At 41.7% G+C, this 208,161-nt stretch overlaps 7 protein-coding genes across 10 annotated transcripts; 5 read left to right on the forward strand and 2 right to left on the reverse strand.

Moving 5' to 3' along the window:
* The first annotated feature begins 34,452 nt into the window (after positions 1-34,452).
* On the forward strand, positions 34,453-41,114 carry LOC134347514 (cystatin-B-like). The gene is made up of 3 exons (XM_063049855.1): positions 34,453-34,979; positions 40,211-40,312; positions 40,623-41,114. Exons 1-3 carry the CDS (start codon positions 34,902-34,904, stop codon positions 40,749-40,751), a joined length of 309 nt encoding a protein of 102 aa, XP_062905925.1. The 5' UTR covers positions 34,453-34,901; the 3' UTR covers positions 40,752-41,114.
* Positions 41,115-46,680: 5,566 nt separating this feature from the next.
* On the forward strand, positions 46,681-55,759 carry LOC134347515 (cystatin-B-like). The gene is made up of 3 exons (XM_063049856.1): positions 46,681-46,749; positions 49,321-49,422; positions 55,276-55,759. The coding sequence occupies exons 1-3, from the start codon at positions 46,735-46,737 to the stop codon at positions 55,402-55,404; spliced, it is 246 nt and encodes an 81-aa protein (XP_062905926.1). The 5' UTR covers positions 46,681-46,734; the 3' UTR covers positions 55,405-55,759.
* Positions 55,760-59,816: 4,057 nt separating this feature from the next.
* On the forward strand, positions 59,817-71,872 carry LOC134347516 (cystatin-B-like). Its single transcript, XM_063049857.1, has 3 exons — positions 59,817-59,907; positions 70,030-70,131; positions 71,598-71,872. Exons 1-3 carry the CDS (start codon positions 59,827-59,829, stop codon positions 71,724-71,726), a joined length of 312 nt encoding a protein of 103 aa, XP_062905927.1. The 5' UTR covers positions 59,817-59,826; the 3' UTR covers positions 71,727-71,872.
* A 5,888-nt stretch (positions 71,873-77,760) lies between these two features.
* Positions 77,761-86,629, forward strand: LOC134347974 (cystatin-B-like). The gene is made up of 3 exons (XM_063050664.1): positions 77,761-77,915; positions 85,006-85,107; positions 86,151-86,629. Exons 1-3 carry the CDS (start codon positions 77,835-77,837, stop codon positions 86,277-86,279), a joined length of 312 nt encoding a protein of 103 aa, XP_062906734.1. The 5' UTR covers positions 77,761-77,834; the 3' UTR covers positions 86,280-86,629.
* Positions 86,630-87,675: 1,046 nt separating this feature from the next.
* mix23 (mitochondrial matrix import factor 23) lies at positions 87,676-115,418 on the reverse strand. Of its 3 annotated transcripts, none has more exons than XM_063050661.1 (5): positions 114,879-115,025; positions 100,984-101,109; positions 99,121-99,267; positions 97,000-97,059; positions 87,678-89,250 (listed from the first exon to the last, which is right to left on the reverse strand). In XM_063050661.1, exons 1-5 carry the CDS (start codon positions 114,921-114,923, stop codon positions 89,200-89,202), a joined length of 429 nt encoding a protein of 142 aa, XP_062906731.1. In that variant the 5' UTR covers positions 114,924-115,025; the 3' UTR covers positions 87,678-89,199. The 3 variants fall into 3 exon arrangements, with proteins under 3 accessions (XP_062906732.1, XP_062906731.1, XP_062906730.1); XM_063050660.1 differs by lacking the exon at positions 114,879-115,025 and adding an exon at positions 115,339-115,418 and having other exon boundaries at positions 87,682-89,250; XM_063050662.1 differs by lacking the exons at positions 97,000-97,059; positions 114,879-115,025 and adding an exon at positions 115,339-115,418 and having other exon boundaries at positions 87,676-89,250.
* Positions 115,419-115,788: 370 nt separating this feature from the next.
* Positions 115,789-135,906, forward strand: fam162a (family with sequence similarity 162 member A). The gene is made up of 4 exons (XM_063050665.1): positions 115,789-115,984; positions 126,350-126,458; positions 127,469-127,577; positions 134,873-135,906. Exons 1-4 carry the CDS (start codon positions 115,804-115,806, stop codon positions 134,969-134,971), a joined length of 498 nt encoding a protein of 165 aa, XP_062906735.1. The 5' UTR covers positions 115,789-115,803; the 3' UTR covers positions 134,972-135,906.
* A 978-nt stretch (positions 135,907-136,884) lies between these two features.
* Positions 136,885-197,637, reverse strand: LOC134347976 (importin subunit alpha-5). Of its 2 annotated transcripts, none has more exons than XM_063050667.1 (14): positions 197,495-197,637; positions 177,315-177,456; positions 175,052-175,159; positions 170,456-170,555; positions 170,029-170,123; positions 169,008-169,139; positions 165,916-166,004; positions 165,241-165,340; positions 150,069-150,232; positions 148,431-148,509; positions 147,677-147,802; positions 147,127-147,254; positions 146,394-146,572; positions 136,885-140,610 (listed from the first exon to the last, which is right to left on the reverse strand). In XM_063050667.1, the coding sequence occupies exons 2-14, from the start codon at positions 177,441-177,443 to the stop codon at positions 140,420-140,422; spliced, it is 1,620 nt and encodes a 539-aa protein (XP_062906737.1). In that variant the 5' UTR covers positions 177,444-177,456; positions 197,495-197,637; the 3' UTR covers positions 136,885-140,419. The 2 variants fall into 2 exon arrangements, with proteins under 2 accessions (XP_062906737.1, XP_062906736.1); XM_063050666.1 differs by lacking the exon at positions 197,495-197,637 and adding an exon at positions 193,510-194,111.
* Between the last annotated feature and the right edge of the window lie 10,524 nt (positions 197,638-208,161).

Below are 208,161 nucleotides of genomic sequence, written 5' to 3' on the forward strand. Positions count from 1 at the left end.
ACCGCAACAGACTCACAAGTGAAGTGTAGCCTCACTTGGAAGTAGTGTTTGGGGCCCTGAATAGTGGCAAGAGAGGAGGTGTAGGGACAGGTGTAGCACTTGCACTTACAGGGGTAAGTGCCAGGTGGGAGATCCGTGAGGAGGGACGAGTAGACCAAGGAGTCGCGGAGGGACCGATCCCTGTGGAAAGCAGAGAGGGGTGGAGAGGGAAAGATGTGCTTAGTGGTGGGGTCCTGTTGAAGGTGGCAGAAGTTGCGGAGGATAATGTGTTGGATCCGGAGGCCGGTGGGGTGGTAGGTAAGGACAAGGAGAACTCTGTCCCTGTTGTGGTGACCGGAGGATGGGGTGAGAGCCAAAGTGCGGGAAATGGAGGAGATGCAGGTGAGGGCATCATTGATGACGGCAGAAGGGAAACCACGATCCTTAAAGAAAGAGGACATTTGAGATGTCCTGGAACGGAAAGCCTCATCCCGGGAGCAGATGCAGCAGAGACGGAAGAACTGGGAATAGGGAATGGCACTTTTGCATGTGGCAGGGTGGGAAGAGGTATAGTCGAGTATTTCAGCTTATATATTATATACATTCTCTGATAATGAACCAGACCATTTGAGCAAGTAAAAGAAAAGGCACTGCACTAAAAATATCTCCACAATATATCATTAATTCAATCAACATTGAGAAAGTAAGGAGACATGGGATCCAAGGGGACATAGCTTTGTGGATCCAGAACTGGCTTGCCACAGAAGGCAAAGAGTGGTTGTAGACAGGTCATATTCTGCATGGAGTCGGTGACCAGTGGTGTGCCTCAGGGATCTGTTCTGGGACCCCTACTCTTTGTGTTTTTTATAAATGCCCTGGATGAGGAAGTGGAGGGATGGGTTAGTAAATTTGCTGATGACACAAAGGTTGGGGGTGTTGTGGATAGTGTGGAGGGCTGTCAGAGGTTACAGCGGGACATTGATAGAATGCAGAACTGGGCTGAGAGGTGGCAGATGGGGTTCAACCCAGATAAGTGTGAAGTGGTTCCTTTTGGTAGGTCAAATATGATGGCAGAATATGTTATTAATGGTAAGACTCTTGGCAGTGTGGAGGATAAGAGGGATCTTGGGGTCCGAGTCCACAGGACACTCAAAGCTGCTGCACAGGTTGACTGTGTGGTTGAGAAGGCATATGGTGCATTGGCCTTCATCAATTGTGGGATTAAAAGCCGAGAGGTAATGTTACAGCTATATAGAACCTTGGTCAGACCCCACTTGGAGTACTGTGCTCAATTCTGGTCGCCTCACTACAGGAAGGACGTGGAAGCCATAGAAAGGGTGCAGAGGAGATTTACAAGGATGTTGCCTGGATTGGGGAGCATGCCTTATGAGAATAGTTTGAGTGAACTTGGCCTTTTCTCCTTGGAGCGACGGAAGATGAGAGGTGAGCTGATAAAAGTGTACAAGATAATGAAAGGCATTGATCGTGTGGATAGTCAGAGGCTTTTTCCCAGGGCTGAAATGGTTAGCACGAGAGGGCATAGTTTTCGGGTGCTTAGAAGTAGGTACAGAGGAGATGTCGGGGTAAGTTTTTTACACAGGGAGTGGTAAGTGTGTGGAATGGGCTGCCAGCGGTGGTGGTGGAGGCAGAAACAATAGAGTCTTTCAAGAGACTCCTGGATGGGTTCATGGAGCTTAGAAAAATAGAGGGCTATGGGTAAAGCCTGGGTAGTTCTAAGGTAGGGACATGTTCGGCACAGCTTTGTAGGCCGAAGGGCCTGTATTGTGCTGTAGGTTTTCTATGTTTCTAACATATGATTTCAAGGCAGGGTATTGGTATCTAGGTTTTCAAGGGCATTTTCAACATAATGCATTTCCATACATTCAGACACATATTCATTGCGGCAACAAGTAATCCTGATCCTGTCCTGATAACGAGTAAATAATCCAGTCCTGATGAAGGGTCTTGGCCCAAACATCACATCCAGGAATTCTGGGGTTCCTTCAGCATTTTGTGCATGTTAGCCTGGATTTCTAGCATCACCTGTGTTTAATCATCTCCATTAAAGTAAAAATACAAATTCAAGTTCCATTTATATTTTCCTCCTGTTAATTGTCCTCAAAAAGACCTCGGGACTCTGTGCCATGTTATCATGGATGGAATTACCATCAGAACTGGACCAATTGTCTGTTGCAATTTCAGTGCACGGATCAGAAAAATTCAGCTGGCATGCATTTTGGGCTCGACCATTGACCAGCAAGTGAGTTTTAATTAAAATCAACCCCTTTGTTTTTCCTTCTGCCTGTAATCCACTTCTGTTTGTATTGTCTTTTGCTGCCAAACAGTGATGTCGAGCTTTGTGATGCTTGTGGCTTCCACTGTCCCTATCAATTTCCTTCCAGATGCCTATGCTAGTTTCAGGCACACAAGTTTCTAGTAAGTCTTGTACCATCCAGTAAATAAATTAGGGTGTCTGTATGTGTATTGTCCACACTTACTAGAGTAGGTGCAGGGAGACTGTAATATCTGCCCTTGTGCAATGCTAATTTTATAGAAGTATTGCTACATTAGATCACAGCAGGTCAGCAAACGTCATGTATTAGGTATGTATTTTCAACCCATTGGCCTCCGTCCTGTACCAAGGAAAGATTGGAAGATGATGACAAACATTTCGGCCATCTCTATCTCCACTTCCAACACAACCCAGGATGCACCCCCATCTGGACCAAGTGATTTGCCCAGATTTAGTATAGTCAACCTTTCTTCTTTTCCTTTTATTTAATGGTATTCTCAAAACTTGCAGATATGTTGGTATTGATTGGAGAAGAGATAGTTGTGAGTTTCATTGTTGGACACCATCGGAGTTTGAACATCACTTATATTCCTAATAATGTTATTCTTTTCCTGAATGGACCTCAACCTCATCTCCAATACTACTTGCTCCCTCAGAACTGGAATGCTAACTCAGCTAGTTGTGTAGGATGCTATACTGTAGTTACTACAAAAGTTCTGCTCTACACGAAAAGGTTCCTCCGAGAGATCTAGGCCACAGGAAAATAACTTAAGGTCCCTGACTGTTTGATAAGTTACTGCATGTCTTTAATTCTCTTCTTGTGTGCAGACTTTAGATAGAGATGAGGAGACTGGTGTTAAGCAAAAAGCCTCCTGATCCCAGGAGGCAATTTTTGGTCTGGTTCAATAGCTGAAAACCGTTAAACACAGCACAATTCTGCTTTATGATAAATATCAAGGGTAAATGGTTAGAATGTCTTGTTGGAGGTGGCATTGGCTGGTGCAAATATTACTTGTTATTTGTCACTTTCTGTTGAATGTTGCCACATCTGCATGCATATAAACATATAGATATAAGAACATGTACTGTAGAAGTAGGAACAGGCCACTTAGTTCCCAAACCTGTACCAGACTTCAATAAGATCCTGGCTGATCTGATGGTCACCTCATCTCCAATCTCTCACATTTTTCAGAATCAGAATCAAGTTTATTATCACCGGCATGTGTCATGAAATTTGGTAATTCTGGTAATCTTTCACTTTCATATTTTCAAGAATCTATTGTATTTAACTCTACCCTAAAAACATTTAAAGGCCCTCTAAAGGAGAGAACTCCACGATCTCTCACTCTTCTCAGAGAAATACAGTATTTTGTCTCAAGTCTGATTTTAAGTGGGTGACCTTTACTTATAAACATTGACCTTTAGTTCTGGATTGTTCCATGCTCCAGATCCATCTTGTCAAGATCTCCCCCTCCCCAGTGTTTCCTGGAAACTTAGCAACCATACCTTTTGCAGGGAATGTGGCATGCACATGGTAGATGGATTGCCAATCACGTTGTAGTTGTCTCAGCCACTCACGTCCTCGCAGTGCTAGTCCCCCTGATTCCATCACATACAAGCTTAATGTGGCTTGTTGGCTGTTGTGTTTCACTGTTACAAGTATCATTCCCACAGGAGTTATCTTTTCTCTAGTGTAAGTTCTTAATTGGATATCTGCAGGCTTCAGTTTAGTAACTTTAAAATGCCGTTCAAAATCATTTTGTAGACTGACTGAAACAGCTGAGCCAGTGTCCAATTCCATTTTAATTAATTTACCATTCACGCCTGGTGTAAAACAAGTAATTTGGCTTACACCAGCAATGAATGTCAAATTAATTAATTTGTCTCCTGCAACATACATCAAAGTTGCTGGTGAACGCAGCAGGCCAAGCAGCATCTATAGGAAGAGGCGCAGTCGACATTTCAGGCCGAGACCCTTCGTGAGGACTAACTGAAGGAAGAGTGAGTAAGGGATTTGAAAGCTGGAGGGGGAGGGGGAGATGCAAAATGATAGGAGAAGACAGGAGGGGGAGGGATAGAGCCGAGAGCTGGACAGGTGATAGGCAAAAGGGGATACGAGAGGATCATGGGACAGGAGGCCTAGGGAGAAAGACAGGGGGGGGTGACCCAGAGGATGGGCAAGAGGTATATTCAGAGGGACAGAGGGAGAAAAAGGAGAGTGAGAGAAAGAATGTGTGCATAAAAAGGAGTAACAGCTGGGGTACGAGGGGGAGGTGGGGCCTAGTGGAAGTTAGAGAAGTCAATGTTCATGCCATCAGGTTGGAGGCTACCCAGACGGAATATAAGGTGGTGTTCCTCCAACCTGAGTGTGGCTTCATCTTTACAGTAGAGGAGGCCGTGGATAGACATGTCAGAATGGGAATGGGATGTGGAATTAAAATGTGTGGCCACTGGGAGATCCTGCTTTCTCTGGCGGACAGAGCGTAGATGTTCAGCAAAGCGGTCTCCCAGTCTGCGTCGGGTCTCACCAATATATAAAAGGCCACATCGGGAGCACCGGACGCAGTATATCACCCCAGTCGACTCACAGGTGAAGTGATGCCTCACCTGGAAGGACTGTTTGGGGCCCTGAATGGTGGTAAGGGAGGAAGTGTAAGGGCATGTGTAGCACTTGTTCCGCTTACACGGATAAGTGCCAGGAGGGAGATCAGTGGGGAGGGATGGGGGGGACGAATGGACAAGGGAGTTGTGTAGGGAGCGATCCCTGCGGACTCCAGAGCCTGCCGGCCCCGACGCTAGCAGGCATGAACTTTCAATTGCGGCGCCTGCCATTGATCTCGGCGGCTCCAACACCTCAGGACATATTCAAAACCCGGACTCCAGCAACGACCATGGACACCTTCACAGCGATTACGCAACCACCAACTGCGACTCCAGCCTTGAACTCCAGGCCGGGTCTTTATGTGCTGCTGTTGTGACTCCCGTCTCCCCTTCCCCCACCACCACTCCGCAGCCCCGTCTTCCTCAGATCCCACCGTCAGCTCCTGGGCCCTCAGAGGCTCCATCTTCCTCTCACCCCAACCCTCCCCTCTCCATTGACACCCCCAGCCTCCCCCTCCCCCCTCTGATCCCAGCTCTCATCCGTGCCGGGTCTTTACCATCCCCTCCGACCTTCAACTGTCGGAGGCAGAACGCTCTGTTCTCAGTAAGGGCCTCACGTTTGTCCCCCTTCGCCCACACCTCAGCGAGTTCCGTGTTCGCCACGATGCGGAACTTTTCTTCCGCCGTCTCCGTCTCCGAGCCTACTTCTTCGGCAAAGACTCTTCCACCCCCACCGATGACCCCTTCTCCCGTCTTCAACCCTCCTCTTCTTCATGGACACCCCGCTCTGGTCTTCTGCCTGCTCTGGATCTCTTTATTGCCAACTGCCGACGGGACATCAACCGTCTCGACTTCACCGCACCTTGTCCCCATTCCAACCTCACTCCTTCGGAACGCTCTGCTCTCCACTCCCTCCGCACTAATCCTAACCTTATTATTAAACCCGCTGATAAGGGGGGTGCTGTTGTAGTCTGGCGTACTGACCTCTACCTTGCCGAGGCACAGCGACAACTCGCGGATACCTCCTCTTATTTACCCCTCCATCATGACCCCACCAAGGAGCACCAGGCCATTGTCTCCCACACTATCAACGACTTTATCCGCTCAGGGGATCTGCCATCCACTGCTACCAACCTTATAGTTCCCACACCCCGCACTTCCCGTTTCTACCTCCTACCCAAGATCCACAAACCTGCCTGTCCTGGCCGACCTATTGTCTCAGCTTGCTCCTGCCCCACCGAACTCGTTTCTGCATACCTCGACACTGTTTTATCACCCCTTGTTCAATCCCTTCCGACCTATGTTCGTGACACTTCTCACGCTCTTAAACTTTTCGATGATTTTAAGTTCCCTGGCCCCCACCGCTTTATTTTCACCATGGATGTCCAGTCCTTATATACTTCCATCCCCCATCAGGAAGGTCTCAAAGCTCTACGCTTCTTTTTGGATTCCAGACCTAATCAGTTCCCCTCTACCACCACTCTGCTCCATCTAGCGGAATTAGTCCTTACTCTTAATAATTTCTCCTTTTGCTCCTCCCATTTCCTCCAAACTAAAGGTGTAGCTATGGGCACCCGTATGGGTCCTAGCTATGCCTGCCTTTTTGTTGGGTTTGTGGAACAATCTATGTTCCGTGCCTATTCTGGTATCTGTCCCCCACTTTTCCTTCGCTATATCGACGACTGCATTGGCGCTGCTTCCTGCACGCATGCAGAACTCGTTGACTTTATTAACTTTGCCTCCAACTTTCACCCTGCCTTCAAGTTTACCTGGTCTATTTCCGACACCTCCCTCCCCTTTCTAGATCTTTCTGTCTCTGTCTCTGGAGACAGCTTATCCACTGATATCTACTATAAGCCTACTGACTCTCACAGCTATCTGGACTATTCCTCTTCTCACCCTGTCTCTTGCAAAAACGCCATCCCCTTCTCGCAATTCCTCTGTCTCCGCCGCATCTGCTCTCAGGATGAGGCTTTTCATTCTAGGACGAGGGAGATGTCTTCCTTTTTTAAAGAAAGGGGCTTCCCTTCCTCCACTATCAACTCTGCTCTTAAACGCATCTCCTCCATTTCACGTACATCTGCTCTCACTCCATCCTCCCACCACCCCACTAGGAATAGGGTTCCCCTGGTCCTCACCTACCACCCCACCAGCCTCCGGGTCCAACATATTATTCTCCGTAACTTCCGCCACCTCCAACGGGATCCCACCACTAAGCACATCTTTCCCTCCCCCCCTCTCTCTACATTCCGCAGGGATCGCTCCCTACACAAATCCCTTGTCCATTCGTCCCCCCCATCCCTCCCCACTGATCTCCCTCCTGGCACTTATCCGTGTAAGCGGAACAAGTGCTACACATGCCCTTACACTTCCTCCCTTACCACCATTCAGGGCCCCAAACAGTCCTTCCAGGTGAGGCATCACTTCACCTGTGAGTCGACTGGGGTGATATACTGCGTCCGGTGCTCCCGATGTGGCCTTTTATATATTGGTGAGACCCGACGCAGACTGGGAGACCGCTTTGCTGAACATCTACGCTCTGTCCGCCAGAGAAAGCAGGATCTCCCAGTGGCCACACATTTTAATTCCACATCCCATTCCCATTCTGACATGTCTATCCACGGCCTCCTCTACTGTAAAGATGAAGCCACACTCAGGTTGGAGGAACAACACCTTATATTCCGTCTGGGTAGCCTCCAACCTGATGGCATGAACATTGACTTCTCTAACTTCCGCTAGGCCCCACCTCCCCCTCGTACCCCAGCTGTTACTCCTTTTTATGCACACATTCTTTCTCTCACTCTCCTTTTTCTCCCTCTGTCCCTCTGAATATACCTCTTGCCCATCCTCTGGGTCACCCCCCCCCGTCTTTCTCCCTAGGCCTCCTGTCCCATGATCCTCTCGTATCTCCTTTTGCCTATCACCTGTCCAGCTCTCGGCTCTATCCCTCCCCCACCTGTCTTCTCCTATCATTTTGCATCTCCCCCTCCCCCTCCAGCTTTCAAATCCCTTACTCACTCTTCCTTCAGTTAGTCCTGACGAAGGGTCTCGGCCTGAAACGTCGACTGCGCCTCTTCCTATAGATGCTGCTTGGCCTGCTGCGTTCACCAGCAACTTTGATGTATGTTGCTTGAATTTCCAGCATCTGCAGAATTCCTGTTGTTTATGTTTAATTTGTCTCCTGTTAGTTTCCAAATTGTAAATCTCACGGGCACCCACTCCTGATTTACTTTCATCGTTAACAGATTTCTCATCAGTAGCATGCAGATTAGTACTCTTTTTGAAACTGCAACTTGACTTTTTAGTGTTTTCTCTTCCGTGTCTGCCCAACATACTCTTTGTATGTGTCCTATTTTGTGGTGTTTTCTGCAAGTTTCATCTTTAAATCTACATTTATTTGGTGTTGTGAGCCTCTGCCACAACAGTAACATGATTTGTTTGAGCAGGCTTGTTTCTGTTTAGATGCTGTAATTTTATTTCTGACTGCAACTCAACTGCAGCTCTGAGGTTTCCATTGAAATAGCAATTTCCATTGCTCATTTGAATGTGAGGTGTGCTTCAGTCAGGAACTATTTTTGAATCTTTTCTTTCAAGATTCCACAAACTAAGTGAAACCTCGTTGCATCATTAAGACCATTACCGAACTAACGATGCCCAGACATTACCGTCAATTCGGTCACGTATGCTGAAATGGACTCCCCTTCTTTATGATTCCGCTTATGAAACCTAAAACATTCTGGCTTCAGTTCTAAGTGTTCCTGCAACACTTTTACAATAGTAGCAAAGCTCATTTCTGCAGGTTTGGTTGGAGCAGTCAAAGTTCGAAGTGAACTGTATGCCTTTAAACCCAATGCACTTAGCAAAATTGGAACTCACTTCTCATTTACTATTCCATTTGCTTCAAAATACTGTTCCAATAGCTCAGTATACAAAAGCCAGTTACCTGTTGTGTAATCAAAACGCTCAATTGTTCTGATGTAGCCAGCCATTACTGACTTTTTAAAAAATTATTATTATCATCTGGTACTCACTCTATATGGCCCCTGAATTCTTCTGTTTACCGCCTTTTAAAATCTCTCATCTGAAGAACATGTGGTGGCTGCTTTTGTTTTAAACTCCACCATCTCTCCATGTGCCAGGCTGCCTTTTTTACTTGCCAATGCTCCCAGTGCATTTTATTTTATTTTAGAACATTTCGCTGCCTCAAGTTCGTTATAAAATACCTCCTTGCCAATGTGTTGCCCTGTAACTTCAAAACATTAAATTAATTCAAAATGATTGTCCGGGATTGCGGGTCTGGTTTCGCCTTTACCTTAAGTGAGGTGTGCATGATGACATATGCAATTTGTGTATTTTTACATTTAACCCGTAATGAATTATTTAAACCAAGCAAGAATGCTTAATCTATATATATATAAGATTATTCAAATATAATTGAAAGATTAAATACACAACATTATTTGAAAAAGTAGGTTAACACCCAGCAGGTCGGGCAGCATCTATGGAGGGGAATAAACAGTTGACATTTCGGGCCAAGACTCTTCATCAGGACTGGAAAGGAAGAAGGCAGAAGCCAGAAGAAAAAGGTGAGGGAGGGGAAGGCGTACAAGCGGGCAGGTGATAGGGAGGTTTATTTTGGTTTAAAAATACTCGATATCATGTGACAGCCAGGCAATTAATAGAGCTTAAACTTCTTATGTTCATAATAAATGAGTTGGAATTATTTACCATGCTCTGGCAAATTGCAGTGCAATTCTCTGAGAATGCCAGACATTGTTGTTAAGGTAGAGAAGGGCAGATGCACTGCTCTCACCATTAGAAGGCTACTGTATGTTTTTGTCTTTTGCTGCTCTTTATCATATCTGTGTTCAGTCTGTTAAACAGGATATTCAGCTGTGACAGTCTTCTCCAGCATCTGTTAAATAACTACCTTAGCTATTGAATTCCATGGGCCGTTGCTCTGGGGCAGCACCGTAGCATAGCGGCTAACGCGTCACTTCACAGCACCATCCATCACCAACTGGGGTTCGATTGCTGCCGTGGTCAGTGAGGAGTGTATACATTCCCTCCGTGATGGTGTGAGATTCCTCCTGGTGCTCTGGTTTCCTCCCACATTCCAAAGATGTACTGATTAGGTTAATGGATTGTTGGCAGCTACGTTGGTGCCAGAAGCATGGCGACACGAGCAGGTTGCCCTGCACAGTCCTCATTGATTTGATTTGATGTAAACGATGCATTTCACTGTATGTTTCGATGTACATTTGACAAGTAAAGCTAATCTTTAACCCTTGCCAGCTGGCCCAACTGCCCATATCTTTGGCAATGTGGGACTAAAGGGTCCCATAATGCTCACTCCTGCTGCCATAGTCCTGAGATGATCAAAGAGAAATGCTGGTTTATGGTGAGAAGACGAAAGGCTGCCGATGTTGGAATTCGGAGAAACAAACCATCTTTTGGAGGAACTCAGCAGGTCAAGCAGCTGAGGAAAGAATTCCTCGATCTTTTGGGTCAAAACCCTGCATTGGGGCTGAGAGTGGAGAGGCGAGAAAGCCAGAAAAAGTAGATTGCCAAGTAAAGATCCAGAGGATGAAGGAAAGATGTAAGATGACGGGCAGGTAGTGCCAGGTGGGGTAGGTGAGTTGAGGAGGACATTGTGTGCAGCCTCCAGTAGACAATGATTCAGGTATTGTCATCTCTTTTCATTTCCCTGCGATGCAAAAGAAGAGAAAAGTGTCGGCTTCCAGAACACAGAGTAAATGGTCAGATGATGAAGTGTCCCAGTCTGAAATGTCAACTGTTTATTCCTCTCCATGGATACTGCCCGGCCTGCTGAGTTCCTCCAGCATTTTGTGTGTGTTACTCTGGATTTCTAGCATTTGTAGAATCTCTTGTGTTTATGCTTCAAGAATATTTTCACTTTACATAGAATTACTAATGTCCCAGATATATTTTTTTCCATTTTCCTGAATTCATCTCAAAGTAAAATTATTCCTCTTGTGTTATTCAGTTTTGCCATAGGCTGTGGGTAGATTATATTGAACCAGCTCTACCTTTTGATTCTGTGTAAAACACAGGAAATGCTGGAGGAACTCAGCAGGCCAGGCAGCATCTATGGAAAAGAATAAACAGTCGACGTTTCAGGCTGAGACCCTACTTCAGGACTGGAAAGGAAGATGAGAAGTTAGAGTAAGGAGATGGGGAGAGGGGAGGAAGAAATACAAGGTAGGAGGTGACAGGTGAGACTGGAAGAGGGAAAGGGGTAAAGTAAAGAGCTGGGAAGTTGATTGGTGAAAGAGATGAAGGGCTGGAGAAGAGAGAATCTGATGGGAGAGGATAGAAGGCCATGGAAGTAAGGGAAAGGGGACGAGCACCATAGAGTGGTGATGGGCAATAAGGAGATAAGATGACTGAGGAAAATGGGAGTGGGGATTGGTGGGGGGCAATTACCAGAAGTTTGGTACATTGATGTCCATGCCATTAGGTTGGAGGCTACCTAGATGGAATATAAGGTGTTATTTTCCCACCTGAGTGTGGCCTCATTGCAACAGCAGAGGAGGCCATGGACTGACATATCAGAATGGGAATGGGAAGTGGAATTAAAATGCGTGGCCACAGGGAGATCCCGCTTTCTGCGGTGGATAGAACATAGGTGCTCAGCGAAGCGGTCTCCCATTGGATGTTGGGTCTCACTGATCTACAGGAGGCTACACTGGGAGCCCCAGATTCAGTAGATGAACCCAACAGACTCACAGGTGAAGTGTTGCCTCACCTGGAAGGACTGTTTTGGGCCCTGAATGGTAGTGAGGGAGGAGGTGTAGGGGCAGGTGTGGCACTTGTTCAGCATCCAAGGGTGAGTACCCAGAGGAAGATCAGTGGGGAAGGATGAATGGACAAGGGATTTGCATAGGGAGTGATCCCTGTGGAAAGCAAAAAGTGGGGGGGGGGAGGGGAGGGAAAGATGTGCTTGGTGATGGGTTCCCGTTGGAGATGCCAGAGATAAAGAGAATTATGTGCTGGATGCGGAAGCTGGTGGGGTAGTAGGTGAGGACAAGAGGAACCCTGTCCCTGGTGGTGTGGCGGTGGATGGGGTGAGAGTAGACATGTGTGAAATGGAAAAGATGCGGGTGAGGGCAGCATTGATGGTGGAGGAAGGGAACCCCCTTTCTTTAAAGAAGGAGGATACCTCTTTTGTTCTGGAATGAAAAGCCTCATCCTGAGAGCGGATGTGGTGGAAAGGGAATTGAGAGAAGGTGATGGCATTTTTACAAGTGACAGGGTGAGAAGAGGTACAGTCTCGGTAGCTGTGAGAGTCAGTAGGTCTATAAAAGATATCAGTAGGTAAACTGTTTCCTGAGATAAAGGCAGAGAGGTCAGGAAAGGGAAAGGAGGTGTCAGAAATGGACCAAGTTTGAGGGCATGGTGGAAGTTGGAGGCAAAGTTGATGAAGTCGATGAGCTCAGCATGGGTGCAGGTAGCAGCACCAATGCAGTCATAGCGTAGGAAAAGTTGGGGAGTGATACCCGTGTTCCCTCTCATTTGTAATGACCAGTGTGTGCAAAAATCTTGTGCTTTGCAGTTTCTGGCCCAGTGACAACAACATGTGCACACTGAATTTTGAAGTGAAATAAACCTGAGCTATTTTGTCTGGGAATTGAGCATACTTTTCCATATGTTCATTCATTTGTTGAACTGAATGTATATAGGTATTCATTTTAACAGCTAGCCAAACACTGTCAATGAAAACTTTGATCTCCTCTGGGTTTGATCATTTTTCCTTTCGGTCATCTGCACTGTCATAAAACATACATAGCAGGCCTGTAGTGGGTACTGAAGGATTTTCTCACCGGAACTTTTGCAGACCATCCAAGTGTGAGTTGCTTGCTAAATAACGCTTTAAAAAGTCAAGTTTCCAAATATCTCTCCAATTCTTCCCACCTGCAAATTCTCCAGCAACTTTTGCATCACGACAATCCACCAGTTTCTGCATTGTACATAAATATTTCTCATAGCTGCACATTTATAAGCTTTCGGTGTAGCAGTTTCTACTGTTTCATTAAGCCATTCCACTTTAAGTGAACTAGCAGTTCTTTTGCACTTCACGCCATTTGCTTATTTGGAATTTGACATGGTGATCAATAATTTCTCTAATAAAAACAGTTTAAATAAGGCAGTTCTAAAATCTGCAGACAAATCATCATGAACTCCACATTGTCAACACTGTCTGCATTAGAAACCAGAAAAGGAAATGTGATTGTGTTCAATTGTTAAATATACTTAACACACCAATGAGGTAGAGGGTGACAACCTTTTGTGTGCAGTTTAAATTCCTTTGTGCGCTTGTAGCAAAGGCACACACACCTTAGTGGGAACATTGAATGATTCCAGTGTAGGATTGGAACATGAACTATTCCACATAGCTGACAAAAAGACAAGAACAACAGGGGCCCATGTGAGTGTTTGAATGAAGTGGGAGGAGCCAAACAAGAAATTATTAAGAGTGAGAATCAGTTCTGCCAGATGGAAGAAGTGGGGGAGGATGGAAACTGTTTGGGTCTGGTGTCCAGAAACAAGCGGAGGACTTTGAGACCTTCCTGACAGGGGTTGGACGTGTATAGGGATTGGATATCCATAGTGAAAATGAGATGACCAGGTCCAGTCATTGAAAAGAGCAAGATGTGTGAAGTGTCACAGATGTAGGTAGGAAGGGACTGAACCAGGGGGGATAAGACAGAGTCAAAGCATGCAGCTATAGGTTAGGTGGGGCAGGAACAAATAGAAGCAGTGGGTCTAGCTGTACAGGCAGGTTTATGGATCTTCAGAAGGAGGTAGAAACAGGAGGTGTGGGGTAAGGGAACTATGAGGTTGGTGGCAGTGGATGGGAGATCCCCAGAGTTACTGAAGTTCAGTGATGGTGTGGGGGACAATGGCCTGGCACTCCTTAGTGAGGTCCTGTTGAAGGAATAAGAAAGAGGAGGTGTCTGAGAATTGTCGCCTGCCTTAGCAAGGTAGAGGTCAGTCCGCCAGATTACTCCAGCATTCCCCTTATTTTGATGGTTTGATGGTGAGGTTAGGAGTAGTGTGGAGAGAGTGGAGAAGAGCGTTCAGGAGGAGTAACGTTAGAATGGAGAGAGAAGCAGTAAAATTGAGACAGTTGATGTCTTGTTGGCAGTTAGCAATGGAACGATCCAGAGCAGGCAGAAGACCGGAGCAGGGTATCCAAGAAGAGGAGGAGGGTTGGAGATGGAAGAAAGAGGCATCGGTGCATGTTGGGGAGCCCTTGCCAAAGAAGTAGGCACGGAGACGGAGGTGGCGGAAGAAGAGCTCAGTATCATGGCAGGTGCAGAAATCACCGAAGTGTGGGTGCGGGGGGAGAAAGGTCCTTACTCTTCTGCCTCAGAGAGGGGAAGGTCGGAGGGGATGGTGAAGACTCAGCACGGATAAAAGCTGGGATTAGGCTGGAGAAAAAGGCTGGTAGTGTCTGAGGAGAGGGGAGGGTTGGGGTGTTCAGGGTGAGAGGAAGATGGAGTCTCTGAGGGCCCAAGAGCTGGTGGTGGGACCTGAGAGAGACGAGATTGCAGAGTGATGGTGGGCGAAGGGGCGACTGGGGAACTGTAAGGACCTGCCCTGGAGGTGCTGTCGGTCAAGGTCCAGGCTGGAGTCGGAGTTGGAGGTTGTGCAATAGACACTTTGAGGGTGTAGACAAAATGCTGGAGGAACTCAGCAGGCCAGGCAGCAAATATGGAATAGACTACAGTCGATGTTTTAGGCCAAGACCCTTTATCAGGACTGGAAAAAAATGATAAGAAGTCAAATAAATAAGGTGGAGGGAGGAGAGGAAGAATGACAAAGTAGTAGGTGGTAGGTGAAATCGGGGATGGGGAGGGGTGATGTAAAGTGCTGGGAAGTCGAAAGGTGAAAGAGGAAATGGGCTGGAGAAAGGGAAATCGGAAAGGAGAGGACAGAAGGCCATGGAAGAAAGGGAAGGGGGAGGAGCACCAGAGGGAGGTGAAGGGAGGTAAGGAGAAAAGGTGAAAGAGGGAAATGGGAATGGGGAATGGTGAAGGGGAAATTGTAGGGGGTGGAGAATTATCGGACGTTCAAGAAATCAATGCTTGTGCCATCAGGATTGAAGCTATCCAGACAGAATATGAGGTGTAACACACCTTATTCTGTGTCTCTTCATTATTTTCAGCCACATTCCTGAATGAGCAGGTTTCAATACATCTGCTGGCCTCTGCTGGTAGTTACTATAACAAAATTCACGTGTAGAAAGCAGCTTGAGTTATCAGGTAAACATCAAACAATGTTTCCGCCACCACTCAGCAGGATCCTATGTGTGTTATACCCGTGTGTGAATTCTCAGGTAAACTCATTTCATCCTTCAGGGTCTGTAAGTATGTTAATTGAAGACGACTCCTTTTCCCATCATTAAACTTATACGGTAATAATTACAAAAAATTCAATCCAGAATTAGATTAATGTTTTCAGGAATTTTCTCTGACACACAAGAACACAAAATAGAAACAGAAGTAGATAACCCTACACCCCAAACCTGCCCGACCCTGTTCAGTATGATCATGCCAATCTGTGCTGGTCTCCAGTCCTCTTCTTTGCCAGTTCTCTATAGCCATCAATTCGTTAGTCTATCAAATACCTATCCACCTCCCCTTTTAATGATCCACTACCTGCTGGGGCAGAAAATTCCTGAGATTCATCACCCTCTACAAGATTAAATTTCTATGTACCAATTTTAACTTACCGGCTTTTTTTTACAGTTAAATTCATTTGCTAAGGCTCTCACTAGTGAAAACAACCCAACATCTGTCTCCATCAATCCCCCTTACAATATTATATGTTTGAATGAGGTGTGTCATTAATGTTCTAAATGATTTAGCCTCTCTTGGTTGTCTCCTTTGCACTTCACTCATTTGCATATATCCTCTGTTTAGTATTTCATTTTTAAAATCTTTGTTATTAATTATTATTAAAGATCAACAAAAAAATACATTACAGTAATCAAGTCCACATGTCAATATGTACAATGAAGAATGAAATTACCAAATAACTGATTAACAAAGTTAAACAATATATCAGTAATAATAAGAAAAAGTAAAGTGTTAAGAATATTTTTAAGGAAAAAAAGAAGGAACTTCTTTTACTAACTAAAACAAAAAAAACCTGCTAACAAAAAATAAATGAAAAAAAAAACCATTGGGAGCACAACCCCAGAGCTATACACCATAGAAGCTTCCATAAAAGAAAAACATCAATCCACCAACTCAAATCCATTTAAACAAGATATTAATCTGCCCTTTATTTTCTCTTATTGAAACTCATAATCTCCTTCTTTTCCTTACTAAACCCCATTTGCCGGTTTTCCCCCACTTATTCTATCTATATCCCTTTGCAGTATCAATGCTTCAATAATTCAATATTTCCATTTAATATCAGAGAATGTATACAATATACAACCTGAAATTCTTACTCTCTGCAGACATCCTCGAAACAGAAGAAAAGCCCCAAAGAGTGAATGACAAGAAAAAAGCATAAAAAACCCCAAAACCCTCTACCCCCTCGCACAGACAAGCAGTCTCAACCCTCCCCCAACTGATTCTAGCATAAAGCATCAGCATTCCCACCACCCACCATGCCAGAAAAGCCCCCAAAGAGAGACCGTGGTCTACAATCCATCAAAAACTAACTGTTCACTCCAACATTTTGACATCCCACAGGCTCTCTCTCTCTAACAAGGGAGAAGCAGATATCGTTCTGTCCATTATCTATATCACAATCTTCTCCATGGATTTTCACCTTGTCACGTTGGAGAAGCTTGTGTGGTCCTGAGATCCCGGGAGCGATGCTGTCTGGAGCTATGCTCCTGGTAGGGTCACCCATGGCGGTAAGGTCAAAGGTGAGGTCCCTGACAAAGAACAATCCAACCAAGACCTCAACGGTGGACGAAGTTACTTCAAACTCAACAGCTGTGAAGGCAGGTGAAGGCTACAACAAATCCATCAGCTCCAATCATCGTGGTTTCCATGCCACTGGAATGAGTTGTTTGATTTGTGAAGTATCGTGTGCTTCTTGGAGTGCAACATCAAGTACACGTTAAACAAATACATGCACAGGCATATTTGCTCTGTGGATCAAGATTGGACACATAAGCCACTTGAGAGCCCATAAATAGATCGACGGAACGAAGACCATCACCCTCGACCTCGAGGGATAGCCATGACGATATCACAACGTGCCTTTCTGCATCATCAGCAAATTTTGGAAACTTCCTTTCAGCAGATCATTAATGTACTTTAATAATGAGCCATGAATTCCTCTGATATGCTGGACTTTCAGTTTATGCACTAGCCACTTATCTGGCACCTTACGTGACTTTTATTTTATAATTCATTTATGGTGTGTGGGCTTCGCAGATTTCAGAAGCATTTAGTTGCCCATCCCTCACTGTCCTGGAGACAGAGTCACAGAGCAGTACAGCACGGCTACCAGCCCTACGGCCCAAGTCCATCCTGACCATGGTGCCCGGCTAGCTGGTCCCTATTTCTGGTGTTTGGCCCATAATCTCTCTAAGCATACCTAGCCTGACCAACCTTTCCATGTAACTCGGATGGTGGAAGTGAACCGTTGTTTTGAACCGCTGCGATCCTTGAAGCACCCACAATGTTGTTAGTTCCAGGAGTCTGATCCAGTGACCGTGAAGGAACGTGATGTGTTTCCAAGTCAGGATGCTGTGTGGCTCTGGGTCAACTTCCAGGCATGGTGTTCCCGTCCTTTTGCTGCCCTGTGTGACACAATTTTAACTTGTGACTTAACAGCCCAAGTCTGGATATTGCCCAGGTCTTCCTTCATATGGACGGGAACTGCTTCATTATCTGAGCAGTTGCGAATGATGCTGAACATTGTGCAGTAATCTGCAAACATCCTTGCTACTGATTTTCAGATTGAAGGGAGGTCATCGATAAATCAGCTGAGGATGGATGGGCCCAGCAAGGTTTCCTGAGGAACTCCTGCAGAGGCGTCCTGAGATTGGGATAATTGACAACTATCCTCCATTGTGCTAGCTATGACTACCCTAGGGCTCCCTCCCCACCCCCAATTCTCATTGACTCAGATTCAGCCAGGACACCTTAATACTCGATAAAATGCCGCCTTAACGCTCTGACTTCATCTCTGGAGGTTAGCTTTTTTGACCAAGTTTGGACCAGGGCTATATCGAGGTCAGCAGATAAACTGACCTTCTGTGAGCAGGATTTTGCTAAGCATGTACTGCTTAAAAGCTCTGTTGATAATCCCTTCCCTCACTTTGCTAATAGTCAGGAATAGTCTAATAGGGTGCCAATTTGCCAGGATGGATATGTCCTGCTTCTTAAGGACAGGACCTTCCATATTGTTGGGTAGACACCCAGTGTTGTAGATGTACTGGAACAGCTTACCCAAGGGTATAGCAAGTTCTGCAGCACAAGTCTCAGTACTATGGCTGGAATGTTGCCAGGGCTCATAGCCTTTGCTGTATCCAATGATTTTAGCCATTTCTTGCCATCTTGTGGAGTCAATGGAATTAGCTAAAGGTTGGCATTAATGTTTCAGCTTTATAGAACTTTGGTCAGGCTACAGTTGGGAGTATTGCGCGCGGTTCTGGTTGGATGTGAAGCCTTTGGGTGCAGAAGAGGGTTACCAGGTTGCTGCTGATTTAGAAGGTAGAGGATAAAGATAGGACAGACAAAGTAGGGTTGTTTCTTCTGGAGCATTGGAGGATGAGGAGAGATTTGATAGAATCTTACAAGATCATGAGAGGCATTTAGAATCTTTCTCCATGCGTAGAAATCTCAAGTACTAGAGGCCATGCATTTAAGGTGATAGGGTGAAATTTTAAGGGATATGTATAGAGCATTTTTTTAAATATGGAGAGGGTGGTAAGTATCCAGAATAGGCTGTAGCAGTTCAAATAACTGCATTTAAGAGGCTGCCAGACATGTGAATGTGAATGGATGGACAATGTCAGATACAACGGAAGAGAAATAGTTTAATGCGACATTGTGTTCAGTGCAGACATTTTGGGCCACAGGGCCTGTTCCTGTGTTACTGGTCTAAGTTCTGTATTCTGTTCCGCCATGCTGGGAAACACTAGAGGAGCCTGTGAGGAATCACCCACTCAGCACCTCTGAAGCTTTTTGTAAATGCTTCAGCTTTCACTTTTGCATTGCTGTACATCATCGGGAAAGGAGATATTTGAGGAGCCTGCTCCTCGGTGATGATGCTGAGTGTACCTGTTCCAGAGCCCTAAATTTAAGCCAAGACAGGTATTGGTGTCTAATGGTACTCTCACCTCAGAAAGATTATACTAGAACAACCTACAGGTCAAAGACTATTTAACTGCCTTAGTCTCCTTCCTGAAGGGTTTTAGCTGTCAATAATCACTATTTTGAGCAATGACTGAGTGGTTCCTTTGCGGTTGTTATAGCCAGGTTTGTTAACGGGGTCAAGCTCCCACTACCTATTAAGTGCTCCCAATGGCATGCGCCTCAAATAGCCTCTGACAACCAAGTCCAGCTCCTGGCCTTCACGTGAGGCTTAGTACCAAGCCCAGCAGAACCATTTCTACTGACAGGAGAAGGAGCAAAGGCAGGTTATTGGCACCTTAAAACCAGTCACTTTGGGCAGATGGGGCTTGTTAGCCATGGTTGACAGCTCATCTAGGAGAAGGAAAACTCTGATCTCAAACCTCCACTGCCTTGCGGTTATACCCACTCATGGGGAAGGTTTCAGGAGTAAACCCCGAGGGAAAAATCTGGCGCTGGAGTCCGTAAAGCAGTCCTGCACTGAGTTCAATGTTGACTAGCAACTCCTGCGACGCTGCTGGTACTAAACTGTATCGGTCTTTCCTGTTTCTTTGGGTTCATCAGATATGTGGACAGGGGGAGCTTGCTACATGGGCAACAACTTACTCTCAATATCGTTCTCCCCAGGCTTGCATATCTAGACAGCTAGGACACAATATCCATGGTCAACTCTGACCGACAGATGCCCTCAGCTCACCTGAGTGGTGAGTTCCCTCTTTCAACCAAAGAGGAGATCATTCCAGCTAATGAGGCAGATTAAACACAGTTATTTATTTTAAATAAATTTATTCAAGCAAGCGAGCAAGTTCATTTGTATAGCACTTGTCAAACACAAGGCAGTTCAGGGTGCTTTACACAGAACAAGATATAAAAATCAAACATCAAATTTCAGACAATATGTAAGAGAATAAAATCACACAAAAATAGATATGATAAATAGAAGTTACTGTGCAGGAGATTCTAATTAAAAGCTAAAGTGAGAAGAAAAGTTTTAAGCCTCATTTAAAAGACCTTAAGTTTGGGGCGGAATTCAGATCCTCTGGAAGGTTATTCCAGATATGTGGAGCATAGTAACCAAAAACTGCTTCACCATGTTTAGTTTTGACCCTGGGGATGGTAAGCAGACCTGCCCCAGACAACCTGAGAGCTCGGGAAGATACATAATGCAGCAAGAGATCGGAGATGTATTTTCCCCTAGACTATTCAGTGCTTTATAAACCAGTAGTAATGTTTTAAAGTCAATTCTCTGATGGACAGGAAGCCGGTGTAGTGATCTGAGAAATGGGGTGATGTGTTCTACTTTCTTGGTCTCAGTGAGGACTCTGGCAGCGGCGTTCTGAATGAGCAGCAGCTGTCTGAGGGAATTTTTACAGAGACCTGTGAAAACGCCATTACAGTAGTCAAGCCTACTAAAGATAAATGCATGGATGAGTTTTTCTAGATCTTGTTGAGACATAAGCCCGTTAACTTTTGCCATGTTTTTAAGATGGTAGTAGACTGACTTGTAATTGTTTCTTGCGGCAGTTAAGTCAGAGTCCATCACAACACCAAGGTTTCTGATTTGGTTTGTGGACTGTAACGACAGGGATTCTAAGTTAGCACTGACTTTTAATTGTTCTTTTCTGGCACCAAATACAATTATTTCAGTTTTCTCTTTGTTTAACTGGAGGAAATTTTGGCTCATCCAATCAGTGCGTTGTTCAGTTTTTTAGTGATTGTACGGGACCATAGTCACTTGATGACACGGTTATATAAATCTGAGGGTCATCCGCATAATTAAGGTAAGATATTTTGTTGCCTTCAATCACAAACAAGAGAAAATCTGCAAACGCTGGAAATCTGAGCAACGCACACAAAATGCTGGAGGAACTCAGCAGGCCAGACAGCAACTATGGATAAGAGTACAGTTGACATTTTGGGATGAAACCCTTCGGCAGGACTCTGGGCTTTTGGCAAGCAGCCTAATAGAAGAGAAATGCTGACTATTCGCAGAATCTCTGGCGCCAAAAATTAAAAACATTTTTTTAAAAGGTAGTAGGTAAAATGTCAAAGGAACAGGAGAAGGATTTCAGGTGTAGCAAAATTTCATCTAAAGTTTTATAGTCATAAGAACATAAGAAATAGGAGCAGGAGTAGGCCATACGGCCCATCCAGCCTGCCCCGTCATTCAACAAGATCATGGCTGATCTGTCCGTAAACTCAGCTCCATCTACCTGCCTTTTCCCCATAACCCTTAATTCCCTTACTATGTAAAAACCTATCCAACTGTATCTTAAATATATTTAGTGAGGAAGCCTCAACTGCTTCCCTGGGCAAAGATTTCCACAGATTCACCACTCTGTGGGAAAAACAGTTTCTCCTCATCTCCATCCTAAATCTTCTCCCCTGAATCCTGAGGCAATGTCCCCTAGTTCTAGTCACACCTACCAATGGAAACAACTTTCCTACTCCTATATTATCTATTCCTTTGTATGTTTCTATAAGATCCCCTCTCATTATTCTGAATTCCAGAGACTATAGTCCCAGGTGACTCAATCTCTCCTCATAGGTTAACCCCTTCATCCCTGGAATCAACCTGGTGAACCTCCTCTGAACTGCCTCCAAAGCCAGTATATCCTTCCTCAAGTATGGAGACCAGAACTGCACACAGTACTCCAGCTGCGGCCTCACCAGTACCCTGTATAGTTGCAGCATGATCTCCCTGCTCTTGAACTCAATCCCTTTAGCAATGAAGGCCAACATTCCGTTTGCCTTCTTAATAACCTGCTGTACCTGCAAACCAACTTTTTGTGATTCATGAACAAGCACTCCCAAGTCCCTCTTCACAACAGCATGCTGCAATCTTTCACCATTTAAATAACAATCTGCTTTTCTATTATTCCTTGCAAAGTGGATAGTCAGTTAGTTTGAGTTGTGTCATCTGAAGTAAATTTAATTCTACGTGAGTAAAAGGATGACACTGACTTCTGACCCTGATGCAGAGACACTGACAGCATGTCTAATCTTCCGAATTTTTTCGGTAAAAAGGAACACAGTGACTTTGTAGACAGAAGTTCTGGTGCTGCTGATACCGGAGGATGTGTGATCCTATCAGCTGTAGCAACTAAGGCACGTGCATTATTGCTGTTTTTATTTATATCAGCGAAGGACTGCCTCGAATGTCTCAACTCTAAAATATAGATGCAAAGAGTTTCTTTATAAATGTTGCAATGGACCTGGAGTTTTGTTTTCCACCACCTGCATTGTTTTATTTTGAAGTTTAACCAGCAAGGTGTTTCTCCATGGTGCTTTTTTCTTCCGAGAAACTACTTTTACTTTTATGGGGGGCGATTGCATCTGTAATTTTAGAGTTGAGATGGTCTACAAGATCATTGACAGAGACCAGAGAGAGGGCAGGAGAGGAAGAAAAGGCCACGTGATTAATGCTTGGTGATTTCAGTGATGTACCGTTTGGTGATTACCCCGTTTGAGCACGAGTGAACAGAAACACGGTAATTTTAAGGAAAACACAGAAATAATCAGAAACAGCAGATTCAGCTACCACAATCTCAGAAGTGTTAATATCGTTAGAAATGACTAGGTCGAGAGTGTGGCCTTTGCTGAGTGAGGACCCTATCACATGCTGCGTCAGTCCATAGTTGTCTAGCATACAAAACAGCCCATTAGCAGTACTGTCCTTGGGGGGCTATCAACAAGAATATTAAAATCACCAACAATGACTACCCAGTCAAAGTCAATGCAAACAATTGAATTGACTTTATTTTTTACATCTTTCACTCACATGAGGAGTAAAAATCTTTAAATCACGTCTCTGTCTGAACATGTAAAGTGCAAATTATAGTAGTCTGTAATAAATAGTATGTACAGTAAGATATACAACAGAACAGTCGATATAGCTTAGAAATCCAATTGTGTCAATGTGAGTTAATTAGTCTGATGGCCTAGTGGAAGAAGCTGTCCTGGAGCCTGTTGGTTCTGGCTTTAGTGCTGTGGTACCGTTTTCCGGATGGTAACAGCTGGAACAGTTTATGGTTGGGGTGACTCGGGTCCACAATGATTCTTCAGGCCCTTTGTACACACCTGTCTCTGTAAGTGTCCTGAGTAGTGGGAAGTTCACATCGACAGATGTGCTGGGCTGTCCGCACCACTCTCCGCAGAGTATTACGATTAAGGGAGGTACAGTTCCCATACCAGGCAGTGATGCAGCCGGTCAGGATGCTCTCAATTGTGCCCCTGTAGAAAGTCCTTAGGATCTGGGAACTCATGCCAAACTTCTTCAACTGTCTGAGGTGAAAGAGGCGCTGTTGTGCCTTTTTCACCACACAGCGGGTATGTACAGAACACGTGAGATCCTCAGTGATGTGTATACTGAGGAACTTGAAGCTGTTCACCCTCTCAATAGGGATTAGGCTGTTTCCGTTCTTCCTGTACTCCACAACCAGCTCCTTTGTTTTTGCAACATTGTTTTCTTGACACCACTGTGTCAGGGTGATGACTTCTCTTTAGTCTGCTCGTTATTATTTGAGATTAGGCCACTCAATGTAGCATCATCTGCAAATTTAATTAGCAGATTGGAGCTGTGGGTGGCGACACCGACATGGGTAGACGGAAAGTGAAGGAGGGGCCTTTGGAGAGGTGAGGGAACCCACTCTTACCACTTGCAGTGATCTGACAAGAAGTCCAGGATCCAGCTGCACAAGGCAGGGTGAAGGCCGAGGTCTCGGAGCTTCTTGCCGAGCCTGGAGGGGATTATGGTGTTGAATGCTGAGACGTAGTCCAAGAATAGCATTCTCTCATCAGCATCCTTCCTCTCCAGATGCGTAAGGACGGTGTGTACAGCTGTGGCTATTGCATCATCTGTCGATCGGTAGTGTTGGTAGTTGAATTGTAGGGGGTCCAGTTTGGGTGGCAGCAAGATGCAGATGTAATCCTTGATCAGCCTCTCAAAGCATTTTCTTATGTGACAGGATGCCAGTCGTTCAGACATGTTACCTAGACAGTAGTTCAGCGAAGACATCAAAAGAGGTTGCAAAATATTTTGGTGGCCTGTATATAGTTAAAAATAAAGCACGACGGGAGGATTTCAGCAGGATATTCAAAAGATGCAAATGTTCCATATGATATCTGGTTACACTGATAAGAATGATTAAACCGAACGGCTATTCCTCCCTCTCATTTCTTTATTCTGGTCTCAGTTACAAAACTGAAATTAGAAGGAGCTGTATTCGATAAGAACTGCACAGCTGTTTTGGTCTAGACAAATCTCCATCAGAAGCATAACATCAAGGTTGTTTCTGATAATTAACTAATTATTTAAAAGTGATTTGCCAGCCAAAGACCAAACATTAAGGATATGTTTAACGTGTTAAAAACATCTTCTGAATTTGATTTTGGCTGACGTGCAACAGTTATCAAGCTTTGTAAGTTTGCCATGTGAGCTGAAGGCACTTCATTAATTCTTCTTCTTATCAAAACAGGAATGTTGGAGGTCACGGGAAAACCAGAAGAAACCGCGGATCCCGCTCCGCTCTCATAGTGTTCGGATTTCCACCAGAGACGGTGATTTTACAAAGGATTTCCACACCAATGTACAATTCTTACAAACATAATCATCGAAGGAAGAAGTCCTTCTCAGTTCAAAGCTGACCTATGCCGTAGAACATCACAGCATAGAAACAGGCTGTTCGGCCCATCTAGTCTGTGCCAAAATATTGTTCTGCCTAGTCTGATTGACCTGTACCGGGACCATAGCCCCCCAGTTCCTCCTCAACAGCATCCTTTTGGTTAAAAACCAAAAGCTGTTACTGTATTTCTTCCTCAACTAATACTTATTCTTTTTTTTGCCTGTCATCTAGTGATAACTCATCTGCACGTGATGTTCTCACAGTTGCCTTTATCAGATGGGTTGCACAAATTCAGTTTTGTTTCACAAGAGGATGGTTAAATAGTACTAGTCAAAGGTTCAACTTAAATATCTGGAACCTTAGGCAACACACACAAAATGCTGGAGGAACTCAGCAGGCCAGGCAGCATCTATGGAAAAAACGTACAGCTGACATTCTGGCCGAAACCCTTCGGCAGGACAACCTTAGACAGTTTCTTCCGCTGTGCTAAAAAACTGAGATTAGCAAAAGGCCTCCTGAGCACGGACAGAGACTTATTAAAAAGCTACATCTAGCAATTGACTTCTTGGGCCTGGAGAGTGACCATCCATCGCATCAGTGTGTTCACCAATTTCCCTTCACCAATCACAACTGAATGCGGCAGTCTGTAGAGCTTAGATCTGATCCATCAGTTACGGAATTTGTCAGCTCTTCTAGTGTGTGTTGCCTACGTTGTTTGGCACGTAGCCGTCTTGTAGCTATGCCAGGCTGAGGTGTGCTTGATGGTGCTCCTGGCATGCCCTCTGCACTCTTCACCAGCTCAGGGCCAATCACCCCATTTGATGCTGATGTTAGAATGGGCGATATTCCCAGACATGAGCTTGCAGAGTACAATTAAGCCGCTGGCGAGCCACAACTCCTCACGGATGCCTCAGTCCTCAGCCATTAGGTCGGTTCGCAGTCTGCCCCACGTGGGAGACTGTGGTTATTTTTTATTTATTAAGATGCTGGATGGAGTAGGCCCTTCTGCCCCTTCAGGCTTGGCTGCCCAGCAATCCCCCATTTAATCCTAGCCTAATCGTGGGACAATTTACAATCACCAATTAACTTACAAACCAGTGCGTCTTCCGACTGTGAAAAGAAATCGGAGCACCCGGAGGAAACCTATGCAGCGGTCTTCTATGATCATTTCTTAGTACCTCTTTAAAAAGTAATAAATACAGCTCCTTTGAGTTTTTATTATATATTTCCCAGAAATTGAAATGCATGTAAAATTATGTAACAAAAGAGATCATGAGCGCGGAAGGTATGAGGGAAAAGGGGTGTGTGATCTGGGAGGGGGCTAGGTGGGGAAATTATTGGGAGAGATTATGAAGATTGTTGGAGTGGATTGGCGGAGGGGTAGGAGATTGGCATGGATGGCAATGGAAGGACATCAGATACCAGGATCAAGGCCCTTGATTAATGCTGATGCCCGGAGAATAAGGCCTTTCGAAGCTGCACTGTTCATGGCTGACATGTGCACGGGGATATTTCATGCAAGTGGTGTCTAAAACAAGCGTAGTGTGTCACAGCAAGTACAACATGCACCTGGAGCAAAGTCTGCAAGATTCACCTCCTTACAGGCAGCCAAAAATCAATGAAACCCAATAGAATCCAAGAAAAAAAGACATCAAACACCTCCTGTGCAGCAAAAAAAAATCACGAATCGTGCAACCAATAAAAGTAAGCAAATAACACTCAGAGCTGAGGTTTACAGAAGTGAGACCTCAGCCACAAAGCCAGTCACAGCCGATCCAGGAACCCGTTAGTTACAGACCACAGCCTCAGTTCAGTCCAGCGATGAGTCACCCTCAACCAGCAATGAGCTGAACACTGGCCTGTGACTTGCCTCCACGCCCAATACCCTCATTCCTCGCTGTTGAATCCAGGCCATGATGCTTCACTATAATCTCAGGCCAAGGACCTTCTGCCTTATTCAGCCCATACTTGACTTTTTGAATCTGGCCTGGTGCTTAAATCAGTTTAATATCAGCTTGTTCCTCATTCTCGGCATTGGGCCCCATTGCCTTGACTTGGCCTCGCCACAGATCTTTTCTTTGCTGCCCACAAGTTGTTGTTTTGCTTCATCAGCGCCATCTTAAACCAGAACTCACCTTTGAATACATTCCTCCTCATCAAATTCCCACCTGACCGACCCTTTATTCCTAGATCCCCGATAAAGGCAAGGTAAACATTCTGGACTTTCAGTGAGTTCTCTTCTCACTTTCTAACGTGGTATGAGGCTCCAGAAATAGACACTTCCTACCAAACTTTGTCATCACCAGGTGAACAGAGAAAAAAGATTCAAGGATATGCTTAAAGCTTCCTTAAAGAAATGTTACGTTTCCACTGACCTCTCAGAACCTTTTAATTCAAAGTGGGGAAGCCACTTCCAGATGGTGTTGAGAACCTCAAGACCGTGCTTTAGAAACATCCAGAAGGCCTGCATAAGCAGTAGAGAGAACACACCATCTGACAGATTACCTACCTGCTCACACTGTCGGCCAATTCTTGTCCTGTCTGTGGAAGAATCTGTAGTTTCTATGGTGACAACTTGGCCACATCTGAACCCACAAGTCTGGAGTGGAAGGAAGTCATTCTCAGTCCTGAAGGATTGCCTAAGATAAGGAAAGTGTCACGTTCTTCCACACCACATTTATCTGCCATATCCTTAATCAGCCCTTCAGCTTGTTAGTATTCTCTTAAAATATATTTACATCCTAAACACAAGAGATTCTTCAGATGTTGGAAATCCAGAGCAACACACACTAAATTCTCGAGGAACTCACTGGGTCAGGCAACATCTATGAGAATTAATAAACTGTCAAGGTTTTGGACCAAGACCCTTAATCAGGACTGGAAAGGAAGGGGAAAATGACAGAATTAGAAAGGGTGAGGGGAGGGGAAGGAGCCAGTAGCATATCTAAGGTATGGCACGTGCCCTGGGCATCACTTGAAGGGGGGCGGCACTGAGCAGTTTCTATTAAGGTCAGACAAGTCATCCCTGGATAGTGAAAAAAGAATTTTCTTCAGATGTTTGATCTGTTTTTGATTATCATGGGTGAGAAGCACTAGGAAGGTCTTATTTCGGAGCATTGTGTAAGAAAACCATGAAACATTTCTTCACGAAGAAGAAGGAATGTGGAGCTGAAGGACAGAAGAGACGAAAGTTGGAGGTGGAGGAAGCCAAGAAGTTGAGCAAGTTCTTCATGCCTTTCTTTGAAAAGCCCAGGACAAGTAGTTCGACACATTTCATAGAGTCGCCTGCACCTGCTACAAGTTTGTTAGAATCTGAAGGTGGATCAAATACAAATGTGTCACAAACCGAGGAGGAAGTCAAGTCAGATAAATTCGAGTATGACGAGATTAAGAGTGAGGCTGCCACAGAGAACATGGACATGGCAGGAGGGGAAGACGATGGTGGTGGTGGTGATGTTGAGTTTATTGACGAGATTTTACCTGACAAGATTGAACCTGACGACACTGAACCTAGTGAACTGGATGGTGTCAAAGACCCTCGAACTGTCATACCAGAAGTGATTGAACAGCATGACATTGAACTTCTGAAGTTTGACAAGGATACTGGAAAAGCAATTCTGCCTGACGTGTTGAGAACAGAAATAACAATGCTGGGTTCGAAGTATTTCCAGAACAGTGAGGGGCCTTTCCTACCAACAAATAACCGCTCAATGAACAAAACTTGGTTCGAGAGGAAATTGGGAAATGGTCGTGGAGGAAGTGACTCGCTCATGGCTGGTCTAGTCCCCTTCTAAAAAGTCTGCATTTTGTATCTGTTGTCTTCTCTATTCCCAGTCAGACCATCAATCCTTATTGGAGCAGGAAAGTGGATAGCACCTGAAAGGATTAGTGTTCATGAAAATGCCAAGAATCATCAGGAATGCTTCACACAGTGGTAAGAAATGGAAAGAAATTTAGCTGGAAACAGAGGAGTTATTGACGTGGTATTTCAGTCACAGATTGAGAAGGAAAAGCAGAAGTGGTGTGATATCTTGATGAGAATCCTTCACTGCATAAAATTCCTTGCGACTCAGAACCTGGCTTTGCGAGGACACAGGGAGTCACTTCAACTAGATAATGACTCCAATGTGGGAAATTACCTTGGTTTACTGAAACTACTGGCCATCTTTGACCCTGTCATAAAAGGACACCTCGCTCATTTGGAAAGTCATCCTGGATCCACATCTTATCTTTCACCGGGTGTCCAGAATGGATTCATCCACATGATGGCATCCACTCTTCACTAGAGTTTACTGAGAAGCATTTGTAAAGCCAAGTACTATGGTCTCATGTTTGACTCGACTCCTGATCAGGCACACCGTGAGAAGATGTCAGAATTAGTGAGGTATGTGGAAGTTGATTTTGAGAGGAAAACAGTCTATGTTAGAGAGTCCTTCCTTGGTTTTATCCAGATAAGCCAGAAGGATGCTGAGAGCTTGGTTGAAGACAACTTGAAACAGCTAGAGAAGGATGAAATGGAACGACAAGATTGTTGGTCGCAGTGCTATGCCAACATTGCTGTGATGGCTGGATACAGAAGTGGTGTTCATCAATGAATAAGTGAGAAAAACAACCTGGCAGTGCTTGTGAATTGTGACAATCACTCACTCAACTTGGTGGGTATATATGCAGCCAAGCAGGATACAATGATGGTCATGTTTTTTGGAACCATCAAAGATCTCTACATATTTTTCTCTTGTTCAACACAGCACTGGGAAAAGCTCAAAAACGCCGTGCCTGTGGTTGTTAAGTCAGAGTCTGAAACCAGATGAAGTGCAAGGACAGAATCAGTGAAGCCCGTCAACAAGTACCTTGAGGAGATACTTCAAGTTCTCCAGGACGTGATAGACAATGAAAATGAGAACAGTGAAACAAGAAGTGACGCAGGGCATGTTGAGTTATGATTTCCTGATTTTGCTCGGATTTTGGAATAAAGTACTCATTCGCATTGACCGCATTCAAAAGAGGCTACAGGATCCTGGCATGAACTTCCATGATGCTGCCCTGGATTTGAAAGCCCCCCGAGATCATTTTTATGATGAAAGAGAAGTGTTGGTCAGTGAGTCACTTGAAGAAGGAGTCGGTCTCTGTCAAGAACGGAATATTGAAGTTGAAAGACGTCGGAGACGAAAGAAATGAATGGCTGATGAGAACTCGAGATACGCTGGGTTAACAGCTAAGGAGGAAATGGAAAGAGTCATGAAGGGAACTCGACCGCTTTCACAGAGAAATGGATGAAAGGTTCGCTCGTTTGCACGACACTGATGCTAAGTTTGGGTTCCTTCTCGATGTCGGGGGACTGTGCTACGGCGCCGACAGTAACGACCTAAAGAAGAAGTGCGAAAATTTGGGAGAATTGTTCAGCTCTGATGTTGATGGACAGCAGCAATACAAAGAAATTTTGGATTGCAGAATGTTGCTATCAAGTTAGGTCAACATGAAAATATCAAGACCTGAAGAGCTTCTTGAATTTATTGTTCAGTATGGAGATGAGAGCGTCTTCCCCAATCTTCGCACTGCTATTCAGAGAATGTTAACCATTGCAGTTTCCATCGCCAGCTGTGAGAGATCATTCAGCAAGTTAAAACTAATACTTTCATATTTGAGAGCCTCCATGGGTCAAGGCAGACTCTGTGATCTTGCTCTGCCGAGTGTAGAAAGAGAAGAAACTGAAAAAGCTGACTTTGATCACATCATAGACCAATTTGCATCAGTGAAAGCAAGGAAGGTGCAGTTATAATTTTCATGTAGTGCCATAATTTGTTAATTAAAATATTAATGAGATTGACTTGTATTTTTGAGCTGATATTATGGTAAAGTTATCTAACAGATGGGTGTCAGATGTTTGGACAGGGGCGCAATTTCAGTGCTTCGCCATAGGCGCTATTTTCCGTAGATACGCCCCCGGAAGGAGCACAAGCTATAAGGTGATTGATGAAGCCAGGTGGTGTGAAAGACCAAGGGTGGAGAAGGAGGAAATTGACAGGAGAAGAGAGGGGACCATGGGAGATTGGGCTGAAGGAGAAGTGCCGGGGGAAGTGACAGACAGCTGAGGAGAAGAAGCAAGAGGCCTGAATGGGGAATTGAAGAAGAGGAAAGTAAAGAGGAGGTGAACAGAAAAAAAGGGAAAAGACTACTGGAAGGAAAAATTAATGTTCATGAAATCATGTTGGAGGATACTTAGATGGAATATGAGGGTTACTCCTACACCCTGCTGTCTGTTCACCCCATCCCTCCTGGTTTAGCAACACCAGCAAACTTGGAAATCTGCTCTTGGTCCTCTCAGCTGAACAGTTGATGTCAATTGTGAATAGCAGGAGCCTGAAGCATTGTCCCCTTTGGTATCCGTCTAGTCACAGCCCACCACCTCCGAAGGACCTGCTTATTCACTTCCATTGCCTTCAGTCCAACATCCAATTCCAATCCATATCCGTATGTTATTTGGAATTCCACATGCTCTAACTTCATTAATGAACTCTCTGTGTGCGACTTCACTGAAACTCTGTCAGATATCCAAACACATCACGTCTATCTGATTCAACACATATGCTACTGGATTGCATACCTAATTCATAAACTACTGGAGGAACTCAGCAGGACAGGCAACATCCATTGAGAGAAATAAACAGTCAATATTTCAGGTCAAGACTGTTCATCATGAAGGGCTGCATTGTCAAATCTTTATTCCACTCATAGATGCTGCCCCACCTGTTGAGTTCCTCCAGCAATTTGTGTGTTGATCTGGATTTACACCATCTCCAAAATCTCTTGCATTTGTGTCTCTTAATTCAGTTTTTGGATTAATTGGGGCAAATAAAATGCAACATCTACATGGTTTGTACAAATAATAACCTTCCAGGAATTGGGTGGGGCAAAAAGGGAATGTAAGCTTCAGCAATATTTGCAGAACAGCACCTAAGAATTTTTGCCTCTCCCTGTGGCTTCAGAAGCATGTTGCTGTGTCAGTCATCCCGGCCTACACGTTCCACAGACCTAGGTGCTTGCAGTCCATGTATGTCTCTGGTGATTCCAAGCAATTTCACAGTGTGGACTACGAACAGGATAGAGAGAGGTTTTCAATAGATAGGAGAAGGATTAAGTTAACAGGTATGGATACAGAACATGGAATATTATGTGGAAAAGTGTGAGGGAGAAAGAGTTTTTTTTTAATTGGTGAAAACTGAAAGGTATCAATGTTTAAAAGGATCTGGGTGTCCATGTCCTAAAAGTGTAATATCTAAATTGTTTATACAAATCAAGTTCTTCAATTAATAACCTTCTAGGAGTTTGTAGGAAAAAGGGAATGGTTCAGCACCCTTCTCAGGTCTACAAAAGGAAAGGAGAATAATAGAGGCAGAGGTATTTAAAATTATGAGGGGGATAGATAGAGTTGACGTGGATAGACTTTTTCCATTGAGAATGGCGGAGATTCAAACAGGAGGACATGAGTTGAGAGTTAAAGGGCAAAAGTTTAGAGGTAACATGAGGGGGAACTTCTTTACTCAGAGAGTGGTAGCTGTGTGGAACGAGCTTCCAGCAGAAGTGGTTGAGGCAGGTTTGATGTTGTCGTTTAAAGTTAAATTGGCCAGCTATATGGACAGGAAAGGAATGGAGGGTTATGGGCTGGGTGCAGGTCGGTGGGACTAGGTGAGAGTAAGAGTTCGGCATAGACTAGAATCTCAATAAATAAATAGAAGGGCTGAGATGGCCTGTTTCTGTGTTGTAATTGTTATATGGTTAATAATAAGGGAGCTAACACAACTGCTGTAGGAGGGAGCATGGAATCCTCTGAATATGAACATGATGGTGAAGTGAGCAGTTTGGAAAGCAAATAATTAGCTGCATCTACTCCTTTCCGAATATATCCTTTTACTAAGAAGTTGAGACCCACGTAAAATATTTCAGAGGTCATCTTCTCACCTATTAAATTGGAGCAAGTCGAGAAGAGGACTTCTGAAATATTTTACATGGGTTTCAACACCTTAGTAAAAGGATTTATTTGGAAATAAAGCAGATACACCGAAGGGTCACCAGATTCATTTATGGAACATCAGGTCATTGTATGAGGAAAGATTAAGCTCCACTTTGTTGCAATTAGAAGAATGAGAAGTGGTTTCATTGCAATGCAAAAGAAGTGCAAACAAAACCTGGCAAGAATGAAAGAAGACGCTAGAGGCAAAATCAGACTACTGCTGATACTATTTCTTGTGGTCGTACGATTAAAAGTAAAGAGCAGAAATTTACTGTACTGGAAAAAGAAGTTTGAAGCATGCAATATGCAAAAGTAGTAACTGATATGATTAATGTTGGTTGTTTAAACATGATTGGGAATAGAAACTAGTTATTTAAACTTGTACTGTGGGAGTGTCAGGAGTGCTGTGCATCATTTAGTCTTGTCAGATCATACTTATAATAACTGGGCAAGTCACCCCATTGACAATAGGAGTACTGCAAGTTCCTGCAAGCCTTTTGATTTGGGGTGGGGGAAGAATGTGGGGCTTGAGGTAATGCCAGCTTCATAAAATCTGAAGAGGATTTTGGATCATGGTAGCTGTTCATGCCCATTAAATTGAAATGGTTGCTACCACAGCAAACTAGCCCACCCCTAACGTACTGAAATACACTGAAGCTTCTTTACCCAGATGATAGTAAATCTTTACAGTTGTCCACCTGGGAGGTCTATTTAGGCTCAGTCACTGAGAAACTTCAAGACAGAAATCCATAGATTTTTAGAAACAAAGGGATTCAAGAATCCAAAATGTATAAGTGCTATGCTTTGCACAAAAACATATCAGTACTTGCTATTTAAAATGAAGGACTTTAAGGATTTTAAACTTGCCGGCTTTTACAATAGCTCCTCTAATGTTATGTGTGGGCGGAATCTTTTGATCACAGACACCTGTTTGCTTCCAATATACTGTAGTTATTTTTTTAACTGGCTACTGTAACATACCTCTTAAGGCAATAAAGTAACAAAATCAAAATCAGAATGGTGTTAACAGATATGTGGAAAGAATAACGACCAGGGGAATGTTAAGTAGAGGAAAATGTAACATATGCGAATTCTCTGACTTGAGCAGCCTTAGACCCGAATGGCGTTTGCGTGGTAAGCCTGTCTGAAATGTGACTTCCGGGGAATTTTTCATGCTCCAACGGCTCTTCTGTGCTTGCAGTCACAAATGTTCACTAACGCCGAAAAAGAGCAAACAGTCACTCCCTCTTAGCAAAGTTTGCCTGATTTTAAAATATTACATCTAAAGTCTTGACATTCTCTATTCCAATGAATTAGTCTCATTTCCAAATTTCAAACAGACATCAATGAACAGTTTTAGCCTGGGATGGGTGGACATTGAACAGTATGCGCTGTTCTCTCTCACATTGAGAAAACTCGCCATTCGCAGTCAAGAAGATTGTCACCACTGTTAATGAGGTGCTCTTTGGTCTGTGTGCATTACTTCCTACGTGACAAGGAGCTCGTTTTGAACTGACGTGTTTGAGTTTTACTTCGGGTCCGCTTTGAGAGTTCCCGGGGGCTTTGGTAACCTGAACGACAATGTGACAACAGCTCTTTTCGCTGCGACTCGACTGTGAATGGATAGTTGTTCTAACCCACCTAGTTCCTTCGTTACAGAGCATTCAAAGCAAAAAGGCGGTTCAGAATCCATTAAGGAAAACATAATTCTCCGATTTTCTGCAGATGCCGCACCTCAGGGAGGACAACCGTTACACAATTCAAAGAAAAAGTTGTTCATCCAGGCAGCATGGGAGTAAAGAAAATAACAGAAAACAATATTAAACCGCAGTACATATGTTCCGATATATTGGCCTGAGGTTTTCTTCTTGAAATTGCAAACTTTTCGTTTGCCAACTTTGCAGTACTTCCTGTAGTTGCAATCAGCTGCGGCAGTTTGGTAATCGCCAGCGAGGTTGTGTCATGCGACGAGAGCCCATAAATTGCGGGACCGGGACCGGGTTCGCTTGTCACCAGGCGGAGTGTCGGCGAGGATAACCATGAGCACTCAGACCGCTTGTGGCGGGGTCGACGAGGAGAAGCCTGTCACCCAGGAGGTTCAACAGCTTGCCGATTCAGTGAGTGCACTTTATGTACAGCGTCATGACTCTGAATCTTCCTCTCGAAGCGTTACCGTATACACGTCCACCCCAATGCTTTGAGCATAAGGAAACTTTTCAAAGTGGGTCACGGAGATTGAACTCGGAAAAAATTCCAAATAGTGGACGGTAAAGCCCAGCGGGTGGGAGGTGAGGCCAAGGAGGAAGGTCGAATTCGTGGTGGAGCTTAAGGTGACTTGAGTGTGAAGAAAGAGGTTCAGAACTCTCTCACTGACTACCCGGTTTAACTGTTTTTTTCTGCACGGTTAGACAGTTGTGGTTTTGGAAATGGGTGTGCCTTGATTGCACAAAGGATGAAGTTGAATTTGGGAAAGCTGCTTGTGTAATAATGCTGAAGGTAGGTAGGGATAATGGCTGGCGAGGATAGCGGTGTTATAAGGATGAAGTCTTTCTGTCATTCAGATGATAGGTGTAGAGCTGGGAGAAGAGATTTTTAAAAGGAGGATCGTGAACTCAAGCTGAGAGATACAAGTTTCATTGGAATCGAGGTTGCAATCATTGCCGGCAGGTGGTAAGAGTGGGCTCCCTCACTTCTGCCCCTCTGAGAAATAATAATGAGGGACGAGGAGATGGCTGATGAACTAAATGAGTATTTTGCATCAGTCTTCACTGTGGAAGACGCTAGCAGTATGTCTGATGTAGTGTGTGAAGAAAGGGAAGTGGGTTCAGTTACTATTGAAAGAGAGAAGCTGCTCAAAAAGCTGAAAGACCTAAAGTTACATAAGTTGCTCTGACCAGAGGAACTGACCCCTAGGGTTCTGAAAGAGGCAGCGCTAGAGATTATGGTGGCATTAGAAATGATTTTTCAAAAATCATTGTGCCAGGAGACTGGAAAATTGGAAATGTCACACTACTCTTTAAGAAAGGAGGAAGGCAGCAGAAAAGAAATTGTAGACCAGTTAGCCTGACCTCAGTGGTTGGGAAGATGTTATTCAATCGTTAAGGATGAGGTGATGGAGTACTTGGTGACCCAGGACAAGAAAGTACAAAGTCAGCATGGTTTCCTTCAGGGAAAATCTTGCCTGACGGACCTGTTGGAATTCTTCGAGAAGATTACAAGTAGGATAGATAAAGGGGATGCAATGGATGTTGTAGATTTGGACTTTCAAAAGGCCTTTGACAAGGTGCCATACATGAGGCTGCTTACCAAGAGCCTATGGTATAATAGGAAAGTTACTAACATGCTTAGAGCATTGGTTGATTGGTAGGAGGCAGCGAGTGAGAATAAAAGGATCCTTTTGTGGTTGGCTGCCAGTGACTAGTGGTGTTCCGTGGGGGTCGATGTTGGGACCACTTCTTTTTATGCTGTGTGTAAATGATTTAGATGACAGAATAGATTACTTTGTTGCCAAGTGAAGATTGGTGAAGGGGCAGGTAGTGTTGAGGAAACAAGTAGGATGCAGAAGGACTTAGATTATGAGAATGGGAAAGAAAGTGGCAAATGAAAAGCATTGTTGGAAAGTGCATGGTAGTAGAAATAAATGTGCGGATTATTTTCTAAACAGAGAGAAAATCCAGGAATCTGAGATGCAGAGGGACTTGGGAGTCCTTGTGCAGAACACCCGGAAAGTTAACTTGCAGGTTGAGTCAGTGATGAGGAATTTCAAGAGGCCTAGAATACAAGAGCAAGGATCTGATGCTGAGGCTTTATAAGGCACTGGTGAGGTCCCACCTTGTGTACTGTAAACAGTTTTGGGCCCCTCATCTTAGAAAAGATGTGCTGGCATTGCAGAGGATCCAGAGAAGGTTCATAATGATGATTTCAGGATTAACATACGAGGAATGTTTGATGTCTCTGGGTCCGTACTCACTACAATTCAGAAGGGTGGGGGTGGGGTGATCTCACTGAAACCTTTCAAATGTTAAAAGGTCTAGCCAGAGTAGATGTTGAAAGGATGTTTCCCATGGTGGAAGAGTCTAGGACAAGAGGGCACAGCCTTGGGATAGAGGGGCGTCCTTTCAAAACAGATGCAGAGAAATTTCTTTGGACAGAAGGGTGGTGAATTTGTTGCCACATGCAGCTGTGGAGGGCAGGTCCTTGGGTGTAGTTAAGGCAGAGATTGATAGGTTCTTGATTGTACATGGTATCAAAGGTTACAGGGAGAAGGCTGGGAATTGGGGTTGAGGAGGAGAAGGAAAAATGATCAGCCATGTTTGAATGACAGAGCAGACCCGATGGGCCAGATGGCTAATCCTGCTCCTATATCTTATGGTCTATCTCAGTTAAGGCATGATAGGTGCACTGAGATATTCAGGGTGGTAATGTGTTTTAACATGTAAACCTAAGCAAGTTGTTTTGGGACCAATGTGAACCTATTTCTGACCCACTAAGAAAATCCACACGTTATTGCTGAGTTAGAAAGCAAATTAGAAAATAGATCGGCATTAGAAAAATTATTTAGGTCTAGTCACTTCCAAGCTATTAATGCAGTCATATCCTAGGAGTGAACTATGAAAAGGGAGCAGGAAAAAGTCATGCCCCATATTGAAATGGTTGTGATGTATAGGTAGAGTACAAGTAGAATTTCAGCTTCAAAGAATAAACTGTATTCACATCACCTCCAAATATGGTGAGAGAGGCTGGAAATTATTTGGAGGTAGAGTAGAAGGCATACTGTTGGAGTGACTTCTATTGGCTTTATAGATGACTCTCCTAATGATTTATATTGCTCTTCTCATCAACAGTAATATTGCTAACGTAAGCACCCCTAGTCTAAATGTTTGTTGTTTTTTTTTGGAAAATAGAGAATTAACACAAGTAAAGGGAAAGATTTGGGAAAGGGATAAAAAAAATGAAAAAATTAAGTAAATAAGTACATAGGGATTGGATAATTATGTCTGCGGGCAGGAACAAGCACGAACAAATTGGGATATAAACACCTACAATGGTTGGTATATAGGCTTGTATGTAACATTTTGGACCAGTGGAAATGGTCCAGAAGGGTTGTATGGAAACTATTATTACCATTTTTCTTAACAACTAATTTCATTACTTAGCCTAATAGGTTAGATTTACCACAGTACATAATTATCTATTTAAATGTTTATTTTGCTTTTATATCATCTCAATGTGTACTTAAGAATGTATAAATAATTGTAGTTTTATACATATAAAAAAATGGAAAAGGTTATATGTGTGAAAAAAGTACATGATAATTGTGAACTCCTTATCCAAATAAAAATAAAATTTAAAAAAAAAGAAAATTAAAAAAAAAAGAACTAAGTTTTGCAGAAATGTGTGGAGTGAAGAACAAAAAAAGTGGCAAAGACAAGAAGCCCAGAGTTCAAAAACTCTTTGTCCTAGTGCTCTGTACATGGATGGGAAGGACTGAGTGATATGGTCTGTGTGCTGGAGATGGGATTAGGCAGATCAAGTCAGCATGAGCTGGATGCTGGAAGAGCCAGACTTTGTGCTGTAGTACTCCATGACTTCATCTGGAAACCAGACTTAGTTGATATGAATTGGAAAAACCAGAACTACAGATACTGGAAATGGGTTGGAATGTTTGTTGATGGAAAATATGAGTGACCATAAAGTACATTGACATGAAACAGTTTAAGTTTCTCTTTCCACCATACTCCCTGCACTTGTCAGTATTCCCATAATTCCTAAATTATTTCTGCTTCAACTGACCTAACTTCACCGATCACCTGCCAGCTTGTACTCATTCCCCTCTCACTCCACCCCCATCACATTCTGGATTCTTCTTCCTCCTATCCAGTCCTGATGAAAACACAGACTATTTATTCCTGTCCATAGATGCTGTTTGACCCTCTGAGTTCCTCCAGCATTTTGTGTGTGCTGCTCTGGATTTTCAGCACCTGCAGAATCTCCTGAGTTTATGATTCTGAAGGTATGTCCAGTTTTATGGCCACAAGCGTAACAATTTGTCAGTAAGCAGATAGGGATTTGCTTTTTTTAAAAAAAAATACGTTTTAAGAGCAAGAACTTTAAATGTAAATTGAATGTCCGGATATCCTAGAATGTGGCCTCTGAAAGTGACAATTAAAGTTGCTAATGGAGTAAAATTACAGTGGCTGGTTCATGGGGCAGAGTTGTGTAATTCTAAAGTAAAAATACGAATTAAGTTTAATTTGAATTAAGTTCCTTCAGTCATTTGTCCTTCCTATAGTGCGAGGTTTCTGCTCTGTACAAAGTGCAAATGACATCCTATTTGATCATTACCCATCTATTCCTGCTTTAATCGGCAGAGTTGTACAACAGAGGCAGCTATGGTTTTCCTTCCTACACTTGGATGACTCTAACATGGACTCATGGAATCCATGTCCCAGCACTTGGCAGTAACATGCAAAACTGCTGGTTGTCAAGAACATTGATTGCATCTAGCTTTATCTAATCCCATTCTCACTGGTATGACTTCTATTATTCAGTTTCCGATCATCATTCAGATTGTCGTCTTTAATGTGCCCAACTTTGCCCTTGCTCTGGATTTAACTCGTGCACTAGGCAATGAGTATATTTAATTCAGCTCCCTCTTCAGTGATTGCATTTAAACTATTTTTCATGGTCTTAATCTCCTAATCACTATCTCCTTCAACCCAGAAAAAAACAGAACTTCTCCATCTCACTAAATTTAGACTCATCCCTTCACGTTTGGTAACATGGCTTTCACCGGTCAATCTTTAACTTGTACCTTTTCCAAGATGTTTCCTAAACCCTTCTAGAACATATAGAGTACCAAACAGGGAAAGGCCATTCAGCCCACAATGTTTTGCCGAACCAGCTAAAAGGCAAATCAAGAACACCCAAACCCTAATACCTACAGCATGTCCATATCCCTCCATCCTCATATCCACGTGCCTATCCAAACAGCTCTTAAGAGCCTCTAATGTATTTGCCTCTCTCACCATAGCAGCCAGTGTAGTCCAAGCATGCACTAGCCTGTGGCACAGGGAGTAATCCGGAGATTCCACCTTCAGTTTCCCCTTGGAAGCGCGGCAACGTTCAATAATGCTCTTGTTAAGGGTCGTAGAACATTTCCAACAGTGAAAATGCAAATATTTGTGTTGATTTTAAGGATATTTAGGGGAACTTGAATTTGTGATCACAGCATACGAGCTAAAATGCAATTTGCCCTTGTTTCCTGAATGCCTCAGGTTCTGGGATACTTCTCCTTATTAAAGATGTAGAAATGAAAGTAATTCAGAATCAAACCCTTGTTTCTCAGGTGAAGCCTCAGGTTGAAGAGAAAGCTGGAAAAACATTTGACACATTTGTTGTCACAGTCTACAAAACACAAGTTGTAGCTGGGATCAACCACTTTTTTAAAGTAAGTTTATCCTTCTAGGCCTTTAGTTATTTCAAAAAATCTTGGCTGTTTCTAATTCATTCACATTGTACGTTACTAAGCTCATGCAGGATAACTTTTGTAACTTAACTTTTTCTGCTTTCTACCATATCAGAGCTTCCATTTTGTCCTGTCATTTCACCCAATATTTCTGCATTTGTTTAGTTCTGATAAAATAGTGTTTTAAACCATAAGTGCAGTAGTTTGAGATTTTTTATTGTGCTAATAAGACTTCACTTATTAGAACATAGGTTGAGATGCTAGCTTGAACAATTTTATTTTGTTTTGTTAGATCCATGTTGGTGGCAGTGACTACATTCACGTCAAAGTATATGAAAAGCTTCCTTGTCATGGCAGTGAAAAGGAGGTACTGGGCATCCAGAACAACAAATCAAAGGATGAAGAACTAACTTTCTTTTGAATACAAAATATCTTACTGTCAGTGCTCTAGGCTTATGCAAAAGTAGTTTGTTTTATATTTTTAAGCATCTCTCTTTTGGCTTTATCAAAACTGGGGACATTCTTATTTTGCATCAACTTCCAGCCATATAAACCATATCATATGGTTGGGAGAAGAGTGCAGAGGTTCAAGAAGTTTGATTATGTATACCATCCTTGAACAAACATGAAAGATTTTTTATAATCAAAGGTTATTGTGGTGAATTCAATTTGTGTAAGGAAAAAATCGGGCATAATTTTTGAACTAAATTGTTTTTGTTGAGATTATGTATACTTTTTATTGTACTCTGCAGTTTATTTTAAGAAATAAATGCACTTGCTACTGCTTAAAGGGTTTTATTGCTTTAATACAGCATTACGGAAATAATGACTTTTCAATCTGGTGTTTAAAAGATATCTACCTAATTGATTAGAATTATTATTTAATCTTCCAGTCATTATATTGCCTCTTTTGTAGGACTTCTGACAATCATAAGTACTTCCAGATATCAATTAATTTTTACCAAGTTGATCGAAAATACTATCAAATAAAGATGTCATTCTTGCCACTGTTACAATTGGGAAACACTGAAAGTGCAGGAATCTTAAATCTGTTAATAATATTATTAGACCAATGGTCTTGAATAAGTACTGCAACCACTAAATCAATACATTAGGAAATCCTGCTTTACTTAGCAATTATCACTATTCATTTGAACAAAGGCTTGTCAGAACTTCGAGCAGAATAAGCAATTCTTCTGCACTCTGACCAATTGTTCCTGCTACTCTCATTAAAGAGATGGTGATAAGTATGTGTTTCCACAGTGCTGGACTTGAATTCACGATGAATATTTAGTAAATTGTAGCAGAAAGCTAGTAGTTCTCAAAATTAATCCTAAAATTCTGTTGTGTGAAAAAGGAAAAAGCTCCCAGGTTTTGGATTGGGTCTTGTAGATTAGGAAAATTCTTCCAAAATATGTGCAATCTTGTTCCCTGCCACTTAGAGACCTATATAGAGTTTATGCCAAGTTGGACCTTATCTCAACCCTTCGAAGGCTACAATTGATGTTATGGATAAATGTCAATGTATTACAATTAGATTTGAATAACTTTGGCAATACTAAAATTCTGGCACATTTAGTACAGTTCATTAAGGTAAAAAAAGACATGTACAGTCTAACTATACACAATCTGTTCTATTGCATGCTCAAACTTTGAAATGCCAGGTACAATTAAAATGAGAAAAATTTCAAAGACAGCGAAGAAAATGTCCTGCAATAGATTGCTCCTAAGAGTTCAAACTTTCACAGCAGGCTCTGACAGTATTAAAATGGAATTGTGAGTACTTGGACATTAAAATAATAAGTAAAAACAGAATTCTTTGTTGTTTTTATTGAGGGGAGGTCCAGCTCTTTGGAAGGAGTACATTTCACACTATCTGTACTTACACCAAGTTTAAAAGCACCAGTGGATATTAATACATATGACATACTTTATGATTTCTTCAAGAACATGAATTGTATGTTATACAAAATTGAATGTCAACCTTTCAACATATGAACAGACAGGCCTTTTAGATCTTAGTAAATTCCAAGTTTCATTAAGATAATGGAACTCATGACATTTATGATTCGGTAGAATCCTCTTGTATATCGTCACATACCCCGTGATGGGTTAAAGAACCAGCAGAAATGGAAAACACTTTGGAGTCCAGTATTGCTATTAACTAATGGTATTTATTAGTAACTATGCAATACAATAATATAACTGCAAATAAATCAAACAGGATAGCAATGAATATATGTAAGTAAGTGTGGAAATATATGAAAACCAAGTTCTTTCAAATCTAGGGGTAAATAGATAGTCTTACGATGATTAAAGTTCAGTTCAGTTTGTGGTATTGAATTGAGTAGTGATGGAGAGAGAGAGAGTGAGAGATTTGAGTCTTCAGGTGAGCTGACGCCGTCGATCTTTCCGTTGTCCTCCGAAATCCTTTAGAAGTCACCGACTGTGACCAAAACAAAGGGGACCATTCCTCTGTGGTAGAATTATGAACCCAGGCAAGGGTTGGACACAAAAAAATTCCCCACCGGTCACTCCCTTTTCACACTGTGAGAGCCACTGATCAATCCGCCCGATCAAACCTCCGAAACCCACTTTTTCCTGTGGGCACAACAAAGCTCATTCAGTGTCCAAAACCATGTGTCTGTCTGTTTATAATCTGACCTCCTATTTATCTCACTGTGCCAAATACTAGCTGTCACTCAAACAGCTCCTCCCTTCTCTCTCTGTAAGAATTCAGAAGCTGAAACCAGTGTCCTTGTAAAAATGTAAACATGCAGTGAGCAGTCTTCACCTTTCTCTCTCTCTCTCTCTCTCTCTTAAAACAAGATGTCGGTGTTAAATAACTCTCTCTCTCTTTTCAAAAGCACAGTTCATGGGGGTAATTCAGGACCCCGTCACAATATGAACACGAAATCAGGCAGTAGCAATGTCACCACCCATTTCAATGATTATTTTTCATGTATCATTGCCTGTATGTTTATTCCACAGCGTAATACTTGTTGGAAGCAGCTTCTGAGCAACTTGGTTACATGCAGGTGGAAAAAGGGAAGAATTACTTTATCCCCACCTCCAGATTGTTTTTATTTAATGGAGAGTGTACATTACATAGCACACAAAAGGTAAAAGCCAGGAATAACTGAAAGGCCAAATAAATACTTTGGTAACTAAAGAAATCTTTGCCACTTTGTCTACATCTCCCAAAAAACATGCAAGAAAACTGAATGATGGTAGAAACTAAGTCCTGTGGTAAAGGGTGTGAGGCCCTTTCACCCTTTTCCACCTTATAGGGAATAGGCAAGCAAATTACATTTTTAAAAATTTTAGAAAATGAATACAGAATGAATGCACAAGACAAATGTTTCAAAATGAAGATGAGCCTGAGGAAAGGATTCTAATTTAATAAACTGTATTGTTAATATGTAATTCACGACTGTTACTGGCCCTAATTCCTTGCCTGAACACCACAGGTGAAAACAGTCTGTCAAAATCTAATGTTTCAATTTAGTCTTCAGAATTTGTTACAATGTGCGTAGCTTAATCATCATGATTTTATTCTGTACACTTAGCTAACGAAATGCACTGTGTCGATTGGGAGATGAATCAATACTTGCATTTCAAGTTACCAAGTAAGTGATGGAACAGGAAATTCAAATAGTATCAATTACAATCAAAGTCAGAAAGGTAACACTTTAAATATACAATTTTTTTCAACTTAAAGCTCTGACTATTCATTCTAAGTGAGATAATCTTGAACAATAATGATATTGTCCAGTAATTATGCACAGGACAAATGGAAAAATAAGTGTAATAAAAACAGACATTTCCAGGTATATTCCCTGGCATAAACAGAACTGTTCCATTATGAAATTTTTAAAAAAATTATGAAAGATTTGTGATATTCAAAATGATTTTTTTTTTGAAAAGCTTGCAGCATAAGAAATTGGTGGAAACCAATTTTACAGGCTGGCTTAGGTAATTACCAGAACTACACTTTTCTCTCAATGATAAAAGGCCCATCCTAACAACTCTTGGCTTATACCCATAACCGGTCCCTGTGATGGTCCACTGTGCTTTCACCCGAATAACTTCAATGTAATTCATTATTTTCAAGCCATGGGTAGGTAGAGTCTGGCCTGTCTTTAATGATATAGGTTCACAGGTTGTTTGAAGGCTTGTAATGAATTCTGCAGCGTTCCTTGAAGACCTTTGTAAAGTTTAAAGGAAAAAAATTCAAATTCCTGATACTGTAATTTGCTTTAATCCTCAATTCCAATTGCAGGTCAAAGATTGCTTAATACACCACATTAAAAGCTTTGATCAGTGTGACTTTGTCTTGTACGGAGAAACACATTTTATGTCTGGTTCTTCACCAGTTTAAAACTAACTTGCTTGATTAAAACGATGGGGAAAAAATCTGCCTCCAGGCCCAAAATTTTGAGTGGAATATCTCAAAATCATACAGCGCAGAAACAGCTCATCTGTCTAACTGGCCCAATAAAGACCCTCATCTGGACTAGTCCCATATTCCTCAAAAGCTTTCCTTTCCAATTATCTTTTAAATCTTGTTAATGTTCCCTGCCTCAACAAATTCATCTAGCTATTCATTCCACATATGGACCAACCTCTGAGTAAAAAAGTGGCCACTCAGATCCTTCTAACCCTAACCCCTTTTTCTCCAGTTCCTGATTTGCCAACCTTGGGGAAAAAAGACTGTGCACATTCACCCTACCTATGCCCCTCATTCTCCTACACTCCAGTGAAGACCCTCGTAAATCTCCTCTGTGCTCTTTCCAACTCAGTCGTATTTTTCCCTATAGCAGCGTCAACACAATTTTCCAAATGTGGCCTCATCAATAACTACAACATAACATCCCAACGTCTATGCTCAGTGCCATGACTGATGAAGCCCAGCATGCCAAAAGCTGCTTTTGTGACCCTACTTTCAGGAAAGGATGTATTTGGACCCTCTATCCTACAGTGCACCCCAGGGTCCCGCCATTCAATGTGAAAGTCCTAAGCTCAGTTGTCCTCCCAAAATGCAACACCTTACAATCATCCACATTTTCCTTTCCTCAGCCCTTTTCCCTGTCTGATTACAATCCCTCTTCGTATCCTGACAACTGTCTTCACCATCTACAATAACTATTTTAGTATTTGCAAACTTACACTTCATCCAAGTCATTGATATAAGATGGATGACACATGGGAATGGGCCTAACACTGAGCCCTGGGGGAAAACTGCTAGTCACAGACCTGTAGACCCGAAAGCAAACTTCCACCCTCTGCTGCTCCCTACTATCAAGCAACTTGTGTATCCTATATAAAAGTGGATTCAATCTGGCTACAATGTGCACCATAATCAAGAAAGATACACCTTCTCAATGTTCAAGCTCTCGAGGAATTACAAAATTGGATGAACTGTTAAATGGAAGACTGGAGTCTAACCCACCTAGTTTCTTCGTTACAGAGCATTCAAAGCAAAAAGGCGGTTCAGAATCCATTAATGGAAAACATAATTCTCCGATTTTCTGCAGATGCCGCATCTCAGGGAGGACAACCGTTACACAATTAAAAGAAAAAGTTGTTCATCCAGGCAGCATGGGAGTAAAGAAAGTAACAGAAAATAATATTAAACTGCAGTACATATACGTTCCGATATATTAACCTGAGTTAGGTTTTCTTCTCGAAATTGCAAACATCTCGTTTGCTAACTTTGCAGTATTTCTTCCTGTTGCAATCAGCTGACCTCCCATTTCGTCATCTTGGTAATCGCGAGCGAGGTTGTGTCATGTGACAAGAGCCCATAAATTGCGGGATCGGGACGGGTTCGCTTGTCACCAACCTCCCCAGGGAAAGATCTGATATGCTCTGTGATGCTAAAAAATCTAGGAGAAGGAGCGCTCTTGAAGTTGCTGCATTTTTATAACAGAGTGTGGGAGGAGGGAAGATTACCAAGTGCATGGAAAGAAGCAGTAGTAATTCCAATAAGGAAGCCTGGCAAGGATCTATGAAAACCCACTAGCTACAGACCAATTGCATTAACATCAAGTATATGTAAGATAATGGAAAGGATGGTAACAGAAAGGTTATCATATGAGCTTGAGAAAAGGGGAATGCTGGCAAGTTATCAGAGTGGTTTTAGAAAGGGAAGGAATTCCATGGACTCAGTGATTATGTTGGAGACTGAAATAAGGAAGGCCCAGGCAAATAGAGGTCAGTAGTGGCAGTGTTCTTTGACATTGAAAAAGCCTATGATATGATGTGGAAGGAAGGATTATTAATTAAACTGCACAAGATGGGGGTTGGTGGGAGAGTTTTTAATTGGATTAAAGATTTTTTGTTTGGTAGAAAAATTCAAGTTCGGATTGGATCAGAATTATCAAAACAGTACATAGTGGAAAATGGCACACCTCAAGGTAGTGTGATTAGCCCGTTACTTTACATCATTATGATCAATGATGTCTTCACAAAGGTACCAGTGGATATAGGTAGGTCACTGTTTGCGGATGACGGGGCCTTGTGGAAAAGAGGCAGGAACATGGACCATATAATCAGGAAACTACAAGAAGCAATTGATGAAGCGGTGGAGTGGGGTTATGATTGGGGATGTAGGTTTTCAGTAGATAAAACTCAAACTGTATTTTTTACCAGGAAAAGGGTTGAGGTAGGGAAGAAGTTAAGGATGTAAAAAAGTAATAAATGTGATGAGATGTTTGACTGGTAGGGAATGGGGAACAAGTTGTTCAGCTTTGAAGAGAATGTATGTGGCTTTAGTAAGATCTGTATTGGATTATAGAAATATAGTATATGGATCAGCAGCTAGGTCTCTTATAAGGAAACTGGATGTGATTCAGGCTCAGGCCTTGAGAGTGTGCAGTGGGGCTTTTAAAACGTCACCAGTGTCAGCACTACCGGTAGAAATGGGAATAATGCCTTTGGAGCTAAGAAGGATGCAATTGATGGCAAACTACTGGGCTAACTTGCAGGGGCACAATGATTCTCACCCTACTAAAGGAGTGTTGCAGGAGTGCTGGGAAAATGGGAGGTTTCAGAGGGATACCTTTAGTCGGGTAGGAAATGATATTGCGAAAGAACGTGGAGTGTTTGATCTGAGGATAAGTCCTTCAGTAGTTTATCTGATTGTAGCTCCATGGAAGCTTGTATGGCCTGACATAGACCGGCATTTGTTAGAGGTAAAAAGGAAAGAAAGATATAAAACAGATTTGGTAAATGCATTTAACTGTCATGTGATGGAAAAGTATAGTGATTATACTCACATTTATACGGATGGTGCGAAGGAACCTGAAACAGGAGTGACAGGGTTTGGGGTGGTAATACCAGCAAAAGAAATTGGAATCAGCAGAAGAACATCTAATAAGTTAGGGGTGTTTACAGTGGAGATGCTGGCAGTGTTGGTTGCGTTGCAATGGGTGCAAAAAGCCAGACAAGCCAAAGCATTGATATGTTCAGATTCATCCTCAGTTTAGCCCGTTTAAGGTCTTTTCACACAAACAGTCGGCAAGATGTACTTTATGAAGTCCTTCAGTTAGTTACATGAATTGCAAATACGGGAGGTCAGGTAAAATTTCTATGGGTTCCAGCACATGTAGGGGTGAAGGGGAATGAGAGGGTGGATGAGTTGGCAAAGAGGGCGTTAAAGAAAGAAAATGTGGAAATGCACATTAGTATCAGTAAAGCAGAGGTTAAGTGTGTAATCTGGGAAAAAGTCAACCGAATGTGGCAAGAAAGATGGGACAGGGAGGGGAAAGGGAGGCATTTATATCAAATACAAAAGAGTGTTGCAGTTACTAGGGTAGGTAATGGAAACAGAAGAGAGGAAATTGTGTGGACTAGGTTAAGGCTGGGGCATTGTGCATTAAACAAAAGATTGAAAATGATAGGGAAACACCAGACAGGATTGTGTGAGGAATGTCAGGAAGAGGAGTCAGTAGAACATGTAGTTTTGTGTTGCAGGAAGTATGGGATACAGAGAGAGATGATGAGAAATAAATTAAGGGAGTTGGGGATGCAGGAATTCACATTAAAAGGGTTGCTGGGCATGGGTGAGAGAGCACAAGTCCGGGTATTGTTAGCGTTTTTAAGGGGTACAGGGGTTTTTTATAGAATATGACGAATAAACAGGAATAGGATACTAGGATGGTCAAAGATGGGAGGGTGAAGTGTAGGTTAGTGTGTGTGTGTGCGTGCGCACGCGCGATTGGGTGAAAGGATTTAGAATGTATGTCTAGTGTACATTCTGGAGCAGAGGGTGGCGGTAATGCACCATCAAGCTGGATGCCAACCACCGTAAAACAAGATACAGACAGATCCTCTTGCTGGCAGGGAGGTGAGTTCAGTATTCGAGGAACTTCTCCATCTCACTAAATTTAGACTCATCCCTTCACGTTTGGTAACATGGCTTTCACCGGTCAATCTTTAACTTGTGCCTTTTTCAAGATGTTTCCTAAACCCTTCTAGAACATATAATATAGAGTACCGAACAGGGAAAGGCCATTCAGCCCACAATGTTGTGCCAATTCAGCGAAAAGGCAAATCAAGAACACCCAAACCCTAATACCTACAGCATGTCCATATCCCTCCATCCTCATATCCACGTGCCTATCCAAACAGCTCTTAAGAGCCTCTAATGTATTTGCCTCTCTCACCATAGCAGCCAGTGTAGTCCAAGCATGCACTAGCCTGTGGCACAGGGAGTAATCCGGAGATTCCACCTTCAGTTTCCCCTTGGAAGCGCGGCAACGTTCAATAATGCTCTTGTTAAGGGTCATAGAACATTTCCAACAGTGAAAATGCAAATATTTGTGTTGATTTTAAAGGATATTTAGGGGAACTTGAATTTGTGATCACAGCATACGAGCTAAAATGCAATTTGCCCTTGTTTCCTGAATACCTCAGGTTCTGGGATACTTCTCCTTATTAAAGATGTAGAAATGAAAGTAATTCAGAATCAAACCCTTGTTTCTCAGGTGAAGCCTCAGGTTGAAGAGAAAGCTGGAAAAACATTTGACACATTTGTTGTCAAAGCCTACAAAACACAAGTTGTAGCTGGGACCAACCACTTTTTTAAAGTAAGTTTATCATCTAGGCCTTTAGATATTTCAAAAATTCTTGGCTGTTTCTAATTCATTCACATTGTATGTTACTAAGCTCATGCATGATAACATAAGTAGCTGCTTAAATTTGACAATGGCATTCATATTTATTTATTGGGAGTGCAGATTAGGCCCTTCTGGTCCTTCGAGCGATGCTCCCCAGCAATCCCCTGATGTAGTCCGAGCTTGATCATAGTCCACTTTACAACGACCAATTAACCTATCAACCGGCACATCCTGGGACTGTGGGAGGAAACAGCAGCACCTAGAGGAAACTCACGCAGTCACGGCAAGAACATAGAATAGTACAGCAAGGTACAGGCCCTTCGGCCCACAATGTTGTGCCGACCCTCAAACTCTGCCTCCCATATATCCCCCCCATCTTAAATTCCTCCATATACCTGTCTAGTGGTCTCTTAATCTTCACCAATGTATCTGCCTCCACCACTGACTCAGGCAGTGCATTCCACGCACCAACCACTCTGAGTAAAAAACATTCTTCTAATATCCCCCTTGAACTTCCCACCCCTTACCTTAAAGCCACATCCTCTTGTATTGAGCAGTGGTGCCCTGGAGAAGAGGCGCTAGCTCTCCATTCTATCTATTCCTCTTATTATCTTGTACACCTCTATCATGTCTCCTTCTCTCCAAAGAGTAAAGCCCTAGCTCCCTTAATCTCTGGTCATAATGCATTCTCTCTAAACCAGGCAGCATCCTGGTAAATCTCCTCTGCACCCTTTCCAATGCTTCCACATCCTTCCTATAGTGAGGCGACCAGTGTGGCCTAACTCGAGTTTTATAGAGCTGCATCATTACATTGCGACTCTTAAACTCTATCCCGCGACTTATGAAAGCTAACACCCCATAAGCTTTCTTAACTACACTATCCACCTGTGAGGGAACTTTCAGGGATCTGTGGACATGTACCCCCAGATCCCTCTGCTCCTCCACAATACCAGGTATCCTGCCATTTACTTTGTACTCTGCCTTGGAGTTTGTCCTTCCAAAGTGTACCACCTCACACTTCTCCGGGTTGAACTCCATCTGCCACTTCTCAGCCCACTTCTGCATCCTATCAATGTCTCTCTGCAATCTTTGACAATCCTCTACACTATCTACAACACCACCAACCTTTGTGTCGTCTGCAAACTTGCCAACCCACCCTTCTACCCCCACATCCAGGTCGTTAATAAAAATCACAAAAAGTAGAGGTCCCAGAACAGATCCTTGTGGGACACCACTAGTCACAATCCTCCAATCTGAATGTACTCCCTCCACGACGACCATCTGCCTTCTGCAGGCAAGCCAATTCTGAATCCGCCTGGCCAAACTTCCCTGGATCACATGCCTTCTGACTTTCTGAATAAGCCTACCGTGTGGAACCTTGTCAAATGCCTTACTAAAATCCATATGGATCACATCCACTGCGCTACCCTCATCTATATGCCTGGTCACCCCCTCAAAGAATTCTATCAGGCTTGTTAGACACGATCTGCCCTTCACAAAGCCATGCTGACTGTCCCTGATCAGACCATAATTCTCTAAATGCCCAGAGATCCTATCTCTAAGAATCTTTCCCAACAGCTTTCCCACCACAGACGCAAGGCTCACTGGTCTATAATTACCCAGACTATCCCTACTACCTTTTTTGAATAAGGGGACAACATTCGTCTCCCTCCAATCCTCCGGTACCATTCCCGTGGACAACAAGGACAAAGATCCTAGCCAGAGGCTCAGCAATCTCTTCCCTCGCCTCGTGGAGCAGCCTGGGGAATATTCCATCAGGTCCTGGGGACTTAACTGTCCTAATGTATTTTAAGAACTCCAACACCTCCTCTCCCTTAATATCAACATGCTCCAGAACATCAACCTCACTCATTGTCCTCACCATCATCAAGTTCCCTCTCATTGGCGAATACTGTACCAAAGAGAAGTATTCATTGAGGGCCTCGCTCACTTCCACAGCCTCCAGGCACATCTTCCCACCTTTATCTCTAATCAGTCCTACATTCACTCCTGTCATCCTTTTGTTCTTCACATAATTGAAGAATGCCTTGGGGTTTTCCTTTACCCTACTCACCAAGGCCTTCTCAACCCCCTTCTTGCTCTTCTCAGCCCCTTCTTAAGCTCCTTTCTTGCTTCCCTATATTCCTCAATAGACCCATCTGATCCTTGCTTCCTAAACCTCATGTATGCTGCCTTCTTCCACCTGACTAGATTTTCCACCTCACTTGTCACCCATGGTTCCTTCACCCTACCATTCTTTATCTTCCTCACTGGGACAAATTTATCCCTAGCATCCTGCAAGAGATCTCTAAACATCGACCACATGTCCATAGTACATTTCCCTGCAAAAACATCATCCCAATTCACACCTGCAAGTTCTAGCCTTATAGTCTCATAATTTGTCCTTCCCCAATTAAAAATTTTCCTGTCCTCTCTGATTCTATCCTTTTCCATGATAATGCTAAAGGCCAGGGAGCAGTGGTCACTGTCCCCCAGATGCTCACCCACTGAGTGATCTGTGACCTGACCCAGTTCGTTACCTAGTACTAGATCTAGTATGGCATTCTCCCTAGTCAGCCTGTCCACATACCGTGACAGGAATCCATCCTGGACACACTTAACAAACTCTGCCCCATCTAAACCCTTGGAACTAATCAGGTGCCAATCAATATTAGGGAAGTTAAAGTCACCCATGATAACAACCCTGTTATTTTTGCACCTTTCCAAAATCTACCTCCCAATCTGCTCCTCTGTATCTCTGCTGCTACCAGGGGGCCTATAGAATACTCTCAATAGAGTAACTGCTCCCTTCCTGTTCCTGACTTCCACCCATACTGACTCAAAAGAGAATCCTGCTACATTACTCACCCTTTCTGTAGCTGTACTAGTATCCCTGACCAGTAATGCCACCCCTCCTCCCCTTTCCCCCCCTCTCTAACCCTTTTAAAGCACTGAAATCCAGGAATATTGAGAATCCATTCCTGCCCTGGTGCCAACGAAGTCTCTGGAATGGCCACTACATCATAATTCCAGGTATGTATACAAGCTCTCAGTTCATCACCTTTGTTCCTGATGCTTCTTGCATTGAGGTACACACATTTCAGCCCTTCTACCTTACTACCTTTACACCCTTTATTCTGCTTCATTCCTCAAAGCCTCTTTATGTTAGATCTGGCTTTACTCCATGCACTTCTTTCACTGCTCTATCGCTCTGGGTCCCATCCCCTTTGCAAATTAGCTTAAACCCTCCCGAACCATGCTAGCAAACCTGCCTGCAAGGATATTTCTCCCCCTTGAGTTCAGGTGCAACCCATCCAATCTGTACAGGTCCCACCTTCCCCAGAAGAGATCCTAATGATCCAAAAATCTAAAACCCTGCTCCCTGCACCAACTCCTCAGCCACACATTCAACTGCCATCTCCTCCAATTCGTACCATCACTATCACGTAGCACTGGCAGCAATCCTGAGAACGCCACCCTTGAGGTCCTGTTCTTCAGCCTTCTGCCTAGTTCCCAAAACTCACACCTCAGGACCTCATCCCTTTTCCTGCCTATGTTGTTGGTCCCAACATGTATCACGACTTCTGGTTGCTTTCCCTCTCGTACCAGGATGTCGTGCATCCGGTCAGAGACATCCCAGACCCTGGCACCCAGGAGGCAACAAACCATGTGGGTGTCCTTCTCACGCCCACAAAATCTCCTCTCTGCTCTATAGAGTCTCCAATGATGACAGCTCTCCTCTTCTCCGTCCCACCCTTCTGCACCACCGGGTCAGACTCAGTGCCAGAGGCCCTGTCACCATGGCTCACACCTGGTCGGTCGTCCCCGCCAACAGTATCCAGGACGGTAAACTTTTTATTCAGGGAATGGCTACAGGGGTGCTCTGCACTACCTGTCTGCTCACCTTCGCTTTCCCCCCTTTGACTGTCACCCAACAACCTGCTTCCAACAGCCTAGGTGTGACTACCTCCCTGTAGCTCTCATCTATGACTGCCTCATTCTCCTTTGAGTCAAAGATCATCCAGCTGCTGATCCAGATTCCTGACATGGTCTTCCAGATCACCCAGCCATATGCACTTCTGGCAGATGTGACTCTGCAGGAGAGGGGCGTTCCCCCAAGACTGCCACATCCCACACGTGAGGCACATCACCGTCTCAGGAGACATTGTAAAGACTAACTGCAAGCAAGCTTGTCCTCCACCTCTTCTCGTCAAAGCCTCAGAGCTCCACTCCCTCACTGGCCCACTCACTGACTGGCCACTTTCCACAGGCCATTTTGCTTGAGCTACCCCTCTATTTATCTGTCTGAACTTTTCAAAATGGTTGGTCACCTGACCTCAATTGCCCAATCAGCTGCTTTCTGCTGAGTCTGAGCTATTCAAATCTTAATTGTCTAATCAATGGCTTTCTGCTGATCTATTCAAATCTTGATTGTCTAATCAACGGCTTTCTGCTGATCTATTCAAATCTTGATTGACTTGATTGCACAGACCAACTGCCAAAACTGCCAGAATCTCTCGAGTCAAAGCCTCAAAGCTCCACTCCTTCACTGGCCCACTCACGCACTGGCTGCTTTCCACAGGCCGCTTCACTTGAGCTATCCCTCTATTTATCTGTTTGAGCTTTTCAAAATGCTTGAATGTACAAAATTCAGAATGTACAAACTCCTTCCACATACTTCTACTTACGAAAGTAAAGCTATTGAAATGTTACTTTAGCAGTGAGGAAAGGCAAATTTCCAAGCTGACCCTTTTTACAACAACTCTTCGATGGATTTTCTGTGTAAGGAATAGAAGATGGAAGTGGGTCATGTGGCCCACTCTGCTACTCAAGTCAGGCATAGTTTACATTGGTGCCTTTTTCCTGCCATATCCCTAGACCCTCTATTATAGACTTTAGATCTGAATGCACTTTGCCTGCACAGTCCTCCAGGCCAGGAAGTTCCAAACCTTCACTAAGTGAAGAACAATCTTATTTCTGGTTTGGATCACCTACCCCTCGTGTAACTGATGCCCAGTCCTAGACTCCTCAGCTGAAGGTACATCTGTCTAGTTTTGGCCCTCAAGTATTGCATTGTTCGGGGAGATTGTCTCTTTCTTGAAACTGCAAAGTGAGACTCTGCCTTCTCAATATCCCGTCATATGATAGAGCTAGCCTGACTCTTTACTCCACAAAAATAAGAAAACCCGAATATGGTATTCCAGAAGTAGGCTCATCAAATGTCTATATAATAGCAGTGATGTATTTACATTTGTACCCAGATCCCCTAGTTTGACTACTCGCCTGCTGGCTGCAGTGTATGGTGCCCTTTAGTGACTTGTGTACAAGGATGCCCAGTCTTTTTAAACACTAGCATTTCCCAATATATTTTTCATTGGTCAAAAACAGCAGATACTTCAGTGTTTTTTTTTTACAAAGTGATTGTGAAATATGTACTGTATGCCAGAGTTTGAGAAAAGTAAAAATATTTTGTTTTATAGGAACTTGGTAATCTGCACTAGAAGACTGTACTACAATTTTTGCTTGCCATGTTGCAACTCGACTATCCCCTTGTTGTTCACTATTATTATTAACCCCTCTGTTGTCACGTGCCACTAACCTCTTTTGCAATTTAACTTTTTCTGCTTTCTACCATCTTTGAGCTTCCACTTTGTCCTGTCATTTCACCCAATATTTCTGCATTTATTTAGTGCTGACAAAATAGTGTTTTAAACCATTAACTCTCCATAAGTGCAGTAGTTTGAGATTTTTTATCGTACTGATAAGACTTATTAGTACATAGGTTGAGATGCTAGCCTGAACAATTTTATTTTATTTTGTTAGATCCATGTTGGTGGCAGTGACTACATTCACGTCAAAGTATATGAAATGCTTCCTTTTCAGGGAGGTAAAAAGGAGATAATGGGCATCCAGAGCAACAAATCAAAGGATGAAGAACTAACTTTCTTTTGAATACAAAATATCTTACTGTCAATGCTCTAGGCTTATGCAAAAGTAGTTTGTTTTATATTTTTAAGCTTCTCTCTTTTGGCTTTATCTAAACTGGGGATATTCTTATTTTGCATCAACTTCTAGCCATATAAACCATATCATGTGGTTGGGAGAAGAGCGCAGAGGTTCAAGAAGTTTGATTATGTATACCATCCTTGAACTAACATGAAAGATTTTTTATAATCAAAGGTTGTTGTGGTGAATTCAATTTGTGTAATGAAAAGAACTGGCATAATTTTTGAACTAAATTGTTTTTATTGAGATTATGTATACTTTTTATTGTACCCTGCAGTTTATTTTAAGAAATAAATGCACTTGCTACTGCTTGTCAAAGGATTTTATTGCTTTAATACAGCATTACAGAAATGATGACTTTTCAACCTGGTGTTTAAAAGACATCTTCCTAATTGATTAGAATTATTTCATCTTCCAGTCAGTATATTGCCTCTTTTGTAGAACTTCTGACAATTTTAAGTACTTCTAGACATCAATTAATTTTTACCAAGATGATTGAAAATACTATTAAATAAAGATGTCATTCTTACCACTATGTTGTTTTTAATGAGGGGAGGTCCAGCTCTTTCGAAGGAGTACATTTCACACTATCTGCACCTACACCAAGCTTAAAAGCACCAGTGGATGTTACTACATTTGACATACTCTAGATATAAAGTATTGTTTCATTCATTGTGATTTCTTCAAGAACATGAAATACATGTTATACAAAATTGAATGTCAACCTTTCAACACATGAACAGACAGACCTTTTAAATCTTAAAATGTATTCCAAGTTTCATGAAGATAATGGAACTTATGACATTTATGATTCAGTAGAATCCTCTTGTATATGAACACAAAATCAGGCAGTAGCAATGTCACCACCCATTTCAATGATTATTTTTCATGTATTATTGCCTGTATGTTTATTCCACAGGGTAATACTTGTTGGAAGCAGCTTCTGGGCAACTTGGTTACGTGCAGGTGGAAAAAAGGGAAGAATTACTTTATCCCCACCTCCAGATTGTTTTTATTTAATGGAGAGAGTACATTATATAGCACACAAAAGATAAAAGCCAGGAATAACTGAAAGGCCAAATAAATACTTTGGTAACTAGAGAAATCTTTGCCACTTTGTCTACATCTCCCATCAAACATGCAAGAAAACTGAATGATGGTAGAAATTAAGTCCTGTAGTAAAGGGTGTGAGGTCTGTGACAAAAAACCAAGTTATCAAAAGATTGATGCTGATGAGAGAGATAAGGGAGACAATGGAGAAACATTCAAAATGCTAATAAGAGAGAAGAGAGAGATTAACGAGAAAGAAACACATTTCAGATATTGACAGACCGATTGCTTTGAACCTGAACTGTTTGAAGTTTGATTGGCAGGCGATACCCCAGCAGGGGAATAAAAAGAACAGGTTCACTAAGGCACGACACACACCACAAGATCATGAGATAACAAGATCCTGGAAGAGCGGTGTACCCCCACAAGTTGGTGGAGTTGGAGGTTTGGATGCGGGAACTGACCATAGACGCACAGGGTGAAAAGGGTACAATCAGTGGGAACCTGGTGTGTGTGTCCGCCCTTGCCTGGGTGCCGGGTTCACCGCGAAAGAACGATCGTATCAGGGAGGGAGGGGTCACAGTCAATGACCACAGAAGACATTAAAAGGGTTCGCCCGAAAGCTAACTGCGAAGAACATCAAAGGTCTGTCTGAATCAGATTTGCATATCTATCTCTCTCTCTCTCCAATGGCACAACAGCGATTACTGCGAACTGTACTAAACTGAACTGAACTCTGCGTCACTTGAGACTGATCATTTTACCCCTAGACTGCGATAGAGCTTGGTTGATCCCTATTACCCTAGTTCTGTGTACATGTGTGTTTTATCATTGCTAACCTGTTGTATTTATATCCTTACGATTAGAGTGCTGTGTTGCTTATTTCTGTAATAAAACTTTATTAGTTTCTGTTAACCAGACTCCAAATAAGTGGTCCATTTCTGCTGGCTTGGCAACCCAGTTACGAGGTACGTAACAGGTCCTTTCATCCTTTTTCCACCTTGTATGGAATAGGCAAGCAAATTACATTTTTAAAAATGTTATAAAATGGATGCAGAATGAATGCACAAGACAAATGTTTCAAAATGAAGATGAGCCTGAGGAAAGGATTCTAATTTAATAAACTGTATTGTTAATATGTAATTTTCAACTGTTACTGGCCTTAATTCCTTGCCTTGAACACCACAGGTGACAATAGTCTGTCAAAATCTGATGTCTCAACTTAGTCTTCAGAATTTGTTACAATGTGTGTAGCTTAATCATCATGATTTTATTCTGTACACTTAGCTAACGAAATGCACTATGTCAATTGGGAGATGAATCAATACTTGCATTTCAAGTTACCAAGTACGTGATGGAACAGGAAATTCAAATAGTATCAATTACAATCAAAGTCAGAAAGGTAACACTTTAAATACACAATTTTTTTCAACTTAAAGCTCTGACTATTCATTCTAAGTGAGATAATCTTGAAAAATTGCAATATTGTCCAGTAATTATGCACAGGACAAATAGAAAAAAGTATAATAAAAACAAGACATTTCCAGGTATATTCCCCGGCATAAACAGAGCTGTACCATTATGAAATGTTTAAAAAATTATGAAAGATTTATGATATTCAAAATGATTTTTTTAAAAAAATAGCTTGCAGCATAAGAAATTGGTGGAAACCAATTTTACAGGCTGGCTTAGGTAATTACCAGAACTACACTTTTCTCTCAATGATAAAAGGCCCATCCTAACAACTCTTGGCTTATACCCATAACTGGTCCCTGTGATGGTCCACTGTGCTTTCACCCGAATAACTTCAATTTAATTCATTCTTTTCAAGCCATGGGTAGGCAGAGTCTGGCCAGTCTTCAATGATTCAGGTTCACAGGTTGTTTGGAGGCTTGTAATGAATTCTGCAGCGTTCCTTGAAGATCTTTGTAAAGTTTAAAGAAAAAGAATTCAAATTCCTGATACTGTAATTTGCTTTAATCCTCAATTCCAATTGCAGGTCAAAGATTGCTTAATGCACCAGATAAAAGCTTTGATCAGCGTGACTTCGTCATGTACGGAGAAACACATTTTATGTCCGGTTCTTCACCAGTTTAAAACTGACTTTCTTGATTAAAATGATGGAGAGAAAAAATCTGCCTCCAGGCCCGAAATTTTGAGTGGAATATCTGAAAATCATACAGCGTAGAAACAGCTCATCTGTCTAACTGGCCCAATAAAGACCCTCATCTGGACTAGTCCCATACTCCTCGAAAGCTTTCCTTTGTGTACTTGTGTATCCTATATAAAAGTGGATTCCATCTGGCTAGAACATGCACCATAATCAAGAAAGATACATCTACTCAGTGTACAAGCTCTTGAGGAATTACAAAATTGGATGAACTGTTAAACAGAAGACTGGAGTCTAACCCACCTAATTCCTTCGTTACAGAGCATTCAAAGCAAAAAGGCGGTTTAGAATCCATTAATGGAAAACAGAATTCTCCGATTTTCTGCAGATGCCGCATCTCAGGGAGGACAACCGTTACACAATTAAAAGAAAAAGTTGTTCATCCAGGCAGCATGGGAGTAAAGAAAGTAACAGAAAATAATATTAAACTACAGTAAATATACGTTCCGATATATTAACCTGAGTTAGGTTTCCTTCTCGAAATTGCAAACATCTCGTTTACTAACTTTGCAGTATTTCTTCCTGTTGCAATCAGCTGACCTCCCATTTCGTCATCTTGGTAAACGCGAGTGAGGTTGTGTCATGTGACAAGAGCCCATAAATTGCGGGACCGGGACCGGATTCGCTTGTCGCCTAGGTTAAGGCTGGGACACTGTGCATTAAACAAAACATTGAAAATGATAGGGAAACACCAGACAGGATTGTGTGAGGAATGTCAGGAAGAGGAGTCAGTAGAACATGTAGTTCTGAGTTGCAGGAAGTATGGGATACAGAGAGAGATGATGAGAAATGAATTAAGGGAGTTGGGGAGGCAGGAATTCACATTAAAAGGGTTGCTGGGCATGGGTGAGAGAGCACAAGTCCGGGTATTTTTTGCGTTTTTAAGGGGTACCGGGGTTTTTTAGAGAATATGACGAATAAACAGGAATAGGATACTAGGATGGTCAAAGATGGGAGGGTGAAGTGTAGGTTTGTGTGTGTGTGTGTGAGATTGGGTGAAGGGATTTAGAATGTATGTCTAGTGCACATTCTGGAGCAGAGGGTGGCGGTAATGCACCATTAAGCTGGATGCCAACCGCCGTAAAACAAGATACAGACAGACAGACAGGATTCGCTTGTCACCAGGTGGAGTGTCGGCGAGGATAACCATGAGCACTAAGGGCGTTTGCTGTGGCGGGATCAGCGAGGGGAAGGCTGTCACCCAGGAGGTTCAACAGCTTGCCGATTCAGTGAGTGCACTTTATGTACAGCGTCATGACTCTGAATCTTCCTCTCGAAGAGTTACTAGTATACACGTCCACCCCAATGCTTTGAGCATAAGGAAACTTTTCAAAGTAGGTCACGGAGATTGTTTGAACTTGGAAAAAATTTAAATAGTGGACAGTAAAGCCCAGCGGGTGGGAGGTGAGGACAAGGAGGAGGGTGGAATTCGTGGTAGAGCTTAAGGTGACTTGGGTGTGAAGGAAGAGATTCAGAATTCACTCACAAACCACCTGGCTCAATTGTGTTTTTTTTCCTGCACAGTTTCCGTTTCTGCTTGGTACTGCGCAAGCACTGCCGGACGGCTGTAATAACGCGCAGTTGGTGTGAACGGCGTGGGAGTTAAGTTGTAAAATAAGCCTTTTTGAGTAGATCCTCTAAATCGATTTGATTGAGTCTATCTTTAAAAATATTAATATCAGACATACTGAGAGTGACGTAGTTAATTCAGAAACAAAGGTTCTGAACTTAAAGAGGGGTAATTTTGAAGGTATGAGACATGAATTAGCTAAGATAGACTGGCAAATGACACTTCAAGGATTGACGGTGGATATGCAATGGCAGGCATTTAAAGGTTGCATGGATGAACTACAACAATTGTTCATCCCAGTTTGGCAAAAGAATAAATCAAGGAAGGTAGTGCACCCATGGCTGACAAGAGAAATTAGGGATAGTATCAATTCCAAAGAAGTAGCATACAAATTAGCCAGAGAAAGTGGCTCACCTGAGGACTGGGAGAAATTCAGAGTTCAGCAGAGGAGGACAAAGGGCTTAATTAGGAAGGGGAAAAAAGATTATGAGAGAAAACTGGCAGAGAACATAAAAACGGACTGTAAAAGCTTTTATAGATATGTAAAAAGGAAAAGACTGATAAAGACAAATGTAGGTCCCCTGCAAACAGAAACAGGTGAATTGATTATGGGGAGCAAGGACATGGCAGACCAATTGAATAATTACTTTGGTTCTGTCTTCACTAAGGAGGACATAAATAATCTTCCAGAAATAGTAAGGGACAGAGGGTCCAGTGAGATGGAGGAACTGAGCGATATACATGTTAGTAGGGAAGTGGTGTTAGGTAAAATGAAGGGATTGAAGGCAGATAAATCCCCAGGGCCAGATGGTCTGCATCCCAGAGTGCTTAAGGAAGTGGCCCAAGAAATAGTGGATGCATTAGTGATAATTTTTCAAAACTCGTTAGATTCTGGACTAGTTCCTGAGGATTGGAGGGTGGCTAATGTAACCCCACTTTTTAAAAAAGGAGGGAGAGAGAAACCGGGGAATTATAGGCCGGTTAGCCTAACGTCGGTGGTGGGGAAACTGCTGGAGTCAGTTATCAAGGATGTGATAACAGCACATTTGGAAAGCGGTGAAATGATCGGACAAAGTCAGCATGGATTTGTGAAAGGAAAATCATGTCTGACGAATCTCATAGAATTTTTTGAGGATGTAACTAGTAGAGTGGATAGGGGAGAACCAGTGGATGTGGTATATTTGGATTTTCAAAAGGCTTTTGACAAGGTCCCACATAGGAGATTAGTGTGCAAACTTAAAGCACACGGTATTGGGGGTAAGGTATTGGTGTGGGTGGAGAATTGGTTAGCAGACAGGAAGCAAAGAGTGGGAATAAACGGGACCTTTTCAGAATGGCAGGCGGTGACTAGTGGGGTACCGCAAGGCTCAGTGCTGGGACCCCAGTTGTTTACAATAGATGAGGGAATTAAATGCAGCATCTCCAAGTTTGCGGATGACACGAAGCTGGGTGGCAGTGTTAGCAGTGAGGAGGATGCTAAGAGGATGCAGGGTGACTTGGATAGGTTGGGTGAGTGGGCAAACTCATGGCAGATGCAATTTAATGTGGATAAATGTGAAGTTATCCACTTTGGTGGCAAAAATAGGAAAACAGATTATTATCTGAATGGTGGCCGATTAGGAAAAGGGGAGGTGCAACGAGACCTGGGTGTCATTATACACCAGTCATTGAAAGTGGGCATGCAGGTACAGCAGGCGGTGAAAAAGGCAAACGGTATGCTGGCATTTATAGCGAGAGGATTCGAGTACAGGAGCAGGGAGGTACTACTGCAGTTGTACAAGGCCTTGGTGAGACCACACCTGGAGTATTGTGTGCAGTTTTGGTCCCCTAATCTGAGGAAAGACATCTTTGCCATAGAGGGAGTACAAAGAAGGTTCACCAGATTGATTCCTGGGATGGCAGGTCTTTCATATGAAGAAAGACTGGATGAACTGGGCTTGTACTTGTTGGAATTTAGAAGATTGAGGGGGGATCTGATTGAAACGTATAAGATCCTAAAGGGATTGGACAGGCTAGATGCAGGAAGATTGTTCCCGATGTTGGGGAGGTCTAGAACGAGGGGTCACAGTTTGAGGATAGAGGGGAAGCCTTTTAGGACCGAGGTTAGGAAAAACTTCTTCACACAGAGAGTGGTGAATCTGTGGAATTCTCTGCCACAGCAAACTGTTGAGGCCAGTTCATTAGCTATGTTTAAAAGGAAGTTAGATATGGCCCTTGTGGCTACAGGGGTCAGGGGGTATGGAGGGAAGGCTGGGTTCTGAGTTGGATGATCAGCCATGATCATAATAAATGGCGGTGCAGGCTCGAAGGGCCGAATGGCCTACTCCTGCACCTATTTTCTATGTTTCTATGTTTCTATACTGCGCAGGTCTGGTGGCAGAAGATTCCACTCTCATGTTGATCTTGGGTAGAGGGAGTACTGGTAGCAAATCTTATTGAATGAATGAGTTTCCAATATGTGAGGTCCAGTTTGCTGTCGAGTTGAACTGACCCTGTGACGAATTTGGATGTTTGATGGAGTGATGTTGTGAATTACTTTGAAAAAGAAAATTAACTGTAGTTTAATACGTCGGTATTCAAGTGGTTCCCATTGAAGGTTAGAGAGCATGTTGGTGACACTGGATATCCTGCTGTAATCGTTTAACACAAAGCGAGCAGCACAGCGTTGGACTTTTTTCGATGGACTTCTGATTGTTAACTTAATGGAGATCCCATATGGCCGCGCAATACTCGAGCTTTGGATGGATGAGTGTCTTATATGCCATGTCCTTGACGGATTTACTACATGAGTGGAGATTTCTTCTCAGGATACCCAGCATTTTATTTGCTTTGGCTGTAATCTGGTTGATGTGGGATGCCCCGTTAAGATCCTTGCTAATTTCAACACCAAGATATGGATGGTGGGTGATTGTTTCTAGAAGCTGTCGATTCATGTTATGTCATGTTGATTGGTTTAACTTTGTGACTGGCATGCAGAGCATGTTAGACAGTTAGATGGTCAGACAGTTGTGGTTTTGGAAATGGGTGTTCCTTGATTGCACAAAGAATGAAGTTGAATTTGGGAAAACTGCTTGTGTAATACTGTAATGCTGAAGGTAGGGAGGGATAATGGGTGGCGAGGATAGTGGTGTTACAATGATGAAGACTTTCTGTCATTCAGATGATAGGGAGAAGAGATTTTTAAAAAGGATAGTTAACTCAAGCTTAGAGATGCAAGCCTCATTGGAATCGGGATTGCAATCACTGCCAGCAGGTGGTAAGAGTGGGCTTCCTCACCTCTGACCCCCTGACCTTTTTGACGGGATCCTGAATTATTCCTTATGAACTGTGCTTTTAAAAAGAGAGAGTGTGCAGCTGGTGGAGGCACTGCTGAGAGCTGTACAGCACAAACAACTTGTTATTGAGAGAGAGAGAGAGAGAGAGAGGTGAACACTGCTCACAGTTTGGAATTTCTGCAAGGACACGGCCAGCTTCTGAGTTCCTACAGAGAGAGAAGGGAGGAGCTACTTGATGGACAGCTGGTGTTCAGCACAACAGTATTTAAACCAGCGTAATTGCTTGTTTCATGGGACACGCAAATGCACTAAGCTGTGGTGAAGTTATCACTACTCAACTAAATATCACGAACTTAACTTCTTCAAGCCTAGGGGGTAAATGGATACAGTCTCACAGTAATGGGTAAATGGAATCAGTTCAATTTGTGGTATTAGTTAAGTAGTGTTGGAGAGAGAGGCGTCTAGTTCTTCAGGTGAGCTGATGCCGTCGATCTTCCCGTTGTCCTCCAAAACTTCCAAGTAAGTCAAACTTGACCGACTTAAGAGTGCCATCTTGAAGTGATAGTCTACCAACCCAGGCAAAGGTTAGACACACTGGTAGACTCCACAGGGTCACTCTTTCACGCACTAATAATCACAGACCGATTCCTCTCAATCGATCCTCAATCCCACACTCATGGGCACCTGAACAGAATAGTGATAACTTCACCACACCTTAGTGCGTCTGTGTGTCCTGTGAAACAAGCAATTACACTGGTTTAAATACTGTAGTGCTAAACACCAGCTGTCCGTCAAGTAGCTCCTCCTCCTCTCTCTCTGTAGGAACTCAGAAGCTGGCAGTTGCAGTGCAGAAATTCCAAACAAACGGAGCAGTCTTCACCTCTCTCTCTCTCCCAATAACGAGTCGTTTGTGCTGTACAGCTCTCAGCAGTGCCTCCACCAGCTGTACGCTCTTTCTCCTTTTAAAAGCACATTTCATAACGGATAATTCAGGATCCTGTCACACCCATAACATGGGTGCCCCTCAGGGCTGTGTCCTAAGCCCCCTCCTTACTCGCTACAGAGAGCAACTAAAACTCATTAGAGGGGAAAAGATGAAATATGGAAGCAAGCTAGCAAATAATATCAAAGTGGAATAGTAAAGGTTTTTTTAAGTATGTTTAAGAATAAAAGAGAAATGAGAATGGATATAGGACTGCTAGATAATGAGGCAGGAGAAATAATAACAAGGGACAAGGAGATGGCTGATGAACTAAATGAGTATTTTGCATCAGTCTTCACTGTGGAAGACACCAACAGTGTGTCTGATGTAGTGTGTGAAGGAAGAGAAGTGGGTGCAGTTACTGTTACAAGAGAGAAGGTGCTGAAAAAGCTGAAAGACCTAAAGTTACATAAGTCGCTCGGACCGGAGGAACTGACCCCTAGGGTTCTGAAAGAGTAGCGTTAGAAATTATGGTGGCATTAGAAATGATTTTTCAAAATTCATTGTGCCAGAAGACTGGAAATTTGGAAATGTCACACTACTCTTTAAGAAAGGGGGAAGGCAGCAGAAAGGAAATTGTAGACCAGTTAGCCTGACCTCAGTGGTTAGGAAGATGTTATTCAATCGTTAAGGATGAGGTGATGGAGTACTTGGTGACCCAGGACAAGAAAGTACAAAGTTGGCATGGTTTCCTTCAGGGAAAATCTTGCCTGACGAACCTGTTGGAATTCTTTGAGAAGATTACAAGTAGGATAGATAAAGGGGATACAGTGGATATTGTGTATTTGGACTTTCAGAAGGCCTTTGACAAGGTGCCACACATGAGGCTGCTTACCAAGTTAAGAACCTATGGTATTACAGGAAAGTTACTTGCATGTTTAGAGCATTGGCTGATTGGTAGGAGGCAGCAAGAGAGAATAAAAGGATCCTTTTGTGGCTGTCTGTCAGTGACTAGTGGTGTTCCGCAGGGGTCGGTGTTGGAACCACTTCTTTTTATGCTGTGTATAGATGATTTAGATGATGGAATAGATGACTTTGTTGCCAAGTGAAGATTGGTGAAGAGGCAAATAGTGTTGAGGAAACAATTAGGATGCAGAAGGACTTGGATTAGGAAAATGGGCAAGAAAGTGGCAAATGGAATGCCTTGTTGGAAAGTGCATGGTCATGCACTTTGGTAGCAGAAATAAATGTGCAGATTATTTTCTAAACAGAGAAAATCCAGGAATCTGAGATGCAGAGGGACTTGGGAGTCCTTGTGCAGAACACCCTGAAAGTTAACTTGCAGGTTGAGTCGGTGATGAGGAAGGCAAATGCCATGTTAGCGTTCATTTCAAGTGTTCTAGACTACAAGAGCAAGAGTGTTGCTGAGGCTTTATAAGGCACTGATGAGGCCTCACCTTGAGTATTGTGAACAGTGTTGGGCTCCTCATCTAAGAAAAGATGTGCTGGCATTAGAGAGGGTCCAGAGGAGGTTCACAAGGATGATTCCAGGAGTGGAAGGATTATCATACGAGGAACGTTTGACGGCTCTGGGTTTGTACTCGCTGGAATTCAGAAGGATTGGGGGTAGGGGGGAGCTCATTGTAACCTTTCCAATGTTGAAAGGTCTAGACAGAGTAGATGTTGAAAGGATATTTCCCATGGTGGGGTAGGACAAGAGGGCACAGCCTTGGGATAGAGGAGTGCCCTTTCAAAACAGATGTGGAGAAATTTCTCTAGACAAAAGGGTGGTGATTTGTTGCCATATGCAACTGTTGAGGGCAGGTTGTTGGGTGTATTTGAGGCAGAGATTGATGGGTTCTTGACTGTACATGGCATCAAAGGTTACGGGGAGAAGGCTGGGAATTGGGGTTGAGGAAGAGAAGAAAAAAGTATCAGTCATGATTGAATGACAGAGCTGACTCGATGGGCCAGATGGCCTAAATCTGCTCCTATATCTTGTGGTTTATTTCAGTTAAGGCATGATGGGTGCACTGAGCTGTTCATGTATACCTGAGCAAGTTGTTTTGGGACCAATGTGAACCCATTTCTGACCAACTAAGAAAATCCACATATTACTGCTGAGTTAGAAAGTAAATTAGAGAATAGATGGGCATTAGAAAAATTACTTAGCTCTAGTCACTTCCAAGCTATTAATGCAGGCATATCCTAGGAGTGAACTATGAAAAGAGATCAGGAAAAAGTCATGCCCAATATTGAAATGGTTGTGATGTACAGGTAGAGTACAAGTAGAGTGTCAGTTTCAAAGAGCAAACTGTATTCACATCACCTCCAAATATGGTGAGAGAGGCTGGAAATTATTTGGAGGTAGAGTAGAAGGCATACTGTTGGAGTGATTTCTATTGGCTTTAGAACAAAGTTTTGCAGAAATGTCTGGAGGGAAGAACAAAAAAAGTGGCAAAGGTAAGAAGCCCAGAGTTAATAAAACACTTTGTACTAGTACTCTGTACATGGATGGGAAGGACTGAGTGATATGGTCTGTGTGCTGGAGATGGGATTAGGCAGATCAAGTCAGCATGAGCTGGATGCTGGAAGAGCCAGACTTTATGCTGTAGTACTCCATGACTTCATCTGGAAACCAGACTTAATTGATATCAATTGGAAAAACAAGAACTATAGATACTGGAAATGGGTTGGAATGTTTGTTGATGGAGGAATGAGTGAACATGAAGTACATTGACCTGAAACAGTAAGTTTCTCTTTTCACCATACTCCCTGAACTTGTCAGCATTCCCCTAATTCCTCCTTCAACTGACCTAACTACCCCCTCATCTGGCTTCACCGATCACCTGCCAGCTTGCACTCATTCTCCTCCCCTACCCCATCATATTCTGGATTCTTCTTCCTCCTATCCAGTCCTGGTGAAGGGCCTTGGCCCAAAACACAGACTATTTGTTCCTGTCCATAGATGCTGTTTGACCTGCTGAGTTCCTCCAGCATTTTATGTGTGCTGCTCTGGATTTTCAGCACCAGCAGAATCTCCTGAGTTTATGATTCTAAAGGTAAGTCCAGTTTTATAATCACAAGCATAACAATTTGACAGCAAGCTGATAGGAATTTGCCTTTTTTTAAAAAAAAAGGTTTTAAGAACAAGAACTTTAAGTGTAAATTGAATGTCCAGATATCCTAGAATGTGGCATTGAAAATTGACAATTAAAATTGCTAATGGAGTAAAGTTACAGTGGCTGGTTCATGGGGCAGAGTTGTGTAATTCTAAAGTAAAAATACGAAGTCTCATTTGAATTAAGTCCCTTCAGTCATTTCTGTCCTTCCTATAGTGCGAGGTTTCTGCTCTGTACAAAGTGCAAATGACATCCTATTTGATCATTACCCATCTATTCCTGCTTTAATCGGCAGAGTTGTACAACAGAGGCAGCTATGGTTTTCCTTCCTACACTTGGATGACTCTAACATGGACTCATGGAATCCATGTCCCAGCACTTGGCAGTAACATGCAAAACTGCTGGTTGTCAAGAACATTGATTGCATCTAGCTTTATCTAATCCCATTCTCACTGGTATGACTTCTATTATTCAGTTTCCGATCATCATTCAGATTGTCGTCTTTAATGTGCCCAACTTTGCCCTTGCTCTGGATTTAACTCGTGCACTAGGCAATGAGTATATTTAATTCAGCTCCCTCTTCAGTGATTGCATTTAAACTATTTTTCATGGTCTTAATCTCCTAATCACTATCTCCTTCAACCCAGAAAAAAACAGAACTTCTCCATCTCACTAAATTTAGACTCATCCCTTCACGTTTGGTAACATGGCTTTCACCGGTCAATCTTTAACTTGTACCTTTTCCAAGATGTTTCCTAAACCCTTCTAGAACATATAGAGTACCAAACAGGGAAAGGCCATTCAGCCCACAATGTTTTGCCGAACCAGCTAAAAGGCAAATCAAGAACACCCAAACCCTAATACCTACAGCATGTCCATATCCCTCCATCCTCATATCCACGTGCCTATCCAAACAGCTCTTAAGAGCCTCTAATGTATTTGCCTCTCTCACCATAGCAGCCAGTGTAGTCCAAGCATGCACTAGCCTGTGGCACAGGGAGTAATCCGGAGATTCCACCTTCAATTTCCTCTTGGAATAGAATATCTTTATTGTCATTGTTGTGGAGCAATGAAACATAGTTTAGCAGCTCAACGTTTTGCAGCATGACAAAGAATATATACATAAAATAAACTCTAAGGAGTGCTGTCCAAAATTAATAATATATGGATGGGGGGTAGGACTATTGCGCACCTGCCATTCCTGGAAGTGTGATGCATTTAGTTGCCGCCGTCTTAGGAGGGGGGCAGGAGAAGGAAAGGGGGTGTTAGACATTTCACTGCTTGTGGGTAGAAGCTGTTAAGGAGTCTCTTTGTTTTCGTCCTTAATGCTCTGTATCTCTTCCCAGAAGGTAGAGGGGAAAACAGGTGATGTCCAGGATGAGTGGGATCCTTTGAAATACAAGTAGCCTTCTTTTGAAGTCTGCCAGTATAAATGTCTCTGAGGGAGGGTAATGTTGTGGCAATAACCTGCTCTGCTACCCTCACCACCCGCTGCAAGTCCTTCCTGTTCTGTTCTGTGCAGCTGGCAAACCACACTGCACAGCAATACGTCAGGAGGCTCTCTATAGTTGTCCGATAGAAGTTGATCAGCAGGTGATGAGGGAGGAGAGCGTGCTTTAGCTTCCTTAGGAAGTAGAGCCTCTGTTGGGCCTTCCCCACCTGATAAGAGATATGGGCAGTCCAGGTGAGGTCAGCCGAGATGTGGACGCTGAGGAACTTGAAACTCTCTACTCTCTCCACCTCTTTCCCATATATGTGCAGAGCAGAGTGCTCGACGCGTTTTGATTTCCTGAAGTCTACTATCAGCTCCTTGGTTTTTGTGATGTTCAAGTCCAGGTTATTATGACAACACCATTCTGTCAAATGCTGTACCTCCTCCCTATAGGCTGTCTCATCACAGTCTGATATGACACCTATTAGGGTGGTATCGTCAGCAAATTTGACAATGGTGTTGGTGGAGTGAATGGTAGAGCAGTCATGGGTGAAAAGAGAATAGAGGATGGGGCTGAGAACACACCCCTGTGGTGTACCGGTGTTCAAGATGAGAGTAGATGATGTGTGTTCTCCCATCCTGACAATGCAAGTGTCATTTTCTGTGTAAGGAATAGAAGATGGAAGTGGGTCATGTGGCCCACTCTGCTACTCAATTCAGGCATAGTTTACATTGGCACCTTTTTACTGCCATATTTGTAGACCCTCTATTATAGACTTTAGATCTGATTGAAAGTGTGGCAACGTTCAATAATGCTCCTGTTAAGGGTCATAGAACATTTCCAACAGTGAAAATGCAAATAATTGTGTTGATTTTAAAGGATATTTAGGGGAACTTGAGTTTGTGATCATAGCATATGAGCTAAAACTCAATTTGCCCTTGTTTCCTGAATGCCTCAGGTTCTGGGATACTTTTCCTAATTAAAGATGTAGAAATGAAAGTAATTCAGTATCAAACCCTTGTTTCTCAGGTGAAGCCCCAGGTTGAAGAGAAAGCTGGAAAAACATTTGATGCATTTGTTGTCAAAGCCTACAAAACGCAAGTTGTAGCTGGGACCAACCACTTTTTTAAAGTAAGTTTATCCTTCTAGGCCTTTAGTTATTTCAAAATATCTTGGCTGTTTCTAATTCATTTACATTATACGTTACTAAGCTCATGCATGATAACATAAGTAGCTGCTTAAATTTGACAATGGCATTCATATTTATTTATTGAGCGTGCAGAATAGGCCCTTCTGGCCCTTCGAACAATGCTCCCCAGCAATCCCCTGATGTAGTCCTAGCTTGATCAAAGTTCACTTTACAACGACCAATTAACCTATCAACTGGCACATCCTGGGACTGTGGGAGGAAACGGCAGCACCTGGAGGAAACTCACACAGTCACGGCGAGAATGTACAAACTCCTTCCACATACTTCTACTTACGAAAGTAAAGCTATTGAAATGTTACTTTGGCAGTGAGGAAAGGCAAATTTCCAAGTTGACCCTTTTTACAACAACTCTTCGATGGATTTTCTGTGTAAGGAATAGAAGATGGAAGTGGGTCATGTGGCCCACCCTGCTACTCAAGTCAGGCATAGTTTACATTGGTGCCTTTTTCCTGCCATATCCCTAGACCCTCTATTATAGACTTTAGATCTGAATGCACTTTGCCTGCACAGTCCTCCAGGCCAGGAAGTTCCAAACCTTCACTAAGTGAAGAACAATCTTATTTCTGGTCTGGATCACCTACCCCTTGTGTCACTGATGCCCAGTCCTAGACTCCTCAGCTGAAGGTACATCTGTCTAGTTTTGGCCCTCAAGTATTGCATTGTTCGGGGAGATTGCCTCTTTCTTGAAACTGCAAAGTGAGACTCTGCCTTCTCAATATCCCGTCATATGATAGAGCTAGCCTGACTCTTTACTCCACAAAAATAAGAAAACCCGAATATGGTATTCCAGAAGTAGGCTCATCAAATGTCTATATAATAGCAGTGATGTATTTACATTTGTACCCAGATCCCCTAGTTTGACTACTCGCCTGCTGGCTGCAGTGTATGGTGCCCTTTAGTGACTTGTGTACAAGGATGCCCAGTCTTTTTAAACACTAGCATTTCCCCAATATATTTTTTATTGGTCAAAAACAGCAGATACTTCAGTTTTTTTTTACAGAGTGGTTGTGAAATATGTACAGTATGCCAGAGTTTGAGAAAAGTAAAAATATTTTGTTTTATAGGAACTTGTAGAAGACTGTACTACAATTTTTGCTTGCCATGTTGCAACTAGACTATCCCTTTATTGTTCACTATTATTATTAACCCCTCTGTTGTCACGTGCCACTAACCTCTTTTGCAATTTAACTTTTTCTGCTTTCTACCATCTTTGAGCTTCCACTTTGTCCTGTCATTTCACCCAATATTTCTGCATTTATTTAGTGCTGATAAAATAGTGTTTAACTCTCCATAAGTGCAGTAGTTTGAGATTTTTTATTGTACTAATAAGACTTATTAGTACATAGGTTGAGATACTAGCCTGAACAATTTTATTTTATTTGGTTAGATCCATGTTGGTGGCAGTGACTACATTCATGTCAAAGTATATGAAATCCTTCCTTGTCATGGAGGTGAAAAGCAGATACTGGACATCCAGAGCAACAAATCAAAGGATGAAGAACTAACTTTCTTATGAATACAAAATATCTTGCTGTCAGTGCTCTAGGCTTATGCAAAAGTAGTTTGTTTTATATTTTTAAGCTTTTCTCTTTTGGCTTTATCAAAACTGGGGACATTCTTATTTTGCATCAACTTCTAGCCATATAAACCAGCGGTCCCCAACTACCGGGCCGCGGACTGGTACCGGGCTGCGAGGAAATGATATGAGTCAGCTGCACCTTTCCTCATTCCCTGCCACGCGCTGTTGAACTTGAACATAGGGTTGCCAATGGTTCCGTATTTGCCGGGACATCCCGTATATTGGGCTAAATTGGTTTCTCCCATATGGGACTGCCCCTGTCCCGTATTTCCCCCTGCTTAGGTAGAGCGTTCCTATGAAACCTTTCGTGCCAAAATGGTGTGAAGCGAAGAAGCAATTACCATTAATTAATATGGGAAAAATTTTTGAGTGTTCCCAGACCCAAAAAAAAACCTACCAAATCATGCCAAATAACACATAAAACCGAAAATAAGTAACACTAACATATAGTAAAAGCAGGAATGATAAGATTAATACACAGCCTATATTAAGTAGAAATGATGTTATGTATAGTTGGGAAGATGAAGGCAAAACCAATCGGGGGGGGGGGCGGCAGCACGTATGCGCATGTGCACACAGGTGCCCGTGCAAGACTTCATGGTCTTCATAGTCTTCCTGGGGTAAAGTGTCCCGGGATTTGACTGCTACTTTTGTCCCTTATTTGGGAGTGAGAAAGTTGGCAACCCTAGCTGTAAAAGACAAGTTGAGGTTGGGGACCCCTGATATAAACCATATCATGTGGTTGGGAGAAGAGCGCAGAGGTTCAAGAAGTTTGATTATGTATACCATCTTTGAACTAACAAAGATTTTTTATAATCAAAGCTTATTGTGGTGAATTCAATTTGTGTAATGAAAAGAACTGGCATAATTTTTGAACTAAATTGTTTTTATTGAGATTATGTATACTTTTTATTGTACCCTGCAGTTTATTTTAAGAAATAAATGCACTTGCTACTGCTTGTCAAAGGATTTTATTGCTTTAATACAGCATTACAGAAATGATGACTTTTCAACCTGGTGTTTAAAAGACATCTTCCTAATTGATTAGAATTATTTCATCTTTCAGTCAGTGTACTTCCTCTTTTGTAGAACTTCTGACAATTTTAAGTACTTCCAGATATCAATTAATTTTTACCAAGATGATTGAAAATACTATCAAATAAAGATGTCATTCTTACCACTATGTTACAGTTGGGAAATGCTGAAAGTGCAGGAAGCTTGAATCTGTTAATAATTTTATTAGATCAATGGTCTTGAAGAAGTACTGCAACCACTAAATCAATACATTAGGAAATCCTGCTCTATTTAGCAATTATCACTATTCATTTGAACAAAGACATGTCAGACCTTTGAGTGGAATAAACAATTCTTCTGCACTTTGAACAATTGTTCCTGCTACTCTCATTAAAGAGATGGTGATAAGTATGTGTTTCTGCAGTGTTGGACTTGAATTCACTATGAATATTTAGTAAATTGTAGCAGAAAGCTAGTAGTTCTCAAAATTAATCCTGAAATTCTGTGTGAAAAAGGAAAAGCTCCTAGATTTTGGGTTGGGTCTTGTAGATTAGGAAAATTATTCCAAACTTGTTCCCTGCTGCTTAGAGACCTATATAGAGTTTATGCCAAATTGGACCTTCACTCAACCCTTCAAGGGCTACATTTGATGTTATGGATAAATGTCAATGTATTACAATTAGATTTGAATAACTTTGGCAATACTAAAATTAAACTGGCACATTTAGTACAGTTCATTAAGGTAAAAAAGACATGTACAGTCTAACTATACACAAGCTGTTCTACAAACTTTGAAATGCCAGGTACAATTAAAATGAGAAAAAATTTCAAAGTGAGGAAAATGTGCTGCATAGATTGCTCCTAAGAGTTCAAACTTTCACAGCAGGCCCTGACAGTATTGAAATGGAATTGCAAGTACTTGGACATTAAAATAATCAATAAAAACAAATTCTTTGTTGTTTTCAATGAGGGGAGGTCCAGCTCTTTCAAAGGAGTACATTTCACACTATCTGCACCTACACCAAGCTTAAAAGCACCAGTGGATGTTAATACAGTTGAGTGTACAATTGAGTGTCAACCTTTCAACACATGAACAGACAGACCTTTTAAATCTTAAAATGTATTCCAAGTTTCATGAAGATAATGGAACTGATGACATTTATGATTCAGTGAATCCTCTTGTATATGAACACAGTAGCAATGTCACTTCACCCATTGCAATGATTATTTTTCATGTATCATTGCCTATATGTTTATTCCACAGGGTAATACTTGTTGGAAGCAGCTTCTGAGCAACTTGGTTATGTGCAGGTGGAAAAAAGGGAAGTATTACTTTATCCCCACCTCCAGATTGTTTTTATTTAATGGAGAGAGTACAAAAGGTAAAAGCCAGGGATAACTGAATAAATACTTTGGTAACTAAAGAAATCTTTGCCACTTTGTCTACATCTCCCATCAAACATGCAAGAAAACTGAATGATGGTAGAAACTAAGTCCTGTGGTAAAGGGTGTGAGGTCCTTTCACCCTTTTCCACCTTATAGGGAATAGGCAAGCAAATTACATTTTTAAAAATTTTAGAAAATGAATACAGAATGAATGCACAAGACAAATGTTTCAAAATGAAAATGAGTCTGAGGAAAGGATTCTAATTTAATAAACTGTATTGTTAATATGTAATTTTCAACTGTTACTGGCCTTAATTCCTTGCCTGAACACCACAGGTGAAAACAGTCTGTCAAAATCTAATGTCTCAATTTAGTCTTCAGAATTTGTTACAATGTGCGTAGCTTAATCATCATGATTTTATTCTGTACACTTAGCTAACGAAATGCACTGTGTCGATTGGGAGATGAATCAATACTTGCATTTCAAGTTACCAAGTAAGTGATGGAACAGGAAATTCAAATAGTATCAATTACAATCAAAGTCAGAAAGGTAACACCTTAAATATACAATTTTTTCAACTTAAAGCTCTGACTATTCATTCTAAGTGAGATAATCTTGAAAAATTGTGATATTGTCCAGTAATTATGCACAGGACAAATGGAAAAATAAGTGTAATAAAAACAGACATTTCCAGGTATACTTTATACTTTATTGTCGCGAAACAATTGATACTAGAACATACAATCATCACAGAGATATTTGATTCTGTGCTTCCCACTCCCTGGAGTACAAATTGATAGTAAATATTTTAAAAATTTAAATTATAAATCATAAATTTAAGTTAGTCCAAAAAAAACCGAGAGGCAGGTCCGGATATTTGGAGGGTACGGCCCAGATCTAGGTCAGGATCCGCTTAGCAGTCTTATCACAGTTGGAAAGAAGCTGTTCCCAAAACGGACCGTATGAGTCTTCAAGCTCCTGAGCCTTCTCCTGAAGGGAAGAGGGACCAAAAGTGTGTTGGCTGGGTGGGTCGTGTCCTTAATTATCCTGGCAGCACTGCTCCGACAGCGTGCGGTGTAAAGGGAGTCCAAGGACGGAAGATTGGTTTGTGTGATGGGCTGTGCCGTGTTCACGATCTTCTGCAGCTTCTGGTCTTGGACAGGACAACTTCCATGCCAGGTTGTGTTGCACCCCAGAAGAATGCTTTCTACAGTGCATCTATAAAAATTAGTGAGGGTTTTAGGGGACAGGCCAAACTACTTTAGTTTTCTCAGGAAGTAAAGGCACTGGTGGGCCTTCTTGGCAGTGGACTCTGCTTGTCTGGACCAAGTCAGGTCATTTGTGATATTGACCCCGAGGAACTTTTGACCTGTTCCACTTGCGCACCACTGATGTAAATTGGGTCGTATGGTCCACTACTCCTTCTGAACTCGACAACCAATTCCTTCGTTTTGCTGACATTGAGGGATAGGTTATTGTCTTCGCGCCACGCTGTCAGGTTCTTAATTTCCTCTCTGTACTCAAACTCATCATTACCCAAGATACGGCCTACAATTGTTGTGTCATCAGCAAACTTATATATTGAGTTCAATGGAAACTTGGCTACACAATCATGGCATAAACAGAACTGTTCCATATGAAATTTTTTAAAAATTACAGAAGATTTCTTATGTTATTCAAAATGATTTTTTTTTGAAAAGCTTGCAGCATAAGAAATTGGTGGAAACCAATTTTACAGGCTGGCTTAGGTAATTACCAGAACTACACTTTTCTCTCAATGATAAAAGGCCCATCCTAACAACTCTTGGCTTATACCCATAACCGGTCCCTGTGATGGTCCACTGTGCTTTCACCCGAATAACTTCAATGTAATTCATTCTTTTCAAGCCATGGGTAGGCAGAGTCTGGCCTGTCTTCAATGATTCAGGTTCACAGGTTGTTTGAAGGCTTGTAATGAATTCTGCAGCGTTCCTGGAAGACCTTTGTAAAGTTTAAAGAAAAAAAAATCAAATTCCTGATACTGTAATTTGCTTTAATCTTCAAATCCAACTGCAGGTCAAATATTGCTTAATACACCACATAAAAGCTTTGATCAGCGTGACTTTGTCTTGCACTGAGAAACACATTTTATGTCCTGTTCTTCACCAGTTTAAAACCAACATGCTTGATTAAAATGATGGGGGGTAAATTTGCCTCCAGCCCCAACATTTTGAATGGAATATGCCAAAATCATACAGCGCAGAAACAGGTTGATTGTCCAACTAGCCCAATAAAGACACTCATCTGGACTAGTCCCATATTCCTCAAAAGCTTTCCTTTCCAATTATCTTTTAAATCTTGTTAATGTTCCCTGCCTCAACAAATTCATCTATTCATTCCACGTATGGACCAACCTCTGAGTAAAAAAGTGGCCACTCAGATCCCTCTAACCCTAAACCCTTTTTCTTCAGTTCCTGATTTGCCAACCTTGGGGAAAAAAGACTGTGCATGTTCACCCTACCTATGCCCCTCATTCTCCTACACTCCAGTGAAGACCCTCGTAAATCTCCTCTGCACTCTTTCCAACTCAGTTGTATTTTTCCCTATAGCAGCGTCAACACAATATTCCAAATGTGGCCTCATCAATAACTACAACATAACATCCCATCATCCATGCTCAGTGCCACGACTGATGAAGCCCAGCATGCCAAAAGCTGCTTTTGTGACCCTACTTTCAGGAAAGGATGTATTTGTACTCTTAGATCCCTCTATCCTACAGTGCACCCCAGGGTCCTGCCATTCAATGTGAAAGTCCTAAGCTCAGTTGTCCTCCCAAAATGCAACACCTTACAATCATCCATATTTTCCTTTCCTCAGCCCTTTTCCCTGTCTGATTACAATCCCTCTTCGTATCCTGACAACTGTCATCACCATCTACAATAACTACTTTAGTATTTGCAAATTTACACTTCATCCAAGTTATTGATATAACCTGGATGACACATGGGAATGGGCCTAACACTGAGCCCTGGGGAAAACTGCTAGTCACAGGCCTCTAGTCCAAAAAGCAAACTTCCACCCTCTGCTGCTCCCTACTATCAAGCAACTTGTGTATCCTATATAAAAGTGGATTCAATCTGGCTAGAACATGCACCATACTCAAGAAAGATGCATCTACTCAATGTACAAGCTCTTGAGGAATTACAAAATTGGATGAACTGTTAAACGGAAGACTGGAGTCTAACCCACCTAGTTCCTTCGTTACAGAGTATTCAAAGCAAAAAGGCGGTTTAGAATCCATTAATGGAAAACAGAATTCTCCGATTTTCTGCAGATGCCGCATCTCAGGGAGGACAACCATTACACAATTAAAAGAAAAAGTTGTTCATCCAGGCAGCATGGGAGTAAAGAAAGTAACAGAAAATAATATTAAACTGCAGTAAACGTACGTTCCGATATAGTAACCTGAGTTAGGTTTTCTTCTCGAAATTGCAAACATCTGGTTTACTAACTTTGCAGTATTTCTTTCTGTTGCAATCAGCTGACCTCCCATTACGTCATCTTGGTAATCGCGAGCGAGGTTGTGTCATGTGACAAGAGCCCATAAATTGCGGGACCGGGACCCGATTCGCTTGTCACCAGGTGGAGTGTCGGCGAGGATAACCATGAGCACTAAGGGCGTTTGCTGTGGCGGGATCAGCGAGGGGAAGGCCGTCACCCAGGAGGTTCAACAGCTTGCCGATTCAGTGAGTGCACTTTATGTACAGCGTCATGACTCTGAATCTTCCTCTCGAAGTGTTACCGTATACACGTCCACCCCAATGCTTTGAGCATAAGGAAACTTTTCAAAGTGGGTCACGGAGATTGTTTGAACTCGGAAAAAATTCCCAATAGTGGACAGTAAAGCCCAGCGGGTGGGAGGTGAGGACAAGGAGGAGGATGGAATTCGTGGTGGAGCTTAAGGTGACTTGGGTGTGAAGGAAGAGATTCAGAATTCACTCACAAACCACCCGGCTCAATTGTGTTTTTTTTCCTGCACAGTTTCCGTTTCTGCTTGGTACTGCGCAAGCACTGCCGGACGGCTGTAATAACGCGCAGTCGGTGTGAACGGCGTGGGAGTTAAGTTGTAAAATAAGCTTTTTCACTAGATCCCCTAAATCGATTTGATTGAGTCTATCTTTAAAAATATTAATGTCAGACATACTGTGCAGGTCTGGTGGCAGAAGATTCCACTCTCTTGTTGATCTTGGGTAGAGGGAGTACTGGTAGCAAATCGTATTGAATGAAGGAGTTTCCAATATGTGAGGTCCAGTTTGCTGTCGAGTTGAACTGACCCTGTGACGAATTTGGATGTTTGATGGAGTGATGTTGTGAATTACTTTGAAAAAGAAAATTAACCGTAGTTTAATACCTCGGTTTTCAAGTGGTTCCCACAGAACATTACAGCACAGAAACAGGCCTTTTTGGGCCTTGGCTGTGCCGAACTATTTTTCTGCCTAGTCCCACTGACCTGCACCCGGACCATATCCCCTCTCACCCATGTACCTGTCCAAGTTTTTCTTAAATGTTAAAAGTGAGCCCGCATTTACCACTTCATCTGGCAGCTCATTCCACACTCCCACCACTCTCTGTGTGAAGAAGCCCCCCCCCAATATTCCCTTTAAACATTTGCCCCTTCACCCTTAACCCATGTCCTCTTTTTTTCTTCCCTAGCCTCAGTGGAAAAAGCCTGCTTGCATTCACTGTATCTATACCCATCATAATTTTATCTACCTCTATCAAATCTCCCCTCATTCTTCTGCGCTCCAGGAAATAAAGTCCTAACCTATTCAACCTGTCTCTGTAACTCAGTTTCCCAAGTCCCGGCTACATCCTTGTAAACCTTCTCTGCACTCTCTCAACCTTAGTAATATCCTTCCTGTAATTTGGTGACCAAAACTGAACACAGTACTCCAGATTCTGCCTCACCAATGCCTTATACAACCTCACCATAACATTACAACTCTTGTACTCAATACTATGATTAATAAAGGCCAATGTATCAAAAGCTCTCTTTACGACCCTATCTACCTGTGACGCCACTTTTAGGGAATTTTGTATCTGTATTCCCAGATCCCTCTGTTCTACTGGACTCCTCAGTGCCTTACCATTTACCTTGTATGTTCTACCTTGGTTTGTCCTTCCAAAGTGAAAACCTCACACTTGTCTGTATTAAACTCCATCTGCTATTTTTCAGCCCATTTTTCCAGCTGGTCCAAATCTCTCTGCAAGCTTTGAAAACCTTCCTCACTGTCCACTGCACCTCCAGTCTTTATATCATCAGCAAATTTGCTGATCCAGTTTACCACATTATCATCCAGATCATTGATATAGATGACAAATAACAATGGACCATCCCATTGAAGGTTAGAGAGCACGTTGCTGACACTGGATATCCTGCTGTAATCGTTAACTCAGAGAGCAGCACGGCATTAGATTTTTTCGATGGACTTCTGATTGTTAGCTTAATGGGGATCCCATATGGCCGCGCAATACTCGAGCTTTGGATGGATGAGTGTCTTGTATGCCATGTCCTTGACGGATTTACTACATGAGTGGTGATTTCTTCTCAGGATACCCAGCATTTTATTTGCTTTGGCTGTAATCTGATTGATGTGGGATGCCCAGTTAAGATCCTTGCTAATTTCAACACCAAGACATGGGTGGTGGGTGACTGTTTCAAGAATCTGTCCATTCATGTTATATGTCATGTTGATTGGTTTAACTTTGACTGACATGCATAGCATGTTATAGACGGTTGTGGTTTTGGAAATGGGTTTGCCTTGATCGAGGAAAGAATGAAGTTGAATTTGGGAAAGCTGCTTGTGTAATACTGTAATGCTGAAGGTAGGGAGGGATAATGCGTGACGAGGATAGCGGTGTTACAAGGATGAAGACTTTGTGTCATTCAGATGATAGGTGTAGAGCTGGGAGAAGAGATTTTTAAAAAGAGGATAGTGAACTCAAGCTCAGAGATACAAGCTTTATTGAAATCGAGGTTGCAATCATTGCTGGCAGGTAGTAAGAGTGGGCTCCCTCACTTCTGCCCCTCTGGCCCACAACGTAGGACACAGCCTGAGAGGCACCTAAGCCCCCTCCTTACTCTCTACAGAGAGCAACTAAAACTTAGAAGGGAAAAGATGAAATAAGAAAGCAAGCTAGCAAATAATACCAAAGTGGATAGTAAATGTTTTTTTAGGTATGTTTAAAAATAAAAGAGAATTGAGAGTGGATGTAGGACTGCTAGATAATGAGGCAGGAGAAATAGTAACAAGGGACGAGGAGATGGCTGATGAACTAAATGAGTATTTTGCATCAGTCTTCACTGTGGAAGACACCAACAGTGTGTCTGATGTTGTAGTGTGTGAAGAAAGGGAAGTGGGTTCAGTTACTATTGAAAGAGAGAAGGTGCTGAAAAAGCTGAAAGACCTAAAGTTACGTAAGTCTCTCGGACCGGAAGAACTGACCCCTAGGGTTCTGAAAGAGGTAGCGTTAGAGATTGTGGTGGCATTAGAAATGATTTTTCAAAAAATATTGTGCCAGGAGACTGGAAAATTGGAAATGTCACACTACTCTTTAAGAAAGGAGGAAGGCAGCAGAAAAGAAATTGTAGACCAGTTAGCCTGACCTCAGTGGTTGGGAAGATGTTATTCAATTGTTAAGGATGAGGTGATGGAGTACTTGGTGACCCAGGACAAGAAAGTACAAAGTCAGCATGGTTTCCTTCAGGGAAAATCTTGCCTGACGGACCTGTTGGAATTCTTTGAGAAGATTACAAGTAGGATAGATAAAGGGGACACAGTGGATATTGTATATTTGGACTTTCAGAAGGCCTTTGACAAGGTACCACACATGAGGCTGCTTACCAAGAGCCTATGGTATTACAGGAAAGTTACTAACATGCTTAGAGCATTGGCTGATTGGTAGGAGGCAGCGAGTGAGAATAAAAGGATCCTTTTGTGGTTGGCTGCCAGTGACTAGTGGTGTTCCGCAGGGGTCGGTGTTGGGACTACTTCTTTTTATGCTGTGTGTAAATGATTTAGATGATGGAATAGATAACATTGTTGCCAAGTGAAGACTGGTGAAGGGACAGGTAGTGCTGAGAAAACAAGTAGAATGCAGAAGGACTTAGATTAGGAGAATGGGCAAGAAAGTGGCGAATGAAATGCATTGTTGGGAAGTGCATGGTCATGCACTTTTGGTAGCAGAAATAAATGCGGATTATTTTCTAAACAGAGAAAATCCAGGAATCTGAGATGCAGAGAGACTTTTTTTAGATTATAAAGACAAGCAGTCCTCTTTTATTGTCATTTAGTGATGCATGCATTAAGAAATGATACAATATTTCCTCTGGTGTGATATCACAAAACACAGGACAGACCAAAACTGAAAAAACTAACAAAACCACATAATTATAACTTATAGTTACAACAGTGCAACAGTACCATAACTTGATGAAGAAGTCCATGAGCACAGTAAAAAGTTCAAAGTCTCTGAAATGTCCCACATCTCACGCAGATGGGAGAAAGAAGAAAAAACTCTCCCTGCCATGCCTGAACACAGTCCGAATCTGAGTCATCCAAAAACTTTGAGCCTCCGACTCCAAGTACTGAGCACCATCTCTGTCCAAACGATTCGACCTCAATCTCGGTCGCCAGCAGCAGGCAAAGCTGGGGATTTTGAGGCCTTCCCTCCGGAAGTTTCCCGACCGTGCAGTAACAAGAGCAGCGAACTGGTGTTTCAGAAATTTTGGGAGTCCTTGTGCAGAACACCCTGAAAGTTAACTTGCAGGTTGAGTCAGTGATGAGGAAGGTAAATGCTATGTTAGCATTCATTTCAAGAGGTCTACAATACAAGAGCAAGGATGTGATGCTGAGGCTTTATAAGGCACTGGTGAGGCTTCACCTTGAGTACTGTAAACAGTGTTGGGCCCCTCATCTTAGAAAAGATATGCTGGCATTGGAGAGGGTCCAGAGGAGGTTCAGGAGTGAAAAGACTATCATATGCGGAACGTTTGTTGGCTCTGGGTTTGTACTCACTGCAATTCAGAAGGATGGTAGGGGCGGGGGGGGTGGGCGGGGAAGGATGGTGTCGGGGGGAGGGAATCTCGTTGAAACCTTTTGAAAGTTGAAAGGTCTAGACAGAGTAGATGTTGAAAGGATGTTTCCCACGATGGGAGAGTCCAGGACAAGAGGGCACAGCTTTGGGATAGAGGAGTGCCCTTTCAAAACAGATGTGGAGAAATTTCTTTAGACAAAAGTGTGATGAATTTGTTGCCACATGCAGCTGTGGAGGGCAGGTCGTTGGGTGTAGTTAAGGCAGAGATTGATGGGTTCTTGATTGTACATGGTATCAAAGGTTACTAGGCGAAGGCTGGGAACTGGGGTTGAGGAGGAGAAAAAAATAATTGTTTATGATTGAATGACAGAGCAGACTCGATGGGCCAGATGGCTAACCCTGCTCCTATATCTTGTGGTCTATCTCAGTTAAGGCATGATGGGTGCACTGAGATATTCAGGGTGGTAATGTGTTTTAACATGTATACCTGAGCAAGTTGTTTTGGGACCAGTGTGAACCTATTTCTGACCCACTAAGAAAATCCACACGTTATTGCTGAGTTAGAAAGCAAATTAGAGAATAGATGGGAATTAGAAAAATTATTTAGGTCTTGTCACTTCCAGGCTATTAATGCAGGCATATCCTAGGAGTGAACTATGAAAAGAGATCAGGAAAAAGTCATGCCCAATATTGAAATGGTTGTGATGTACAGGTAGAGTACAAGTAGAGTGTCAGCTTCAAAGAACAAACTGTATTCACATCACCTCCAAATATGGTGAGAGAGGCTGGAAATTATTTGGAGGTAGAGTAGAAGGCATACTATTGGAGTGACTTCTATTGGCTTTAGAACTAAGTTTTGCAGAAATGTGTGGAGTGGAGAACAAAAAAAGTGGCAAAGACAAGAAGCCCAGAGTTCAAAAACTCTTTGTCCTAGTACTCTGTACATGGATGGGAAGGACTGAATGATATGGTCTGTGTGCTGGAGATGGGATTAGGCAGATCAAGTCAGCATGAGCTGGATGCTGGAAGAGCCAGACTTTGTGCTGTAGTACTCCATGACTTCATCTGGAAACCAGGCTTAATCGATATCAATTGGAAAAACAAGAACTACAGATACTGGAAATGGGTTGGAATGTTTGTTGATGGAGAAATGAGTGAACATGAAGTACATTGACCTGGAATAGTTTAAGTTTCTCTTTCCACCATACTCTCTAAACTTGTCAGTATTCCCATAATTCCTAAATTATTCCTGCTTCAACCGACCTAACTTCACTGATCACCTGCCAGCTTGTACTCATTCCCCTCTCACCACCCCCCCATCACATTCTGGATTCTTCTTCCTCCTATCCAGTCCTGATGAAGGGCCTTGGCCCAAAACACAGACTATTTATTCCTCTCCATAGATGCTGCTTGACCTGCTGAGTTCCTCCAGCATTTTGTGTGTGCTGTTCTGGATTTTCAGCACTTACAGAACCTAATGGTATGTCCAGTTTTATAGCCACAATCATAACAGTTTGTCAGCAAGCTGATAGGAATTTGCCCTTTTTATAAAAAAAAAAGGTTTTAAAAACAAGAACATGAGGAAATCTGCAGATGCTGGAATTTCAAGCAACACACATCAAAGTTGCTGGTGAACGCAGCAGGCCAGGCAGCATCTCTAGGAAGAGGTACAGTCGACGTTTCAGGCTGAGACTCTTCATCAGGACTAACTGAAAGAAGAGCTAGTAAGAGATTTGAAAGTGGGGGGGGGGGAGATGCAAAATGATAGGAGAAGACAGGAGGGGGAGGGATGGAGCCAAGAGCTGGACAGGTGATTGGCAAAAGGGATATGAGAGGATCATGGGACAGGAGGCCCAGGGAGAAAGAAAAGGGGGAGGGGGGGAACCCAGAGGATGAGCAAGAGGTATAGTGAGAAGGACAGAGGGAGAAAAAGGAGAGAGGAAAAAGAATGTGTGTGTGTATATAAATAATAAATAACCAATGGGGTACGAAGGGGAGGTTGGGCATTAGCGGAAGTGAGAGAAGTCAATGTTCATGCCATCAGGTTGAAGGCTACCCATACGGAATATAAGGTGTTGTTCCTCCAACCCGAGTGTGGCTTCATCTTTACAGTAGAGGCCGTGGATAGACATATCACAATGGGAATGGGATATGGAATTAAAATGTGTGGCCACTAGGAGATCCTACTTTCTCTGGCGGACAGAGCGTAGGTCTTCAGCAAAACGATCTCCCAGTCTGCGTCGGGTCTCGTCAATATATAGAAGGCCACATTGGGAGCACCGGACGCAGTATATCACCCCAGCCGACTCACAGGTGAAGTGTTGCCTCACCTGGAAGGACTGTCTGGGGCCCTGAATGGTAGTGAGGTATACTATCCAAACAGCTCTTAAGAGCCTCTAATGTATTTGCCTCTCCCACCATAGCAGCCAGTGTAGTCCAAGCATGCACTAGCCTGTGGCACAGGGAGTAATCCGGAGATTCCACCTTCAATTTCCTCTTGGAAATGTGGCAAAGTTCAATAATGCTCTTGTTAAGGGTCGTAGAACATTTCCAACAGTGAAAATGCAAATAAATGTGTTGATTTTAAAGGATATTTAGGGGAACTTGAGTTTGTGAACACAGCATATGAGCTAAAACTCAATTTGCCCTTGTTTCCTGAATACCTCAGGTTCTGGGATACTTTTCCTAATTAAAGATGTACAAATGAAAGTAATTCAGTATCAAACCCTTGTTTCTCAGGTGAAGCCTCAGGTTGAAGAGAAAGCTGGAAAAACATTTGATGCATTTGTTGTCAAAGCCTACAAAACACAAGTTGTAGCTGGGACCAACCATTATTTTAAAGTAAGTTTATCCTTCCAGGCCTTTGGTTATTTCAAAATATCTTGGCTGTTTCTAATTCATTTACATTATACGTTACCAAGCTCATGCATGATAACATAAGTACTGCTTAAATTTGACAATGGCATTCATATTTATTTATTGAGCGTGCAGAATAGGCCCTTCTGGCCCTTCGAGCAATGCTCCCCAGCAATCCCCTGATGTAGTCCTAGCTTGATCAAAGTTCACTTTACAACGACCAATTAACCTATCAACCGGCACATCCTGGGACAGTGGGAGGAAACGGCAGCACCTGGAGGAAACTCACGCAGTCACGGCGAGAATGTACAAACTCCTTCCACATACTTCTACTTACGAAAGTAAAGCTATTGAAATGTTACTTCGGCAGTGAGGAAAGGCAAATTTCCAAGCGGACCATTTTTACAACAACTCTTCGATGGATTTTCTGTGTAAGGAATAGAAGATGGAAGTGGGTCATGTGGCCCACCCTGCTACTCAAGCACAGGCATGGTTTACATTGGTACTTTTTTCCTGCCATATCCCTAGACCCTCTATACAGTAATAGACTTTATATCTGAATGCACTTTGCCTGCACAGTCCTCCAGGCCAGGAAGTTCCAAACCTTCACTAAGTGAAGAACAATCTTATTTCTGGTCTGGATCACCTACCCCTTGTGTCACTGATGCCCAGTCCTAGACTCCTCAGCTGAAGGTACATCTGTCTACAGTTTTAGCCCTCAAGTATTGCATTGTTCAGGGAGATTGCCTCTTTCTTGAAACTGCAAAGTGAGACTCTGCCTTCTCAATATCCTGTCATATGATAGAGCTAGCCTGACTCTTTACTCCACTCTACAAAAATAAGAAAACCCAAACATGGTATTCGAGAAGTAGGCTCATCAAATGTCTATATAATAGTAGTTTACATTTGTACCCAGGTCCTGTAGTTTTATTCTCACCTGCTGGCTGCAATCCATTAACTGTCCATAAATGCAGTAGTTGACAGTAGGTTGAGATGCTAGCTTGAACAATTTTATTTTATTTTGTTAGATCCATGTTGGTGGCATTGACTACATTCACGTCAAAGTATATGAAAAGCTTCCTTGTCATGGCAGTGAAAAGGAGATACTGGGCATCCAGAACAACAAATCAATGGATGAAGAACTAACTGCCTTTTGAATAGAAAATATCTTGCTGTTAGTACTCTAGTCTTATACAAAATTAGTTTGTTTTATAATTTTAAGCCTCTGCATTTTGGCTTTATCAAAACTGAAGACATTCTTATTTTGCATCAACTTCCAGCCATATAAACCATATCATGTGGTTGGGAGAAGAGTGCAGAGGTTCAAGAAGTTTGATTATGTATACCATCCTTGAACTAACATGAAAGACTTTTATAATCAAAGGTTATTGTGGTGAATTCAATTTGTGTAAGGAAAAAATCGGGCATAATTTTTGAACTAAATTGTTTTTGTTGAGATTATGTATACTTTTTATTGTACTCTGCAGTTTATTTTAAGAAATAAATGCACTTGCTACTGCTTAAAGGGTTTTATTGCTTTAATACAGCATTACGGAAATTACTTTTCAACCTGGTTTTTAAAAGACATCCTCCTAATTGATTAGAATTATTATTTCATCTTCCAGTCAGTATATTGCCTCTTTTGTAGAACTTCTGACAATCTTAAGTACTTCCAGATATCAATTAATTTTTACCAAGTTGATTGAAAATACTATCAAATAAAGATGTCATTCTTGCCACTGTTACAGTTGGGGAAACACAGAGTGCAGGAACCTCAAATCTGTTGATAATAATATTATTAGACCAATGGTCTTGAATAGGTACTGCAACCACTAAATCAATGCATTAGGAAATCCTACTTTACTTAGCAATTATCACTATTCATTTGAACAAAGGCTTGTCAGAACTTCGAGCAGAATAAGCAATTCTTCTGCACTCTGACCAATTGTTCCTGCTACTCTCATTAAAGAGATGGTGATAAGTATGTGTTTCCACAGTGCTGGACTTGAATTCACGATGAATATTTAGTAAATTGTAGCAGAAAGCTAGTAGTTCTCAAAATTAATCCTAAAATTCTGTTGTGTGAAAAAGGAAAAAGCTCCCAGGTTTTGGGTTGGGTCTTGTAGATTAGGAAAATTCTTCCAAAATATGTGCAATCTTGTTCCCTGCCACTTAGAGACCTATATAGAGTTTATGCCAAGTTGGACCTTATCTCAACCCTTCGAAGGCTACAATTGATGTTATGGATAAATGTCAATGTATTACAATTAGATTTGAATAACTTTGGCAATACTAAAATTCTGGCACATTTAGTACAGTTCATCAAGGTAAAAAAGACACGTACAGTCTAACTATACACAATCTGTTCTATTGCATGCTCAAACTTTGAAATGCCAGGTACAATTAAAATGAGAAAAATTTCAAAGACAGCTAGGAAAATGTGCTGCAAGAGATTGCTCCTGAGAGTTCAAACTTACACAGCAGGCTCTGACAGTATTGAAATGGAATTGTGAGTACTTGGACATTAAAATAATCAATAAAAACAGAATTCTTTATTGTTTTTAATGAGGGGAGGTCCAGCTCTTTCGAAGGAGTACATTTTACACTATCTGCACCTACACCAAGCTTAAAAGCACCAGTGGATATTACTACATATGACATACTCTAGATATAAAGTATTGTTTCATTCATTGTGATTTCTTCAAGAACATGAATTATGTTATACAAAATTGAATGTCAACCATTGAACACATGAACAGACAGACCTTTTAAATCTTAATGGATTCCAAGATAATGGAACTCATGACATTTATGATTCAGTGAATCCTTTTGTATATGAACACAACAGCAGACAGTAGCAATGTCACCACCCATTTCAATAATTATTTTTCATGTATCATTGCCTGTATGTTTATTCCACAGGGTAATACTTGTTGGAAGCAGCTTCTGGGCAACTTGGTTACATGCAGGTGGAAAAAAGGGAAGACCCTCCTCCAGATTGTTTTTATTTAATAGAGAGAGTACATTATATAGCACACAAAAGGTAAAAGCCAGGAATAACAAAGTCCAAATAAATACTTTGGTAACTAAAGAAATCTTTGCCACTTTGTCTATATCTCCCATCAAACATGCAAGAAAACTGAATGATGGTAGAAATTAAGTCCTGTGGTAAAGGGTGTGAGGTCCTTTCACCCTTTTTCCACCTTATAGGGAATAGGCAAGCAAATTACATTTTTAAAAATTTTAGAAAATGGATACAGAATGAATGCACAAGACAAATGTTTCAAAATGAAGATGAGCCTGAGGAAAGGATTCTAATTTAATAAATGGTATTTTTAATATGTAAATTACAACTGTTACTGGCCTTAATTCCTTGCCTGAACACCACAGATGAAAACAGTCTGTCAAAATCTAATGTCTCAATTTAGTCTTCAGAATTTGTTACAATGTGCGTAGCTTAATCATCATGATTTTATTCTGTACACTTAGCTAACAAAATGCACTGTGTCGATTGGGAGATGAATCAATACTTGCATTTCAAGTTACCAAGTAAGTGATGGAACAGGAAATTCAAATAGTATCAATTACAATCAAAGTCAGAAAGGTAACACTTTAAATATACAATTTTTTTCAACTTAAAGCTCTGACTATTCATTCTAAGTGAGATAATCTTGAAAAATTGTGATATTGTCCAGTAATTATGCACAGGACAAATGGAAAAATAAGTGTAATAAAAACAGACATTTCCAGGTATATTCCCTGGCATAAACAGAACTGTTCCATTATGAAATTTTTAAAAAAATTATGAAAGATTTATGATATTCAAAATGATTTTTTTTTTTGAAAAGCTTGCAGCATAAGAAATTGGTGGAAACCAATTTTACAGGCTGGCTTAGGTAATTACCAGAACTACACTTTTCTCTCAATGATAAAAGGCCCATCCTAACAACTCTTGGCTTATACCCATAACCGGTCCCTGTGATGGTCCACTGTGCTTTCACCCGAATAACTTCAATGTAATTCATTCTTTTCAAGCCATGGGTAGGCAGAGTCTGGCCTGTCTTCAATGATTCAGGTTCACAGGTTGTTTGAAGGCTTGTAATGAATTCTGCAGCGTTCCTTGAAGACCTTTGTAAAGTTTTAAAAAAAAATCAAATGCCTGATACTGTAATTTGCTTTAATCCTCAATTCCAATTGCAGGTCAAAGATTGCTTAATACACCACATAAAAGTTTTGATCAGCGTGACCTTGTACTGAGAAACACATTTTATGTCCTGTTCTTCACCAGCTTAAAACCAGCTTGCATGATTAATATGGGGAATAAATCTGCCTCCAGTCCCAAAATTTTGAGTAGAATATGCCAAAATCATACAGTGCAGAAACAGGTTGATTGTCCAACCAGCCCAATGAAGACCCTCATCTGGACTAGTCCCATATTCCTTGAAAGCTTTCCTTTCCAATTACCTTTTAATCTTGTTAATGTTCCTTGCCTCAACAAATTCATCTAGCTATTCACTCCACATATGGACCAACCTCTGAGTAAAAAAAGTGGCCCTTCAGATCCCTCTAACCCTGAAACCTTTTTCTCCAGTTTCTGATTTGAGGAAAAAAGATTGTGCATGTTCACCCTACCTATGCCTCTCATTCTCCTACACTCCAGTGAAGACCCTCGTAAATCTCCTCTGTGCTCTTTCCAACTCAGTTGTATTTTTTCCCTATAGCAGCGTCAACACAATCTTCCAAATGTGGCCTCATTAATAACTACAACATAACATCCCAACGTCTATGCTCAGTACCATGACTGACGAAGCCCAGCATGCCAAAAGCTGCTTTTGTGACCCTACTTTCAGGAAAGGATGTATTTGGACTCCTAGGTCCCTCTATCCTACAGTGCACCCCAGGGTCCTGCCATTCAATGTGAAAGTCCTAAGCTCAGTTGTCCTCCCAAAAAGCAACACCTTGCAATCATCCATATTTTCCTTTCCTCAGCCCTTTTCCCTATCTGATTACAATCCCTCTTCGTATCCTGACAACTGTCTTCACCATCTACAATAACTATTTTAGTATTTGCAAACTTACACTTCATCCAAGTCATTGATATAAGATGACACTTGGGAATGGGCCTAACACTGAGCCCTGGGGAAAACTGATAGTCACAAGCCTGTAGTTCAGAAAGCAAACTTCCTCCCTCTGCTGTTCCCTACTATCAAACAACTTGTGTATCCTATATAAAAGCAGAACAAAAGCGGATTCAATCTGGCTACAGTATGCACCATAATCAAGAAAGATACATCTACTCAATGTACAAGCTCGTGAGGAATTACAAAATTGGATGAACTGTTAAACGGAACACTGGAGTCAGTCGATAACAACAAAATGGTCAGTCCTTGTGAGAGGCCGAGCACAGCTCAGCTACTTCAGAATGCCCGAACCTTTGTCATAAAGGTGAGGAATGGAACTGGTACTGATGATTTGGAGGTATTTGTCTACACTACTCAAAAGCACAGAAGCAGCACAGGCTCAATATCCAAACATATGATCATAAGCGATAAGGAACAAATGCCAAACCATGAACATGCAGTTAGGGTAGCCTGGATGGAGTGTGCTTCGATCACTGCGACTGCTCGAATGGACCTGCCATTATCAATACTACATAACAACAAAGGGAAAATCTGAGCATTCTACAAAGACAGGCTTTCCTCCCATCTGTATAAACAACTTCATCTGGCTCAAGTTAAGAGACAAAGCAATATTTAGAAAACTTAATACAACTCATGGCCATTTGATTGACATTTTTATCATTCAACTCAGTATCGATTCCAACCATAACTGAAGCAGTATAGGTAAGGTAAGATGCATCTTAACAGCTCCAGGTTTTAGAACCATTAAGGTCAAGAGCAGACACAGCATCACTTGAACGTTATCCTAACTCAGAAATATGCCATCATTTCATTATTGCTGGTACACTGAATACCCCAGGTAAAACCATAAGCAATTCAAAAGTGAGTCACTTAGCTACTCATCGTTACTCTGGCATTCATTAAATTCATCCCTAATGTGGTACCTTGACACCTGCTTCCCATTGGTAACCCCCTAAGCTCTTGACCCCCTTCATATCAAAAAAAAACCTTATGGTAAACATGCTAAGCAACTGAGCCACCACAGTTCCCTTGGGTAATGGATTTCAAAAATTTACTACACTCCTCACCTTCGATCTCAATGTCTGACTCCTTCTGAGAATGTGACCCTGTATTCTCAACACTCCATACAGTCCACATCATTCCACTTCCTGCCGTCATGTGCCTGTCTACGAGCCTCTTCAACAACTGTATGTACTCGCCTCCACCACCATCCGAGGCAGTGCATTCCAGGCACCCACCACATTCTGTAAGAAGAAACTTGCCCACACCTCTCCTTTGAACTTACGCTGTATCACCTTACGTAGTTGCCCCCAAGTAGTTGATAGTTCAGCTATTCCTGAAAGATACTACGCTGTTTATCTATGCATCTCGTAATCTTATAAACCTCTATCTGATCTACCGTCAGCCTCTGCTGCTCCAGAGAAAACAACTCCAGTTTGTCCATCCTCTCCTTATAGTAATCTAGGCAGCATCCTGGTAAACCTGCAAAGCCTTGACATCCTTCCCGTAATGGGACAACCTGAAATGAATGCAGTACTCCAGATGCAGCCTAATTAGAGTTTTATAAAGCTGCAACATAACTTCCTGACTCTTGAACTCAGTTCCTTGACTAATAAAAGCATGCCATATGCCTTCTTTACCACCCTATCAATCCACGTAGCCAATTTCAAGGAACTATTGGCTTGGACTCCAGGACCCCTCTACACATCAATACTGTTAATGTTACTGCGATTAACAGTGTATTCTCCTCTTACACGTAATCTTCCAAAGCGTAACACTTCACATTTGACCAGGTTAAATTCCATCAGCTATTTCTCCACCCATATCTGTAATATGATTGATATTGTCTATATTGCTATGATCCATATCTCACTGTAACATTTGCTATTCTTCTATGCTATCCACAGCACTAACAATCTTCATATTGTTTACAAACTTACTAACCCATGCCCCTACAATTTCATCTGTCATTAGCATTGATTGCAGTACAGATCCCTGCGGAACATGACAACTTACATATCTCCAGACAGAATAAGTCCCGTTGACCACTGTCATGTCTTTTCTGCTTTCTACCACAGATATTTTCTTTCATAGACTGTAGACCAAAACGGTGTACAACATTCCAATGGTAGTTTTATCAGTGCCCTGCATAGCTGCAGATACCTTTACCCTGGCACACAAACCCTCAACCTTTTATTTGCCTTGCTAGTTGCTTGCTGCAGTTTCTGAAATTTGTGTACAAGATCGCCCACATTCCACCAAACAACCGCGCCTACAGAACCATCTGGACTGTGACATTACATACAGAAAATCCAGCACCACCTTCTGAATAACAATGAGAGCAAGACAAAACATACAGCCCTGGCGCAGTCATTTATATAGAAAGAACACGTTTTCAAAAATATCTTGTTCAATACATAACCAAATAAAATGCCATTTCTTGTGTGATGTCTAACTACAGTATTAAGGCAAAGGTATACAATACATTATTAAATAAATTGTAGAGGTACCGTTCTAACATTTAATATGCTATTTCTTCAAATAACTTTGTAAATGTTAAAATGACTACTTTGAACTCCTTTTATAATATTTTTCCCCTAGCTGAAGTATATTTGATTACTGTTAGGAATAGAGGAATCTGCAGTTTATAATCTGTGCTGAATATGTAACCTCAAAAACCAAAAGTGACTAGTTTAGACAGGCTATGGGATCTTTTGGATGTGTAAAGCCCTGGTTAAGATTGTTACTGCTATGCTGTAGATATTTTGTTTTAGCAGTCCTGTAAGAACAGTCTGTTTCACTTTCAGCATGTTTGGTTTCGAGCTAAAGATAAGAGGTTGTGATGTTCATGCTTAGGAATGTAGTGTCATCCAATTAGGATGGTGGAATCGGGAGAAGGTTCTAGAGAATGCTGGTGGAGAGGTTTGATGACACTGGTGTGGTTTGAGATCGTAGTGTCGCTGGGAGAAGACAGGAGAGAATGGCTGAGGATGTCACCCCTGTCGCACAAGGTGCTTTGTGCAGATGAATAGCTTCAAGGATCAATACTTTCGTGGGAGAGCCTGTTTGTTCGAGATGGATTACAAGCGACATTCGGAAGGAGGTGTGTCCTTTCATGCAGACCGTGGGCCAAGTGCATGACTTAAAGATAACTTCAAGATGAGCTCCAACTTGTATGCACATTTGGACTGGGTTAGCTGTAATGGGCCCTTTCTATTTTTTTTCCCTTTTTCTTTTCCTACTAACTATTCAATAAAGCAGAAATTTGTAAATATACTTTCTTTATAATTGTATGCAGTGTACGATCTATTATTTCTTGCTGATGGGTAATTCCAAGTGGGCAGCATTTACACAGTATTCGCTCAGATCATGGTTCAGGTGGGTGAGACATTCCGGGCTCCCGGGTCTGAGAAAAGTCATACTGACCTGACCCTAGATGTATGGTGTCTGAGAAAAGTGGTTTTCTGACCGCTGTCCAGTGGCTGTTAGCGAGGGGCTAAGGAGCCACATCACTAGACACACCCAGTAAAAAGGGGTTTCAGATGCAAATAAGCTTCCATATTATTTGTACATATAGAAAGGCCGGATACAGTGGACGCGGAGAGCACATTCATATAGTCGGAGAGTCTAGGATCAAAGGGCACAGCCTCAGAATAGAGTAGAGATGAAGAGGAATTTCTTTAGCCTGAGGGTTGTGAATCTGTATAATTGTTTAAAAAGGACAGGTTCATGGGCTTTTGGGCCCTTTCTGGTGGCCCATTCAGCAACAGGAGCAGGCCACAGCAACGAGGCCTCTCCCAGGTTGGCGACGCTTGTTTGAAAGTACAGAAGGGACAAGCGAGGCGGCCATTGTTGGGAGTAGGCCAGTGGTGAGAGTAGAAGTGTCAGGCTTCAGCTTGAAAGAGGTGTTGGCTGTGGGTAGGGTTCTGTTAAGGTTCTCTTTGCTGCTCTTACTGTACCTAGTGTAGTAAATGGCTGTTGTGTGTTCTTAAATGCCAGATCTTCCAGAGAACTACATCTACGTGAAGTGCATCCTGATGATGTTAGGGATCTGAAGCAGCAGCTGTATGACCTTCAGTTTTTACAGGAGTGAGGAGATAATTTATCAGAGTTGTGGGGAGGTAGTCGCTCCTAAGCTGCAGGAGGCAAGCGGCTGAGTGACTGTTAGTAGAAATGGAAACGTGAATGGGCAGTTAGCACAGAGCATCCCTGTGGCCATTCCTTTCAACAATAAGAACACAGTTTTGGATACTGTTGTGGGAGATGAGCTCCCAGGGGAATACCACAGAGATCAGGTCACTGGCACTGAGCATGGGTCCGTGGTGCAGAACGGAAAGAGAGAGAAGGAAGCAGTAGTGATAGGGGACTCAATAGTGAAGGGAATAGACAGGAGATTCTCTGTGGATGTGAATGGGACACCCGGATGGTATGTTGCCTCCCAGGTGCCAGGGTCAGGGATGCCTCAGATCGCATCCACAACATTTTGGAGAGGGAGGGACAGCAGCCAGATATCTTGGTACTTATTGGTACCAATGACATAGGAAGGAAAAGCAAGCAAGTCCCGAAAAGAGAAATTAGAGAGCTAGGTAGAAAGCTGAGGAGCAGGACCTCCAGGGTAGTAATTTCTGGATTGCCGTCTGTGCCACATGCCAGTGAGGATAGAAATAGGATGAATTGGCAGATTAATGTGTGGTTGAGAGGCTGGTGCAGGGGGAAGGCTTCTGGTTCTTAGATCCTTGGAACCTCTTCTGGGGGAGGTATAACCTGTTCAAAAGTGATGGGCTGCACTTGAACCAGATGGGGACCAATATTCTTGCGGGCCAGTGAGATACATTTTTACAGCAATTTGTCATTGAGCCTACTAGGGGATCAGCTATACTGGATTGGGCAACATGTAACAAACCGAGGGTGATTAGCAAGCTTAAGGTAAAAGAATCCTTAGGACAGTGATCACAATACGGTTAAGTTCAACTAGAAATTTGATAGGGAGAAAGTAAAGTCTGATGTAGCAGTATTTCAGTGGAGTAAAGTAAATTACAGTAGTATGAGAGAGAAGTTGGCCAAAGTAAATTGGAAGGAGATGCTGGCAAGGATGACAGCAGAGCAGCAGCGGCATGAGTTTCTGGGGAAAAACGAGGAAGGTGCAGGACAGATGTATTGTAATAAACAAGGAAATACTCAAATGGAAAAATAGTACAAGACAAGATAGGATTAAGTCAGCATGGTTTCCTTAAGGAAAAATCTCGCCTGTCAAACCTGTTGGAATTCTTCGAGGAGATTACAAGTAGGATAGATAAAAGGGATGCAGTAGGTGTTGTCTATTCGGACTTAAAGAAAGCCTTTGACATGGGGCCACACATGAGGCTGCTTACCAAGTTAAGATCCCATATTACAGCAAAGTTACTGGCATGGTTAGAGCATTGGCTGATTGGTAGGAGGCAGTAAGTGGAAATAAAAGGATCGTTTAGTGGTTGGCCGCCAGTGGCTAGTGGTGTTCTGCAGGGGTCGATGTTGGGACTGCTGCTTTTTATGCTGTATATCCACAATTTAGATGATGGCTTTGTTGCCAAGTTTGGCGATGATATGAAGATTGGTGGAGGGGCAGGTAGTGTTGGGGAAACAGGTAAGCTGCAGAAGGACTTGAACAGATTAGGAGAATGGGCAAGTAAGTGACAAATGAAATACAATGCTGGAAAATGCAGGATCATGCACTTTGGTAGAAGAATTAAATGTGCAGACTATTTTCTAAATGCGGAGAAAATCCAAAAATCTGTGATGCAAAGGGACTTGGGAGTCTTTGTGCAGAACAACCTAAAGCTTAACTTGAAGGTTGAGTTGGTGGTGAGGAAGGCAAATTCAATGTTAGCATTCATTTCAGGAGGTCTAGAATACAAGAGCAGGGATGTGATGTTGAGGTTTTATAAGGCCTCACCTTGAGTATTTTGAACAGTTTTGGGCTCCTCATCTAAGAAAAAAACTTGCCGATATTAAAGAGGGTCCAGAGGAGATTCACAAGGATGATTCAGGGAATGTAAGGGTTATCATACGAGGAACGTTTGATAGCTCTGGGTCTGTACTCGCTGGAATTTAGAAGGATGGGGGGGGCGGTTGGGATCTCACTGAAACCTTTTAAATGTTGAAAGGCCTAGACAGAGTAGATATGGAAAGGATGTTACCCATGGTGGGAGAGTCTAGGACAAGAGGGCACAACCTCAGGATAGATGGACATCCATCTAAAACAGAGATGTGGAGAAATTTCCTTAGCTAGAGGGTGGCGAATTTGTGGAATTTATTACCACAGGCAGCTTTGGAGGCCCGGTCGTTGGGTGTACTTAAGGGAGAGCTTGACAGGTTCTTGATTTGACATGGCATCCAAGGTTACGGGGAGAAGGCTGGGGAGTGGGACACAGGAGGGAAAAAAGGATCAGCCATGATTGAATGGTGGAGCAGTTCAGGCTAAATGGCCTAATTCTGCTCCTATGCCTTACGGATTTCATTGACTCAGATGGCCATGGAGGCCAAGTCATCGGGTATATTTAAAGTGGAAGTTGATAGGTTCTTGATAAGTCAGGGCGACAATGGTTACGGGGAGAAGGCAGGAGATTGTGGTTGAGAGGAATAATAAATCAGACACGAGTAGACTTGATGGGCTGAATGGCCTAGTTTTACTCCTATGTTTCATGGTATTTCATAAATCCTGTTCTCTAATACGTGCATAAAAAGAAACAGTTTCTACCTTCCAACTTCTGTCATTGATAACCTCTTCAACATTTAATTCAGACTGCATTAGTTTCAACTGAAACAAAGAAAAAAGAACAGAACATTTGGAGTGAACATTAATATTTACAGCACATTTTAACTGTAATAAATACAGAAGCTGTCAAGTGTTCACATACTGAAAAAGCATTAATCTACAGATTTGTTGATTTTTCACAGAACCTCTTCCCTCTACCTATTCCTTTCTAGTTAATAGTCAACAACTAAGAACAGCTTACAATATGATCACAAAAAACAATGTCCCCAACCTAATCAATACAATGGAAATAACACCGTTCCTTTTCATTCTTTTTAATTCTCAAAAAAAATCTGAAAAATCATTTTTAAAAATTATATTCTCAATTTGGGTTGTGTTGAAGCTACAAATGAGGTGCAAAGTAAAGATTTCTGATCCAGTCCAGTGATGTTTACCAAAAATATACACATTAATGGAGCACCTTATAACAGTTACGATTATCAATTACAAACAAACAACTTGTAAATTGGCACTATTGAACTACAGATAATCCTTTAACTGTCAACAATTTCATTTCACTGTGGTTGTTTGTTTAAAATATGGTATCTGAAACTATGTTTGATGCTTCAATGGAGTTGAAGCTTGCAAAAGAACTATTGCACCAATTGAAGCTTATAATGCTTCTTTGAAATACAAACCATCTCTACTAATTTTCGATTTACAACAACTTGCTTTCCATCATGAGTTTATAATATTCTAATTTTGTACTATTTGTTATCATTTCTGAATCCCAGATTTCCAACTGACTTCGAGTTTGTTACTGTGAAAATTCACATTTATTTTACATGCCACTTGACTGCCCAGTTCTTGTGTTTTAATTGTTTATCATATTTGATGCCAAACATTAATCTTGACAATTTACTCCATTAAATAACATTTATATCATTAAAATTTGCAAAAAGCAGTGGGCCAACAATGACTCTACAGTCTGAAAGGTATCCAAAACCCTGCTTTCTATCATGAGTTAATATTCTAAAACCATGCTGCTATTTTATTTTACACATTTCAATTTTGCTAACCAGTTTTCATTTACAGGTTTGTCAAACATCTTGTGAAAATCCATATTTACAACATCCACTGCACTCCCTTCATCAATCTCTCATGGCATGCCTCAATTTCCCAAATCGGATTCCTTTTCAAATATCTGCAGGATGACTTTGGGTCCCACAAAAGGACAAAAAACAAAATTAGTCCTGGCAATACACATATTAATATTACATTGAGTTGGTGGTGCAAAGTAGCCATGGAGCTTACACTCTAGTTACTAGGTGCAAATTAATCATGCATCGCAATTCCTGGATCTACTTTTTTAAAAAATATATCATTATATTAATCACCAGCTTAAAAAAAATTACTCGGCATTGGGCACTGTGCAATAGATCTAGGTACTCAACACTGTGCATAGTGATCTTTATGAGAAGTGGAAGGAGAATTAAACGCCAGCAGATCTGCAGCAACTGCTGCTGCAGGAGAAGGGGACAGGAGAACAAAATGGCATCTCCCTCATCCACTTGGACAAGATATTCTCTTGTTAGGATAAGAAGTACAAGATATCCTCCTCTACCAGGTCTCCCAGGGTCACAGCCAAGTAATCAATTACTATGTGCAGGTATTATACCCTACATCTTCAGTCATGTTTGATCTAAAGGTAACAATGTACACTGCTTCATAAAAACTACATCCAGACAAGTACAGTGCGCCACTCTGCAAATCACTGGTCTTGCACCTTCATGACAAATCAAATTAAGATAATAAACAAATGGAATAAAATTCTGAATTAAATCCTGACTTTCAAAGAAGAGGTTGTCTTACAGATAATGCACTCATATACCATCAGTTTTCACACTCGACCCAAACTATCCATTTTGACTTGTTAAAAAGGTTGCAATTTAAAAATATTCTGGATTTATTATTGGTAATTACTGGAAAATGACATGAAATTGAACACTAAATTTAGAACTAGGAATAATGAACTCAAGCATTACTTCAGCAACAAAATAGAATTGTACTGTGTCTTTTAAGTTTGTGTTGCATGTTGATATATTTTCTTAGAGGAGAGCTTACGTTAGTTTGTTCTTTTCGGAGTCGTTTTATTAGCGTTAAATTATCCTTGTCTTTATTCCTCTCTTCTCGTAATTTGTTCACCATACTGGAGGACTGGTTTATGCAGGTCTTTATGGCTTTTTCTCTACTGGCATGAGCTTCCTTTAGCTAAAACATACAAAACAGAAACAAAAATACACAAAATTTGCAATTATTATATGGTTGCATCAATAAATTCAACAAAGATGACAGAAATTGGTCTGGTTCACAGCTTAGTTTCATCACCCAGAGTAAATTTAAAAGAAACAAGTAAGCATATAAAAACTAAAATAGAGAATAAGTACTTCAGAGTATTTTTAAAAATTAAAATCTGGCTTTGAAGTGAGTCTTGCATGTTACATATATTCCTTAATGTACTCTTTTTCAAATTCTGCTCAGATTACTTTTTGGGTGAATCTTAGGTTAAGTCAATAGGTTTGTAGGGGAAATGGCTCTCAATATTTCCACACTAGATGTGATAACTCCTAGTTTGATAACTGTCCTGGCAGATGATCCCTCCTTGTTCATGTTCGCATGAACTTTGTTCGCATTTCCCAAAATCCATGAAGAAATGTTAGATTGATTGTGGGATTTTACAAAAGGTGACTACCAATATACAAGCAATTATTTGACCTGAATTGGTTTATTATTGATTGTACCCACAGAAAATGTCATTGACTGACTGTGTATGGCCTGGATCATCTTGATGGCCTGGTCTTTCAGAACCTGATTGCTGTTAAAGTACAGACAATGCAAACTTCCTTCTACAGTATCTGCAAAAAAATGTACATCCATAGAAGAAGTGCACTCCCCCTAGCACAGACATTACTTTTCCAATTTTTACAGGAGGTATCTCTATGCTGAGCAACTCTGCCATGTCGTGAACCATGAACTTGTCATGGTAAAATATTATTTTAATTAATCTAAACTTCTTTCACCCAAATTCTGCAAACATATAAAGTTGTTTCTTAATTGCCTGATTTAGATCCTTCTGGAATGAAGTTGAATGCAATTATAACAAGGTCAAATGATTCACAGATTTACAATTAAAATATAACAGACAAGGGCCATATCTTTCAGCTTTCTTGACATCATTCAGATAACAATGTAAAACTTAGTTTATATATCTAAATTTTAATTCAATTATACTTCTTTGATCCAGTTCATTTTATATAGCATTTGCTAAGCAGAAAAATGTCAATTAATACCAACCATAAAAACCGATTGACATTTACCAACTAATAAAAGAAACTCAAGTGAACCATCCTGGCGGATCCCCAAAAATAGACACTCAAAAACAAATTCAAACACTTAATTTGAATTTCAGACAAACATCCAAACCACACATCTCAGCTGAAGTCATATGTGCTATTGATGTCAACTATTGATGATTCTAAATCATTAACTAAACAGTTGGTTTAGTTACAATACAGCCCAATAGTCAATCAGAGCTTTGATCTTCCATCTGAAAAGGGAAAAAATTGGGGGTGAGACAAAATATACTAAAATGGAGACATTAAGGATTCCTGCAGTAGTTGAGTAATTAGCACGTTGGTTCCGTTGATGTATTTGAATAAAAAGCACTTCTGAAGTAATTGCATTATTTCTCCCTTCTTTTATAAACAGCAGGATGACCTCAATTTCCTTAGAATTTGTCAACAGTGTCAGGTGGATCTCACTCAGTCAAATTCAACAATGGCCACTGGTATCCTTATCTTCAAGCAAAAGAATAACTGAATCTCAGAATGACAGGAGTGAACACGAGGGTGTGTGAGAAAATTGATATTCTCTTACAAGTACGAAAATGATAACAGGAAAATCTCTGTAAAAAGCAACGTTACTTACTGAATGATAAAGCTCTTTGCATCTTGCACTTGCATCAATCTTCCCAGCAAAGGATGCTGTAGGGAGACTAGTATTTAATTCATGGATTATCCTATCATCAATTTGTCGCATCACCCGTAATATTTCCTATTATTGAGATAGAAAACAAAATGGTTAAATGGAGTTCAAGCACCTATAGTTGCAAGAAAAAGTTTGTGAACCCTTTGCAATTACCTGGTTTTCTGCATTACTTACCCATAAAATGTGGCCTGATCTTCACCTAAGTGAGAGGTATTGATCATGTGGATAGTCAGAGGCTTTTTCCCAGGGCTGAAATGGCTATTCGAGAGGGCACAGTTTTCAGGTGCTTAGAAGGAGGTACAGAGGAGATGTCAGGAAGTTTTTTTTTGCACAGAGAGTGGTGAGTGTGTGGAATGGGCTGCCAGCAACGGTGGTGGAGGCAGATACGATAGGGTCTTTTAAGAGACTCCTGGCTAGGTACATGGAGCTTAGAAAAATAGAGGGCTATGGGTATCCCTAGTTAATTTCTATAGTAAGGACACATTCAGCACAGCTTTGTGGGCCGAAGGGCCTGTATTGTGCTGTAGGCTTTCTATGTTTCCAAATCACAATAATAGACAAACACAATCTGCCTAAACTAATAACACACAAAGAATTGTACTTTGCATGTCTTTATTGAACACATAGGTGGTCACGCCGGGGCCAAGGGAGGCAGACAAGTGGGTCACGGTTAGGAGGGGGAAGGGGAAAAGTCAGGTGATGGGGAGTACCCCGGTGGCTGTGCCCCTTAACAATAGGTACTCCTGTTTGAGTACTGTTGGGGGGGACAGCTTACCCGGGGGAAGCGACAGTGGCCGTGCCTCCGGCACAGAGTCTGGCCCTGTAGCTCAGAAGGGTAGGGCAAGGAAGCGGAGGGCAGTTGTGATAGGGAACTCAATAGTAAGAGGGTCAGATAGGCGATTCTGTGGACGCAGTCCAGAGACCTGGATGGTAGTTTGCCTCCCTGGTGCAGGGTCCGGGATATTTCTGATCGTGTCCAAGATATCCTGAAGTGGGAGGGTGAGGAGCCAGAGGTCGTGGTACATATAGGTACCAATGACATAGGTAGGAAAAGGGATGAGGTCCTGAAAGGAGAATATAGGGAGCTAGGAAGGGAGTTGAGAAAAAGGACCGCAAAGGTAGTAATCTCGGGATTACTGCCTGTGCCACGCGACAGTGAGAGTAGGAATGCGATGAGGTGGAGGATAAATGCGTGGCTGAGGGATTGGAGCAGGGGGCAGGGATTCAAGTTTTTGGATCATTGGGACCTCTTCTGGGGCAGGCGTGACCTGTACAAAAAGGACGGGTTACACTTGAATCCTAGGGGGACCAATATCCTGGCAGGGAGATTAGCGGGGGCTACTGAGGTGACTTTAAACTAGAATGGTTGGGGGGTGGGAATCAAATTAAAGAGGCTAGGCGTGAGGAGGTTAGTTCACAACAGAGGGATGGGAACCAGTGCAGAGAGACAGAGGGGTGTAAAGTGAGGGTAGAAGCAAAAAGTATAAAGGAGAAAAGTAAAAGTGGCAGGCCGACAAATCCAGGGCAAGCATTAAAAAGGGCCACTTTTCAACATAATTGTATAAGGGCTAAGAGAGTTGTAAAAGAGCGCCTGAAGGCTTTATGTGTCAATGCAAGGGGCGTTCGTAATAAGGTGGATGAATTGAAAGTGCAGATTGTTATTAATGATTATGATATAGTTGGGATCACAGAGACATGGCTCCAGGGTGACCAGGGATGGGAGCTCAACGTTCAGGGATATTCAATATTCAGGAGGGATAGACGTGAAGGAAGGGGAGGTGGGGTGGCGTTGCTGGTTAAAGAAGAGATTAACGCAATAGAAAGGAAGGACATAAGCCGGGAAGATGTGGAATCGATATGGGTAGAGCTGCGTAACACTAAGGGGCAGAAGACGCTGGTGGGAGTTGTGTACAGGCCACCTAACAGTAGTAGTGAGGTCGGAGATGGTATTAAACAGGAAATTAGAAATGTGTGCAATAAAGGAACAGCAGTTATAATGGGTGACTTCAATCTACATGTAGACTGGGTGAACCAAATTGGTAAAGGTGCTGAGGAAGAGGATTTCTTGGAATGTATGTGGGATGGTTTTTTGAACCAACATGTCGAGGAACCAACTAGAGAGCAGGCTATTCTGGACTGGGTTTTGAGCAATGAGGAAGGGTTAATTAGCGATCTTGTCGTGAGAGGCCCCTTGGGTAAGAGTGACCATAATATGGTGGAATTCTTCATTAATATGGAGAATGAGATAGTTAATTCAGAAACAAAGGTTCTGAACTTAAAGAGGGGTAACTTTGAAGGTATGAGACGTGAATTAGCTAAGATAGACTGGCAAATGACACTTAAAGGTTGCATGGATGAACTACAACAATTGTTCATCCCAGTTTGGCAAAAGAATAAATCAAGGAAGGTAGTGCACCCGTGGCTGACAAGAGAAATTAGGGATAGTATCAATTCCAAAGAAGTAGCATACAAATTAGCCAGAGAAAGTGGCTCACCTGAGGACTGGGAGAAATTCAGAGTTCAGCAGAGGAGGACAAAGGGCTTAATTAGGAAGGGGAAAAAAGATTATGAGAGAAAACTGGCGGGGAACATAAAAACGGACTGTAAAAGCTTTTATAGATATGTAAAAAGGAAAAGACTGGTAAAGACAAATGTAGGTCCCCTGCAGACAGAAACAGGTGAATTGATTATGGGGAGCAAGGACATCGCAGACCAATTGAATAATTACTTTGGTTCTGTCTTCACTAAGGAGGACATAAATAATCTTCCAGAAATAGTAAGGGACAGAGGGTCCAGTGAGATGGAGGAACTGAGTGAAATACATGTTAGTAGGGAAGTGGTGTTAGGTAAATTGAAGGGATTGAAGGCAGATAAATCCCCAGGGCCAGATGGTCTGCATCCCAGAGTGCTTAAGGAAGTAGCCCAAGAAATAGTGGATGCATTAGTGATAATTTTTCAAAACTCGTTAGATTCTGGACTAGTTCCTGAGGATTGGAGGGTGGCTAATGTAACCCCACTTTTTAAAAAAGGAGGGAGAGAGAAACCGGGGAATTATAGACCGGTTAGCCTAACGTCGGTGGTGGGGAAACTGCTGGAGTCAGAGTTATCAAGTATGTGATAACAGCACATTTGGAAAGCGGTGAAATGATCGGACAAAGTCAGCATGGATTTGTGAAAGGAAAATCATGTCTGATGAATCTCATAGAAATTTTTGAGGATGTAACTAGTAGAGTGGATAGGGGAGAACCAGTGGATGTGGTATATTTGGATTTTCAAAAGGCTTTTGACAAGGTCCCACACAGGAGATTAGTGTGCAAACTTAAAGCACACGGTATTGGGGGTAAGGTATTGGTGTGGGTGGAGAATTGGTTAGCAGACAGGAAGCAAAGAGTGGGAATAAACAGGACCTTTTCAAAATGGCAGGCGGTGACTAGTGGGGTACCGCAAGGCTCAGTGCTGGGACCCCAGTTGTTTACAATATATATTAATGACTTGGATGAGGGAATTAAATGCAGCATCTCCAAGTTTGCGGATGACACGAAGCTGGGTGGCAGTTTTAGCAGTGAGGAGGATGCTAAGAGGATGCAGGGTGACTTGGATAGGTTGGGTGAGTGGGCAAACTCATGGCAGATGCAATTTAATGTGGATAAATGTGAAGTTATCCACTTTGGTGGCAAAAATAGGAAAACAGATTATTATCTGAATGGTGGCCGATTAGGAAAAGGGGAGGTGCAACGAGACCTGGGTGTCATTATACACCAGTCATTGAAAGTGGGCATGCAGGTACAGCAGGCGGTGAAAAAGGCGAATGGTATGCTGGCATTTATAGCGAGAGGATTCGAGTACAGGAGCAGGGAGGTACTACTGCAGTTGTACAAGGCCTTGGTGAGACCACACCTGGAGTATTGTGTGCAGTTTTGGTCCCCTAACCGGAGGAAAGACATCTTTGCCATAGAGGGAGTACAAAGAAGGTTCACCAGATTGATTCCTGGGATGGCAGGACTTTCATATGAAGAAAGACTGGATGAATTGGGCTTGTACTTGTTGGAATTTAGAAGATTGAGGGGGGATCTGATTGAAACGTATAAGATCCTAAAGGGATTGGACAGGCTAGATGCAGGAAGATTGTTCCCGATGTTGGGGAAGTCCAGAACGAGGGGTCACAGTTTGAGGATAGAGGGGAAGCCTTTTAGGACCGAGATTAGGAAAAACTTCTTCACACAGAGAGTGGTGAATCTGTGGAATTCTCTGCCACAGGAAACTGTTGAGGCCAGTTCATTGGCTATATTTAAGAGGGAGTTAGATATGGCCCTTGTGGCTACGGGGGTCAGGGGGTATGGAGGGAAGGCTGGGGCGGGGTTCTGAGTTGGATGATCAGCCATGATCATAATAAATGGCGGTGCAGGCTCGAAGGGCCGAATGGCCTACTCCTGCACCTATTTTCTATGTTTCTATGTTTCTATTTACAGTCCAGGTTGGAAAAAGTATGTGAACCTTTACACTTAATAAGTTGTATTTAATAACTTTCGTATTTAAGAACCTCCTTTAGCAGCAGCAACCTTCACCAAATGTTTCCTGTAGCTGCTGATCAGACTTGCATAATGGCGAGGAGGAATTTTAGACCATTCCTCCATGCAAAACTGTATCAGTTCATCAATATTTCTGGGCTACCTTGTGTGAACAGACCTCTTCAGGTCATGCCATAGCATTTCAAGTAGGTTAAGGTCTGGGCTCTGACTTGACCATTCCAAATCATACATTTTTTTCTTTTTAAACCATTTTTGCTCTTGTGTTTTAGAACATTGTCTTGCTGCATCATGCAACTTCTATTACGCTTCAGGTGACAGACCACCACCCTGACATTCTCCTGTAAAATGTCTTGATTCAATTTGGAATTCATTGTTCCTTCAACCATTGTAAGCTGTCCAGGTCCTGAGGCAACAAAGCAGTCCCAAACCATGATGCTCTTTCCATCAGGCTTCACAGTTGGGATGAGGTTTTGGTGTTGGTCTGCAGTGCCCTTTTTCCTCCAAACATAGCAGTGTGCATTTCTGTCTAAAAGTTCAACTTTTGTCTCATCAGTCCACAGAACAATGTCCCTGAAGCATTGTGGAACAATTAGGTGGTCTTTTGCAAGCTGGGATGTGCAGCAATGTTTTTTTAGGAGAGCAGTGGTTTCTTCAGTGGTATCCCTCTATGAACACCATTCTTGTTCAGTGTTTTTCTTATAGTGGACATATGAACAGAGACTTTAGCAAGTTCTAGAGATTTCTGCAGCTGTTTTGCTGTTCCTTGGATTCTTTTTCACCTCCTTCAGCAGTGCATGTTGTGCTCTTGGTGTGATCTTTACAGGACACCCACTCCTAGGGAGAGCAGCAACAGTACTGAATTTCCTCCATTTGTAAACAATTTCTCTTCCCGTGGACTAATGAACACTCAAGTCTTTAAAAATGCTTTGTAGCCTTTTCTAGCTTCATGCGTCTCTACAATTCTTCTAAGGTCCTCTGAAAGTTGTTTTGATTGAGGAATGGTGCACATAAACAGATCTTTCTTGAGAACAGCATGCTGTGTCAGTAACCTGACTTTGTGTGCCTTTTTCATAGGGCAGGGCACCTCTCCAACCCACACCTCCAATCTCATCTTATTGATTGGGACACCTGACTCCAAATAGCTTTTGTAGAATGCATTACCCCAGAGGTTCACATACTTTTTAGACTGTGATTGTTTAAATGGTGTACTCTGTATTGATGAGAAGTATAATTGTTTGTGTTTTATTAGTTTATGCAGATTGTGTTTGTCTATTATTGTGACTTAGTTGAAGATCAGACCACATTTTGAGTAATTAATGCAGTAAACCAGGTAATTGCAAAGAGTTAACTTGCAACAGTATGTAACGACCTGTCATGACCCACCAGTCACAAAATGTATCAGTATCTAATAGAGAAATGATGACCTCATTGGAGTATCTGCAACACTGGGCAACATAACTTAGGAAAGATGTCAAGGTCTTGGGGAAGGTGCAAGGTATAGAATGGTACTAAAGATGAGAGATTAGAATTACATAGACTAAAAATTTTAGGATTGTTCTTAGAACATTTAGAAAATATTAAGAGAGAGAGGGAAGAATAAAGTGATGATAATATTAAGCTTGATGAAATAAAAATGATAAATAATTTCCAGTGGCCTGGCTAAAGTAACTAAAGAATACACATTTAAAACACAGAATGAGAGACTTGTGAAGATAAATTCTGCGCTGGTCTGGTGATACAGCATGTAGAGCTTTAACTGGATAATGCAGGTGGAACCAACGTAAGCATCTGGGTCTAGAAAGAATGGTTTTGCAAGGAACATAGTTTAAGGGAAAAAAAAATCATATCTAAGTTATGACTAGCCTGACAGTTATTCCGGGCAGAGGCCGACCAATTAAAGTTACACCGAACCTTACCACTAACGTGCACCACCTTCCTTTTCCTCCACCTTACATAAATGATGGCAGGATGTGGAACTAGAGAATGACCTTTAGGTAACGAGAGCCTCTTTTTGTAGTGCAGATGGTGATCATCAAATAACCAGTGAAATGTTGTCTTTGAACTTACAGTACATTGATGGTTAATAGTAATACAAACATGGCCCAATGAAGGAAAAGCAGGGCCACAAGGTTGCAGATCTGGGCCCCCGGATGCTGTTTGCAAACATCTTCCATTGCACTCTCGCAAGCCCATGTGTATGACAATTTTACAATCAATCCTTCCCTAACTACTTCCTGTTCACTGTCCACCAGATCTGTAAACGTTACCCATCCTATTCAGACCATTGTCATTGGACTGAACTATCCTACCAAAGGTGTTAACAGAAATAACCTTCTACACTTAAAATCTACCTCCCCTGTTGCACCACACCAGGCTAATCTATTTAGACTCGCTCTTCTAAATTTGAGATCCCTTTCAAGTAAGAGTTTTATCTTAAGTTATTTTATTACCTCTTCAGACCGCAATTTTATGTTCTTAACTGAGACCTGCTTAAAGCCAAATGAATATCTGAATGGTGTCTCCCCGACTATGACAATTTCAGTGTACCAAGGCCCATTGGCTGAGGTGGCAAGATTGCCACCGAGTTCAAAAAGCATTTTAGTTGCAATCTACCGTCTGTCAACAATTTTTCAAGTTTTAAGGTACATATGTTTTAAAATTTGTAGTACGGACACTGTCCTCTGCGTCATCATTTATCGCTGTCCTAAGTTCAGCGCCTGTTGACTACAACAGGATTCTCATCTCTGGCAATTTCAATATTCATATTAATTATCTCTCAAATGTGAACACTACGGCAGCTGAGTTCAGGAGCTTGCTGGATAACTCAAATCTTTCCCAGCGTGTCACTGAGCGCACCCATTGACTTGGAAATAGTCATAGTCATAGTCATACTTTATTGATCCCCGGGGAAACTGGTTTTTGTTAGTTGCACCATACATAATAATTAGTAATAGAACCATAAACAGTTAAATAGTGATATGTAAATTATGCCCATAAATTATGAAATAAGTCCAGGACCAGCCTATTGGTTCAGGGTGTCTGACCCTCCAAGGGAGGGGTTGTAAAGTTTGATGGCCACAGGCAGGAATGACTTCCTATGACGCTCTGTGCTGCATCTCAGTGGAATGAGTCTCTGGCTGAATGTACTCCTGTGCCCACCCAGTACATCAGGTAGTGGATGGGAGACATTGACCAAGATGGCATGCAACTTAGACAGCATCTTCTTTTCAGATACCACCATGAGAGAGTCCAGTTCCATCCCCACAACATCACTGGCCTTACGAATGAGTTTGTTGATTCTGTTGGTGTCTGCTACCCTCAGCCTGCTGCCCAAGCACACAACAGCAAACATGATAGCACTGGCCACCACAGACTCGTAGAACATCCTCAGCATCGTCCGGCAGATGTTAAAGGACCTCAGTCTCCTCAGGAAATAGAGACGGCTCTGACCCTTCTTGTAGACAGCCTCAGTGTTCTTTGACCAGTCCAGTTTATTGTCAATTCAAGTGTTCTTTGACCAGTCCAGTTTATTGTCAATTTGCTGCACTGGACTTAGTAATGACATAGGCGTTAAATATTATCAATGGCTCTCAGTCTGATACCAGTATCTCTGATCATTTCTCTGTGCTTTTTGATGCCTCCTGCCTGTAACCAAGACCATGAAAAAACTGCAGTTTAAAAAATGGTTTCTTGATGATGCGGTGCAACTTAAATTCTCTGAGCTGGCTAGTTTATCTGACCCACGCGACCTAAACTGCTCAGTAAATAAAATGGTTGATTCTTTTAACAGTAACTTTGCAAATATTATTAAACACGGTGACCCCACATAGGGTTAAAAAGAAACCACCGAGCGAAGCATTGCCATGGTTAAACAATTCTGTCCGCAAGTTCGAGAGGTCATGCAGAGAGGCTGACAGAAAATGGAGGAAAACTGGGCTCAAGTCCACTGTAATATTTTCAAGGAAGAACTAGCCTCCTATAATGCTGCTATACACTCTGCAAAAAGAGCCCATTTTTCCAAGATATGTACTCAGAAGCATCTGTCACAAAATGTGAAGAATTCACAATATTTTTAACAATATGATTATCTCCATTAGGGAGAGTATAGCTACAGATACTGGTAACCTCTATAGTCAACCGTGTAAAAAGATGTCAACCAGGTCAAAATTTACACGTACTTCCAATTCAGAATATTATAATATTATAATGAAGCGTAAACTTGCTGGCTCAACCCTGTCCCTACCACAACACTTAAAAAATTATTAACATTCTCGGCATCCATTATTAAGGGCCCCCATCACCCATGACCATTGATTTTAAAGTTTTCTTACTCGTTTTTAAAACTCTCAATGGTCTAGAACCAGAGCACATCACTGAATCATTTTCATTTTATAGTCTCGCTCCAGCTCTCAGGTGTCTTTTTCTGTCATATTTCTTAAATTTAAACAATCTCCCTCGAAAGATAATTGGCAGGTTCTTTTTTGAACTCTGCTCCTAAAATGTGGAACTCAATACTTAAAATCATTAGGGATGCAGACTCAATGAACACTTTTAAACACCAGGTCAAAACCTATTTATTTAACTTTGCATTTAACTAACATCTTTTTGTCTTTTATTTTCATGTTTGCACCTTATTCCAAAGTAAAGCACTTTGAACTCCATTTTCTGTATGAAAAGTGACTCATGATCACATCTGACTGATGTAGTAAGATTTGTGTTCAGAGCCAATATTAAAAACTCTTATGCTTTCTTTCTAATTGTTTTGCAATCTCTCGAGAGACACAATACATCCAAAGAAACTACAGATCAATGCAATATGACTTGATTTGTGCCAGTAATTTCAATCGCATTACTGTTAAGTAATGAAACAAACAGATATACAGAACTGGGAGAAACAAGGTCTTGTATGGGTATACTGAGTTCTTGACACAGTAAAAAATGGATTACAAAAAAATTAAACTGAAATGTAACTCAACAGAACTAGTACATAATATGAAGAGAATGACGTTCATTTTTTTTACAATGATACAAACATAGAAACAAATGACCTTTTATTACATATAGGCATTATTTTCTAATCTCAGCATCCCAACTTTGGCATGTCAGGGTCATTTCTCAATGCTTTACTCATTTTCTCTATGTTGCCTTGTTGATCAGAACAAACATCAGAATAACGGTTGCCAACAATATGCCGTTTTGCTGCAAACTTGAAATCAGCTAACATCTAGCACATGGTAGCAGTGAAATGTGTATCAGCAGCTGTTTTAAAAAAGGCAAGAACTCTATAGAGAGAAAAATGAGGTTTCAGGCTTTCCTGGCCTCACCACCTCACTAAAGAATCTAAAGTTTCATCCACTGTTGCTATCAATTTCCACCATGCTCTCACTATTACTGGGATGTCTTCCAACTCTTCCCTTCTTTTCCTTAACTTTACCCAGTTTCAGAGGAGAGGTTAACATCTTGTGGCCATTACTAACACATGGACTCCCACTGTTAACCTGGCTACAGTTCCTCCCACTCTGCTCCTTGCAAGCACAATGTTCTGTTCTCCCAGTCTGTCCACTACAACTGTTCTAGTGGTGTTTCCATCCAGATAATGCTTCTGATCAATCATTTTTTTTTTGCTCATCCAGTGTGATCAGTAGAGCTCTCAATAGTGTCTATTTCGTTGCCTACATGCCTGGTCTCACTGTCACTCATCACATCAGAATACAGATGGGGTCCTCCTTATTATCACCTTCCATGCTTGCAGCCTCCACATTCAATAGGTCACCTTATAACTTCTGGTACCTAGTACCAAAATGTTCCTCTACACTACCCTGCTCTCCAGAACAGGCAGACTCACTTTTCCATCACCAACTATACCAATCATTACTATAGAAATTGCAGAGATTCAACACCTGCCCTTTAACGTCCCACTTCTTGTCAGCCAAGGCTCTAAACACTCATTGCAGATGAAACAGCTACTTTTCTTTATTTCTAGATTAAAATTCAAGTGTTCATAAGACTGATGGCATATGGAAAGAAACTGTTCTTGTACCCATTTGTCCTGGCATACAGTGATCTAAAGCGCCTACCTGTTTCAACTCCTTCCTTCTGGTAGGCGCTTTAGATCACTGTATACCAGGACAAATAGGTACAAGAACAGTTTCTTTCCGTATGCCATCAGTCTTATGAACACTTGAATTTTAGTCTATTATAAACCAAGTCCACCTGTACATACACAGGTATACCTCATTGTATATAGTTCATGATTATTTGCACTATTGTTTTGTTTGCTTTTTGATTCTGTACAACGAGAGCTCAGGGAAACCGGCATCAAATTCCCTGTATGGGTCCACATACTTGGCGATAATAAAGGATTCTGATTCTGATTCCTATTTGACACACTGCAACCGATACTTAAAACATGGCCTCCACACTGGGGAAACCAAATGCACAGTCCAAAACTGGTGTCAGAACTTTGTAAGTTTCAACTTGATCCTTTCTCATTCTTCTAAACTGAAGTGAATACAAAATTATTGGACTTAATCACACCTCATACAGAATTACTGCCATCCCAAGAATCAAAGTTCAAAGTAGAGTGGATTCCTGCTAATTGGGCTATCGGTTATTATTTGGGACACTACGCTGCTTAAATGAGGGAGGAGACTGTTGCCAAACAATTTCTAACTAATGCCAGCCGCTTGCAGTTGCGTGGCCGTTTAGACACTACACTGTACTTTGAGTGAACAGTTTTAAAGTGTCAGTTGTGTATGATTGTGTTCAAAAAGCAGCAATTTTTGTCACTGATAGTTGGCAAGAAAAGGAGGGAGAGAGAAACCGGGGAATTATAGACCGGTTAGCCTAACATCGGTGGTGGGGAAACTGCTGGAGTCAGTTATCAAGGATGTGACAACAGCACATTTGGAAAGCGGTGAAATGATCGGACAAAGTCAGCATGGATTTGTGAAAGGAAAATCATGTCTGACGAATCTCATAGAATTTTTTGAGGATGTAACTAGTAGAGTGGATAGGGGAGAACCAGTGGATGTGGTATATTTGGATTTTCAAAAGGCTTTTGACAAGGTCCCACACAGGAGATTAGTGTGCAAACTTAAAGCACATGGTATTGGGGGTAAGGTATTGGTGTGGGTGGAGAATTGGTTAGCAGACAGGAAGCAAAGAGTGGGAATAAACGGGGCCTTTTCAGAATGGCAGGCGGTGACTAGTGGGGTACCGCAAGGCTCAGTGCTGGGACCCCAGTTGTTTACAATATATATTAATGACTTGGATGAGGGAATTAAATGCAGCAACTCCAAGTTTGCGGATGACACGGAGCTGGGTGGCAGTGTTAGCAGTGAGGAGGATGCTAAGAGGATGCAGGGTGACTTGGATAGGTTGGGTGAGTGGGCAAATTCATGGCAGATGCAATTTAATGTGGATAAATGTGAAGTTATCCACTTTGGTGGCAAAAATAGGAAAACAGATTATTATCTGAATGGTGGCCGATTGGGAAAAGGGGAGGTGCAACAAGACCTGGGTGTCATTATACACCAGTCATTGAAAGTGGGCATGCAGGTACAGCAGGCGGTGAAAAAGGCGAATGGTATGCTGGCATTTATAGCGAGAGGATTCGAGTACAGGAGCAGGGAGGTACTACTGCAGTTGTACAAGGCCTTGGTGAGACCACACCTGGAGTATTGTGTGCAGTTTTGGTCCCCTAATCTGAGGAAAGACATCTTTGCCATAGAGGGAGTACAAAGAAGGTTCACCAGATTGATTCCTGGGATGGCGGGACTTTCATATGAAGAAAGACTGGATGAATTGGGCTTGTACTCGTTGGAATTTAGAAGATTGAGGGGGGATCTGATTGAAACGTATAAGATCCTAAAGGGATTGGACAGGCTGGATGCAGGAAGATTGTTCCCGATGTTGGGGAAGTCCAGAACGAGGGGTCACAGTTTGAGGATAGAGGGGAAGCCTTTTAGGACCGAGATTAGGAAAAACTTCTTCACACAGAGAGTGGTGAATCTGTGGAATTCTCTGCCACAGGAAACTGTTGAGGCCAGTTCATTGGCTATATTTAAGAGGGAGTTAGATATGGCCCTTGTGGCTATGGGGGTCAGGGGGTATGGAGGGAAGGCTGGGGCGGGGTTCTGAGTTGGATGATCAGCCATGATCATAATATAAATGGCGGTGCAGGCTCGAAGGGCCGAATGGCCTACTCCTGCACCTATTTTCTACGTTTCTATGTTTCTAAGAAATAAGCAGTAAGACAATTCAGAACTGTTTTGCTCGCTTCGGTTTCAAGCATTCAGGCTTGGAGATGCCAGAGATGGCAGGAGTTAAAATGAAACCATTTTACTTCAGCAAGTTAAGAACTACAAAGAATTTGAAGGTATCAACAATCATCTTTAAAGTTACAATGAAAACAAAGATTTGGAAGATTGCTTTGACAGCACTGTGTGAAGGCAGTCTATTATCTGCACTAGGTATCTGTGCTGATTTTAAGTCAAAAGAACACGATGCACATAAATTCCTCTGTTGATAAGTATTAGGAACTAATACTGTTTTATCATACTGTCGTATTAATAGTGCTCTAATTTGTTCTGATTTCATTTAAGTGCATAATTTGTTACTCAGATTGTCTTTTTCAAATCTTTTAAACTATTTCCATGAAATTTCAGCTAATTGGAACAGCCACATAATTGGACCAAAATGTACTGGTCCGCATGTATCCCAAATAACCAGAGTCCACTGTACTTCAAAGTAACTTTATTACCAAAGTACATATATGTCACAGTATACTACACTGAGATTCATTTATTGCAGGTATTGACAGTAGAACAAAGAAATACAATAGAATTAAAGACAAATTACACACAAAGACTGACAATCAACCAATGTGCAAAAGACAACCTGTGCAAAATAAATAAATAAATAATGATAACTTGAGTTATAGAGTCCTTGAAAGTGAGTCTATTGGTTAATGAATCAGTTCACAGTTGAGGTACTTGAAGTTAACCACTCTGGTTCAGGAGCCCGGTAGTTGCAGGGTGCAACTTTTCCTGAACCTGGTAGTGAGGGACCTAAGGCTCCTGCCCAATGGCAGCAACAAGAACAGAACATGGCCTGGATAGTGGTGGTCATTGAAGATAGACACTGCTTTCTTGTGGCAGTGCTCCTTTAAGTGTGCTCAACTGTGAGGAGGCCTTTGCCTGTAATGGACTGGGCTGTATCCACCACTTTGTAGGCTTTTCCGTTCTTGGGCATTGGTGTTTCCATGCCAGGCTGAGATACAATTAGTCAGTACCTGAAGATTACCTTCAGTCCGGCCTGCTGAGTATCGCCAACTTTTTGAGGTTTCATTTCAGATTTTCCTTTTTGTGTTTTTTGCAGCTTTGATTTTTTTTCACATACTTGCACACGTCTCTAACTATTCCTGAATCGGACGAAAGGTCATTGACCTGAAACACATGAATAACTTCTTTCTCCACAGACACCCCCCCCCCCAACTCTCCACCCTCAGCCTTTGCCAGTGACCTGTCTAGGGTCGAATGCAGGGAACGGGGTGAGCGCTCAGCTACTGGCGCCGCTGCCGCTGCCGCCGCCGCCGCCGGTGCTCAGCCCGCGGCGGCCGCTGCCGTCCCGTGAAGGGCGCACGCCGCTAACGCGGCGGGCATCAGCCCCAGTGTCACTGATGTATGCTGATCTCGGTCCCGGGGTAGGCCACCTCCCTCATTACCTACTCTCTCATTCACACCCTCCCCTCTTCCCTCCTCACCTGAAATTCCGAGAAATCCTGGCAACTCGGCTCCTCTCTGGGGGCCGCCATCTTCCCGCCGCCGCTTCAGGACCCGAGCCGAGCCAAATTGTCCTGTTTACCGCCTGTGCGCTATGCAGCCATCGATAGCATTTTAACCCCAGGGATAACATCGCAAACCCCACCAACAAACTTATTTCAGATTTTTATTAAATGTTATCAATGCCCGCGGATCGACAGGTTATATTTACTTATAATTAACACGGTATTACTCCTGCAATCCTGTATTTCTCATGGCCGTCCTCCAGCACGGCAGCGATTTCACAACAAATATGTAGATAATACTTTTAATGTGGGTAACAAATCATAATCGTGTTCGTAGGTTGCCGTTGTGTGGTTTACGGCGGTGAGCAGGCGGACTCGGTCGCGCCGGGCGGGGGCCTTCCCATGACGTGGCGTGGTGGGGCGGGGCCGGGCCGGGCCGGGATGTGGAGTGTGGCGTCGGTCAGGCGTGTGGTGACGGTCGTGGGGGCCTCCGCCTGCAGGAGGCTCCCGGAGTTTGCAACCAAACAGCAGCCGGTCGTTCGGCGGAGTGGGCGGTGGTTTTCCAGTATCCCGAAGGAGAGTGGAAAGCCCGAGCGGAATGGAGAGGTGGCGGTGCGGGAAGGTGAAGGACAAATGGGCGGCGACTGGATCGGGGGAGAGAGGGGTCTCGGTGTGCAGATAGGGTGTAAACGAAGTGGGTGGCCATCGGGAGATCATGGCTGTTGTAGCAGACGGAGCGAAGGTGCTCGAGAAAGAAGTCTCTTAATCTGCGTTGGGAGTCGGCGTCTCGACTTCACCACACCTTGTTTCCATTCCAAGCTCACCCTTCCGAACGCTCTGCTCCCCACTCCCTCCGCACTAATCCTAACCTTAGTATAAAACCCGCTGATACGGGCGGTGATGTTGTAGTCTAACGCACTGACCTCTACCTTGCCGAGGCACAGCGACAACTCACGGATACCTCCTCTTATTTACCCCTCGATCATGACCCCACTAAGGAGCACCAGGCCAAATTGTCTCCCACACCATCACCAACTTTATCCGCTCAGGGTATCTCCCATTCACTGCTACCAACCTTATAGTTCCCACACCTCGCACTTCCTAGTTTCTACCTCCTACCCAAGATCCACAAACCTGCCTGTCCAGGTAGACCCACAGTCTCAGCTTGCTCCTGCCCCTCTGAACTCATTTCTGCATACCTCGACACTGTTTTATCACCCCTTGTTCAATCCCTTCCTACCTATGTTCGTGACACTTCTCACGCTCTGAAATTTTTCAATGATTTTAAGTTCCCTGGCCCTTACCGCTTTATTTTCACCTTGCATGTCCAGTCCCTATATACCTCCATCCCCCACTAGGAAGGTCTCAAAGCTCTCAGCTTCTTTTTGGATTCCAGACTGTGGTAAACTATGTATATAGGTTGTAACTGTCTGGACTCGCCCTGTGGCTCCTCCCACAGACCCCCTGAATAAAGGCGATTGTGTCACTGCTCCTCCCACAGTCCAGGACAGATACTCAGCATGGATATGGATCCATTTTACTGTTAATAAAAGCCTTTCAGTATTTTCGCTACTTCCAGTCTTTGGAGTAATTGATAGTGCATCACAGACCTAACCAGTTCCCCTCTACCACCACTCTCCTACGTCTAGTAGAATTAGTCCTTACTCTTAATAATTTCTCCTTTGGCTCCTCCCACTTCCTCCAAACTAAAGGTGTAGCTATGGGCACCCGTATGGGTCCCAGCTATGCCTGCCTTTTTGTTGGCTTTGTGGAACAATCCATGTTCCAAGTCTATACTGGTATCCGTCCCCCACTTTTCCTTCGCTACATCGACGAATGCATTGGCACTGCTTCCTGCACGCATGCTGAGCTCATTAACTTCGCCTCCAACTTTCACCCTGCCCTCAAGTTTACCTGGTCCATTTCCGAAACCTCCCTCCCCTTTCTTGATCTTTCTGTCTCTATGTCTGGAGACAGCTTATCTACTGATGTCTACTATAAGCCTATGGACTCTCACAACTACCTGGGCTATTCCTCTTCCCACCCTGTCTCTTGCAAAAATGCCATCCCCTTCTTGCAATTCCTCCGTCTCCACTGCATCTGCTCTCAGGATGAGGTTATTCATTCCAGGACAAAGGAGATGTCCTTTTTTTAAAGAAAGGTGCTTCCCTTCCTCCCCCATCAACTCCTGCTCTCAAATGCATCTCCCCCATTTCATGCACATCTGTTCTCACCCCATCCTCCCACCACCCCACTAGGAATAGGGTTCCCCTTGTCCTCACCTACCACTCCACCAGCCTCCAGGTTCAACATATAATTCTCCGTAACTTCTGCCACCTCCAACGGGATCCCACCACCAAGCACATCTTTCCCTCCCCCCTCTTTCTGCTTTCCGCAGGGATCGCTCCCTACGCGATTCCCTTGTCCATTCATCCCCCCCATCCCTTCCCACCGATCTCCCTCCCGGCACTTATCCTTGTAAGCGGAACAAGTGCTACACATGCCCTTGCACTTCCTCCCTCACCACCATTCAGGGCCCCAGACAGTCCTTCCAGGTGAGGCGACACTTCACCTGTGAGTCAGCTGGGGTGATACACTGCGTCCAGTGCTCCTGATGCGGCCTTCTATATATTGGTGAGACCTGACGCAGGCTGGGAGATCTTTTTCGCTGAACACCTACGCTCTGTCCTCCAGAGAAAGCAAGATCTCCCAGTGGCCACACATTTTAATTCCACGTCCCATTCCCATTCTGATATGTCTACCCACGGCCTCCTCTACTGTCAAGATGAAGCCACACTCAGGTTGGAGGAACAACACCTTATATTCCGTCTGGGTATCTTCCAACCTGATGGGATGAATTCTTCTCTAACTTCTCTAATTTCCGCTGATGCCCCACCTCCCCCTCGTACCCCATCCCTTATTTATTTATTCCCCTTTTTTTATCTCTTTTTTCTCCCTCTGTCCCTCTCACTGTACTCCTTGCCCATCCTCTGGGTTCCCCCCTCTTTTTTTCTCCCTAGTCCTCCCATCTCATGATCCTCTCCCTTCTCCAGCCTCGTATCCCTTTTGCCAATCAACTTTCCAGCTCTTAGCTCCATCCCTCCCCCTCCTGTCTTCGCCTATCATTTCGGATCACCCCCTCCCCCTTTCAAATCTCTTACTATCTCTTCTTTCAGTTAGTTCTGACGGAGGGTCTGGGCCCGAAATGTTGACTGTACCTCTTCCTATAGATGCTGCCTGGCCTGCTGCGTTCACCAGCATTTTTTGTATGTGTTGTTTGAATTTCCAGCGTCTGCAGATTTCCTCGTGTTTGCGTGATGTAGAGGAGTACCTGGCGATAGCATCAGAACTAGTCATTGATTCTCAACGTGGGACCACAGGAGTGTTTGAATGGACCATGAGAAGTTTATTGCCTTAATGAACTAATACTAAAATATATAAATTAATATTAATATATAATTAATTGAAATCCTGAATGAGATGAATAGGAAAATATGCTGATTATGCAAATGAGGTTGCAAAACGGTTGTGTGAGGGTAGGGTTTAGGGGGTGGCATATCAATCGTTATCTCAGGGGCAGTACACACAAAGTGCTGCAGGAGCTCAGTGGACCAGGCAATATCCACGATAGGAATAAACAGCCGAAGTTTTGGGCTGAGACCCTTCATTGGGACGGGAATGGAATGGGGAAAATGTTAGAACAAAGAAGATGGGGGTAGGGGAGGAAGAAGTAAAAGCTGGCAGGAGATTGGTGAAACCGGGAGAGGGAGAGGGGTGAAGTAAAGAGCTGAGAAGAGATACAGGGCTGGAGAAGGGGGAATTTGATAGGAGGGGACAGGAGACCATGGGAGAAAGGGAAGAGGAAAAATCACCAGAGAAATTTGATAGACAGGTAAGAAGAGAAAAATGTGAGAGGGAAACAAGAATGGGGAATGGTGAAGGTCAGAAGTTTGAGAAATGCCATCAGATTAGAGGCGACACAGACCGAGTACAAGGTGTTGTTCCTCCAGCCTGAGCATGGCTTCATTGCAGCAGGAGATCATGGACTGACATGCTGGAATGGGAAGTGGAATTGAAATGGGTGGCCACCAGGAAATCCTGCTATTTGTGGTGGATGGAGTGAAGGTGTTCGATGAATTGGTCTCCCAATCTGCTTTGGGTCTCACCAATATACAGGTGGCCACATCCGGAGCACTGGATACAGTAGATGTCCCCACAGACACTCACAGTGTGTCTGTGAGAAGTGTCACCTTATTTGGAGGGACTGTTTGGGGCCCTGAATGTTTGTGACCAAGGAGGTGTAGGGGGAGGTGTGGCACTTGTTTCACTTGCAAGGATGAGTGCCAGGAGCAGAGGTGGGCTAAATGGAGGAGATGTAGGTGAGGGCAGTGTTGATGGTAGAGGAAGGGAAGCCCCTTTCTTTGGAGGAGGATATGTCAGTTGTTCTAGAATGAGAAGTGTCATACTGAGAACAGATCTGGCAGGGACAGAGGAACTAGGAAAAGGGATTGGCATTTTTAGAACTTTCAGGGTGGGAAGAGGTATAATCAAAGTTGCTGTGAGATCCAGTGGGTTTATATATTAAAAAAATCAGTAGATAGACTGTCTCCAGAGACAGATTGAGAAAGGGGAGAGAGGTGTCAGAAATAGATCAAGTAAATTTGAGGGCAATGTGGAAGTTGGAGGCAAAGTTGATGACATTGATGAGTTTAGCACGGGTGTAGGAAGCAGCACCAATGCAGTCATCAATATAGCATAGGAAGAGCTGGGGAGTGATGCTGGTGTAGGCTTGGAACATGGACTGTGCCACACAGCCGACAAAAATGCAGGCATAGCTGCGATCCATGCGAGTACCCTCTTCCCATCCTACACTTGTAAAAAACCATTCCCTTTTCCCAGTAGTTCCTCCATCTCTGCCACACCTGTTCTCAATATGAGGTTTTTCATTCTAGAACAACTGAGATGGTCCTCCTCCTCCTAAGAAAGGAGCTTCCCTTCCCCTACCATCAAGGCAGCCCTTACCTCATCCTCCCACTGTCACACCAGGGATAGGGTTCCTCTTGTCCTCGCCTACCACCCTACAAGCCTGCACACTCACCACACAATTCTCTGTAACTTCCAACAGAATCCTACCTCCAAGCACATCTTTCCCTTCCCCCTCCCCATTTTCTGCTTTCTGCAGGGATTTCTCTCTACATAGCTCCCTTGTCCCTCTCCACTAATCTCCCCCTAGCACCTATCCTTGCAAGCAGAATAAGTTCCACACTTGCACCTACACCTCTTCTCTCACTACCATTCAGGCCCCAAACAGTCATTCCATTGCCTCTGTCCTCTCCTATTAAATCCCCCCTTCTCCAGCCCTGTATCTTTTCACCAATCAACTTCCCAGTTCTTTACTTCACCCCTCACTCCTCCCAGTTTCACTGATCACCTTGTGTTTCTTCCATTCCTCTGCCCACCTTCTTTTCCTCCTCCAGTCCTGCTGAGATCCTCAGCATTCTGTGTTGTTTAATTACCATATTTTGAAAAGAAATTGAATTTGCATTTCTTGATGTCTTGTAGCATTTGAAAGTGATAAGCCTCTTGGAGAAGTAATTGTCTCTGCTGTCTGACACACTTTACCTGCCGGATGTTTTTAAAAACTATTAAAAAGTGACAAGGGGGGAAAAAACTTTTCATATCATGTAAAGAGGCCTGTACCGCTTTCCTTGGAATAGTCAAACTTTTCAGCAGCAATATTGGGCATTGTGAGTTTATGCAATTTCCTTCACAATTGCAAGATAATGATCTGATTGTATATCTTGATCATTTGAAACAACTGCACACTGACATGGAACTTGGGTTCAGAGACTTGGGTGCATTTTCCAGATTGGGTGGTAGATTCATTTGGGCTGAATGTGAACGATGTTGACACCACATTGTAAGAATGTCTTATTGAGCTGTAAGGTGATATAAGAGCTCAGGCAAAATTTAAAAGTAGCAAACAGAATTTCTGGATAACTGTTGACATTCAAAATAAATTTCCACAGCTCTGGCAGAAAGCAAAGTTGTTTTCAATTGGATTTCCGATCTCTTATCTAGTTAAGCTCTTCACCTACTATCAAGAGCTCATAACCATCTTAATGTTGTGAAAAGAGATGCTCTTCAATTATCTTTCACTAAGTTGCAGCCAGATATTCAAAAACCTGCTAGTTTGCATCAGTCACAAGGATCTCACTAAATACCCAAAGTGACAATATTAAGTGATTTTTCGTTGCAGACTGGAAGATTATATATAAGTATCCTATTCAGAGCTTTTAAATAGTTTAGTATTTTGTATACACCTGTAAGCATATTTAACACGCCTGTAATCTGTTAAAACATAAATATTGACTATATAGAAACATAGAAAATAGGTGCAAGAGTAGGCCATTTGGCCCTTCGAGCCTGCACCGCCATTTATTATGATCATGGCTGATCATCCAACTCAGAACCCCGCCCCAGCCTTCCCTCCATACCCCCTGACCCCCGTAGCCACAAGGGCCATATCTAACTCCCTCTTAAATATAGCCAATGAACTGGCCTCAACAGTTTCCTGTGGCAGAGAATTCCACAGATTCACCACTCTCTGTGTGAAGAAGTTTTTCCTAATCTCGGTCCTAAAAGGCTTCCCCTCTATCCTCAAACTGTGACCCCTCGTTCTGGACTTCCCCAACATCGAGAACAATCTTCCTGCATCTAGCCTGTCCAATCCCTTTAGGATCTTATACGTTTCAATCAGATCCCCCCTCAATCTTCTAAATGCCGAGTACAAGCCCAATTCATCCAGTCTTTCTTCATATGAAAGTCCTGCCATCCCAGGAATCAATCTGGTGAACCTTCTTTGTACTCCCTCTATGGCAAAGATGTCTTTCCTCCGGTTAGGGGACCAAAACTGCACACAATACTCCAGGTGTGGTCTCACCAAGGCCTTGTACAACTGCAGTAGTACCTCCCTGCTCCTGTACTCGAATCCTCTCGCTATAAATGCCAGCATACCATTCGCCTTTTTCACCGCCTGCTGTACCTGCATGCCCACTTTCAATGACTGGTGTATAATGACACCCAGGTCTCGTTGCACCTCCCCTTTTCCTAATCGGCCACCATTCAGATAATAATCTGTTTTCCTATTTTTGCCACCAAAGTGGATAACTTCACATTTATCCACATTAAATTGCATCTGCCATGAATTTGCCCACTCACCCAACCTATCCAAGTCACCCTGCATCCTCTTAGCATCCTCCTCACTGCTAACACTGCCACCCAGCTTCGTGTCATCCGCAAACTTGGAGATGCTGCATTTAATTCCCTCATCCAAGTCATTAATATATATTGTAAACAACTGGGGTCCCAGCACTGAGCCTTGCGGTACCCCACTAGTCACTGCCTGCCATTCTGAAAAGGTCCCGTTTATTCCCACTCTTTGCTTCCTGTCTGCTAACCAATTCTCCACCCACACCAATACCTTATCCCCAATACCGTGTGCTTTAAGTTTGCACACCAATCTCCTGTGTGGGACCTTGTCAAAAGCCTTTTGAAAATCCAAATATACCACATCCACTGGTTCTCCCCTATCCACTCTACTAGTTACATCCTCAAAAAATTCTATGAGATTCATCAGACATGATTTTCCTTTCACAAATCATGCTGACTTTGTCCGATCATTTCACCGCTTTCCAAATGTGCTGTTATCACATCCTTGATAACTGACTCCAGCAGTTTCCCCACCACCGACGTTAGGCTAACCGGTCTATAATTCACCGGTTTCTCTCTCCCTCCTTTTTTAAAAAGTGGGGTTACATTAGCCACCCTCCAATCCTCAGGAACTAGTCCAGAATCTAATGAGTTTTGAAAAATTATCACTAATGCATCCACTATTTCTTGGGCTACTTCTTTAAGCACTCTAGGATGCAGACCATCTGGCCCTGGGGATTTATCTGCCTTCAATCCCTTCAATTTACCTAACACCACTTCCCTACTAACATGTATTGCGCTCAGTTCCTCCATCTCACTGGACCCTCTGTCCCTTACTATTTCTGGAAGATTATTTATGTCCTCCTTAGTGAAGACAGAACCAAAGTAATTATTCAATTGGTCTGCCATGTCCTTGCTCCCCATAATCAATTCACCTGTTTCTGTCTGCAGGGGACCTACATTTATCTTTACCAATCTTTTCCTTTTTACATATCTATAAAAGCTTTTACAGTCCGTTTTTATGTTCCCTGCCAGTTTTCTCTCATAATCTTTTTTCCCCTTCCTAATTAAGCTATTTGTCCTCCTCTGCTGAACTCTGAATTTCTCCCAGTCCTCAGGTGAGCCACTTTCTCTGGCTAATTTGTATGCTTCTTCTTTGGAATTGATACTATCCCTAATTTCTCTTGTCAGCCACGGGTGCACTACCTTCCTTGATTTATTCTTTTGCCAAACTGGGATGAACAATTGTTGTAGTTCATCCATGCAACCTTTAAATGCTTGCCATTGCATATCCACCGTCAATCCTTTAAGTGTCATTTGCCAGTCTATCTTAGCTAATTCACGTCTCATACCTTCAAAGTTACCCCTCTTTAAGTTCAGAACCTTTGTTTCTGAATTAACTATTAATATTAGAATTATTAGTACGGTTGACCAAACAAAATGTTAACAACTAATAGAGACTATGGAGGATGGGGGACCACAGAGGTAAATAGAAGTCGCAAGTGGGGAACAAGCACAGAACCATAATTCAACATCGACAGACTCACAGGTGAAATGCCGCCTCAGCCTGGAAGGAATATTTAGGACGCTGAATAGTGATTGGTGGGGGGGGGGGGGGAGAGGAGCAGCACCTAGCATAGCAAGAGGGAGATCGATAGGATAGGACAAGTGGAGAAGGAAGTCACAGAGAGCAACCCGAGCGGAAAGTTGGTGGTGGTGAGGGGTGGGATCCTGTTGAAGATAGCAGAGGTTGTGGAGTATATGTTGGATGTGTAGACTCGAGGGGTGATAACAGGGATAGAGTTTCCCTTACCCTCATCTACGTAACCCAATCCCTGCTATGTAGGCGGGGAAGAATGGGTGAAGGTGGCATTGTTAGTGGCAAAAGGGAAACCCTATTTTCTTAAAGAAAAAAAAGGCAACTTTTCTGGAATAGAAAAAGTCACTGAGAACAAAATCTCGGTGGTGGGAGATTTTAATTTCCCAAATATCGATTGGCATCTCCCTAGAGCGAGGGCTTTAGATGGGGTGGAATTTGTTAGGTATGTTCAGGAAGGTTTCTTGACACAATATGTAGATAAGCCTACAAGAGGAGAGGCTGTACTTGATCTGGTATTGGGAAATAATCAGGTGTCAGATCTCTCAGTGGGAGAGCATTTTGGAGATAATGATCACAATTCTCTCTCCTTTACCATAGCATTGGAGAGGGATAGGAACAGATAAGTTGGGAAAGTGTTTAATTGGAGTAAGGGGAAATATGAAGCTATCAGGCAAGAACTTGGAAGCTTAAATTGGGAACAGATGTTCGCAGGGAAATGTACAGAAGAGATGTGCAAATGTTCAGGGGATATTTGCGTAGAGTTCTGCATAGGTATATTCCAATGAGACAGGGAAAGGATGGTAGGGTACAGGAACCGTGGTGTACAAAGGCTGTTGTAAATCGAGTCAAGAAGAAACGAAGAGCTTACAAATGTTCAAATAAAATAGGTAATGATAGAGCTCTAGAAATGATAAGGCAAGCAGAAAGGAGCTTAAGAAAGAAATTAGGAGAGCCAGAAGGGGCCATGAGAAAGCCTTGGCGGGCAGGATTAAGGAACCCCCAAGGCATTCTATAAGTATGTGAAGAACAAGAGGATAAGACACGAGAGAGTAGGACCAATCAAGTGTGACAATGGAAAAGTGTGTATGGAACCGGAGGAGGTAGCAAGAGGTACTTAATGAGTACTTTGCTTCAGTATTTACTATGGAAACTGATCTTGGCGATTGTAGGGATGACTTGCTTGAGCATGTAGTTATTAAGGAGGATGTGCTGGAGCTTTTGGAAAGCATCAAGTTGGATAAGTCACCGGGACCAGATGAGATATACCCCAGGCTACTGTGGGAGGTGAGGGAGGAGATTGCTGAGTCTCAGACAATGATCTTTGCATCATCAATGGGGACGGGATAGGTTCTGGAGGATTGGAAGGTTGCAGATGTTATTCCCTTATTCAAGAAAGGGAGTAGAGATAGCCCAGGAAATTATAGACCAGTGAGTCTTACTTCAGTGGTTGTTAAGTTGATGGAGAAGATCCTGAGAGGCAGGATTTATGAACATTTGGAGAGGCATAATATGATTAGGAATAGTCAGCATGGCTTTGTCAAAGGTAGGTTGTGCCATACAAGCCTGATTGAATTTTTTGAGCATGCGACTTTTGATGAAGTCGATGTAGTAGTAGATGTAGTGTATATGGATTTCAGCAAGGCATTTGATAAGGTACCCCATGCAAGGTTGATTGAGAAAGTAAGGAGGCATGGGATTCAAGGGGACATTGCTTTGTGGATCCAGAACTGGCTTGCCTACAGAAGGCAGAGTGGTTGTAGATGGGTCATATGCTGCGTGGAGGTCAGTGACCAGTTCTGGGACTGGCCTCAGGGATCTGTTCTGGGAACCCTACTCCTCATGATTTTTATAAATGACCTGGATGAGAAAGTGGAGGGATGGGTTATTAAATTTGCTGATGACACTAAGGTTGGAGGTTTTGTGGATAGTGTGGAGGGCTGTCAGAGGTTACAGCGGGACATCAATAGGATGGAAAACTGGGCTGAGAAGTGGCAGATGGAGTTCAACCCAAATAGGTGTGAGGTGGTTCATTTTGGTAGGTCAAATATGATGGCAGAATATAGCATTAATGGCAAGACTCTTGGCAGTGTGGAGGATCAGAGGGATCTTGTTTATTTTTCAGAATCCCAGCATTTACATTTAATTTTTAGAAATAATTTGCTATATATTTTTCAGGACGCCCAGCTTTCAAATTACCAGGGCACAAGCCTTCAAATTTTGATAAAAAATTTTTGATATGGACTGGTCGTTTCAGACGAGAGGAGGATATTCCATCAGTGGTTTCGTAAGTGATAAAAATGTGTATGGGATTTTACCGATTGATGGTTTTGCTTTTACGTAAGGGTTACCTTTAGTTTTTACTGACATATTACATAACTGCTTCTAGCATTGGTCTGTAGAATTGCTGAAACAGTTGCAACAGGCTAACACATGCATATTATAACAATCAGCTAGTTTCAGCAACCATTACTTTGCTACCAAAACAGTTATAGCAGCTTGTACAATGTATAGTATTGTGCAAAAATCTTAAGACATATAAAAAATTCTGTAGAACAGATGCTTTCAAAAATAATGAAATGAAAAGTTTCTGAATATCAGAAAATTTACTATAAAGAGCAGTAAACAGTAAAAAAAAACAAAATCAAATCAATATTTGGTGTGATTGCCTTTAAAACTGCATCAATTCACTTAGGTACACTGTCACGCAGTTTTGTAAGAAAATTGGCTGGTAGGTTGTTCCAAGCATCTTGGAGAACTTGCCACAGTTCTTTTGCTGAGTTTGATTGTTTCACTTGCTCCTGTCTCTCCAGGTAATCCTAGGGAACCTCGATGATGTTGGGATCAGGACTCTGTGGAGGCCATATAATCTGAAACATTATATTAAAAAAAATCTAGGGTACCTGAGACTTCTGCACAATACTGTATTTACAAAGGCTTTAGTCTGCCACTACAGCAAATAAGGAATAAGTGCCCACAAAATAATTGCATGTACAAACCCCATTTCCAGAAAAGTTGGGATATTTTCCAAAATGCAATAAAGACAAAAATCTTTTCTTTGTACTTTTGTCAGTTAAGTAAAGGTTCACGTGAATTAACATATCACAGATTTTTGTTTTTATTGCATTTTGGAAAATATCCCAACTTGTCTGGAAATGGGGTTTGTATTTGGAAAGTATGCAACTTACTATTGCGGTGGAAACCACTCAGCCCCTTGCCATTCTTCATCCATTCTCAAATGCTCCATTTGGGTAAAAGCATTACGTGAAACTCTAATGGTCAACCGATTTGTTTCAGAGTTGAGATGATCCATGCCGCAAGGAACAAAATGCGAGTGAAAGCCTGTTATTTAATGGTGGTCATGACTATTGTTGCTTGCATTGGAATGATCATATCGGGGAAGAATGTAAGTAAATCTTACTGACTGTTTGTCATAAATCAAGTTCTGCTTCTGTAACCAAATTTCTTTTGCCTGGTGAAATAAATGTTATACAATCAATAGTCATTTTCTGGGTCATTACATAATTATGTGTAACTTAATTCCCATGGCAATGTTCTGATTAGGAAAATAAGCCTAGAAATATATTAGTGCCTCTTATGTGCAAATCAAAAGTGGTTTAACCTGAGGTAGATCACGTTGGTGATAATTTCTGGAAATGAATTTCTGGCGATAAGTACTTAACCATTAATAAAGTGTATTTTACTTTAATGTGATGCTTTCCCAATATCGCTAACATCCTGCACACATTCCACCTTGCCTGTGTAATTTGGACTTTTTGAACATGACCTTCATGAAACACTTGTAATACAACATCGTACTTTGTTGTATTTGTGTATTTAAAGAACAGTTTTCTGATGGGGGTAGAGGACAGAGCAGCCTCAGAATTTGCTTTCAAATCTCAAAAGTGGGCTCAAACTAAGTACCCTCCCCCCGCCCCCGCCGTGAAGTACAAACCCAGATTCTACAAGTGCTGGAAATCCAGAGTTGCACACAAAATGCTGGAGCCACTCAGCAGGTCAGGCAGAGGAATAAGCAGTCAGCATTTTCGACCAAGACCTTCCTTAAACATTTAGTTGCCCAGTTATTTATTAAGTGTCATTTCCTAGATGAGGCATGGCAGGATCTGCTACACGTCTGTTGCTTATTTGTGTACAATGAAACATGTTATTGAAACAAGAACAAGAGCAAAAATGGTATGTTCAGAATCATTTAAAGCAGAAACAATTTTAAAATCTGTAAGTCTCTTTTTAAAATTACACATCATGCAATCACATGGTGCTCCCTCGTGTGGGTTTTGGAGACTTAGTACTATGGCACGGCTTACCACAGAACACCTTGTAAGGCTTCCTTGAGCCTGGCTGCAAGGTCCAGACATTTGTGCTGTATGAAAAAGTGATGAGACTCATAGTAATGCCCTGAACCTGTACCTATGGGGGCGGGGCGGGGGGAGGGTTACAGGGGTGGGATTCGGCTTTAGTTCTTTGACCACTCCAACTTAATTTCAACCTTCATGTTGTACTGACTGACTACTAAGTCATAACTAAGTCCTGCTGAAGGGTTTTGGCCCAAAATGTTGACAGTACTCTTTTCCATAGATGCTACCTGGCCTGTTGGGTTCCTCCAGTATTTTGTGTGTGTTACTAAATAATAAGCTGATTCCTGTTGCTTGCAGCAAGTTTGCTTTGTTATTACAACAACCATAACCCCACCCAGAACCAATGGGAAGTTAGGTGATGGGAGCAAGCAGATGAGAGGTTAGTGTTGTGCATGTTCATTCTCCTCTAGAGGGCAGTTCTGGCATTCCTGAAGAACATCCTGGTCACGTGGGAAGCAGCAACTCCTCTAGAGAACAGCCATCTGCTCCTGCAACGTCACCTTGCTGCTGTAGAACCTAGAGCAGCTCATGGGCAACATTCCTGTCGCCAGTGACAACAACAGCTTAATGAGGATATCATGCTTTTTCCTGGTGGCAGTCTAGACTTTCCTCAGGATCAGGAACTATACAGAAGCTGTGCCTGTGACTTCACAAGATTTCACCGGTACTGAACCAGTGGGTGCTATTATGAGATAGTTAGCAATACCCAGCAAAATAATGGGACAAGTGGGTGTTAGTTTTCTAACTGAGCACAACCTCCATCTAGGGCTTATAGGGGGTGAGGTCCTGCATACTTCTCACCTTCTATAGGTTGTATTTGGCTTGATGGCTCACTTACCACCACCTTTCTTTCTTTTCAAATATTATTATATTATTCAAAAATAACACAAGTACTTACCGCCTTCTAATCATGGTCCACAGGTGCATTCTGGGACAATAATAAAGTGAGAGAGCTCACACGAGATTCCTGAAGATTTATGTCACACTTCAATCTTCTGGTGCCTGGAACATCTCTGTAATATGTATTCCTGTACCCTAATCTACTTCTGATTTAATTATATAGTGGTGCTGGTGGTGACACACTTTGGTTTCCATCACTGTCCTCCTCTTCCAGACTCCTTCCCCAACAGCACTGCCACATTTCTTTCATACTGGGGAGAGGAAAGTATGGTGTCACCTCGCAAAAGCAACAGTTGTTACATTGCAGCATAAATACCTTTATGCAGAATCACTGATTGTAATGAGTTCATCAAATCAAAGGGAATGAAACGATCACAAAACATTATTTGTGAATACATCTGTAGATATACTATAGGTACTTTGTCCATGCTAATTCATCGTTGGCATTTCAGTTCACTTCATATTCAAAGCAAGAAGCAGATTATTAAGTAATGAACACGAGAAAGTCTGCAGATGCTGGAAATCCACATCATGTTTGACCCAAAATTCCTCTAGCAGTTTGTTTTCTTGTTCCACTCTCCAGCATCTGCACAAGACGTAGGAGCAGAATTAGGCCATTCAGCCATCGAGTCTGATCATCATGGCTGATCACAGATCCCACTCAACCCCAGACACCTGCCTTCTCATCATATCCTTTGATGCCCTGACCGATCAGGAAACTTATCAACTTCTGCCTTAAATATACCCGCAGACTTGGCCTCCACTGCAGTCTGTGGCAGAACAGTCCACAGATTCACTACTCTCTGGCTGAAAAAAATACTCTTTACTTCTGTTCTAAAGGGTTGCCCCTCAACTTTGAATCTGTGCCCTCTAGTTCTGGATATCCCCACCAAAGGAAACATCCTCTCCACAACCACCCTATCTAATCCTTTCAACATTTGGTAGGTTTCAATGAGGTCTCCCTGCATTCTTCTAAATTCCAGTGAGTACAGGCCCAAAACTACCAAACATTCCTCACAAGTTAACCCCTTCATTCCATATACTTCTGAGATATGGGGTTTAAAAATGTTGACAATACCCTCAGTGCAGCCTGACTAGTGTCTTATAAAGGCTCAGCATTATCTCCTTGTTTTATGTATTCTATTCTCCTTGGAATATTGTTTTCTTTACACACAGACTCAACCTGTAAATTAACCATCAGGGGATCTTGCACGAGTACTCCTAAGTCCCTCTGCACTCTGATGTTTGAATCTTCTCATTTAGATAATAGACCGCACTATTGTTCCTTTTACCAAAATGCATCATCGTACATTTCCCACTGTATTTCGTCTGCCACTTTTTTGCCCGTTCGACTAATTTGTCCAAGTCCTGCTGCAATCACATTGCTTCCTCAGCACTACCCCTCCACCCATCTTTGTATCATCCACAAACTTTGCCACAAAGCCATCAATTCCATCATCTAACACTAGTCACCGGCAGCCAGCCAGAAAAGGCCCCTTTTATTCCCACTTGTTGCCTTCTGCCTGTCAGCCAATCTGCTATCCATGCCAGTATCTTTCTTGTAACGCCATAGGATTTTATTAAATGCCTTCTGAAAATCCAAGTGAATGACATCCACTGCTTCTCCTTTGTCCACCCTGCTTGTTATTTCCTCAAAGAACTCCTAACAGATTTGTCAGGCAAGATTTCCCTTTACAGAAACCATGCTGACTTTGACGTATTTTATCATTAGCCTCCAAGTACCTCGAAACTTCGTCCTTAATAACAGCAACACACATCAAAGTTGCTGGTGAACGCAGCAGGCCAGGCAGCATCTCTAGGAAGAGGTACAGTCGACGTTTCAGGCCGAGACCCTCCTGATGAAGGGTCTCGGCCTGAAACGTCGACTGCACCTCTTCCTAGAGATGCTGCCTGGCCTGCTGCGTTCACCAGCAACTTTGATGTGTGTTGCTTGAATTTCCAGCATCTGCAGAATTCCTGTTGTTTGTCCTTAATAACAGACTGCACTTTCCCCACCACTGAGGTTAGGCTAACTGGCCTACAATTTCCTTTCTTTTGCCTTCCTTCCTTTTGAAAGAGTGGAGTGACATTTGCAATCTTCCAGTCCTCTAGGACCATGCCAGAATCAAGTGATTCTTGAAAGATCAATCTCTGTTTGAATTGTAAAAGCTGAGTTGCTCACAAAAATTGTAAGTCACCATTAACCCAGTAACTTAATTGGACCAGCCAGAAATTCCATGGTACAAAAGAAAGGTTAAAGCAGGAGCACTTTGTGCTGAGTGTCTCAACACTTGACACCATCAGGGCTTTCCACCAACCATGACGTATAATTGCAAGAGAAAGATTGTGAACCCTTTGCAATTACCTGATTTTCTGCATTAATTACTCATAAAATGTGGTCTGATCTTCATCTAAGTCACAATAATAGACAAACACAATCTGCCTAAACTAGTAACACACAAACAATTGTATTTTCCATGTTTTTAAATCAAACACATTGTTTAATCACAGTCCAGGCCGGAAAATGTGGACTCTTGTATTTAATAACTGGTAGAACCTCCTTTAGCAGCTATATTCCACCAAATGTTTCCTGTAGCTACTGATCAGCCTTGCATAATGGCGAAGAGGAATTTTAGACCATTCTTCCATGTAAAACTATTAACCAGTTCATCAGTATTTCTGGGATACGTTGCATGAACAGCCCTCTTCAGGTCATGCCACAGCATCTCAATTGGGTTAAGGTCTGGAGACTTGGCCATTCCAAAATCACAAAGTTTCTTATTTTAAACCAATGCAAACACGAGGAGATCTTCAGATGCTGGAACATCGACTGTACCTCTTCATATAGATGCTGCCTGGCCTGCTGTGTTCACCAGCATTCTTTGTGTGTGTTATTTTAAACCAATCTTTGTTGATTTACTCTTGTGTTTCGGATCATTGAACTTCAGGTGATGGGCCACTACCCTGATATTCTCCTGTAAAATGTCTTGATACAATTTTGAATTAATTGTTCCTTCAGTGATTGCAAGCTGTCCAGGTCCTGAGATGGCAAAGCAGTCCCAAACCATGACGCTCTTTCCATCATGCTTCACAGTTGGGATGAGGTTTTGGTGTTGGTGTGCAGTGCCCTTTTTCCTCCAAACATACCCGTATGCTTTTCTGTCAGGAAGTTCAACTTGTCTCATCTGTCCACAGATCATTGTCCCTGAAATGTTGTGAAACATCCAGGTGTCTTTTGCAACCTTGAAGCGTGCAGCAATGTTTTTTTGGAGAACAGTGGTTTCCTCCATGGTGTCGTTCCATGAACACCATTCTTGTTCAGTGTTTTTCTTATAGTGGAGACAGTTCTAGAGAATTCTGCAGGTCTTTTGCTGTTACCCTTGGGTTCTTTTTCACCTCCTTTAGCAATGTATGTTGTGCTGGTGTGATCTTTGCAATTTAACCACTTCTAGGCAGAGTAGCAACAGTACTGAATTTCCTCCATTTGCAGACAATTTCTCTTACCATGGACTGATGAATACTCAGGTTTTTAGAAATGCTTTTGTAGCCTTTTCTAGATTCATGCATTCTCTACAATTCTTCTAAGGTTCTCTGAAAGTTGTTTTGACCGAGGCATGGTGCACAAACACATATCTTTTTTGAGAAGAGTAGTCTCTGTCAATAACCTGACTGTGTGTCTTTTTTGCAGGGTAGGGCACCTCTACAACCCACACCTCCAATCTCATCTCATGGATTGGAACACTAGACTCCAAATAGCTTTGTGGAGGGCACTACCCCAGACTGTGATTGTTTAGATGGCATACTCAGTATTGACGAGAAGTACAATTATTTGTGTGTTATTAGTTTAAGCAGATTGTGTTTGTCTATCATTGTGACTTAGATGAAGATCAGACCACATTTTATGAGTAATTAACACAGAAAACCAGGTAATTGCAAAGGGTTCACAAACTTTTTCTTGCAACTGTAGAAATCAGATGCATCATATAGTACTTTCCATTTTCCCTGCGGAGTACAGCTCTGACAAAACGACGTCTAAACCATTCAGGACAAAGCAACCTGCAGGACAGACAACCTATTAAGCATAAGAGAAAATTGATTCCCTTCACAATCAGCACACAGTGTCTGCAAACGATTGCATTTACTCAGTCAGGCCACTTTGATACTACTGTACAAACCATTGACATAGTAACATCGAAGGCACGTGTATTGGAACACATTCACCTGTCTTGGAAGTATCCAGTCCTTCGCTGACACTGGGTTTTAATTCTGGGACTCTATAACATAGAATATGGGAGTACCTTCGCTAAGTGCTGACTGCCGGAATCTCAACAGAAACCAGTGACAGGCAGCAGATACAAGCCTTGCTGACAGTACCCTGATCCCAAAAGTGGTTAGAAGCTTAGTGCAGGATCTCCATCTGGTTTAGGTGCTCCACACAAGCAGCACTTTTCCCTTCCTCAACTTCTGTTTTTATTATTGTCCTTGTGCCGGAATCTCAACAGAAACCAGTGACAGGCAGCAGATACAAGCCTTGCTGACAGTACCCTGATCCCAAAAGTGGTTAGAAGCTTAGTGCAGGATCTCCATCTGGTTTAGGTGCTCCACACAAGCAGCACTTTTCCCTTCCTCAACTTCTGTTTTTATTATTGTCCTTTTGGTGGAGTGATTAACAATCCTCTGCATTTCTTAATCAGGAATGAGACAATATTCATCCTTTGCCTCAACAAGCAAAAACCCAACCACACTCTACATTACTGATTAATCTGCTTCAAGCTTTCTGCTCGAGTGTCCACCAGTTCCATAGCTTCTACTAGCAGGACAAGGACTGCAATATCAATTGAAGTAACAGAGATGCTTAAAGAAAATTGAAAACTGAAAGAATAAATCATGACAATGGTTACATTAAAGTCAGCTGTTCATCACCACCTTCTGAGAACCGCACCACTTATTTGTTGCTGTCCAATATAGTGTATTTATGCTGGAGTTGGACAGGGTGTGAAGGGTGTTAGTGTCTCAAAGTCTTTACAAATTCCCAACAGAATGATAATGGAATTATAACATATCCTAAAAGAATCAGTGTGCTTAACAGGTAATGCTGAGTTTTCTAACTGCTGTTCAATATTTACACAAAGAAAGCCTATCAAATTTTAAATCTGGAGACAGGAATTATCTACTGTCAGGCAGACTATAAATTGAGTGTCTTTAAACAAATCAAATGTAATTTATATTATTAAAAATGAAAGGTTAGGTGTTCTCACATCCTTTATACTATGCCATTTTAGATCTTTTTCCCACGTTTTAGGGGAAAGGCCAATGTAGACTGTTGTCACAGCAGAGAAGTTAATTTTCTGTAAAACTTAACTGTTAAAACTGTGAAACATTCTAAATTTTAGAAGTTTCAAAACAAATTTTCTGTTGTTTGCAGGCTGCAAGGAGACACGAATCACTTACAGCCATAAATTTGGCAAAGAAAGCCCAGTGGAGAGCGAGTATGCAAGAAGAGAATGTTACAAAAAGCCAGTGATTGGAGTGTGGACTGAAACCCAAATATGTCCCAATCAACTTCATATTTGTGTATGGATACGTTGTATATTACTGGTACAGAATATTTTGCTGTTTAAGTGTCAGGCTTCCTAGTACAGTAATCAGTTTATAAAATATTAATATTGCCAAAATGGTTAGGTGTAAGAAATGTTTATGAAATCTGAGTTATTTGTGTACAGAAACTTTGTACAAAACTATTGCTACCTTCCCTTCACTAATTTGTATTTTCAGCTATCTTTTTGTTAAAGATCCAGAACCATTTAAGAATAATAATTGCTTTGCTGAAGTTCTGTATGAGAAACACTTACAAAATAAAAGTCTCATAGCTTGTACTTTCCAAAGTATTTCTCCTGTGTTTCATGTTCAACAGTTATCTAATTAAACTACATATTGTATAAACTGTACACAATCCTAAAAAAAAGTATTTTTCTTATAACTAAATTCTTGTTTTACTCAAACTTAAGAGTTGTTGATGGGAACTAATTTTTTTTTAAAGTTTAGTGACCTTCTCTTACTTAACACCAACTTATTAGATCTGCATTATACATTGTTCTTACAGTCACTGAAAAGTAAACATAATTGCAAAAGCTATGGATCTTTTGCATCAGAACTATCAACTATCACCATACACTACTTTGTTAACTTGCTTCACCAATCCCTTTGCCAATGTACTGTAGCTATCTTTTATTTCAAAATACTCATAAAAGCTATCCTCGTTACACAGTCCCAAATGCAAAACAAATTCTTTAATAAAACCTTTGCTGACGTTCTTGAAACTGTAAAGATTCTGCTCTTTGGACTGAACAGGAAAAATTTCCAATGACTGATGGCCTCTGATTCTGTAGGTTTGATACTCCTTGTATGTATTATATAAAATATAAATGTAAATTTCATAATAAAGATCAGCACATAATCAAATTTAGATGAGTTAACTCTAAGCTTATTAAAAAGTGTAGAGCTGGTTGTGTTTACTGGTTTCATAATTCTCAAGTTCAGTTAATTGGACTGTATCCTCTGGTCTGTATAATCACTAAATCTAATCATGTAATCGTAAACCATTTGGTGGGACTGAATTGTTCTGAATTGTTCAGCACAAAAAAATGCACATTCTCCAGCTATTTTCCCCCATGCATCAGTCACAAAGCAATTAAACTACTTCATTCAAAAGACCCCAGCTAATGTTCATAAATAGGTTTGGAAGTTCCCAACCTGTAATTGGAAATCCTTTACAAGCAGTAAAAGGGTTTATTGAACTTTCTGATCTTGATATTTTTGACACTCATGCTACATATCATGCTAATGTCTTGTTAACCAAATCAATTGGTGGTTGTTTTTTTCCTCCTAGCTCCCTACCCACACTTCGGTTATGCAGCCTTGGTACAACTAGACTGGACATAAATTCCAAAGAATATGCACACCATATTGATAAAGAATTAGGAAAAGGGAATACAACAGACAAAAAACATAATAGGAAAATAAGTTTTCAACGCTGTATAGTGCTCTCAAGCAAGAGTTAAGAAAAATAACATTTCAAAACTTTCAAAGTGGTGGTAAAACAACCTTAAAACACTTCTTGAAATGGCACTGCTAGCACTAAAATTTATACATCAGCCACAGCTACAAGAAGAATGGCATCTTTGAAACTCTTTTAAGGTTATTTCCGATACAGAACCTTTCAAAATGGAACAAAGATGCTAAAAAGTTGCATCTCAAAATGTGTCTCCTATTATTTGTGAAAGGAAAGTTATGAAACAATTTGCTATTGTATAAAAACTGTACAGCAGTTTTGACCAGATAACTTGGATATTAAATTTTAAAAAAACGATGTGCTCAAAGGGAAAGATGGGTGGTAGGGATTCACTATATTCTTACTTTACAACCTAGCTATATGGAGTAATTATCAGAAGCTTAGCAACTCACTATGTTAACCTCTATCACAATACCAATGTGAGCACTTAGTAGTACTGCAAGATTTAATGTTAATTTGAAGAAACAAGCATATTTGCTTTGGGTTAGTTAGACGAACTTTTCAGGTGAGAAATGTGTGGATCAAACCTAAATTCATAGATCAAATAAATGTACTGAAATAATAATGATCTGTACTTGTGCCGAAAAAATACAAAAATTCTAAACTTATGCTTTAAAAAGTAAAGTAACTGATTCAATAACCCACACTTTGCATTTCAAACATCCACCTAGAAATAATATTTATTATTTTGTCCATTGTGCACCACATGGCAGACCTGTGCTATTTTCGTGTAATCAGACATTGAAAAGCAAAAGGGCTAAACTCATTTTGATTTAAGCTCACATTTTAACAAGCTATCAGATTCAACAAGTAGACAGCTCAGATGCCCGAGGAATATTAAATTCATAATGCTGAAAACATAACGTGAGAATTCATAACAAGAAAATCATGTCCTCATAGGTACTGCTGAATGCTTGCTTCCGGTTATTAACTTCTTTTTAAACATGATAACCAATCAATCCCTTATTAAAACAATGCACAAAATGTAAACAACTGAATCTTTACCTTAATGTCAAACATATTTTCTGGACCATGGATAAATGAAGAAAGTTGTGTAAAGAACAATGTGAAATTCCATTTATGATATATCTATAGATCAGTTCTTAAAGATAAAACATGCATTATTGTAATCTTAATAAGGGACTCACAGCTTGTCAGAATAAAATTATTTACTTGGGTATACCATTGAACTTCTTGGCATAAAGCTTTTTTGTCAAATATTTCACATTATAAAAATAAAAAAAATAATTACATGGACAAAAAAAAGTTTCTCCCTCAAATTGTCTTCAATTTCCTGTCAATCACAGAAATAGAATAAGACTGGTCCAATAGAGTGCAACATGAATTAAAAAGGATGCGATAGATTTTCAAAACAACATTTACAAAAGAAATACTTTAAGATAAATATATTCTTAGGATACAAATTTAGAGTGTAAAGTTGTTCTTTAAACTAGTGCAGAAATTCCATTTACTCATTATAAACCTTTCTAATGATAGTTTAATCTGTTGAAAATTTTCCCGTACATTCCTCATGCTAACACTTCTGTTAAGGATGCTTTTAAACTGGACAACACTGCAAAAAGCATGTCCAAATATAATAAATAGATATTACAACTGGGAATTTTGCATGGATCTGAATCTGATGTGACATCTTTGTTCAAGGCTGTAATGCACATCCCAAATATCAAGATGACATTATCAATCCAACAATATCACAAATTGGATTCATTGTAATAACAGCAAAATATTGGTTACATAGTAAATTGTCACCAAATATTAAAAAAAAATAACAACAGCCCAGTGAAATCATTAATACTGAAATTGTGCTGTTAATGGGAAGAAATAAACTACAGCTGCCATTTCATAAGAGGGAAGTTAAACAAGATTAGTCAAATAATGCTTAAAATGGAGTAAAACAGAATGAAGATCCGATCTTTCAATGATTTATTTTGTTCAAATGTTGATTTCAGATCAAATCTTGGATAAAGGTAGTGACCTACTATCAAATCTTGGCCCAAACAAAGGGGCACAGAAAATACCCTATTCCTTAAGAGTAGTTAATTCGTCCAAGACTAAATTGTCCGTGTGTTTTGTCACACCACTTATGCAGCACAGCACCATCTCTCAGGAGATGCAAATAATTGGTTTCAATCACTGATTGCAGAAATCTCCAAAAAGTAAATGTCTTATTTAAGTTAAGTTTTCAACCTCTACTCCAGTTGTATCTTGGACCAGTGCAAACTTATATCCTTGGAAGAAATAGTAACAAGTACCGATGGGCAGAAAATTGTACTAACCAACTACATTTCCACAACTATGAAAAAAAACAGCAAACCAAATACAAAGATCGCGAGTTATCTGCGCTGCAAATACCATTCCTTGACAATTATTTACATGTGCAAGCAATAACATGATGTCTATCTTCAAACTTTGTTCTTAAACCTAAACCTGCAGTGTACATCGTTTGAAATTTAATACTAGCTAAGTGATCAGTGCTGCAGCAAGAAAAATGAATGACAGGGCAAGCTAAATGGGATATCATTTTGTTGCACCAACTAAAGACATCGCCTTCAAAAAAATATATATAGATCACACTGCCTCCTGCAAGTAATTTTGGTGACAACCAATTCTGGTTCTCATAGCTTTACAGATCTTTGTTGCATGCAAACTGTTTCTTCCCTTCACATTTCAAGTTTGAACTTACTATATTAGATGAACTCTGCTGCAAGCTAATACCAGAATATAAAAACCTGATGAATGTTTTTTTAAGGGGAAAAAAGACTGGTTAGTGGAACCTAGGTAATAATCTTGTTCTGAAAGAATTGCAGTTGTTGTCCAGAACTTCGCTCCTAAGTGGTGAATGAATTCTACGTAAACCGAACAAGCAAATAATTTTGGTCCCAATGTATGCAGCACACTATAAACACATTTCTCTAAAATATCTTAAAAGTACAAAGACAATAGAATAGGTTCTATAATAAACCTCTACTCCATGACTCCCCAATGCACTTATTGTAATACCAACTATATAAAGTTCAACTGCTAGAACATTTCCTATTATTGACTTGCTGATTTTTCTTATGGATACAGTATAATTCTATATCAATCACAGCTTTCTCAACATTATAACCCCAGCAGAATATTCAATTTTAAAATACGAAGCCTGAAACCTCTTGTACTTTATGTTAAGGATTATCACAAAATTAACTAGTGGTTCAGAGATCCTAGTCTCTGGTCTCTTTCGTTGTAATGTAAAAGTGAGCAGCAGAAAATTGTGTCCATAATATCAAGGCCAATTATGTCTCAACTGAATCACAACAAGGATAGATCACAACAGTGTATAACTGTATCATTAACTAGATTATGTGGAAATGAAGATATTATTTGATGGCAATTCTGGGTAGGCAGTCCATCAGTTTACTTCTATTAATGTTCCACTAGTTTGAATTTTAAAAAAAATCAGCAGTATTAAACATCACAATAGAAAGGAGCGTCACAGCAAAGGATGCATTTAAGATGGAAGAGTCCGGTGGTGCAAATTTGCTCAGATTTCCCTAACCCCTATTTGAATGTTTATATACATATCATTATTATACACGCAAGAATATAATCTTCATATTTAACATTTTGTATGGTTCACAACTGCTTTGTAGAAAGTGTACTGTCTGCGAGTACATGCTTCCCTATTCACCAACATACAACCTTTTGCTAATAAGAACTAATCAGCCATCTGAGCATGTTCTTACCAGCATACTGTAGGTATGTATTTATGTTTAGATGTGGTCCTTTCTCATTCCACCACAAACCCCCCCCCCCCCACCTCCCAATAAGCTCATCAGTCCCAGCAGCCCTGGGAGAAGTGTGTGTGCGTGGGGTTAGTAGTCCTCTCTGTGAACGTGCTTACAGTTGAAAGCCCTCCATCTGAGCTTCATGTGGTTGAAAGATGTATTGCTGTTGATTAAGATCAACTTGTGGGACAATGGTGGTATCTTCCTCCTCTTCTGTACCAAAATAATGCTCTATTAGATCAAATGCTTTTTGATAAACATCCTGGTTTTCATGGCTTTGCAGAAATTCTATCTTGTCCAAACCTGCAAGAATAAAATTAAAGATTTTGTTTAAAAAATAATGGAAGTTGGGTACAATTGGGAAACTGTTCTTTTCAGTAATGGTTTCATTGCAATTTTTTTGCCTTGTCTCCAAATACAGAATCATTAAAAAATTACTGACTGATGTAGAAATAGATGCATGTTCCTTAGTGTGATACAAATTGGTACAGAAATTGAAACCACAAACTAAAAGTAGTTTTATAGTTATTATAACTTTGCTCTCAGTGAGAAGTTCAGTATTAGCCAAATTCATGTGCCCTGACTTCAGGGATGCCTGGTTCACATGGAATTGATTTTAGTAACAAAAGCTGTATTCAGGAAAATGCTAACCTTTCTCTGCAAAATTTAGTAACAAAATATATTTGCATGTTAATCATGAAATTATCTTCTGCAAAGGGAATGAATTAGTATTAAACCATGCAAACACACAAAGTTGTGGACATGTTATGCTGGCGTCAGAAATATGGCAACACTTGTGGGCTAACCCAGCTCATCCTCTCACCATGCGCACTATTGATGCAAACGACGCATTTCACTATGTCTTGATGTACATGTGACAAATAAATCTAATCTTTAATAATTTTATGAGTACCATTTTACCAGTGCTGACAAGATCAGTGAAAATTTGATGAGAGCAACAAAATCAATAAGGGAATGGGGAACTTTAAATGCATTTTTATGTTCAGCATAAATAAGCTCGATGTACTTTAATGCTAATGCTATCCCTACCCACATAACTGGTCTTTTTTCCCCAGACCAAAATATTGAGAACAGTAGGTTCACATTCATTGCCCCAATGGCAACCATTTGTAGTCCTGTAGATATATATCATCACTGCAAGTTAGTGTATAGAAGGAGTCCACATCAGTTCTATGCAAGAGCAATGTAGCTACTCCCACTCAATTCCCTCTCCTTAGCCTTGCAAATTCAGAGATGCAAGTCCTATACAGTATACCTAAACATGTTATTAATAGACATCAAGAAAACAGCCTTAAAATCTAATACTTGAGGATTCCCACCATATGCTTCCTTATAATCCAGAAATATATGGTTCAACATTACTACATTTTTGTCTCTTAGCAATTTTTTTCATACTGTTACTAATACAAATATACAAAATACAAATACTGTTACTTAATTCCAAAAAGTTCAATCTAATGTCAAGTTAATTGTCACACTTCATCAAGCACCTTTTTAAAGCTCATGCACACCAAATTAAAAGCATTTTCATCTTCAGCCCTTTCAACATCTCAAAAACTCATGTTAACTGACTACTTGCTTTTAACAAGTCTCTCTACACTTGTCTAAGAGGGTGCTAATTTTATATCAGAGTACCTTTTCGGTCAGCTCCTCTATTATCAAGGCTAACCCAGTTGGCTTGTGGTTGCTAGGCCTATGCTTAGACCCATCCTTGAGAAAGCACGTGAAATTAACAATTCTCCAATTCTCAAGCCCCACCTTCATACATCGACAGACGTTTGAAAGATTACATCCAATGTCTGTGCAATTTCTACCCTATCGTAGATTCTGCCTTGACTGGGTGATTTATCCACTTTCAGGTTTTAATACCTCTGTTTATCAACCTTTAATTTACTGAGTATCCAACTTAGATTTTTCTTTACAGAAACACCAGCATCAGTTCTCTTGATAAAAGGAGAACATCTCTGATAAGCATTACCTCTCCTCTTATCACCTGTTTAATATTCACGAAAATATTTCTTGATTCCCTTCCATGCTTACTGTAAGTCTTTTCTCATTCTTTCTTTCCCCTCTTATATGCCCTCAACTTTCCACAATCACATATCAATTACATTTTTCAGACACCTTTTTCTCCTGCTTTACGTTATTCTCTCTTGGTCATCCAGAGATGTCAGAGTTAAACTGTCTTACCCTTCTCTCTCATCGGACTGTATCTGGATTCACCTGCACCATCTTCTTCTGAAAAGGTTGTTATTGTTCCATTATAGTCTTACCTTCCAGTTCTTGATTCAAATTCACCTCAGCCAATTTTTTCTCATCCCACTACACCTAGCCCCTTGCCTCAACGTCAACTTTGACCTGAAGAATGGCCTATTTACTTCCCTCCACAGATATTACAACTAAATCTTACAATATCATAATTGTTTCTTCTTAAAGCACCATTTCTCCAGCCACCCTTCTAAACTCACTATAAGGTGCCATCACATGTTATTTGAAGGCTGTCATCTTTAAGTTCCTATTTCTTGAACTCTTTCCTATTTCCTTAAAATTTGCCTATAAGACTCCTTCATATTTTCCCACCTGTTATTGTACTAAAATGTACCACAATTTCTGACTCACTCCCTTCTCTCAACAAAATAATCCACACCATCAATGCAAAGCTAACAAACTACTGGGAATTATACACTGAAAATTGCAAAAATGCCTTTCTGTTGAACCAATCATGAAACTTAACTATAAAAACTCTGACCATTGTATTTCAAAGTTCAAAGTAAATGTATTACCAAAGTACATACATATTACCTTATACAACCCCGAGATTCTTTTTTTTCCAGGCATACTCAATAAATCCATTAGAATAAATTAAATACTGCACCAAACGTGAAGATACAAAAATAAATAATAATAATGAACAATAAGCAATAAATAGAGAACATGAGAAGAAGAGTCCTTGAAAGTGAGTCCATAGGTTGTGGGAACAGTCAGTGATGGGGCAAGTGAAGTTATCCCCTTTGGTTCAGGAGCCTGAGGGTTAATAACTGTTCCTCAACTGGAGGTGCGAGTCCTGAGGCTCCTGTACCTTCTTCCTAATGGCAGCAGCAAGGGGGCAGCTCCTGATGATAGGATGCTGCTTTCCTATAACAACATTTCATATAGTTGTTCTCAATGGTGGGGAGGGGTTTTACCCGTGATGGACTAGGCCATATTCAATACTTTTTGTAGGATTTTCCATTCAAGGGAATTGGTGTTCTCACACCAAGCTGTGATGGAGCCAGTCAATATACGCTCCACTACACATATACAGAAGTTAGTCAATGTATTAGATGTCATGCCCAATCTCCACAAACCCCTAAGTAGAAAATTTCTTCATAATTGCACTTACATGCTAGGTTTAGGACAGGTCCATCGAAATGATAACACCAAGGAATTTAAAGTTGCTGACCCTCTCCATCTCTGATCTTCTGATGAGCACTGGCTCATGGACCTCTGATATCCTCCTCCTGAAGGCAATAATCATCTCCTTGGTCTTGCTGACATTAAGTGGTTGTTGTTGTGCCAACACTCAGCCAGATTGTCAATTTCCCTCCTGTATGCTGATTCGTCACCACCTTTGATTTGGCTTACAACGGTGGTGTTGTCAGCAAACTTGAATATGGCATTGGAGCTATAGTCACACAGTTATAAGTGTAAAGTGAACAAGGGGCTAAGCACACAACTTTGTGGTGCACTAGTGTTAATGGAGATCATGGAGATGTTGTTGCCAATCTGAACCAATTGTGGCCAATAAATGAGGAAATCGAGGAGCCATTTGCACAAGGACGTATTGAGGCCAAAGTCTTGAAGGTTACAGATTAGTCTTGAGAGGGTGATGGTATTGAATGCTGAGCTGTAATTGATAAAGAACATCCTTTTGCATGTATCTTTGCTGCCTAGATGTTCCAGGGTTGAGTGAAAAGCCAATGAAATGGCATCTGCTGTGGACCTGTTGCTCCAGCAGGTAAATTGGCGAGGATCCAAGTGGTTTGTTTCATCAAGTTGACATGTTTCATCACTAATCTCTCAAAACACCTCATCACTGTGGATGCAAGTGCTACCAGACAATAAACATTAAGGCAGGTTACTACCTTCTTCTTAGGCACCAGTATAAGTGAAGTTGGCTTGAAGCAAGTGGGTACCTCAGACTGCCAAAGCTAGAAGGTACAGATCTCAGTGAACACTCCAGTGAGTTGATCAGTACAGGTCTTTAGTCCTTGGCCAGGTACCCTGTCTGGGGCGGATGTTTTCTGGTTCACACACCTGAAAGCTGCTCACATGTCAGCCTCAGAGACTGAAATCACAGGATCATCAAGGGGCTGCAGGAGTACATGATGGTATCTCCAAGTTTTGATGGTCAAAGTGAGCATAGAAGGCATTGAACTCATCTGGAAGCGAAGCCCTGTTGTCACTTATGTCACTTGACTTAACTTATAAGAGGTGATAGCATTCTGCTGCAACTGTCTATCATCCTTTGTTTATTCAAGTTTAGTCCAAAATTGCCACTTCACCTGTGAAATTGCTTTCTGGAGATCATACTTGGACCTCTTGTAATTTTCTTGGTCACCAGACTTGAATGCCTCTGACCCAGCCCTCAGCAGATTGCGGATCTCATGGCTCAACCAGCACTTCTGGTTGGGGAAGACTGAATGATTTTGTGGGGTACACTTGTCTACAACTGTTTTAATACAGAACGTGACAACCATGATGCATTAATTTCAGATCCACAGATGAGTCCTTGAACACAGCCCAGTCCATCGACTTGAAGCAATCCCGTAGCCTCTCCTCTGCCTCCTGCGACCACTTCTTTGTTGCCCTAATCTATGGAGTTTTGCACTTTAGCCTCAGCCTGTATGCAGGTAGAAGGACAGCCAAGTGATCAGTTTACTGAAATGTGGTCTGGGCATGAAACGGTAGGCATTCCTTATCTTAGTGTAACAGCAGATTCTCTTCAATGCCAATGCCTTATAAAGTTTCAGTATTACATCCTTAATCTCACATTCTAGTCTTTTTAAAATTAATGCGAACATTGAATTTGTCTTTCTTACCACTAACTCAGCCTGCAAGTTAACCTTTAAGGAATCCTGCACAAGAAATCCCAAGTTCCTTTGCACCTCGGATTTTAGAATATTTTTCCCCATTTAGAAAATAGTCTACGCCTTCATTCCATCTACTGAAGTGCATGATCACACACTTCCCTATACTATATTCCATCTACTACTTCTTTGCCCATTCTCCAATCTAAGTTCTTCTGTAGAATTTGTGCTTCCTCCTCGCTACCTGCCCCTCCACTCACAACTTCAGAAACTTGGCCACAAAGCCATTAATTTATCATCCAAATCATTGACATGTAACATGAAAGGAAGTGGTCCCAGCACCGACCCCTACGTAATATCACTAGTCACTGGTAGCCAACCAGAAAGGGCCCCCTTTATTCCTACTGATTGTCTCCTGCCAGTCAGCCAATCTTCTATCCATGCTAGTATCTTTCCTGTAATACCATGGGCTCTTAGCTTGTTTATAAATGAAAAGAATAAGACTTTAGTGGTTTACCTTCTGGTCAAGGAAAGATGACTTTGTCATTAAGGGTACTTATACTGTTAAGAACTATCACAACAAGAAATAAAATAACAGGTCAGTTAAAAGCTTGCAAAGTTAACAGTCAAACATCAGAAATCAGCCAGCATCTTGTGGTCTTGTGGTGCTTCCCCAGTTCACATGGTATCTGGTTAAGCTACCACAGGGCTGGCTGATTTTATCTTCCACGGCAAGGTCCAGGCCATCAGAAGCATGCTTTAAGCAATGGCTACCAGGCCATCATAACTTTCTTTTGAGAAATATTCACTATATTTCCAGGGAATAATTTCTTACTATCCACTTACAATTAAATTTCAAAGCATCGATAGGCAGAGAATAAAGATAACATATGTATTAAAGTAACTCATTTTGTAAAAAAAAAGCAACCTAGACAATGTTCAAACTATCAATTAAACGTCCATAAAATATTCTGGATAATTCTGCCACCAACTCACCATAGGCTTCCTCTATTAGCGCACAATAAGGATTTATTCCTGTACCATTCTGTTTGGCTTCCTGTTCCCCAAGTCGAAGGATATTTTCCAAACCATTCAAAGACACTTGAACGATTTTTGCATCCATAACAGTTAGCAGGTCACATAATGGTTTAATGCACCCCAACTCCACTATATATCTGAACAAGGTTGAAAAAGAAATACAAATCAAACCCTGTCACCAGTCCAAGGAACTCCAAAAAGAAAACAAAGAACAGGATAATTATTTACAGGTCCAAGTTAAAACATTTAATTCTATCAAAAGAAATATGCTGATTTTAGAACATCAATTTCTATGAAGTGCAGTTCCCTGACAGCTATTTACAGTGATTGTATAAGGACCTCCAGGAAATGCACTCTTCTCACTGCTCCCATCAAGGTGGAGGAACCTGAAGACAACCTGGAACAGCTTCTTCCCCTCTACCATCAGATTTCTGAATGGACAATGAACCCATGAACACTAACTCACTATTTTTTCCTTCTCTTTTTGCATTACTTATTTAATTCAATTTTATATGTACATATTTATTGTCATTCATTACTCTATTATACAGAATATTGCAATGTACTACTGCTACAAAACAACAAATTTCATGACATTTTCTCCAAATTAAATCTTACTTTGATTCTGATTTTAAATATCAGACTGCATTTCTGTAGAAAACCAAAAAGTTGGTGCGGAGGAAAATCTTACTTGATCTGTTCAGGAGTTCCACCAGATGTTGCATTAGTAATAGCCCATGCAGCTTCTTTCCTTGTACGAAATTCTGCTGTCTGTAGAATGTTTATTAGGACTGGAAAGATGTTGGCGTCTATTACCGCCTATAAATGTTGGAGATAATACACAAAACGTTTACAAGATACCATACAACTAGGAATTAGTAAAAATATACATATAATCTTCGGGAATTTTCAACTTTCTAAAATCCAGAGACACCACTGTAAATATTGTAACGAAATATTGAATCTGTGGAATTCTCTGCCACAGGAAACTGTTGAGGCCAGTTCATTGGCTATGTTTAAGAGGGAGTTAGATATGGCCCTTGTGGCTACAGGGGTCAGGGGGTATGGAGAGAAGGCTGGGGCGGGGTTCTGAGTTGGATGATCAGCCATGATCATAATAAATGGCGGTGCAGGCTCGAAGGGCCGAATGGCCTACTCCTGCACCTATTTTCTATGTTTCTATGAAATTCAGCTAAACTATCAAAGCATTCAGTTGTTACAGACACAAAGCTGAAGCATACCTGTATCTGTGCTCTGTTGCCGGCTGTAATATTTGAGATAGTCCAGCATGCTTCCTTTTTGATTGATTCTTTTGGACTGCTCAGTAAGTGCAATAAACTCTGCAAAGCTGAACAATTTAAAATTACCTGGAGAAAATATAAATAAATCAAATAAACCGTGTCAAGGCAAGTTTAAAATGTGTTAATATTAAAAGCAATAATGAATTTAGGACACCAATCCTAATCCAAAATGTACCAGGCACATGTGATGGAAGAACTCACTTGAGGAAGTCATGTTTTGCAAAAAAATAAAATAAAATAAATAAATTGAGATACAACTTCAGCCTGGTACTGTAAAACTGGGCTTGACTGTTCATGTGGTCCATAGAAGCTTCTGGATGTTTGATTTTCTTGGGAATTTACCAGATGCTCCTCCTTTCCCATTCTCTTACCATTTTCAGTTGTTGCTCTTTAAACCATTATCCCTTTCAGCTTCTATAACGTCCTTTAACCCCCAAAATATAAATGTCTTCAATCCTAACGTGCTTTGGTCCATTTCCAAAATAGTCTACCTCTATACACATACTAGTTACATCTGTCTGCACAAGGAATGGTATTGAGAAAAGTTTCCTGCTAGATTAACAATATTTTATTGATATGTTCATACACTCTTGCTTCATATTTCACCATTCCACTTTGGTCCCCTTCCATATTTCCCAGTAATCCATGACACCATTTCCTTTAAATCTTCTGCTTTTCACCTTCCACCACTTACCTGAGTCTGTATATCATCACCTGTAACAATGTTTCCTACGGCACGCAAAGCTGGTGATATCACCTTATAGTCGCAATGCCTGTCAGAAAAGCATTAGAGAAAATGCATTTAAAAATCACAGATGAAGGTCAAGAGCTAAGGTACTGATTATTTTAAAATATTTCCTAAAGCACTACAAATGCGTTTCTACATATATCTGTAGCTTTCCTAAGTCAATATTTTAGTATTAAAATACTAAATACTGGTTATAGAAGTTAGAAAGGATATAAGCCCACAAGTAACTGCTGGATTTACTCAGCTGAAATATTGGAAAGCACTGGGATTCTCAGTGCTCCAACAGATCTATCTGAGATTCACCTGCATTTACATATTGGTGCATGATTCTTAAGTCTACTCAGGATTGTATGGCTGCAGGAAACAATGCAACAAACTCTTTAAAACAGAACTTTAAAATGATAGGGAAAAAAACTCAAGTATAATAAATGTATAGTTTTTTTCTGAATGTCAGAGACATGAACTAAAAGCATGCTAGTTTAATTCGCTACATGTTGCATCTTTTATGCGTGGATGGTAGAAGAATCAGGGTGGAATTGATAGGCATTGAGTGATTCAGTTACATGGAAACATAATAGGAAATGGATTGTTCTGCGAGCTGGCATGGATTCACTGGGCCAAATAGGCCCCTTCAATGCCATAAGAAAATATGAAATCATTATAAAAGGATTTACGAAGGTGAAAAGCAGTTAATTCATTTACTCTTCATAAAAGTGGCTGCTATTCGAAAAACGAATTAATTGAATGTAAAGCACCTCTAGGAAGAGGTACAGTTGACATATCAGGCGGAGACATCGACTGTACCTCTTCCTAGAGATGCCGCCTGGCCTGCTGCGTTCACCAGCAACTTTGATGTGTGTTGCTTGAATTTCCAGCATCTGCAGAATTCCTTGTAATTGAATGTAAAGTTTGCTTGGGACAACTTGCAAGGAGCACCAAGACACTTTGTTAATGGAAGTCTTTTCCCCACCCTTAATTACAAAGTTCATCTTCCTCCATCGGCAAGTATACAATTAAAATGGCCCTGGAACTGCCATTTTGATATGCATCTATAAGTAATATATTTATTTTCAAGCATAAAACAAACTGCTAGAGGAATTCAGCAGGTCAGGCAGTATCAGTGGAGGTAGAGGGATGGTAAAAATTTCAAGTCAGCACAATGCACCCTGCATTAGAAACTCCACCTCTAGATCTGCAGCCTAAACCACTAGGTATTTGAGCACTTTTTTTTTGCTCTGATCTACTGCATCCACAGCTGCAAGTACTGGTTTGAGAATTTAAACAACCTCAACACAATTTTGTTTGATTCTTTTCCACTCTGCAGTTGAACACTTGCCAAACTTTACCGTATTCAGATTCTGGCATGAAAAGCAGCGATCTATGAGTATGTCTGCTGTAATTCAACATACAACCACTATAAATGTAAAATGGAGAATCAGAAGGAAGCAGGTTTCTACAACGTCTATTTAGTTCTCAAATGGAGTTCAAAATATTCACAACATATGAAAGCTATACACATACACAATATAAGTTTATAGTCTTACACCAAATAATCCAAATTAAGATACTTGTGAAGATACTCACATTAGTAGTTCGACTAATCTTCTGCAAACCCCCGAGTCTATTACTGCTTGAATTTTATCATTGGGCCCATCAGATAAATATGACAAAGCCCAGCAGGCATCAGCCAATACATCTATATCATTGAGAAACAGCAGCCAGGATACAACACTGAGACATGGGGACACCTGGATTTAAAAAAATGAAAAACAATTTATGACCTAGGAATGTATGAATGAACCAAATGGACAGGTGATGGTTAGGGACCCGAGTCACCCCAATCACAAACTGTTCCAGCTGCTATCATCTGGGAAACGGTACCGCAGCATAAAAGCCAGGGACAACAGGCTCTGGGACAGCTTCTTCCACCAGGCTGTCTGACTGATTAATTCATACTGATACAATTGTCCTTTTTTTTATACATACTATTTATTATAAATTACTATAAACTGCACATTTAGACGGAGACATAATGTAATGATTTTTACCCCTCATGTATATGAAAGATGTAAGTAATAGTCAATTCAATGGCTGACAATTCATTTCAGCGACTTCAGCAAAGTATACTTAAGTGGTTACTTTTGCATTGAACATTTAGGTACTACTCCAGTGCCAACAATCTATGCACATAAATCTCTCAGATACTTAGCTGGTTTCAAAAATAATGTATCTATTCTAATATAGTACTTATACTCTGTTAATAGGCATCCGTTAGTCTTGTGAGACCATGGATTTGCGTCTTGGAAGGTTTCCAGGGCGCAGGCCTGGGCAAGGTTGTATGGAAACCGGCAGTTGCCCATGCTGTAAGTCTCCCCTCTCCACGCCACTGATGTTGTCCAAGGGAAGGGCATTAGGACCCAAACAGCTTGGCACCAGTTTCGTCGCAGAGGAATGTGTGGTTAAGTGCCTTGCTCAAGGACACATACTCTGTTAAAGCGCAAACAATTTTGGTGATTTGTCAAGGATATTCAGTGGTCACTTTATTAGGTACACCTGTTTGTTAATGCAGAGATCTGATCAGCCAATCATGTGGCAACCTCAAAAATTCATAAAAGCATGCAGTCATAATCAAGAGCTTCAGATCAAGCAAGAGAATGGGGAAGAAATGCACCAAGCAGCAAGGCTGCTCAACATCTCTATCCACTAACTCTATAATTATTTCCCATCAGTCACCTTATGAACAGCCTAGCGTCACATTACAGACATACAATCAATCAAAAGTTATCTTGTGTACACAGTGCCTATAAAAAGTATTCACCCCACCTCCCTTGGAAGTTGTCATGTTTTTTTAATATTACAACTTTGAATCACAGTGGATTTTATTTGGCTTTTTTTGACACTGATCAACAGAAAAAGACTTTTGTGTCGAAGTGAAAACAGATCTCTACAAAGTGATCTAAATTAATTACAAATATAAAACAAAATAATTGATTGTATTAAGTATTCACCCCCTTTAATATGACACACCAAATTATCACCGGTGCAGCCAACTGGTTTTAGGAAACACATAATTAAGTTAAATTAGTTGAATGTGTGCATTCAAGATTGTAGTAAAAATACACCTGTACCTGGAAGGTCCAACTTGTCAGTCAGTATCCTGACAAAAACTACACCATGAGGACAAAATAACACTCCAAGCAACCCAGCAAAAAGGTTATTGAAAAGCACAAGTGAGGAGATGGATACAGAAAATTTCCAAGTCACTAAATATACACTGGAGTACAGTTAAGTCAATCAGCAAGAAATGGAAAGAATATGGCACAGCTGTAAATCTGCCTAGAGCAGGCCATCCTCAAAAACTGAATGATCATGCAAGAAGGGGACTAATGAGGGAGGCCACCAAGAGACAACATGATATCTCTGGAGGAGTTACAAGTTCAGTGGCTAAGATGGGAGATTGCACATGCAACAACTGCTGCCCAGGTGCTTTTCCAGTTGCAGTTTTATGAGAGAGTGGCAAAGAGAAAGCCACTGTGGAAAAAAAACCTCACATGAAATCTTGGCTAAAGTTTGCCAAAAGGCATGTGACAGACTCTGAAGTCAGGTGGAAGAAAGTTCTATTATCTGACGAAACCAAAATTGAGCATTTTGGCCATCAGTCTAAAATCAGACTTTGGCACAAGTCAAACACCACACATCAAAAACACACCATCCTTACTGTGAAGCATGCTGTGGGACTTGTGAAGGCAGAGGGTAAAATGAATGCAACAACATACAGGGAAATCCTGGAGGAAAACCTGTGCGGTCTTGTAAGAGAACTGTGACTTGGGAGATTGTTTTTTCCACCAAGACAATGACCCCAAGCATGAAACCAAAGCCACACAGGAATGGCTTAAAAACAACAAAGTTAATGTCCTAGAGTGGCCAAGACAGAGTCCAGACCTCAATCCAATTGAGAATGTGTGGCTGGACTGAAAAAGGCAGTTCATACACGATCCCCATGCAATCTGACAGAGTTTGAGCAGTTTTGTAAAGAACAATGGGGAAAAATTGCAGTGTCCAGATGTGCAAAGTTGATACAGACCTATCCACACAGACTCAAGGCTGTAATTGCTGGCAAAGGTGCATCTACTAAATACTGATTTGAGGGGGTGAATACTTGAGTTTAATAATTGTAATAAATTTAGAACAATTTGTAGAAATTTGTTTTCACTTTGACATGAAAGAGGCTTTTCTGTTGATCAGTGTCAAAAAAGCCAAATTAAATCCACTGTGATTTAATTTTGTTAAAACAATAAAACATGGAAACTTCCGGGGGGGGGGGCGGTGGGGGGAGACATACTTTTTATAGGCACTGCATTTACATATACTGTGTATTTTTTTTATTACTATTGTGATCAAGTATTGGTTTTTGTGCTGCACCGGATCTGAAGTAACTGTATTGTTCTTACACTTGTGTATAGGAAATGACATTAAATAATCTTGAAATGTGATCTTTGTGTCTCTATATCCTGAGGAGACTGAGGTCTTTCAACATCTGTCGGACGATGCTGAGGATGTTCTACGAGTCTGTGGTGGCCAGTGCTATCATGTTTGCTGTTGTGTGCTGGGGCAGCAGGCTGAAGGTAGCAGACACCAACAGAATTGACAAACACATTCGTAAGGCCAGTGATGTTGTGGGGATGGAACTGGACTCTCTGACGGTGGTGTCTGAAAAGAGGATGCTGTCCAAGTTGCATGCCATCTTGGACAATGTCTCCCATCCACTACATAATGTACTGGTTGGGCACAGGAGTACATTCAGCCAGAGACTCATTCCACCGAGATGCAACACACGAGCGTCATAGGAAGTCATTCCTGCCTGTGGCCATCAAACTTTACAACTCCTCCTTTGGAGGGTCAGACACCCTGAGCCATTAGGCTGGTCCTGGACTTATTTCCTGGCATAATTTACATATTATTATTTAATTATTTATGGTTTTATATTGCTATATTTATACTCTATTCTAGGTTGGTGCAACTGTAACGAAACCAAATTTCCCTCGGGATCAATAAAGTATGACTATGACTATGACTATTGACTGTGGAATGATTGTTGATGCCAGAAGGGGTGGTTTGAGTATCTTAGAAACTTCTGATCTCCTGGGATTTTCACACACAACAGTCTCAGAGAATGGTGCAAAAAACAAAAAAAAAATCCAGTGAGCTACACTTCTGTAGGCAAAATCTCCTTGTTAATGAGGAGTCAGGAGAAAATGGCCAGACTGATTCAAGCTGACAGGAAAATGACAGTAACTCAAATAAACATGCACTACAACAGTGGTGTGCGGAAGAGGATGACTGAACGCACAACACATTGAATCTTGAAGTGGACGGGCTACAATAGCAGAAGACCACAAACGTACAGAAGGTACCTAATAAAGCGGTCACTGAGTTTAGTTTGTTACTTGGCAATGGTGATGGCATCCGTTGGTTTCACGAGACCATGGATCTGCGCCTGGAAGGTTTCCAGGGCACAGGCCTGGGCAAGGTTTTATGGAAGACCGGCAGCTGCCCATGCAGCAAGTCTCCCCTCTCCACACCACCAATGTTACTTGGCAATAATTTTTCTATAAAAATAGTTGATAAGTATTTGTCAAAAAAGCTTCATTGCTCGGTAATAAAATGTTTATTCATTATCACAAAAAGCACTCACATTTTCTTTCCTCTTCATTTAACTATATAAATTATACTTTAAAATTGGCCAAAAAAATCTCATTCTTGATACTGGGTTATTGTTTGAAATTTGAGTATTAGTTTTGAACTTTATTCTTAGTGGTTTCTCTGACTTCCTTCAGTAGAATAGTAATTTGGTTCCCAAATCACCACTTTTCCCCACCCTTACTCTTTGCTGACTCATCTAAATGTTTTACTTTCCATTCCCCATTGTGAACTTCTGGATTCCACTCAGTGATGAAATCAGAGTTTAGGAGTATGGAGAAACAGAATCTATTTACATTACCTGCCTACTGGATATCAGCAACATCAACCCATCTGAAAACCCTTGCTTTTAAAATATTTCAAATTTCATCTTAGAATTCTACTTTCCCATTTGTCTGTCTGTCCAGATACCATATCCGATGCAGACTTTGGTGACCATGGTTTTCCATACAGATCTACCTTGCGTTTTTTGGATGACTTCCATTTGCTCGATGTGTAGCCACCTGGCTATGCTTTTGATGTACATAAGCCGAGGTCTTCCTCTAGGTTTACTCCCCTCAATCTTTCTAGAGAGTATGAGTTTTTCTAGTTCATCTTTCCACTTTCCCATTTAGTAACATTAAAAATTATAACTATCAATCATTGGCTGCACTGAATCCCAAACTGTTGTTGCATTAATCATTTAAAGTACAGAGTATACTATTTAAACAATACTGAGTATACTATTTAAACAATCCCAATCTCGGATCAAAAAGGTATCTGAACCTCTGCAGTAATGCCTTCTACAAAAGCTATTTGGAGTCAGCTGTTCCAATAAAAGAGATGAGATTGGAGGTGTGCGTTGGAGAGATGCCCTGCCCTATAAGCAAGACAGACAGTTAGGTTACTGACAGGGCCTGCTCTTCATTTTTTTTTTATTTGCACCATGCCTTAATCAAAACAATTTTCAGAGGAGCTTAGAAGAGGAATTGTAGAGATGCATGAAGCTGGAAAAGGCTACAAAGGCATTTCTTAAGACCTGGGTGTTCATCAGTCCACAATTGTGTACAAATGAAGGCAATTCAGTACTGTTGTTACTCTCCCTAGGAGTGGGTATCCTGCAAAGATCATCCAAGAGCACAATGTACAATACTGAAGGGGATGAAAAAGAACCCAAAAGAACAGCAAAAGACCTGCAGAAATCTCTAGGACATGATAAAGTCTCCGTTCACGTGTCCACTAGAAGAAAACACTGAACAAGAATGGTGCTCATGGAAAGACATCATGGAGGAAAGTATTGCTCTCCAAAAAAAAAAAACAAACTAGCATTGTTGTGCAGCTCAAGCTTTCAAAAAACCATCTGGATATTCTACAACGCTTCTGGCACAATGTTCTGAGGCAAGATGAGACAGAAGTTGAACATTTTGGCAGAAATGCATACCACGTCTGGACGAAAAAGGGCACTGTACACTAACTCTTCATCCCAACTGTGAAGCATGGTGGGAGGAGCATCAAGGTTTGGGGTTTTTCTGCCTCAGGGCCCAGACAGCTTGCAATTGTTGAGGGACCACTGAATTCAAAATTGTATCAAGATGTTTTACAGGAGACTGTCAGGAGAGCAGCCCAGTGCCAGAAGTTTAATAGGAGTTATATGATGCAACAAGACAATGATCCGAAACAAGAGTAAATCAACAACAGAATGGTTTAAAAACAAGAAAGTTCATGTTTTGGAATGGCCAAGTCAGATTCAGATCTTAACCCAATTGAGATACTGTGGCATTACCTGAAGAAGGCTGTTCATGTGAGGTATCCTGGAAGTATTGATGAACTGATACAGTTTTGTATGGAGGAATGGTCTAAAATTCCTCCTCGCCATTGTGCAAGTCTGATCAGCAGCTACAGGAAACATTTGGTGAAGGTTATTGCTGCTAAAGGAGGTTCTACTAGTTATTAAATACAAGGGCTCACATATGTTTTCCAGCCTGGAGTGTAAATGATTAAACAATGTGTTCAATAAAGATATGAAAAGCACACTGTTTGTGTGTTATTAGCCTAGACAGATTGTGTTTGTCTACTGTGACACAGCTGAAGATCAGACCACATTTTAAGGGTCACTACTGCAGAAACTCAGATAATTGTAAAGGGTTCACCAACTTTTTCTTGCAACTGTATTTCTAAGTTCATGGTTCATATGAACTATGGTTTTATATGGTTCAACAATTCACCACATAGACAAATGTCAGAATGAACCAGTATACATTACCCTGTAACATAGGCAACATTATACAGTGGTATGCAAAAGTTTGGGCACCCCGGTTAAAGTTTCTGTTACTGTGAATAGCTAAGCGAGTAAAAGATGACCTGATTTCCAAAAGGCATAAAGTTAAAGATGACATATTCCTTTAATATTTTAAGCAAGATTACTTTAATTCCATCTTTTACAGTTTCAAAATAACAAAAAAGGAAAAGGGCCCAAAGCAAAAGTTTGGGCACCCTACATGGTCAGTACTTAGTGTGACCAAGTTATCAGAAGATGCCGATAAGAGAGATAAGTGAGAGACAAATGGGGGAAACATTCAAAATGCTAATAAGAGAAAGACGAGAGGGATTAACGAAAAGGAGACACAGTTCCGAGTATTGTCAGAGACCGGTTGCTTTGAACCTGAACTGTTTGAAGTTTGATGGACAGGCGATACCCCAGCAGGGGGATAAAAGGAACAGGTTCGCTAAGGCAAGGGACACACACGATACCACGAGACAACGAGACCCTGGAAGTGCGGTGTGCCCCCACAAGTTGGTAGGAGTTTTGGAGGTCTGGTTGCGGGACCAACCATAGACGCACAGGGTGAGAAGGTACAATCGGCGGGAACCTGGTGTGTGTGTCCACCCTTGCCTGGGTGCCGGGTTCACCGCAGAAGAACGATTGTATCCGGAACGGAGGGGTCACAGTTGGTGACCTCAGAAGACATTAAAAAGGGCTCGTGCCGAAAGCTAACTGTGAGGAATATAAAAGGTCTGCTGAATCCGATTTGAATATCAGCATTCATGCTCTCTCTCCCCAACGGCACGATGGCGATTACTGCGAACTGAAACTGAACTCTGTGTCACTTGAGACTGATCATTTTACCCCTAGACTGCGATAAAGCTTGATTGATCCTATTATCCTAGTTCTGTGTACATGTGTGTTTATTCATTGCTAACCTGTTGCATTTATATCCTTACTATTAGAGTACTGTGTTACTTATTTCTTTAATAAAACTTTCTTAGTTCCAGTAATCCACTAAGTGGTCCATTTCTGCTGGTTTGGCAACCCAGTTACGGGGTACGTAACATAACTGGGGTTCTCGTCCGCAATTTTGAACGCTAAATTTGGGATGGGGTAATTGATTGGGTTAAGATTCCTGAAAGAAAGAAAAGGCAAACAGCAGGAATGGAGATTGAGGAATTTCTAAAGGCGCCGACCTTGGAGGCATTAGAGGATGCCTGGAAAGTAGAATTGGCAGCTGTGGCCAAACGGTTGAATCTTTTTAAGGGGAAGTCGACAACGAGGAGAGAGGAGATGCACAGAGCTATCATAGAGCATTATGTGTCTAAAGGTGTGTTTCCCCAAGGGGAGCTGGAGGTGATATCTATTGGAAAACCTGGTGGAGACGCAGTACAGGGGCAGCTTGAAAAATTGAGGCTCGAGCACGAGTTCCGGGTAAGACAGCTAGAACACGAAGAGAAACAGAGGGAAAGGGAATTCGAGCTGGAGAGGATAAAGATGAGGGCAGCGCAGGGGCCCATGCCAAACCAAGGTGGAGAGTTCAGGGCAACCCAGGAGGTTAGGCTGGTTCCCCCATTTGACGAGATCGATGTTGATTGGTACTTTCTCCATTTTGAAAAAGTTGCTGTAAGTCAGGACTGGCCGAGGGATAAGTGGGCTGTTTTGCTTCAGAGTGTACTTAAAGGAGAAGCCCAACAAGCTTACTCGGCTTTGTCCGCAGAAGATGCCCAGAGGTATGAGGTGGTGAAAGAGGCCATCCTCAGGATTTATGAATTGGTCTCGGAGGCATACCGGCAGAGGTTCCGGAATGCGAGGAAGCAGTGGGGCCGCATGTATTTAGAGTTTGCCCGTGAGCTGCAGACATATTGTGAGCGTTGGTGCGCCTCGAAAGGGGTCAATGGGGATTATGACAGACTGCTACAGCTAATCCTGATTTAGCAGTTTAAAGGTTGTGTCCCTGAAGGTATGAGACCCTACCTAGATGAGAAAGAGGCAGACACTTTAGCCGCAACTGCTAAGTTAGCGGATGAGTACGCGTTGATACATAAAACGAAGTTTGCCCCGAGTAAAGGCTACCAGAAGGGTAGTCAGGACGGCGGGGAGAATCCACCAGAAAAGTCAGCGAGTAAGCCGGGGACTAGTGAGAAGGATAAGGTAGACCGGGAGCAGTCTGGTAGGAAGTCTCCTGGGGTCGTATGTTATAATTGTGGGAAAGTCGGACACTTTGCATCCAGGTGCTTTGCCCCAAAAGAAGGAGACGGGAAAAGGAAAAGCGGCGGTTCCGACTGGCTGTATTGAGCTGGTAAGCAAACCGCTAGGAGAGAAGAGGTCTGACAAAGTTCAGGAAGGACGCGAGAGGTTTATCTCGGCCGGATGGGTGTCGGTGAAGGAGGGGTTAAACCCAGTTCCAGTACAGATCTGAAGAGACACAGGAGCGTGTCAGTCATTGATATTAAAGAGTGTGTTAGATTTTAGTTCAGGGACCCAGACTGGGAAAGTCAGGGTCATAAAAGGCATTGGGAAAGGGACTGAAGCAGTACCTTTGCAACAGATACACCCAAAAAGCGACTTGGTCTCCGGACTGGTCACGATCGGGGTGAGGCCCGAACTACCGATGAAAGACGTGGAGGTCTTACTCGATAATGACCTCGCTGGCGGAAATGTGTTCTCAGTAGTAAAACTGACAGGCCAGCCTGCCAGCATTGAGGTCCCGCCCATGGACTCACAGGTTCATCCCGTTGGCGCAGTGACTCGGCGTGTGTCCAGAAAGGCTGCCGAAGTAACTATAGAATTGGCTGAGACGTTTTTACCAGCCTTGTACCGGGGGGGGGGGGGGGTTAGAAAGTGAAAAGAAGGAGCGTAGTGAAACAGGAGGAAGTGAGGGAGTGGAGGCAGACTTAGCATTAGCAAGGAAGGACTTTGTACAGACACAGGAGCGAGACGAGGAGCTGATGGTTTTGGTGGAGACAGCTCTCTCTGAAGCAGAATTAAAAAGGGAGCCAGTAGGCTATTGTGTGGAGGAGGGAGTGCTAAGGAAGAAAGGGAGACCAAGTACTGTGCCCGCAGATGAGGAATGGGGGATGGTGCCAAAAATTTATGGGGATGAGATTCTTAACCTGGCCCACAAGATACCCCTCGGTGGACATTTTGGAAAACAGTCGGCGGAATCATGAAAGAGTTTTACTGGCTGCACAGGAGGAAGGATAATATTGACTATTGCAGACGTGAGCTGACACAGTTACAGGCTTTTGATATGCTAACAGCTTGCCACGATAGGCGAACAAACTTAGTTGGTGTTATCACGAAAATTAATGAAGCTAGGGCGCCACCTGATAAGGGGAAAACCCATTTCGAAAAGATAAGTATGGGGCCGACCAGATGGGAGATGTCTATTGTTTTGACCAGTTTTGCTGATAAGGTCTCTCCCTTCATCCCCGAACAAAGCGACCCGTTAAGAGAGCTAATTAAACAGCACACACACGTAGGTCCAGATATCCCGAGGCAATGCAAAGAGCTGGGACATGGAGTTGTTGTCACATCAGGTCAGCCTAGTGAGCAACACCCCTATAGAATGATTAATTCAGTGACAAAAGGGCTAAAGAACACAGAAGTGTATATTGGCGATGTAGTGGTTTGGAGTGACACGTGGGAAGAGCACATTGTGGCATTGTTTAAACGGCTGTCCAAAGCCAGCCTGACAGTGAATCTCGAAAAAAGTGAATTCGGCCACGGAAAAATCACTTATCTGGGATTTGTGGTAAGACAGGGGCAGCTGGCACCGATGCAGGTTAAGGTGCAGGCTATCTCCGACGTCCCAACCCTGACAGACAAGAGAGTCCTGAGAAGGTTCTTGGAGATGGTGGGGTACTATAGGAAGTTTTGTAAAAAAAAACTTTGTGGATATTACCCACCCTCTGACTAAGCCCATGCCAAAGAATGCTAAATTGGTATGGGACGACCCTTGTTATCTGTGTCCGGGACGAAAACCACTGAGAAGTTACACTGATCACAACTCATTAGTGTTTCTGGCCACTATGAAGTTTGCTAAGTTGGAGCCTGGTCTTAGAGGATTATTAAAATAACACATATAAAAGGAACGGAAAATGTGATTGCTGACTGTCTGTCAAGGTGTTGGCAACTTAAAATTCTCTGTATTAGCCAAATAGCTGATGAACATGTATATTTGTGTGTATCTAATAATGTATTCATGCCTATAATTTTTACCCCAGTAAAAATCCTTTGAAGGGTAGGGGTGTGACCAAGTTATCAGAAGATGCCGATAAGAGAGATAAGCGAGAGACAAGCGAGAGACAAATGGGGGAAACATTCAAAATGCTAATAAGAGAGAGACGAGAGGGATTAACGAAAAGGAGACACAGTTCCGAGTATTGTCAAAGACCGGTTGCTTTGAACCTGAACTGTTTGAAGTTTGATGGACAGGTGATACCCCAGCAGGGGGATAAAAGGAACAGATTCGCTAAGGCAAGGGACACACACGACACCACGAGACAACGAGACCCTGGAAGTGCGGTGTGCCCCCACAAGTTGGTAGGAGTTTTGGAGGTCTGGTCGCGGGACCAACCATAGACGCACAGGGTGAGAAGGTACAATCGGCGGGAACCTGGTGTGTGTGTCCACCCTTGCCTGGGTGCCAGGTTCACTGCAGAAGAACGATTGTATCCGGAACGGAGGGGTCACAGTCGGGTGACCTCAGAAGACACTAAAAAGGGCTCACGCTGAAAGCTAACTGCGAGGAATATAAAAGGTCTGTTGAATCCGATTTGAATATCAGCATTCGCGCTCTCTCTCTCTCCCCAACAGCACAACGGCGATTACTGCGAACTGAAACTGAACTCTGTGTCACTTGAGACTGATCATTTTACCCCTAGACTGCGATAGAGCTTGATTGATCCTATTATCCTAGTTCTGTGTACATGTGTGTTTATTCATTGTTAACCTGTTGCATTTATATCCTTACTATTAGAGTACTGTGTTACTTATTTCTTTAATAAAACTTTCTTAGTTCCAGTAATCCACTAAGTGGTCCATTTCTGCTGGTTTGGCAACCCAGTTACGGGGTACGTAACATTAGTAACACCCCCTTTGGCAAGTATCACAGCTTGTAAACACTTTTTGTAGCCAGCTAAGAGTCTTTCAATTCTTGTTTGCGGGATTTTTGCCCATTCTTCCTTGCAAAAGGCTTCTTGTTCTGTGAGATTCTTGGGCCGTCTTGCATGCACTGCTCTTTTGAGGTCTCTCCACAGATTTTCGATGATGTTTAGGTCGGGGGACTGTGAGGGCCATGGCGAAACCTCCAGCTTGCACCTCTTGAGGTAGTCCATTGTGGATTTTGAGGTGTGTTTAGGATCATTATCCTGTTGTAGAAGCCATCCTCTTTTCATCTTTAGCGCTTTTTTTTATATAGACGGTGTGATGTTCGCTTCCAGAATTTGCTGGTATTTAATTGAATTCATTCTTCCCTCTACCAGTGAAATGATCCCCGTGCCACTGGCTGCAACAAAAGCCCAAAGCATGATCGATCCACCCCCGTGCTTAAGAGTTGGGGAGGTGTTCTTTTCATGAAATTCTGCACCCTTTTTTCTCCAAACATACCTTTGCTCATTGCGGCCAAAAAGTTCTTTTTTTAACTTCATCAGTCCACAGGACTTGTTTCCAAAATGCATCAGGCTTGTTTAGATGTTCCTTTGCAAACATCTGACGCTGAATTTTGTGGTAAGGACGCAGGAAAGGTTTCTTCTGATGATTCTTCCATGAAGATCATATTTGCGCAGGTGTCACTGCACAGTAGAACAGTGCACCACCACTCCAGAGTCTGCTAAATCTTCCTGAAGGTCTTTTGCAGTCAAACGGGGGTTTTGATTTGCCTTTCTAGCAATCCTACAAGCAGTTCTCTCGGAAAGTTTTCTTGCTTTTCCAGACCTCAACCGTTCCTGTTAACTGCCATTTCTTAATTACATTACAAACTGAGGAAACGGTTACCTGAAAATGCTTTGCTATCTTCTTATAGCCTTCTCCTGCTTTGTGGGCATCATTTATTTTAATTTTCAGAGTGCTAGGCAGCTGCTTAGAGGAGCCCATGGCTGCTGTTTGTTGGGACAAGGTTTGAGGAGTCAGGGTACTTATAAAGCTTTGAAATTTGCATCACCTGGCCTTTCCTAAGGATGATTGTGAACAAGCCATAGCCCTGACAAGCTATTTAAGGTCTGAGACCTTGGTAAAAGTTATCTGAAAGCTCAAATCTCTTGGGGTGCCCAAACTTTTGCATGGTGCTCCTTTCCTTTTTTTCCACTCTAAAATTGTACAAAACAAAAATAATACACTAATCTTGCTTAAAATGTTGAAAAGAATGTTTCATCTTTAACTTTATGACTTTTGGAGATCAGTTCATCTCCTAATCACTTAACTATTCACAGTAACAGAAATCTTGACTGGGGTGCCTAAACTTTTGCATGCCTCTGTACCAATAATCTGCTTCACGTTTCATTCTTGGGAAAAGTACCCCTAAATCCATATCAGAATCAGGTTTATTATCACTGACATGTCATGTAATTTGCTGTTATGTGGCAGCACTACAGGATAAAATTGATATAATTTACAATAATATATAACAACATAAAGTGCAAAAAGAGAGCAAAATAATGAGTTAGTGTTCGTTGACCATTCAGAAATCCAATGGCACAAGGGAAGAAGCGGTTTCTAAAATGTTGGTTGTGAGCATTCAGGCTCCTGTACCTCCTCCATGATGGTAGTGATGAGAAGAGATCATGTCCTGGATGGAGAGGGTCCAAGGTGATGTTTGCTGCTCTCCTGGAGAACCGTCTTTTGAAGATGTCCTCAAAGGTGGGGAGGCTAATGTCCTTGATCGAGCTGACTGAATGTACGGCCCCCTGCGGCTATCTTCAATCCCGTGCATTGAACAAGCCATAGCCCTGACAACCACTCAGAAGGTTCTCCACAGCACATCTATAGAAATTTGCTAAGGTCTCCGTTGACCATGCTAAATCTGTTCAAACTCCTAATGAAATATAGCTGCTGGCATGCTTTCTTTGTGATTGCATCAATATATATGAGAGGCCCAGGACAGATCTTCTGAGATGCTGATGCCCAAAATCTTAAGCTGCTCACCTTGTTCACTGTTGACCCCTTGAAGAGGACTGGTGCACATTCTCCCAATGTTCCCTTTATGGAGTTCTCAATCAGTCACTTGGTCTTTCTGACGTTACTGCAGGTTATTGTTGCGACACCACTCAACCAGCCAATCTCTTCATCATCAGAAATTCTCTGAAGAGTTGTGTAATCAGCAGATTTATAGGTGTGCATGAGCTCTGCCTAGCCATACAACTATATGTAGAAAGAATAGAACAGCGGGCTAAGTACGCATTCTTGAGGTGCTCCCGTATTAATTGTCAATGAGGACGTCATTTTCAATCCACACTGAATGTAGTCGCCCAATAAGGAAGTCAAGGATCCTGTTGCAGAGGGCGGTATACAGGCTCAGGTACTAAAGTTTGTGGATTATTCTTGATGGGATGATAGTATTGAACACTGAGCTGTAATCAATAAACGGCAGCCTGGCTTAGGTATTGTTGTTATCCAGGCACTCCAAGGCTGACTGGTGAGCCAATGAGATTGCATCCACTGTAGACCTATCGTGGCGGTAGGAAAATTGCAGTGGGTCAAGTCCTTGCTCAGACAGAATTTAATGCTAAACACATGAGATTCTGCAGATGCTGGAAATCCAGAGTAACACATGCAAAATGCTGGAGGAACTCAGTTGGTCAGGCAACATCCTAGAAATGAATGAACAGTAGACGCCTTGGACCGAGACTCTGAAGTATTTTGTAGGAATTAATTCTAGCCATGACCAAACTCTCAAAGCAGTTAACTTCAGTAGATATGAGTGCTGCCAAGCGATTGTCATTGAGGCAGTTCACCCTGCTCTTCTTGGCACTGGTATCATTGATGCCTTTTTGAAGAAGAACCTTCAACTGCAGCAGTGATAGGTTGAAGATGTCCTTGAACATTCCAGCCAGTTTTCAGTGCTCTGCCACATACATCAGAGCCTGATGCCTTGCGAGGGTTCACCCTATTGAAATATGTCCTGCCATCAGCCTGAGACAGATATCACAGGGTCACCAGATGCTGCAGGGATTTGCTCTTAAAGTAGCCTTCCATAGATTGTACCTGGACTTCTTGTAGGGTTCTGGATTAGCAGTCTTGAACACCAGAGATCTAGTCCTCAGTGGACTGTGAATCTCCTGATTCATGCAGGGCTTCGGGTTTGGGTATGTCCAGTATGTTCTTGAAGCCACACACCTTGATGAAGATGGTGATAGATAACTGAGGCATTTTCATTCATATCCAAAGATGAATCCCTGTATATCATCTAATCCACAGATTCAAAGCAACCTTGTAAGCACTCCTCCACGTCCCTTGATCATATCTTTTTATTCTCACCAATGGTGCTGTGGCCCTCTGCATCTGCCTCTAGAGCCTGATGATCCAACTTGCAAAAGTGTGGCATGGGATGGCATGGCAAGCCTTCTTGATGGTGGTGTAAAGTGGTCAAGTGACTTGACTCTGGATAGGTACATGGATGGGAGGGCTATGGTCTGGGTGCTGGTACTTTCAGAATTATTTCCTAAGCTAGTTTCAAAAAGTTACTCAGGATAAAATAGTGACAATTTCAACCATCACAATTTATGAAATGAAAACATTTTCTGCTGCATATTCTACATACTTAAAAAAAGATTTTAAGAAATAGTTTTGATACAATACAGGAGACACTACCTTTGAAAAATCTGGAGGAGGGTTCTTCCCCCTGCACAAGTTTGATAGTGCCCAGACAGCATTTCTTGTCATTGTCAATCGGTTGGGTTTTGATAGCAACCTGAATGTTGAAGAACAAAGATAAATCAGATTAACAGATTGAAATACCTCAAAGAAACCGACATTCATAAACATGAATTGCCAAATATTTGAGCATTTTATTCAATACACCCGAGCAACCTGCTTGCTTTGTTAAACTGATTTTTTTGTTTCCCTCTCTGCTTGGGTAGACGATGGGAGTGGGGGTGGCGGAGTAGGTGAGGACAGACAAGAGGACTCAGCCTAGTTGCGGTTGCAGCATCTCAGTGACAAAAAAAAAAGCATCAATATTCTCTGGCTTGGTTGGCAACCAAAATGCTTAAAACTAAAATTCATCAAATAATTACTAGTCAAAAAGGCACCTGCAAAACATTTAACAGATACTTAAGTCACTTAAAAAGAGAAGGTGAAGCCAGAAAAGCACAAAAAAAGTCCTAATTACATCACACATGCAAACTGAAGTTTTATTAAAACTGAAAGGCGAAATATTCAACAAGTTTACTACAAAGAAGTTTCTCTCAAAGCTTGAAAAATGTTTGATATCTCTTTGCAATAAATTCAGCTGTAAATTTTCACATAAAAACTCAAATTACTTACTGAATGAGAGGAGGAAGTATATTGCAATCTAACACATAATCTCTACACATGGTGCTATCCCCTGCAATGTTCCCTAGGGCCCAGATAGCCTGCAATTGAAAACATAAAGAGCTATTAGACATCTTGGTGTGCAGTCCGATTCCTTCACACAGCATATAGAATAAGTCTGAATAACAAGTATTCAATCATTATTCATCGATGCCTGCACAAGTACCCTTATAATATTGAATAATCATGACTGGTAATTGACTAGAAGATTATATTGCTATTCACGAGAATTAATTTTTAGACCATATAATTATATTGAAGCCTCACAGCAATCACCAAAATAATCCCACTGTCACCATTCACTCCTCAGAGGTCATTCAACAATTTATATATACTTCCACGCCTAGGCGTCCCAGAAGTATATTTTTATATACTTCCAGGTTGCCATGGCGCGACTCAAATAGCAGCTGTACTCTCAATGGATACAATTAAATAGTCCCATTTCAGTCTGATACAGCTAAACAGCACAACTGCTTCCAAAGTCAGTACAGTCAACAGACGTCTTAATGCGTTTAAACAAACTATCGCTGCTTAAAACCGGTGGAAACAACACCGATTAAGTGCCCACGGAGAACGCCTCAGAGGAAATTCGGGTGTTACAAGTGCGTTTAAGGAAATAGGGTTTTAAACCCCCCTATACCGACTATCTTGCTGACAAACGTGTAGTGTCTGGTGAATAAAATCGATGATCTCAGATCCAGGGTGCTGAATCAGAGGGATATTAAGACCGTGTGTGTCCTGGATTGTACTGGATACAGCGATCCAGATCGACGAGTTTACCATACGCCGTCAGGATAGATTTATAGAGTCTCTCAAAAGCAGAGGTGGAGGAGAATGCCTCATGATCAACTCTTCTTAGTGCACAAATATATCAGTGCTGTCCCAATTCTGCTCACCAGACCTGGAATATCTAGCAATAAAGTGCTGTCCATTTTATCTACCATGAGAGTTCTCTGGGGTCATTTTGGCAGCAGTTTACATTCCACCTCAGGCTAATGTCAAGCAGGATTTAGATGATCTGAGTAATGGGATCAACATGCACGAAACAGCGCACAACAACGCCTTCAACTTCGTTTTGGGAGATTTTAACCAGGCCACTCTGAAAAAGATCACTAAGCAACTACCATCAACAGATCACTTTCAGTATCAGAGGAAACAACACACTAAACCATTGCTACACCACCATCAAGAACGCCTACTGTGCTATTCCATGCCGTCACTTTGGGAAGTCTGATCACCTGGCTGTACTTCTGCTCCCTGAGCACCGGCAGAGACTGAAGACTGCAGCACCAGCAGTGAGGACCAAGAAGGTATGGACAAGGGAAGCACAGGAGCGCCTACAGGACTGTTTTGAATCAGTGGACTGGACTGCATTCAGGGATTCATCTTCGAACCTGGATGAGTATGCTGCAGTTGTTACCGATTTCATTAAAACCTACGTGGATGAGTGTGTGCCCACAAAGACTTACTGTATATTCCCAAACCAAAAGCCATGAATGAACCAGGAGATACGTCATCTGAAGGCTAGATCGGTGCCATTTGAGTCTGGCAACCCAGGCCTGTACCAGAAAACCAGGTATGATTTGCAGAGAGCTATTTCAAGGGCGAAGAGACAAATTCGAATGAGGTTGGAGGCAACATCGATATACGGCAACTCTGGCAGGGTCTGCAAGACATTACTTTCTACAAAGGGAAACCCAATAGCGTGAATGGCAGTAATGCTTCACTACCAGATGAACTCAACGCCTTCTATGCATGCTTTGAAAGGGAGAACGTAACTACAGCTGTGAAGATCCCTGCTGCACCTGATGACACTGTGATCTCCATCTCAGAGGCCGATGTTAGGGTGTCTTTAAAGAGAGTGAACCCTCGCAAGGCGGAAGGTCCCGATGGAGTACCTGGTAAGGCTCTGAAAACCTGTGCCAACCAACTACTGGGAATATTCAAGGACATTTTCAACCTCTCACTGCTACCGGCGTAAGTTCCCACTTGCTTCAAAAAGGTAACAATCATACCAGTGCCTAAGAAGAATAACGTGGGCTGCCTTAATGCTATTGCCCGGTAGCACTCACATCCACAGTGATAAAATGCTTTGAGAGGTTAATCATGACTAGGCTGAACTCCTGCCTCAGCAAGGACCTGGACCCATTGCAATTTGCCTATCGCCACAATAGGTCAACAGCAGTCACAATTTCAATGGCTCTCCACACGGCTTTTCCTCTGCCAGATTATGTATTGCAGGTTTCACGTCACATGCCAGTGATAATAAACCTGATTCTGATATATCTCAATGCTATGCAGACTACCTTGAAAATTTGCGTCTGCAATCTGGCAGCTGTAAAACTGCATTTGTGAAACTTTTTCTGAAAAAGAAAGTTTGGCTTCATAGTTGTGATAGACCAATAAAGAAATTATTATAATAGTGATTGTCCTTTAAAAGTCCTGCAGCACACCCACATATCAATCTAATCTTCATTAATCCTATTCTGTTCTTCCAGCTCTTACAATATTTTTCCAAAAGTAGAAAATCAGTGTTGAAGACAATTAAGCTAAAAAAATGTTCTCAGAAATGGTATGAACAGAAACAGGTATTAAATTTTTCCCACATAATTAGAGAAGCTTGATTGGCATGGTGCAAAGTTTGCAGAATACCACTGATCACTTTGGAGAAATAAACAAGTTTTCTCTTCTTTTCTTTATCTATAATTCACATATGTTTATCTTGTAGAAGAACAACTAATCTTCTGAATTCTAAGTTCCTATGTTGCATTTAATTGCAGGATGGACCAGCAATCCATATTAATAAAATCAAAAAAAGAATGTATTTGTAGAATAATTTTCCACCTTGTTACAAAAACACTTGTTCTTTAACTCAGTAGCTTACTTCTGAAATTACTAGCAATTGAAAAATACTGACAATTATTCCCAAGCTATCTCTAACAATAATTCCCAGGATGCAACTTAAAGTACTGACTCCTATTGTTTTTTTTAAATGGATAAATTCATTTAAAAATTAAGTGAAAGCAGCAAAATTAACATGTTACCTGCTCCTGCACATCTTCAAAATCTGATGTTAACAACTCAATAAAGACAGGCACAGCACCAGCCTTAATAACTTCACGGGTCTGTAATGAGCTTCCTGATGCAATGTTTGTAAGCACCCAAGCCGCTTCAAACTGCATTAAAGGAAACATTTACATGCTTATAGACATCAACATAATTTTGCCATTTGTTATAGTTAACTCAAATGAAATTAATCTTCAAAACTAAAATATAATTAATTAAATCCTATAAGCACACAGTAAAACAATAAATATGTGTGGTATTCTTTTAAGTGCTCTACAGAAAAAGCATTACTAGCAGCTATTTTTCACATTAGAAAGAAAGCAAAAATAAAACTTTAAAAATCCAAAGTCTAAATTTTTATTAAAATAATTATTTTTATATTTAACTATAAACATATTTTGCTGTTTTAAACCTGACTACAGAAGTAATTTGCGAGAAATAGGGTACAGGCCATTCCCAGGATACAAACATTTGGATTGTAAACACCTTTGGATACGAACTACCCCCATAATATTAAATTCAAAATTCCAACATAGATACACACACATGGTCATTCCTATGACCATTTCATTACACCAGTGTATTGAGGTAGTAAAAGGTAAAACAATAACAGAAAACAGAATAAAGTGCTACATTTACAAAGAAAACACAGTGCAGGTAGACAATAAGCTGCAAGGCTAATACAAAGTAGATTGTGAGGTCAAGAGCCCATTTTGTTGTACTAGGGGAACATTCAATAGTCTCAAAATGGAAATGCATCCTTGAGCATGACTGTAAATCCTTTCAGGTTTTTATAGCTTCATCTAATAGAAGGAGGGAGTATTTCTGGGGTGGGTGGGGTCTTTGATTGTGTAGGCAGTGTTACAGAGCAAGAGAAGTGTGGGCAGATTCCATGGATGGGAAGCTGGATTCCACGCTCAACACATAGCAATTTCATACTTAATAAGGCTGTAAAGATGTAGATTATATTCAGCATTTCACAGTACACCCCAAAGTTACCTGTAATGTGCAATTTTCTTTCCTTTTCAGAAATTCTACAAATCTTTCAACCACTCCATGTGTGTTGATGACTTCATCAATAGGAGGATTCGGCTCTATATTTTTAAAAAAAAAGAGATATTACATTCAGGTTTTGTGCTGGATTGTATTTGTCTTTTGATGAAATTTTCAGACTATGCAGTTGACATGCAAAAAAAAAATCAACACCTTTGTATAGTAAACTTTCCCTCAATGATAACTGGATTTAGTAACCTAACTTTATATTTTTTTACCACACCGAATTCCTAAGCTGAGCTAGGCTGCATTACTTAAACACATACATTGGAGATTGATATTTCACATCAGATCATGAAGTGATTGTGTTCTAAATTATCTGAAAAGTATCAAAAAGAAATACATAATCATGTTGCACAAAATACATCTTTACCTTTGGAAAGGAGCTTTCGAAATTTCTGAGTAGCAGCCAGCTGCTGTTCAGAATTATTAGAGAAAATCATCTGCACCATATCAGAGGTGATCACTCCAGTCTGAACATCAACATAGGAAAACAGAAAATTAGAACGCAACCACAGAACTGAGTTCAAATTACTGCGTTACCTACAACAAATCATGTTAAGTTTCAAATTATTTAATTTCCAGATAAGGATAGCTCTGATACTAATTTCAAAGTACATCTATTATCAATGTATACTATTATACAATCTTGAGAATCTCTCTTTACAGGCAGAAATAAAACAAAGAAACCCAAGAGAACCCAGTAATACTATCAAACACCCAACATGCACAAATCGCGCAAACAAAAGCATGCAAGTGACATTCAGAACTGAAGTTCATGAAGATGAGACCACAGCCATGAAGTCAGTCACAGCCGATCCAGGAGCCCATTAGTTGCAGGCCACAGCCTCAGTTCAGCGCAGAGATGAGTAAACCTCACCTAGCAGGAAGTTTGAACATCAGCCCATCCCTCTCATCCAGCCCCAACACTCTGACCTTTTCAATCTGGCCCACCTCTTAAACTGGCCAAACCTCAGCTTCCTCACTCTCAGACCCGGGCTCTGCAGCTTTGATATGTTCTCAGGCCCAGGACCTGCCACCTCAACTCAGTCCGTACCTGACCTTTCCCAGCACTAAATCAGTCAAACACTGGTTTATCCCCCACACTTGGGTTCAGGTCCCGCCTCAGTTCTGCCGCTTTGAATCACCTCCAAGTGGGCTCCAGCAGTAGCCAAACATTGGCTTGCCCCGCTTTTGGGCCTGGGTCCTGCCTCCTTGCTTTGGCTTGCACACGCCACAACTGTCCTGCACCTTTGAGACTTCAGTTCACATCACAAAAGTGCCAAGTCATACAGATAGTTTAAAAGCTCTACTCCAAAAGGGAAGTTACAAGCGATTGATTGAAGTGATCACTTTCAAGAAACAGTCATTAATATAGTTAAGTTTTGTTTGCTACCAACAAGTGTTGTTGCTGTGCTTCACCAGCGCCATTGATATTATGTCCTTATTATCCACCATCAAGGTGAGCATAAACCTCGTTTGAAAAAGTGAAAAATTCAGAAACATCTAATATATCCTAAAAAAACAGAAATGCCCTGTAATGTTCTTGTGACCGCGCCGAGCACACTGATGATGGTGTGTTAGGCTGAGTCGTCAGAGGTTGGGGTGGTGCAGTGGCCCCCACCCTCCGGACAGCGAACCACTACTGATCCGTGAAGAATGCAGGGGTACAGCAGCAGGCGGTACTCACCCACACATCTTTAAGAAAAAAGCCAAAATAAACAAGCTAATTAATTAGGTGCCGCCCGGCACGTAAATGCCGGCCCAGATCAGAGGTGACGCAATTGGCAATTGCCTCTGATCTGGGCCGACATTTACGTGCCAGGTGGCACCTAATTAATTAGCTCGTTTATTTCGGCTTTTTTCTTAAAGATGTGCTGGGTGCCTCCCGGCTACCGCTGCATTCTCCGCGAATCGGTATCTGTCCAACGCCCGGGGGTTGGGACCACTGGGGTGGTGGGACACAGGGGTGTCATCTCATCGTCTATCAGGGCAGGCAGGTCATCTTCTATGTCTGCCTGCCTCGATGTCGAAGGTCCAGGTTCGTCTTCTGCTGTGGCTGATGTGGAAGGCTTGAAAACGACAGTAGGCTTGACTGCTTAGCCTCGTGCATTTTTCTATCATAGTTCTTTCATACAGCACTCAAACCATCCTGCAAATATGCCCTAAACCAACGTACCCTTTCAAAATTAAAGTCGTACTTTATCATTGCAGCGAAAATCTCACGCAGTTGCTTCACATTCAGTTCCTGGAAGACTTCACTTTCAGTCCATTCGCTACTGCATTCAGTTTTGATTGTTATCCTTTCCTCTTCCAATTGCATCAGCTCTTCATCTATCAGTTCTTGGTCACAGGATGCCAAAACCTCTTCAACATCATCTTCAACTTCCTCAAGCCAAACTCACTTTGTCCTTACTTCGTTCACCACTATCGATACACTTAATTATGTCTAGTTTTACGCTAAGTGTAACACCCTTACGAGCTCTTTTAGGCTTTTCCAATACCTTAGAACTCATCTTGCAAACGGCTGCTCACAGGCACGTGTTTAAGCAATGCTGGCAAGAATGCCGTTCTGAATCCGGGGGAGAGCGGCTGCTCGCGGCGCGCGCTGCCTTTTTTCGTGACAGTGAAAACACCTTCCATTAGCGAAAACAGGGAACTAATGTAGATCTTTCATAACAGTAAGGTTTCGTAAAGCGAATGTTCGAAAAGCAGGGGACACCTGTATATGCATATTACATGAATTCAGTGCACTGGAAATTCTTAATTTGCTTATTCTTGGTATCTCCATTTCAAACTTTACTATAAAACTGCTTTAAATTCTCAAACTTCTATCACATACCTCAATAAATTTCTGAGATACAATCACATACTATATAAATAAAAGTAGAAGACAATTGCATAGGTAATTTACAAAATGAGCACTGTGTGATTAATGACTGATACTCTTGTGATGATATCATTTCAGGTGGTTTGTTTGCTATATTAATACAAAGGATTGTCAGAATAATCTACACCTGCTCCTTACTGACCCAAGGAATTTGCCGATATTACATGTTCACACCTTGAGAAGAACCTGAACTAGGAATCCTTTGGCTCAAAGACAACAGCATAACCACCTGAGTTAACCAGAGGTTTCAGCATTCTGAATTTGTTAGCTTTTTTTTTTGCATTAGTGGAGCAAAAGATGCACAGTTAACAGGAGCTTTTAAAGGACAGCTTCCTTCAGTATCAAATAAAACAGTACAGGTGTCCCCCGCTTTTCGAATGTTCGCTTTACGAAACCTCGCTGTTACGAAAGACCTACATTAGTTATCTGTTTTCGCTAACAGAAGGTGTTTTCACTGTTACGAAAAAAGGCAGTGTGCACCCCGAGCAGTCAAGCTCCTCCCCCGGAACTGCATTCTAGCTGGCATTGCTTAAACACGTGCCTGTGAGCAGCCGTTAGCAAGATGAGTTCTAAGGTATCGGAAAAAGCCTAAAAGAGCTCGTAAGGGTGTTACACTTAGCGTAAAACTAGACATAATTAAGCGTTTCAATCGTGGTGAACACAAAGTAAGGACAAAGTGAGTTTGGCTTGTGGAAGTTGACGAAGATGATGTCGAAGAGGTTTTGGCATCCCATGACCAAGAACTGATAGATGAAGAGCTGATTCAATTGGAAGAGGAAAGGATAACAATCGAAACCGAATGCAGTAGCGAAGACTGTCGATTGCATCACCTCTGATCTGGGCCGACATTTACGTGCCGGGCGGCACCTAATTAATTAGCTTGTTTATTTCGACTTTTTTTCATAAAGATGTGCTGGGTGCATCTATGGCTACCGATGCACCACTGCATGATTCGCGGGTCGGTATCGGTCAGCGGCCTGGAGGCTGGGATCCACTGCACCACCACAAACTCTGATGACTCAGCCTAACACACCATCATTAGTGTGCTCGGCGCTGTCTTTCCAATTCTGGTAAGTGATACTACACTGTACGTACATTATTTCTACTTTACATAGGCTGTGTATTTTTATGTGTTATTTTGTATGATTTGGCAGCTTCATAGCTTAAAGGTTACTGGAGAGAGTGTTTTGCCAAGAGTGCTTGCGTGAGATTTTCTGCTGAGAGTGCTTATGCCGTGTTTCTGCCAACAGCGCTTGCGTGAGATTTTCACTACGGCGAACAGTGCGGCAATGATTGTAGAGAAGTATTTCTACTTTATATAGGGTGTGTATTTATCATATCATTCCTGCTTTTACCATGTGTTACTGTTATTTTAGGTTTTGTGTGTTATTTGGCATGATTTGGTAGGTTATTTTTTGGGTCTGCGAACGCTCACAAATTTTTCCCATATAAATAAATGGCAATTGCTTCTTCACTTTATGACATTCCAGCTTACGAATCGTTTCATAGGAACGCTCTACCTTCGGATGGCGGGGTAACCTGTATATAGCAATGTAACACATGGAGAACAATCTTTGACATCCACATTTGAAAACAGTCAGTCACTTTGACCAATGAGGCTATTGCCCCATATGCTTATAAGCATGTAAACCTTTAGATATTTAGAGTATCTCACAAGATGACGTTGGTTGGAAACCAATATGTATTAAGTAAATACCAAGGAAATAAGAATTAATACACAAATTCTATTTGTTCCTCATATAGAAATTTCAAAGATTAACAGTAAAGCAAATTATTCAACTATCAAAATATACAAACAGCTTGATAGGAATTTAAGGAAGTTTCATTTTCCTTCAAATGTTTAAGCAAACTTTTATTGCCCTTCAAATTATGGCTCTCATAGCATTTATAGTCCAAATGTACTTTTTTGACAAACTTAGTAAATCCAGTGGCTTACAAATTAGTGTTCAAGAATATCTCAGATTTCCACAAACGTTCTCTAAAGTCATTATTAGACAAGGATGAAGCTGTGCCAAACCAGACAAAGCACGGTACTGTGGTAGATGCAACATTGCTTACCAAAGCCATATCCATATTTATTTGTGATTCATGGAATCCACTGTCACTCATTACCTCTTCCTCTTCATCATCTTGTTCTGTATGTGTGACATTTCTACGTTTGAACAACTAAAAGAAAGCAATTAAAGTACATAATATAGAATAGAGAGACAACACTTGAAATACTTAGCAAATCAGGCTCTTAGATTAATCTAACAATTGAATAGAGACAAGCAAATAAGTTAATTTTCTTGTTGAGCAAGTCAAGATAGCATCTGCTGTTTTTCTGTGTTTGCAAACACGTGCCACGCTGCCTTTATATTGCAATCAGTTCAATGTGTAGGACAAAAAACCATAAGGAATAATTGTAGATTGCAATTATTTTAAGATATGAGCAATATCACTTTAAGAAAACTATGCATGATGAATAAACTCCTCTTGGGCTTCAAACAAGACCTAGGTTTCAATGAGAAACTTTGCCATCATCTTCAGGGATAATGCCTGGGCATGTCTAGTTAGGTGGTATTTATACCCATGGATTCTGTTACTACTGATTGGTTGGTCCTCATCCAATCAGGTTTCTTCTCTGCTACTTTGTTCACAATCGAATTCCAGTTCTTACTTAGAGTGAGACTGTGGTCTTAGATAAAATCTTTTCCTCTAGTTTTATTTTAAAATATACATGGTTTACTCACAATGCATGATCTACAATGATTTGGAAGATATCCAAAAGGGCCCTTCTATTTTTGCAAAAAATTCAAGTTAACCAGATTTAAGTAGTTAGGGCAGTTGAGTGCTCCGTTTGCAGGATGTGGGAAGTCAGAGCGAGCACAATCGTCCCTGACAACTACACCTGCGAAAGGTGCATCCAGCTGCAGCTTCTGACAAACCCAGTTAGGGAACTGGAGCCGGATGAACTTCGGATCATTCGGGAGGCAGAAATAGAGAGGAGTTACAGGGAGATAGTTACCCCCTAGATGAGAGTAAGAGTTTGGCACAGACTAGAAGGGCCGAGATGGCCTGTTTCCGTGCTGTAATTGTTATATGGTTAAGTATATACATGCAAGTTCAGAGAGTTGTGTATACTAACACATGAAAGGGACTGGGACAATGTCTGAGAAAAGGAAATTTCATTATAATGTGGGCAATCAAATTTGGAATATTGCATTCAGTTTTGGTCACCCTACTATGGAAAAGATACTATTAAACTGGACAGAGTGCAGAGGAGATGTTGCTGTAATTTAAGGGACTGAGGAGGCTGGCACTTTATTCATTGGAGTGTAGGAGAATAAGGGTGATCTTATAGAAGTATAAATATCGCAAGATGTGTCAACAGGGTGAAGGCATGACTTCCATGGTTGGGGAATCAAAAACTAGAGTACTTAGGTTTAGGGTGAGGGGGGAGAGATTTAACAGGAAACTGAGATGCAACACTTTCTCCTAGAGGACAACCAGAATATGGAATGAGCTGCCAAAGGAACTGGGTAAAGCACATACAGTACATTTAAAAGGCATTTGTCAACTACATAGATAGGAAAGGTTTTGAGGGAATATGGGCGAAATGCAGTCAAATAGGAGTCTTGATCGACATGAACCAGTTGGGCTAAAGGGCCTGTTTCTGTGCTGTATGACTCTATGGCTCGCTGACTCTCATCATGAACCCTAAAATGGGAAACTAAGTGAAAAGGAAATAATGGCATAGGATCAAATGAAAAGAAGGTGATACCGTGGATGAGACCATCTCATCACAAAACATGAGAGGACATGGAAAACCAAGGGCAGGCATGTGTCATTCCACATTTCCTATCAATTTTCAACAAGATGCCACATACTTTAATATAGGTACAAGAGCCCTGCGTGATACAGTAAATTTTTTAAAAAATTACTAAATTAATGGATCGTGCCAAAATCAATTCAAAAGACATACACATTTCATTTTACTTGCCTTTCTGGAGAATTTAAATTTATCAAATTTTGTTTGGTGGCGGTGGTACAGTGAAATACATAAAAAAAGTATTATTAGTCCAATGGGTACTATAAAAAAATTACTGTCCACAATGAGAACAAAAGAGTGAGGTAGTGTTCATGGATCATTCAGAAATCTGATGGTGGAGGGTAAGAAGCTGTTCTTAAAACACTGAGTACGTGTCTTCAGGCTTCTGTACCTCCTCTCTGATGGTAGTAATGGGGAGAGGGATGTCCTATGTGGTAGGGGTGCTTAATGAGAGATGCCTTTTTTTTTGAGGCATTACAAGATGTCATGGCATGAAAGCAATATTTATACCTGTTCTTCACGTTTCTGTTTCCTTAGTTGCAGCCCTTCTTCCTCCCTTCGTCTTCTCATCTCATCAGGATTGAGAGAGTTATTTTTGTAACTTTTCAGTCGAAAATTTTCTTTTCCTGTGCTTAACATGGCCTCAGGCAAGCTGAAAAGACAAATGCAGAAAGATTAACTTAAATTCCAACTAAATTCATGGCTGGACTCCTTGCTGCTCAAAATGGAGAGCTCAATGGAAGCCTTTTACTCACTGGAGGAAACAATGCTCGATAGCTACAAATTATAAAACATTTTGTGTTAGCGCGTGGACAAGTGGCTAAGGCGTTTGTCTAGTGATCTGAAGGTCGTTAGTTCGAGACCTGGCTGAGGCAGCGTGTGCGTCCTTCAGCAAGGCACTTAACCACACATTGCTCTGCGGTGACACCGGTGCCAAGCTGTATGGGTCCTAATGCCCTTCCCTTGAACGACATCAGTGGCGTGGAGAGGGGAGACTTGCAGCATGGGCAACTGCTGGTCTTCCATACAACCTTGCCCAGGCCTGCACCCTGGAAACCTTCCAAGGCACAAATCCATGGTCTCATAAGACTGACAGATGCCTAAAATAAAACATTTTAAAAACAAATTTGAAAAATATAAATTAAGAAAAATCCAAAATTGTAAATTCTTAAAGTAACTGAACTCTGCAAGCATTATCAAGTATAGATATATCAATCTAAACTATACTGGTAAAGATTGCTATTTGCACACAAACAGTGCACAAAATGGCTGCCTGGATTGCTGATTATAACCACATAATTAAATGTACAAGACAATAATATCAAGGCTGCTCTTATATCTTAAGCCTTATGGATTTGAAGTTAAAATTGTGTTTATTGTTGTGTGTATATATTCATAGAAACAAATTATAATAATTTTCACAAGAGAACTGGAACAAAAAGTCAAATTTGTACAAAATGATCAAAGTGGCCATAGTACTGCTAAACTGCAGTAATCAGGTTTTGCTAGTCGGTTCAAGAAACAAATGGTTGAAGGGAAGTAGCTGTTTTTAAATCTGGTGGTGTGCAACTTCTGTATCTCCTGCTCAATGCTAAATGTGAAAAGATGGCGTAGCCAGGATGGTGGTGATCTTTGATGATAGATGTTACCATCTTGAGACAGCACTTCCTGTAAATAGTACCAATGGGGAGAGATGTGCAGAGCCAACTACTCCTTACAGCCTCTTACATTCCCGTCCATTAGAATTAGCATGCCAGACCACGATGCAACCATTCAGGATACTTACAAGGTTGTTACAGTATTCGATGACGAGCCAAACATTCTTAACCCTTCTAGGTAAAGATGTTGATGCACTAGCCTTAAGACTGCATCTATGTGCTGGGCCCAGGTCCCAGATCATCTGAATTCATATCTAGATTTTCTGCCCAAGGTAAAAAAATGTATTTGCATAAATCATTGACAGATCAAGACACAAATAAGTATTTGCATTGTCTTGATTTTCATTTTCAGAACATATAAAATAAAATTTATAATTGACCAAACATATATTCAATTTCCTAGGAAATTTTAAGCACAATCACATACCAAACCTCTTCAAACTCCTAACAATGTAGATCCAATGATGTTCCTTCTTCATGACAGCATCAATGTTGAGTCAGGACAGATTGTTTGAAACGCTGATACTCAGGAACTAAAGTTGCTTAGCCTTGTGCTGCTGACCCCTCAATAAGGACTGGTGCATACATCCCAACTTCCAAGTTCCCATCACAAAGTCTTTTGAAATTTGAGAAGGAGAAACTAAATTCCAAAGTGTCAGTATTTCAGTGGAATAAAGGAAATTACAATAGTATGAGAGGGGAACTGGCCAAGGTTGACTGGAAAGGGACACTAGCAGGAAGGACAATAGGGCAATGGCTGGTGTTCCTGTGAGAAATGAGGGAAGTGCAAGACAGATATATTCCAAATAAGAAGAAATTTTCAAATGGAAGGAGGACACTACCATGGCTGACAAAGTAAAAGCAAAAGAAAGGGCATACAAGGAAGACAAAGCTAGTGGGAAAACACAGGATTGAGAAGTTTTTAAAAACTTGCAGACGGGAGCTAAGAAGGTCATTAGGAAGGAAAAGATGAATTATGAAAGGAAGCTGGTGACTAATATCAAAGGATATACTAAAAGCTTTTACGTATATAAAGGGTAAAAGAGAGTTGAGGGTAGATAGATATAGGACCAATAGAAAATGACGTTGGAGATATTGTAACGAGAGACGCAGAGATGGCAATGGAACTGAATGCATATTTTGCATCAGTCTTCACAGTGGAAGACATCTGCAGTACACCAGGCGTTCAAGAGTGTCAGGGAAGTGAAGTATGTGCAGTGAAAAATACGACTAACAAGGTGCTCAGGAAGCTTAATGGTATGAGGGTGGATAAATCTCCTTGACCTGATGGAATGCACCCTCGGGTCTGAAGGAAATAGCTGGAGAGATTGCGGAGGCATTAACAATGATCTTTCAAGAATCAATAGACTCTGGCATTGTACCAGGTGACTGGAAAATTATCAAGTATAGATGGTTTAGCTGGTCTAAACTATTTTTTCCTGTGGTATTCACTAAATTATTTTTTCCTGTGGTATTCACCTTTAAATTAGATCTAAATCTCTACCATATTATGTCATTATTACCTGGATGAATCTTTAATCACAGGATTTCTTATTAATCCAATCTGAAATCATTCTTTGCTGGGAAGATTCCATTCCAAGAACCATCCTTGCTGCACTCCACAAATTCTTCTTCAACAATAGTTTGGTTTAATTTAGTTTGGTTAGCTCAGTTTGATTTGTCAAATTTTTTTTAAGAAGTTTATACCCATTCCCACCAGACTTCTTTGATCTGCTGTGATTTTAATCCAAATTGATTCTAATTTACCACCCACTATCTCTATATGATGACTCAGCACCTTTTCAACACCTTCTCCATCTTCATTTTTGGAACTTTGTATAACATGGAAGACTGGGAATCCAATTCTGGCAGCCTGCAACAACATCATACAATAAAATTCACATCTTGCAGTTTAAGGGAGAAGCTAAAATTGAATGTATCGGAATTACAGTTAAGTAAAAGGTGGCAAGAGAAAGGAACTGGCAAAAGTTGATTGGTAGGGATCCCTAACAGGGATGACGGTAAGACAGTAATGGCAGGAGCGATGAGGAGCAATTCGGAAGATGTGGAACAATTTCATCACCAAGAAGTAAGATTCCAAAAGGAGGAAGAGGCAACTGTGGCTGACAAAGTCAAAGTTAGTATAAAAGCTTAAAAAAAAGGCATACAATATTGCAAAAAATTAGCAGGAAGCTGAAGGCTTAGGAAGCTTTTTAAAACCAACAGAAGGCAACTACAAACATCGTTTGCAGAAAAGACAATAACGGGAGAAAAGATAAGCTATTGATATCTCCAAAGATAAGCTAGCCAACAATTTGAAAGAGGATAGCAGAAGTTTTTCTCAGGTACATAAAGTGTAGAAAAGCCAAGAGTGGACATTGAACTGCTGGAGAGTAATGCTGTAATATTAGTAAAGGGGAAAAAAGAAATGACAGACGAACTGACAAAATCAATCCTCACTGTGGAAGACACCAGTAACATGCCAGTAATTCAAGGGAGTCGGGTGCAGGTATCGTACAGAAGTGAGTGTAGTCAGTGTTACTAAGGAGAAGGTGCATGGGAAGCTGAAAGATATGGAAGTGGATAAGTCACCTGGACCAAATGAATTACACTCCAAGATTGTTAACAGGGTTGTTATCATGGGTGACTTTAACTTCCCTAATATAGATTGGCACCTGATTAGTTCCAAGGGTTTAGATGGGGCAGAGTTTGTTAAGTGTGTCCAGGACAGATTCCTGTCACAGTATGTGGACAGGCCGACCGGGGGAATGCCATACTAGATCTAGTACTAGGTAATGAACCGGGTCAGGTCACAGATCTCTCAGTGGGTGAGCATCTGGGGGACAGTGTCCACCGCTCCCTGGCATTTAGCATTATCATGGAAAAGGACAGAATCAGAAAGGACAGGAAAATTTTTAATTGGGGAAAGGCAAATTATTAGGCTATAAGGCTAGAACTTGCGGGTGTGAATTGGGATGATGTTTTTGCAGGGAAATGTACTATGGACATGTGGTCGATATTTAGAGATCTCTTGCGGGATGTTAGGGATAAACTTGTCCCGGTGAGGAAGATAAAGAATGGTAGGGTGAAGGAACCATGGGTGACAAGTGAGGTGGAAAATCTAGTCAGGTGGAAGAAAGCAGCACACGAGGTTTAGGAAGCAAGGATCAGATGGGTCTATAGAGAAATATAGGGAAGCAAGAAAGGAGCTTAAGAAGGGGCTGAGAAGAGCAAGAAGGGAGCATGAGAAGACCTTGGCGAGTAGGGTAAAGGAAAACCCCAAGGCATTCTTCAATTATGTGAAGAAAAAAGGATGACAGGAGTGAAGGTAGGACCGATTAGAGGTAAAGGTGGGAAGACGTGCTTGGAGGCTGTGGAAGTGAGCGAGGTCCTCAATGAATACTTCTCTTCGGTATTCACCAATGAGAGGGAACTTGATGATGGTGAGGACAATATGAGTGAGGTTGATGTTCTGGAGCATGTTGATATTAAGGGAGAGGAGGTGTTGGAGTTGTTAAAATACATTAGGACGGATAAGTCCCCGGGGCCTGACGGAATATTCCCCAGGCTGCTCCACGAGGCGAGGGAAGAGATTGCTCAGCCTCTGGCTAGGATCTTTATGTCCTCGTTGTCCAAGGGAATGGTACCAGAGGATTGGAGGGAAGCGAATGTTGTCCCCTTGTTCAAAACAGGTAGTAGGGATAGTCCGGGTAATTATAGGCCAGTGAGCCTAATGTCTGTGGTGGAAAAGCAGTTGGAAAAGAATCTTAGAGATAGGATCTATAGGCATTTAGAGAATCATGGTCTGATCAAGGAGAGTCAGCATGGCTTTGTGAAGGGCAGATCATGTCTAACAAGACTGATAGAGTTCTTTGAGGAGGTGACCAGGCATATAGATGAGGGTAGTGCAGTGGATGTGATCTATATGGATTTTAGTAAGGCATTTGACAAGGTTCCACACGGTAGGCTTATTCAGAAAGTTAGAAGGCATGGGATCCAGGGAAGTTTGGCCAGGTGGAATCAGAATTGGCTTGCTTGCAGAAGGCAGAGGATGGTGGTGGAGGGAATACATTCAGATTGGAGGATTGTGACTAGTGGTGTCCCACAAGGATCTGTTCTGGGACCTCTACTTTTCGTGCTTTTTATTAACAACCTGGATGTGGGGGTAGAAGGGTGGGTTGGCAAGTTTGCAGACGACACAAAGGTTGGTGGTGTTGTAGATAGTGTAGAGGATTGTCAAAGATTGCAGAGAGACATTGATAGGATGCAGAAGTGGGCTGAGAAGTGGCAGATGGAGTTCAACCTGGAGAAGTGTGAGGTGGTACACTTTGGAAGGACAAACTCCAAGGCAGAGTACAAAGTAAATGGCAGGATACTTGGTAGTGCGGAGGAGCAGAGGGATCTCGGGGTACATGTCCACAGATCCCTGAAAGTTGCCTCACAGGTGGATAGGGTAGTTAAGAAAGCTTATGGGGTGTTAGCTTTCATAAGTCGAGGGATAGAGTTTAAGAGTCGCGATGTAATGATGCAGCTCTATAAAACTCTGGTTAGGCCACACTTGGAGTACTGTGTCCAGTTCTGGTCACCTCACTATAGGAAGGATGTGGAAGCATTGGAAAGAGTACAGAGGAGACTTACCAGGATGCTGCCTGGTTTAGAAAGTATGCATTATGATCAGAGATTAAGGGAGCTAGGGCTTTACTCTTTGGAGAGAAGGAGGATGAGAGGAGACATGATAGAGGTGTACAAGATAATAAGAGGAATAGATAGAGTGGATAGCCGGCGCCTCTTCCCCAGGGCGCCACTGCTCAATAAAAGAGGACATGGCTTTAAGGTAAGGGGTGGGAAGTTCAAGGGGGATATTAGAGGAAGGTTTTTTACTCGGAGAGTGGTTGGTGCGTGGAATGCACTGCCTGAGTCAGTGGTGGAGGCAGATACACTAGTGAAGTTTAAGAGACTACTAGACAGATATATGGAGGAATTTAAGGTGGGGGGGGGTTATATGGGAGGCAGGGTTTGAGGGTCGGCACAACATTGTGGGCAGAAGGGCCTGTACTGTGCTGTACTATTCTATGTTCTACGTTTTCAGGAATTACTAGTCAGGGATAGTTCCAGAGGACTGAAAAATTGCTCATGTCAGTCCTCTAAGGTAAAGAACAAAAGGCAGGAAACGATAGGTCAGTTAGAACGATTTCAGTGTTAGGGATCATTCTGGAGTTGCTGTATGTTAACTAAAATGAGAACCAGTCTTCAGGAAATAAAACCTATGCACAATTTAACTTCCAATTGATACTTTGTGACTAGTGAAACCAGTCACTGGGTGTGGGACATTCCGATTCTGTTCCATTGAAACAATGCGCAGGTCAAGCCAGATGTTTTGTTGCTTAACCTTCTGGTTACTAATATATTGAAGGAGACATCTTTCAACACTAATAAAATGGATACATCTTGGATGTCTGGAGTTTGTATTCACAGGCTTTTGGAACAGACACCAGTACTGAATATTCAAATTGGTTCTGCTAGATGGGACATACTACCCTTATATATATGTAATTTTGTAAATTTACCTATGTTCAAAATGTTAAAGTAGGTGATTATAGCAATTGAAACTGTAGTTAGTTGAAGCATAAGACAATGTCAGGGCAGTGAGATTCTTTTGGATTCCTTTGGCCCTCTTCTGAAAGTTTGCTATGTGAATAAAGACTTTTATACAGGTGACCCCACTTTTCGAACGTTCACTTTACAAAACCTCACTGTTACGAAAGACCTACATTAGTACCCTGTTTTCGCTAACAGAAGGTTTTTTCACTGTTATGAAAAAAGCAGCGCACAAAAAATGGCGGCATGCGCCCCGAGCAGCCAAGCTCCTCCCCCGGAACTGCATTCTAGCCGCTATTGCATAAACACGTGCTTTATCTCGATTTATTTTGTGCATCCATTAGCAAGTTGAGTTCTAAGGTATCGGAAAAGCCTAAGAGAGCTTGTAAGGGTGTTACGCTCAGCGTAAAACTAGACATAATTAAGCATTCGATCGTGGTGAACGAAGTAAGGACATTGACCGCGCGTTGAACTTTTCTGCATCCACCATTCGCACTATTTACACGCAGAGAGAAAAAATCTTGAAAGCTGCCAATGTTACTGTTGGTTCTGCTCGTAGCAAAGTGATCTCTCTTAGTCGGCATCCAGTAATGGATAAAATGGAAAGTCTAATGCTTGAGTGGATTGATGGGTGTACAAAATGTGGTGTTCCTTTAAGTTATCTTATACTTAAGGAGAAATTAGTCAGTCTTTTTAATAAGCTGAAACAGAAAGCACTGGCTGATGGTGATGAAAGTATTGCGAAAGTGGAATTTAAAGGTAGTCACGGGTGGTTTGATCGGTTTCGGAGGCGAGGGCAGCTTCACAGTTTAACATTTACTGGAGAGAGTGCTTCGGCTGATAACTGAAGCTGCTGAAAGGTTCCCAGCAGAACTGAAGAAAATAATTACAGAAGGTGGTTATTCGTATAAGCAAGTGTTTAACTGTGACGAAACTGCAAGTTTATTGGAAAAAATTGCCGAGTAAGACATTTATTTCGAAAGAAGAAAAGCAGGCTAAGGAACACAAGGCATCGAAGGACAGGTTTACCCTAATGCCCATCATTAACGCCACTGAGCCTCTACTAGTGTACCATTCAGAAAATCCAAGGGCACTTAAAGGCATTGATAAGAAAACACTTCCCGTTGTGTTCCGTTCACATCCAAGCAGTTGGAACACCCAAGTGCTTTCTTCTGAGTACATGAGCAGATACGTTAGTCATTTTGTTGAAAAATACTGTAGAGAAAATAATCTCGCTAATAGGTGTCTTGTGATTGTGGATAATTGTGCTGCTCATCCGCCTGGCATTACTGAGTATGGCAGTAACATTCGTGTTGCGTTCTTACCGCCAAATACAACATCGTTGCTGCAGCCCTGTGACCAAGGCCTAATAGCCACAATTAAGGCTTACTATACGCAAAATCTGATGCGTTTTATTGTAAGTGCTATTGACAGAGAGGGCAACTACGAAGCATCTTTGCAAGAGATCTGGAAAGACTACAATATAAAACTGGCAATCGCCAACATTGGAGATGTTCTCCATAGGCTAACAGTCTCGATGAGAAATGGCGTTTGAAGGAAACTATGTCCTGAAGCAGTGAACGATTTTAAAGGCTTCGAACCATCAACAATAAGTACGACAATAGTGAGCTTGGCTAAGGAGGTTGGGTTTGTGGAAGTTGACGAAGATGATGTTGAAGAGGTTTTGGCATCCCATGACCAAGAATTGACAGATGAAGAGCTGATGCAATTGCAAGAGGAAAGGATAACAATCGAAACTGAACGCAGTAGCGAAAATGAAGTCGTCCAGGGACTGAACGTGAAGCAGTTGCGTGAGATTTTCGCTGCGACTGACAGCGCTGCAATGATTGCAGAAAAGTATGTCTTTAATTTTGAAAGGGCACGGAGGTTTAGGGCAGGTTTGCAGGATGTTTTGAGTGCTTACAAAGAACTCTATGATCTAAAAATGCGCGAGGCTCAGCAGGCAAGTATATGTCGTTTCTTAAGCCTTGCACATCAGCCACAGCAGGCAACGAACCTTGACATCGAGGCAGGCAGACATGGAAGATGACCTGGCTGCCCTATTGGAAATAGACTACGATGAGACGACACCCTAGTCTCCTCTACCTCCCACCACCCCAATTTCCAATGACTCAACCTACCACACCATCCCGATTCCTGTAAGTGAAACTACACTGTACATACATTATTTCTACTTTATATAGGTTGTGTATTTTTGTGTTATTTAGTATGATTTGTTATTTGGCATGATTTGGCAGCCTCATAGCTTAAAGGTTACTGGAGAGAGTGCTTCCGCCAACAGCGTCTGCACCGACAGTGCTTCCGCTGAGAGCACATGTGTGAGATTTTCGCTGCACTAGACTGTACTTCAATGATTGCAAAAATTATTTCTACTTTATATGGGCTGTGTATTTTTGTGTTATTTAGTATGATTTGTTATTTGGTACGGTTTGGCAGCCTCATAGCTTAAAGGTTACTGGAGAGAGTGCTTCAGCCGAGAGCGCATGCGTGAGATTTTCGCTGCGCTAGACAGTACTTCAATGATTTCAAAAAGTCTTTCTACTTTATATTGGCTGTGTATTTATCATATCATTCCTGCTTTTACTATATGTTACTGTTATTTTAGGTTTTGTGTGTTATTTGGCATGATTTGGTAGGTTATTTTTTGGGTCTGGAAACGCTCAAAAATTTTTCCCATATTAATAAATGATAACTGCTTCTTCACTTTACGACATTTCGGCTTACGAACCGTTTCAATGGAACGCTCTACCCCTGGAAGGCGGGGGAAATCTGTATTCCTCAGTTACAGCTTCCATGTGGCTCAGTTTAAGTCAGTCACATCAGTAAGAGTTGAGTCCATTATTAAGGATGAGGTTTCTTTTTAGGATATGATAAAATAAGCTGAAGCCAGCATCGTTTCCTTAAGGGGAGATGTTGCCTGACAAATCTGTTGGAATTCTTTGAGGAAGTAACAAGGATAGACAAAGCAGTTAGTGGATATTGTTTACTTGAATTTTCAAAAGGCCTTTCACAAGATGCCACTCATAAAGCTGCAGAACAAGATGGTAGCTATTAGTATTAGAAGGAAGGTACCAGCAAAGATATAAGATTGGTTGACTGGCAGAGAGCAAAGAGTGGGTATGAAAACTGCATTTCCGGGTGGCTACTGATGACTAGTGGATACCCAGAGGCCATAGGACCAGGGAATAAAGGAACAGAATTGGGCCATTTGGCCCATCAACTCCTCCACCATTTCATTGCGGCTGGTCTAATTTCCCTCTCAGCTCCAATGTCCTGCCTTCTCCTGCACAAATGAAGAATCTCTTTAGGCCCCAACAAATGAAGAACGTATCAACCTCTACCTTAAATATACCCAATAACTTGGCCTCCACAGCAGTCTATGGCAACAAATTCCACAGACTCACCACTCTTTGGTAAAGAGATTCCTCCTTGTCTCCATTCTAAAATGACACCCCTCAGTTCTGAGACTGTATCCTCTGATCTTAAGACTCCCCCACTATAGGAAACATCCTCTCCACATTTACTATAGAGGCCTTTCAACATCCAATAGATTTCAATGAGGTTACGGTCATTCTTCTGAATTCCAGTGAGTTAAAGGCCCAGAACCATCAAATGCTCTTCATATGACAAACCTTTCAAACCAGAATAACTTTTGTGAATCCCTGGAACTCTCTCCAATGTCAGCACATCCTTTCTTAGATAAGGAGCCCAAAACTGCTCACGATATTCCAAGTGAAGCTTTATCAGTGCTTTATAAAGCATCAGCATTACATTCTTATTTTTATATTCTAGACCTCTCGAAATGAATGCTAACATTGCATTTGCCTTCCTCACTACCGACTCAACCTGCAAATTAACCTTTAGGGAATCCTGCACGAGGATTCCCAAGACCTTTTGCATCTCAGTTTTTTATAATTTCTCTCCATTTAGAAAATAGTCAACCTTTTCTATTTCTTCTACCAAAGTGTATGACCATAAACTTCCTGACTCTGTATGTCATCTACCACTTCTATGCCCCTTCTCCTAATCTAAGTCCTTCTGTAGCTTCTCTACTTCCTCAAAATTACCTGCCCCTCCCCCATCGTCATATCACCCGTAAACTTTGCCACAAAGCCATCAATTCTGTCATCCAAGTCACTGATGAAAAATGTAAAAAGAAGTGGTTCTAACAGACCCTGTGCAACACCACTAGTCACCAGCAGCCAATCAGAAAAGGCTCCCTTTATTCCCACTCTTTGCCCCCCTGCCAATCAGCCACTGCTTTGTCCATGTTAGTATCTTTCCTGAAATACCTTGGGCTCTTAACTTGTTAAGCAACCTCATGTGGGACATTGTTAAAAGCATTCTGAAAATCCAAGAACACAACATCCACCAATTCTTCTTTGTCTATCCTGTTTGTTATTTCTTCAAAGAATTCCAACAGATTTGCCAGGTAAGAGTTTCCCTTAAGGAAACCATGCTGCTTCCAAGTACTCCAAAACTGCATCCCTAACAATTTAGTTCAACATCTTCCCAACCAGTGAGGTTAGACTAATTGGCCTATAATTTCCTTTCTTCTGCCTCTCTCCCTTCTTCAAGATTGGGGTGACATTTGCACTTTTCCATTCTGCCGGAACCATACCAGAATCAACTGATTCTTGAAAGATCATTAATAATTCCTCCACAATCTCTTCAGCCACCTCTTTTGAAATCCTAGGGTGTACACCATCTGGTCCAGGTGACTGATCTAACTTCAGGTCTTTGAGCTTCCCAAGAACCTTCTCCCTAGTAATGGCAACTTCACACACTTCTGTCCCCTGACACTATTGAGTCTGTCCTCCATTTCCTTGTCCCCATTACTACCTCTCCAGCATCATTTTACAGTGATCCAATATCTACTCTCACCTTTCTTTTACACTTCATGTACCTGAAGAAACTTTTTGTATCCTCTATTATTGGCTAGCTTACCTTTGTATTCCATTTTGACTTTAAGTTGTCTTCTTTCTGCTGGCTTTTAAAAACTTCCCAATCATCTAACTTTCCACTAATTTTTACTCTATTATATGCCTTCTATGTTGGCTTTGACTTCTCTTGATAGCCATGGTTGTGTCATCTGGCCTTTAGAATATTTCCTCTTTGGATGTATATATCGTGCACCTTCTGAATTGCTTCCAGAAACTCTAGCTTTTCCTGCTCTACCATCATCGCTGCGAGTGTTTTTTTCCCCCCCAATCAATTTTGGCTACCTCCTCTCTCATGCCTCTGTAATCCCCTTCACTCCAGAGGTCAGTGATGGGGCCACTACTTTCATGTTACATGTTAATGATCTAGTTGATGGAACTGACAGCTTTGTGGATGATACAAAGATAAGTGAAGGGGGCAGGTAGTGTTGAGGAAGCAGAGAGTCTGCAGAAGGACTTGGACAGCTTGGGGAAACCGGTGAAGAAGTGGCAGACAGAAAACAACATGATGAAGTGTATATTTTCTAAATGGGTGGAGAATTCAGAAACTGGAGGTCCAAAGGGACTTGGGACTTCTAGTCCAGCATTCCATAAAGGTCAACTTGCAGGTGAGTCAGTCATAAGGAATGCAAATGCAATACTAACATTCATTTCAAGAGGACTAGCAAGAATGCAATGCTCAGTTTAGTAAGGCATCAGATTTCACTTGGAATGCTGTGAGCAGTTCTGGAATGGATATGCTGGATTTGAAGAGGGTCCAAAGAAAGCCTGCAAAAAAAATCCCAGGGATAAAGGGTTAATGTATTTCATAGCTCTTGGCCTGTTTAGGAGGATGGGGAGAAATCTCACTGAAACCTGCCAAATAGATAGAGTGACCATGGAGATGATGTTCCCAATAGTGGGAAAATCTAGGACCAGAAGGCACAGACACAAAATAGAAGGAAATCCCTTAAGGACTGATAATGAATTCCTTTAGTCAGAGGGTGATGAATTTGTGGAATTCATCGCCACAGACGGCTGTGGACGACAAGTCATTGAGTTCACTTGGTGGAGGTTGATATTTTCTTGACTAGTAAGGGTGTCAAAGGCTACAGGGAGAAGGCAGGAGAATGTGGTTGAGGGAATAATAAATCAGGCATGATTGAACAGCAGAGCAGAGTTAATGGGCTGAATGGCCTAACTCTGCTCTCAAGTCTTGGCTGCTACAAGTAAGTTTTCCATTGCACCTGTGCATATATGTACTTGTGCATATGACAAGGAACTTAATAAAACTGAACCTACTCAGACGATGACCACAGAACTCAGACTCTCTTACATTTACATTGCCAGTCTAAGTAAGACAGAATGGGCAGATGATTTCCGGTTCTAAGAACTTTTTTGCAAGTACACACAAAAGGAACACTATTTCCGACAGCAAAACACACTCCCGGAAGACAGTCAAGTTAGTCTGGTGTCTCAGTGAATCTCCCTATGGAATAAGTGAATACTTCAAGATTCTCTGGCTAATTCTAACGTGGAACTCCAGGAATCCGTACACATCTCCAACTGTTGAAATAATGGCTGGAATCAAGGAAGACTCATAGCTTAAACCCTGGTCTATGACCAAAATGGCAAGGAGAATCTAAAGCTACATCCAGGTAATAGCGGATATTTACATTCTTTAAGTGAAGTAATTCTATGCCGACATAACTTTCCCAAACATCCACTATAGCTAAACTAGACTAAAATGTATTACAAGCATTTCTATCATGTCATAGACCCCTAATTATTTTCCTTCCATTGATCCAGATCAATAAGGCTAATTCCCAACACATATTAAAAAGAATTGATAAAGTTCAACAAGTCCAGAAATTCGCCTTCATAACAGACGCTAATTTCTTTCCCACCTTCCCTTTTACTTCCTTTTCTTTTTCATTGCAACCAAATACTTCACTATTCAAGTAACAAGATCCAAGTTCTTCTAGTTAAATTTCAAAGTTCAACCACTAAATTCACTAAGAGTGGTCAATTCTCGAGATTTCCATAAGAGAGACTAAGCTTAATAAAATTAAGTCATCAGATGCAATGCTCCAAAACTAACAAATATCAACATAAAGGTTTGCTGTAGCATTGTCTGCAGATCCTACTGGGGTATAGGAGGATCAAAAACTACAAGATTTCCCTATGCAACTTAATTTGACAAACTTGGGAGATGGCTTTCTTCTCAACACTTCATGCGTCCTCTTCATATAACTCATGAGATCAACAATTACAGAACAATTTCACATATTTTACCTCTTAATTAAGCCTATTATCTCTTAAAAATCTAGTAAGCATCATATTGCCTACTGTTGCAAACACAGAAATGTGTCATACTATAATAGGCACAATTACTGCGTAAAGATCCAATGTCCATGTATTTGTTGGAAAAAGTATGTGAACCTTTGTTTTCACTAACTGGTGTGACCCCCACTTATACAGCAATAACTTCAAACAAACGTTTCCAGTCAGTTCTACACATCAGCTTGGAAGAGTTTAGATCATTCATTCCTCCTTACAAAACTGCTTCAACTCTGAGATGTTGGTGGGCTTCCTTGCATGAACCGCTTGCTTCAGGTCCTTCCACAACATTTCCATAGGATTAAAGTTAGGACTTGGACTCGGCCATTCCAAAATACAAACTTTCTTCTTTTTAAACCATTCTGTTGTTGATTGACTCGTCTTTTGGATCATTGTCTTTTTGCATTATCCAACTACTATTAGCTTCAGGTGACACTGTCCTGTAAAATATCTTGATACAGGATCACGTTTATTACCACTGGCATGTGTCATGAAATTTTGTTAACTTAGCTGCAGCAGTTTAATGCAAAACATAATATAGAAGAAAAATAAATAAATACAGTATACATATATTGAATAGATTAAAATTTATGACCCTTTGCAGCTTCTTTCAGTCCTGTGAGGTTAGCCCCCACCCCCATACCAGACAGTGATGCAGCCTGTCAGAATGCTCTGCACAGTACATCTATACAAATTTTTGAATGTTTTTGTTGACATACCAAATCTCTTCAAACTCCCAATGACGTACAGTCACTGTCTTGCCTTCTATATTGCTGCATTGATATGTTGAGACCAGGTTAGGTCCTCAGAGATCTTGACATCCAGGAACTTGAAACTGCTCACTCTCTCCACTTCTGATCTCTCTATGAGGATTGGTATACGTTCCTTCGTCTTACCCTTCCTGAAAGTCCACAATCAGCTCTTCCATTTTACTGATGTTGAGTGTGAGGCTGTTGCTGCGACACCACTCCACTAGTTGGTATATCTTGCTCCTGTACTCCCTCTGATCTTCATCTGAGATTCTACCAACAATGGTTGTATCATCAGTAAATTGACAGCTGGTATTTGAGCCATGCCTAGCCACACAGTCATGAATACAGACAGTAGAGCAGAGGGCTGAGCACACACCCCTCAGGTGCACCACTGTTGATGGTCAGCCAGATTTTATCACCAATCCTCACAGATTGTGGCCTTCCCATTAGGAAGTCCAGGATCCAATTGCAGAGGGAGGTACAGAGGCCCAGGTTCTGCAACTTCTCAATCAGGATAGTGGGAATGATGGTATTAAATGCTGAACTATAGTCGATGAACAGCATCCTGACATAGGTGTTTGTGTTGTCCAGGTGGTCTAAAGCTGTGTGAAGAGCCACTGAGATTCTGTTTACCTCGAGAGGGTAGCCATACCATGCATTAATTCCAGCCTCCCAGCCAAAAAAACAGGCCCACAGAAAATACCACACACTCATCTCTGGAGCAACTGGACAGTGAAGTCACATATTTTAAACTATTGTTTACTGACTGCAGCTCCACCTTTAACATCATAATTCCTTGCCAATTCATCTCCAAATTCCTAGTCTTGGAACTCAACACATCCTTTTCAACTGGATCCTTGGCTTCCTGACCAACAGACTGCAATAATGAGAATAGACAGCAACACCTCTGCCATAATTATGCTTAACGCTGGTGCCCACAAGTCTGCTTCCTCAGCTCCCTACCTTACTACTTAAATACTCTGGCAGATTCTGCACTAACATCATGTCTACGTTTGCAGATAACACCACTGAAGTGGGCCAAATCTCAAAAGTTCAAAGTAATTTACAGAATACATAATACAGAACACGTACACATTCACATATACATTCCTGAGATACATTTCTTGTGGGCAGGGTAAATGCAAGAATCCTTATGTAATCAATGAAAGACCACACCCAACAGCTCAAACCAATGACAAAAAATAAATATTGAGAATATGAGTAAGAGTCCTTGAAACATTTTTTTTAGATGAGGACACGCAGTAAGAAACACGCATGCATTAAGAAATGATACAATGTTTCTCCAGAATATCACGAAAACACATGACAAACTGACTTAAAAACTAACAAAAACCACATAATTATAACATATAGTTACAACAGTGCAAAGCAATACCGTAACTTGATAAGAACAGACCATGTAAAAGTCTCAAAGTCTCTCGAAAGTTCCATCATCTCACGCAGATGGTAAACCTCCAGCGCCGCCAACTTGCCGATGCAGCATACTGGAAGCATCCGACCACAGTCCGACTCCGAGTCCATCCCAAAACTCGGAGCCTCCGACCAGCTCTCCGACACCGAGCACCATCTCTGCCGAGCGCTTCGACCCCGGCCCCGGCAACAGGCAATAGGCAAAGCCGAGGATTTGGGGCCCTCCCCTCCGGAGATTCTTGATCACACAGCAGCAGCGGCAGTGAAGCAGGCATTTCAGAAGTTTCTCCAGGTGTTCCTCCGCACTCCTCACGGCTGTCTCCATCAAATCTGGATTATGCACGGCATCCTAGTTACACATACAATATTCATTCAGAACGGCCGCACGCACTGCGTCACGCCGCCATCTTCTCCCTCCTCCTTATAGATGCTTAAAATGAACAAAAGCACAGGTTCCAGGGTACAGCAAAAGTAATGATCTGAATGGCAGGTTGGAAAACGCATAGGTAGGAAGCAATGTTTGTACCAGAGTGCAATATTATACATCTTAACAGATTTAAACTACATGCGTAGCTTAGGCCTAACCACACAAAATATAGAGAACGTGACACAAGTTCTTGAAAGCGAGTTCATATATTGTGGGAACAGTTCAGTAATGGGGTCGTATCCATACTGTTTTGTAGGATTGTCCATTCTAGGTCTTTGGCGTTTCCATAGCAGGCCATGATGCAACTAGTCCATAAATGCTACACCATACATCTACAGTCTCCTAGCAGATGCCTTGCTCACCAGCCTTTTACTTTTCAATCCACCTGGCTTCATCTATCACCTTCTTCCCCCACCCGCCCCGCGCCGCACCTTCCTTTCCACTCCTTAAGAAGGGTCTTATCCCAAAACATCAACCAGTTATTCACTTTCATAGGTGCTGCCTGACCAGCTGAGTTCTAACAGCATTTTGTATCTGTTGCTACACACCTATAGAAGTTTGTCAAAGTATTATCTGTCATTCTGATTCTTCGTAAACTTCTATGGAAATAGAGGCGCCATCATGCTTTCTTCATAATTGCACTTATGCACAATTCTCATATGAGCATCTCAAGTAACAGTGAGCCAGAATATAGGAAATAGAGAGAATCTAGCAACATGGTTTTACAACCACAACCAAAGTTAATAAAAAAACTAGCACTGGTCATTGACTGCAGGAGCAGGCGGGGGGCACATGCTCCTGCTTACATGAAGTTCCTAAGAATGAACATCAACAATGTCTATCCTGGTTTAAACACAGATACCCTGGCCAAGAAACCAGACATGCGCCTCTTCTTGCACAAGAGACTAAAGAAATTTGGCATGTCCCTTTGATCCTCAGCAATACTCATCAATGCACCATAGAAAACATACATCAGTTATGTCAACTGATATGCCCAAGACTGCAAGGAACTGCAGAGAACTGTGGACACAGTTAAGCACATCACAGAAACCAGCCTCCCTCCCATGAACTCTGTGTGCAGTTTTCAGTAAAGCAGCCAACATAATCAAAGACTGTGATAAGACGGACTCAATCTCACAATTCACCTCATTATGCCCTTGCACTGTATCGTTTGTGTGCACTGCCACTTCTCTGTAACTGCAACACCTGTTATTGTTTTTTTTCTTCTATCTCAATGGAGCTAAAAGATGAAATTATCTTTTTCGAAAGACGTAAACCTGAAGCAGGAGCAGGCCACTTGACTCGTCAATCATGCTCTGCTAATCCCCAATGAGATCAAAACTGATCCAATCTTGGTAACAAAAACCACTTTCCCATAAACTTCCATTCCAGCAGAACTTCACCACCTGAGCTCTAAAGATTCGTGATCCTCACATGAAAGTCTTCGTCATCGCTCCCTCCTCTGAAACAATGCCAGGTAACAACACTTGAGGGAATAGCTCCTCAGCATCTACACAATACCCCTCAGAAACTTCAGAAGGATCAGTTCCCAGTCTTCTATACTCTTATGTAGAGATGGCAAAGTGGCACAGCTAGTAAGGCAGCTGTCTCGAAGCACCAGCAACAATTCAGTACAGATTTTTGCTGTTGTTTGTGCAGAGTTTGCACATTTTCCTGTGGCTACATAGGTTTCCACCAGGTGTTCTAATTTCTTCACACATACCAAAGACTTGCCTGTTCTTAGCTTAACTGGCTGCTGTCAATTGCACCTAGTTTTTGTGTCTGTTGGGAGAACTGGCTCGACGTTAGTGGGCACATGCAGAATAGAATATAGGGAAGTAAGTGAGGAAAAAAGAATGAATGGGATTGCTCCAACAGTCATCAGTGGCAAATCATTTTCTTCTATGTCAATAAGAAATATGACCAATATTTCTTCATTCTTCAATTCCAGGAATCAACCAAATGAACCTTCTCAGTACAGCCTCATTGCTCCTTAAACATAGAGACCAAAACTGTAATCCAATACTTCTGCCATGGTCCCAGCAGCATTCTAAAGTTGCATCAAGATTTCCTTAGTTTTATACCCCATACTCACTGTAATAAAAAAAACTACAATTTTATTAACCTTTCTATTTGCTGTATCTGTACAAGCTTTTTGTGTTAAGAACCTTTCATCCACTTGAGACAGATTTCTGTAGTTTCACTCCCTTTAACTCATAATTTGGTTTCTCATTGTTCTTTCCAACGTGAATGACTGTATTTTCCATCATATTGCATCTGCCATTTTCTTGCTAGTCCCAGGGACAGTACTGTGATAGAGCTCATAGAGATGCTTGTCTCATAGCACCAAAGACCTGGGTTTAATCTCAACTTTGGGTGCTGTGTGCGATGTTTGCATGACCATCAGATTCTCCAATTTTCTTCCATTTCCCAAAGGCATGTGGGTTGGTAGGTTAATTGGCTACTGTAAATTGCCCCTAGTGTGTGGGAGTGTGGTACAATCTGGGGGTGAAGGATGGAATTGATGGGATTTATTTATGTAAAGTGTAAACAGGTAGGTAATGGCCAGTGCAGATTCTTGTTTTGGTGCTGTTTCTATGACTCAGTTAACCTCTCTGTATCCCTTTCAGGGCTCATTGTGCCATCCTCACAACATACTAAATCTCTCTCTCTCTTTGCATCAGCATAAACTTCTATTATAGTACTGTTGCTCCCTTCATGCACACTTCAAATAGATGATATGTAGCACTCCACTAGTTACAGATGACCAATTCAAAAATGATCCGTCTATTTTAATTCTCTTTTCTGTTGGCTAGCCACTACTCTGACATGGCACATACTTATACTTTATTGTCGCCAAACAATTGATACTAGAACGTACAATCATCACAGAGCTGGGAATCATAACGATAACGAGCAACTCCCCTATTTTTCTCAATCCTCTCTTACCTTTTGTAATAACTTTTTGTGTACCTATCACAGTCATTGTTGTAATATGTGACGCAGAAACTATTTTCCAGTGGATCTACTTCCTCTACACCTCCTTCGATGGAATCTTACAATACTGCATGACCTTTGTACAATAGTATAGTGATACCTGTCTGGACGGTAGCTCACTCAAAATAATAATTAGTAAAACCGATTAGATCAGTATTAAATTGCTAACGATTGAATTAGTCATCTCAGAAAGCACATCCTTCTGTGCAAACCTGCAAATAAAATTTAGAATATGCACTATTTATCTGCTTGACTATAATTTTACAATTCGCCAACGTTACTGAAGCCCAAAATAGCACTACTCAACAATTTAGAAAATTATAGACGCCGGAAGCCTGGGATCAAGACGTTCTCAGAAACACATTCGCTACAGTTTATATATCTGACAAGTCCTCCGTTTCCATTAACTTTAGGCCTCATTGGAAGTGATAACACCCCACACCATTCAAAAACAGCAGGACTTAGGATATCTGGACTTCCACCATCAAACCGATTACTTTTACTCTTAATTAACACATTAAAACAAAGCAAAACAGTTTCAACTTGCCTGTTACCGTGTCCTCCTTTAATTTCAATATACGGTCAATATTTCTGCCGACAGCCGCCCTCACCGCCCGGCACTTTCAGAATCTCAGGGCCACCCACCCGCGCATGCCCACACGCCACCGCCGAGCTTGCTGGGTAATTGGGTCCCGGGAGCAGCGGACGACGTTCTGCGGCTCCTGCGTTCATTCGCGTCTCTGACGCATGCTCCGCTAACGTTCCGCAGCTCGGGGCCGGCCTTTCGCTCTCTGACGCATGCTCCGCTGACGTTCCGCAGCTCGGAGCCGGCCTTTCGCTATCTGACGCATGCTCCGCTGACGTTCCGCAGCTCGGGGCCGGCCTTTCGCTCTCTGACGCATGCTCCGCTGACGTTCCCGACGCGGTGACGGCTCTTCACTTTCTGACGGGCGCCTCTCCGTGCTTGTTCCTGCTTTTTACACTCTCACTTCAATGACTTATGCTCCCTCTTGCTTTGCACAACGTGGACTCGTCTTAATGGCTCATGTTTTAAAAAACCTGCAGAAAAAAATTAGCAGTCTGAGAAAAAAATACAAAAATGCTGGAAACACTCAACAACTCAAGCAGCACCAGATTTTATTTATTTTATTTTTATTTAGCATGAAATGGGATCTTCGAGCCGCGTTGCCCAGCAACCCCCACTTTAACCCTAGCCTAATCGCAGGACAATTTACAATGACCAAATGACCTACTAACGGATACATCGTTAGACTGTGGGAGAAACCGGAGGAAACCTACCTATTCTACAGGGAGGACATACAAAGTCCTTACAGTGGACGCTGGGATTAAGTCCGAGCTCCACCGCCCTGAGCTGTAATAGCATTGCACTAACCAATACGCTATCATGGTGCCAAACCAGAAAGTAGAATGCAGAACCTATGGTCAGAGACACTGAATTGTATTAACCCTATTTACTGGCACTTGTCCATAAACTTTCTAATACTAAATGATTCAATTGCTCATCATGAAACTTCCTAATTGCTGACACAAGTGACTACAGATACTGGAATCTGGAGAAACAACCTATCCATTCATCCCTCCCCACTGATCTCCCTCCAGACACTTATCCCTGCAAGTGGAAGAAGTGCTACACTTGCGCATTCAACTCTTCCCTCACTTCCATTCAGGGCCCTCAACCATCCTTCCAGGTGAGGCAACACTTCACCTGCGAATCTGCTGGGGTAGTCTGCTGTATCCCTTGCACCCAATGCAGCCTCCTATGCTTTGGCGAGACCCCTCACAGATTAGGGGACTGCTTTATCGAGCACCTTCGTCCCACCTGCAAAAAGCAGGAGTTCCTGATAGCCAGTCCCCATTCCCATTCTAACATGAACTCTTCTGCTACCATGATGAGGCAACACCGCATATTCCATCTGGGTAGACTCCAAACTGATGGCACAAACATCTAACATTGGGTAATTTCTCCCCATCTTCTTTCCCTCTTCTTCCATTCCCCACTCTTACTCCCCCCTCACCTCTCCTCTTCTCTTCCAGCCTATCACCCTCCCCCCTCTTCCCTTTTTCCCAGGGTCCACTCTCCTCTCTTATCAGATTCCATCTTCTCCGGCCCTTTACTTTTGCCACCCATCACTTCCCCTGCCCACTTGGCTTCTCCCATGACCTCCTAGCCTGTACTCCTTCCCCACCCCTAGGTTGACACCCAGAATTGTTTCATAAGTTTGGAACAAGTTATTGTCTAGATCTGTTTCTTCCTTCATTAACCAAGATAAATTTTTTTCCAGATATTATAAAGTACAGTGGATTCCAGTTCGTTGGGCCATCAGTTAATTGGGGAGGGGGTGCGCAAACACAAGGAAATCTGCAGATGCTGGAAATTCAAGCAACACAGAGAGAGAAAAAAAAGGAAAAAATAATAAATAAATAAGGAATGGGGTAAGAAGGGGAGGAGGGGCATTAACGGAGTGTTAGAGAAGTCAATATTCATGCCATCAGGCATGCCCCTCCTCTCCTTCTTACCCCATCCCTTATTTATTTACTTATTTATTATTTTTTCCTTTTTTTTTCTCTCTCTCTGTTTTCTCTCTGTCCCTCTCAAAATAACTCCTTGCCTGCTCTCCATCTTCCTCTGGTGCTCCCCTCCCCCTTTCTTTCTCCCTAGGCCTCCCATCCCATGATTCTCTCCCTTTTCTAACCTTGTATCCCTTTTGCCAATCATCTTTCCAGCTCTTGGCTCCATCCCTCCCTCTCCTGTCTTCTCCTATCATTTTGGATCTCCCCCTCCCCCTCCCACTTTCAAATCTCTTACTAGCTCTTCTTTCAGTTAGTCCTGACGAAGGGTCTCTGCCCGAAACGTCGACTGTACCTCTTCCCAGAGATGCTGCCTGGCCTGCTGCGTTCACCAGCATTTTGTGTGTGTTGGTTAATTGGGGGAGCAGCTTATTTGGGACAACTCTTAAAGAACAAAACTAATCAAGAAAATTACAGCGATTCCCTTCATTTATTTGGGACCTGATACCACTTAATTGGGGCAAGAGACTGTTGCAGAACAGGTTCTAACTAGTGTCGGTCACGCACTCTTGAGAGGCTAGATGCTACAATGTGCTTAGGGTGAACAGTTTTTAAATAGTGTCAGTTGTGTTGGTTTGTGTTCATACACATTTAGTGTTAAAGCAGTGATTTTTGTCACTGATAGTTGGCAAAAAGTAAGCAGAAAGACATTTCCAAACTGTTTTGCTCACTGTGGTTGCAAGCATTCAGACTTGGAGATGCCAGAGACAGCTGCGAGTGAAAATGAATTATTTCACTAATTCAACAAGTTAAGGACTACAGAGAACTTGAAGGTATCATCAATCGTCTTGAATGTTACAATGAAAATGAAGACTTAGAGGATGCAATCATTGAAAGCATTGTATGGAGGCCGTCCATTATCTGCAGTAGGTGTCTACACTGATTTTGTTCACCCAGGATGGTGTGTTGCCTCCAGGGTGCTAGGGTTGAGGATGTCTCAGAGCTCCAGAACATTTTCGAGCAGGAGGGTGAGGCTGTGGTACACCAATGACGAGGTGGAAAGAGAGAAAAGGTCCTATACAACAAATATAGGGAGTTAGGAAAGGGGCTGAAAAGAAGGACCTCAAAAGTGTTCATCTCTGGATTATTCATGGTGCCACATGCCAGTCAGAAAAGGTAGGGCAGATAAATGAGTGGCAGCTGTGGGGTTTCAGATTCTTGGATCGTTGGAAACTTTACTGGGGCAGGGGTGACACGTGGCGTGACAAATGACAATAAACAATCTTGAATATTGAATAAGAGAGACAGTTTGCACCATAACTGGAGGGGAACCAATATCTTAACTGGGAAGCTAACTACTGCTACCCAGGAGGGTTAACATTAGTTTGGCAGAAGGATGGGAACCAGGAAGTGGAGGGATTGAGAGGAAGGTCGATGCCATGACCAGTAAGAACAAGCAGGGCAATGTAGTAGATACAATGGGATGGACAGGATGAAATGCGTCTATTTTAATACTAGGCATTTTAAGGGTAAGGTGATGAACTTAGAGCATAGATACATAACAGCATACAGCTATGACACTGTGCCCATAACAGAGACTTGGTTGCAAGAAGAACAGGAATGGATTCTCAATGTTCCGTGGTTTTGCTGTTTTAGAAAAAATGGAGCAGGAAGTAGAAGTGGGAAGGGGGTGGGTGTGGGGGAGTTGTGCAGTTACTCAGGGACAAAAACACAGCTGTACTCAGAGTGACCATGATAGAGGGCTCATGTGTCAGGTCTTAATAAACTGAGGCTTTTGAGGAAGTGAAGAAGGTGAAGGTAGAGCTGTGGATGTTGTCTACATGGATTTTAGTGAGATGGTTGACAGGGTCCCTTATGGGAGGCTCATCCAGAAGATTAAGATGCATGGTGACTTGAATGTTTAGATTTAGAACTGGCTTACCCATAGAAGGCGGAGGGTAATGGTCAAAGGAACATATTCTGGCTGGTGGTTTTACAGGGATCTATACCGGGACTGCTGCTGGTTGTGAGTATGAATGTCCTGGATGAGAAACATACTGTGGCTGGGTTGGTTAGTAAATTTAAAAATGCTACAAAGGTTGGTGATATTGTAGATCATGTAGAAAACTGGCAAAGGATGCAGTAGGATATAGATCAGTTGCAGATATGAGCTTAAAAATGGCAGATGAAGTTTAACCCCGACAAATATGAGAAGCTGCACTTCAGGAGAGCAAATGTAAACAGACAGTACACTGTTAATAGCAAGACCTTTAACAGTGTTGATGTGCAGAGGGATCTTGTGGTCCAAGTCCTTAACTTCCTGAAAGAGGCTGCACAGATTGATAGGATGGGAAAGAAGGCATATCACATGCTTGCTTTTATTTGTCGAGGAATTGAATTCAAGAGTTGGGAAGTTACTCGATGCTTTATAAAACTCCATCTGGAATATTATCTTTGGTTCTGGTCACCCCATTATGGGAAGGATGTCAAGGCTTTGAAGAGAGTACAGAGAGGTTTGCAGGTAGCTCTCTGGATTAGAAAGCAGATGCTATAGGGACAGGTTGGACAAATCTTGATTATTTTTTTTCTGGAGCTGCAGAAGCTGGTAGGAGGTCATAAAATTATGGGAGGCATAGAGTAGGCAGCCAATATGTATACATATTTGCCTAGGTTTGAAATATCTAATACCAGAGGGCATGCATTTACTGTGAGAGGGATACATTCAAATGAGTATTGTGGGCTTTTTGTTTTTAACTTAGAGAGTGATGCTATGTATTGTCTGGAGTGGTGGTGGAGGCCAATATGATTAGAGGTGTTCTAGAATATGTTACATAGGTACATGATAGTGCAGGAATAATAAGGCTGTTGAGAGATACAGACATTGGTTTATTATTGTTGTATGTGCTGAGGTACAGCGCTGGGCCCGCATCTGTTCACGATATACGATCTGGAAGAGGGGACCAAGTGTAGTGTATCTAAGTTTGCTGATGATACTAAATTGAGTGGAAAAGCAAATTGTGCAGAAGATACAGAGAGTCTGCAGAGAGATATAGATAGGTTAAATGAGTGGGCAAGGGTCTGGCAGATGGAGTACAACGTTGGTAAATGTGAAGTCATCCACTTTGGAAGGAATAATGAAAGAGCAGATTATTATGTAAGGTGTCTCTTTTATGTTACTGCGTAGGCTAATTAAAATGGCTTCTTTGTTATGTTAACTGCTGAGAAAGTTCTCTTGCTAGCATCTTGTTTGGGATATATTATTGAAAAGAGAGCAAACGAACCAATTGGGATAGATGTTATTCTTTCTTGTGTGTCTGTAAGCTATTGTTATGCGCGGGTTTTTGTGGCAGAAGGCACGATGGGGAGAGAGAGAGTGAACGGGGTGCTGTGAGCTGGCTAACGGGGTCAGACCCTGAGCAGGAGTCCGAGGTCCAGGGTCTTTGGTGAGGAGAGGAGACAGAGACAGACTCGTGTGGAGTGTCTGGTCGATCACCGTCGTTGGTCCCAGGCGGCGGGTCGAAATGGTCAGAGGGGAGCAAATGGTAAAGAGAGGATTGTTACTAGAGCTCCAACTGTTTATGCATGAAGAGATTGAACTTTGATAAGTTTGGCGCCTTTTATCTTCCTTTTATATTTTATCTCCATTAATTACATAGTTCCAGTAATATCTATAAATTGTAATTCATTTAATCGTATATGGTGTATTGTATTGGCGGGGTGGGGTTCATCACACAGCATCTACACAAACATGATTACCCAGTTTGGCGGGGCTGAAGGCTGCTTCCCCTAGACGACAGCGAGTTGAGCGAGCCTGAGGCTTACCGGGGGGCTACAATTATTTCAATGGTAAAAAAATTTGCAGTATGCTGTTGTGCAGAGAGACTTGTGAATGCTTGTGAATGAATCACAAAAGGTGGGTTTGCAGGTGCAGCAGGCTGTCAAGAAGGCAAATGGACTGTTGGCCTTCATTGCTAGGGGGATTGAATTTAAGAATAGGGAGGTTATACTGCAACTGTACAGGAGTACTGCGTGCAGTTCTGATCTCCTTATTTGAGGAAGGATATACTGGCTTTCAAGGAGGTTCACCAAATTGATTCCAGAGGTGAGGGGTTAGACCATGAGGAGAGATTGAGTCACCTGGGACTGTACTTGCTGGAATTCAGAAGAATGAGAGGAGATCTTATAGAAACATAAAATTATGAAAGGGATAGATAAGATAGAGGCAGGAAAGTTGTTTCCATTGGTAGGCGAGGTGAGAACTAGGGGACATAGCCTCAAGTCCGGGCAAGTAGATTTAGGATGGAGATGAAGAGGAACTGTTTTTCCCAGAGTGGTGAATCTGTGGAATTCTCTGCCCAATGAAGGAGTGGAGGCTACATCAGTAAATATATTGAAGACAAGGTTGGATAGATTTTGCATAGCAGGGGAATTAAGGGTTATGGGAAAAGGCAGGTAGGTGGAGATGAGTCCATGGCCAGATCAGCCATGACCTTATTGAATGGCAGAGTGGGCTTGATGGGCCAGATGGCCAACTCCTGCTCCTGTTTCTTATGTTCTTATGTTTTACACAGTACTGTAGGTGATTAGCATTTTAATAAATTTCAGAGATTTCCTGCACACTATTTAAATCTCTTGGTTATGTTGTAGATAATGTTATGACTGATGGTTATTGAGAGCTATGTTCTGATAAGCAATACAACATAATATTCCAATTGCAAATTTTCTGCACTATTTCAGTTTGCAGGCATTGACCATATTGGTGTTCAATGATGAGTCATTTCTCCTATGTGTGGGAAAAATAACTTAATATGCAGTTAGTTGAAGGGCTACAATAGCATGAATTTAAAGGTTGACCAGTCAATCACAATGGTGTGGATTTTTCTGGGCTTTCCAGTAGTTCCAGCATTTATTCAGTATATAACTACATGTTCTACAGGCACACCCATGCAGTCAGCGGTCAATTTATTAGATACATTTTTACACCTGCTCATTAACGCAAATATCTAATGAGCCAATCACGTGGCAGCAACTCAACCTATAAACACATCCATACCTGGTCAAGAGGTTCTGTTGCTGTTCAGACCAAACATCAGAATGTGGAAGAAATGTGATCTAAGTGTCTTTGACCTTGGAATGGTTATTGGTGCCAGATGGGTGGTTTGGGTATCTCAGAGACTCCTGGAACTTTCAGGCACAACAGTATCAAGAACTGACAGTGAATGGTGTGAAAAACAAAAGACATCCAATGAGCAGCAGCTCTACAGGCAAAAATGCCTTGTTAATGTGAGAGGTCAGCGGAGAATGGCCAGACTAGTTCAAGCTGACAGGAAGGCAGCAATAACTCAAATACCACACATTACAATTAGATTAGATACCTCAAATTGAGCCTGTGGTCGGGGCAACAGGGAGGGACTGCAAGGGAGGCAGGTAGTGGGATCCAAGGGACAGTGCTGGAGGATCCTCAGCCTTTGAGCTTGTCCAGCAGGTCTGAGATTCTTGTTCCCTATGTGGATGAGAGTGGGGGCTGTAGGAAGGATGAGCAGTCTAACTGTGGCACCGTGGTCCAGGGACCTATTCAAGGAGGGGAGAGAGGAGATATGTTGCGGTAATTGGGGATAGCATAGTCAGTGGAACAGACAGTTCTCTGTCATGAGAATAGAGTGTCCTGAAGACTGTGTTGCCTCCTTGATGCCTGGGTTTGGGACATCATATCTGACCTGCAGAGGAATTTGCAGTTGGAGAGAAAAGATCCAGTTGTCATGGTCAATGTGGGTACCAACAACATAGGTAGAACGAGGAAAGAGGTACTGTTAAGGGAATTTGAGCGGCTAGTGACTAAATTAAAAAGCAGAACCAAAAGGGTGGTAATCTCAGGATTACTACCTGAGCCACGTGCATATTGGCATATGGTCAAGGAGATTAGAGAGATAAATGTGTGGCTCAAGGATTGGTGTGTGAGAAGTGGGTTTGAATTCATGGGAAATTGGCACCAGTATTGCGGAAGGAGGGAGCTGTACCAATGGGACGGACCCACCTGAACCGTGATGGGACCCGGATCCTAGCGAATCACATAACTAGGACTATGGATAGGGCTCAAAACGAAGAGTTAGGGGGGTAGGTTAAAAAGATTGGAGAAGTAGGGATAAGTGTGGATAAAGGTAAAGAAAAAAACAAAAGATAAAAAAGAGAAAAGAGTGGGGTGAAGAAAAGTGCAAAAGAGTAAAAGATTACAAGATTTTAAAGGCACACTGCCTGTAAGGGCACTTTATGTGAATGCCTGTAGTATTCGAAACAAGGTCAGTGAACTTGTGGTACAAATCAGTATAAAGGGGTATGATTTAGTGGCCATTACAGAGACGTGGTTGCAGGCTGGAGAGGATTGGGAATTAAATATCCAAGGATATCAGGTAATACATGAAAGATAGTCAGGAAGGTAAGGGAGCTGGGGCAGCGCTCCTAATTAAGGAGAAGATCAGGGTGATAGTGAGAGACAATATAAGATCTAAGGAGTAGAATGTTGAATCCATCTGGGTAGAGATTAGGAATAGTAAAGGGAAAACACTGATGGGAGTTGTCTATTGGCCACCAAATAATAACATTACAGAGGCACAGGCAATAAAGAGAGGAATATCTGAAGCATGTAAGAATGGAAAAGCAGTTATCATGGGGGACATTAACTTGCACATAGATTGGGTGAATCAAGTTGGTTGAGACAGTCTTGAGAAGGACTTCATAGAATGCATCCATGATGGCTTTCTTGAACAGCATGTTACTGAACCTACAAGGGAACATGCTCTCTTAGATCTGGTCCTGTGCAATGAGATTGGTAAAATTAGTGATCTTGTAGTTAGGGATTCTCTTGGAAAGAGTGATCATAGTATGACTGAGTTTCTCATACAAATGGAAGGTGCAATAGTTTCGATCTAAAATTATGCCTGAACAATGGAGACTACAATGGAATGTGGGAAAAGTTGGATAGGATAGACTGGGAACACAGGTTATATGGCGGGACAGTTGAGGAACAGTGGAAGACTTTCAAAGAGATTTTTCACGGTGCTCAACAAAAGTATATTCTAATTAAAAGCAAAGACAGTAAGGGTGGGGAGAGCCAGCCTTGGATAACTAAGGAAATAAAAGAAGGCATCAAGCTAAAAATGTGCATACAAAGTTGGCAAGAGTAGTGGGAAACAGGAAGATTGGTAAAACTTTCGAAAGCAACAAAGAACCACTAAGCAAGCAATAAAGAAAGAGAAGCTAGATTGTGAAAATAAACTAGCACAAAATCCAAAAACAGATAGTAACATTGTTTTATAATTATATGAAGCGGAAAGGGTGGCTAAGGTGAACATAGGTCCCTTGGAAGATGAGAAGGGGAATTGTTATTGGGTAATGAGGAAATGGCAGAAGCTTTGAATGACTATTTTGTGCCGGTCTTCACGGTGGAGGACACGTCAAACACGTTAGAGATGTATGGATGTGATGAGAGCAGAGGACTTTGATACAATAGCTGTCACCAAAGATATAGTGCTGAGCAAACTTGTGGGCCCAAAGATAGACAAGTCCCCTGGTCCTGATGGAATGCATCCCAGGGTACTGAAAGAAATGGCAGAAGTTATAGTGGAGGCTTTGGTGACAATTTACCAAAATTCTCTGGACTCTGGGCAGATCCCAGCAGATTGGAAGATAGTGAATGTCACACCACTGTTCCTAAAAGGATGTAGGCAAAAGGCAGGTGGTTATAGGCCAGTTAGTTTGACATCTGTAGTTGGGAAAATGCTTGAAGCTATCATTAAGGAAGAAATAGCGAGACATCTGGAAAGAAATGGATCCCATCAGTCAGACTCAGCATGGATTCAGCAAAGGCAAGTTTTGTTTGACAAACTTACTGGAGTTCTTTGAGGATATAATGAGCACAGTGGATAGAGGGGAACAGATGGACATTATTTACTTGGTTTTCCAGAAGGCATTCAATAAGGTACCACATAAAAGACTTACCAATAAGGTAAGGATGCATAGAATTGGGGGTGATGTACTAGCATGGATAGAAGATTAATTAACTATTAGAAAGCAGAGAGTTCGGATACATGGGTGTTACTCTGGTTGGCAATCAGTGGTGAATGGTGTGCCACAGGGGTTGGTGCTGGGCCCGCAACTGTTCACAATATACATTAACAATTTGGAAGGGGGGGACTGAGTGTAGTGCATCCAGTTTGTTGATGACACCAAATTGAGTGGAAAAGCAAACTGTGCAAAAGATACGGAGTGTCTGCAGAGAGATATAGATAGGTTAAGTGAGTGGGCAAGGGCCTGGCAGATGGAGTACAATGTTGGTAAATGTGAGGTCATCCACTTTGGAAGGAAAAGTGAAAGAGCAGATTATTATTTAAATGGTAAAAGATTGCAGCATGCTGTTGTGCAGAGGGACTTGGCAGTGCTTGTGCATGAATCACAAAATGTTGGTTTGCAGGTGCAACAGCAGGCTATCAAAAAGGAAAATGGAATGTTGGCCTTCATTGCTAGAGGGATTGAATTTAAGAGCAGGGATGTTGTGCTGCAACTGTACAGGGTACTGGTGAGGCTGCACCTGGAATACTGCATGCAGTTCTGGTCTCCGTACTTGAGGAAGGATATACTGGCTTTGGAGGTGGTGCAGGGTAGTTTCACCAGGTTGATTCCAGAGATGAG

Source organism: Mobula hypostoma, chromosome 6, assembly GCF_963921235.1.
Source record: "Mobula hypostoma chromosome 6, sMobHyp1.1, whole genome shotgun sequence".
In the NCBI taxonomy this organism is placed as follows: domain Eukaryota; kingdom Metazoa; phylum Chordata; class Chondrichthyes; order Myliobatiformes; family Myliobatidae; genus Mobula; species Mobula hypostoma.

Excerpts from the sequence above, each read along its gene's own strand:
- LOC134347514 (XM_063049855.1), top strand. The coding sequence starts at position 34,902 with ATGAGCACTCAGACCGCTTGTGGCGGGGTCGACGAGGAGAAGCCTGTC. Across the intron at positions 34,980-40,210 it reads TTCAACAGCTTGCCGATTCA|GTGAAGCCTCAGGTTGAAGA; the intron begins GTGAGTGCACTT and ends CTTGTTTCTCAG. Across the intron at positions 40,313-40,622 it reads GGATCAACCACTTTTTTAAA|ATCCATGTTGGTGGCAGTGA; the intron begins GTAAGTTTATCC and ends TTGTTTTGTTAG.
- LOC134347515 (XM_063049856.1), top strand. Across the intron at positions 49,423-55,275 it reads GGACCAACCACTTTTTTAAA|ATCCATGTTGGTGGCAGTGA; the intron begins GTAAGTTTATCA and ends TTATTTTGTTAG.
- LOC134347516 (XM_063049857.1), top strand. The coding sequence starts at position 59,827 with ATGAGCACTAAGGGCGTTTGCTGTGGCGGGATCAGCGAGGGGAAGGCT. Across the intron at positions 59,908-70,029 it reads TTCAACAGCTTGCCGATTCA|GTGAAGCCCCAGGTTGAAGA; the intron begins GTGAGTGCACTT and ends CTTGTTTCTCAG. Across the intron at positions 70,132-71,597 it reads GGACCAACCACTTTTTTAAA|ATCCATGTTGGTGGCAGTGA; the intron begins GTAAGTTTATCC and ends TTATTTGGTTAG.
- LOC134347974 (XM_063050664.1), top strand. The coding sequence starts at position 77,835 with ATGAGCACTAAGGGCGTTTGCTGTGGCGGGATCAGCGAGGGGAAGGCC. Across the intron at positions 77,916-85,005 it reads TTCAACAGCTTGCCGATTCA|GTGAAGCCTCAGGTTGAAGA; the intron begins GTGAGTGCACTT and ends CTTGTTTCTCAG. Across the intron at positions 85,108-86,150 it reads GGACCAACCATTATTTTAAA|ATCCATGTTGGTGGCATTGA; the intron begins GTAAGTTTATCC and ends TTATTTTGTTAG.
- mix23 (XM_063050660.1), bottom strand. The coding sequence starts at position 115,389 with ATGGCGGCCCCCAGAGAGGAGCCGAGTTGCCAGGATTTCTCGGAATTT. Across the intron at positions 101,110-115,338 it reads AGGATTTCTCGGAATTTCAG|GAAATATTACGGGTGATGCG; the intron begins GTGAGGAGGGAA and ends TCTCAATAATAG. Across the intron at positions 89,251-96,999 it reads TCAATGACAGAAGTTGGAAG|GTCTTCAAGGAACGCTGCAG; the intron begins GTAGAAACTGTT and ends AACTTTACAAAG.
- fam162a (XM_063050665.1), top strand. The coding sequence starts at position 115,804 with ATGTGGAGTGTGGCGTCGGTCAGGCGTGTGGTGACGGTCGTGGGGGCC. Across the intron at positions 126,459-127,468 it reads GATATTCCATCAGTGGTTTC|AGTTGAGATGATCCATGCCG; the intron begins GTAAGTGATAAA and ends GATTTGTTTCAG. Across the intron at positions 127,578-134,872 it reads TGATCATATCGGGGAAGAAT|GCTGCAAGGAGACACGAATC; the intron begins GTAAGTAAATCT and ends TGTTGTTTGCAG.
- LOC134347976 (XM_063050666.1), bottom strand. The coding sequence starts at position 193,634 with ATGGACTCGGAGTCGGACTGTGGTCGGATGCTTCCAGTATGCTGCATC. Across the intron at positions 175,160-177,314 it reads AACAGAAACGTGAAGAACAG|TTGTTCAAACGTAGAAATGT; the intron begins GTATAAATATTG and ends GCTTTCTTTTAG. Across the intron at positions 147,255-147,676 it reads GCAACAGAGCACAGATACAG|GCGGTAATAGACGCCAACAT; the intron begins GTATGCTTCAGC and ends CAACATTTATAG.